This window comes from Mesoplodon mirus (assembly GCF_964341445.2).
Source record: "Mesoplodon mirus genome assembly, chromosome: 8".
Classification (NCBI taxonomy): Eukaryota; Metazoa; Chordata; class Mammalia; order Artiodactyla; family Ziphiidae; genus Mesoplodon; species Mesoplodon mirus.
In genome coordinates this window covers 122,022,448-122,310,805 of record NC_138984.1, presented here as the reverse complement: position 1 = coordinate 122,310,805, position 288,358 = coordinate 122,022,448, and positions in this window count along the sequence as shown.

Below are 288,358 nucleotides of genomic sequence, written 5' to 3'. Positions count from 1 at the left end.
GGTCTCTGATGCAACCTGGAATGACCCTATCTACGATGACAGCTGGATGTGGCATGAGGCTGGACACTTGGGACTGAGAGGATTGGTGAGATTGGGTGAGCAAATGCAGACCCTTTAAAGCAATAATGCATGGCAACCATTCCATGGGTCCCACCTCTCCAGGTTGAAGGGAATATTACTACAGCTATAACATGTACGGGAAACCTAGAGAATGGACACACTGTGAATACGAAAGGTTTCTAAAACTCAACGAAGAGTCCCTCTCCTGGTGCTCCGGTTTGACTTTCCAACAGCTTTACTATCAATCTCCCAACTTGGAGAGACAGCCCCTTTAAGCTCCTGGTTCACACAGGTTGCCCATTTGGCAGAGGAGGAAAGGGAAGAGGGAGAACCAATGAGAGAGTAGCTGTTAGGCATTTGGATGGGCACATGTCACTCTAATTTCCCGGCAGGAAGAAGAATTCACCAAAGTCTCAGCCACCCACCGGGAACCAGTATAGGTCCTGAACCAAATGTTTGGACTTGCGTTCAGCTCACAAAAAACGAGTTGAAAAATGGAGCTCAGGGGCACAGCAATTCACAAACTGGCAGAGTAATCAAGGCCAACTATCGTCCAAAAATCTGTTGAGGGAAGGCAACGAGGCGGACTTGAATGCGAGGCAGAATAGCAGGAAACAGATTTCAAGAGGTACGTTAGAATCGCCTGTAAAGCACAGGAAGAGGGGCACAACTTCGACAATGATGCACTTGGCCAAAAAGGGCGTATGCGTTTTCTCCTGAATATATTCAGGAGAAAACGCATACGCCCTTTTTGGCCAAGCAAGCAAGCGGGCAATGCAAATCTGCACTACAAAGAAGTATCACTTCCCAACGGTCAAAAGGGACATCCACAAAATGTGTAAAAACCAGAAAGGCAAGACAGGCCCTGGAGAACAGGGAGCCTTGTTATGCTGATGGGCGGGATGTAAGTTGCCAACTGCCTCACTGGAGGAGTGCATTGTGTTCCCTAAAACAAGTAAACAACAGAGCTACAGAGCCAAGGGCACTTCCAGTCTAGGGAATATACCTTGGGAAAACTGAAAATCCATAAGACAGAGCCACCCCCAAATTGAGGGCTGCACTGCTTACAAGAACCTCAACCTGGGTACACCTGAAATATCCCAGTAAATGTAAAAATGGTTTAAAACATTGTGGAACTTACGTACGATGGAATAAACCTCAGCCATGAAATCAATGTCATAAGACCAGTAGCAGCAAAATGAGTGGATTCAGGTACGATGATTCTAAGTGAAAGAAGTCACACAGAAAAAGAAACTTATCATAAGATATCACTTAGGATGATCCTGTAAACATGGCAACACATGAACTGAGTTAGGAAAGAGAACAGAGTCTCACATTTAGAAAAAACTCTTATGCCTGCTTAAGGGGGAAGGAGAGGTGGGGTGATGCATCAAACCAGAGTTTGATATAAGCACAGGTACTGTTCCAAAAACCAACTATGGAATAGACAAGACCTACACCTTCCTCAGTGAAAGGGACTCAAAACCCCATATTTCCCGCAGAGGAATAGATCTGACTAGTAAGAATCTTAAAACCTATGTATTGATATGTCTCCGTAAGGGAATCAAGTGTGTCTAGACTGGCATAAACATGGCAGCGAGAATCAGCTCAAACCCACTCTAAAAAGGAATTTCAAAAACAGAACAAAGAAACAGGGAAATTCTTTACAATTCCTTCAGGGTCTCTGATGCAACCTGGAATGACCCTATCTACGATGACAGCTGGATGTGGCATGAGGCTGGACACTTGGGACTGAGAGGATTGGTGAGATTGGGTGAGCAAATGCAGACCCTTTAAAGCAATAATGCATGGCAACCATTCCATGGGTCCCACCTCTCCAGGTTGAAGGGAATATTACTACAGCTATAACATGTACGGGAAACCTAGAGAATGGACACACTGTGAATACGAAAGGTTTCTAAAACTCAACGAAGAGTCCCTCTCCTGGTGCTCCGGTTTGACTTTCCAACAGCTTTACTATCAATCTCCCAACTTGGAGAGACAGCCCCTTTAAGCTCCTGGTTCACACAGGTTGCCCATTTGGCAGAGGAGGAAAGGGAAGAGGGAGAACCAATGAGAGAGTAGCTGTTAGGCATTTGGATGGGCACATGTCACTCTAATTTCCCGGCAGGAAGAAGAATTCACCAAAGTCTCAGCCACCCACCGGGAACCAGTATAGGTCCTGAACCAAATGTTTGGACTTGCGTTCAGCTCACAAAAAACGAGTTGAAAAATGGAGCTCAGGGGCACAGCAATTCACAAACTGGCAGAGTAATCAAGGCCAACTATCGTCCAAAAATCTGTTGAGGGAAGGCAACGAGGCGGACTTGAATGTGAGGCAGAATAGCAGGAAACAGATTTCAAGAGGTACGTTGGAATCGCCTGTAAAGCACAGGAAGAGGGGCACAACTTCGACAATGATGCACTTGGCCAAAAAGGGCGTATGCGTTTTCTCCTGAATATATTCAGGAGAAAACGCATACGCCCTTTTTGGCCAAGCAAGCAAGCGGGCAATGCAAATCTGCACTACAAAGAAGTATCACTTCCCACCGGTCAAAAGGGACATCCACAAAATGTGTAAAAACCAGAAAGGCAAGACAGGCCCTGGAGAACAGGGAGCCTTGTTATGCTGATGGGTGGGATGTAAGTTGCCAACTGCCTCACTGGAGGAGTGCATTGTGTTCCCTAAAACAAGTAAACAACAGAGCTCCAGAGCCAAGGGCACGTCCAGTCTAGGGAATATACCTTGGGAAAACTGAAAATCCATAAGACAGAGCCACCCCCAAATTGAGGGCTGCACTGCTTACAGGAACCTCAACCTGGGTACACCTGAAATATCCCAGGAAATATAAAAATGGTTCCAAACATTGTGGAACTTACGTACGATGGAATATCCCTCAGCCACGAAATCAATGTCATAAGACCAGTAGCAGCAAAATGAGTGGATTCAGGTACGATGATTCTAAGGGAAAGAAGTCACACAGGAAAAGAAACTTATCATAAGATATCACTTAGGAAGATCCTGTAAACATGGCTACACATGAACTGAGTTAGGAAAGAGAACAGAGTCTCACATTTAGAAAACACTCTTATGCCTGCTTAAGGGGGAAGGAGAGGTGGGGTGATGCATCAAACCAGAGTTTGATATAAGCACAGGTACTGTTCCAAAAACCAACTATGGAATAGACAAGACCTACACCTTCCTCAGTGAAAGGGACTCAAAACCCCATATTTCCCGCAGAGGAATAGATCTGACTAGTAAGAATCTTAAAACCTATGTATTGATATGTCTCCGTAAGGGAATCAGGTGTGTCTAGACTGGCATAAACATGGCAGCGAGAATCAGCTCAAACCCACTCTAAAAAGGAATTTGAAAAACAGAACAAAGAAACAGGGAAATTCTTTACAATTCCTTCAGGGTCTCTGATGCAACCTGGAATGACCCTATCTACGATGACAGCTGGATGTGGCATGAGGCTGGACACTTGGGACTGAGAGGATTGGTGAGATTGGGTGAGCAAATGCAGACCCTTTAAAGCAATAATGCATGGCAACCATTCCATGGGTCCCACCTCTCCAGGTTGAAGGGAATATTACTACAGCTATAACATGTACGGGAAACCTAGAGAATGGACACACTGTGAATACGAAAGGTTTCTAAATCTCAACGAAGAGTCCCTCTCCTGGTGCTCCGGTTTGACTTTCCAACAGCTTAACTATCAATCTCCCAACTTGGAGAGACAGCCCCTTTAAGCTCCTGGTTCACACAGGTTGCCCATTTGGCAGAGGAGGAAAGGGAAGAGGGAGAACCAATGAGAGAGTAGCTGTTAGGCATTTGGATGGGCACATGTCACTCTAATTTCCCGGCAGGAAGAAGAATTCACCAAAGTCTCAGCCACCCACCGGGAACCAGTATAGGTCCTGAACCAAATGTTTGGACTTGCGTTCAGCTCACAAAAAACGAGTTGAAAAATGGAGCTCAGGGGCACAGCAATTCACAAACTGGCAGAGTAATCAAGGCCAACTATCGTCCAAAAATCTGTTGAGGGAAGGCAACGAGGCGGACTTGAATGCGAGGCAGAATAGCAGGAAACAGATTTCAAGAGGTACGTTAGAATCGCCTGTAAAGCACAGGAAGAGGGGCACAACTTCGACAATGATGCACTTGGCCAAAAAGGGCGTATGCGTTTTCTCCTGAATATATTCAGGAGAAAACGCATACGCCCTTTTTGGCCAAGCAAGCAAGCGGGCAATGCAAATCTGCACTACAAAGAAGTATCACTTCCCAACGGTCAAAAGGGACATCCACAAAATGTGTAAAAACCAGAAAGGCAAGACAGGCCCTGGAGAACAGGGAGCCTTGTTATGCTGATGGGCGGGATGTAAGTTGCCAACTGCCTCACTGGAGGAGTGCATTGTGTTCCCTAAAACAAGTAAACAACAGAGCTCCAGAGCCAAGGGCACTTCCAGTCTAGGGAATATACCTTGGGAAAACTGAAAATCCATAAGACAGAGCCACCCCCAAATTGAGGGCTGCACTGCTTACAAGAACCTCAACCTGGGTACACCTGAAATATCCCAGTAAATGTAAAAATGGTTTAAAACATTGTGGAACTTACGTACGATGGAATAAACCGCAGCCATGAAATCAATGTCATAAGACCAGTAGCAGCAAAATGAGTGGATTCAGGTACGATGATTCTAAGTGAAAGAAGTCACACAGAAAAAGAAACTTATCATAAGATATCACTTAGGAAGATCCTGTAAACATGGCAACACATGAACTGAGTTAGGAAAGAGAACAGAGTCTCACATTTAGAAAAAACTCTTATGCCTGCTTAAGGGGGAAGGAGAGGTGGGGTGATGCATCAAACCAGAGTTTGATATAAGCACAGGTACTGTTCCAAAAACCAACTATGGAATAGACAAGACCTACACCTTCCTCAGTGAAAGGGACTCAAAACCCCATATTTCCCGCAGAGGAATAGATCTGACTAGTAAGAATCTTAAAACCTATGTATTGATATGTCTCCGTAAGGGAATCAAGTGTGTCTAGACTGGCATAAACATGGCAGCGAGAATCAGCTCAAACCCACTCTAAAAAGGAATTTCAAAAACAGAACAAAGAAACAGGGAAATTCTTTACAATTCCTTCAGGGTCTCTGATGCAACCTGGAATGACCCTATCTACGATGACAGCTGGATGTGGCATGAGGCTGGACACTTGGGACTGAGAGGATTGGTGAGATTGGGTGAGCAAATGCAGACCCTTTAAAGCAATAATGCATGGCAACCATTCCATGGGTCCCACCTCTCCAGGTTGAAGGGAATATTACTACAGCTATAACATGTACGGGAAACCTAGAGAATGGACACACTGTGAATATGAAAGGTTTCTAAAACTCAACGAAGAGTCCCTCTCCTGGTGCTCCGGTTTGACTTTCCAACAGCTTTACTATCAATCTCCCAACTTGGAGAGACAGCCCCTTTAAGCTCCTGGTTCACACAGGTTGCCCATTTGGCAGAGGAGGAAAGGGAAGAGGGAGAACCAATGAGAGAGTAGCTGTTAGGCATTTGGATGGGCACATGTCACTCTAATTTCCCGGCAGGAAGAAGAATTCACCAAAGTCTCAGCCACCCACCGGGAACCAGTATAGGTCCTGAACCAAATGTTTGGACTTGCGTTCAGCTCACAAAAAACGAGTTGAAAAATGGAGCTCAGGGGCACAGCAATTCACAAACTGGCAGAGTAATCAAGGCCAACTATCGTCCAAAAATCTGTTGAGGGAAGGCAACGAGGCGGACTTGAATGTGAGGCAGAATAGCAGGAAACAGATTTCAAGAGGTACGTTGGAATCGCCTGTAAAGCACAGGAAGAGGGGCACAACTTCGACAATGATGCACTTGGCCAAAAAGGGCGTATGCGTTTTCTCCTGAATATATTCAGGAGAAAACGCATACGCCCTTTTTGGCCAAGCAAGCAAGCGGGCAATGCAAATCTGCACTACAAAGAAGTATCACTTCCCACCGGTCAAAAGGGACATCCACAAAATGTGTAAAAACCAGAAAGGCAAGACAGGCCCTGGAGAACAGGGAGCCTTGTTATGCTGATGGGCGGGATGTAAGTTGCCAACTGCCTCACTGGAGGAGTGCATTGTGTTCCCTAAAACAAGTAAACAACAGAGCTCCAGAGCCAAGGGCACGTCCAGTCTAGGGAATATACCTTGGGAAAACTGAAAATCCATAAGACAGAGCCACCCCCAAATTGAGGGCTGCACTGCTTACAGGAACCTCAACCTGGGTACACCTGAAATATCCCAGGAAATATAAAAATGGTTCCAAACATTGTGGAACTTACGTACGATGGAATATCCCTCAGCCACGAAATCAATGTCATAAGACCAGTAGCAGCAAAATGAGTGGATTCAGGTACGATGATTCTAAGGGAAAGAAGTCACACAGGAAAAGAAACTTATCATAAGATATCACTTAGGAAGATCCTGTAAACATGGCTACACATGAACTGAGTTAGGAAAGAGAACAGAGTCTCACATTTAGAAAACACTCTTATGCCTGCTTAAGGGGGAAGGAGAGGTGGGGTGATGCATCAAACCAGAGTTTGATATAAGCACAGGTACTGTTCCAAAAACCAACTATGGAATAGACAAGACCTACACCTTCCTCAGTGAAAGGGACTCAAAACCCCATATTTCCCGCAGAGGAATAGATCTGACTAGTAAGAATCTTAAAACCTATGTATTGATATGTCTCCGTAAGGGAATCAGGTGTGTCTAGACTGGCATAAACATGGCAGCGAGAATCAGCTCAAACCCACTCTAAAAAGGAATTTGAAAAACAGAACAAAGAAACAGGGAAATTCTTTACAATTCCTTCAGGGTCTCTGATGCAACCTGGAATGACCCTATCTACGATGACAGCTGGATGTGGCATGAGGCTGGACACTTGGGACTGAGAGGATTGGTGAGATTGGGTGAGCAAATGCAGACCCTTTAAAGCAATAATGCATGGCAACCATTCCATGGGTCCCACCTCTCCAGGTTGAAGGGAATATTACTACAGCTATAACATGTACGGGAAACCTAGAGAATGGACACACTGTGAATACGAAAGGTTTCTAAATCTCAACGAAGAGTCCCTCTCCTGGTGCTCCGGTTTGACTTTCCAACAGCTTAACTATCAATCTCCCAACTTGGAGAGACAGCCCCTTTAAGCTCCTGGTTCACACAGGTTGCCCATTTGGCAGAGGAGGAAAGGGAAGAGGGAGAACCAATGAGAGAGTAGCTGTTAGGCATTTGGATGGGCACATGTCACTCTAATTTCCCGGCAGGAAGAAGAATTCACCAAAGTCTCAGCCACCCACCGGGAACCAGTATAGGTCCTGAACCAAATGTTTGGACTTGCGTTCAGCTCACAAAAAACTAGTTGAAAAATGGAGCTCAGGGGCACAGCAATTCACAAACTGGCAGAGTAATCAAGGCCAACTATCGTCCAAAAATCTGTTGAGGGAAGGCAACGAGGCGGACTTGAATGCGAGGCAGAATAGCAGGAAACAGATTTCAAGAGGTACGTTAGAATCGCCTGTAAAGCACAGGAAGAGGGGCACAACTTCGACAATGATGCACTTGGCCAAAAAGGGCGTATGCGTTTTCTCCTGAATATATTCAGGAGAAAACGCATACGCCCTTTTTGGCCAAGCAAGCAAGCGGGCAATGCAAATCTGCACTACAAAGAAGTATCACTTCCCACCGGTCAAAAGGGACATCCACAAAATGTGTAAAAACCAGAAAGGCAAGACAGGCCCTGGAGAACAGGGAGCCTTGTTATGCTGATGGGCGGGATGTAAGTTGCCAACTGCCTCACTGGAGGAGTGCATTGTGTTCCCTAAAACAAGTAAACAACAGAGCTACAGAGCCAAGGGCACTTCCAGTCTAGGGAATATACCTTGGGAAAACTGAAAATCCATAAGACAGAGCCACCCCCAAATTGAGGGCTGCACTGCTTACAAGAACCTCAACCTGGGTACACCTGAAATATCCCAGGAAATATAAAAATGGTTCCAAACATTGTGGAACTTACGTACGATGGAATATCCCTCAGCCATGAAATCAATGTCATAAGACCAGTAGCAGCAAAATGAGTGGATTCAGGTACGATGATTCTAAGTGAAAGAAGTCACACAGGAAAAGAAACTTATCATAAGATATCACTTAGGAAGATCCTGTAAACATGGCAACACATGAACTGAGTTAGGAAAGAGAACAGAGTCTCACATTTAGAAAACACTCTTATGCCTGCTTAAGGGGGAAGGAGAGGTGGGGTGATGCATCAAACCAGAGTTTGATATAAGCACAGGTACTGTTCCAAAAACCAACTATGGAATAGACAAGACCTACACCTTCCTCAGTGAAAGGGACTCAAAACCCCATATTTCCCGCAGAGGAATAGATCTGACTAGTAAGAATCTTAAAACCTATGTATTGATATGTCTCCGTAAGGGAATCAAGTGTGTCTAGACTGGCATAAACATGGCAGCGAGAATCAGCTCAAACCCACTCTAAAAAGGAATTTCAAAAACAGAACAAAGAAACAGGGAAATTCTTTACAATTCCTTCAGGGTCTCTGATGCAACCTGGAATGACCCTATCTACGATGACAGCTGGATGTGGCATGAGGCTGGACACTTGGGACTGAGAGGATTGGTGAGATTGGGTGAGCAAATGCAGACCCTTTAAAGCAATAATGCATGGCAACCATTCCATGGGTCCCACCTCTCCAGGTTGAAGGGAATATTACTACAGCTATAACATGTACGGGAAACCTAGAGAATGGACACACTGTGAATACGAAAGGTTTCTAAAACTCAACGAAGAGTCCCTCTCCTGGTGCTCCGGTTTGACTTTCCAACAGCTTTACTATCAATCTCCCAACTTGGAGAGACAGCCCCTTTAAGCTCCTGGTTCACACAGGTTGCCCATTTGGCAGAGGAGGAAAGGGAAGAGGGAGAACCAATGAGAGAGTAGCTGTTAGGCATTTGGATGGGCACATGTCACTCTAATTTCCCGGCAGGAAGAAGAATTCACCAAAGTCTCAGCCACCCACCGGGAACCAGTATAGGTCCTGAACCAAATGTTTGGACTTGCGTTCAGCTCACAAAAAACGAGTTGAAAAATGGAGCTCAGGGGCACAGCAATTCACAAACTGGCAGAGTAATCAAGGCCAACTATCGTCCAAAAATCTGTTGAGGGAAGGCAACGAGGCGGACTTGAATGCGAGGCAGAATAGCAGGAAACAGATTTCAAGAGGTACGTTAGAATCGCCTGTAAAGCACAGGAAGAGGGGCACAACTTCGACAATGATGCACTTGGCCAAAAAGGGCGTATGCGTTTTCTCCTGAATATATTCAGGAGAAAACGCATACGCCCTTTTTGGCCAAGCAAGCAAGCGGGCAATGCAAATCTGCACTACAAAGAAGTATCACTTCCCACCGGTCAAAAGGGACATCCACAAAATGTGTAAAAACCAGAAAGGCAAGACAGGCCCTGGAGAACAGGGAGCCTTGTTATGCTGATGGGCGGGATGTAAGTTGCCAACTGCCTCACTGGAGGAGTGCATTGTGTTCCCTAAAACAAGTAAACAACAGAGCTCCAGAGCCAAGGGCACTTCCAGTCTAGGGAATATACCTTGGGAAAACTGAAAATCCATAAGACAGAGCCACCCCCAAATTGAGGGCTGCACTGCTTACAAGAACCTCAACCTGGGTACACCTGAAATATCCCAGGAAATATAAAAATGGTTCAAATCATTGTGGAACTTACGTACGATGGAATATCCCTCAGCCATGAAATCAATGTCATAAGACCAGTAGCAGCAAAATGAGTGGATTCAGGTACGATGATTCTAAGTGAAAGAAGTCACACAGAAAAAGAAACTTATCATAAGATATCACTTAGGAAGATCCTGTAAACATGGCAACACATGAACTGAGTTAGGAAAGAGAACAGAGTCTCACATTTAGAAAACACTCTTATGCCTGCTTAAGGGGGAAGGAGAGGTGGGGTGATGCATCAAACCAGAGTTTGATATAAGCACAGGTACTGTTCCAAAAACCAACTATGGAATAGACAAGACCTACACCTTCCTCAGTGAAAGGGACTCAAAACCCCATATTTCCCGCAGAGGAATAGATCTGACTAGTAAGAATCTTAAAACCTATGTATTGATATGTCTCCGTAAGGGAATCAAGTGTGTCTAGACTGGCATAAACATGGCAGCGAGAATCAGCTCAAACCCACTCTAAAAAGGAATTTCAAAAACAGAACAAAGAAACAGGGAAATTCTTTACAATTCCTTCAGGGTCTCTGATGCAACCTGGAATGACCCTATCTACGATGACAGCTGGATGTGGCATGAGGCTGGACACTTGGGACTGAGAGGATTGGTGAGATTGGGTGAGCAAATGCAGACCCTTTAAAGCAATAATGCATGGCAACCATTCCATGGGTCCCACCTCTCCAGGTTGAAGGGAATATTACTACAGCTATAACATGTACGGGAAACCTAGAGAATGGACACACTGTGAATACGAAAGGTTTCTAAAACTCAACGAAGAGTCCCTCTCCTGGTGCTCCGGTTTGACTTTCCAACAGCTTTACTATCAATCTCCCAACTTGGAGAGACAGCCCCTTTAAGCTCCTGGTTCACACAGGTTGCCCATTTGGCAGAGGAGGAAAGGGAAGAGGGAGAACCAATGAGAGAGTAGCTGTTAGGCATTTGGATGGGCACATGTCACTCTAATTTCCCGGCAGGAAGAAGAATTCACCAAAGTCTCAGCCACCCACCGGGAACCAGTATAGGTCCTGAACCAAATGTTTGGACTTGCGTTCAGCTCACAAAAAACGAGTTGAAAAATGGAGCTCAGGGGCACAGCAATTCACAAACTGGCAGAGTAATCAAGGCCAACTATCGTCCAAAAATCTGTTGAGGGAAGGCAACGAGGCGGACTTGAATGCGAGGCAGAGTAGCAGGAAACAGATTTCAAGAGGTACGTTGGAATCGCCTGTAAAGCACAGGAAGAGGGGCACAACTTCGACAATGATGCACTTGGCCAAAAAGGGCGTATGCGTTTTCTCCTGAATATATTCAGGAGAAAACGCATACGCCCTTTTTGGCCAAGCAAGCAAGCGGGCAATGCAAATCTGCACTACAAAGAAGTATCACTTCCCACCGGTCAAAAGGGACATCCACAAAATGTGTAAAAACCAGAAAGGCAAGACAGGCCCTGGAGAACAAGGAGCCTTGTTATGCTGATGGGCGGGATGTAAGTTGCCAACTGCCTCACTGGAGGAGTGCATTGTGTTCCCTAAAACAAGTAAACAACAGAGCTCCAGAGCCAAGGGCACGTCCAGTCTAGGGAATATACCTTGGGAAAACTGAAAATCCATAAGACAGAGCCACCCCCAAATTGAGGGCTGCACTGCTTACAGGAACCTCAACCTGGGTACACCTGAAATATCCCAGGAAATATAAAAATGGTTCCAAACATTGTGGAACTTACGTACGATGGAATATCCCTCAGCCACGAAATCAATGTCATAAGACCAGTAGCAGCAAAATGAGTGGATTCAGGTACGATGATTCTAAGGGAAAGAAGTCACACAGGAAAAGAAACTTATCATAAGATATCACTTAGGAAGATCCTGTAAACATGGCTACACATGAACTGAGTTAGGAAAGAGAACAGAGTCTCACATTTAGAAAACACTCTTATGCCTGCTTAAGGGGGAAGGAGAGGTGGGGTGATGCATCAAACCAGAGTTTGATATAAGCACAGGTACTGTTCCAAAAACCAACTATGGAATAGACAAGACCTACACCTTCCTCAGTGAAAGGGACTCAAAACCCCATATTTCCCGCAGAGGAATAGATCTGACTAGTAAGAATCTTAAAACCTATGTATTGATATGTCTCCGTAAGGGAATCAGGTGTGTCTAGACTGGCATAAACATGGCAGCGAGAATCAGCTCAAACCCACTCTAAAAAGGAATTTGAAAAACAGAACAAAGAAACAGGGAAATTCTTTACAATTCCTTCAGGGTCTCTGATGCAACCTGGAATGACCCTATCTACGATGACAGCTGGATGTGGCATGAGGCTGGACACTTGGGACTGAGAGGATTGGTGAGATTGGGTGAGCAAATGCAGACCCTTTAAAGCAATAATGCATGGCAACCATTCCATGGGTCCCACCTCTCCAGGTTGAAGGGAATATTACTACAGCTATAACATGTACGGGAAACCTAGAGAATGGACACACTGTGAATACGAAAAGTTTCTAAATCTCAACGAAGAGTCCCTCTCCTGGTGCTCCGGTTTGACTTTCCAACAGCTTAACTATCAATCTCCCAACTTGGAGAGACAGCCCCTTTAAGCTCCTGGTTCACACAGGTTGCCCATTTGGCAGAGGAGGAAAGGGAAGAGGGAGAACCAATGAGAGAGTAGCTGTTAGGCATTTGGATGGGCACATGTCACTCTAATTTCCCGGCAGGAAGAAGAATTCACCAAAGTCTCAGCCACCCACCGGGAACCAGTATAGGTCCTGAACCAAATGTTTGGACTTGCGTTCAGCTCACAAAAAACGAGTTGAAAAATGGAGCTCAGGGGCACAGCAATTCACAAACTGGCAGAGTAATCAAGGCCAACTATCGTCCAAAAATCTGTTGAGGGAAGGCAACGAGGCGGACTTGAATGCGAGGCAGAATAGCAGGAAACAGATTTCAAGAGGTACGTTGGAATCGCCTGTAAAGCACAGGAAGAGGGGCACAACTTCGACAATGATGCACTTGGCCAAAAAGGGCGTATGCGTTTTCTCCTGAATATATTCAGGAGAAAACGCATACGCCCTTTTTGGCCAAGCAAGCAAGCGGGCAATGCAAATCTGCACTACAAAGAAGTATCACTTCCCACCGGTCAAAAGGGACATCCACAAAATGTGTAAAAACCAGAAAGGCAAGACAGGCCCTGGAGAACAGGGAGCCTTGTTATGCTGATGGGCGGGATGTAAGTTGCCAACTGCCTCACTGGAGGAGTGCATTGTGTTCCCTAAAACAAGTAAACAACAGAGCTCCAGAGCCAAGGGCACTTCCAGTCTAGGGAATATACCTTGGGAAAACTGAAAATCCATAAGACAGAGCCACCCCCAAATTGAGGGCTGCACTGCTTACAAGAACCTCAACCTGGGTACACCTGAAATATCCCAGGAAATGTAAAAATGGTTCAAAACATTGTGGAACTTACGTACGATGGAATATCCCTCAGCCATGAAATCAATGTCATAAGACCAGTAGCAGCAAAATGAGTGGATTCAGGTACGATGATTCTAAGTGAAAGAAGTCACACAGAAAAAGAAACTTATCATAAGATATCACTTAGGAAGATCCTGTAAACATGGCAACACATGAACTGAGTTAGGAAAGAGAACAGAGTCTCACATTTAGAAAAAACTCTTATGCCTGCTTAAGGGGGAAGGAGAGGTGGGGTGATGCATCAAACCAGAGTTTGATATAAGCACAGGTACTGTTCCAAAAACCAACTATGGAATAGACAAGACCTACACCTTCCTCAGTGAAAGGGACTCAAAACCCCATATTTCCCGCAGAGGAATAGATCTGACTAGTAAGAATCTTAAAACCTATGTATTGATATGTCTCCGTAAGGGAATCAAGTGTGTCTAGACTGGCATAAACATGGCAGCGAGAATCAGCTCAAACCCACTCTAAAAAGGAATTTCAAAAACAGAACAAAGAAACAGGGAAATTCTTTACAATTCCTTCAGGGTCTCTGATGCAACCTGGAATGACCCTATCTACGATGACAGCTGGATGTGGCATGAGGCTGGACACTTGGGACTGAGAGGATTGGTGAGATTGGGTGAGCAAATGCAGACCCTTTAAAGCAATAATGCATGGCAACCATTCCATGGGTCCCACCTCTCCAGGTTGAAGGGAATATTACTACAGCTATAACATGTACGGGAAACCTAGAGAATGGACACACTGTGAATACGAAAGGTTTCTAAAACTCAACGAAGAGTCCCTCTCCTGGTGCTCCGGTTTGACTTTCCAACAGCTTTACTATCAATCTCCCAACTTGGAGAGACAGCCCCTTTAAGCTCCTGGTTCACACAGGTTGCCCATTTGGCAGAGGAGGAAAGGGAAGAGGGAGAACCAATGAGAGAGTAGCTGTTAGGCATTTGGATGGGCACATGTCACTCTAATTTCCCGGCAGGAAGAAGAATTCACCAAAGTCTCAGCCACCCACCGGGAACCAGTATAGGTCCTGAACCAAATGTTTGGACTTGCGTTCAGCTCACAAAAAACGAGTTGAAAAATGGAGCTCAGGGGCACAGCAATTCACAAACTGGCAGAGTAATCAAGGCCAACTATCGTCCAAAAATCTGTTGAGGGAAGGCAACGAGGCGGACTTGAATGCGAGGCAGAATAGCAGGAAACAGATTTCAAGAGGTACGTTAGAATCGCCTGTAAAGCACAGGAAGAGGGGCACAACTTCGACAATGATGCACTTGGCCAAAAAGGGCGTATGCGTTTTCTCCTGAATATATTCAGGAGAAAACGCATACGCCCTTTTTGGCCAAGCAAGCAAGCGGGCAATGCAAATCTGCACTACAAAGAAGTATCACTTCCCAACGGTCAAAAGGGACATCCACAAAATGTGTAAAAACCAGAAAGGCAAGACAGGCCCTGGAGAACAGGGAGCCTTGTTATGCTGATGGGCGGGATGTAAGTTGCCAACTGCCTCACTGGAGGAGTGCATTGTGTTCCCTAAAACAAGTAAACAACAGAGCTCCAGAGCCAAGGGCACTTCCAGTCTAGGGAATATACCTTGGGAAAACTGAAAATCCATAAGACAGAGCCACCCCCAAATTGAGGGCTGCACTGCTTACAAGAACCTCAACCTGGGTACACCTGAAATATCCCAGGAAATATAAAAATGGTTCAAAACATTGTGGAACTTACGTACGATGGAATATCCCTCAGCCATGAAATCAATGTCATAAGACCAGTAGCAGCAAAATGAGTGGATTCAGGTACGATGATTCTAAGTGAAAGAAGTCACACAGAAAAAGAAACTTATCATAAGATATCACTTAGGAAGATCCTGTAAACATGGCAACACATGAACTGAGTTAGGAAAGAGAACAGAGTCTCACATTTAGAAAACACTCTTATGCCTGCTTAAGGGGGAAGGAGAGGTGGGGTGATGCATCAAACCAGTGTTTGATATAAGCACAGGTACTGTTCCAAAAACCAACTATGGAATAGACAAGACCTACACCTTCCTCAGTGAAAGGGACTCAAAACCCCATATTTCCCGCAGAGGAATAGATCTGACTAGTAAGAATCTTAAAACCTATGTATTGATATGTCTCCGTAAGGGAATCAAGTGTGTCTAGACTGGCATAAACATGGCAGCGAGAATCAGCTCAAACCCACTCTAAAAAGGAATTTCAAAAACAGAACAAAGAAACAGGGAAATTCTTTACAATTCCTTCAGGGTCTCTGATGCAACCTGGAATGACCCTATCTACGATGACAGCTGGATGTGGCATGAGGCTGGACACTTGGGACTGAGAGGATTGGTGAGATTGGGTGAGCAAATGCAGACCCTTTAAAGCAATAATGCATGGCAACCATTCCATGGGTCCCACCTCTCCAGGTTGAAGGGAATATTACTACAGCTATAACATGTACGGGAAACCTAGAGAATGGACACACTGTGAATACGAAAGGTTTCTAAAACTCAACGAAGAGTCCCTCTCCTGGTGCTCCGGTTTGACTTTCCAACAGCTTTACTATCAATCTCCCAACTTGGAGAGACAGCCCCTTTAAGCTCCTGGTTCACACAGGTTGCCCATTTGGCAGAGGAGGAAAGGGAAGAGGGAGAACCAATGAGAGAGTAGCTGTTAGGCATTTGGATGGGCACATGTCACTCTAATTTCCCGGCAGGAAGAAGAATTCACCAAAGTCTCAGCCACCCACCGGGAACCAGTATAGGTCCTGAACCAAATGTTTGGACTTGCGTTCAGCTCACAAAAAACGAGTTGAAAAATGGAGCTCAGGGGCACAGCAATTCACAAACTGGCAGAGTAATCAAGGCCAACTATCGTCCAAAAATCTGTTGAGGGAAGGCAACGAGGCGGACTTGAATGCGAGGCAGAGTAGCAGGAAACAGATTTCAAGAGGTACGTTGGAATCGCCTGTAAAGCACAGGAAGAGGGGCACAACTTCGACAATGATGCACTTGGCCAAAAAGGGCGTATGCGTTTTCTCCTGAATATATTCAGGAGAAAACGCATACGCCCTTTTTGGCCAAGCAAGCAAGCGGGCAATGCAAATCTGCACTACAAAGAAGTATCACTTCCCACCGGTCAAAAGGGACATCCACAAAATGTGTAAAAACCAGAAAGGCAAGACAGGCCCTGGAGAACAGGGAGCCTTGTTATGCTGATGGGCGGGATGTAAGTTGCCAACTGCCTCACTGGAGGAGTGCATTGTGTTCCCTAAAACAAGTAAACAACAGAGCTCCAGAGCCAAGGGCACGTCCAGTCTAGGGAATATACCTTGGGAAAACTGAAAATCCATAAGACAGAGCCACCCCCAAATTGAGGGCTGCACTGCTTACAAGAACCTCAACCTGGGTACACCTGAAATATCCCAGGAAATATAAAAATGGTTCCAAACACTGTGGAACTTACGTACGATGGAATATCCCTCAGCCACGAAATCAATGTCATAAGACCAGTAGCAGCAAAATGAGTGGATTCAGGTACGATGATTCTAAGGGAAAGAAGTCACACAGGAAAAGAAACTTATCATAAGATATCACTTAGGAAGATCCTGTAAACATGGCTACACATGAACTGAGTTAGGAAAGAGAACAGAGTCTCACATTTAGAAAACACTCTTATGCCTGCTTAAGGGGGAAGGAGAGGTGGGGTGATGCATCAAACCAGAGTTTGATATAAGCACAGGTACTGTTCCAAAAACCAACTATGGAATAGACAAGACCTACACCTTCCTCAGTGAAAGGGACTCAAAACCCCATATTTCCCGCAGAGGAATAGATCTGACTAGTAAGAATCTTAAAACCTATGTATTGATATGTCTCCGTAAGGGAATCAAGTGTGTCTAGACTGGCATAAACATGGCAGCGAGAATCAGCTCAAACCCACTCTAAAAAGGAATTTGAAAAACAGAACAAAGAAACAGGGAAATTCTTTACAATTCCTTCAGGGTCTCTGATGCAACCTGGAATGACCCTATCTACGATGACAGCTGGATGTGGCATGAGGCTGGACACTTGGGACTGAGAGGATTGGTGAGATTGGGTGAGCAAATGCAGACCCTTTAAAGCAATAATGCATGGCAACCATTCCATGGGTCCCACCTCTCCAGGTTGAAGGGAATATTACTACAGCTATAACATGTACGGGAAACCTAGAGAATGGACACACTGTGAATACGAAAGGTTTCTAAAACTCAACGAAGAGTCCCTCTCCTGGTGCTCCGGTTTGACTTTCCAACAGCTTTACTATCAATCTCCCAACTTGGAGAGACAGCCCCTTTAAGCTCCTGGTTCACACAGGTTGCCCATTTGGCAGAGGAGGAAAGGGAAGAGGGAGAACCAATGAGAGAGTAGCTGTTAGGCATTTGGATGGGCACATGTCACTCTAATTTCCCGGCAGGAAGAAGAATTCACCAAAGTCTCAGCCACCCACCGGGAACCAGTATAGGTCCTGAACCAAATGTTTGGACTTGCGTTCAGCTCACAAAAAACGAGTTGAAAAATGGAGCTCAGGGGCACAGCAATTCACAAACTGGCAGAGTAATCAAGGCCAACTATCGTCCAAAAATCTGTTGAGGGAAGGCAACGAGGCGGACTTGAATGCGAGGCAGAATAGCAGGAAACAGATTTCAAGAGGTACGTTGGAATCGCCTGTAAAGCACAGGAAGAGGGGCACAACTTCGACAATGATGCACTTGGCCAAAAAGGGCGTATGCGTTTTCTCCTGAATATATTCAGGAGAAAACGCATACGCCCTTTTTGGCCAAGCAAGCAAGCGGGCAATGCAAATCTGCACTACAAAGAAGTATCACTTCCCACCGGTCAAAAGGGACATCCACAAAATGTGTAAAAACCAGAAAGGCAAGACAGGCCCTGGAGAACAGGGAGCCTTGTTATGCTGATGGGCGGGATGTAAGTTGCCAACTGCCTCACTGGAGGAGTGCATTGTGTTCCCTAAAAGAAGTAAACAACAGAGCTCCAGAGCCAAGGGCACTTCCAGTCTAGGGAATATACCTTGGGAAAACTGAAAATCCATAAGACAGAGCCACCCCCAAATTGAGGGCTGCACTGCTTACAGGAACCTCAACCTGGGTACACCTGAAATATCCCAGGAAATATAAAAATGGTTCCAAACATTGTGGAACTTACGTACGATGGAATATCCCTCAGCCACGAAATCAATGTCATAAGACCAGTAGCAGCAAAATGAGTGGCTTCAGGTACGATGATTCTAAGGGAAAGAAGTCACACAGGAAAAGAAACTTATCATAAGATATCACTTAGGAAGATCCTGTAAACATGGCTACACATGAACTGAGTTAGGAAAGAGAACAGAGTCTCACATTTAGAAAACACTCTTATGCCTGCTTAAGGGCGAAGGAGAGGTGGGGTGATGCATCAAACCAGAGTTTGATATAAGCACAGGTACTGTTCCAAAAACCAACTATGGAATAGACAAGACCTACACCTTCCTCAGTGAAAGGGACTCAAAACCCCATATTTCCCGCAGAGGAATAGATCTGACTAGTAAGAATCTTAAAACCTATGTATTGATATGTCTCCGTAAGGGAATCAGGTGTGTCTAGACTGGCATAAACATGGCAGCGAGAATCAGCTCAAACCCACTCTAAAAAGGAATTTGAAAAACAGAACAAAGAAACAGGGAAATTCTTTACAATTCCTTCAGGGTCTCTGATGCAACCTGGAATGACCCTATCTACGATGACAGCTGGATGTGGCATGAGGCTGGACACTTGGGACTGAGAGGATTGGTGAGATTGGGTGAGCAAATGCAGACCCTTTAAAGCAATAATGCATGGCAACCATTCCATGGGTCCCACCTCTCCAGGTTGAAGGGAATATTACTACAGCTATAACATGTACGGGAAACCTAGAGAATGGACACACTGTGAATACGAAAGGTTTCTAAAACTCAACGAAGAGTCCCTCTCCTGGTGCTCCGGTTTGACTTTCCAACAGCTTAACTATCAATCTCCCAACTTGGAGAGACAGCCCCTTTAAGCTCCTGGTTCACACAGGTTGCCCATTTGGCAGAGGAGGAAAGGGAAGAGGGAGAACCAATGAGAGAGTAGCTGTTAGGCATTTGGATGGGCACATGTCACTCTAATTTCCCGGCAGGAAGAAGAATTCACCAAAGTCTCAGCCACCCACCGGGAACCAGTATAGGTCCTGAACCAAATGTTTGGACTTGCGTTCAGCTCACAAAAAACGAGTTGAAAAATGGAGCTCAGGGGCACAGCAATTCACAAACTGGCAGAGTAATCAAGGCCAACTATCGTCCAAAAATCTGTTGAGGGAAGGCAACGAGGCGGACTTGAATGCGAGGCAGAATAGCAGGAAACAGATTTCAAGAGGTACGTTGGAATCGCCTGTAAAGCACAGGAAGAGGGGCACAACTTCGACAATGATGCACTTGGCCAAAAAGGGCGTATGCGTTTTCTCCTGAATATATTCAGGAGAAAACGCATACGCCCTTTTTGGCCAAGCAAGCAAGCGGGCAATGCAAATCTGCACTACAAAGAAGTATCACTTCCCACCGGTCAAAAGGGACATCCACAAAATGTGTAAAAACCAGAAAGGCAAGACAGGCCCTGGAGAACAGGGAGCCTTGTTATGCTGATGGGCGGGATGTAAGTTGCCAACTGCCTCACTGGAGGAGTGCATTGTGTTCCCTAAAACAAGTAAACAACAGAGCTACAGAGCCAAGGGCACTTCCAGTCTAGGGAATATACCTTGGGAAAACTGAAAATCCATAAGACAGAGCCACCCCCAAATTGAGGGCTGCACTGCTTACAAGAACCTCAACCTGGGTACACCTGAAATATCCCAGGAAATATAAAAATGGTTCCAAACATTGTGGAACTTACGTACGATGGAATATCCCTCAGCCACGAAATCAATGTCATAAGACCAGTAGCAGCAAAATGAGTGGATTCAGGTATGATGATTCTAAGGGAAAGAAGTCACACAGGAAAAGAAACTTATCATAAGATATCACTTAGGAAGATCCTGTAAACATGGCTACACATGAACTGAGTTAGGAAAGAGAACAGAGTCTCACATTTAGAAAACACTCTTATGCCTGCTTAAGGGGGAAGGAGAGGTGGGGTGATGCATCAAACCAGAGTTTGATATAAGCACAGGTACTGTTCCAAAAACCAACTATGGAATAGACAAGACCTACACCTTCCTCAGTGAAAGGGACTCAAAACCCCATATTTCCCGCAGAGGAATAGATCTGACTAGTAAGAATCTTAAAACCTATGTATTGATATGTCTCCGTAAGGGAATCAAGTGTGTCTAGACTGGCATAAACATGGCAGCGAGAATCAGCTCAAACCCACTCTAAAAAGGAATTTCAAAAACAGAACAAAGAAACAGGGAAATTCTTTACAATTCCTTCAGGGTCTCTGATGCAACCTGGAATGACCCTATCTACGATGACAGCTGGATGTGGCATGAGGCTGGACACTTGGGACTGAGAGGAATGGTGAGATTGGGTGAGCAAATGCAGACCCTTTAAAGCAATAATGCATGGCAACCATTCCATGGGTCCCACCTCTCCAGGTTGAAGGGAATATTACTACAGCTATAACATGTACGGGAAACCTAGAGAATGGACACACTGTGAATACGAAAGGTTTCTAAAACTCAACGAAGAGTCCCTCTCCTGGTGCTCCGGTTTGACTTTCCAACAGCTTTACTATCAATCTCCCAACTTGGAGAGACAGCCCCTTTAAGCTCCTGGTTCACACAGGTTGCCCATTTGGCAGAGGAGGAAAGGGAAGAGGGAGAACCAATGAGAGAGTAGCTGTTAGGCATTTGGATGGGCACATGTCACTCTAATTTCCCGGCAGGAAGAAGAATTCACCAAAGTCTCAGCCACCCACCGGGAACCAGTAGAGGTCCTGAACCAAATGTTTGGACTTGCGTTCAGCTCACAAAAAACGAGTTGAAAAATGGAGCTCAGGGGCACAGCAATTCACAAACTGGCAGAGTAATCAAGGCCAACTATCGTCCAAAAATCTGTTGAGGGAAGGCAACGAGGCAGACTTGAATGCGAGGCAGAATAGCAGGAAACAGATTTCAAGAGGTACGTTGGAATCGCCTGTAAAGCACAGGAAGAGGGGCACAACTTCGACAATGATGCACTTGGCCAAAAAGGGCGTATGCGTTTTCTCCTGAATATATTCAGGAGAAAACGCATACGCCCTTTTTGGCCAAGCAAGCAAGCGGGCAATGCAAATCTGCACTACAAAGAAGTATCACTTCCCACCGGTCAAAAGGGACATCCACAAAATGTGTAAAAACCAGAAAGGCAAGACAGGCCCTGGAGAACAGGGAGCCTTGTTATGCTGATGGGCGGGATGTAAGTTGCCAACTGCCTCACTGGAGGAGTGCATTGTGTTCCCTAAAACAAGTAAACAACAGAGCTACAGAGCCAAGGGCACTTCCAGTCTAGGGAATATACCTTGGGAAAACTGAAAATCCATAAGACAGAGCCACCCCCAAATTGAGGGCTGCACTGCTTACAAGAACCTCAACCTGGGTACACCTGAAATATCCCAGGAAATATATAAATGGTTCCAAACATTGTGGAACTTACGTACGATGGAATATCCCTCAGCCACGAAATCAATGTCATAAGACCAGTAGCAGCAAAATGAGTGGATTCAGGTACGATGATTCTAAGGGAAAGAAGTCACACAGGAAAAGAAACTTATCATAAGATATCACTTAGGAAGATCCTGTAAACATGGCTACACATGAACTGAGTTAGGAAAGAGAACAGAGTCTCACATTTAGAAAACACTCTTATGCCTGCTTAAGGGGGAAGGAGAGGTGGGGTGATGCATCAAACCAGAGTTTGATATAAGCACAGGTACTGTTCCAAAAACCAACTATGGAATAGACAAGACCTACACCTTCCTCAGTGAAAGGGACTCAAAACCCCATATTTCCCGCAGAGGAATAGATCTGACTAGTAAGAATCTTAAAACCTATGTATTGATATGTCTCCGTAAGGGAATCAAGTGTGTCTAGACTGGCATAAACATGGCAGCGAGAATCAGCTCAAACCCACTCTAAAAAGGAATTTCAAAAACAGAACAAAGAAACAGGGAAATTCTTTACAATTCCTTCAGGGTCTCTGATGCAACCTGGAATGACCCTATCTACGATGACAGCTGGATGTGGCATGAGGCTGGACACTTGGGACTGAGAGGATTGGTGAGATTGGGTGAGCAAATGCAGACCCTTTAAAGCAATAATGCATGGCAACCATTCCATGGGTCCCACATCTCCAGGTTGAAGGGAATATTACTACAGCTATAACATGTACGGGAAACCTAGAGAATGGACACACTGTGAATACGAAAGGTTTCTAAAACTCAACGAAGAGTCCCTCTCCTGGTGCTCCGGTTTGACTTTCCAACAGCTTTACTATCAATCTCCCAACTTGGAGAGACAGCCCCTTTAAGCTCCTGGTTCACACAGGTTGCCCATTTGGCAGAGGAGGAAAGGGAAGAGGGAGAACCAATGAGAGAGTAGCTGTTAGGCATTTGGATGGGCACATGTCACTCTAATTTCCCGGCAGGAAGAAGAATTCACCAAAGTCTCAGCCACCCACCGGGAACCAGTATAGGTCCTGAACCAAATGTTTGGACTTGCGTTCAGCTCACAAAAAACGAGTTGAAAAATGGAGCTCAGGGGCACAGCAATTCACAAACTGGCAGAGTAATCAAGGCCAACTATCGTCCAAAAATCTGTTGAGGGAAGGCAACGAGGCGGACTTGAATGCGAGGCAGAATAGCAGGAAACAGATTTCAAGAGGTACGTTAGAATCGCCTGTAAAGCACAGGAAGAGGGGCACAACTTCGACAATGATGCACTTGGCCAAAAAGGGCGTATGCGTTTTCTCCTGAATATATTCAGGAGAAAACGCATACGCCCTTTTTGGCCAAGCAAGCAAGCGGGCAATGCAAATCTGCACTACAAAGAAGTATCACTTCCCACCGGTCAAAAGGGACATCCACAAAATGTGTAAAAACCAGAAAGGCAAGACAGGCCCTGGAGAACAGGGAGCCTTGTTATGCTGATGGGCGGGATGTAAGTTGCCAACTGCCTCACTGGAGGAGTGCATTGTGTTCCCTAAAACAAGTAAACAACAGAGCTACAGAGCCAAGGGCACTTCCAGTCTAGGGAATATACCTTGGGAAAACTGAAAATCCATAAGACAGAGCCACCCCCAAATTGAGGGCTGCACTGCTTACAAGAACCTCAACCTGGGTACACCTGAAATATCCCAGGAAATATAAAAATGGTTCAAAACATTGTGGAACTTACGTACGATGGAATATCCCTCAGCCATGAAATCAATGTCATAAGACCAGTAGCAGCAAAATGAGTGGATTCAGGTACGATGATTCTAAGTGAAAGAAGTCACACAGAAAAAGAAACTTATCATAAGATATCACTTAGGAAGATCCTGTAAACATGGCAACACATGAACTGAGTTAGGCAAGAGAACAGAGTCTCACATTTAGAAAACACTCTTATGCCTGCTTAAGGGGGAAGGAGAGGTGGGGTGATGCATCAAACCAGAGTTTGATATAAGCACAGGTACTGTTCCAAAAACCAACTATGGAATAGACAAGACCTACACCTTCCTCAGTGAAAGGGACTCAAAACCCCATATTTCCCGCAGAGGAATAGATCTGACTAGTAAGAATCTTAAAACCTATGTATTGATATGTCTCCGTAAGGGAATCAGGTGTGTCTAGACTGGCATAAACATGGCAGCGAGAATCAGCTCAAACCCACTCTAAAAAGGAATTTGAAAAACAGAACAAAGAAACAGGGAAATTCTTTACAATTCCTTCAGGGTCTCTGATGCAACCTGGAATGACCCTATCTACGATGACAGCTGGATGTGGCATGAGGCTGGACACTTGGGACTGAGAGGATTGGTGAGATTGGGTGAGCAAATGCAGACCCTTTAAAGCAATAATGCATGGCAACCATTCCATGGGTCCCACCTCTCCAGGTTGAAGGGAATATTACTACAGCTATAACATGTACGGGAAACCTAGAGAATGGACACACTGTGAATACGAAAGGTTTCTAAAACTCAACGAAGAGTCCCTCTCCTGGTGCTCCGGTTTGACTTTCCAACAGCTTTACTATCAATCTCCCAACTTGGAGAGACAGCCCCTTTAAGCTCCTGGTTCACACAGGTTGCCCATTTGGCAGAGGAGGAAAGGGAAGAGGGAGAACCAATGAGAGAGTACCTGTTAGGCATTTGGATGGGCACATGTCACTCTAATTTCCCGGCAGGAAGAAGAATTCACCAAAGTCTCAGCCACCCACCGGGAACCAGTATAGGTCCTGAACCAAATGTTTGGACTTGCGTTCAGCTCACAAAAAACGAGTTGAAAAATGGAGCTCAGGGGCACAGCAATTCACAAACTGGCAGAGTAATCAAGGCCAACTATCGTCCAAAAATCTGTTGAGGGAAGGCAACGAGGCGGACTTGAATGCGAGGCAGAATAGCAGGAAACAGATTTCAAGAGGTACGTTAGAATCGCCTGTAAAGCACAGGAAGAGGGGCACAACTTCGACAATGATGCACTTGGCCAAAAAGGGCGTATGCGTTTTCTCCTGAATATATTCAGGAGAAAACGCATACGCCCTTTTTGGCCAAGCAAGCAAGCGGGCAATGCAAATCTGCACTACAAAGAAGTATCACTTCCCACCGGTCAAAAGGGACATCCACAAAATGTGTAAAAACCAGAAAGGCAAGACAGGCCCTGGAGAACAGGGAGCCTTGTTATGCTGATGGGCGGGATGTAAGCTGCCAACTGCCTCCCTGGAGGAGTGCATTGTGTTCCCTAAAACAAGTAAACAACAGAGCTACAGAGCCAAGGGCACTTCCAGTCTAGGGAATATACCTTGGGAAAACTGAAGATCCATAAGACAGAGCCACCCCCAAATTGAGGGCTGCACTGCTTACAAGAACCTCAACCTGGGTACACCTGAAATATCCCAGGAAATATAAAAATGGTTCAAATCATTGTGGAACTTACGTACGATGGAATATCCCTCAGCCATGAAATCAATGTCATAAGACCAGTAGCAGCAAAATGAGTGGATTCAGGTACGATGATTCTAAGTGAAAGAAGTCACACAGAAAAAGAAACTTATCATAAGATATCACTTAGGAAGATCCTGTAAACATGGCAACACATGAACTGAGTTAGGAAAGAGAACAGAGTCTCACATTTAGAAAACACTCTTATGCCTGCTTAAGGGGGAAGGAGAGGTGGGGTGATGCATCAAACCAGAGTTTGATATAAGCACAGGTACTGTTCCAAAAACCAACTATGGAATAGACAAGACCTACACCTTCCTCAGTGAAAGGGACTCAAAACCCCATATTTCCGGCAGAGGAATAGATCTGACTAGTAAGAATCTTAAAACCTATGTATTGATATGTCTCCGTAAGGGAATCAAGTGTGTCTAGACTGGCATAAACATGGCAGCGAGAATCAGCTCAAACCCACTCTAAAAAGGAATTTCAAAAACAGAACAAAGAAACAGGGAAATTCTTTACAATTCCTTCAGGGTCTCTGATGCAACCTGGAATGACCCTATCTACGATGACAGCTGGATGTGGCATGAGGCTGGACACTTGGGACTGAGAGGATTGGTGAGATTGGGTGAGCAAATGCAGACCCTTTAAAGCAATAATGCATGGCAACCATTCCATGGGTCCCACCTCTCCAGGTTGAAGGGAATATTACTACAGCTATAACATGTACGGGAAACCTAGAGAATGGACACACTGTGAATACGAAAGGTTTCTAAAACTCAACGAAGAGTCCCTCTCCTGGTGCTCCGGTTTGACTTTCCAACAGCTTTACTATCAATCTCCCAACTTGGAGCGACAGCCCCTTTAAGCTCCTGGTTCACACAGGTTGCCCATTTGGCAGAGGAGGAAAGGGAAGAGGGAGAACCAATGAGAGAGTAGCTGTTAGGCATTTGGATGGGCACATGTCACTCTAATTTCCCGGCAGGAAGAAGAATTCACCAAAGTCTCAGCCACCCACCGGGAACCAGTATAGGTCCTGAACCAAATGTTTGGACTTGCGTTCAGCTCACAAAAAACGAGTTGAAAAATGGAGCTCAGGGGCACAGCAATTCACAAACTGGCAGAGTAATCAAGGCCAACTATCGTCCAAAAATCTGTTGAGGGAAGGCAACGAGGCGGACTTGAATGCGAGGCAGAATAGCAGGAAACAGATTTCAAGAGGTACGTTAGAATCGCCTGTAAAGCACAGGAAGAGGGGCACAACTTCGACAATGATGCACTTGGCCAAAAAGGGCGTATGCGTTTTCTCCTGAATATATTCAGGAGAAAACGCATACGCCCTTTTTGGCCAAGCAAGCAAGCGGGCAATGCAAATCTGCACTACAAAGAAGTATCACTTCCCACCGGTCAAAAGGGACATCCACAAAATGTGTAAAAACCAGAAAGGCAAGACAGGCCCTGGAGAACAGGGAGCCTTGTTATGCTGATGGGCGGGATGTAAGTTGCCAACTGCCTCACTGGAGGAGTGCATTGTGTTCCCTAAAACAAGTAAACAACAGAGCTACAGAGCCAAGGGCACTTCCAGTCTAGGGAATATACCTTGGGAAAACTGAAAATCCATAAGACAGAGCCACCCCCAAATTGAGGGCTGCACTGCTTACAAGAACCTCAACCTGGGTACACCTGAAATATCCCAGGAAATATAAAAATGGTTCAAAACATTGTGGAACTTACGTACGATGGAATATCCCTCAGCCATGAAATCAATGTCATAAGACCAGTAGCAGCAAAATGAGTGGATTCAGGTACGATGATTCTAAGTGAAAGAAGTCACACAGAAAAAGAAACTTATCATAAGATATCACTTAGGAAGATCCTGTAAACATGGCAACACATGAACTGAGTTAGGCAAGAGAACAGAGTCTCACATTTAGAAAACACTCTTATGCCTGCTTAAGGGGGAAGGAGAGGTGGGGTGATGCATCAAACCAGAGTTTGATATAAGCACAGGTACTGTTCCAAAAACCAACTATGGAATAGACAAGACCTACACCTTCCTCAGTGAAAGGGACTCAAAACCCCATATTTCCCGCAGAGGAATAGATCTGACTAGTAAGAATCTTAAAACCTATGTATTGATATGTCTCCGTAAGGGAATCAGGTGTGTCTAGACTGGCATAAACATGGCAGCGAGAATCAGCTCAAATCCACTCTAAAAAGGAATTTGAAAAACAGAACAAAGAAAGAGGGAAATTCTTTACAATTCCTTCAGGGTCTCTGATGCAACCTGGAATGACCCTATCTACGATGACAGCTGGATGTGGCATGAGGCTGGACACTTGGGACTGAGAGGATTGGTGAGATTGGGTGAGCAAATGCAGACCCTTTAAAGCAATAATGCATGGCAACCATTCCATGGGTCCCACCTCTCCAGGTTGAAGGGAATATTACTACAGCTATAACATGTACGGGAAACCTAGAGAATGGACACACTGTGAATACGAAAGGTTTCTAAAACTCAACGAAGAGTCCCTCTCCTGGTGCTCCGGTTTGACTTTCCAACAGCTTTACTATCAATCTCCCAACTTGGAGAGACAGCCCCTTTAAGCTCCTGGTTCACACAGGTTGCCCATTTGGCAGAGGAGGAAAGGGAAGAGGGAGAACCAATGAGAGAGTAGCTGTTAGGCATTTGGATGGGCACATGTCACTCTAATTTCCCGGCAGGAAGAAGAATTCACCAAAGTCTCAGCCACCCACCGGGAACCAGTATAGGTCCTGAACCAAATGTTTGGACTTGCGTTCAGCTCACAAAAAACGAGTTGAAAAATGGAGCTCAGGGGCACAGCAATTCACAAACTGGCAGAGTAATCAAGGCCAACTATCGTCCAAAAATCTGTTGAGGGAAGGCAACGAGGCGGACTTGAATGCGAGGCAGAATAGCAGGAAACAGATTTCAAGAGGTACGTTAGAATCGCCTGTAAAGCACAGGAAGAGGGGCACAACTTCGACAATGATGCACTTGGCCAAAAAGGGCGTATGCGTTTTCTCCTGAATATATTCAGGAGAAAACGCATACGCCCTTTTTGGCCAAGCAAGCAAGCGGGCAATGCAAATCTGCACTACAAAGAAGTATCACTTCCCACCGGTCAAAAGGGACATCCACAAAATGTGTAAAAACCAGAAAGGCAAGACAGGCCCTGGAGAACAGGGAGCCTTGTTATGCTGATGGGCGGGATGTAAGCTGCCAACTGCCTCCCTGGAGGAGTGCATTGTGTTCCCTAAAACAAGTAAACAACAGAGCTACAGAGCCAAGGGCACTTCCAGTCTAGGGAATATACCTTGGGAAAACTGAAGATCCATAAGACAGAGCCACCCCCAAATTGAGGGCTGCACTGCTTACAAGAACCTCAACCTGGGTACACCTGAAATATCCCAGGAAATATAAAAATGGTTCAAATCATTGTGGAACTTACGTACGATGGAATATCCCTCAGCCATGAAATCAATGTCATAAGACCAGTAGCAGCAAAATGAGTGGATTCAGGTACGATGATTCTAAGTGAAAGAAGTCACACAGAAAAAGAAACTTATCATAAGATATCACTTAGGAAGATCCTGTAAACATGGCAACACATGAACTGAGTTAGGAAAGAGAACAGAGTCTCACATTTAGAAAACACTCTTATGCCTGCTTAAGGGGGAAGGAGAGGTGGGGTGATGCATCAAACCAGAGTTTGATATAAGCACAGGTACTGTTCCAAAAACCAACTATGGAATAGACAAGACCTACACCTTCCTCAGTGAAAGGGACTCAAAACCCCATATTTCCCGCAGAGGAATAGATCTGACTAGTAAGAATCTTAAAACCTATGTATTGATATGTCTCCGTAAGGGAATCAAGTGTGTCTAGACTGGCATAAACATGGCAGCGAGAATCAGCTCAAACCCACTCTAAAAAGGAATTTCAAAAACAGAACAAAGAAACAGGGAAATTCTTTACAATTCCTTCAGGGTCTCTGATGCAACCTGGAATGACCTTATCTACGATGACAGCTGGATGTGGCATGAGGCTGGACACTTGGGACTGAGAGGATTGGTGAGATTGGGTGAGCAAATGCAGACCCTTTAAAGCAATAATGCATGGCAACCATTCCATGGGTCCCACCTCTCCAGGTTGAAGGGAATATTACTACAGCTATAACATGTACGGGAAACCTAGAGAATGGACACACTGTGAATACGAAAGGTTTCTAAAACTCAACGAAGAGTCCCTCTCCTGGTGCTCCGGTTTGACTTTCCAACAGCTTTACTATCAATCTCCCAACTTGGAGAGACAGCCCCTTTAAGCTCCTGGTTCACACAGGTTGCCCATTTGGCAGAGGAGGAAAGGGAAGAGGGAGAACCAATGAGAGAGTAGCTGTTAGGCATTTGGATGGGCACATGTCACTCTAATTTCCCGGCAGGAAGAAGAATTCACCAAAGTCTCAGCCACCCACCGGGAACCAGTAGAGGTCCTGAACCAAATGTTTGGACTTGCGTTCAGCTCACAAAAAACGAGTTGAAAAATGGAGCTCAGGGGCACAGCAATTCACAAACTGGCAGAGTAATCAAGGCCAACTATCGTCCAAAAATCTGTTGAGGGAAGGCAACGAGGCGGACTTGAATGCGAGGCAGAATAGCAGGAAACAGATTTCAAGAGGTACGTTGGAATCGCCTGTAAAGCACAGGAAGAGGGGCACAACTTCGACAATGATGCACTTGGCCAAAAAGGGCGTATGCGTTTTCTCCTGAATATATTCAGGAGAAAACGCATACGCCCTTTTTGGCCAAGCAAGCAAGCGGGCAATGCAAATCTGCACTACAAAGAAGTATCACTTCCCACCGGTCAAAAGGGACATCCACAAAATGTGTAAAAACCAGAAAGGCAAGACAGGCCCTGGAGAACAGGGAGCCTTGTTATGCTGATGGGCGGGATGTAAGTTGCCAACTGCCTCACTGGAGGAGTGCATTGTGTTCCCTAAAACAAGTAAACAACAGAGCTACAGAGCCAAGGGCACTTCCAGTCTAGGGAATATACCTTGGGAAAACTGAAAATCCATAAGACAGAGCCACCCCCAAATTGAGGGCTGCACTGCTTACAAGAACCTCAACCTGGGTACACCTGAAATATCCCAGGAAATATAAAAATGGTTCCAAACATTGTGGAACTTACGTACGATGGAATATCCCTCAGCCACGAAATCAATGTCATAAGACCAGTAGCAGCAAAATGAGTGGATTCAGGTACGATGATTCTAAGGGAAAGAAGTCACACAGGAAAAGAAACTTATCATAAGATATCACTTAGGAAGATCCTGTAAACATGGCTACACATGAACTGAGTTAGGAAAGAGAACAGAGTCTCACATTTAGAAAACACTCTTATGCCTGCTTAAGGGGGAAGGAGAGGTGGGGTGATGCATCAAACCAGAGTTTGATATAAGCACAGGTACTGTTCCAAAAACCAACTATGGAATAGACAAGACCTACACCTTCCTCAGTGAAAGGGACTCAAAACCCCATATTTCCCGCAGAGGAATAGATCTGACTAGTAAGAATCTTAAAACCTATGTATTGATATGTCTCCGTAAGGGAATCAAGTGTGTCTAGACTGGCATAAACATGGCAGCGAGAATCAGCTCAAACCCACTCTAAAAAGGAATTTCAAAAACAGAACAAAGAAACAGGGAAATTCTTTACAATTCCTTCAGGGTCTCTGATGCAACCTGGAATGACCCTATCTACGATGACAGCTGGATGTGGCATGAGGCTGGACACTTGGGACTGAGAGGATTGGTGAGATTGGGTGAGCAAATGCAGACCCTTTAAAGCAATAATGCATGGCAACCATTCCATGGGTCCCACCTCTCCAGGTTGAAGGGAATATTACTACAGCTATAACATGTACGGGAAACCTAGAGAATGGACACACTGTGAATACGAAAGGTTTCTAAAACTCAACGAAGAGTCCCTCTCCTGGTGCTCCGGTTTGACTTTCCAACAGCTTAACTATCAATCTCCCAACTTGGAGAGACAGCCCCTTTAAGCTCCTGGTTCACACAGGTTGCCCATTTGGCAGAGGAGGAAAGGGAAGAGGGAGAACCAATGAGAGAGTAGCTGTTAGGCATTTGGATGGGCACATGTCACTCTAATTTCCCGGCAGGAAGAAGAATTCACCAGAGTCTCAGCCACCCACCGGGAACCAGTAGAGGTCCTGAACCAAATGTTTGGACTTGCGTTCAGCTCACAAAAAACGAGTTGAAAAATGGAGCTCAGGGGCACAGCAATTCACAAACTGGCAGAGTAATCAAGGCCAACTATCGTCCAAAAATCTGTTGAGGGAAGGCAACGAGGCGGACTTGAATGCGAGGCAGAATAGCAGGAAACAGATTTCAAGAGGTACGTTGGAATCGCCTGTAAAGCACAGGAAGAGGGGCACAACTTCGACAATGATGCACTTGGCCAAAAAGGGCGTATGCGTTTTCTCCTGAATATATTCAGGAGAAAACGCATACGCCCTTTTTGGCCAAGCAAGCAAGCGGGCAATGCAAATCTGCACTACAAAGAAGTATCACTTCCCACCGGTCAAAAGGGACATCCACAAAATGTGTAAAAACCAGAAAGGCAAGACAGGCCCTGGAGAACAGGGAGCCTTGTTATGCTGATGGGCGGGATGTAAGTTGCCAACTGCCTCACTGGAGGAGTGCATTGTGTTCCCTAAAACAAGTAAACAACAGAGCTCCAGAGCCAAGGGCACTTCCAGTCTAGGGAATATACCTTGGGAAAACTGAAAATCCATAAGACAGAGCCACCCCCAAATTGAGGGCTGCACTGCTTACAAGAACCTCAACCTGGGTACACCTGAAATATCCCAGGAAATATATAAATGGTTCCAAACATTGTGGAACTTACGTACGATGGAATATCCCTCAGCCACGAAATCAATGTCATAAGACCAGTAGCAGCAAAATGAGTGGCTTCAGGTACGATGATTCTAAGGGAAAGAAGTCACACAGGAAAAGAAACTTATCATAAGATATCACTTAGGAAGATCCTGTAAACATGGCTACACATGAACTGAGTTAGGAAAGAGAACAGAGTCTCACATTTAGAAAACACTCTTATGCCTGCTTAAGGGGGAAGGAGAGGTGGGGTGATGCATCAAACCAGAGTTTGATATAAGCACAGGTACTGTTCCAAAAACCAACTATGGAATAGACAAGACCTACACCTTCCTCAGTGAAAGGGACTCAAAACCCCATATTCCCCGCAGAGGAATAGATCTGACTAGTAAGAATCTTAAAACCTATGTATTGATATGTCTCCGTAAGGGAATCAAGTGTGTCTAGACTGGCATAAACATGGCAGCGAGAATCAGCTCAAACCCACTCTAAAAAGGAATTTGAAAAACAGAACAAAGAAACAGGGAAATTCTTTACAATTCCTTCAGGGTCTCTGATGCAACCTGGAATGACCCTATCTACGATGACAGCTGGATGTGGCATGAGGCTGGACACTTGGGACTGAGAGGATTGGTGAGATTGGGTGAGCAAATGCAGACCCTTTAAAGCAATAATGCATGGCAACCATTCCATGGGTCCCACCTCTCCAGGTTGAAGGGAATATTACTACAGCTATAACATGTACGGGAAACCTAGAGAATGGACACACTGTGAATACGAAAGGTTTCTAAAACTCAACGAAGAGTCCCTCTCCTGGTGCTCCGGTTTGACTTTCCAACAGCTTTACTATCAATCTCCCAACTTGGAGAGACAGCCCCTTTAAGCTCCTGGTTCACACAGGTTGCCCATTTGGCAGAGGAGGAAAGGGAAGAGGGAGAACCAATGAGAGAGTAGCTGTTAGGCATTTGGATGGGCACATGTCACTCTAATTTCCCGGCAGGAAGAAGAATTCACCAAAGTCTCAGCCACCCACCGGGAACCAGTAGAGGTCCTGAACCAAATGTTTGGACTTGCGTTCAGCTCACAAAAAACGAGTTGAAAAATGGAGCTCAGGGGCACAGCAATTCACAAACTGGCAGAGTAATCAAGGCCAACTATCGTCCAAAAATCTGTTGAGGGAAGGCAACGAGGCGGACTTGAATGCGAGGCAGAATAGCAGGAAACAGATTTCAAGAGGTACGTTGGAATCGCCTGTAAAGCACAGGAAGAGGGGCACAACTTCGACAATGATGCACTTGGCCAAAAAGGGCGTATGCGTTTTCTCCTGAATATATTCAGGAGAAAACGCATACGCCCTTTTTGGCCAAGCAAGCAAGCGGGCAATGCAAATCTGCACTACAAAGAAGTATCACTTCCCACCGGTCAAAAGGGACATCCACAAAATGTGTAAAAACCAGAAAGGCAAGACAGGCCCTGGAGAACAGGGAGCCTTGTTATGCTGATGGGCGGGATGTAAGTTGCCAACTGCCTCACTGGAGGAGTGCATTGTGTTCCCTAAAACAAGTAAACAACAGAGCTACAGAGCCAAGGGCACTTCCAGTCTAGGGAATATACCTTGGGAAAACTGAAAATCCATAAGACAGAGCCACCCCCAATTTGAGGGCTGCACTGCTTACAAGAACCTCAACCTGGGTACACCTGAAATATCCCAGGAAATATAAAAATGGTTCCAAACATTGTGGAACTTACGTACGATGGAATATCCCTCAGCCACGAAATCAATGTCATAAGACCAGTAGCAGCAAAATGAGTGGATTCAGGTACGATGATTCTAAGAGAAAGAAGTCACACAGGAAAAGAAACTTATCATAAGATATCACTTAGGAAGATCCTGTAAACATGGCAACACATGAACTGAGTTAGGAAAGAGAACAGAGTCTCACATTTAGAAAACACTCTTATGCCTGCTTAAGGGGGAAGGAGAGGTGGGGTGATGCATCAAACCAGAGTTTGATATAAGCACAGGTACTGTTCCAAAAACCAACTATGGAATAGACAAGACCTACACCTTCCTCAGTGAAAGGGACTCAAAACCCCATATTTCCCGCAGAGGAATAGATCTGACTAGTAAGAATCTTAAAACCTATGTATTGATATGTCTCCGTAAGGGAATCAGGTGTGTCTAGACTGGCATAAACATGGCAGCGAGAATCAGCTCAAATCCACTCTAAAAAGGAATTTGAAAAACAGAACAAAGAAAGAGGGAAATTCTTTACAATTCCTTCAGGGTCTCTGATGCAACCTGGAATGACCCTATCTACGATGACAGCTGGATGTGGCATGAGGCTGGACACTTGGGACTGAGAGGATTGGTGAGATTGGGTGAGCAAATGCAGACCCTTTAAAGCAATAATGCATGGCAACCATTCCATGGGTCCCACCTCTCCAGGTTGAAGGGAATATTACTACAGCTATAACATGTACGGGAAACCTAGAGAATGGACACACTGTGAATACGAAAGGTTTCTAAAACTCAACGAAGAGTCCCTCTCCTGGTGCTCCGGTTTGACTTTCCAACAGCTTTACTATCAATCTCCCAACTTGGAGAGACAGCCCCTTTAAGCTCCTGGTTCACACAGGTTGCCCATTTGGCAGAGGAGGAAAGGGAAGAGGGAGAACCAATGAGAGAGTAGCTGTTAGGCATTTGGATGGGCACATGTCACTCTAATTTCCCGGCAGGAAGAAGAATTCACCAAAGTCTCAGCCACCCACCGGGAACCAGTATAGGTCCTGAACCAAATGTTTGGACTTGCGTTCAGCTCACAAAAAACGAGTTGAAAAATGGAGCTCAGGGGCACAGCAATTCACAAACTGGCAGAGTAATCAAGGCCAACTATCGTCCAAAAATCTGTTGAGGGAAGGCAACGAGGCGGACTTGAATGCGAGGCAGAATAGCAGGAAACAGATTTCAAGAGGTACGTTAGAATCGCCTGTAAAGCACAGGAAGAGGGGCACAACTTCGACAATGATGCACTTGGCCAAAAAGGGCGTATGCGTTTTCTCCTGAATATATTCAGGAGAAAACGCATACGCCCTTTTTGGCCAAGCAAGCAAGCGGGCAATGCAAATCTGCACTACAAAGAAGTATCACTTCCCACCGGTCAAAAGGGACATCCACAAAATGTGTAAAAACCAGAAAGGCAAGACAGGCCCTGGAGAACAGGGAGCCTTGTTATGCTGATGGGCGGGATGTAAGCTGCCAACTGCCTCCCTGGAGGAGTGCATTGTGTTCCCTAAAACAAGTAAACAACAGAGCTACAGAGCCAAGGGCACTTCCAGTCTAGGGAATATACCTTGGGAAAACTGAAGATCCATAAGACAGAGCCACCCCCAAATTGAGGGCTGCACTGCTTACAAGAACCTCAACCTGGGTACACCTGAAATATCCCAGGAAATATAAAAATGGTTCAAATCATTGTGGAACTTACGTACGATGGAATATCCCTCAGCCATGAAATCAATGTCATAAGACCAGTAGCAGCAAAATGAGTGGATTCAGGTACGATGATTCTAAGTGAAAGAAGTCACACAGAAAAAGAAACTTATCATAAGATATCACTTAGGAAGATCCTGTAAACATGGCAACACATGAACTGAGTTAGGAAAGAGAACAGAGTCTCACATTTAGAAAACACTCTTATGCCTGCTTAAGGGGGAAGGAGAGGTGGGGTGATGCATCAAACCAGAGTTTGATATAAGCACAGGTACTGTTCCAAAAACCAACTATGGAATAGACAAGACCTACACCTTCCTCAGTGAAAGGGACTCAAAACACCATATTCCCCGCAGAGGAATAGATCTGACTAGTAAAATCTTAAAACCTATGTATTGATATGTCTCCGTAAGGGAATCAAGTGTGTCTAGACTGGCATAAACATGGCAGCGAGAATCAGCTCAAACCCACTCTAAAAAGGAATTTGAAAAACAGAACAAAGAAACAGGGAAATTCTTTACAATTCCTTCAGGGTCTCTGATGCAACCTGGAATGACCCTATCTACGATGACAGCTGGATGTGGCATGAGGCTGGACACTTGGGACTGAGAGGATTGGTGAGATTGGGTGAGCAAATGCAGACCCTTTAAAGCAATAATGCATGGCAACCATTCCATGGGTCCCACCTCTCCAGGTTGAAGGGAATATTACTACAGCTATAACATGTACGGGAAACCTAGAGAATGGACACACTGTGAATACGAAAGGTTTCTAAAACTCAACGAAGAGTCCCTCTCCTGGTGCTCCGGTTTGACTTTCCAACAGCTTTACTATCAATCTCCCAACTTGGAGAGACAGCCCCTTTAAGCTCCTGGTTCACACAGGTTGCCCATTTGGCAGAGGAGGAAAGGGAAGAGGGAGAACCAATGAGAGAGTAGCTGTTAGGCATTTGGATGGGCACATGTCACTCTAATTTCCCGGCAGGAAGAAGAATTCACCAAAGTCTCAGCCACCCACCGGGAACCAGTAGAGGTCCTGAACCAAATGTTTGGACTTGCGTTCAGCTCACAAAAAACGAGTTGAAAAATGGAGCTCAGGGGCACAGCAATTCACAAACTGGCAGAGTAATCAAGGCCAACTATCGTCCAAAAATCTGTTGAGGGAAGGCAACGAGGCGGACTTGAATGCGAGGCAGAATAGCAGGAAACAGATTTCAAGAGGTACGTTGGAATCGCCTGTAAAGCACAGGAAGAGGGGCACAACTTCGACAATGATGCACTTGGCCAAAAAGGGCGTATGCGTTTTCTCCTGAATATATTCAGGAGAAAACGCATACGCCCTTTTTGGCCAAGCAAGCAAGCGGGCAATGCAAATCTGCACTACAAAGAAGTATCACTTCCCACCGGTCAAAAGGGACATCCACAAAATGTGTAAAAACCAGAAAGGCAAGACAGGCCCTGGAGAACAGGGAGCCTTGTTATGCTGATGGGCGGGATGTAAGTTGCCAACTGCCTCACTGGAGGAGTGCATTGTGTTCCCTAAAACAAGTAAACAACAGAGCTACAGAGCCAAGGGCACTTCCAGTCTAGGGAATATACCTTGGGAAAACTGAAAATCCATAAGACAGAGCCACCCCCAAATTGAGGGCTGCACTGCTTACAAGAACCTCAACCTGGGTACACCTGAAATATCCCAGGAAATATAAAAATGGTTCCAAACATTGTGGAACTTACGTACGATGGAATATCCCTCAGCCACGAAATCAATGTCATGAGACCAGTAGCAGCAAAATGAGTGGATTCAGGTACGATGATTCTAAGGGAAAGAAGTCACACAGGAAAAGAAACTTATCATAAGATATCACTTAGGAAGATCCTGTAAACATGGCTACACATGAACTGAGTTAGGAAAGAGAACAGAGTCTCACATTTAGAAAACACTCTTATGCCTGCTTAAGGGGGAAGGAGAGGTGGGGTGATGCATCAAACCAGAGTTTGATATAAGCACAGGTACTGTTCCAAAAACCAACTATGGAATAGACAAGACCTACACCTTCCTCAGTGAAAGGGACTCAAAACCCCATATTTCCCGCAGAGGAATAGATCTGACTAGTAAGAATCTTAAAACCTATGTATTGATATGTCTCCGTAAGGGAATCAAGTGTGTCTAGACTGGCATAAACATGGCAGCGAGAATCAGCTCAAACCCACTCTAAAAAGGAATTTCAAAAACAGAACAAAGAAACAGGGAAATTCTTTACAATTCCTTCAGGGTCTCTGATGCAACCTGGAATGACCCTATCTACGATGACAGCTGGATGTGGCATGAGGCTGGACACTTGGGACTGAGAGGATTGGTGAGATTGGGTGAGCAAATGCAGACCCTTTAAAGCAATAATGCATGGCAACCATTCCATGGGTCCCACCTCTCCAGGTTGAAGGGAATATTACTACAGCTATAACATGTACGGGAAACCTAGAGAATGGACACACTGTGAATACGAAAGGTTTCTAAAACTCAACGAAGAGTCCCTCTCCTGGTGCTCCGGTTTGACTTTCCAACAGCTTAACTATCAATCTCCCAACTTGGAGAGACAGCCCCTTTAAGCTCCTGGTTCACACAGGTTGCCCATTTGGCAGAGGAGGAAAGGGAAGAGGGAGAACCAATGAGAGAGTAGCTGTTAGGCATTTGGATGGGCACATGTCACTCTAATTTCCCGGCAGGAAGAAGAATTCACCAGAGTCTCAGCCACCCACCGGGAACCAGTAGAGGTCCTGAACCAAATGTTTGGACTTGCGTTCAGCTCACAAAAAACGAGTTGAAAAATGGAGCTCAGGGGCACAGCAATTCACAAACTGGCAGAGTAATCAAGGCCAACTATCGTCCAAAAATCTGTTGAGGGAAGGCAACGAGGCGGACTTGAATGCGAGGCAGAATAGCAGGAAACAGATTTCAAGAGGTACGTTGGAATCGCCTGTAAAGCACAGGAAGAGGGGCACAACTTCGACAATGATGCACTTGGCCAAAAAGGGCGTATGCGTTTTCTCCTGAATATATTCAGGAGAAAACGCATACGCCCTTTTTGGCCAAGCAAGCAAGCGGGCAATGCAAATCTGCACTACAAAGAAGTATCACTTCCCACCGGTCAAAAGGGACATCCACAAAATGTGTAAAAACCAGAAAGGCAAGACAGGCCCTGGAGAACAGGGAGCCTTGTTATGCTGATGGGCGGGATGTATGTTGCCAACTGCCTCACTGGAGGAGTGCATTGTGTTCCCTAAAACAAGTAAACAACAGAGCTACAGAGCCAAGGGCACTTCCAGTCTAGGGAATATACCTTGGGAAAACTGAAAATCCATAAGACAGAGCCACCCCCAAATTGAGGGCTGCACTGCTTACAAGAACCTCAACCTGGGTACACCTGAAATATCCCAGGAAATATAAAAAGGGTTCAAAACATTGTGGAACTTACGTACGATGGAATATCCCTCAGCCACGAAATCAATGTCATAAGACCAGTAGCAGCAAAATGAGTGGATTCAGGTACGATGATTCTAAGGGAAAGAAGTCACACAGGAAAAGAAACTTATCATAAGATATCACTTAGGAAGATCCTGTAAACATGGCTACACATGAACTGAGTTAGGAAAGAGAACAGAGTCTCACATTTAGAAAACACTCTTATGCCTGCTTAAGGGGGAAGGAGAGGTGGGGTGATGCATCAAACCAGAGTTTGATATAAGCACAGGTACTGTTCCAAAAACCAACTATGGAATAGACAAGACCTACACCTTCCTCAGTGAAAGGGACTCAAAACCCCATATTTCCCGCAGAGGAATAGATCTGACTAGTAAGAATCTTAAAACCTATGTATTGATATGTCTCCGTAAGGGAATCAAGTGTGTCTAGACTGGCATAAACATGGCAGCGAGAATCAGCTCAAACCCACTCTAAAAAGGAATTTCAAAAACAGAACAAAGAAACAGGGAAATTCTTTACAATTCCTTCAGGGTCTCTGATGCAACCTGGAATGACCCTATCTACGATGACAGCTGGATGTGGCATGAGGCTGGACACTTGGGACTGAGAGGATTGGTGAGATTGGGTGAGCAAATGCAGACCCTTTAAAGCAATAATGCATGGCAACCATTCCATGGGTCCCACCTCTCCAGGTTGAAGGGAATATTACTACAGCTATAACATGTACGGGAAACCTAGAGAATGGACACACTGTGAATACGAAAGGTTTCTAAAACTCAACGAAGAGTCCCTCTCCTGGTGCTCCGGTTTGACTTTCCAACAGCTTTACTATCAATCTCCCAACTTGGAGAGACAGCCCCTTTAAGCTCCTGGTTCACACAGGTTGCCCATTTGGCAGAGGAGGAAAGGGAAGAGGGAGAACCAATGAGAGAGTAGCTGTTAGGCATTTGGATGGGCACATGTCACTCTAATTTCCCGGCAGGAAGAAGAATTCACCAAAGTCTCAGCCACCCACCGGGAACCAGTAGAGGTCCTGAACCAAATGTTTGGACTTGCGTTCAGCTCACAAAAAACGAGTTGAAAAATGGAGCTCAGGGGCACAGCAATTCACAAACTGGCAGAGTAATCAAGGCCAACTATCGTCCAAAAATCTGTTGAGGGAAGGCAACGAGGCGGACTTGAATGCGAGGCAGAATAGCAGGAAACAGATTTCAAGAGGTACGTTGGAATCGCCTGTAAAGCACAGGAAGAGGGGCACAACTTCGACAATGATGCACTTGGCCAAAAAGGGCGTATGCGTTTTCTCCTGAATATATTCAGGAGAAAACGCATACGCCCTTTTTGGCCAAGCAAGCAAGCGGGCAATGCAAATCTGCACTACAAAGAAGTATCACTTCCCACCGGTCAAAAGGGACATCCACAAAATGTGTAAAAACCAGAAAGGCAAGACAGGCCCTGGAGAACAGGGAGCCTTGTTATGCTGATGGGCGGGATGTAAGTTGCCAACTGCCTCACTGGAGGAGTGCATTGTGTTCCCTAAAACAAGTAAACAACAGAGCTACAGAGCCAAGGGCACTTCCAGTCTAGGGAATATACCTTGGGAAAACTGAAAATCCATAAGACAGAGCCACCCCCAAATTGAGGGCTGCACTGCTTACAAGAACCTCAACCTGGGTACACCTGAAATATCCCAGGAAATATAAAAATGGTTCCAAACATTGTGGAACTTACGTACGATGGAATATCCCTCAGCCACGAAATCAATGTCATGAGACCAGTAGCAGCAAAATGAGTGGATTCAGGTACGATGATTCTAAGGGAAAGAAGTCACACAGGAAAAGAAACTTATCATAAGATATCACTTAGGAAGATCCTGTAAACATGGCTACACATGAACTGAGTTAGGAAAGAGAACAGAGTCTCACATTTAGAAAACACTCTTATGCCTGCTTAAGGGGGAAGGAGAGGTGGGGTGATGCATCAAACCAGAGTTTGATATAAGCACAGGTACTGTTCCAAAAACCAACTATGGAATAGACAAGACCTACACCTTCCTCAGTGAAAGGGACTCAAAACCCCATATTTCCCGCAGAGGAATAGATCTGACTAGTAAGAATCTTAAAACCTATGTATTGATATGTCTCCGTAAGGGAATCAAGTGTGTCTAGACTGGCATAAACATGGCAGCGAGAATCAGCTCAAACCCACTCTAAAAAGGAATTTCAAAAACAGAACAAAGAAACAGGGAAATTCTTTACAATTCCTTCAGGGTCTCTGATGCAACCTGGAATGACCCTATCTACGATGACAGCTGGATGTGGCATGAGGCTGGACACTTGGGACTGAGAGGATTGGTGAGATTGGGTGAGCAAATGCAGACCCTTTAAAGCAATAATGCATGGCAACCATTCCATGGGTCCCACCTCTCCAGGTTGAAGGGAATATTACTACAGCTATAACATGTACGGGAAACCTAGAGAATGGACACACTGTGAATACGAAAGGTTTCTAAAACTCAACGAAGAGTCCCTCTCCTGGTGCTCCGGTTTGACTTTCCAACAGCTTAACTATCAATCTCCCAACTTGGAGAGACAGCCCCTTTAAGCTCCTGGTTCACACAGGTTGCCCATTTGGCAGAGGAGGAAAGGGAAGAGGGAGAACCAATGAGAGAGTAGCTGTTAGGCATTTGGATGGGCACATGTCACTCTAATTTCCCGGCAGGAAGAAGAATTCACCAGAGTCTCAGCCACCCACCGGGAACCAGTAGAGGTCCTGAACCAAATGTTTGGACTTGCGTTCAGCTCACAAAAAACGAGTTGAAAAATGGAGCTCAGGGGCACAGCAATTCACAAACTGGCAGAGTAATCAAGGCCAACTATCGTCCAAAAATCTGTTGAGGGAAGGCAACGAGGCGGACTTGAATGCGAGGCAGAATAGCAGGAAACAGATTTCAAGAGGTACGTTGGAATCGCCTGTAAAGCACAGGAAGAGGGGCACAACTTCGACAATGATGCACTTGGCCAAAAAGGGCGTATGCGTTTTCTCCTGAATATATTCAGGAGAAAACGCATACGCCCTTTTTGGCCAAGCAAGCAAGCGGGCAATGCAAATCTGCACTACAAAGAAGTATCACTTCCCACCGGTCAAAAGGGACATCCACAAAATGTGTAAAAACCAGAAAGGCAAGACAGGCCCTGGAGAACAGGGAGCCTTGTTATGCTGATGGGCGGGATGTATGTTGCCAACTGCCTCACTGGAGGAGTGCATTGTGTTCCCTAAAACAAGTAAACAACAGAGCTACAGAGCCAAGGGCACTTCCAGTCTAGGGAATATACCTTGGGAAAACTGAAAATCCATAAGACAGAGCCACCCCCAAATTGAGGGCTGCACTGCTTACAAGAACCTCAACCTGGGTACACCTGAAATATCCCAGGAAATATAAAAAGGGTTCAAAACATTGTGGAACTTACGTACGATGGAATATCCCTCAGCCACGAAATCAATGTCATAAGACCAGTAGCAGCAAAATGAGTGGATTCAGGTACGATGATTCTAAGGGAAAGAAGTCACACAGGAAAAGAAACTTATCATAAGATATCACTTAGGAAGATCCTGTAAACATGGCTACACATGAACTGAGTTAGGAAAGAGAACAGAGTCTCACATTTAGAAAACACTCTTATGCCTGCTTAAGGGGGAAGGAGAGGTGGGGTGATGCATCAAACCAGAGTTTGATATAAGCACAGGTACTGTTCCAAAAACCAACTATGGAATAGACAAGACCTACACCTTCCTCAGTGAAAGGGACTCAAAACCCCATATTTCCCGCAGAGGAATAGATCTGACTAGTAAGAATCTTAAAACCTATGTATTGATATGTCTCCGTAAGGGAATCAAGTGTGTCTAGACTGGCATAAACATGGCAGCGAGAATCAGCTCAAACCCACTCTAAAAAGGAATTTCAAAAACAGAACAAAGAAACAGGGAAATTCTTTACAATTCCTTCAGGGTCTCTGATGCAACCTGGAATGACCCTATCTACGATGACAGCTGGATGTGGCATGAGGCTGGACACTTGGGACTGAGAGGATTGGTGAGATTGGGTGAGCAAATGCAGACCCTTTAAAGCAATAATGCATGGCAACCATTCCATGGGTCCCACCTCTCCAGGTTGAAGGGAATATTACTACAGCTATAACATGTACGGGAAACCTAGAGAATGGACACACTGTGAATACGAAAGGTTTCTAAAACTCAACGAAGAGTCCCTCTCCTGGTGCTCCGGTTTGACTTTCCAACAGCTTAACTATCAATCTCCCAACTTGGAGAGACAGCCCCTTTAAGCTCCTGGTTCACGCAGGTTGCCCATTTGGCAGAGGAGGAAAGGGAAGAGGGAGAACCAATGAGAGAGTAGCTGTTAGGCATTTGGATGGGCACATGTCACTCTAATTTCCCGGCAGGAAGAAGAATTAACCAGAGTCTCAGCCACCCACCGGGAACCAGTAGAGGTCCTGAACCAAATGTTTGGACTTGCGTTCAGCTCACAAAAAACGAGTTGAAAAATGGAGCTCAGGGGCACAGCAATTCACAAACTGGCAGAGTAATCAAGGCCAACTATCGTCCAAAAATCTGTTGAGGGAAGGCAACGAGGCGGACTTGAATGCGAGGCAGAATAGCAGGAAACAGATTTCAAGAGGTACATTGGAATCGCCTGTAAAGCACAGGAAGAGGGGCACAACTTCGACAATGATGCACTTGGCCAAAAAGGGCGTATGCGTTTTCTCCTGAATATATTCAGGAGAAAACGCATACGCCCTTTTTGGCCAAGCAAGCAAGCGGGCAATGCAAATCTGCACTACAAAGAAGTATCACTTCCCACCGGTCAAAAGGGACATCCACAAAATGTGTAAAAACCAGAAAGGCAAGACAGGCCCTGGAGAACAGGGAGCCTTGTTATGCTGATGGGCGGGATGTAAGTTGCCAACTGCCTCACTGGAGGAGTGCATTGTGTTCCCTAAAACAAGTAAACAACAGAGCTACAGAGCCAAGGGCACTTCCAGTCTAGGGAATATACCTTGGGAAAACTGAAAATCCATAAGACAGAGCCACCCCCAAATTGAGGGCTGCACTGCTTACAAGAACCTCAACCTGGGTACACCTGAAATATCCCAGGAAATATAAAAATGGTTCCAAACATTGTGGAACTTACGTACGATGGAATATCCCTCAGCCACGAAATCAATGTCATAAGACCAGTAGCAGCAAAATGAGTGGATTCAGGTACGATGATTCTAAGGGAAAGAAGTCACACAGGAAAAGAAACTTATCATAAGATATCACTTAGGAAGATCCTGTAAACATGGCTACACATGAACTGAGTTAGGAAAGAGAACAGAGTCTCACATTTAGAAAACACTCTTATGCCTGCTTAAGGGGGAAGGAGAGGTGGGGTGATGCATCAAACCAGAGTTTGATATAAGCACAGGTACTGTTCCAAAAACCAACTATGGAATAGACAAGACCTACACCTTCCTCAGTGAAAGGGACTCAAAACCCCATATTCCCCGCAGAGGAATAGATCTGACTAGTAAGAATCTTAAAACCTATGTATTGATATGTCTCCGTAAGGGAATCAAGTGTGTCTAGACTGGCATAAACATGGCAGCGAGAATCAGCTCAAACCCACTCTAAAAAGGAATTTCAAAAACAGAACAAAGAAACAGGGAAATTCTTTACAATTCCTTCAGGGTCTCTGATGCAACCTGGAATGACCCTATCTACGATGACAGCTGGATGTGGCATGAGGCTGGACACTTGGGACTGAGAGGATTGGTGAGATTGGGTGAGCAAATGCAGACCCTTTAAAGCAATAATGCATGGCAACCATTCCATGGGTCCCACCTCTCCAGGTTGAAGGGAATATTACTACAGCTATAACATGTACGGGAAACCTAGAGAATGGACACACTGTGAATACGAAAGGTTTCTAAAACTCAACGAAGAGTCCCTCTCCTGGTGCTCCGGTTTGACTTTCCAACAGCTTTACTATCAATCTCCCAACTTGGAGAGACAGCCCCTTTAAGCTCCTGGTTCACACAGGTTGCCCATTTGGCAGAGGAGGAAAGGGAAGAGGGAGAACCAATGAGAGAGTAGCTGTTAGGCATTTGGATGGGCACATGTCACTCTAATTTCCCGGCAGGAAGAAGAATTCACCAAAGTCTCAGCCACCCACCGGGAACCAGTAGAGGTCCTGAACCAAATGTTTGGACTTGCGTTCAGCTCACAAAAAACGAGTTGAAAAATGGAGCTCAGGGGCACAGCAATTCACAAACTGGCAGAGTAATCAAGGCCAACTATCGTCCAAAAATCTGTTGAGGGAAGGCAACGAGGCGGACTTGAATGCGAGGCAGAATAGCAGGAAACAGATTTCAAGAGGTACGTTGGAATCGCCTGTAAAGCACAGGAAGAGGGGCACAACTTCGACAATGATGCACTTGGCCAAAAAGGGCGTATGCGTTTTCTCCTGAATATATTCAGGAGAAAACGCATACGCCCTTTTTGGCCAAGCAAGCAAGCGGGCAATGCAAATCTGCACTACAAAGAAGTATCACTTCCCACCGGTCAAAAGGGACATCCACAAAATGTGTAAAAACCAGAAAGGCAAGACAGGCCCTGGAGAACAGGGAGCCTTGTTATGCTGATGGGCGGGATGTAAGTTGCCAACGGCCTCACTGGAGGAGTGCATTGTGTTCCCTAAAACAAGTAAACAACAGAGCTACAGAGCCAAGGGCACTTCCAGTCTAGGGAATATACCTTGGGAAAACTGAAAATCCATAAGACAGAGCCACCCCCAAATTGAGGGCTGCACTGCTTACAAGAACCTCAACCTGGGTACACCTGAAATATCCCAGGAAATATAAAAATGGTTCCAAACATTGTGGAACTTACGTACGATGGAATATCCCTCAGCCACGAAATCAATGTCATAAGACCAGTAGCAGCAAAATGAGTGGATTCAGGTACGATGATTCTAAGGGAAAGAAGTCACACAGGAAAAGAAACTTATCATAAGATATCACTTAGGAAGATCCTGTAAACATGGCTACACATGAACTGAGTTAGGCAAGAGAACAGAGTCTCACATTTAGAAAACACTCTTATGCCTGCTTAAGGGGGAAGGAGAGGTGGGGTGATGCATCAAACCAGAGTTTGATATAAGCACAGGTACTGTTCCAAAAACCAACTATGGAATAGACAAGACCTACACCTTCCTCAGTGAAAGGGACTCAAAACCCCATATTTCCCGCAGAGGAATAGATCTGACTAGTAAGAATCTTAAAACCTATGTATTGATATGTCTCCGTAAGGGAATCAGGTGTGTCTAGACTGGCATAAACATGGCAGCGAGAATCAGCTCAAACCCACTCTAAAAAGGAATTTCAAAAACAGAACAAAGAAACAGGGAAATTCTTTACAATTCCTTCAGGGTCTCTGATGCAACCTGGAATGACCCTATCTACGATGACAGCTGGATGTGGCATGAGGCTGGACACTTGGGACTGAGAGGATTGGTGAGATTGGGTGAGCAAATGCAGACCCTTTAAAGCAATAATGCATGGCAACCATTCCATGGGTCCCACCTCTCCAGGTTGAAGGGAATATTACTACAGCTATAACATGTACGGGAAACCTAGAGAATGGACACACTGTGAATACGAAAGGTTTCTAAAACTCAACGAAGAGTCCCTCTCCTGGTGCTCCGGTTTGACTTTCCAACAGCTTTACTATCAATCTCCCAACTTGGAGAGACAGCCCCTTTAAGCTCCTGGTTCACACAGGTTGCCCATTTGGCAGAGGAGGAAAGGGAAGAGGGAGAACCAATGAGAGAGTAGCTGTTAGGCACTTGGATGGGCACATGTCACTCTAATTTCCCGGCAGGAAGAAGAATGAACCAAAGTCTCAGCCAACCACCGGGAACCAGTATAGGTCCTGAACCAAATGTTTGGACTTGCGTTCAGCTCACAAAAAACGAGTTGAAAAATGGAGCTCAGGGGCATAGCAATTCACAAACTGGCAGAGTAATCAAGGCCAACTATCGTCCAAAAATCTGTTGAGGGAAGGCAACGAGGCGGACTTGAATGCGAGGCAGAATAGCAGGAAACAGATTTCAAGAGGTACGTTAGAATCGCCTGTAAAGCACAGGAAGAGGGGCACAACTTCGACAATGATGCACTTGGCCAAAAAGGGCGTATGCGTTTTCTCCTGAATATATTCAGGAGAAAACGCATACGCCCTTTTTGGCCAAGCAAGCAAGCGGGCAATGCAAATCTGCACTACAAAGAAGTATCACTTCCCACCGGTCAAAAGGGACATCCACAAAATGTGTAAAAACCAGAAAGGCAAGACAGGCCCTGGAGAACATGGAGCCTTGTTATGCTGATGGGCGGGACGTAAGTTGCCAACGGCCTCACTGGAGGAGTGCATTGTGTTCCCTTAAACAAGTAAACAACAGAGCTACAGAGCCAAGGGCACTTCCAGTCTAGGGAATATACCTTGGGAAAACTGAAAATCCATAAGACAGAGCCACCCCCAAATTGAGGGCTGCACTGCTTACAAGAACCTCAACCTGGGTACACCTGAAATATCCCAGGAAATATAAAAATGGTTCCAAACATTGTGGAACTTACGTACGATGGAATATCCCTCAGCCACGAAATCAATGTCATAAGACCAGTAGCAGCAAAATGAGTGGATTCAGGTACGATGATTCTAAGGGAAAGAAGTCACACAGGAAAAGAAACTTATCATAAGATATCACTTAGGAAGATCCTGTAAACATGGCTACACATGAACTGAGTTAGGAAAGAGAACAGAGTCTCACATTTAGAAAACACTCTTATGCCTGCTTAAGGGGGAAGGAGAGGTGGGGTGATGCATCAAACCAGAGTTTGATATAAGCACAGGTACTGTTCCAAAAACCAACTATGGAATAGACAAGACCTACACCTTCCTCAGTGAAAGGGACTCAAAACCCCATATTTCCCGCAGAGGAATAGATCTGACTAGTAAGAATCTTAAAACCTATGTATTGATATGTCTCCGTAAGGGAATCAGGTGTGTCTAGACTGGCATAAACATGGCAGCGAGAATCAGCTCAAACCCACTCTAAAAAGGAATTTCAAAAACAGAACAAAGAAACAGGGAAATTCTTTACAATTCCTTCAGGGTCTCTGATGCAACCTGGAATGACCCTATCTACGATGACAGCTGGATGTGGCATGAGGCTGGACACTTGGGACTGAGAGGATTGGTGAGATTGGGTGAGCAAATGCAGACCCTTTAAAGCAATAATGCATGGCAACCATTCCATGGGTCCCACCTCTCCAGGTTGAAGGGAATATTACTACAGCTATAACATGTACGGGAAACCTAGAGAATGGACACACTGTGAATACGAAAGGTTTCTAAAACTCAACGAAGAGTCCCTCTCCTGGTGCTCCGGTTTGACTTTCCAACAGCTTTACTATCAATCTCCCAACTTGGAGAGACAGCCCCTTTAAGCTCCTGGTTCACACAGGTTGCCCATTTGGCAGAGGAGGAAAGGGAAGAGGGAGAACCAATGAGAGAGTAGCTGTTAGGCATTTGGATGGGCACATGTCACTCTAATTTCCCGGCAGGAAGAAGAATTCACCAAAGTCTCAGCCACCCACCGGGAACCAGTATAGGTCCTGAACCAAATGTTTGGACTTGCGTTCAGCTCACAAAAAACGAGTTGAAAAATGGAGCTCAGGGGCACAGCAATTCACAAACTGGCAGAGTAATCAAGGCCAACTATCGTCCAAAAATCTGTTGAGGGAAGGCAACGAGGCGGACTTGAATGCGAGGCAGAATAGCAGGAAACAGATTTCAAGAGGTACGTTAGAATCGCCTGTAAAGCACAGGAAGAGGGGCACAACTTCGACAATGATGCACTTGGCCAAAAAGGGCGTATGCGTTTTCTCCTGAATATATTCAGGAGAAAACGCATACGCCCTTTTTGGCCAAGCAAGCAAGCGGGCAATGCAAATCTGCACTACAAAGAAGTATCACTTCCCACCGGTCAAAAGGGACATCCACAAAATGTGTAAAAACCAGAAAGGCAAGACAGGCCCTGGAGAACAGGGAGCCTTGTTATGCTGATGGGCGGGATGTAAGTTGCCAACTGCCTCACTGGAGGAGTGCATTGTGTTCCCTAAAACAAGTAAACAACAGAGCTACAGAGCCAAGGGCACTTCCAGTCTAGGGAATATACCTTGGGAAAACTGAAAATCCATAAGACAGAGCCACCCCCAAATTGAGGGCTGCACTGCTTACAAGAACCTCAACCTGGGTACACCTGAAATATCCCAGGAAATATAAAAATGGTTCCAAACATTGTGGAACTTACGTACGATGGAATATCCCTCAGCCACGAAATCAATGTCATAAGACCAGTAGCAGCAAAATGAGTGGATTCAGGTACGATGATTCTAAGGGAAAGAAGTCACACAGGAAAAGAAACTTATCATAAGATATCACTTAGGAAGATCCTGTAAACATGGCTACACATGAACTGAGTTAGGAAAGAGAACAGAGTCTCACATTTAGAAAACACTCTTATGCCTGCTTAAGGGGGAAGGAGAGGTGGGGTGATGCATCAAACCAGAGTTTGATATAAGCACAGGTACTGTTCCAAAAACCAACTATGGAATAGACAAGACCTACACCTTCCTCAGTGAAAGGGACTCAAAACCCCATATTTCCCGCAGAGGAATAGATCTGACTAGTAAGAATCTTAAAACCTATGTATTGATATGTCTCCGTAAGGGAATCAAGTGTGTCTAGACTGGCATAAACATAGCAGCGAGAATCAGCTCAAACCCACTCTAAAAAGGAATTTCAAAAACAGAACAAAGAAACAGGGAAATTCTTTACAATTCCTTCAGGGTCTCTGATGCAACCTGGAATGACCCTATCTACGATGACAGCTGGATGTGGCATGAGGCTGGACACTTGGGACTGAGAGGATTGGTGAGATTGGGTGAGCAAATGCAGACCCTTTAAAGCAATAATGCATGGCAACCATTCCATGGGTCCCACCTCTCCAGGTTGAAGGGAATATTACTACAGCTATAACATGTACGGGAAACCTAGAGAATGGTCACACTGTGAATACGAAAGGTTTCTAAAACTCAACGAAGAGTCCCTCTCCTGGTGCTCCGGTTTGACTTTCCAACAGCTTTACTATCAATCTCCCAACTTGGAGAGACAGCCCCTTTAAGCTCCTGGTTCACACAGGTTGCCCATTTGGCAGAGGAGGAAAGGGAAGAGGGAGAACCAATGAGAGAGTAGCTGTTAGGCACTTGGATGGGCATATGTCACTCTAATTTCCCGGCAGGAAGAAGAATTCACCAAAGTCTCAGCCACCCACCGGGAACCAGTATAGGTCCTGAACCAAATGTTTGGACTTGCGTTCAGCTCACAAAAAACGAGTTGAAAAATGGAGCTCAGGGGCACAGCAATTCACAAACTGGCAGAGTAATCAAGGCCAACTATCGTCCAAAAATCTGTTGAGGGAAGGCAACGAGGCGGACTTGAATGCGAGGCAGAATAGCAGGAAACAGATTTCAAGAGGTACGTTAGAATCGCCTGTAAAGCACAGGAAGAGGGGCACAACTTCGACAATGATGCACTTGGCCAAAAAGGGCGTATGCGTTTTCTCCTGAATATATTCAGGAGAAAACGCATACGCCCTTTTTGGCCAAGCAAGCAAGCGGGCAATGCAAATCTGCACTACAAAGAAGTATCACTTCCCACCGGTCAAAAGGGACATCCACAAAATGTGTAAAAACCAGAAAGGCAAGACAGGCCCTGGAGAACAGGGAGCCTTGTTATGCTGATGGGCGGGACGTAAGTTGCCAAAGGCCTCACTGGAGGAGTGCATTGTGTTCCCTAAAACAAGTAAACAACAGAGCTACAGAGCCAAGGGCACTTCCAGTCTAGGGAATATACCTTGGGAAAACTGAAAATCCATAAGACAGAGCCACCCCCAAATTGAGGGCTGCACTGCTTACAAGAACCTCAACCTGGGTACACCTGAAATATCCCAGGAAATATAAAAATGGTTCCAAACATTGTGGAACTTACGTACGATGGAATATCCCTCAGCCACGAAATCAATGTCATAAGACCAGTAGCAGCAAAATGAGTGGATTCAGGTACGATGATTCTAAGGGAAAGAAGTCACACAGGAAAAGAAACTTATCATAAGATATCACTTAGGAAGATCCTGTAAACATGGCTACACATGAACTGAGTTAGGAAAGAGAACAGAGTCTCACATTTAGAAAACACTCTTATGCCTGCTTAAGGGGGAAGGAGAGGTGGGGTGATGCATCAAACCAGAGTTTGATATAAGCACAGGTACTGTTCCAAAAACCAACTATGGAATAGACAAGACCTACACCTTCCTCAGTGAAAGGGACTCAAAACCCCATATTTCCCGCAGAGGAATAGATCTGACTAGTAAGAATCTTAAAACCTATGTATTGATATGTCTCCGTAAGGGAATCAGGTGTGTCTAGACTGGCATAAACATGGCAGCGAGAATCAGCTCAAACCCACTCTAAAAAGGAATTTGAAAAACAGAACAAAGAAACAGGGAAATTCTTTACAATTCCTTCAGGGTCTCTGATGCAACCTGGAATGACCCTATCTACGATGACAGCTGGATGTGGCATGAGGCTGGACACTTGGGACTGAGAGGATTGGTGAGATTGGGTGAGCAAATGCAGACCCTTTAAAGCAATAATGCATGGCAACCATTCCATGGGTCCCACCTCTCCAGGTTGAAGGGAATATTACTACAGCTATAACATGTACGGGAAACCTAGAGAATGGACACACTGTGAATACGAAAGGTTTCTAAAACTCAACGAAGAGTCCCTCTCCTGGTGCTCCGGTTTGACTTTCCAACAGCTTTACTATCAATCTCCCAACTTGGAGAGACAGCCCCTTTAAGCTCCTGGTTCACACAGGTTGCCCATTTGGCAGAGGAGGAAAGGGAAGAGGGAGAACCAATGAGAGAGTAGCTGTTAGGCACTTGGATGGGCACATGTCACTCTAATTTCCCGGCAGGAAGAAGAATTCACCAAAGTCTCAGCCACCCACCGGGAACCAGTAGAGGTCCTGAACCAAATGTTTGGACTTGCGTTCAGCTCACAAAAAACGAGTTGAAAAATGGAGCTCAGGGGCACAGCAATTCACAAACTGGCAGAGTAATCAAGGCCAACTATCGTCCAAAAATCTGTTGAGGGAAGGCAACGAGGCGGACTTGAATGCGAGGCAGAATAGCAGGAAACAGATTTCAAGAGGTACGTTAGAATCGCCTGTAAAGCACAGGAAGAGGGGCACAACTTCGACAATGATGCACTTGGCCAAAAAGGGCGTATGCGTTTTCTCCTGAATATATTCAGGAGAAAACGCATACGCCCTTTTTGGCCAAGCAAGCAAGCGGGCAATGCAAATCTGCACTACAAAGAAGTATCACTTCCCACCGGTCAAAAGGGACATCCACAAAATGTGTAAAAACCAGAAAGGCAAGACAGGCCCTGGAGAACAGGGAGCCTTGTTATGCTGATGGGCGGGATGTAAGTTGCCAACTGCCTCACTGGAGGAGTGCATTGTGTTCCCTAAAACAAGTAAACAACAGAGCTACAGAGCCAAGGGCACTTCCAGTCTAGGGAATATACCTTGGGAAAACTGAAAATCCATAAGACAGAGCCACCCCCAAATTGAGGGCTGCACTGCTTACAAGAACCTCAACCTGGGTACACCTGAAATATCCCAGGAAATATAAAAATGGTTCCAAACATTGTGGAACTTACGTACGATGGAATATCCCTCAGCCACGAAATCAATGTCATAAGACCAGTAGCAGCAAAATGAGTGGATTCAGGTACGATGATTCTAAGGGAAAGAAGTCACACAGGAAAAGAAACTTATCATAAGATATCACTTAGGAAGATCCTGTAAACATGGCTACACATGAACTGAGTTAGGAAAGAGAACAGAGTCTCACATTTAGAAAACACTCTTATGCCTGCTTAAGGGGGAAGGAGAGGTGGGGTGATGCATCAAACCAGAGTTTGATATAAGCACAGGTACTGTTCCAAAAACCAACTATGGAATAGACAAGACCTACACCTTCCTCAGTGAAAGGGACTCAAAACCCCATATTTCCCGCAGAGGAATAGATCTGACTAGTAAGAATCTTAAAACCTATGTATTGATATGTCTCCGTAAGGGAATCAGGTGTGTCTAGACTGGCATAAACATGGCAGCGAGAATCAGCTCAAACCCACTCTAAAAAGGAATTTCAAAAACAGAACAAAGAAACAGGGAAATTCTTTACAATTCCTTCAGGGTCTCTGATGCAACCTGGAATGACCCTATCTACGATGACAGCTGGATGTGGCATGAGGCTGGACACTTGGGACTGAGAGGATTGGTGAGATTGGGTGAGCAAATGCAGACCCTTTAAAGCAATAATGCATGGCAACCATTCCATGGGTCCCACCTCTCCAGGTTGAAGGGAATATTACTACAGCTATAACATGTACGGGAAACCTAGAGAATGGACACACTGTGAATACGAAAGGTTTCTAAAACTCAACGAAGAGTCCCTCTCCTGGTGCTCCGGTTTGACTTTCCAACAGCTTTACTATCAATCTCCCAACTTGGAGAGACAGCCCCTTTAAGCTCCTGGTTCACACAGGTTGCCCATTTGGCAGAGGAGGAAAGGGAAGAGGGAGAACCAATGAGAGAGTAGCTGTTAGGCATTTGGATGGGCACATGTCACTCTAATTTCCCGGCAGGAAGAAGAATTCACCAAAGTCTCAGCCACCCACCGGGAACCAGTATAGGTCCTGAACCAAATGTTTGGACTTGCGTTCAGCTCACAAAAAACGAGTTGAAAAATGGAGCTCAGGGGCACAGCAATTCACAAACTGGCAGAGTAATCAAGGCCAACTATCGTCCAAAAATCTGTTGAGGGAAGGCAACGAGGCGGACTTGAATGCGAGGCAGAATAGCAGGAAACAGATTTCAAGAGGTACGTTAGAATCGCCTGTAAAGCACAGGAAGAGGGGCACAACTTCGACAATGATGCACTTGGCCAAAAAGGGCGTATGTGTTTTCTCCTGAATATATTCAGGAGAAAACGCATACGCCCTTTTTGGCCAAGCAAGCAAGCGGGCAATGCAAATCTGCACTACAAAGAAGTATCACTTCCCACCGGTCAAAAGGGACATCCACAAAATGTGTAAAAACCAGAAAGGCAAGACAGGCCCTGGAGAACAGGGAGCCTTGTTATGCTGATGGGCGGGACGTAAGTTGCCAACGGCCTCACTGGAGGAGTGCATTGTGTTCCCTAAAACAAGTAAACAACAGAGCTACAGAGCCAAGGGCACTTCCAGTCTAGGGAATATACCTTGGGAAAACTGAAAATCCATAAGACAGAGCCACCCCCAAATTGAGGGCTGCACTGCTTACAAGAACCTCAACCTGGGTACACCTGAAATATCCCAGGAAATATAAAAATGGTTCCAAACATTGTGGAACTTACGTACGATGGAATATCCCTCAGCCACGAAATCAATGTCATAAGACCAGTAGCAGCAAAATGAGTGGATTCAGGTACGATGATTCTAAGGGAAAGAAGTCACACAGGAAAAGAAACTTATCATAAGATATCACTTAGGAAGATCCTGTAAACATGGCTACACATGAACTGAGTTAGGAAAGAGAACAGAGTCTCACATTTAGAAAACACTCTTATGCCTGCTTAAGGGGGAAGGAGAGGTGGGGTGATGCATCAAACCAGAGTTTGATATAAGCACAGGTACTGTTCCAAAAACCAACTATGGAATAGACAAGACCTACACCTTCCTCAGTGAAAGGGACTCAAAACCCCATATTTCCCGCAGAGGAATAGATCTGACTAGTAAGAATCTTAAAACCTATGTATTGATATGTCTCCGTAAGGGAATCAGGTGTGTCTAGACTGGCATAAACATGGCAGCGAGAATCAGCTCAAACCCACTCTAAAAAGGAATTTCAAAAACAGAACAAAGAAACAGGGAAATTCTTTACAATTCCTTCAGGGTCTCTGATGCAACCTGGAATGACCCTATCTACGATGACAGCTGGATGTGGCATGAGGCTGGACACTTGGGACTGAGAGGATTGGTGAGATTGGGTGAGCAAATGCAGACCCTTTAAAGCAATAATGCATGGCAACCATTCCATGGGTCCCACCTCTCCAGGTTGAAGGGAATATTACTACAGCTATAACATGTACGGGAAACCTAGAGAATGGACACACTGTGAATACGAAAGGTTTCTAAAACTCAACGAAGAGTCCCTCTCCTGGTGCTCCGGTTTGACTTTCCAACAGCTTTACTATCAATCTCCCAACTTGGAGAGACAGCCCCTTTAAGCTCCTGGTTCACACAGGTTGCCCATTTGGCAGAGGAGGAAAGGGAAGAGGGAGAACCAATGAGAGAGTAGCTGTTAGGCATTTGGATGGGCACATGTCACTCTAATTTCCCGGCAGGAAGAAGAATTCACCAAAGTCTCAGCCACCCACCGGGAACCAGTATAGGTCCTGAACCAAATGTTTGGACTTGCGTTCAGCTCACAAAAAACGAGTTGAAAAATGGAGCTCAGGGGCACAGCAATTCACAAACTGGCAGAGTAATCAAGGCCAACTATCGTCCAAAAATCTGTTGAGGGAAGGCAACGAGGCGGACTTGAATGCGAGGCAGAATAGCAGGAAACAGATTTCAAGAGGTACGTTAGAATCGCCTGTAAAGCACAGGAAGAGGGGCACAACTTCGACAATGATGCACTTGGCCAAAAAGGGCGTATGCGTTTTCTCCTGAATATATTCAGGAGAAAACGCATACGCCCTTTTTGGCCAAGCAAGCAAGCGGGCAATGCAAATCTGCACTACAAAGAAGTATCACTTCCCACCGGTCAAAAGGGACATCCACAAAATGTGTAAAAACCAGAAAGGCAAGACAGGCCCTGGAGAACAGGGAGCCTTGTTATGCTGATGGGCGGGACGTAAGTTGCCAAAGGCCTCACTGGAGGAGTGCATTGTGTTCCCTAAAACAAGTAAACAACAGAGCTACAGAGCCAAGGGCACTTCCAGTCTAGGGAATATACCTTGGGAAAACTGAAAATCCATAAGACAGAGCCACCCCCAAATTGAGGGCTGCACTGCTTACAAGAACCTCAACCTGGGTACACCTGAAATATCCCAGGAAATATAAAAATGGTTCCAAACATTGTGGAACTTACGTACGATGGAATATCCCTCAGCCACGAAATCAATGTCATAAGACCAGTAGCAGCAAAATGAGTGGATTCAGGTACGATGATTCTAAGGGAAAGAAGTCACACAGGAAAAGAAACTTATCATAAGATATCACTTAGGAAGATCCTGTAAACATGGCTACACATGAACTGAGTTAGGAAAGAGAACAGAGTCTCACATTTAGAAAACACTCTTATGCCTGCTTAAGGGGGAAGGAGAGGTGGGGTGATGCATCAAACCAGAGTTTGATATAAGCACAGGTACTGTTCCAAAAACCAACTATGGAATAGACAAGACCTACACCTTCCTCAGTGAAAGGGACTCAAAACCCCATATTTCCCGCAGAGGAATAGATCTGACTAGTAAGAATCTTAAAACCTATGTATTGATATGTCTCCGTAAGGGAATCAGGTGTGTCTAGACTGGCATAAACATGGCAGCGAGAATCAGCTCAAACCCACTCTAAAAAGGAATTTCAAAAACAGAACAAAGAAACAGGGAAATTCTTTACAATTCCTTCAGGGTCTCTGATGCAACCTGGAATGACCCTATCTACGATGACAGCTGGATGTGGCATGAGGCTGGACACTTGGGACTGAGAGGATTGGTGAGATTGGGTGAGCAAATGCAGACCCTTTAAAGCAATAATGCATGGCAACCATTCCATGGGTCCCACCTCTCCAGGTTGAAGGGAATATTACTACAGCTATAACATGTACGGGAAACCTAGAGAATGGACACACTGTGAATACGAAAGGTTTCTAAAACTCAACGAAGAGTCCCTCTCCTGGTGCTCCGGTTTGACTTTCCAACAGCTTTACTATCAATCTCCCAACTTGGAGAGACAGCCCCTTTAAGCTCCTGGTTCACACAGGTTGCCCATTTGGCAGAGGAGGAAAGGGAAGAGGGAGAACCAATGAGAGAGTAGCTGTTAGGCACTTGGATGGGCACATGTCACTCTAATTTCCCGGCAGGAAGAAGAATTCACCAAAGTCTCAGCCACCCACCGGGAACCAGTAGAGGTCCTGAACCAAATGTTTGGACTTGCGTTCAGCTCACAAAAAACGAGTTGAAAAATGGAGCTCAGGGGCACAGCAATTCACAAACTGGCAGAGTAATCAAGGCCAACTATCGTCCAAAAATCTGTTGAGGGAAGGCAACGAGGCGGACTTGAATGCGAGGCAGAATAGCAGGAAACAGATTTCAAGAGGTACGTTAGAATCGCCTGTAAAGCACAGGAAGAGGGGCACAACTTCGACAATGATGCACTTGGCCAAAAAGGGCGTATGCGTTTTCTCCTGAATATATTCAGGAGAAAACGCATACGCCCTTTTTGGCCAAGCAAGCAAGCGGGCAATGCAAATCTGCACTACAAAGAAGTATCACTTCCCACCGGTCAAAAGGGACATCCACAAAATGTGTAAAAACCAGAAAGGCAAGACAGGCCCTGGAGAACAGGGAGCCTTGTTATGCTGATGGGCGGGATGTAAGTTGCCAACTGCCTCACTGGAGGAGTGCATTGTGTTCCCTAAAACAAGTAAACAACAGAGCTACAGAGCCAAGGGCACTTCCAGTCTAGGGAATATACCTTGGGAAAACTGAAAATCCATAAGACAGAGCCACCCCCAAATTGAGGGCTGCACTGCTTACAAGAACCTCAACCTGGGTACACCTGAAATATCCCAGGAAATATAAAAATGGTTCCAAACATTGTGGAACTTACGTACGATGGAATATCCCTCAGCCACGAAATCAATGTCATAAGACCAGTAGCAGCAAAATGAGTGGATTCAGGTACGATGATTCTAAGGGAAAGAAGTCACACAGGAAAAGAAACTTATCATAAGATATCACTTAGGAAGATCCTGTAAACATGGCTACACATGAACTGAGTTAGGAAAGAGAACAGAGTCTCACATTTAGAAAACACTCTTATGCCTGCTTAAGGGGGAAGGATAGGTGGGGTGATGCATCAAACCAGAGTTTGATATAAGCACAGGTACTGTTCCAAAAACCAACTATGGAATAGACAAGACCTACACCTTCCTCAGTGAAAGGGACTCAAAACCCCATATTTCCCGCAGAGGAATAGATCTGACTAGTAAGAATCTTAAAACCTATGTATTGATATGTCTCCGTAAGGGAATCAAGTGTGTCTAGACTGGCATAAACATGGCAGCGAGAATCAGCTCAAACCCACTCTAAAAAGGAATTTCAAAAACAGAACAAAGAAACAGGGAAATTCTTTACAATTCCTTCAGGGTCTCTGATGCAACCTGGAATGACCCTATCTACGATGACAGCTGGATGTGGCATGAGGCTGGACACTTGGGACTGAGAGGATTGGTGAGATTGGGTGAGCAAATGCAGACCCTTTAAAGCAATAATGCATGGCAACCATTCCATGGGTCCCACCTCTCCAGGTTGAAGGGAATATTACTACAGCTATAACATGTACGGGAAACCTAGAGAATGGACACACTGTGAATACGAAAGGTTTCTAAAACTCAACGAAGAGTCCCTCTCCTGGTGCTCCGGTTTGACTTTCCAACAGCTTTACTATCAATCTCCCAACTTGGAGAGACAGCCCCTTTAAGCTCCTGGTTCACACAGGTTGCCCATTTGGCAGAGGAGGAAAGGGAAGAGGGAGAACCAATGAGAGAGTAGCTGTTAGGCATTTGGATGGGCACATGTCACTCTAATTTCCCGGCAGGAAGAAGAATTCACCAAAGTCTCAGCCACCCACCGGGAACCAGTATAGGTCCTGAACCAAATGTTTGGACTTGCGTTCAGCTCACAAAAAACGAGTTGAAAAATGGAGCTCAGGGGCACAGCAATTCACAAACTGGCAGAGTAATCAAGGCCAACTATCGTCCAAAAATCTGTTGAGGGAAGGCAACGAGGCGGACTTGAATGCGAGGCAGAATAGCAGGAAACAGATTTCAAGAGGTACGTTAGAATCGCCTGTAAAGCACAGGAAGAGGGGCACAACTTCGACAATGATGCACTTGGCCAAAAAGGGCGTATGCGTTTTCTCCTGAATATATTCAGGAGAAAACGCATACGCCCTTTTTGGCCAAGCAAGCAAGCGGGCAATGCAAATCTGCACTACAAAGAAGTATCACTTCCCACCGGTCAAAAGGGACATCCACAAAATGTGTAAAAACCAGAAAGGCAAGACAGGCCCTGGAGAACAGGGAGCCTTGTTATGCTGATGGGCGGGATGTAAGTTGCCAACTGCCTCACTGGAGGAGTGCATTGTGTTCCCTAAAACAAGTAAACAACAGAGCTACAGAGCCAAGGGCACTTCCAGTCTAGGGAATATACCTTGGGAAAACTGAAAATCCATAAGACAGAGCCACCCCCAAATTGAGGGCTGCACTGCTTACAAGAACCTCAACCTGGGTACACCTGAAATATCCCAGGAAATATAAAAATGGTTCCAAACATTGTGGAACTTACGTACGATGGAATATCCCTCAGCCACGAAATCAATGTCATAAGACCAGTAGCAGCAAAATGAGTGGATTCAGGTACGATGATTCTAAGGGAAAGAAGTCACACAGGAAAAGAAACTTATCATAAGATATCACTTAGGAAGATCCTGTAAACATGGCTACACATGAACTGAGTTAGGAAAGAGAACAGAGTCTCACATTTAGAAAACACTCTTATGCCTGCTTAAGGGGGAAGGAGAGGTGGGGTGATGCATCAAACCAGAGTTTGATATAAGCACAGGTACTGTTCCAAAAACCAACTATGGAATAGACAAGACCTACACCTTCCTCAGTGAAAGGGACTCAAAACCCCATATTTCCCGCAGAGGAATAGATCTGACTAGTAAGAATCTTAAAACCTATGTATTGATATGTCTCCGTAAGGGAATCAGGTGTGTCTAGACAGGCATAAACATGGCAGCGAGAATCAGCTCAAACCCACTCTAAAAAGGAATTTCAAAAACAGAACAAAGAAACAGGGAAATTCTTTACAATTCCTTCAGGGTCTCTGATGCAACCTGGAATGACCCTATCTACGATGACAGCTGGATGTGGCATGAGGCTGGACACTTGGGACTGAGAGGATTGGTGAGATTGGGTGAGCAAATGCAGACCCTTTAAAGCAATAATGCATGGCAACCATTCCATGGGTCCCACCTCTCCAGGTTGAAGGGAATATTACTACAGCTATAACATGTACGGGAAACCTAGAGAATGGTCACACTGTGAATACGAAAGGTTTCTAAAACTCAACGAAGAGTCCCTCTCCTGGTGCTCCGGTTTGACTTTCCAACAGCTTTACTATCAATCTCCCAACTTGGAGAGACAGCCCCTTTAAGCTCCTGGTTCACACAGGTTGCCCATTTGGCAGAGGAGGAAAGGGAAGAGGGAGAACCAATGAGAGAGTAGCTGTTAGGCACTTGGATGGGCACATGTCACTCTAATTTCCCGGCAGGAAGAAGAATTCACCAAAGTCTCAGCCACCCACCGGGAACCAGTATAGGTCCTGAACCAAATGTTTGGACTTGCGTTCAGCTCACAAAAAACGAGTTGAAAAATGGAGCTCAGGGGCACAGCAATTCACAAACTGGCAGAGTAATCAAGGCCAACTATCGTCCAAAAATCTGTTGAGGGAAGGCAACGAGGCGGACTTGAATGCGAGGCAGAATAGCAGGAAACAGATTTCAAGAGGTACGTTAGAATCGCCTGTAAAGCACAGGAAGAGGGGCACAACTTCGACAATGATGCACTTGGCCAAAAAGGGCGTATGCGTTTTCTCCTGAATATATTCAGGAGAAAACGCATACGCCCTTTTTGGCCAAGCAAGCAAGCGGGCAATGCAAATCTGCACTACAAAGAAGTATCACTTCCCACCGGTCAAAAGGGACATCCACAAAATGTGTAAAAACCAGAAAGGCAAGACAGGCCCTGGAGAACAGGGAGCCTTGTTATGCTGATGGGCGGGACGTAAGTTGCCAACGGCCTCACTGGAGGAGTGCATTGTGTTCCCTAAAACAAGTAAACAACAGAGCTACAGAGCCAAGGGCACTTCCAGTCTAGGGAATATACCTTGGGAAAACTGAAAATCCATAAGACAGAGCCACCCCCAAATTGAGGGCTGCACTGCTTACAAGAACCTCAACCTGGGTACACCTGAAATATCCCAGGAAATATAAAAATGGTTCCAAACATTGTGGAACTTACGTACGATGGAATATCCCTCAGCCACGAAATCAATGTCATAAGACCAGTAGCAGCAAAATGAGTGGATTCAGGTACGATGATTCTAAGGGAAAGAAGTCACACAGGAAAAGAAACTTATCATAAGATATCACTTAGGAAGATCCTGTAAACATGGCTACACATGAACTGAGTTAGGAAAGAGAACAGAGTCTCACATTTAGAAAACACTCTTATGCCTGCTTAAGGGGGAAGGAGAGGTGGGGTGATGCATCAAACCAGAGTTTGATATAAGCACAGGTACTGTTCCAAAAACCAACTATGGAATAGACAAGACCTACACCTTCCTCAGTGAAAGGGACTCAAAACCCCATATTTCCCGCAGAGGAATAGATCTGACTAGTAAGAATCTTAAAACCTATGTATTGATATGTCTCCGTAAGGGAATCAGGTGTGTCTAGACTGGCATAAACATGGCAGCGAGAATCAGCTCAAACCCACTCTAAAAAGGAATTTCAAAAACAGAACAAAGAAACAGGGAAATTCTTTACAATTCCTTCAGGGTCTCTGATGCAACCTGGAATGACCCTATCTACGATGACAGCTGGATGTGGCATGAGGCTGGACACTTGGGACTGAGAGGATTGGTGAGATTGGGTGAGCAAATGCAGACCCTTTAAAGCAATAATGCATGGCAACCATTCCATGGGTCCCACCTCTCCAGGTTGAAGGGAATATTACTACAGCTATAACATGTACGGGAAACCTAGAGAATGGACACACTGTGAATACGAAAGGTTTCTAAAACTCAACGAAGAGTCCCTCTCCTGGTGCTCCGGTTTGACTTTCCAACAGCTTTACTATCAATCTCCCAACTTGGAGAGACAGCCCCTTTAAGCTCCTGGTTCACACAGGTTGCCCATTTGGCAGAGGAGGAAAGGGAAGAGGGAGAACCAATGAGAGAGTAGCTGTTAGGCATTTGGATGGGCACATGTCACTCTAATTTCCCGGCAGGAAGAAGAATTCACCAAAGTCTCAGCCACCCACCGGGAACCAGTATAGGTCCTGAACCAAATGTTTGGACTTGCGTTCAGCTCACAAAAAACGAGTTGAAAAATGGAGCTCAGGGGCACAGCAATTCACAAACTGGCAGAGTAATCAAGGCCAACTATCGTCCAAAAATCTGTTGAGGGAAGGCAACGAGGCGGACTTGAATGCGAGGCAGAATAGCAGGAAACAGATTTCAAGAGGTACGTTAGAATCGCCTGTAAAGCACAGGAAGAGGGGCACAACTTCGACAATGATGCACTTGGCCAAAAAGGGCGTATGCGTTTTCTCCTGAAGATATTCAGGAGAAAACGCATACGCCCTTTTTGGCCAAGCAAGCAAGCGGGCAATGCAAATCTGCACTACAAAGAAGTATCACTTCCCACCGGTCAAAAGGGACATCCACAAAATGTGTAAAAACCAGAAAGGCAAGACAGGCCCTGGAGAACAGGGAGCCTTGTTATGCTGATGGGCGGGACGTAAGTTGCCAACGGCCTCACTGGAGGAGTGCATTGTGTTCCCTAAAACAAGTAAACAACAGAGCTACAGAGCCAAGGGCACTTCCAGTCTAGGGAATATACCTTGGGAAAACTGAAAATCCATAAGACAGAGCCACCCCCAAATTGAGGGCTGCACTGCTTACAAGAACCTCAACCTGGGTACACCTGAAATATCCCAGGAAATATAAAAATGGTTCCAAACATTGTGGAACTTACGTACGATGGAATATCCCTCAGCCACGAAATCAATGCCATAAGACCAGTAGCAGCAAAATGAGTGGATTCAGGTACGATGATTCTAAGGGAAAGAAGTCACACAGGAAAAGAAACTTATCATAAGATATCACTTAGGAAGATCCTGTAAACATGGCTACACATGAACTGAGTTAGGAAAGAGAACAGAGTCTCACATTTAGAAAACACTCTTATGCCTGCTTAAGGGGGAAGGAGAGGTGGGGTGATGCATCAAACCAGAGTTTGATATAAGCACAGGTACTGTTCCAAAAACCAACTATGGAATAGACAAGACCTACACCTTCCTCAGTGAAAGGGACTCAAAACCCCATATTTCCCGCAGAGGAATAGATCTGACTAGTAAGAATCTTAAAACCTATGTATTGATATGTCTCCGTAAGGGAATCAAGTGTGTCTAGACTGGCATAAACATGGCAGCGAGAATCAGCTCAAACCCACTCTAAAAAGGAATTTCAAAAACAGAACAAAGAAACAGGGAAATTCTTTACAATTCCTTCAGGGTCTCTGATGCAACCTGGAATGACCCTATCTACGATGACAGCTGGATGTGGCATGAGGCTGGACACTTGGGACTGAGAGGATTGGTGAGATTGGGTGAGCAAATGCAGACCCTTTAAAGCAATAATGCATGGCAACCATTCCATGGGTCCCACCTCTCCAGGTTGAAGGGAATATTACTACAGCTATAACATGTACGGGAAACCTAGAGAATGGTCACACTGTGAATACGAAAGGTTTCTAAAACTCAACGAAGAGTCCCTCTCCTGGTGCTCCGGTTTGACTTTCCAACAGCTTTACTATCAATCTCCCAACTTGGAGAGACAGCCCCTTTAAGCTCCTGGTTCACACAGGTTGCCCATTTGGCAGAGGAGGAAAGGGAAGAGGGAGAACCAATGAGAGAGTAGCTGTTAGGCATTTGGATGGGCACATGTCACTCTAATTTCCCGGCAGGAGAAGAATTCACCAAAGTCTCAGCCACCCACCGGGAACCAGTATAGGTCCTGAACCAAATGTTTGGACTTGCGTTCAGCTCACAAAAAACGAGTTGAAAAATGGAGCTCAGGGGCACAGCAATTCACAAACTGGCAGAGTAATCAAGGCCAACTATCGTCCAAAAATCTGTTGAGGGAAGGCAACGAGGCGGACTTGAATGCGAGGCAGAATAGCAGGAAACAGATTTCAAGAGGTACGTTGGAATCGCCTGTAAAGCACAGGAAGAGGGGCACAACTTCGACAATGATGCACTTGGCCAAAAAGGGCGTATGCGTTTTCTCCTGAAGATATTCAGGAGAAAACGCATACGCCCTTTTTGGCCAAGCAAGCAAGCGGGCAATGCAAATCTGCACTACAAAGAAGTATCACTTCCCACCGGTCAAAAGGGACATCCACAAAATGTGTAAAAACCAGAAAGGCAAGACAGGCCCTGGAGAACAGGGAGCCTTGTTATGCTGATGGGCGGGATGTAAGTTGCCAACTGCCTCACTGGAGGAGTGCATTGTGTTCCCTAAAACAAGTAAACAACAGAGCTACAGAGCCAAGGGCACTTCCAGTCTAGGGAATATACCTTGGGAAAACTGAAAATCCATAAGACAGAGCCACCCCCAAATTGAGGGCTGCACTGCTTACAAGAACCTCAACCTGGGTACACCTGAAATATCCCAGGAAATATAAAAATGGTTCCAAACATTGTGGAACTTACGTACGATGGAATATCCCTCAGCCACGAAATCAATGTCATAAGACCAGTAGCAGCAAAATGAGTGGATTCAGGTACGATGATTCTAAGGGAAAGAAGTCACACAGGAAAAGAAACTTATCATAAGATATCACTTAGGAAGATCCTGTAAACATGGCTACACATGAACTGAGTTAGGAAAGAGAACAGAGTCTCACATTTAGAAAACACTCTTATGCCTGCTTAAGGGGGAAGGAGAGGTGGGGTGATGCATCAAACCAGAGTTTGATATAAGCACAGGTACTGTTCCAAAAACCAACTATGGAATAGACAAGACCTACACCTTCCTCAGTGAAAGGGACTCAAAACCCCATATTTCCCGCAGAGGAATAGATCTGACTAGTAAGAATCTTAAAACCTATGTATTGATATGTCTCCGTAAGGGAATCAGGTGTGTCTAGACTGGCATAAACATGGCAGCGAGAATCAGCTCAAACCCACTCTAAAAAGGAATTTCAAAAACAGAACAAAGAAACAGGGAAATTCTTTACAATTCCTTCAGGGTCTCTGATGCAACCTGGAATGACCCTATCTACGATGACAGCTGGATGTGGCATGAGGCTGGACACTTGGGACTGAGAGGATTGGTGAGATTGGGTGAGCAAATGCAGACCCTTTAAAGCAATAATGCATGGCAACCATTCCATGGGTCCCACCTCTCCAGGTTGAAGGGAATATTACTACAGCTATAACATGTACGGGAAACCTAGAGAATGGACACACTGTGAATACGAAAGGTTTCTAAAACTCAACGAAGAGTCCCTCTCCTGGTGCTCCGGTTTGACTTTCCAACAGCTTTACTATCAATCTCCCAACTTGGAGAGACAGCCCCTTTAAGCTCCTGGTTCACACAGGTTGCCCATTTGGCAGAGGAGGAAAGGGAAGAGGGAGAACCAATGAGAGAGTAGCTGTTAGGCATTTGGATGGGCACATGTCACTCTAATTTCCCGGCAGGAAGAAGAATTCACCAAAGTCTCAGCCACCCACCGGGAACCAGTATAGGTCCTGAACCAAATGTTTGGACTTGCGTTCAGCTCACAAAAAACGAGTTGAAAAATGGAGCTCAGGGGCACAGCAATTCACAAACTGGCAGAGTAATCAAGGCCAACTATCGTCCAAAAATCTGTTGAGGGAAGGCAACGAGGCGGACTTGAATGCGAGGCAGAATAGCAGGAAACAGATTTCAAGAGGTACGTTAGAATCGCCTGTAAAGCACAGGAAGAGGGGCACAACTTCGACAATGATGCACTTGGCCAAAAAGGGCGTATGCGTTTTCTCCTGAAGATATTCAGGAGAAAACGCATACGCCCTTTTTGGCCAAGCAAGCAAGCGGGCAATGCAAATCTGCACTACAAAGAAGTATCACTTCCCACCGGTCAAAAGGGACATCCACAAAATGTGTAAAAACCAGAAAGGCAAGACAGGCCCTGGAGAACAGGGAGCCTTGTTATGCTGATGGGCGGGATGTAAGTTGCCAACTGCCTCACTGGAGGAGTGCATTGTGTTCCCTAAAACAAGTAAACAACAGAGCTACAGAGCCAAGGGCACTTCCAGTCTAGGGAATATACCTTGGGAAAACTGAAAATCCATAAGACAGAGCCACCCCCAAATTCAGGGCTGCACTGCTTACAAGAACCTCAACCTGGGTACACCTGAAATATCCCAGGAAATATAAAAATGGTTCCAAACATTGTGGAACTTACGTACGATGGAATATCCCTCAGCCACGAAATCAATGCCATAAGACCAGTAGCAGCAAAATGAGTGGATTCAGGTACGATGATTCTAAGGGAAAGAAGTCACACAGGAAAAGAAACTTATCATAAGATATCACTTAGGAAGATCCTGTAAACATGGCTACACATGAACTGAGTTAGGAAAGAGAACAGAGTCTCACATTTAGAAAACACTCTTATGCCTGCTTAAGGGGGAAGGAGAGGTGGGGTGATGCATCAAACCAGAGTTTGATATAAGCACAGGTACTGTTCCAAAAACCAACTATGGAATAGACAAGACCTACACCTTCCTCAGTGAAAGGGACTCAAAACCCCATATTTCCCGCAGAGGAATAGATCTGACTAGTAAGAATCTTAAAACCTATGTATTGATATGTCTCCGTAAGGGAATCAAGTGTGTCTAGACTGGCATAAACATGGCAGCGAGAATCAGCTCAAACCCACTCTAAAAAGGAATTTCAAAAACAGAACAAAGAAACAGGGAAATTCTTTACAATTCCTTCAGGGTCTCTGATGCAACCTGGAATGACCCTATCTACGATGACAGCTGGATGTGGCATGAGGCTGGACACTTGGGACTGAGAGGATTGGTGAGATTGGGTGAGCAAATGCAGACCCTTTAAAGCAATAATGCATGGCAACCATTCCATGGGTCCCACCTCTCCAGGTTGAAGGGAATATTACTACAGCTATAACATGTACGGGAAACCTAGAGAATGGACACACTGTGAATACGAAAGGTTTCTAAAACTCAACGAAGAGTCCCTCTCCTGGTGCTCCGGTTTGACTTTCCAACAGCTTTACTATCAATCTCCCAACTTGGAGAGACAGCCCCTTTAAGCTCCTGGTTCACACAGGTTGCCCATTTGGCAGAGGAGGAAAGGGAAGAGGGAGAACCAATGAGAGAGTAGCTGTTAGGCATTTGGATGGGCACATGTCACTCTAATTTCCCGGCAGGAAGAAGAATTCACCAAAGTCTCAGCCACCCACCGGGAACCAGTAGAGGTCCTGAACCAAATGTTTGGACTTGCGTTCAGCTCACAAAAAACGAGTTGAAAAATGGAGCTCAGGGGCACAGCAATTCACAAACTGGCAGAGTAATCAAGGCCAACTATCGTCCAAAAATCTGTTGAGGGAAGGCAACGAGGCGGACTTGAATGCGAGGCAGAATAGCAGGAAACAGATTTCAAGAGGTACGTTGGAATCGCCTGTAAAGCACAGGAAGAGGGGCACAACTTCGACAATGATGCACTTGGCCAAAAAGGGCGTATGCGTTTTCTCCTGAATATATTCAGGAGAAAACGCATACGCCCTTTTTGGCCAAGCAAGCAAGCGGGCAATGCAAATCTGCACTACAAAGAAGTATCACTTCCCACCGGTCAAAAGGGACATCCACAAAATGTGTAAAAACCAGAAAGGCAAGACAGGCCCTGGAGAACAGGGAGCCTTGTTATGCTGATGGGCGGGATGTAAGTTGCCAACTGCCTCACTGGAGGAGTGCATTGTGTTCCCTAAAACAAGTAAACAACAGAGCTACAGAGCCAAGGGCACTTCCAGTCTAGGGAATATACCTTGGGAAAACTGAAAATCCATAAGACAGAGCCACCCCCAAATTGAGGGCTGCACTGCTTACAAGAACCTCAACCTGGGTACACCTGAAATATCCCAGGAAATATAAAAATGGTTCCAAACATTGTGGAACTTACGTACGATGGAATATCCCTCAGCCACGAAATCAATGTCATAAGACCAGTAGCAGCAAAATGAGTGGATTCAGGTACGATGATTCTAAGGGAAAGAAGTCACACAGGAAAAGAAACTTATCATAAGATATCACTTAGGAAGATCCTGTAAACATGGCTACACATGAACTGAGTTAGGAAAGAGAACAGAGTCTCACATTTAGAAAACACTCTTATGCCTGCTTAAGGGGGAAGGAGAGGTGGGGTGATGCATCAAACCAGAGTTTGATATAAGCACAGGTACTGTTCCAAAAACCAACTATGGAATAGACAAGACCTACACCTTCCTCAGTGAAAGGGACTCAAAACCCCATATTTCCCGCAGAGGAATAGATCTGACTAGTAAGAATCTTAAAACCTATGTATTGATATGTCTCCGTAAGGGAATCAGGTGTGTCTAGACTGGCATAAACATGGCAGCGAGAATCAGCTCAAACCCACTCTAAAAAGGAATTTCAAAAACAGAACAAAGAAACAGGGAAATTCTTTACAATTCCTTCAGGGTCTCTGATGCAACCTGGAATGACCCTATCTACGATGACAGCTGGATGTGGCATGAGGCTGGACACTTGGGACTGAGAGGATTGGTGAGATTGGGTGAGCAAATGCAGACCCTTTAAAGCAATAATGCATGGCAACCATTCCATGGGTCCCACCTCTCCAGGTTGAAGGGAATATTACTACAGCTATAACATGTACGGGAAACCTAGAGAATGGACACACTGTGAATACGAAAGGTTTCTAAAACTCAACGAAGAGTCCCTCTCCTGGTGCTCCGGTTTGACTTTCCAACAGCTTTACTATCAATCTCCCAACTTGGAGAGACAGCCCCTTTAAGCTCCTGGTTCACACAGGTTGCCCATTTGGCAGAGGAGGAAAGGGAAGAGGGAGAACCAATGAGAGAGTAGCTGTTAGGCATTTGGATGGGCACATGTCACTCTAATTTCCCGGCAGGAAGAAGAATTCACCAAAGTCTCAGCCACCCACCGGGAACCAGTATAGGTCCTGAACCAAATGTTTGGACTTGCGTTCAGCTCACAAAAAACGAGTTGAAAAATGGAGCTCAGGGGCACAGCAATTCACAAACTGGCAGAGTAATCAAGGCCAACTATCGTCCAAAAATCTGTTGAGGGAAGGCAACGAGGCGGACTTGAATGCGAGGCAGAATAGCAGGAAACAGATTTCAAGAGGTACGTTAGAATCGCCTGTAAAGCACAGGAAGAGGGGCACAACTTCGACAATGATGCACTTGGCCAAAAAGGGCGTATGCGTTTTCTCCTGAAGATATTCAGGAGAAAACGCATACGCCCTTTTTGGCCAAGCAAGCAAGCGGGCAATGCAAATCTGCACTACAAAGAAGTATCACTTCCCACCGGTCAAAAGGGACATCCACAAAATGTGTAAAAACCAGAAAGGCAAGACAGGCCCTGGAGAACAGGGAGCCTTGTTATGCTGATGGGCGGGATGTAAGTTGCCAACTGCCTCACTGGAGGAGTGCATTGTGTTCCCTAAAACAAGTAAACAACAGAGCTACAGAGCCAAGGGCACTTCCAGTCTAGGGAATATACCTTGGGAAAACTGAAAATCCATAAGACAGAGCCACCCCCAAATTCAGGGCTGCACTGCTTACAAGAACCTCAACCTGGGTACACCTGAAATATCCCAGGAAATATAAAAATGGTTCCAAACATTGTGGAACTTACGTACGATGGAATATCCCTCAGCCACGAAATCAATGCCATAAGACCAGTAGCAGCAAAATGAGTGGATTCAGGTACGATGATTCTAAGGGAAAGAAGTCACACAGGAAAAGAAACTTATCATAAGATATCACTTAGGAAGATCCTGTAAACATGGCTACACATGAACTGAGTTAGGAAAGAGAACAGAGTCTCACATTTAGAAAACACTCTTATGCCTGCTTAAGGGGGAAGGAGAGGTGGGGTGATGCATCAAACCAGAGTTTGATATAAGCACAGGTACTGTTCCAAAAACCAACTATGGAATAGACAAGACCTACACCTTCCTCAGTGAAAGGGACTCAAAACCCCATATTTCCCGCAGAGGAATAGATCTGACTAGTAAGAATCTTAAAACCTATGTATTGATATGTCTCCGTAAGGGAATCAAGTGTGTCTAGACTGGCATAAACATGGCAGCGAGAATCAGCTCAAACCCACTCTAAAAAGGAATTTCAAAAACAGAACAAAGAAACAGGGAAATTCTTTACAATTCCTTCAGGGTCTCTGATGCAACCTGGAATGACCCTATCTACGATGACAGCTGGATGTGGCATGAGGCTGGACACTTGGGACTGAGAGGATTGGTGAGATTGGGTGAGCAAATGCAGACCCTTTAAAGCAATAATGCATGGCAACCATTCCATGGGTCCCACCTCTCCAGGTTGAAGGGAATATTACTACAGCTATAACATGTACGGGAAACCTAGAGAATGGACACACTGTGAATACGAAAGGTTTCTAAAACTCAACGAAGAGTCCCTCTCCTGGTGCTCCGGTTTGACTTTCCAACAGCTTTACTATCAATCTCCCAACTTGGAGAGACAGCCCCTTTAAGCTCCTGGTTCACACAGGTTGCCCATTTGGCAGAGGAGGAAAGGGAAGAGGGAGAACCAATGAGAGAGTAGCTGTTAGGCATTTGGATGGGCACATGTCACTCTAATTTCCCGGCAGGAAGAAGAATTCACCAAAGTCTCAGCCACCCACCGGGAACCAGTAGAGGTCCTGAACCAAATGTTTGGACTTGCGTTCAGCTCACAAAAAACGAGTTGAAAAATGGAGCTCAGGGGCACAGCAATTCACAAACTGGCAGAGTAATCAAGGCCAACTATCGTCCAAAAATCTGTTGAGGGAAGGCAACGAGGCGGACTTGAATGCGAGGCAGAATAGCAGGAAACATATTTCAAGAGGTACGTTGGAATCGCCTGTAAAGCACAGGAAGAGGGGCACAACTTCGACAATGATGCACTTGGCCAAAAAGGGCGTATGCGTTTTCTCCTGAATATATTCAGGAGAAAACGCATACGCCCTTTTTGGCCAAGCAAGCAAGCGGGCAATGCAAATCTGCACTACAAAGAAGTATCACTTCCCACCGGTCAAAAGGGACATCCACAAAATGTGTAAAAACCAGAAAGGCAAGACAGGCCCTGGAGAACAGGGAGCCTTGTTATGCTGATGGGCGGGATGTAAGTTGCCAACTGCCTCACTGGAGGAGTGCATTGTGTTCCCTAAAACAAGTAAACAACAGAGCTACAGAGCCAAGGGCACTTCCAGTCTAGGGAATATACCTTGGGAAAACTGAAAATCCATAAGACAGAGCCACCCCCAAATTGAGGGCTGCACTGCTTACAAGAACCTCAACCTGGGTACACCTGAAATATCCCAGGAAATATAAAAATGGTTCCAAACATTGTGGAACTTACGTACGATGGAATATCCCTCAGCCACGAAATCAATGTCATAAGACCAGTAGCAGCAAAATGAGTGGATTCAGGTACGATGATTCTAAGGGAAAGAAGTCACACAGGAAAAGAAACTTATCATAAGATATCACTTAGGAAGATCCTGTAAACATGGCTACACATGAACTGAGTTAGGAAAGAGAACAGAGTCTCACATTTAGAAAACACTCTTATGCCTGCTTAAGGGGGAAGGAGAGGTGGGGTGATGCATCAAACCAGAGTTTGATATAAGCACAGGTACTGTTCCAAAAACCAACTATGGAATAGACAAGACCTACACCTTCCTCAGTGAAAGGGACTCAAAACCCCATATTTCCCGCAGAGGAATAGATCTGACTAGTAAGAATCTTAAAACCTATGTATTGATATGTCTCCGTAAGGGAATCAGGTGTGTCTAGACTGGCATAAACATGGCAGTGAGAATAAGCTCAAACCCACTCTAAAAAGGAATTTCAAAAACAGAACAAAGAAACAGGGAAATTCTTTACAATTCCTTCAGGGTCTCTGATGCAACCTGGAATGACCCTATCTACGATGACAGCTGGATGTGGCATGAGGCTGGACACTTGGGACTGAGAGGATTGGTGAGATTGGGTGAGCAAATGCAGACCCTTTAAAGCAATAATGCATGGCAACCATTCCATGGGTCCCACCTCTCCAAGTTGAAGGGAATATTACTACAGCTATAACATGTACGGGAAACCTAGAGAATGGACACACTGTGAATACGAAAGGTTTCTAAAACTCAACGAAGAGTCCCTCTCCTGGTGCTCCGGTTTGACTTTCCAACAGCTTTACTATCAATCTCCCAACTTGGAGAGACAGCCCCTTTAAGCTCCTGGTTCACACAGGTTGCCCATTTGGCAGAGGAGGAAAGGGAAGAGGGAGAACCAATGAGAGAGTAGCTGTTAGGCATTTGGATGGGCACATGTCACTCTAATTTCCCGGCAGGAAGAAGAATTCACCAAAGTCTCAGCCACCCACCGGGAACCAGTATAGGTCCTGAACCAAATGTTTGGACTTGCGTTCAGCTCACAAAAAACGAGTTGAAAAATGGAGCTCAGGGGCACAGCAATTCACAAACTGGCAGAGTAATCAAGGCCAACTATCGTCCAAAAATCTGTTGAGGGAAGGCAACGAGGCGGACTTGAATGCGAGGCAGAATAGCAGGAAACAGATTTCAAGAGGTACGTTAGAATCGCCTGTAAAGCACAGGAAGAGGGGCACAACTTCGACAATGATGCACTTGGCCAAAAAGGGCGTATGCGTTTTCTCCTGAAGATATTCAGGAGAAAACGCATACGCCCTTTTTGGCCAAGCAAGCAAGCGGGCAATGCAAATCTGCACTACAAAGAAGTATCACTTCCCACCGGTCAAAAGGGACATCCACAAAATGTGTAAAAACCAGAAAGGCAAGACAGGCCCTGGAGAACAGGGAGCCTTGTTATGCTGATGGGCGGGATGTAAGTTGCCAACTGCCTCACTGGAGGAGTGCATTGTGTTCCCTAAAACAAGTAAACAACAGAGCTACAGAGCCAAGGGCACTTCCAGTCTAGGGAATATACCTTGGGAAAACTGAAAATCCATAAGACAGAGCCACCCCCAAATTGAGGGCTGCACTGCTTACAAGAACCTCAACCTGGGTACACCTGAAATATCCCAGGAAATATAAAAATGGTTCCAAACATTGTGGAACTTACGTACGATGGAATATCCCTCAGCCACGAAATCAATGTCATAAGACCAGTAGCAGCAAAATGAGTGGATTCAGGTACGATGATTCTAAGTGAAAGAAGTCACACAGGAAAAGAAACTTATCATAAGATATCACTTAGGAAGATCCTGTAAACATGGCTACACATGAACTGAGTTAGGAAAGAGAACAGAGTCTCACATTTAGAAAACACTCTTATGCCTGCTTAAGGGGGAAGGAGAGGTGGGGTGATGCATCAAACCAGAGTTTGATATAAGCACAGGTACTGTTCCAAAAACCAACTATGGAATAGACAAGACCTACACCTTCCTCAGTGAAAGGGACTCAAAACCCCATATTTCCTGCAGAGGAATAGATCTGACTAGTAAGAATCTTAAAACCTATGTATTGATATGTCTCCGTAAGGGAATCAGGTGTGTCTAGACTGGCATAAACATGGCAGCGAGAATCAGCTCAAACCCACTCTAAAAAGGAATTTCAAAAACAGAACAAAGAAACAGGGAAATTCTTTACAATTCCTTCAGGGTCTCTGATGCAACCTGGAATGACCCTATCTACGATGACAGCTGGATGTGGCATGAGGCTGGACACTTGGGACTGAGAGGATTGGTGAGATTGGGTGAGCAAATGCAGACCCTTTAAAGCAATAATGCATGGCAACCATTCCATGGGTCCCACCTCTCCAGGTTGAAGGGAATATTACTACAGCTATAACATGTACGGGAAACCTAGAGAATGGACACACTGTGAATACGAAAGGTTTCTAAAACTCAACGAAGAGTCCCTCTCCTGGTGCTCCGGTTTGACTTTCCAACAGCTTAACTATCAATCTCCCAACTTGGAGAGACAGCCCCTTTAAGCTCCTGGTTCACACAGGTTGCCCATTTGGCAGAGGAGGAAAGGGAAGAGGGAGAACCAATGAGAGAGTAGCTGTTAGGCATTTGGATGGGCACATGTCACTCTAATTTCCCGGCAGGAAGGAGAATTAACCAAAGTCTCAGCCACCCACCGGGAACCAGTATAGGTCCTGAACCAAATGTTTGGACTTGCGTTCAGCTCACAAAAAACGAGTTGAAAAATGGAGCTCAGGGGCACAGCAATTCACAAACTGGCAGAGTAATCAAGGCCAACTATCGTCCAAAAATCTGTTGAGGGAGGGCAACGAGGCGGACTTGAATGCGAGGCAGAATAGCAGGAAACAGATTTCAAGAGGTACGTTAGAATCGCCTGTAAAGCACAGGAAGAGGGGCACAACTTCGACAATGATGCACTTGGCCAAAAAGGGCGTATGCGTTTTCTCCTGAATATATTCAGGAGAAAACGCATACGCCCTTTTTGGCCAAGCAAGCAAGCGGGCAATGCAAATCTTCACTACAAAGAAGTATCACTTCCCACCGGTCAAAAGGGACATCCACAAAATGTGTAAAAACCAGAAAGGCAAGACAGGCCCTGGAGAACAGGGAGCCTTGTCATGCTGATGGGCGGGATGTAAGTTGCCAACTGCCTCACTGGAGGAGTGCATTGTGTTCCCTAAAACAAGTAAACAACAGAGCTACAGAGCCAAGGGCACTTCCAGTCTAGGGAATATACCTTGGGAAAACTGAAAATCCATAAGACAGAGCCACCCCCAAATTGAGGGCTGCACTGCTTACAAGAACCTCAACCTGGGTACACCTGAAATATCCCAGGAAATATAAAAATGGTTCCAAACATTGTGGAACTTACGTACGATGGAATATCCCTCAGCCACGAAATCAATGCCATAAGACCAGTAGCAGCAAAATGAGTGGATTCAGGTACGATGATTCTAAGGGAAAGAAGTCACACAGGAAAAGAAACTTATCATAAGATATCACTTAGGAAGATCCTGTAAACATGGCTACACATGAACTGAGTTAGGAAAGAGAACAGAGTCTCACATTTAGAAAACACTCTTATGCCTGCTTAAGGGGGAAGGAGAGGTGGGGTGATGCATCAAACCAGAGTTTGATATAAGCACAGGTACTGTTCCAAAAACCAACTATGGAATAGACAAGACCTACAGCTTCCTCAGTGAAAGGGACTCAAAACCCCATATTTCCCGCAGAGGAATAGATCTGACTAGTAAGAATCTTAAAACCTATGTATTGATATGTCTCCGTAAGGGAATCAGGTGTGTCTAGACTGGCATAAACATGGCAGCGAGAATCAGCTCAAACCCACTCTAAAAAGGAATTTCAAAAACAGAACAAAGAAACAGGGAAATTCTTTACAATTCCTTCAGGGTCTCTGATGCAACCTGGAATGACCCTATCTACGATGACAGCTGGATGTGGCATGAGGCTGGACACTTGGGACTGAGAGGATTGGTGAGATTGGGTGAGCAAATGCAGACCCTTTAAAGCAATAATGCATGGCAACCATTCCATGGGTCCCACCTCTCCAGGTTGAAGGGAATATTACTACAGCTATAACATGTACGGGAAACCTAGAGAATGGACACACTGTGAATACGAAAGGTTTCTAAAACTCAACGAAGAGTCCCTCTCCTGGTGCTCCGGTTTGACTTTCCAACAGCTTTACTATCAATCTCCCAACTTGGAGAGACAGCCCCTTTAAGCTCCTGGTTCACACAGGTTGCCCATTTGGCAGAGGAGGAAAGGGAAGAGGGAGAACCAATGAGTGAGGAGCTGTTAGGCATTTGGATGGGCACATGTCACTCTAATTTCCCGGCAGGAAGGAGAATTCACCAAAGTCTCAGCCACCCACCGGGAACCAGTATAGGTCCTGAACCAAATGTTTGGACTTGCGTTCAGCTCACAAAAAACGAGTTGAAAAATGGAGCTCAGGGGCACAGCAATTCACAAACTGGCAGAGTAATCAAGGCCAACTATCGTCCAAAAATCTGTTGAGGGAAGGCAACGAGGCGGACTTGAATGCGAGGCAGAATAGCAGGAAACAGATTTCAAGAGGTACGTTAGAATCGCCTGTAAAGCACAGGAAGAGGGGCACAACTTCGACAATGATGCACTTGGCCAAAAAGGGCGTATGCGTTTTCTCCTGAATATATTCAGGAGAAAACGCATACGCCCTTTTTGGCCAAGCAAGCAAGCGGGCAATGCAAATCTGCACTACAAAGAAGTATCACTTCCCACCGGTCAAAAGGGACATCCACAAAATGTGTAAAAACCAGAAAGGCAAGACAGGCCCTGGAGAACAGGGAGCCTTGTTATGCTGATGGGCGGGATGTAAGTTGCCAACTGCCTCACTGGAGGAGTGCATTGTGTTCCCTAAAACAAGTAAACAACAGAGCTACAGAGCCAAGGGCACTTCCAGTCTAGGGAATATACCTTGGGAAAACTGAAAATCCATAAGACAGAGCCACCCCCAAATTGAGGGCTGCACTGCTTACAAGAACCTCAACCTGGGTACACCTGAAATATCCCAGGAAATATAAAAATGGTTCCAAACATTGTGGAACTTACGTACGATGGAATATCCCTCAGCCACGAAATCAATGTCATAAGACCAGTAGCAGCAAAATGAGTGGATTCAGGTACGATGATTCTAAGGGAAAGAAGTCACACAGGAAAAGAAACTTATCATAAGATATCACTTAGGAAGATCCTGTAAACATGGCTACACATGAACTGAGTTAGGAAAGAGAACAGAGTCTCACATTTAGAAAACACTCTTATGCCTGCTTAAGGGGGAAGGAGAGGTGGGGTGATGCATCAAACCAGAGTTTGATATAAGCACAGGTACTGTTCCAAAAACCAACTATGGAATAGACAAGACCTACACCTTCCTCAGTGAAAGGGACTCAAAACCCCATATTTCCCACAGAGGAATAGATCTGACTAGTAAGAATCTTAAAACCTATGTATTGATATGTCTCCGTAAGGGAATCAAGTGTGTCTACACTGGCATAAACATGGCAGCGAGAATCAGCTCAAACCCACTCTAAAAAGGAATTTGAAAAACAGAACAAAGAAACAGGGAAATTCTTTACAATTCCTTCAGGGTCTCTGATGCAACCTGGAATGACCCTATCTACGATGACAGCTGGATGTGGCATGAGGCTGGACACTTGGGACTGAGAGGATTGGTGAGATTGGGTGAGCAAATGCAGACCCTTTAAAGCAATAATGCATGGCAACCATTCCATGGGTCCCACCTCTCCAGGTTGAAGGGAATATTACTACAGCTATAACATGTACGGGAAACCTAGAGAATGGACACACTGTGAATACGAAAGGTTTCTAAAACTCAACGAAGAGTCCCTCTCCTGGTGCTCCGGTTTGACTTTCCAACAGCTTTACTATCAATCTCCCAACTTGGAGAGACAGCCCCTTTAAGCTCCTGGTTCACACAGGTTGCCCATTTGGCAGAGGAGGAAAGGGAAGAGGGAGAACCAATGAGAGAGTAGCTGTTAGGCATTTGGATGGGCACATGTCACTCTAATTTCCCGGCAGGAAGAAGAATTCACCAAAGTCTCAGCCACCCACCGGGAACCAGTATAGGTCCTGAACCAAATGTTTGGACTTGCGTTCAGCTCACAAAAAACGAGTTGAAAAATGGAGCTCAGGGGCACAGCAATTCACAAACTGGCAGAGTAATCAAGGCCAACTATCGTCCAAAAATCTGTTGAGGGAAGGCAACGAGGCGGACTTGAATGCGAGGCAGAATAGCAGGAAACAGATTTCAAGAGGTACGTTAGAATCGCCTGTAAAGCACAGGAAGAGGGGCACAACTTCGACAATGATGCACTTGGCCAAAAAGGGCGTATGTGTTTTCTCCTGAATATATTCAGGAGAAAACGCATACGCCCTTTTTGGCCAAGCAAGCAAGCGGGCAATGCAAATCTGCACTACAAAGAAGTATCACTTCCCACCGGTCAAAAGGGACATCCACAAAATGTGTAAAAACCAGAAAGGCAAGACAGGCCCTGGAGAACAGGGAGCCTTGTTATGCTGATGGGCGGGATGTAAGTTGCCAACTGCCTCACTGGAGGAGTGCATTGTGTTCCCTAAAACAAGTAAACAACAGAGCTACAGAGCCAAGGGCACTTCCAGTCTAGGGAATATACCTTGGGAAAACTGAAAATCCATAAGACAGAGCCACCCCCAAATTGAGGGCTGCACTGCTTACAAGAACCTCAACCTGGGTACACCTGAAATATCCCAGGAAATATAAAAATGGTTCCAAACATTGTGGAACTTACGTACGATGGAATATCCCTCAGCCACGAAATCAATGTCATAAGACCAGTAGCAGCAAAATGAGTGGATTCAGGTACGATGATTCTAAGGGAAAGAAGTCACACAGGAAAAGAAACTTATCATAAGATATCACTTAGGAAGATCCTGTAAACATGGCTACACATGAACTGAGTTAGGAAAGAGAACAGAGTCTCACATTTAGAAAACACTCTTATGCCTGCTTAAGGGGGAAGGAGAGGTGGGGTGATGCATCAAACCAGAGTTTGATATAAGCACAGGTACTGTTCCAAAAACCAACTATGGAATAGACAAGACCTACACCTTCCTCAGTGAAAGGGACTCAAAACCCCATATTTCCCGCAGAGGAATAGATCTGACTAGTAAGAATCTTAAAACCTATGTATTGATATGTCTCCGTAAGGGAATCAAGTGTGTCTAGACTGGCATAAACATGGCAGCGAGAATCAGCTCAAACCCACTCTAAAAAGGAATTTCAAAAACAGAACAAAGAAACAGGGAAATTCTTTACAATTCCTTCAGGGTCTCTGATGCAACCTGGAATGACCCTATCTACGATGACAGCTGGATGTGGCATGAGGCTGGACACTTGGGACTGAGAGGATTGGTGAGATTGGGTGAGCAAATGCAGACCCTTTAAAGCAATAATGCATGGCAACCATTCCATGGGTCCCACCTCTCCAGGTTGAAGGGAATATTACTACAGCTATAACATGTACGGGAAACCTAGAGAATGGACACACTGTGAATACGAAAGGTTTCTAAAACTCAACGAAGAGTCCCTCTCCTGGTGCTCCGGTTTGACTTTCCAACAGCTTTACTATCAATCTCCCAACTTGGAGAGACAGCCCCTTTAAGCTCCTGGTTCACACAGGTTGCCCATTTGGCAGAGGAGGAAAGGGAAGAGGGAGAACCAATGAGAGAGTAGCTGTTAGGCATTTGGATGGGCACATGTCACTCTAATTTCCCGGCAGGAAGAAGAATTCACCAAAGTCTCAGCCACCCACCGGGAACCAGTAGAGGTCCTGAACCAAATGTTTGGACTTGCGTTCAGCTCACAAAAAACGAGTTGAAAAATGGAGCTCAGGGGCACAGCAATTCACAAACTGGCAGAGTAATCAAGGCCAACTATCGTCCAAAAATCTGTTGAGGGAAGGCAACGAGGCGGACTTGAATGCGAGGCAGAATAGCAGGAAACATATTTCAAGAGGTACGTTGGAATCGCCTGTAAAGCACAGGAAGAGGGGCACAACTTCGACAATGATGCACTTGGCCAAAAAGGGCGTATGCGTTTTCTCCTGAAGATATTCAGGAGAAAACGCATACGCCCTTTTTGGCCAAGCAAGCAAGCGGGCAATGCAAATCTGCACTACAAAGAAGTATCACTTCCCACCGGTCAAAAGGGACATCCACAAAATGTGTAAAAACCAGAAAGGCAAGACAGGCCCTGGAGAACAGGGAGCCTTGTTATGCTGATGGGCGGGATGTAAGTTGCCAACTGCCTCACTGGAGGAGTGCATTGTGTTCCCTAAAACAAGTAAACAACAGAGCTACAGAGCCAAGGGCACTTCCAGTCTAGGGAATATACCTTGGGAAAACTGAAAATCCATAAGACAGAGCCACCCCCAAATTGAGGGCTGCACTGCTTACAAGAACCTCAACCTGGGTACACCTGAAATATCCCAGGAAATATAAAAATGGTTCCAAACATTGTGGAACTTACGTACGATGGAATATCCCTCAGCCACGAAATCAATGTCATAAGACCAGTAGCAGCAAAATGAGTGGATTCAGGTACGATGATTCTAAGGGAAAGAAGTCACACAGGAAAAGAAACTTATCATAAGATATCACTTAGGAAGATCCTGTAAACATGGCTACACATGAACTGAGTTAGGAAAGAGAACAGAGTCTCACATTTAGAAAACACTCTTATGCCTGCTTAAGGGGGAAGGAGAGGTGGGGTGATGCATCAAACCAGAGTTTGATATAAGCACAGGTACTGTTCCAAAAACCAACTATGGAATAGACAAGACCTACACCTTCCTCAGTGAAAGGGACTCAAAACCCCATATTTCCCGCAGAGGAATAGATCTGACTAGTAAGAATCTTAAAACCTATGTATTGATATGTCTCCGTAAGGGAATCAGGTGTGTCTAGACTGGCATAAACATGGCAGCGAGAATCAGCTCAAACCCACTCTAAAAAGGAATTTCAAAAACAGAACAAAGAAACAGGGAAATTCTTTACAATTCCTTCAGGGTCTCTGATGCAACCTGGAATGACCCTATCTACGATGACAGCTGGATGTGGCATGAGGCTGGACACTTGGGACTGAGAGGATTGGTGAGATTGGGTGAGCAAATGCAGACCCTTTAAAGCAATAATGCATGGCAACCATTCCATGGGTCCCACCTCTCCAGGTTGAAGGGAATATTACTACAGCTATAACATGTACGGGAAACCTAGAGAATGGACACACTGTGAATACGAAAGGTTTCTAAAACTCAACGAAGAGTCCCTCTCCTGGTGCTCTGGTTTGACTTTCCAACAGCTTAACTATCAATCTCCCAACTTGGAGAGACAGCCCCTTTAAGCTCCTGGTTCACACAGGTTGCCCATTTGGCAGAGGAGGAAAGGGAAGAGGGAGAACCAATGAGAGAGTAGCTGTTAGGCATTTGGATGGGCACATGTCACTCTAATTTCCCGGCAGGAAGGAGAATTAACCAAAGTCTCAGCCACCCACCGGGAACCAGTATAGGTCCTGAACCAAATGTTTGGACTTGCGTTCAGCTCACAAAAAACGAGTTGAAAAATGGAGCTCAGGGGCACAGCAATTCACAAACTGGCAGAGTAATCAAGGCCAACTATCGTCCAAAAATCTGTTGAGGGAGGGCAACGAGGCGGACTTGAATGCGAGGCAGAATAGCAGGAAACAGATTTCAAGAGGTACGTTAGAATCGCCTGTAAAGCACAGGAAGAGGGGCACAACTTCGACAATGATGCACTTGGCCAAAAAGGGCGTATGCGTTTTCTCCTGAATATATTCAGGAGAAAACGCATACGCCCTTTTTGGCCAAGCAAGCAAGCGGGCAATGCAAATCTTCACTACAAAGAAGTATCACTTCCCACCGGTCAAAAGGGACATCCACAAAATGTGTAAAAACCAGAAAGGCAAGACAGGCCCTGGAGAACAGGGAGCCTTGTCATGCTGATGGGCGGGATGTAAGTTGCCAACTGCCTCACTGGAGGAGTGCATTGTGTTCCCTAAAACAAGTAAACAACAGAGCTACAGAGCCAAGGGCACTTCCAGTCTAGGGAATATACCTTGGGAAAACTGAAAATCCATAAGACAGAGCCACCCCCAAATTGAGGGCTGCACTGCTTACAAGAACCTCAACCTGGGTACACCTGAAATATCCCAGGAAATATAAAAATGGTTCCAAACATTGTGGAACTTACGTACGATGGAATATCCCTCAGCCACGAAATCAATGCCATAAGACCAGTAGCAGCAAAATGAGTGGATTCAGGTACGATGATTCTAAGGGAAAGAAGTCACACAGGAAAAGAAACTTATCATAAGATATCACTTAGGAAGATCCTGTAAACATGGCTACACATGAACTGAGTTAGGAAAGAGAACAGAGTCTCACATTTAGAAAACACTCTTATGCCTGCTTAAGGGGGAAGGAGAGGTGGGGTGATGCATCAAACCAGAGTTTGATATAAGCACAGGTACTGTTCCAAAAACCAACTATGGAATAGACAAGACCTACAGCTTCCTCAGTGAAAGGGACTCAAAACCCCATATTTCCCGCAGAGGAATAGATCTGACTAGTAAGAATCTTAAAACCTATGTATTGATATGTCTCCGTAAGGGAATCAGGTGTGTCTAGACTGGCATAAACATGGCAGCGAGAATCAGCTCAAACCCACTCTAAAAAGGAATTTCAAAAACAGAACAAAGAAACAGGGAAATTCTTTACAATTCCTTCAGGGTCTCTGATGCAACCTGGAATGACCCTATCTACGATGACAGCTGGATGTGGCATGAGGCTGGACACTTGGGACTGAGAGGATTGGTGAGATTGGGTGAGCAAATGCAGACCCTTTAAAGCAATAATGCATGGCAACCATTCCATGGGTCCCACCTCTCCAGGTTGAAGGGAATATTACTACAGCTATAACATGTACGGGAAACCTAGAGAATGGACACACTGTGAATACGAAAGGTTTCTAAAACTCAACGAAGAGTCCCTCTCCTGGTGCTCCGGTTTGACTTTCCAACAGCTTTACTATCAATCTCCCAACTTGGAGAGACAGCCCCTTTAAGCTCCTGGTTCACACAGGTTGCCCATTTGGCAGAGGAGGAAAGGGAAGAGGGAGAACCAATGAGTGAGTAGCTGTTAGGCATTTGGATGGGCACATGTCACTCTAATTTCCCGGCAGGAAGGAGAATTCACCAAAGTCTCAGCCACCCACCGGGAACCAGTATAGGTCCTGAACCAAATGTTTGGACTTGCGTTCAGCTCACAAAAAACGAGTTGAAAAATGGAGCTCAGGGGCACAGCAATTCACAAACTGGCAGAGTAATCAAGGCCAACTATCGTCCAAAAATCTGTTGAGGGAAGGCAACGAGGCGGACTTGAATGCGAGGCAGAATAGCAGGAAACAGATTTCAAGAGGTACGTTAGAATCGCCTGTAAAGCACAGGAAGAGGGGCACAACTTCGACAATGATGCACTTGGCCAAAAAGGGCGTATGCGTTTTCTCCTGAAGATATTCAGGAGAAAACGCATACGCCCTTTTTGGCCAAGCAAGCAAGCGGGCAATGCAAATCTGCACTACAAAGAAGTATCACTTCCCACCGGTCAAAAGGGACATCCACAAAATGTGTAAAAACCAGAAAGGCAAGACAGGCCCTGGAGAACAGGGAGCCTTGTTATGCTGATGGGCGGGATGTAAGTTGCCAACTGCCTCACTGGAGGAGTGCATTGTGTTCCCTAAAACAAGTAAACAACAGAGCTACAGAGCCAAGGGCACTTCCAGTCTAGGGAATATACCTTGGGAAAACTGAAAATCCATAAGACAGAGCCACCCCCAAATTGAGGGCTGCACTGCTTACAAGAACCTCAACCTGGGTACACCTGAAATATCCCAGGAAATATAAAAATGGTTCCAAACATTGTGGAACTTACGTACGATGGAATATCCCTCAGCCACGAAATCAATGTCATAAGACCAGTAGCAGCAAAATGAGTGGATTCAGGTACGATGATTCTAAGGGAAAGAAGTCACACAGGAAAAGAAACTTATCATAAGATATCACTTAGGAAGATCCTGTAAACATGGCTACACATGAACTGAGTTAGGAAAGAGAACAGAGTCTCACATTTAGAAAACACTCTTATGCCTGCTTAAGGGGGAAGGAGAGGTGGGGTGATGCATCAAACCAGAGTTTGATATAAGCACAGGTACTGTTCCAAAAACCAACTATGGAATAGACAAGACCTACACCTTCCTCAGTGAAAGGGACTCAAAACCCCATATTTCCCGCAGAGGAATAGATCTGACTAGTAAGAATCTTAAAACCTATGTATTGATATGTCTCCGTAAGGGAATCAAGTGTGTCTACACTGGCATAAACATGGCAGCGAGAATCAGCTCAAACCCACTCTAAAAAGGAATTTCAAAAACAGAACAAAGAAACAGGGAAATTCTTTACAATTCCTTCAGGGTCTCTGATGCAACCTGGAATGACCCTATCTACGATGACAGCTGGATGTGGCATGAGGCTGGACACTTGGGACTGAGAGGATTGGTGAGATTGGGTGAGCAAATGCAGACCCTTTAAAGCAATAATGCATGGCAACCATTCCATGGGTCCCACCTCTCCAGGTTGAAGGGAATATTACTACAGCTATAACATGTACGGGAAACCTAGAGAATGGACACACTGTGAATACGAAAGGTTTCTAAAACTCAACGAAGAGTCCCTCTCCTGGTGCTCCGGTTTGACTTTCCAACAGCTTTACTATCAATCTCCCAACTTGGAGAGACAGCCCCTTTAAGCTCCTGGTTCACACAGGTTGCCCATTTGGCAGAGGAGGAAAGGGAAGAGGGAGAACCAATGAGAGAGTAGCTGTTAGGCATTTGGATGGGCACATGTCACTCTAATTTCCCGGCAGGAAGAAGAATTCACCAAAGTCTCAGCCACCCACCGGGAACCAGTATAGGTCCTGAACCAAATGTTTGGACTTGCGTTCAGCTCACAAAAAACGAGTTGAAAAATGGAGCTCAGGGGCACAGCAATTCACAAACTGGCAGAGTAATCAAGGCCAACTATCGTCCAAAAATCTGTTGAGGGAAGGCAACGAGGCGGACTTGAATGCGAGGCAGAATAGCAGGAAACAGATTTCAAGAGGTACGTTAGAATCGCCTGTAAAGCACAGGAAGAGGGGCACAACTTCGACAATGATGCACTTGGCCAAAAAGGGCGTATGTGTTTTCTCCTGAATATATTCAGGAGAAAACGCATACGCCCTTTTTGGCCAAGCAAGCAAGCGGGCAATGCAAATCTGCACTACAAAGAAGTATCACTTCCCACCGGTCAAAAGGGACATCCACAAAATGTGTAAAAACCAGAAAGGCAAGACAGGCCCTGGAGAACAGGGAGCCTTGTTATGCTGATGGGCGGGATGTAAGTTGCCAACTGCCTCACTGGAGGAGTGCATTGTGTTCCCTAAAACAAGTAAACAACAGAGCTACAGAGCCAAGGGCACTTCCAGTCTAGGGAATATACCTTGGGAAAACTGAAAATCCATAAGACAGAGCCACCCCCAAATTGAGGGCTGCACTGCTTACAAGAACCTCAACCTGGGTACACCTGAAATATCCCAGGAAATATAAAAATGGTTCCAAACATTGTGGAACTTACGTATGATGGAATATCCCTCAGCCACGAAATCAATGTCATAAGACCAGTAGCAGCAAAATGAGTGGATTCAGGTACGATGATTCTAAGGGAAAGAAGTCACACAGGAAAAGAAACTTATCATAAGATATCACTTAGGAAGATCCTGTAAACATGGCTACACATGAACTGAGTTAGGAAAGAGAACAGAGTCTCACATTTAGAAAACACTCTTATGCCTGCTTAAGGGGGAAGGAGAGGTGGGGTGATGCATCAAACCAGAGTTTGATATAAGCACAGGTACCGTTCCAAAAACCAACTATGGAATAGACAAGACCTACACCTTCCTCAGTGAAAGGGACTCAAAACCCCATATTTCCCGCAGAGGAATAGATCTGACTAGTAAGAATCTTAAAACCTATGTATTGATATGTCTCCGTAAGGGAATCAGGTGTGTCTAGACTGGCATAAACATGGCAGCGAGAATCAGCTCAAACCCACTCTAAAAAGGAATTTCAAAAACAGAACAAAGAAACAGGGAAATTCTTTACAATTCCTTCAGGGTCTCTGATGCAACCTGGAATGACCCTATCTACGATGACAGCTGGATGTGGCATGAGGCTGGACACTTGGGACTGAGAGGATTGGTGAGATTGGGTGAGCAAATGCAGACCCTTTAAAGCAATAATGCATGGCAACCATTCCATGGGTCCCACCTCTCCAGGTTGAAGGGAATATTACTACAGCTATAACATGTACGGGAAACCTAGAGAATGGACACACTGTGAATACGAAAGGTTTCTAAAACTCAACGAAGAGTCCCTCTCCTGGTGCTCCGGTTTGACTTTCCAACAGCTTTACTATCAATCTCCCAACTTGGAGAGACAGCCCCTTTAAGCTCCTGGTTCACACAGGTTGCCCATTTGGCAGAGGAGGAAAGGGAAGAGGGAGAACCAATGAGAGAGTAGCTGTTAGGCATTTGGATGGGCACATGTCACTCTAATTTCCCGGCAGGAAGGAGAATTAACCAAAGTCTCAGCCACCCACCGGGAACCAGTATAGGTCCTGAACCAAATGTTTGGACTTGCGTTCAGCTCACAAAAAACGAGTTGAAAAATGGAGCTCAGGGGCACAGCAATTCACAAACTGGCAGAGTAATCAAGGCCAACTATCGTCCAAAAATCTGTTGAGGGAAGGCAACGAGGCGGACTTGAATGCGAGGCAGAATAGCAGGAAACAGATTTCAAGAGGTACGTTAGAATCGCCTGTAAAGCACAGGAAGAGGGGCACAACTTCGACAATGATGCACTTGGCCAAAAAGGGCGTATGCGTTTTCTCCTGAATATATTCAGGAGAAAACGCATACGCCCTTTTTGGCCAAGCAAGCAAGCGGGCAATGCAAATCTGCACTACAAAGAAGTATCACTTCCCACCGGTCAAAAGGGACATCCACAAAATGTGTAAAAACCAGAAAGGCAAGACAGGCCCTGGAGAACAGGGAGCCTTGTCATGCTGATGGGCGGGATGTAAGTTGCCAACTGCCTCACTGGAGGAGTGCATTGTGTTCCCTAAAACAAGTAAACAACAGAGCTACAGAGCCAAGGGCACTTCCAGTCTAGGGAATATACCTTGGGAAAACTGAAAATCCATAAGACAGAGCCACCCCCAAATTGAGGGCTGCACTGCTTACAAGAACCTCAACCTGGGTACACCTGAAATATCCCAGGAAATATAAAAATGGTTCCAAACATTGTGGAACTTACGTACGATGGAATATCCCTCAGCCACGAAATCAATGTCATAAGACCAGTAGCAGCAAAATGAGTGGATTCAGGTACGATGATTCTAAGGGAAAGAAGTCACACAGGAAAAGAAACTTATCATAAGATATCACTTAGGAAGATCCTGTAAACATGGCTACACATGAACTGAGTTAGGAAAGAGAACAGAGTCTCACATTTAGAAAACACTCTTATGCCTGCTTAAGGGGGAAGGAGAGGTGGGGTGATGCATCAAACCAGAGTTTGATATAAGCACAGGTACTGTTCCAAAAACCAACTATGGAATAGACAAGACCTACACCTTCCTCAGTGAAAGGGACTCAAAACCCCATATTTCCCGCAGAGGAATAGATCTGACTAGTAAGAATCTTAAAACCTATGTATTGATATGTCTCCGTAAGGGAATCAGGTGTGTCTAGACTGGCATAAACATGGCAGCGAGAATCAGCTCAAACCCACTCTAAAAAGGAATTTCAAAAACAGAACAAAGAAACAGGGAAATTCTTTACAATTCCTTCAGGGTCTCTGATGCAACCTGGAATGACCCTATCTACGATGACAGCTGGATGTGGCATGAGGCTGGACACTTGGGACTGAGAGGATTGGTGAGATTGGGTGAGCAAATGCAGACCCTTTAAAGCAATAATGCATGGCAACCATTCCATGGGTCCCACCTCTCCAGGTTGAAGGGAATATTACTACAGCTATAACATGTACGGGAAACCTAGAGAATGGACACACTGTGAATACGAAAGGTTTCTAAAACTCAACGAAGAGTCCCTCTCCTGGTGCTCCGGTTTGACTTTCCAACAGCTTTACTATCAATCTCCCAACTTGGAGAGACAGCCCCTTTAAGCTCCTGGTTCACACAGGTTGCCCATTTGGCAGAGGAGGAAAGGGAAGAGGGAGAACCAATGAGAGAGTAGCTGTTAGGCATTTGGATGGGCACATGTCACTCTAATTTCCCGGCAGGAAGAAGAATTCACCAAAGTCTCAGCCACCCACCGGGAACCAGTATAGGTCCTGAACCAAATGTTTGGACTTGCGTTCAGCTCACAAAAAACGAGTTGAAAAATGGAGCTCAGGGGCACAGCAATTCACAAACTGGCAGAGTAATCAAGGCCAACTATCGTCCAAAAATCTGTTGAGGGAAGGCAACGAGGCGGACTTGAATGCGAGGCAGAATAGCAGGAAACAGATTTCAAGAGGTACGTTAGAATCGCCTGTAAAGCACAGGAAGAGGGGCACAACTTCGACAATGATGCACTTGGCCAAAAAGGGCGTATGCGTTTTCTCCTGAATATATTCAGGAGAAAACGCATACGCCCTTTTTGGCCAAGCAAGCAAGCGGGCAATGCAAATCTGCACTACAAAGAAGTATCACTTCCCACCGGTCAAAAGGGACATCCACAAAATGTGTAAAAACCAGAAAGGCAAGACAGGCCCTGGAGAACAGGGAGCCTTGTTATGCTGATGGGCGGGATGTAAGTTGCCAACTGCCTCACTGGAGGAGTGCATTGTGTTCCCTAAAACAAGTAAACAACAGAGCTACAGAGCCAAGGGCACTTCCAGTCTAGGGAATATACCTTGGGAAAACTGAAAATCCATAAGACAGAGCCACCCCCAAATTGAGGGCTGCACTGCTTACAAGAACCTCAACCTGGGTACACCTGAAATATCCCAGGAAATATAAAAATGGTTCCAAACATTGTGGAACTTACGTACGATGGAATATCCCTCAGCCACGAAATCAATGTCATAAGACCAGTAGCAGCAAAATGAGTGGATTCAGGTACGATGATTCTAAGGGAAAGAAGTCACACAGGAAAAGAAACTTATCATAAGATATCACTTAGGAAGATCCTGTAAACATGGCTACACATGAACTGAGTTAGGAAAGAGAACAGAGTCTCACATTTAGAAAACACTCTTATGCCTGCTTAAGGGGGAAGGAGAGGTGGGGTGATGCATCAAACCAGAGTTTGATATAAGCACAGGTACTGTTCCAAAAACCAACTATGGAATAGACAAGACCTACACCTTCCTCAGTGAAAGGGACTCAAAACCCCATATTTCCCGCAGAGGAATAGATCTGACTAGTAAGAATCTTAAAACCTATGTATTGATATGTCTCCGTAAGGGAATCAAGTGTGTCTAGACTGGCATAAACATGGCAGCGAGAATCAGCTCAAACCCACTCTAAAAAGGAATTTCAAAAACAGAACAAAGAAACAGGGAAATTCTTTACAATTCCTTCAGGGTCTCTGATGCAACCTGGAATGACCCTATCTACGATGACAGCTGGATGTGGCATGAGGCTGGACACTTGGGACTGAGAGGATTGGTGAGATTGGGTGAGCAAATGCAGACCCTTTAAAGCAATAATGCATGGCAACCATTCCATGGGTCCCACCTCTCCAGGTTGAAGGGAATATTACTACAGCTATAACATGTACGGGAAACCTAGAGAATGGACACACTGTGAATACGAAAGGTTTCTAAAACTCAACGAAGAGTCCCTCTCCTGGTGCTCTGGTTTGACTTTCCAACAGCTTTACTATCAATCTCCCAACTTGGAGAGACAGCCCCTTTAAGCTCCTGGTTCACACAGGTTGCCCATTTGGCAGAGGAGGAAAGGGAAGAGGGAGAACCAATGAGAGAGTAGCTGTTAGGCACTTGGATGGGCACATGTCACTCTAATTTCCCGGCAGGAAGAAGAATTCACCAAAGTCTCAGCCACCCACCGGGAACCAGTAGAGGTCCTGAACCAAATGTTTGGACTTGCGTTCAGCTCACAAAAAACGAGTTGAAAAATGGAGCTCAGGGGCACAGCAATTCACAAACTGGCAGAGTAATCAAGGCCAACTATCGTCCAAAAATCTGTTGAGGGAAGGCAACGAGGCGGACTTGAATGCGAGGCAGAATAGCAGGAAACAGATTTCAAGAGGTACGTTAGAATCGCCTGTAAAGCACAGGAAGAGGGGCACAACTTCGACAATGATGCACTTGGCCAAAAAGGGCGTATGCGTTTTCTCCTGAATATATTCAGGAGAAAACGCATACGCCCTTTTTGGCCAAGCAAGCAAGCGGGCAATGCAAATCTGCACTACAAAGAAGTATCACTTCCCACCGGTCAAAAGGGACATCCACAAAATGTGTAAAAACCAGAAAGGCAAGACAGGCCCTGGAGAACAGGGAGCCTTGTTATGCTGATGGGCGGGATGTAAGTTGCCAACTGCCTCACTGGAGGAGTGCATTGTGTTCCCTAAAACAAGTAAACAACAGAGCTACAGAGCCAAGGGCACTTCCAGTCTAGGGAATATACCTTGGGAAAACTGAAAATCCATAAGACAGAGCCACCCCCAAATTGAGGGCTGCACTGCTTACAAGAACCTCAACCTGGGTACACCTGAAATATCCCAGGAAATATAAAAATGGTTCCAAACATTGTGGAACTTACGTACGATGGAATATCCCTCAGCCACGAAATCAATGTCATAAGACCAGTAGCAGCAAAATGAGTGGATTCAGGTACGATGATTCTAAGGGAAAGAAGTCACACAGGAAAAGAAACTTATCATAAGATATCACTTAGGAAGATCCTGTAAACATGGCTACACATGAACTGAGTTAGGAAAGAGAACAGAGTCTCACATTTAGAAAACACTCTTATGCCTGCTTAAGGGGGAAGGATAGGTGGGGTGATGCATCAAACCAGAGTTTGATATAAGCACAGGTACTGTTCCAAAAACCAACTATGGAATAGACAAGACCTACACCTTCCTCAGTGAAAGGGACTCAAAACCCCATATTTCCCGCAGAGGAATAGATCTGACTAGTAAGAATCTTAAAACCTATGTATTGATATGTCTCCGTAAGGGAATCAAGTGTGTCTAGACTGGCATAAACATGGCAGCGAGAATCAGCTCAAACCCACTCTAAAAAGGAATTTCAAAAACAGAACAAAGAAACAGGGAAATTCTTTACAATTCCTTCAGGGTCTCTGATGCAACCTGGAATGACCCTATCTACGATGACAGCTGGATGTGGCATGAGGCTGGACACTTGGGACTGAGAGGATTGGTGAGATTGGGTGAGCAAATGCAGACCCTTTAAAGCAATAATGCATGGCAACCATTCCATGGGTCCCACCTCTCCAGGTTGAAGGGAATATTACTACAGCTATAACATGTACGGGAAACCTAGAGAATGGACACACTGTGAATACGAAAGGTTTCTAAAACTCAACGAAGAGTCCCTCTCCTGGTGCTCCGGTTTGACTTTCCAACAGCTTTACTATCAATCTCCCAACTTGGAGAGACAGCCCCTTTAAGCTCCTGGTTCACACAGGTTGCCCATTTGGCAGAGGAGGAAAGGGAAGAGGGAGAACCAATGAGAGAGTAGCTGTTAGGCATTTGGATGGGCACATGTCACTCTAATTTCCCGGCAGGAAGAAGAATTCACCAAAGTCTCAGCCACCCACCGGGAACCAGTATAGGTCCTGAACCAAATGTTTGGACTTGCGTTCAGCTCACAAAAAACGAGTTGAAAAATGGAGCTCAGGGGCACAGCAATTCACAAACTGGCAGAGTAATCAAGGCCAACTATCGTCCAAAAATCTGTTGAGGGAAGGCAACGAGGCGGACTTGAATGCGAGGCAGAATAGCAGGAAACAGATTTCAAGAGGTACGTTAGAATCGCCTGTAAAGCACAGGAAGAGGGGCACAACTTCGACAATGATGCACTTGGCCAAAAAGGGCGTATGCGTTTTCTCCTGAAGATATTCAGGAGAAAACGCATACGCCCTTTTTGGCCAAGCAAGCAAGCGGGCAATGCAAATCTGCACTACAAAGAAGTATCACTTCCCACCGGTCAAAAGGGACATCCACAAAATGTGTAAAAACCAGAAAGGCAAGACAGGCCCTGGAGAACAGGGAGCCTTGTTATGCTGATGGGCGGGATGTAAGTTGCCAACTGCCTCACTGGAGGAGTGCATTGTGTTCCCTAAAACAAGTAAACAACAGAGCTACAGAGCCAAGGGCACTTCCAGTCTAGGGAATATACCTTGGGAAAACTGAAAATCCATAAGACAGAGCCACCCCCAAATTGAGGGCTGCACTGCTTACAAGAACCTCAACCTGGGTACACCTGAAATATCCCAGGAAATATAAAAAGGGTTCAAAACATTGTGGAACTTACGTACGATGGAATATCCCTCAGCCACGAAATCAATGTCATAAGACCAGTAGCAGCAAAATGAGTGGATTCAGGTACGATGATTCTAAGGGAAAGAAGTCACACAGGAAAAGAAACTTATCATAAGATATCACTTAGGAAGATCCTGTAAACATGGCTACACATGAACTGAGTTAGGAAAGAGAACAGAGTCTCACATTTAGAAAACACTCTTATGCCTGCTTAAGGGGGAAGGAGAGGTGGGGTGATGCATCAAACCAGAGTTTGATATAAGCACAGGTACTGTTCCAAAAACCAACTATGGAATAGACAAGACCTACACCTTCCTCAGTGAAAGGGACTCAAAACCCCATATTTCCCGCAGAGGAATAGATCTGACTAGTAAGAATCTTAAAACCTATGTATTGATATGTCTCCGTAAGGGAATCAGGTGTGTCTAGACAGGCATAAACATGGCAGCGAGAATCAGCTCAAACCCACTCTAAAAAGGAATTTCAAAAACAGAACAAAGAAACAGGGAAATTCTTTACAATTCCTTCAGGGTCTCTGATGCAACCTGGAATGACCCTATCTACGATGACAGCTGGATGTGGCATGAGGCTGGACACTTGGGACTGAGAGGATTGGTGAGATTGGGTGAGCAAATGCAGACCCTTTAAAGCAATAATGCATGGCAACCATTCCTTGGGTCCCACCTCTCCAGGTTGAAGGGAATATTACTACAGCTATAACATGTACGGGAAACCTAGAGAATGGTCACACTGTGAATACGAAAGGTTTCTAAAACTCAACGAAGAGTCCCTCACCTGGTGCTCCGGTTTGACTTTCCAACAGCTTTACTATCAATCTCCCAACTTGGAGAGACAGCCCCTTTAAGCTCCTGGTTCACACAGGTTGCCCATTTGGCAGAGGAGGAAAGGGAAGAGGGAGAACCAATGAGAGAGTAGCTGTTAGGCACTTGGATGGGCACATGTCACTCTAATTTCCCGGCAGGAAGAAGAATTCACCAAAGTCTCAGCCACCCACCGGGAACCAGTATAGGTCCTGAACCAAATGTTTGGACTTGCGTTCAGCTCACAAAAAACGAGTTGAAAAATGGAGCTCAGGGGCACAGCAATTCACAAACTGGCAGAGTAATCAAGGCCAACTATCGTCCAAAAATCTGTTGAGGGAAGGCAACGAGGCGGACTTGAATGCGAGGCAGAATAGCAGGAAACAGATTTCAAGAGGTACGTTAGAATCGCCTGTAAAGCACAGGAAGAGGGGCACAACTTCGACAATGATGCACTTGGCCAAAAAGGGCGTATGCGTTTTCTCCTGAATATATTCAGGAGAAAACGCATACGCCCTTTTTGGCCAAGCAAGCAAGCGGGCAATGCAAATCTGCACTACAAAGAAGTATCACTTCCCACCGGTCAAAAGGGACATCCACAAAATGTGTAAAAACCAGAAAGGCAAGACAGGCCCTGGAGAACAGGGAGCCTTGTTATGCTGATGGGCGGGACGTAAGTTGCCAACGGCCTCACTGGAGGAGTGCATTGTGTTCCCTAAAACAAGTAAACAACAGAGCTACAGAGCCAAGGGCACTTCCAGTCTAGGGAATATACCTTGGGAAAACTGAAAATCCATAAGACAGAGCCACCCCCAAATTGAGGGCTGCACTGCTTACAAGAACCTCAACCTGGGTACACCTGAAATATCCCAGGAAATATAAAAATGGTTCCAAACATTGTGGAACTTACGTACGATGGAATATCCCTCAGCCACGAAATCAATGTCATAAGACCAGTAGCAGCAAAATGAGTGGATTCAGGTACGATGATTCTAAGGGAAAGAAGTCACACAGGAAAAGAAACTTATCATAAGATATCACTTAGGAAGATCCTGTAAACATGGCTACACATGAACTGAGTTAGGAAAGAGAACAGAGTCTCACATTTAGAAAACACTCTTATGCCTGCTTAAGGGGGAAGGAGAGGTGGGGTGATGCATCAAACCAGAGTTTGATATAAGCACAGGTACTGTTCCAAAAACCAACTATGGAATAGACAAGACCTACACCTTCCTCAGTGAAAGGGACTCAAAACCCCATATTTCCCGCAGAGGAATAGATCTGACTAGTAAGAATCTTAAAACCTATGTATTGATATGTCTCCGTAAGGGAATCAGGTGTGTCTAGACTGGCATAAACATGGCAGCGAGAATCAGCTCAAACCCACTCTAAAAAGGAATTTCAAAAACAGAACAAAGAAACAGGGAAATTCTTTACAATTCCTTCAGGGTCTCTGATGCAACCTGGAATGACCCTATCTACGATGACAGCTGGATGTGGCATGAGGCTGGACACTTGGGACTGAGAGGATTGGTGAGATTGGGTGAGCAAATGCAGACCCTTTAAAGCAATAATGCATGGCAACCATTCCATGGGTCCCACCTCTCCAGGTTGAAGGGAATATTACTACAGCTATAACATGTACGGGAAACCTAGAGAATGGACACACTGTGAATACGAAAGGTTTCTAAAACTCAACGAAGAGTCCCTCTCCTGGTGCTCCGGTTTGACTTTCCAACAGCTTTACTATCAATCTCCCAACTTGGAGAGACAGCCCCTTTAAGCTCCTGGTTCACACAGGTTGCCCATTTGGCAGAGGAGGAAAGGGAAGAGGGAGAACCAATGAGAGAGTAGCTGTTAGGCATTTGGATGGGCACATGTCACTCTAATTTCCCGGCAGGAAGAAGAATTCACCAAAGTCTCAGCCACCCACCGGGAACCAGTATAGGTCCTGAACCAAATGTTTGGACTTGCGTTCAGCTCACAAAAAACGAGTTGAAAAATGGAGCTCAGGGGCACAGCAATTCACAAACTGGCAGAGTAATCAAGGCCAACTATCGTCCAAAAATCTGTTGAGGGAAGGCAACGAGGCGGACTTGAATGCGAGGCAGAATAGCAGGAAACAGATTTCAAGAGGTACGTTAGAATCGCCTGTAAAGCACAGGAAGAGGGGCACAACTTCGACAATGATGCACTTGGCCAAAAAGGGCGTATGCGTTTTCTCCTGAATATATTCAGGAGAAAACGCATACGCCCTTTTTGGCCAAGCAAGCAAGCGGGCAATGCAAATCTGCACTACAAAGAAGTATCACTTCCCACCGGTCAAAAGGGACATCCACAAAATGTGTAAAAACCAGAAAGGCAAGACAGGCCCTGGAGAACAGGGAGCCTTGTTATGCTGATGGGCGGGATGTAAGTTGCCAACTGCCTCACTGGAGGAGTGCATTGTGTTCCCTAAAACAAGTAAACAACAGAGCTACAGAGCCAAGGGCACTTCCAGTCTAGGGAATATACCTTGGGAAAACTGAAAATCCATAAGACAGAGCCACCCCCAAATTGAGGGCTGCACTGCTTACAAGAACCTCAACCTGGGTACACCTGAAATATCCCAGGAAATATAAAAAGGGTTCAAAACATTGTGGAACTTACGTACGATGGAATATCCCTCAGCCACGAAATCAATGTCATAAGAGCAGTAGCAGCAAAATGAGTGGATTCAGGTACGATGATTCTAAGGGAAAGAAGTCACACAGGAAAAGAAACTTATCATAAGATATCACTTAGGAAGATCCTGTAAACATGGCTACACATGAACTGAGTTAGGAAAGAGAACAGAGTCTCACATTTAGAAAACACTCTTATGCCTGCTTAAGGGGGAAGGAGAGGTGGGGTGATGCATCAAACCAGAGTTTGATATAAGCACAGGTACTGTTCCAAAAACCAACTATGGAATAGACAAGACCTACACCTTCCTCAGTGAAAGGGACTCAAAACCCCATATTTCCCGCAGAGGAATAGATCTGACTAGTAAGAATCTTAAAACCTATGTATTGATATGTCTCCGTAAGGGAATCAGGTGTGTCTAGACAGGCATAAACATGGCAGCGAGAATCAGCTCAAACCCACTCTAAAAAGGAATTTCAAAAACAGAACAAAGAAACAGGGAAATTCTTTACAATTCCTTCAGGGTCTCTGATGCAACCTGGAATGACCCTATCTACGATGACAGCTGGATGTGGCATGAGGCTGGACACTTGGGACTGAGAGGATTGGTGAGATTGGGTGAGCAAATGCAGACCCTTTAAAGCAATAATGCATGGCAACCATTCCATGGGTCCCACCTCTCCAGGTTGAAGGGAATATTACTACAGCTATAACATGTACGGGAAACCTAGAGAATGGTCACACTGTGAATACGAAAGGTTTCTAAAACTCAACGAAGAGTCCCTCACCTGGTGCTCCGGTTTGACTTTCCAACAGCTTTACTATCAATCTCCCAACTTGGAGAGACAGCCCCTTTAAGCTCCTGGTTCACACAGGTTGCCCATTTGGCAGAGGAGGAAAGGGAAGAGGGAGAACCAATGAGAGAGTAGCTGTTAGGCACTTGGATGGGCACATGTCACTCTAATTTCCCGGCAGGAAGAAGAATTCACCAAAGTCTCAGCCACCCACCGGGAACCAGTATAGGTCCTGAACCAAATGTTTGGACTTGCGTTCAGCTCACAAAAAACGAGTTGAAAAATGGAGCTCAGGGGCACAGCAATTCACAAACTGGCAGAGTAATCAAGGCCAACTATCGTCCAAAAATCTGTTGAGGGAAGGCAACGAGGCGGACTTGAATGCGAGGCAGAATAGCAGGAAACAGATTTCAAGAGGTACGTTAGAATCGCCTGTAAAGCACAGGAAGAGGGGCACAACTTCGACAATGATGCACTTGGCCAAAAAGGGCGTATGCGTTTTCTCCTGAATATATTCAGGAGAAAACGCATACGCCCTTTTTGGCCAAGCAAGCAAGCGGGCAATGCAAATCTGCACTACAAAGAAGTATCACTTCCCACCGGTCAAAAGGGACATCCACAAAATGTGTAAAAACCAGAAAGGCAAGACAGGCCCTGGAGAACAGGGAGCCTTGTTATGCTGATGGGCGGGACGTAAGTTGCCAACGGCCTCACTGGAGGAGTGCATTGTGTTCCCTAAAACAAGTAAACAACAGAGCTACAGAGCCAAGGGCACTTCCAGTCTAGGGAATATACCTTGGGAAAACTGAAAATCCATAAGACAGAGCCACCCCCAAATTGAGGGCTGCACTGCTTACAAGAACCTCAACCTGGGTACACCTGAAATATCCCAGGAAATATAAAAATGGTTCCAAACATTGTGGAACTTACGTACGATGGAATATCCCTCAGCCACGAAATCAATGTCATAAGACCAGTAGCAGCAAAATGAGTGGATTCAGGTACGATGATTCTAAGGGAAAGAAGTCACACAGGAAAAGAAACTTATCATAAGATATCACTTAGGAAGATCCTGTAAACATGGCTACACATGAACTGAGTTAGGAAAGAGAACAGAGTCTCACATTTAGAAAACACTCTTATGCCTGCTTAAGGGGGAAGGAGAGGTGGGGTGATGCATCAAACCAGAGTTTGATATAAGCACAGGTACTGTTCCAAAAACCAACTATGGAATAGACAAGACCTACACCTTCCTCAGTGAAAGGGACTCAAAACCCCATATTTCCCGCAGAGGAATAGATCTGACTAGTAAGAATCTTAAAACCTATGTATTGATATGTCTCCGTAAGGGAATCAGGTGTGTCTAGACTGGCATAAACATGGCAGCGAGAATCAGCTCAAACCCACTCTAAAAAGGAATTTCAAAAACAGAACAAAGAAACAGGGAAATTCTTTACAATTCCTTCAGGGTCTCTGATGCAACCTGGAATGACCCTATCTACGATGACAGCTGGATGTGGCATGAGGCTGGACACTTGGGACTGAGAGGATTGGTGAGATTGGGTGAGCAAATGCAGACCCTTTAAAGCAATAATGCATGGCAACCATTCCATGGGTCCCACCTCTCCAGGTTGAAGGGAATATTACTACAGCTATAACATGTACGGGAAACCTAGAGAATGGACACACTGTGAATACGAAAGGTTTCTAAAACTCAACGAAGAGTCCCTCTCCTGGTGCTCCGGTTTGACTTTCCAACAGCTTTACTATCAATCTCCCAACTTGGAGAGACAGCCCCTTTAAGCTCCTGGTTCACACAGGTTGCCCATTTGGCAGAGGAGGAAAGGGAAGAGGGAGAACCAATGAGAGAGTAGCTGTTAGGCATTTGGATGGGCACATGTCACTCTAATTTCCCGGCAGGAAGAAGAATTCACCAAAGTCTCAGCCACCCACCGGGAACCAGTATAGGTCCTGAACCAAATGTTTGGACTTGCGTTCAGCTCACAAAAAACGAGTTGAAAAATGGAGCTCAGGGGCACAGCAATTCACAAACTGGCAGAGTAATCAAGGCCAACTATCGTCCAAAAATCTGTTGAGGGAAGGCAACGAGGCGGACTTGAATGCGAGGCAGAATAGCAGGAAACAGATTTCAAGAGGTACGTTAGAATCGCCTGTAAAGCACAGGAAGAGGGGCACAACTTCGACAATGATGCACTTGGCCAAAAAGGGCGTATGCGTTTTCTCCTGAATATATTCAGGAGAAAACGCATACGCCCTTTTTGGCCAAGCAAGCAAGCGGGCAATGCAAATCTGCACTACAAAGAAGTATCACTTCCCACTGGTCAAAAGGGACATCCACAAAATGTGTAAAAACCAGAAAGGCAAGACAGGCCCTGGAGAACAGGGAGCCTTGTTATGCTGATGGGCGGGACGTAAGTTGCCAAAGGCCTCACTGGAGGAGTGCATTGTGTTCCCTAAAACAAGTAAACAACAGAGCTACAGAGCCAAGGGCACTTCCAGTCTAGGGAATATACCTTGGGAAAACTGAAAATCCATAAGACAGAGCCACCCCCAAATTGAGGGCTGCACTGCTTACAAGAACCTCAACCTGGGTACACCTGAAATATCCCAGGAAATATAAAAATGGTTCCAAACATTGTGGAACTTACGTACGATGGAATATCCCTCAGCCACGAAATCAATGTCATAAGACCAGTAGCAGCAAAATGAGTGGATTCAGGTACGATGATTCTAAGGGAAAGAAGTCACACAGGAAAAGAAACTTATCATAAGATATCACTTAGGAAGATCCTGTAAACATGGCTACACATGAACTGAGTTAGGAAAGAGAACAGAGTCTCACATTTAGAAAACACTCTTATGCCTGCTTAAGGGGGAAGGAGAGGTGGGGTGATGCATCAAACCAGAGTTTGATATAAGCACAGGTACTGTTCCAAAAACCAACTATGGAATAGACAAGACCTACACCTTCCTCAGTGAAAGGGACTCAAAACCCCATATTTCCCGCAGAGGAATAGATCTGACTAGTAAGAATCTTAAAACCTATGTATTGATATGTCTCCGTAAGGGAATCAGGTGTGTCTAGACTGGCATAAACATGGCAGCGAGAATCAGCTCAAACCCACTCTAAAAAGGAATTTGAAAAACAGAACAAAGAAACAGGGAAATTCTTTACAATTCCTTCAGGGTCTCTGATGCAACCTGGAATGACCCTATCTACGATGACAGCTGGATGTGGCATGAGGCTGGACACTTGGGACTGAGAGGATTGGTGAGATTGGGTGAGCAAATGCAGACCCTTTAAAGCAATAATGCATGGCAACCATTCCATGGGTCCCACCTCTCCAGGTTGAAGGGAATATTACTACAGCTATAACATGTACGGGAAACCTAGAGAATGGACACACTGTGAATACGAAAGGTTTCTAAAACTCAACGAAGAGTCCCTCTCCTGGTGCTCCGGTTTGACTTTCCAACAGCTTTACTATCAATCTCCCAACTTGGAGAGACAGCCCCTTTAAGCTCCTGGTTCACACAGGTTGCCCATTTGGCAGAGGAGGAAAGGGAAGAGGGAGAACCAATGAGAGAGTAGCTGTTAGGCACTTGGATGGGCACATGTCACTCTAATTTCCCGGCAGGAAGAAGAATTCACCAAAGTCTCAGCCACCCACCGGGAACCAGTAGAGGTCCTGAACCAAATGTTTGGACTTGCGTTCAGCTCACAAAAAACGAGTTGAAAAATGGAGCTCAGGGGCACAGCAATTCACAAACTGGCAGAGTAATCAAGGCCAACTATCGTCCAAAAATCTGTTGAGGGAAGGCAACGAGGCGGACTTGAATGCGAGGCAGAATAGCAGGAAACAGATTTCAAGAGGTACGTTAGAATCGCCTGTAAAGCACAGGAAGAGGGGCACAACTTCGACAATGATGCACTTGGCCAAAAAGGGCGTATGCGTTTTCTCCTGAATATATTCAGGAGAAAACGCATACGCCCTTTTTGGCCAAGCAAGCAAGCGGGCAATGCAAATCTGCACTACAAAGAAGTATCACTTCCCACCGGTCAAAAGGGACATCCACAAAATGTGTAAAAACCAGAAAGGCAAGACAGGCCCTGGAGAACAGGGAGCCTTGTTATGCTGATGGGCGGGATGTAAGTTGCCAACTGCCTCACTGGAGGAGTGCATTGTGTTCCCTAAAACAAGTAAACAACAGAGCTACAGAGCCAAGGGCACTTCCAGTCTAGGGAATATTCCTTGGGAAAACTGAAAATCCATAAGACAGAGCCACCCCCAAATTGAGGGCTGCACTGCTTACAAGAACCTCAACCTGGGTACACCTGAAATATCCCAGGAAATATAAAAATGGTTCCAAACATTGTGGAACTTACGTACGATGGAATATCCCTCAGCCACGAAATCAATGTCATAAGACCAGTAGCAGCAAAATGAGTGGATTCAGGTACGATGATTCTAAGGGAAAGAAGTCACACAGGAAAAGAAACTTATCATAAGATATCACTTAGGAAGATCCTGTAAACATGGCTACACATGAACTGAGTTAGGAAAGAGAACAGAGTCTCACATTTAGAAAACACTCTTATGCCTGCTTAAGGGGGAAGGATAGGTGGGGTGATGCATCAAACCAGAGTTTGATATAAGCACAGGTACTGTTCCAAAAACCAACTATGGAATAGACAAGACCTACACCTTCCTCAGTGAAAGGGACTCAAAACCCCATATTTCCCGCAGAGGAATAGATCTGACTAGTAAGAATCTTAAAACCTATGTATTGATATGTCTCCGTAAGGGAATCAGGTGTGTCTAGACAGGCATAAACATGGCAGCGAGAATCAGCTCAAACCCACTCTAAAAAGGAATTTCAAAAACAGAACAAAGAAACAGGGAAATTCTTTACAATTCCTTCAGGGTCTCTGATGCAACCTGGAATGACCCTATCTACGATGACAGCTGGATGTGGCATGAGGCTGGACACTTGGGACTGAGAGGATTGGTGAGATTGGGTGAGCAAATGCAGACCCTTTAAAGCAATAATGCATGGCAACCATTCCATGGGTCCCACCTCTCCAGGTTGAAGGGAATATTACTACAGCTATAACATGTACGGGAAACCTAGAGAATGGACACACTGTGAATACGAAAGGTTTCTAAAACTCAACGAAGAGTCCCTCTCCTGGTGCTCCGGTTTGACTTTCCAACAGCTTTACTATCAATCTCCCAACTTGGAGAGACAGCCCCTTTAAGCTCCTGGTTCACACAGTTGCCCATTTGGCAGAGGAGGAAAGGGAAGAGGGAGAACCAATGAGAGAGTAGCTGTTAGGCATTTGGATGGGCACATGTCACTCTAATTTCCCGGCAGGAAGAAGAATTCACCAAAGTCTCAGCCACCCACCGGGAACCAGTATAGGTCCTGAACCAAATGTTTGGACTTGCGTTCAGCTCACAAAAAACGAGTTGAAAAATGGAGCTCAGGGGCACAGCAATTCACAAACTGGCAGAGTAATCAAGGCCAACTATCGTCCTAAAATCTGTTGAGGGAAGGCAACGAGGCGGACTTGAATGCGAGGCAGAATAGCAGGAAACAGATTTCAAGAGGTACGTTAGAATCGCCTGTAAAGCACAGGAAGAGGGGCACAACTTCGACAATGATGCACTTGGCCAAAAAGGGCGTATGCGTTTTCTCCTGAATATATTCAGGAGAAAACGCATACGCCCTTTTTGGCCAAGCAAGCAAGCGGGCAATGCAAATCTGCACTACAAAGAAGTATCACTTCCCACCGGTCAAAAGGGACATCCACAAAATGTGTAAAAACCAGAAAGGCAAGACAGGCCCTGGAGAACAGGGAGCCTTGTTATGCTGATGGGCGGGATGTAAGTTGCCAACTGCCTCACTGGAGGAGTGCATTGTGTTCCCTAAAACAAGTAAACAACAGAGCTACAGAGCCAAGGGCACTTCCAGTCTAGGGAATATACCTTGGGAAAACTGAAAATCCATAAGACAGAGCCACCCCCAAATTGAGGGCTGCACTGCTTACAAGAACCTCAACCTGGGTACACCTGAAATATCCCAGGAAATATAAAAATGGTTCCAAACATTGTGGAACTTACGTACGATGGAATATCCCTCAGCCACGAAATCAATGTCATAAGACCAGTAGCAGCAAAATGAGTGGATTCAGGTACGATGATTCTAAGGGAAAGAAGTCACACAGGAAAAGAAACTTATCATAAGATATCACTTAGGAAGATCCTGTAAACATGGCTACACATGAACTGAGTTAGGAAAGAGAACAGAGTCTCACATTTAGAAAACACTCTTATGCCTGCTTAAGGGGGAAGGAGAGGTGGGGTGATGCATCAAACCAGAGTTTGATATAAGCACAGGTACTGTTCCAAAAACCAACTATGGAATAGACAAGACCTACACCTTCCTCAGTGAAAGGGACTCAAAACCCCATATTTCCCGCAGAGGAATAGATCTGACTAGTAAGAATCTTAAAACCTATGTATTGATATGTCTCCGTAAGGGAATCAGGTGTGTCTAGACAGGCATAAACATGGCAGCGAGAATCAGCTCAAACCCACTCTAAAAAGGAATTTCAAAAACAGAACAAAGAAACAGGGAAATTCTTTACAATTCCTTCAGGGTCTCTGATGCAACCTGGAATGACCCTATCTACGATGACAGCTGGATATGGCATGAGGCTGGACACTTGGGACTGAGAGGATTGGTGAGATTGGGTGAGCAAATGCAGACCCTTTAAAGCAATAATGCATGGCAACCATTCCATGGGTCCCACCTCTCCAGGTTGAAGGGAATATTACTACAGCTATAACATGTACGGGAAACCTAGAGAATGGTCACACTGTGAATACGAAAGGTTTCTAAAACTCAACGAAGAGTCCCTCTCCTGGTGCTCCGGTTTGACTTTCCAACAGCTTTACTATCAATCTCCCAACTTGGAGAGACAGCCCCTTTAAGCTCCTGGTTCACACAGGTTGCCCATTTGGCAGAGGAGGAAAGGGAAGAGGGAGAACCAATGAGAGAGTAGCTGTTAGGCACTTGGATGGGCACATGTCACTCTAATTTCCCGGCAGGAAGAAGAATTCACCAAAGTCTCAGCCACCCACCGGGAACCAGTATAGGTCCTGAACCAAATGTTTGGACTTGCGTTCAGCTCACAAAAAACGAGTTGAAAAATGGAGCTCAGGGGCACAGCAATTCACAAACTGGCAGAGTAATCAAGGCCAACTATCGTCCAAAAATCTGTTGAGGGAAGGCAACGAGGCGGACTTGAATGCGAGGCAGAATAGCAGGAAACAGATTTCAAGAGGTACGTTAGAATCGCCTGTAAAGCACAGGAAGAGGGGCACAACTTCGACAATGATGCACTTGGCCAAAAAGGGCGTATGCGTTTTCTCCTGAATATATTCAGGAGAAAACGCATACGCCCTTTTTGGCCAAGCAAGCAAGCGGGCAATGCAAATCTGCACTACAAAGAAGTATCACTTCCCACCGGTCAAAAGGGACATCCACAAAATGTGTAAAAACCAGAAAGGCAAGACAGGCCCTGGAGAACAGGGAGCCTTGTTATGCTGATGGGCGGGACGTAAGTTGCCAACGGCCTCACTGGAGGAGTGCATTGTGTTCCCTAAAACAAGTAAACAACAGAGCTACAGAGCCAAGGGCACTTCCAGTCTAGGGAATATACCTTGGGAAAACTGAAAATCCATAAGACAGAGCCACCCCCAAATTGAGGGCTGCACTGCTTACAAGAACCTCAACCTGGGTACACCTGAAATATCCCAGGAAATATAAAAATGGTTCCAAACATTGTGGAACTTACGTACGATGGAATATCCCTCAGCCACGAAATCAATGTCATAAGACCAGTAGCAGCAAAATGAGTGGATTCAGGTACGATGATTCTAAGGGAAAGAAGTCACACAGGAAAAGAAACTTATCATAAGATATCACTTAGGAAGATCCTGTAAACATGGCTACACATGAACTGAGTTAGGAAAGAGAACAGAGTCTCACATTTAGAAAACACTCTTATGCCTGCTTAAGGGGGAAGGAGAGGTGGGGTGATGCATCAAACCAGAGTTTGATATAAGCACAGGTACTGTTCCAAAAACCAACTATGGAATAGACAAGACCTACACCTTCCTCAGTGAAAGGGACTCAAAACCCCATATTTCCCGCAGAGGAATAGATCTGACTAGTAAGAATCTTAAAACCTATGTATTGATATGTCTCCGTAAGGGAATCAGGTGTGTCTAGACTGGCATAAACATGGCAGCGAGAATCAGCTCAAACCCACTCTAAAAAGGAATTTCAAAAACAGAACAAAGAAACAGGGAAATTCTTTACAATTCCTTCAGGGTCTCTGATGCAACCTGGAATGACCCTATCTACGATGACAGCTGGATGTGGCATGAGGCTGGACACTTGGGACTGAGAGGATTGGTGAGATTGGGTGAGCAAATGCAGACCCTTTAAAGCAATAATGCATGGCAACCATTCCATGGGTCCCACCTCTCCAGGTTGAAGGGAATATTACTACAGCTATAACATGTACGGGAAACCTAGAGAATGGACACACTGTGAATACGAAAGGTTTCTAAAACTCAACGAAGAGTCCCTCTCCTGGTGCTCCGGTTTGACTTTCCAACAGCTTTACTATCAATCTCCCAACTTGGAGAGACAGCCCCTTTAAGCTCCTGGTTCACACAGGTTGCCCATTTGGCAGAGGAGGAAAGGGAAGAGGGAGAACCAATGAGAGAGTAGCTGTTAGGCATTTGGATGGGCACATGTCACTCTAATTTCCCGGCAGGAAGAAGAATTCACCAAAGTCTCAGCCACCCACCGGGAACCAGTATAGGTCCTGAACCAAATGTTTGGACTTGCGTTCAGCTCACAAAAAACGAGTTGAAAAATGGAGCTCAGGGGCACAGCAATTCACAAACTGGCAGAGTAATCAAGGCCAACTATCGTCCAAAAATCTGTTGAGGGAAGGCAACGAGGCGGACTTGAATGCGAGGCAGAATAGCAGGAAACAGATTTCAAGAGGTACGTTAGAATCGCCTGTAAAGCACAGGAAGAGGGGCACAACTTCGACAATGATGCACTTGGCCAAAAAGGGCGTATGCGTTTTCTCCTGAAGATATTCAGGAGAAAACGCATACGCCCTTTTTGGCCAAGCAAGCAAGCGGGCAATGCAAATCTGCACTACAAAGAAGTATCACTTCCCACCGGTCAAAAGGGACATCCACAAAATGTGTAAAAACCAGAAAGGCAAGACAGGCCCTGGAGAACAGGGAGCCTTGTTATGCTGATGGGCGGGATGTAAGTTGCCAACTGCCTCACTGGAGGAGTGCATTGTGTTCCCTAAAACAAGTAAACAACAGAGCTACAGAGCCAAGGGCACTTCCAGTCTAGGGAATATACCTTGGGAAAACTGAAAATCCATAAGACAGAGCCACCCCCAAATTCAGGGCTGCACTGCTTACAAGAACCTCAACCTGGGTACACCTGAAATATCCCAGGAAATATAAAAATGGTTCCAAACATTGTGGAACTTACGTACGATGGAATATCCCTCAGCCACGAAATCAATGCCATAAGACCAGTAGCAGCAAAATGAGTGGATTCAGGTACGATGATTCTAAGGGAAAGAAGTCACACAGGAAAAGAAACTTATCATAAGATATCACTTAGGAAGATCCTGTAAACATGGCTACACATGAACTGAGTTAGGAAAGAGAACAGAGTCTCACATTTAGAAAACACTCTTATGCCTGCTTAAGGGGGAAGGAGAGGTGGGGTGATGCATCAAACCAGAGTTTGATATAAGCACAGGTACTGTTCCAAAAACCAACTATGGAATAGACAAGACCTACACCTTCCTCAGTGAAAGGGACTCAAAACCCCATATTTCCCGCAGAGGAATAGATCTGACTAGTAAGAATCTTAAAACCTATGTATTGATATGTCTCCGTAAGGGAATCAAGTGTGTCTAGACTGGCATAAACATGGCAGCGAGAATCAGCTCAAACCCACTCTAAAAAGGAATTTCAAAAACAGAACAAAGAAACAGGGAAATTCTTTACAATTCCTTCAGGGTCTCTGATGCAACCTGGAATGACCCTATCTACGATGACAGCTGGATGTGGCATGAGGCTGGACACTTGGGACTGAGAGGATTGGTGAGATTGGGTGAGCAAATGCAGACCCTTTAAAGCAATAATGCATGGCAACCATTCCATGGGTCCCACCTCTCCAGGTTGAAGGGAATATTACTACAGCTATAACATGTACGGGAAACCTAGAGAATGGACACACTGTGAATACGAAAGGTTTCTAAAACTCAACGAAGAGTCCCTCTCCTGGTGCTCCGGTTTGACTTTCCAACAGCTTTACTATCAATCTCCCAACTTGGAGAGACAGCCCCTTTAAGCTCCTGGTTCACACAGGTTGCCCATTTGGCAGAGGAGGAAAGGGAAGAGGGAGAACCAATGAGAGAGTAGCTGTTAGGCATTTGGATGGGCACATGTCACTCTAATTTCCCGGCAGGAAGAAGAATTCACCAAAGTCTCAGCCACCCACCGGGAACCAGTAGAGGTCCTGAACCAAATGTTTGGACTTGCGTTCAGCTCACAAAAAACGAGTTGAAAAATGGAGCTCAGGGGCACAGCAATTCACAAACTGGCAGAGTAATCAAGGCCAACTATCGTCCAAAAATCTGTTGAGGGAAGGCAACGAGGCGGACTTGAATGCGAGGCAGAATAGCAGGAAACAGATTTCAAGAGGTACGTTGGAATCGCCTGTAAAGCACAGGAAGAGGGGCACAACTTCGACAATGATGCACTTGGCCAAAAAGGGCGTATGCGTTTTCTCCTGAAGATATTCAGGAGAAAACGCATACGCCCTTTTTGGCCAAGCAAGCAAGCGGGCAATGCAAATCTGCACTACAAAGAAGTATCACTTCCCACCGGTCAAAAGGGACATCCACAAAATGTGTAAAAACCAGAAAGGCAAGACAGGCCCTGGAGAACAGGGAGCCTTGTTATGCTGATGGGCGGGATGTAAGTTGCCAACTGCCTCACTGGAGGAGTGCATTGTGTTCCCTAAAACAAGTAAACAACAGAGCTACAGAGCCAAGGGCACTTCCAGTCTAGGGAATATACCTTGGGAAAACTGAAAATCCATAAGACAGAGCCACCCCCAAATTGAGGGCTGCACTGCTTACAAGAACCTCAACCTGGGTACACCTGAAATATCCCAGGAAATATAAAAATGGTTCCAAACATTGTGGAACTTACGTACGATGGAATATCCCTCAGCCACGAAATCAATGTCATAAGACCAGTAGCAGCAAAATGAGTGGATTCAGGTACGATGATTCTAAGGGAAAGAAGTCACACAGGAAAAGAAACTTATCATAAGATATCACTTAGGAAGATCCTGTAAACATGGCTACACATGAACTGAGTTAGGAAAGAGAACAGAGTCTCACATTTAGAAAACACTCTTATGCCTGCTTAAGGGGGAAGGAGAGGTGGGGTGATGCATCAAACCAGAGTTTGATATAAGCACAGGTACTGTTCCAAAAACCAACTATGGAATAGACAAGACCTACACCTTCCTCAGTGAAAGGGACTCAAAACCCCATATTTCCCGCAGAGGAATAGATCTGACTAGTAAGAATCTTAAAACCTATGTATTGATATGTCTCCGTAAGGGAATCAAGTGTGTCTAGACTGGCATAAACATGGCAGCGAGAATAAGCTCAAACCCACTCTAAAAAGGAATTTCAAAAACAGAACAAAGAAACAGGGAAATTCTTTACAATTCCTTCAGGGTCTCTGATGCAACCTGGAATGACCCTATCTACGATGACAGCTGGATGTGGCATGAGGCTGGACACTTGGGACTGAGAGGATTGGTGAGATTGGGTGAGCAAATGCAGACCCTTTAAAGCAATAATGCATGGCAACCATTCCATGGGTCCCACCTCTCCAGGTTGAAGGGAATATTACTACAGCTATAACATGTACGGGAAACCTAGAGAATGGACACACTGTGAATACGAAAGGTTTCTAAAACTCAACGAAGAGTCCCTCTCCTGGTGCTCCGGTTTGACTTTCCAACAGCTTTACTATCAATCTCCCAACTTGGAGAGACAGCCCCTTTAAGCTCCTGGTTCACACAGGTTGCCCATTTGGCAGAGGAGGAAAGGGAAGAGGGAGAACCAATGAGAGAGTAGCTGTTAGGCATTTGGATGGGCACATGTCACTCTAATTTCCCGGCAGGAAGAAGAATTCACCAAAGTCTCAGCCACCCACCGGGAACCAGTATAGGTCCTGAACCAAATGTTTGGACTTGCGTTCAGCTCACAAAAAACGAGTTGAAAAATGGAGCTCAGGGGCACAGCAATTCACAAACTGGCAGAGTAATCAAGGCCAACTATCGTCCAAAAATCTGTTGAGGGAAGGCAACGAGGCGGACTTGAATGCGAGGCAGAATAGCAGGAAACAGATTTCAAGAGGTACGTTAGAATCGCCTGTAAAGCACAGGAAGAGGGGCACAACTTCGACAATGATGCACTTGGCCAAAAAGGGCGTATGCGTTTTCTCCTGAAGATATTCAGGAGAAAACGCATACGCCCTTTTTGGCCAAGCAAGCAAGCGGGCAATGCAAATCTGCACTACAAAGAAGTATCACTTCCCACCGGTCAAAAGGGACATCCACAAAATGTGTAAAAACCAGAAAGGCAAGACAGGCCCTGGAGAACAGGGAGCCTTGTTATGCTGATGGGCGGGATGTAAGTTGCCAACTGCCTCACTGGAGGAGTGCATTGTGTTCCCTAAAACAAGTAAACAACAGAGCTACAGAGCCAAGGGCACTTCCAGTCTAGGGAATATACCTTGGGAAAACTGAAAATCCATAAGACAGAGCCACCCCCAAATTGAGGGCTGCACTGCTTACAAGAACCTCAACCTGGGTACACCTGAAATATCCCAGGAAATATAAAAATGGTTCCAAACATTGTGGAACTTACGTACGATGGAATATCCCTCAGCCACGAAATCAATGCCATAAGACCAGTAGCAGCAAAATGAGTGGATTCAGGTACGATGATTCTAAGGGAAAGAAGTCACACAGGAAAAGAAACTTATCATAAGATATCACTTAGGAAGATCCTGTAAACATGGCTACACATGAACTGAGTTAGGAAAGAGAACAGAATCTCACATTTAGAAAACACTCTTATGCCTGCTTAAGGGGGAAGGAGAGGTGGGGTGATGCATCAAACCAGAGTTTGATATAAGCACAGGTACTGTTCCAAAAACCAACTATGGAATAGACAAGACCTACACCTTCCTCAGTGAAAGGGACTCAAAACCCCATATTTCCCGCAGAGGAATAGATCTGACTAGTAAGAATCTTAAAACCTATGTATTGATATGTCTCCGTAAGGGAATCAAGTGTGTCTAGACTGGCATAAACATGGCAGCGAGAATCAGCTCAAACCCACTCTAAAAAGGAATTTCAAAAACAGAACAAAGAAACAGGGAAATTCTTTACAATTCCTTCAGGGTCTCTGATGCAACCTGGAATGACCCTATCTACGATGACAGCTGGATGTGGCATGAGGCTGGACACTTGGGACTGAGAGGATTGGTGAGATTGGGTGAGCAAATGCAGACCCTTTAAAGCAATAATGCATGGCAACCATTCCATGGGTCCCACCTCTCCAGGTTGAAGGGAATATTACTACAGCTATAACATGTACGGGAAACCTAGAGAATGGACACACTGTGAATACGAAAGGTTTCTAAAACTCAACGAAGAGTCCCTCTCCTGGTGCTCCGGTTTGACTTTCCAACAGCTTTACTATCAATCTCCCAACTTGGAGAGACAGCCCCTTTAAGCTCCTGGTTCACACAGGTTGCCCATTTGGCAGAGGAGGAAAGGGAAGAGGGAGAACCAATGAGAGAGTAGCTGTTAGGCATTTGGATGGGCACATGTCACTCTAATTTCCCGGCAGGAAGAAGAATTCACCAAAGTCTCAGCCACCCACCGGGAACCAGTAGAGGTCCTGAACCAAATGTTTGGACTTGCGTTCAGCTCACAAAAAACGAGTTGAAAAATGGAGCTCAGGGGCACAGCAATTCACAAACTGGCAGAGTAATCAAGGCCAACTATCGTCCAAAAATCTGTTGAGGGAAGGCAACGAGGCGGACTTGAATGCGAGGCAGAATAGCAGGAAACAGATTTCAAGAGGTACGTTGGAATCGCCTGTAAAGCACAGGAAGAGGGGCACAACTTCGACAATGATGCACTTGGCCAAAAAGGGCGTATGCGTTTTCTCCTGAAGATATTCAGGAGAAAACGCATACGCCCTTTTTGGCCAAGCAAGCAAGCGGGCAATGCAAATCTGCACTACAAAGAAGTATCACTTCCCACCGGTCAAAAGGGACATCCACAAAATGTGTAAAAACCAGAAAGGCAAGACAGGCCCTGGAGAACAGGGATCCTTGTTATGCTGATGGGCGGGATGTAAGTTGCCAACTGCCTCACTGGAGGAGTGCATTGTGTTCCCTAAAACAAGTAAACAACAGAGCTACAGAGCCAAGGGCACTTCCAGTCTAGGGAATATACCTTGGGAAAACTGAAAATCCATAAGACAGAGCCACCCCCAAATTGAGGGCTGCACTGCTTACAAGAACCTCAACCTGGGTACACCTGAAATATCCCAGGAAATATAAAAATGGTTCCAAACATTGTGGAACTTACGTACGATGGAATATCCCTCAGCCACGAAATCAATGTCATAAGACCAGTAGCAGCAAAATGAGTGGATTCAGGTACGATGATTCTAAGGGAAAGAAGTCACACAGGAAAAGAAACTTATCATAAGATATCACTTAGGAAGATCCTGTAAACATGGCTACACATGAACTGAGTTAGGAAAGAGAACAGAGTCTCACATTTAGAAAACACTCTTATGCCTGCTTAAGGGGGAAGGAGAGGTGGGGTGATGCATCAAACCAGAGTTTGATATAAGAACAGGTACTGTTCCAAAAACCAACTATGGAATAGACAAGACCTATACCTTCCTCAGTGAAAGGGACTCAAAACCCCATATTTCCCGCAGAGGAATAGATCTGACTAGTAAGAATCTTAAAACCTATGTATTGATATGTCTCCGTAAGGGAATCAAGTGTGTCTAGACTGGCATAAACATGGCAGCGAGAATAAGCTCAAACCCACTCTAAAAAGGAATTTCAAAAACAGAACAAAGAAACAGGGAAATTCTTTACAATTCCTTCAGGGTCTCTGATGCAACCTGGAATGACCCTATCTACGATGACAGCTGGATGTGGCATGAGGCTGGACACTTGGGACTGAGAGGATTGGTGAGATTGGGTGAGCAAATGCAGACCCTTTAAAGCAATAATGCATGGCAACCATTCCATGGGTCCCACCTCTCCAGGTTGAAGGGAATATTACTACAGCTATAACATGTACGGGAAACCTAGAGAATGGACACACTGTGAATACGAAAGGTTTCTAAAACTCAACGAAGAGTCCCTCTCCTGGTGCTCCGGTTTGACTTTCCAACAGCTTTACTATCAATCTCCCAACTTGGAGAGACAGCCCCTTTAAGCTCCTGGTTCACACAGGTTGCCCATTTGGCAGAGGAGGAAAGGGAAGAGGGAGAACCAATGAGAGAGTAGCTGTTAGGCATTTGGATGGGCACATGTCACTCTAATTTCCCGGCAGGAAGAAGAATTCACCAAAGTCTCAGCCACCCACCGGGAACCAGTATAGGTCCTGAACCAAATGTTTGGACTTGCGTTCAGCTCACAAAAAACGAGTTGAAAAATGGAGCTCAGGGGCACAGCAATTCACAAACTGGCAGAGTAATCAAGGCCAACTATCGTCCAAAAATCTGTTGAGGGAAGGCAACGAGGCGGACTTGAATGCGAGGCAGAATAGCAGGAAACAGATTTCAAGAGGTACGTTAGAATCGCCTGTAAAGCACAGGAAGAGGGGCACAACTTCGACAATGATGCACTTGGCCAAAAAGGGCGTATGCGTTTTCTCCTGAAGATATTCAGGAGAAAACGCATACGCCCTTTTTGGCCAAGCAAGCAAGCGGGCAATGCAAATCTGCACTACAAAGAAGTATCACTTCCCACCGGTCAAAAGGGACATCCACAAAATGTGTAAAAACCAGAAAGGCAAGACAGGCCCTGGAGAACAGGGAGCCTTGTTATGCTGATGGGCGGGATGTAAGTTGCCAACTGCCTCACTGGAGGAGTGCATTGTGTTCCCTAAAACAAGTAAACAACAGAGCTACAGAGCCAAGGGCACTTCCAGTCTAGGGAATATACCTTGGGAAAACTGAAAATCCATAAGACAGAGCCACCCCCAAATTGAGGGCTGCACTGCTTACAAGAACCTCAACCTGGGTACACCTGAAATATCCCAGGAAATATAAAAATGGTTCCAAACATTGTGGAACTTACGTACGATGGAATATCCCTCAGCCACGAAATCAATGTCATAAGACCAGTAGCAGCAAAATGAGTGGATTCAGGTACGATGATTCTAAGTGAAAGAAGTCACACAGGAAAAGAAACTTATCATAAGATATCACTTAGGAAGATCCTGTAAACATGGCTACACATGAACTGAGTTAGGAAAGAGAACAGAGTCTCACATTTAGAAAACACTCTTATGCCTGCTTAAGGGGGAAGGAGAGGTGGGGTGATGCATCAAACCAGAGTTTGATATAAGCACAGGTACTGTTCCAAAAACCAACTATGGAATAGACAAGACCTACACCTTCCTCAGTGAAAGGGACTCAAAACCCCATATTTCCTGCAGAGGAATAGATCTGACTAGTAAGAATCTTAAAACCTATGTATTGATATGTCTCCGTAAGGGAATCAGGTGTGTCTAGACTGGCATAAACATGGCAGCGAGAATCAGCTCAAACCCACTCTAAAAAGGAATTTCAAAAACAGAACAAAGAAACAGGGAAATTCTTTACAATTCCTTCAGGGTCTCTGATGCAACCTGGAATGACCCTATCTACGATGACAGCTGGATGTGGCATGAGGCTGGACACTTGGGACTGAGAGGATTGGTGAGATTGGGTGAGCAAATGCAGACCCTTTAAAGCAATAATGCATGGCAACCATTCCATGGGTCCCACCTCTCCAGGTTGAAGGGAATATTACTACAGCTATAACATGTACGGGAAACCTAGAGAATGGACACACTGTGAATATGAAAGGTTTCTAAAACTCAACGAAGAGTCCCTCTCCTGGTGCTCCGGTTTGACTTTCCAACAGCTTTACTATCAATCTCCCAACTTGGAGAGACAGCCCCTTTAAGCTCCTGGTTCACACAGGTTGCCCATTTGGCAGAGGAGGAAAGGGAAGAGGGAGAACCAATGAGAGAGTAGCTGTTAGGCATTTGGATGGGCACATGTCACTCTAATTTCCCGGCAGGAAGAAGAATTCACCAAAGTCTCAGCCACCCACCGGGAACCAGTATAGGTCCTGAACCAAATGTTTGGACTTGCGTTCAGCTCACAAAAAACGAGTTGAAAAATGGAGCTCAGGGGCACAGCAATTCACAAACTGGCAGAGTAATCAAGGCCAACTATCGTCCAAAAATCTGTTGAGGGAAGGCAACGAGGCGGACTTGAATGCGAGGCAGAATAGCAGGAAACAGATTTCAAGAGGTACGTTAGAATCGCCTGTAAAGCACAGGAAGAGGGGCACAACTTCGACAATGATGCACTTGGCCAAAAAGGGCGTATGCGTTTTCTCCTGAAGATATTCAGGAGAAAACGCATACGCCCTTTTTGGCCAAGCAAGCAAGCGGGCAATGCAAATCTGCACTACAAAGAAGTATCACTTCCCACCGGTCAAAAGGGACATCCACAAAATGTGTAAAAACCAGAAAGGCAAGACAGGCCCTGGAGAACAGGGAGCCTTGTTATGCTGATGGGCGGGATGTAAGTTGCCAACTGCCTCACTGGAGGAGTGCATTGTGTTCCCTAAAACAAGTAAACAACAGAGCTACAGAGCCAAGGGCACTTCCAGTCTAGGGAATATACCTTGGGAAAACTGAAAATCCATAAGACAGAGCCACCCCCAAATTCAGGGCTGCACTGCTTACAAGAACCTCAACCTGGGTACACCTGAAATATCCCAGGAAATATAAAAATGGTTCCAAACATTGTGGAACTTACGTACGATGGAATATCCCTCAGCCACGAAATCAATGTCATAAGACCAGTAGCAGCAAAATGAGTGGATTCAGGTACGATGATTCTAAGTGAAAGAAGTCACACAGGAAAAGAAACTTATCATAAGATATCACTTAGGAAGATCCTGTAAACATGGCTACACATGAACTGAGTTAGGAAAGAGAACAGAGTCTCACATTTAGAAAACACTCTTATGCCTGCTTAAGGGGGAAGGAGAGGTGGGGTGATGCATCAAACCAGAGTTTGATATAAGCACAGGTACTGTTCCAAAAACCAACTATGGAATAGACAAGACCTACACCTTCCTCAGTGAAAGGGACTCAAAACCCCATATTTCCTGCAGAGGAATAGATCTGACTAGTAAGAATCTTAAAACCTATGTATTGATATGTCTCCGTAAGGGAATCAGGTGTGTCTAGACTGGCATAAACATGGCAGCGAGAATCAGCTCAAACCCACTCTAAAAAGGAATTTCAAAAACAGAACAAAGAAACAGGGAAATTCTTTACAATTCCTTCAGGGTCTCTGATGCAACCTGGAATGACCCTATCTACGATGACAGCTGGATGTGGCATGAGGCTGGACACTTGGGACTGAGAGGATTGGTGAGATTGGGTGAGCAAATGCAGACCCTTTAAAGCAATAATGCATGGCAACCATTCCATGGGTCCCACCTCTCCAGGTTGAAGGGAATATTACTACAGCTATAACATGTACGGGAAACCTAGAGAATGGACACACTGTGAATACGAAAGGTTTCTAAAACTCAACGAAGAGTCCCTCTCCTGGTGCTCCGGTTTGACTTTCCAACAGCTTTACTATCAATCTCCCAACTTGGAGAGACAGCCCCTTTAAGCTCCTGGTTCACACAGGTTGCCCATTTGGCAGAGGAGGAAAGGGAAGAGGGAGAACCAATGAGAGAGTAGCTGTTAGGCATTTGGATGGGCACATGTCACTCTAATTTCCCGGCAGGAAGAAGAATTCACCAAAGTCTCAGCCACCCACCGGGAACCAGTATAGGTCCTGAACCAAATGTTTGGACTTGCGTTCAGCTCACAAAAAACGAGTTGAAAAATGGAGCTCAGGGGCACAGCAATTCACAAACTGGCAGAGTAATCAAGGCCAACTATCGTCCAAAAATCTGTTGAGGGAAGGCAACGAGGCGGACTTGAATGCGAGGCAGAATAGCAGGAAACAGATTTCAAGAGGTACGTTAGAATCGCCTGTAAAGCACAGGAAGAGGGGCACAACTTCGACAATGATGCACTTGGCCAAAAAGGGCGTATGCGTTTTCTCCTGAAGATATTCAGGAGAAAACGCATACGCCCTTTTTGGCCAAGCAAGCAAGCGGGCAATGCAAATCTGCACTACAAAGAAGTATCACTTCCCACCGGTCAAAAGGGACATCCACAAAATGTGTAAAAACCAGAAAGGCAAGACAGGCCCTGGAGAACAGGGAGCCTTGTTATGCTGATGGGCGGGATGTAAGTTGCCAACTGCCTCACTGGAGGAGTGCATTGTGTTCCCTAAAACAAGTAAACAACAGAGCTACAGAGCCAAGGGCACTTCCAGTCTAGGGAATATACCTTGGGAAAACTGAAAATCCATAAGACAGAGCCACCCCCAAATTCAGGGCTGCACTGCTTACAAGAACCTCAACCTGGGTACACCTGAAATATCCCAGGAAATATAAAAATGGTTCCAAACATTGTGGAACTTACGTACGATGGAATATCCCTCAGCCACGAAATCAATGTCATAAGACCAGTAGCAGCAAAATGAGTGGATTCAGGTACGATGATTCTAAGTGAAAGAAGTCACACAGGAAAAGAAACTTATCATAAGATATCACTTAGGAAGATCCTGTAAACATGGCTACACATGAACTGAGTTAGGAAAGAGAACAGAGTCTCACATTTAGAAAACACTCTTATGCCTGCTTAAGGGGGAAGGAGAGGTGGGGTGATGCATCAAACCAGAGTTTGATATAAGCACAGGTACTGTTCCAAAAACCAACTATGGAATAGACAAGACCTACATCTTCCTCAGTGAAAGGGACTCAAAACCCCATATTTCCTGCAGAGGAATAGATCTGACTAGTAAGAATCTTAAAACCTATGTATTGATATGTCTCCGTAAGGGAATCAGGTGTGTCTAGACTGGCATAAACATGGCAGCGAGAATCAGCTCAAACCCACTCTAAAAAGGAATTTCAAAAACAGAACAAAGAAACAGGGAAATTCTTTACAATTCCTTCAGGGTCTCTGATGCAACCTGGAATGACCCTATCTACGATGACAGCTGGATGTGGCATGAGGCTGGACACTTGGGACTGAGAGGATTGGTGAGATTGGGTGAGCAAATGCAGACCCTTTAAAGCAATAATGCATGGCAACCATTCCATGGGTCCCACCTCTCCAGGTTGAAGGGAATATTACTACAGCTATAACATGTACGGGAAACCTAGAGAATGGACACACTGTGAATACGAAAGGTTTCTAAAACTCAACGAAGAGTCCCTCTCCTGGTGCTCCGGTTTGACTTTCCAACAGCTTAACTATCAATCTCCCAACTTGGAGAGACAGCCCCTTTAAGCTCCTGGTTCACACAGGTTGCCCATTTGGCAGAGGAGGAAAGGGAAGAGGGAGAACCAATGAGAGAGTAGCTGTTAGGCATTTGGATGGGCACATGTCACTCTAATTTCCCGGCAGGAAGGAGAATTAACCAAAGTCTCAGCCACCCACCGGGAACCAGTATAGGTCCTGAACCAAATGTTTGGACTTGCGTTCAGCTCACAAAAAACGAGTTGAAAAATGGAGCTCAGGGGCACAGCAATTCACAAACTGGCAGAGTAATCAAGGCCAACTATCGTCCAAAAATCTGTTGAGGGAAGGCAACGAGGCGGACTTGAATGCGAGGCAGAATAGCAGGAAACAGATTTCAAGAGGTACGTTAGAATCGCCTGTAAAGCACAGGAAGAGGGGCACAACTTCGACAATGATGCACTTGGCCAAAAAGGGCGTATGCGTTTTCTCCTGAAGATATTCAGGAGAAAACGCATACGCCCTTTTTGGCCAAGCAAGCAAGCGGGCAATGCAAATCTTCACTACAAAGAAGTATCACTTCCCACCGGTCAAAAGGGACATCCACAAAATGTGTAAAAACCAGAAAGGCAAGACAGGCCCTGGAGAACAGGGAGCCTTGTCATGCTGATGGGCGGGATGTAAGTTGCCAACTGCCTCACTGGAGGAGTGCATTGTGTTCCCTAAAACAAGTAAACAACAGAGCTACAGAGCCAAGGACACTTCCAGTCTAGGGAATATACCTTGGGAAAACTGAAAATCCATAAGACAGAGCCACCCCCAAATTGAGGGCTGCACTGCTTACAAGAACCTCAACCTGGGTACACCTGAAATATCCCAGGAAATATAAAAATGGTTCCAAACATTGTGGAACTTACGTACGATGGAATATCCCTCAGCCACGAAATCAATGCCATAAGACCAGTAGCAGCAAAATGAGTGGATTCAGGTACGATGATTCTAAGGGAAAGAAGTCACACAGGAAAAGAAACTTATCATAAGATATCACTTAGGAAGATCCTGTAAACATGGCTACACATGAACTGAGTTAGGAAAGAGAACAGAGTCTCACATTTAGAAAACACTCTTATGCCTGCTTAAGGGGGAAGGAGAGGTGGGGTGATGCATCAAACCAGAGTTTGATATAAGCACAGGTACTGTTCCAAAAACCAACTATGGAATAGACAAGACCTACACCTTCCTCAGTGAAAGGGACTCAAAACCCCATATTTCCTGCAGAGGAATAGATCTGACTAGTAAGAATCTTAAAACCTATGTATTGATATGTCTCCGTAAGGGAATCAGGTGTGTCTAGACTGGCATAAACATGGCAGCGAGAATCAGCTCAAACCCACTCTAAAAAGGAATTTCAAAAACAGAACAAAGAAACAGGGAAATTCTTTACAATTCCTTCAGGGTCTCTGATGCAACCTGGAATGACCCTATCTACGATGACAGCTGGATGTGGCATGAGGCTGGACACTTGGGACTGAGAGGATTGGTGAGATTGGGTGAGCAAATGCAGACCCTTTAAAGCAATAATGCATGGCAACCATTCCATGGGTCCCACCTCTCCAGGTTGAAGGGAATATTACTACAGCTATAACATGTACGGGAAACCTAGAGAATGGACACACTGTGAATACGAAAGGTTTCTAAAACTCAACGAAGAGTCCCTCTCCTGGTGCTCCGGTTTGACTTTCCAACAGCTTTACTATCAATCTCCCAACTTGGAGAGACAGCCCCTTTAAGCTCCTGGTTCACACAGGTTGCCCATTTGGCAGAGGAGGAAAGGGAAGAGGGAGAACCAATGAGAGAGTAGCTGTTAGGCATTTGGATGGGCACATGTCACTCTAATTTCCCGGCAGGAAGAAGAATTCACCAAAGTCTCAGCCACCCACCGGGAACCAGTAGAGGTCCTGAACCAAATGTTTGGACTTGCGTTCAGCTCACAAAAAACGAGTTGAAAAATGGAGCTCAGGGGCACAGCAATTCACAAACTGGCAGAGTAATCAAGGCCAACTATCGTCCAAAAATCTGTTGAGGGAAGGCAACGAGGTGGACTTGAATGCGAGGCAGAATAGCAGGAAACAGATTTCAAGAGGTACGTTGGAATCGCCTGTAAAGCACAGGAAGAGGGGCACAACTTCGACAATGATGCACTTGGCCAAAAAGGGCGTATGCGTTTTCTCCTGAAGATATTCAGGAGAAAACGCATACGCCCTTTTTGGCCAAGCAAGCAAGCGGGCAATGCAAATCTGCACTACAAAGAAGTATCACTTCCCACCGGTCAAAAGGGACATCCACAAAATGTGTAAAAACCAGAAAGGCAAGACAGGCCCTGGAGAACAGGGAGCCTTGTTATGCTGATGGGCGGGATGTAAGTTGCCAACTGCCTCACTGGAGGAGTGCATTGTGTTCCCTAAAACAAGTAAACAACAGAGCTACAGAGCCAAGGGCACTTCCAGTCTAGGGAATATACCTTGGGAAAACTGAAAATCCATAAGACAGAGCCACCCCCAAATTGAGGGCTGCACTGCTTACAAGAACCTCAACCTGGGTACACCTGAAATATCCCAGGAAATATAAAAATGGTTCCAAACATTGTGGAACTTACGTACGATGGAATATCCCTCAGCCACGAAATCAATGTCATAAGACCAGTAGCAGCAAAATGAGTGGATTCAGGTACGATGATTCTAAGGGAAAGAAGTCACACAGGAAAAGAAACTTATCATAAGATATCACTTAGGAAGATCCTGTAAACATGGCTACACATGAACTGAGTTAGGAAAGAGAACAGAGTCTCACATTTAGAAAACACTCTTATGCCTGCTTAAGGGGGAAGGAGAGGTGGGGTGATGCATCAAACCAGAGTTTGATATAAGCACAGGTACTGTTCCAAAAACCAACTATGGAATAGACAAGACCTATACCTTCCTCAGTGAAAGGGACTCAAAACCCCATATTTCCCGCAGAGGAATAGATCTGACTAGTAAGAATCTTAAAACCTATGTATTGATATGTCTCCGTAAGGGAATCAAGTGTGTCTAGACTGGCATAAACATGGCAGCGAGAATAAGCTCAAACCCACTCTAAAAAGGAATTTCAAAAACAGAACAAAGAAACAGGGAAATTCTTTACAATTCCTTCAGGGTCTCTGATGCAACCTGGAATGACCCTATCTACGATGACAGCTGGATGTGGCATGAGGCTGGACACTTGGGACTGAGAGGATTGGTGAGATTGGGTGAGCAAATGCAGACCCTTTAAAGCAATAATGCATGGCAACCATTCCATGGGTCCCACCTCTCCAGGTTGAAGGGAATATTACTACAGCTATAACATGTACGGGAAACCTAGAGAATGGACACACTGTGAATACGAAAGGTTTCTAAAACTCAACGAAGAGTCCCTCTCCTGGTGCTCCGGTTTGACTTTCCAACAGCTTTACTATCAATCTCCCAACTTGGAGAGACAGCCCCTTTAAGCTCCTGGTTCACACAGGTTGCCCATTTGGCAGAGGAGGAAAGGGAAGAGGGAGAACCAATGAGAGAGTAGCTGTTAGGCATTTGGATGGGCACATGTCACTCTAATTTCCCGGCAGGAAGAAGAATTCACCAAAGTCTCAGCCACCCACCGGGAACCAGTATAGGTCCTGAACCAAATGTTTGGACTTGCGTTCAGCTCACAAAAAACGAGTTGAAAAATGGAGCTCAGGGGCACAGCAATTCACAAACTGGCAGAGTAATCAAGGCCAACTATCGTCCAAAAATCTGTTGAGGGAAGGCAACGAGGCGGACTTGAATGCGAGGCAGAATAGCAGGAAACAGATTTCAAGAGGTACGTTAGAATCGCCTGTAAAGCACAGGAAGAGGGGCACAACTTCGACAATGATGCACTTGGCCAAAAAGGGCGTATGCGTTTTCTCCTGAAGATATTCAGGAGAAAACGCATACGCCCTTTTTGGCCAAGCAAGCAAGCGGGCAATGCAAATCTGCACTACAAAGAAGTATCACTTCCCACCGGTCAAAAGGGACATCCACAAAATGTGTAAAAACCAGAAAGGCAAGACAGGCCCTGGAGAACAGGGAGCCTTGTTATGCTGATGGGCGGGATGTAAGTTGCCAACTGCCTCACTGGAGGAGTGCATTGTGTTCCCTAAAACAAGTAAACAACAGAGCTACAGAGCCAAGGGCACTTCCAGTCTAGGGAATATACCTTGGGAAAACTGAAAATCCATAAGACAGAGCCACCCCCAAATTGAGGGCTGCACTGCTTACAAGAACCTCAACCTGGGTACACCTGAAATATCCCAGGAAATATAAAAATGGTTCCAAACATTGTGGAACTTACGTACGATGGAATATCCCTCAGCCACGAAATCAATGTCATAAGACCAGTAGCAGCAAAATGAGTGGATTCAGGTACGATGATTCTAAGTGAAAGAAGTCACACAGGAAAAGAAACTTATCATAAGATATCACTTAGGAAGATCCTGTAAACATGGCTACACATGAACTGAGTTAGGAAAGAGAACAGAGTCTCACATTTAGAAAACACTCTTATGCCTGCTTAAGGGGGAAGGAGAGGTGGGGTGATGCATCAAACCAGAGTTTGATATAAGCACAGGTACTGTTCCAAAAACCAACTATGGAATAGACAAGACCTACACCTTCCTCAGTGAAAGGGACTCAAAACCCCATATTTCCTGCAGAGGAATAGATCTGACTAGTAAGAATCTTAAAACCTATGTATTGATATGTCTCCGTAAGGGAATCAGGTGTGTCTAGACTGGCATAAACATGGCAGCGAGAATCAGCTCAAACCCACTCTAAAAAGGAATTTCAAAAACAGAACAAAGAAACAGGGAAATTCTTTACAATTCCTTCAGGGTCTCTGATGCAACCTGGAATGACCCTATCTACGATGACAGCTGGATGTGGCATGAGGCTGGACACTTGGGACTGAGAGGATTGGTGAGATTGGGTGAGCAAATGCAGACCCTTTAAAGCAATAATGCATGGCAACCATTCCATGGGTCCCACCTCTCCAGGTTGAAGGGAATATTACTACAGCTATAACATGTACGGGAAACCTAGAGAATGGACACACTGTGAATACGAAAGGTTTCTAAAACTCAACGAAGAGTCCCTCTCCTGGTGCTCCGGTTTGACTTTCCAACAGCTTTACTATCAATCTCCCAACTTGGAGAGACAGCCCCTTTAAGCTCCTGGTTCACACAGGTTGCCCATTTGGCAGAGGAGGAAAGGGAAGAGGGAGAACCAATGAGAGAGTAGCTGTTAGGCATTTGGATGGGCACATGTCACTCTAATTTCCCGGCAGGAAGAAGAATTCACCAAAGTCTCAGCCACCCACCGGGAACCAGTAGAGGTCCTGAACCAAATGTTTGGACTTGCATTCAGCTCACAAAAAACGAGTTGAAAAATGGAGCTCAGGGGCACAGCAATTCACAAACTGGCAGAGTAATCAAGGCCAACTATCGTCCAAAAATCTGTTGAGGGAAGGCAACGAGGCGGACTTGAATGCGAGGCAGAATAGCAGGAAACAGATTTCAAGAGGTACGTTGGAATCGCCTGTAAAGCACAGGAAGAGGGGCACAACTTCGACAATGATGCACTTGGCCAAAAAGGGCGTATGCGTTTTCTCCTGAAGATATTCAGGAGAAAACGCATACGCCCTTTTTGGCCAAGCAAGCAAGCGGGCAATGCAAATCTGCACTACAAAGAAGTATCACTTCCCACCGGTCAAAAGGGACATCCACAAAATGTGTAAAAACCAGAAAGGCAAGACAGGCCCTGGAGAACAGGGAGCCTTGTTATGCTGATGGGCGGGATGTAAGTTGCCAACTGCCTCACTGGAGGAGTGCATTGTGTTCCCTAAAACAAGTAAACAACAGAGCTACAGAGCCAAGGGCACTTCCAGTCTAGGGAATATACCTTGGGAAAACTGAAAATCCATAAGACAGAGCCACCCCCAAATTGAGGGCTGCACTGCTTACAAGAACCTCAACCTGGGTACACCTGAAATATCCCAGGAAATATAAAAATGGTTCCAAACATTGTGGAACTTACGTACGATGGAATATCCCTCAGCCACGAAATCAATGTCATAAGACCAGTAGCAGCAAAATGAGTGGATTCAGGTACGATGATTCTAAGGGAAAGAAGTCACACAGGAAAAGAAACTTATCATAAGATATCACTTAGGAAGATCCTGTAAACATGGCTACACATGAACTGAGTTAGGAAAGAGAACAGAGTCTCACATTTAGAAAACACTCTTATGCCTGCTTAAGGGGGAAGGAGAGGTGGGGTGATGCATCAAACCAGAGTTTGATATAAGCACAGGTACTGTTCCAAAAACCAACTATGGAATAGACAAGACCTATACCTTCCTCAGTGAAAGGGACTCAAAACCCCATATTTCCCGCAGAGGAATAGATCTGACTAGTAAGAATCTTAAAACCTATGTATTGATATGTCTCCGTAAGGGAATCAAGTGTGTCTAGACTGGCATAAACATGGCAGCGAGAATAAGCTCAAACCCACTCTAAAAAGGAATTTCAAAAACAGAACAAAGAAACAGGGAAATTCTTTACAATTCCTTCAGGGTCTCTGATGCAACCTGGAATGACCCTATCTACGATGACAGCTGGATGTGGCATGAGCCTGGACACTTGGGACTGAGAGGATTGGTGAGATTGGGTGAGCAAATGCAGACCCTTTAAAGCAATAATGCATGGCAACCATTCCATGGGTCCCACCTCTCCAGGTTGAAGGGAATATTACTACAGCTATAACATGTACGGGAAACCTAGAGAATGGACACACTGTGAATACGAAAGGTTTCTAAAACTCAACGAAGAGTCCCTCTCCTGGTGCTCCGGTTTGACTTTCCAACAGCTTTACTATCAATCTCCCAACTTGGAGAGACAGCCCCTTTAAGCTCCTGGTTCACACAGGTTGCCCATTTGGCAGAGGAGGAAAGGGAAGAGGGAGAACCAATGAGAGAGTAGCTGTTAGGCATTTGGATGGGCACATGTCACTCTAATTTCCCGGCAGGAAGAAGAATTCACCAAAGTCTCAGCCACCCACCGGGAACCAGTATAGGTCCTGAACCAAATGTTTGGACTTGCGTTCAGCTCACAAAAAACGAGTTGAAAAATGGAGCTCAGGGGCACAGCAATTCACAAACTGGCAGAGTAATCAAGGCCAACTATCGTCCAAAAATCTGTTGAGGGAAGGCAACGAGGCGGACTTGAATGCGAGGCAGAATAGCAGGAAACAGATTTCAAGAGGTACGTTAGAATCGCCTGTAAAGCACAGGAAGAGGGGCACAACTTCGACAATGATGCACTTGGCCAAAAAGGGCGTATGCGTTTTCTCCTGAAGATATTCAGGAGAAAACGCATACGCCCTTTTTGGCCAAGCAAGCAAGCGGGCAATGCAAATCTGCACTACAAAGAAGTATCACTTCCCACCGGTCAAAAGGGACATCCACAAAATGTGTAAAAACCAGAAAGGCAAGACAGGCCCTGGAGAACAGGGAGCCTTGTTATGCTGATGGGCGGGATGTAAGTTGCCAACTGCCTCACTGGAGGAGTGCATTGTGTTCCCTAAAACAAGTAAACAACAGAGCTACAGAGCCAAGGGCACTTCCAGTCTAGGGAATATACCTTGGGAAAACTGAAAATCCATAAGACAGAGCCACCCCCAAATTGAGGGCTGCACTGCTTACAAGAACCTCAACCTGGGTACACCTGAAATATCCCAGGAAATATAAAAATGGTTCCAAACATTGTGGAACTTACGTACGATGGAATATCCCTCAGCCACGAAATCAATGTCATAAGACCAGTAGCAGCAAAATGAGTGGATTCAGGTACGATGATTCTAAGTGAAAGAAGTCACACAGGAAAAGAAACTTATCATAAGATATCACTTAGGAAGATCCTGTAAACATGGCTACACATGAACTGAGTTAGGAAAGAGAACAGAGTCTCACATTTAGAAAACACTCTTATGCCTGCTTAAGGGGGAAGGAGAGGTGGGGTGATGCATCAAACCAGAGTTTGATATAAGCACAGGTACTGTTCCAAAAACCAACTATGGAATAGACAAGACCTACACCTTCCTCAGTGAAAGGGACTCAAAACCCCATATTTCCTGCAGAGGAATAGATCTGACTAGTAAGAATCTTAAAACCTATGTATTGATATGTCTCCGTAAGGGAATCAGGTGTGTCTAGACTGGCATAAACATGGCAGCGAGAATCAGCTCAAACCCACTCTAAAAAGGAATTTCAAAAACAGAACAAAGAAACAGGGAAATTCTTTACAATTCCTTCAGGGTCTCTGATGCAACCTGGAATGACCCTATCTACGATGACAGCTGGATGTGGCATGAGGCTGGACACTTGGGACTGAGAGGATTGGTGAGATTGGGTGAGCAAATGCAGACCCTTTAAAGCAATAATGCATGGCAACCATTCCATGGGTCCCACCTCTCCAGGTTGAAGGGAATATTACTACAGCTATAACATGTACGGGAAACCTAGAGAATGGACACACTGTGAATACGAAAGGTTTCTAAAACTCAACGAAGAGTCCCTCTCCTGGTGCTCCGGTTTGACTTTCCAACAGCTTTACTATCAATCTCCCAACTTGGAGAGACAGCCCCTTTAAGCTCCTGGTTCACACAGGTTGCCCATTTGGCAGAGGAGGAAAGGGAAGAGGGAGAACCAATGAGAGAGTAGCTGTTAGGCATTTGGATGGGCACATGTCACTCTAATTTCCCGGCAGGAAGAAGAATTCACCAAAGTCTCAGCCACCCACCGGGAACCAGTATAGGTCCTGAACCAAATGTTTGGACTTGCGTTCAGCTCACAAAAAACGAGTTGAAAAATGGAGCTCAGGGGCACAGCAATTCACAAACTGGCAGAGTAATCAAGGCCAACTATCGTCCAAAAATCTGTTGAGGGAAGGCAACGAGGCGGACTTGAATGCGAGGCAGAATAGCAGGAAACAGATTTCAAGAGGTACGTTAGAATCGCCTGTAAAGCACAGGAAGAGGGGCACAACTTCGACAATGATGCACTTGGCCAAAAAGGGCGTATGCGTTTTCTCCTGAAGATATTCAGGAGAAAACACATACGCCCTTTTTGGCCAAGCAAGCAAGCGGGCAATGCAAATCTGCACTACAAAGAAGTATCACTTCCCACCGGTCAAAAGGGACATCCACAAAATGTGTAAAAACCAGAAAGGCAAGACAGGCCCTGGAGAACAGGGAGCCTTGTTATGCTGATGGGCGGGATGTAAGTTGCCAACTGCCTCACTGGAGGAGTGCATTGTGTTCCCTAAAACAAGTAAACAACAGAGCTACAGAGCCAAGGGCACTTCCAGTCTAGGGAATATACCTTGGGAAAACTGAAAATCCATAAGACAGAGCCACCCCCAAATTGAGGGCTGCACTGCTTACAAGAACCTCAACCTGGGTACACCTGAAATATCCCAGGAAATATAAAAATGGTTCCAAACATTGTGGAACTTACGTACGATGGAATATCCCTCAGCCACGAAATCAATGTCATAAGACCAGTAGCAGCAAAATGAGTGGATTCAGGTACGATGATTCTAAGTGAAAGAAGTCACACAGGAAAAGAAACTTATCATAAGATATCACTTAGGAAGATCCTGTAAACATGGCTACACATGAACTGAGTTAGGAAAGAGAACAGAGTCTCACATTTAGAAAACACTCTTATGCCTGCTTAAGGGGGAAGGAGAGGTGGGGTGATGCATCAAACCAGAGTTTGATATAAGCACAGGTACTGTTCCAAAAACCAACTATGGAATAGACAAGACCTACACCTTCCTCAGTGAAAGGGACTCAAAACCCCATATTTCCTGCAGAGGAATAGATCTGACTAGTAAGAATCTTAAAACCTATGTATTGATATGTCTCCGTAAGGGAATCAGGTGTGTCTAGACTGGCATAAACATGGCAGCGAGAATCAGCTCAAACCCACTCTAAAAAGGAATTTCAAAAACAGAACAAAGAAACAGGGAAATTCTTTACAATTCCTTCAGGGTCTCTGATGCAACCTGGAATGACCCTATCTACGATGACAGCTGGATGTGGCATGAGGCTGGACACTTGGGACTGAGAGGATTGGTGAGATTGGGTGAGCAAATGCAGACCCTTTAAAGCAATAATGCATGGCAACCATTCCATGGGTCCCACCTCTCCAGGTTGAAGGGAATATTACTACAGCTATAACATGTACGGGAAACCTAGAGAATGGACACACTGTGAATACGAAAGGTTTCTAAAACTCAACGAAGAGTCCCTCTCCTGGTGCTCCGGTTTGACTTTCCAACAGCTTAACTATCAATCTCCCAACTTGGAGAGACAGCCCCTTTAAGCTCCTGGTTCACACAGGTTGCCCATTTGGCAGAGGAGGAAAGGGAAGAGGGAGAACCAATGAGAGAGTAGCTGTTAGGCATTTGGATGGGCACATGTCACTCTAATTTCCCGGCAGGAAGGAGAATTAACCAAAGTCTCAGCCACCCACCGGGAACCAGTATAGGTCCTGAACCAAATGTTTGGACTTGCGTTCAGCTCACAAAAAACGAGTTGAAAAATGGAGCTCAGGGGCACAGCAATTCACAAACTGGCAGAGTAATCAAGGCCAACTATCGTCCAAAAATCTGTTGAGGGAAGGCAACGAGGCGGACTTGAATGCGAGGCAGAATAGCAGGAAACAGATTTCAAGAGGTACGTTAGAATCGCCTGTAAAGCACAGGAAGAGGGGCACAACTTCGACAATGATGCACTTGGCCAAAAAGGGCGTATGCGTTTTCTCCTGAATATATTCAGGAGAAAACGCATACGCCCTTTTTGGCCAAGCAAGCAAGCGGGCAATGCAAATCTTCACTACAAAGAAGTATCACTTCCCACCGGTCAAAAGGGACATCCACAAAATGTGTAAAAACCAGAAAGGCAAGACAGGCCCTGGAGAACAGGGAGCCTTGTCATGCTGATGGGCGGGATGTAAGTTGCCAACTGCCTCACTGGAGGAGTGCATTGTGTTCCCTAAAACAAGTAAACAACAGAGCTACAGAGCCAAGGACACTTCCAGTCTAGGGAATATACCTTGGGAAAACTGAAAATCCATAAGACAGAGCCACCCCCAAATTGAGGGCTGCACTGCTTACAAGAACCTCAACCTGGGTACACCTGAAATATCCCAGGAAATATAAAAATGGTTCCAAACATTGTGGAACTTACGTACGATGGAATATCCCTCAGCCACGAAATCAATGCCATAAGACCAGTAGCAGCAAAATGAGTGGATTCAGGTACGATGATTCTAAGGGAAAGAAGTCACACAGGAAAAGAAACTTATCATAAGATATCACTTAGGAAGATCCTGTAAACATGGCTACACATGAACTGAGTTAGGAAAGAGAACAGAGTCTCACATTTAGAAAACACTCTTATGCCTGCTTAAGGGGGAAGGAGAGGTGGGGTGATGCATCAAACCAGAGTTTGATATAAGCACAGGTACTGTTCCAAAAACCAACTATGGAATAGACAAGACCTACAGCTTCCTCAGTGAAAGGGACTCAAAACCCCATATTTCCCGCAGAGGAATAGATCTGACTAGTAAGAATCTTAAAACCTATGTATTGATATGTCTCCGTAAGGGAATCAGGTGTGTCTAGACTGGCATAAACATGGCAGCGAGAATCAGCTCAAACCCACTCTAAAAAGGAATTTCAAAAACAGAACAAAGAAACAGGGAAATTCTTTACAATTCCTTCAGGGTCTCTGATGCAACCTGGAATGACCCTATCTACGATGACAGCTGGATGTGGCATGAGGCTGGACACTTGGGACTGAGAGGATTGGTGAGATTGGGTGAGCAAATGCAGACCCTTTAAAGCAATAATGCATGGCAACCATTCCATGGGTCCCACCTCTCCAGGTTGAAGGGAATATTACTACAGCTATAACATGTACGGGAAACCTAGAGAATGGACACACTGTGAATACGAAAGGTTTCTAAAACTCAACGAAGAGTCCCTCTCCTGGTGCTCCGGTTTGACTTTCCAACAGCTTTACTATCAATCTCCCAACTTGGAGAGACAGCCCCTTTAAGCTCCTGGTTCACACAGGTTGCCCATTTGGCAGAGGAGGAAAGGGAAGAGGGAGAACCAATGAGTGAGTAGCTGTTAGGCATTTGGATGGGCACATGTCACTCTAATTTCCCGGCAGGAAGGAGAATTCACCAAAGTCTCAGCCACCCACCGGGAACCAGTATAGGTCCTGAACCAAATGTTTGGACTTGCGTTCAGCTCACAAAAAACGAGTTGAAAAATGGAGCTCAGGGGCACAGCAATTCACAAACTGGCAGAGTAATCAAGGCCAACTATCGTCCAAAAATCTGTTGAGGGAAGGCAACGAGGCGGACTTGAATGCGAGGCAGAATAGCAGGAAACAGATTTCAAGAGGTACGTTAGAATCGCCTGTAAAGCACAGGAAGAGGGGCACAACTTCGACAATGATGCACTTGGCCAAAAAGGGCGTATGCGTTTTCTCCTGAAGATATTCAGGAGAAAACGCATACGCCCTTTTTGGCCAAGCAAGCAAGCGGGCAATGCAAATCTGCACTACAAAGAAGTATCACTTCCCACCGGTCAAAAGGGACATCCACAAAATGTGTAAAAACCAGAAAGGCAAGACAGGCCCTGGAGAACAGGGAGCCTTGTTATGCTGATGGGCGGGATGTAAGTTGCCAACTGCCTCACTGGAGGAGTGCATTGTGTTCCCTAAAACAAGTAAACAACAGAGCTACAGAGCCAAGGGCACTTCCAGTCTAGGGAATATACCTTGGGAAAACTGAAAATCCATAAGACAGAGCCACCCCCAAATTGAGGGCTGCACTGCTTACAAGAACCTCAACCTGGGTACACCTGAAATATCCCAGGAAATATAAAAATGGTTCCAAACATTGTGGAACTTACGTACGATGGAATATCCCTCAGCCACGAAATCAATGTCATAAGACCAGTAGCAGCAAAATGAGTGGATTCAGGTACGATGATTCTAAGGGAAAGAAGTCACACAGGAAAAGAAACTTATCATAATATATCACTGAGGAAGATCCTGTAAACATGGCTACACATGAACTGAGTTAGGAAAGAGAACAGAGTCTCACATTTAGAAAACACTCTTATGCCTGCTTAAGGGGGAAGGAGAGGTGGGGTGATGCATCAAACCAGAGTTTGATATAAGCACAGGTACTGTTCCAAAAACCAACTATGGAATAGACAAGACCTACACCTTCCTCAGTGAAAGGGACTCAAAACCCCATATTTCCCGCAGAGGAATAGATCTGACTAGTAAGAATCTTAAAACCTATGTATTGATATGTCTCCGTAAGGGAATCAAGTGTGTCTACACTGGCATAAACATGGCAGCGAGAATCAGCTCAAACCCACTCTAAAAAGGAATTTCAAAAACAGAACAAAGAAACAGGGAAATTCTTTACAATTCCTTCAGGGTCTCTGATGCAACCTGGAATGACCCTATCTACGATGACAGCTGGATGTGGCATGAGGCTGGACACTTGGGACTGAGAGGATTGGTGAGATTGGGTGAGCAAATGCAGACCCTTTAAAGCAATAATGCATGGCAACCATTCCATGGGTCCCACCTCTCCAGGTTGAAGGGAATATTACTACAGCTATAACATGTACGGGAAACCTAGAGAATGGACACACTGTGAATACGAAAGGTTTCTAAAACTCAACGAAGAGTCCCTCTCCTGGTGCTCCGGTTTGACTTTCCAACAGCTTTACTATCAATCTCCCAACTTGGAGAGACAGCCCCTTTAAGCTCCTGGTTCACACAGGTTGCCCATTTGGCAGAGGAGGAAAGGGAAGAGGGAGAACCAATGAGAGAGTAGCTGTTAGGCATTTGGATGGGCACATGTCACTCTAATTTCCCGGCAGGAAGAAGAATTCACCAAAGTCTCAGCCACCCACCGGGAACCAGTATAGGTCCTGAACCAAATGTTTGGACTTGCGTTCAGCTCACAAAAAACGAGTTGAAAAATGGAGCTCAGGGGCACAGCAATTCACAAACTGGCAGAGTAATCAAGGCCAACTATCGTCCAAAAATCTGTTGAGGGAAGGCAACGAGGCGGACTTGAATGCGAGGCAGAATAGCAGGAAACAGATTTCAAGAGGTACGTTAGAATCGCCTGTAAAGCACAGGAAGAGGGGCACAACTTCGACAATGATGCACTTGGCCAAAAAGGGCGTATGTGTTTTCTCCTGAATATATTCAGGAGAAAACGCATACGCCCTTTTTGGCCAAGCAAGCAAGCGGGCAATGCAAATCTGCACTACAAAGAAGTATCACTTCCCACCGGTCAAAAGGGACATCCACAAAATGTGTAAAAACCAGAAAGGCAAGACAGGCCCTGGAGAACAGGGAGCCTTGTTATGCTGATGGGCGGGATGTAAGTTGCCAACTGCCTCACTGGAGGAGTGCATTGTGTTCCCTAAAACAAGTAAACAACAGAGCTACAGAGCCAAGGGCACTTCCAGTCTAGGGAATATACCTTGGGAAAACTGAAAATCCATAAGACAGAGCCACCCCCAAATTGAGGGCTGCACTGCTTACAAGAACCTCAACCTGGGTACACCTGAAATATCCCAGGAAATATAAAAATGGTTCCAAACATTGTGGAACTTACGTACGATGGAATATCCCTCAGCCACGAAATCAATGTCATAAGACCAGTAGCAGCAAAATGAGTGGATTCAGGTACGATGATTCTAAGGGAAAGAAGTCACACAGGAAAATAAACTTATCATAAGATATCACTTAGGAAGATCCTGTAAACATGGCTACACATGAACTGAGTTAGGAAAGAGAACAGAGTCTCACATTTAGAAAACACTCTTATGCCTGCTTAAGGGGGAAGGAGAGGTGGGGTGATGCATCAAACCAGAGTTTGATATAAGCACAGGTACCGTTCCAAAAACCAACTATGGAATAGACAAGACCTACACCTTCCTCAGTGAAAGGGACTCAAAACCCCATATTTCCCGCAGAGGAATAGATCTGACTAGTAAGAATCTTAAAACCTATGTATTGATATGTCTCCGTAAGGGAATCAGGTGTGTCTAGACTGGCATAAACATGGCAGCGAGAATCAGCTCAAACCCACTCTAAAAAGGAATTTCAAAAACAGAACAAAGAAACAGGGAAATTCTTTACAATTCCTTCAGGGTCTCTGATGCAACCTGGAATGACCCTATCTACGATGACCGCTGGATGTGGCATGAGGCTGGACACTTGGGACTGAGAGGATTGGTGAGATTGGGTGAGCAAATGCAGACCCTTTAAAGCAATAATGCATGGCAACCATTCCATGGGTCCCACCTCTCCAGGTTGAAGGGAATATTACTACAGCTATAACATGTACGGGAAACCTAGAGAATGGACACACTGTGAATACGAAAGGTTTCTAAAACTCAACGAAGAGTCCCTCTCCTGGTGCTCCGGTTTGACTTTCCAACAGCTTTACTATCAATCTCCCAACTTGGAGAGACAGCCCCTTTAAGCTCCTGGTTCACACAGGTTGCCCATTTGGCAGAGGAGGAAAGGGAAGAGGGAGAACCAATGAGAGAGTAGCTGTTAGGCATTTGGATGGGCACATGTCACTCTAATTTCCCGGCAGGAAGGAGAATTAACCAAAGTCTCAGCCACCCACCGGGAACCAGTATAGGTCCTGAACCAAATGTTTGGACTTGCGTTCAGCTCACAAAAAACGAGTTGAAAAATGGAGCTCAGGGGCACAGCAATTCACAAACTGGCAGAGTAATCAAGGCCAACTATCGTCCAAAAATCTGTTGAGGGAAGGCAACGAGGCGGACTTGAATGCGAGGCAGAATAGCAGGAAACAGATTTCAAGAGGTACGTTAGAATCGCCTGTAAAGCACAGGAAGAGGGGCACAACTTCGACAATGATGCACTTGGCCAAAAAGGGCGTATGCGTTTTCTCCTGAATATATTCAGGAGAAAACGCATACGCCCTTTTTGGCCAAGCAAGCAAGCGGGCAATGCAAATCTTCACTACAAAGAAGTATCACTTCCCACCGGTCAAAAGGGACATCCACAAAATGTGTAAAAACCAGAAAGGCAAGACAGGCCCTGGAGAACAGGGAGCCTTGTCATGCTGATGGGCGGGATGTAAGTTGCCAACTGCCTCACTGGAGGAGTGCATTGTGTTCCCTAAAACAAGTAAACAACAGAGCTACAGAGCCAAGGGCACTTCCAGTCTAGGGAATATACCTTGGGAAAACTGAAAATCCATAAGACAGAGCCACCCCCAAATTGAGGGCTGCACTGCTTACAAGAACCTCAACCTGGGTACACCTGAAATATCCCAGGAAATATAAAAATGGTTCCAAACATTGTGGAACTTACGTACGATGGAATATCCCTCAGCCACGAAATCAATGTCATAAGACCAGTAGCAGCAAAATGAGTGGATTCAGGTACGATGATTCTAAGGGAAAGAAGTCACACAGGAAAAGAAACTTATCATAAGATATCACTTAGGAAGATCCTGTAAACATGGCTACACATGAACTGAGTTAGGAAAGAGAACAGAGTCTCACATTTAGAAAACACTCTTATGCCTGCTTAAGGGGGAAGGAGAGGTGGGGTGATGCATCAAACCAGAGTTTGATATAAGCACAGGTACTGTTCCAAAAACCAACTATGGAATAGACAAGACCTACACCTTCCTCAGTGAAAGGGACTCAAAACCCCATATTTCCCGCAGAGGAATAGATCTGACTAGTAAGAATCTTAAAACCTATGTATTGATATGTCTCCGTAAGGGAATCAGGTGTGTCTAGACTGGCATAAACATGGCAGCGAGAATCAGCTCAAACCCACTCTAAAAAGGAATTTCAAAAACAGAACAAAGAAACAGGGAAATTCTTTACAATTCCTTCAGGGTCTCTGATGCAACCTGGAATGACCCTATCTACGATGACAGCTGGATGTGGCATGAGGCTGGACACTTGGGACTGAGAGGATTGGTGAGATTGGGTGAGCAAATGCAGACCCTTTAAAGCAATAATGCATGGCAACCATTCCATGGGTCCCACCTCTCCAGGTTGAAGGGAATATTACTACAGCTATAACATGTACGGGAAACCTAGAGAATGGACACACTGTGAATACGAAAGGTTTCTAAAACTCAATGAAGAGTCCCTCTCCTGGTGCTCCGGTTTGACTTTCCAACAGCTTTACTATCAATCTCCCAACTTCGAGAGACAGCCCCTTTAAGCTCCTGGTTCACACAGGTTGCCCATTTGGCAGAGGAGGAAAGGGAAGAGGGAGAACCAATGAGAGAGTAGCTGTTAGGCATTTGGATGGGCACATGTCACTCTAATTTCCCGGCAGGAAGAAGAATTCACCAAAGTCTCAGCCACCCACCGGGAACCAGTATAGGTCCTGAACCAAATGTTTGGACTTGCGTTCAGCTCACAAAAAACGAGTTGAAAAATGGAGCTCAGGGGCACAGCAATTCACAAACTGGCAGAGTAATCAAGGCCAACTATCGTCCAAAAATCTGTTGAGGGAAGGCAACGAGGCGGACTTGAATGCGAGGCAGAATAGCAGGAAACAGATTTCAAGAGGTACGTTAGAATCGCCTGTAAAGCACAGGAAGAGGGGCACAACTTCGACAATGATGCACTTGGCCAAAAAGGGCGTATGCGTTTTCTCCTGAATATATTCAGGAGAAAACGCATACGCCCTTTTTGGCCAAGCAAGCAAGCGGGCAATGCAAATCTGCACTACAAAGAAGTATCACTTCCCACCGGTCAAAAGGGACATCCACAAAATGTGTAAAAACCAGAAAGGCAAGACAGGCCCTGGAGAACAGGGAGCCTTGTTATGCTGATGGGCGGGATGTAAGTTGCCAACTGCCTCACTGGAGGAGTGCATTGTGTTCCCTAAAACAAGTAAACAACAGAGCTACAGAGCCAAGGGCACTTCCAGTCTAGGGAATATACCTTGGGAAAACTGAAAATCCATAAGACAGAGCCACCCCCAAATTGAGGGCTGCACTGCTTACAAGAACCTCAACCTGGGTACACCTGAAATATCCCAGGAAATATAAAAATGGTTCCAAACATTGTGGAACTTACGTACGATGGAATATCCCTCAGCCACGAAATCAATGTCATAAGACCAGTAGCAGCAAAATGAGTGGATTCAGGTACGATGATTCTAAGGGAAAGAAGTCACACAGGAAAATAAACTTATCATAAGATATCACTTAGGAAGATCCTGTAAACATGGCTACACATGAACTGAGTTAGGAAAGAGAACAGAGTCTCACATTTAGAAAACACTCTTATGCCTGCTTAAGGGGGAAGGAGAGGTGGGGTGATGCATCAAACCAGAGTTTGATATAAGCACAGGTACCGTTCCAAAAACCAACTATGGAATAGACAAGACCTACACCTTCCTCAGTGAAAGGGACTCAAAACCCCATATTTCCCGCAGAGGAATAGATCTGACTAGTAAGAATCTTAAAACCTATGTATTGATATGTCTCCGTAAGGGAATCAAGTGTGTCTAGACGGGCATAAACATGGCAGCGAGAATCAGCTCAAACCCACTCTAAAAAGGAATTTCAAAAACAGAACAAAGAAACAGGGAAATTCTTTACAATTCCTTCAGGGTCTCTGATGCAACCTGGAATGACCCTATCTACGATGACAGCTGGATGTGGCATGAGGCTGGACACTTGGGACTGAGAGGATTGGTGAGATTGGGTGAGCAAATGCAGACCCTTTAAAGCAATAATGCATGGCAACCATTCCATGGGTCCCACCTCTCCAGGTTGAAGGGAATATTACTACAGCTATAACATGTACGGGAAACCTAGAGAATGGACACACTGTGAATACGAAAGGTTTCTAAAACTCAACGAAGAGTCCCTCTCCTGGTGCTCCGGTTTGACTTTCCAACAGCTTTACTATCAATCTCCCAACTTGGAGAGACAGCCCCTTTAAGCTCCTGGTTCACACAGGTTGCCCATTTGGCAGAGGAGGAAAGGGAAGAGGGAGAACCAATGAGAGAGTAGCTGTTAGGCATTTGGATGGGCACATGTCACTCTAATTTCCCGGCAGGAAGAAGAATTCACCAAAGTCTCAGCCACCCACCGGGAACCAGTATAGGTCCTGAACCAAATGTTTGGACTTGCGTTCAGCTCACAAAAAACGAGTTGAAAAATGGAGCTCAGGGGCACAGCAATTCACAAACTGGCAGAGTAATCAAGGCCAACTATCGTCCAAAAATCTGTTGAGGGAAGGCAACGAGGCGGACTTGAATGCGAGGCAGAATAGCAGGAAACAGATTTCAAGAGGTACGTTGGAATCGCCTGTAAAGCACAGGAAGAGGGGCACAACTTCGACAATGATGCACTTGGCCAAAAAGGGCGTATGCGTTTTCTCCTGAATATATTCAGGAGAAAACGCATACGCCCTTTTTGGCCAAGCAAGCAAGCGGGCAATGCAAATCTGCACTACAAAGAAGTATCACTTCCCACCGGTCAAAAGGGACATCCACAAAATGTGTAAAAACCAGAAAGGCAAGACAGGCCCTGGAGAACAGGGAGCCTTGTTATGCTGATGGGCGGGATGTAAGTTGCCAACTGCCTCACTGGAGGAGTGCATTGTGTTCCCTAAAACAAGTAAACAACAGAGCTACAGAGCCAAGGGCACTTCCAGTCTAGGGAATATACCTTGGGAAAACTGAAAATCCATAAGACAGAGCCACCCCCAAATTGAGGGCTGCACTGCTTACAAGAACCTCAACCTGGGTACACCTGAAATATCCCAGGAAATATAAAAATGGTTCCAAACATTGTGGAACTTACGTACGATGGAATATCCCTCAGCCACGAAATCAATGTCATAAGACCAGTAGCAGCAAAATGAGTGGATTCAGGTACGATGATTCTAAGGGAAAGAAGTCACACAGGAAAATAAACTTATCATAAGATATCACTTAGGAAGATCCTGTAAACATGGCTACACATGAACTGAGTTAGGAAAGAGAACAGAGTCTCACATTTAGAAAACACTCTTATGCCTGCTTAAGGGGGAAGGAGAGGTGGGGTGATGCATCAAACCAGAGTTTGATATAAGCACAGGTACTGTTCCAAAAACCAACTATGGAATAGACAAGACCTACACCTTCCTCAGTGAAAGGGACTCAAAACCCCATATTTCCCGCAGAGGAATAGATCTGACTAGTAAGAATCTTAAAACCTATGTATTGATATGTCTCCGTAAGGGAATCAGGTGTGTCTAGACTGGCATAAACATGGCAGCGAGAATCAGCTCAAACCCACTCTAAAAAGGAATTTCAAAAACAGAACAAAGAAACAGGGAAATTCTTTACAATTCCTTCAGGGTCTCTGATGCAACCTGGAATGACCCTATCTACGATGACAGCTGGATGTGGCATGAGGCTGGACACTTGGGACTGAGAGGATTGGTGAGATTGGGTGAGCAAATGCAGACCCTTTAAAGCAATAATGCATGGCAACCATTCCATGGGTCCCACCTCTCCAGGTTGAAGGGAATATTACTACAGCTATAACATGTACGGGAAACCTAGAGAATGGACACACTGTGAATACGAAAGGTTTCTAAAACTCAACGAAGAGTCCCTCTCCTGGTGCTCCGGTTTGACTTTCCAACAGCTTTACTATCAATCTCCCAACTTGGAGAGACAGCCCCTTTAAGCTCCTGGTTCACACAGGTTGCCCATTTGGCAGAGGAGGAAAGGGAAGAGGGAGAACCAATGAGAGAGTAGCTGTTAGGCATTTGGATGGGCACATGTCACTCTAATTTCCCGGCAGGAAGGAGAATTAACCAAAGTCTCAGCCACCCACCGGGAACCAGTATAGGTCCTGAACCAAATGTTTGGACTTGCGTTCAGCTCACAAAAAACGAGTTGAAAAATGGAGCTCAGGGGCACAGCAATTCACAAACTGGCAGAGTAATCAAGGCCAACTATCGTCCAAAAATCTGTTGAGGGAAGGCAACGAGGCGGACTTGAATGCGAGGCAGAATAGCAGGAAACAGATTTCAAGAGGTACGTTAGAATCGCCTGTAAAGCACAGGAAGAGGGGCACAACTTCGACAATGATGCACTTGGCCAAAAAGGGCGTATGCGTTTTCTCCTGAATATATTCAGGAGAAAACGCATACGCCCTTTTTGGCCAAGCAAGCAAGCGGGCAATGCAAATCTTCACTACAAAGAAGTATCACTTCCCACCGGTCAAAAGGGACATCCACAAAATGTGTAAAAACCAGAAAGGCAAGACAGGCCCTGGAGAACAGGGAGCCTTGTCATGCTGATGGGCGGGATGTAAGTTGCCAACTGCCTCACTGGAGGAGTGCATTGTGTTCCCTAAAACAAGTAAACAACAGAGCTACAGAGCCAAGGGCACTTCCAGTCTAGGGAATATACCTTGGGAAAACTGAAAATCCATAAGACAGAGCCACCCCCAAATTGAGGGCTGCACTGCTTACAAGAACCTCAACCTGGGTACACCTGAAATATCCCAGGAAATATAAAAATGGTTCCAAACATTGTGGAACTTACGTACGATGGAATATCCCTCAGCCACGAAATCAATGTCATAAGACCAGTAGCAGCAAAATGAGTGGATTCAGGTACGATGATTCTAAGGGAAAGAAGTCACACAGGAAAAGAAACTTATCATAAGATATCACTTAGGAAGATCCTGTAAACATGGCTACACATGAACTGAGTTAGGAAAGAGAACAGAGTCTCACATTTAGAAAACACTCTTATGCCTGCTTAAGGGGGAAGGAGAGGTGGGGTGATGCATCAAACCAGAGTTTGATATAAGCACAGGTACTGTTCCAAAAACCAACTATGGAATAGACAAGACCTACACCTTCCTCAGTGAAAGGGACTCAAAACCCCATATTTCCCGCAGAGGAATAGATCTGACTAGTAAGAATCTTAAAACCTATGTATTGATATGTCTCCGTAAGGGAATCAGGTGTGTCTAGACTGGCATAAACATGGCAGCGAGAATCAGCTCAAACCCACTCTAAAAAGGAATTTCAAAAACAGAACAAAGAAACAGGGAAATTCTTTACAATTCCTTCAGGGTCTCTGATGCAACCTGGAATGACCCTATCTACGATGACAGCTGGATGTGGCATGAGGCTGGACACTTGGGACTGAGAGGATTGGTGAGATTGGGTGAGCAAATGCAGACCCTTTAAAGCAATAATGCATGGCAACCATTCCATGGGTCCCACCTCTCCAGGTTGAAGGGAATATTACTACAGCTATAACATGTACGGGAAACCTAGAGAATGGACACACTGTGAATACGAAAGGTTTCTAAAACTCAACGAAGAGTCCCTCTCCTGGTGCTCCGGTTTGACTTTCCAACAGCTTTACTATCAATCTCCCAACTTGGAGAGACAGCCCCTTTAAGCTCCTGGTTCACACAGGTTGCCCATTTGGCAGAGGAGGAAAGGGAAGAGGGAGAACCAATGAGAGAGTAGCTGTTAGGCATTTGGATGGGCACATGTCACTCTAATTTCCCGGCAGGAAGAAGAATTCACCAAAGTCTCAGCCACCCACCGGGAACCAGTATAGGTCCTGAACCAAATGTTTGGACTTGCGTTCAGCTCACAAAAAACGAGTTGAAAAATGGAGCTCAGGGGCACAGCAATTCACAAACTGGCAGAGTAATCAAGGCCAACTATCGTCCAAAAATCTGTTGAGGGAAGGCAACGAGGCGGACTTGAATGCGAGGCAGAATAGCAGGAAACAGATTTCAAGAGGTACGTTAGAATCGCCTGTAAAGCACAGGAAGAGGGGCACAACTTCGACAATGATGCACTTGGCCAAAAAGGGCGTATGCGTTTTCTCCTGAATATATTCAGGAGAAAACGCATACGCCCTTTTTGGCCAAGCAAGCAAGCGGGCAATGCAAATCTGCACTACAAAGAAGTATCACTTCCCACCGGTCAAAAGGGACATCCACAAAATGTGTAAAAACCAGAAAGGCAAGACAGGCCCTGGAGAACAGGGAGCCTTGTTATGCTGATGGGCGGGATGTAAGTTGCCAACTGCCTCACTGGAGGAGTGCATTGTGTTCCCTAAAACAAGTAAACAACAGAGCTACAGAGCCAAGGGCACTTCCAGTCTAGGGAATATACCTTGGGAAAACTGAAAATCCATAAGACAGAGCCACCCCCAAATTGAGGGCTGCACTGCTTACAAGAACCTCAACCTGGGTACACCTGAAATATCCCAGGAAATATAAAAATGGTTCCAAACATTGTGGAACTTACGTACGATGGAATATCCCTCAGCCACGAAATCAATGTCATAAGACCAGTAGCAGCAAAATGAGTGGATTCAGGTACGATGATTCTAAGGGAAAGAAGTCACACAGGAAAAGAAACTTATCATAAGATATCACTTAGGAAGATCCTGTAAACATGGCTACACATGAACTGAGTTAGGAAAGAGAACAGAGTCTCACATTTAGAAAACACTCTTATGCCTGCTTAAGGGGGAAGGAGAGGTGGGGTGATGCATCAAACCAGAGTTTGATATAAGCACAGGTACTGTTCCAAAAACCAACTATGGAATAGACAAGACCTACACCTTCCTCAGTGAAAGGGACTCAAAACCCCATATTTCCCGCAGAGGAATAGATCTGACTAGTAAGAATCTTAAAACCTATGTATTGATATGTCTCCGTAAGGGAATCAGGTGTGTCTAGACTGGCATAAACATGGCAGCGAGAATCAGCTCAAACCCACTCTAAAAAGGAATTTCAAAAACAGAACAAAGAAACAGGGAAATTCTTTACAATTCCTTCAGGGTCTCTGATGCAACCTGGAATGACCCTATCTACGATGACAGCTGGATGTGGCATGAGGCTGGACACTTGGGACTGAGAGGATTGGTGAGATTGGGTGAGCAAATGCAGACCCTTTAAAGCAATAATGCATGGCAACCATTCCATGGGTCCCACCTCTCCAGGTTGAAGGGAATATTACTACAGCTATAACATGTACGGGAAACCTAGAGAATGGACACAGTGTGAATACGAAAGGTTTCTAAAACTCAACGAAGAGTCCCTCTCCTGGTGCTCCGGTTTGACTTTCCAACAGCTTTACTATCAATCTCCCAACTTGGAGAGACAGCCCCTTTAAGCTCCTGGTTCACACAGGTTGCCCATTTGGCAGAGGAGGAAAGGGAAGAGGGAGAACCAATGAGAGAGTAGCTGTTAGGCATTTGGATGGGCACATGTCACTCTAATTTCCCGGCAGGAAGGAGAATTAACCAAAGTCTCAGCCACCCACCGGGAACCAGTATAGGTCCTGAACCAAATGTTTGGACTTGCGTTCAGCTCACAAAAAACGAGTTGAAAAATGGAGCTCAGGGGCACAGCAATTCACAAACTGGCAGAGTAATCAAGGCCAACTATCGTCCAAAAATCTGTTGAGGGAAGGCAACGAGGCGGACTTGAATGCGAGGCAGAATAGCAGGAAACAGATTTCAAGAGGTACGTTAGAATCGCCTGTAAAGCACAGGAAGAGGGGCACAACTTCGACAATGATGCACTTGGCCAAAAAGGGCGTATGCGTTTTCTCCTGAATATATTCAGGAGAAAACGCATACGCCCTTTTTGGCCAAGCAAGCAAGCGGGCAATGCAAATCTGCACTACAAAGAAGTATCACTTCCCACCGGTCAAAAGGGACATCCACAAAATGTGTAAAAACCAGAAAGGCAAGACAGGCCCTGGAGAACAGGGAGCCTTGTTATGCTGATGGGCGGGATGTAAGTTGCCAACTGCCTCACTGGAGGAGTGCATTGTGTTCCCTAAAACAAGTAAACAACAGAGCTACAGAGCCAAGGGCACTTCCAGTCTAGGGAATATACCTTGGGAAAACTGAAAATCCATAAGACAGAGCCACCCCCAAATTGAGGGCTGCACTGCTTACAAGAACCTCAACCTGGGTACACCTGAAATATCCCAGGAAATATAAAAATGGTTCCAAACATTGTGGAACTTACGTACGATGGAATATCCCTCAGCCACGAAATCAATGTCATAAGACCAGTAGCAGCAAAATGAGTGGATTCAGGTACGATGATTCTAAGGGAAAGAAGTCACACAGGAAAAGAAACTTATCATAAGATATCACTTAGGAAGATCCTGTAAACATGGCTACACATGAACTGAGTTAGGAAAGAGAACAGAGTCTCACATTTAGAAAACACTCTTATGCCTGCTTAAGGGGGAAGGAGAGGTGGGGTGATGCATCAAACCAGAGTTTGATATAAGCACAGGTACTGTTCCAAAAACCAACTATGGAATAGACAAGACCTACACCTTCCTCAGTGAAAGGGACTCAAAACCCCATATTTCCCGCAGAGGAATAGATCTGACTAGTAAGAATCTTAAAACCTATGTATTGATATGTCTCCGTAAGGGAATCAAGTGTGTCTAGACTGGCATAAACATGGCAGCGAGAATCAGCTCAAACCCACTCTAAAAAGGAATTTCAAAAACAGAACAAAGAAACAGGGAAATTCTTTACAATTCCTTCAGGGTCTCTGATGCAACCTGGAATGACCCTATCTACGATGACAGCTGGATGTGGCATGAGGCTGGACACTTGGGACTGAGAGGATTGGTGAGATTGGGTGAGCAAATGCAGACCCTTTAAAGCAATAATGCATGGCAACCATTCCATGGGTCCCACCTCTCCAGGTTGAAGGGAATATTACTACAGCTATAACATGTACGGGAAACCTAGAGAATGGACACACTGTGAATACGAAAGGTTTCTAAAACTCAACGAAGAGTCCCTCTCCTGGTGCTCCGGTTTGACTTTCCAACAGCTTTACTATCAATCTCCCAACTTGGAGAGACAGCCCCTTTAAGCTCCTGGTTCACACAGGTTGCCCATTTGGCAGAGGAGGAAAGGGAAGAGGGAGAACCAATGAGAGAGTAGCTGTTAGGCATTTGGATGGGCACATGTCACTCTAATTTCCCGGCAGGAAGGAGAATTAACCAAAGTCTCAGCCACCCACCGGGAACCAGTATAGGTCCTGAACCAAATGTTTGGACTTGCGTTCAGCTCACAAAAAACGAGTTGAAAAATGGAGCTCAGGGGCACAGCAATTCACAAACTGGCAGAGTAATCAAGGCCAACTATCGTCCAAAAATCTGTTGAGGGAAGGCAACGAGGCGGACTTGAATGCGAGGCAGAATAGCAGGAAACAGATTTCAAGAGGTACGTTAGAATCGCCTGTAAAGCACAGGAAGAGGGGCACAACTTCGACAATGATGCACTTGGCCAAAAAGGGCGTATGCGTTTTCTCCTGAATATATTCAGGAGAAAACGCATACGCCCTTTTTGGCCAAGCAAGCAAGCGGGCAATGCAAATCTTCACTACAAAGAAGTATCACTTCCCACCGGTCAAAAGGGACATCCACAAAATGTGTAAAAACCAGAAAGGCAAGACAGGCCCTGGAGAACAGGGAGCCTTGTCATGCTGATGGGCGGGATGTAAGTTGCCAACTGCCTCACTGGAGGAGTGCATTGTGTTCCCTAAAACAAGTAAACAACAGAGCTACAGAGCCAAGGGCACTTCCAGTCTAGGGAATATACCTTGGGAAAACTGAAAATCCATAAGACAGAGCCACCCCCAAATTGAGGGCTGCACTGCTTACAAGAACCTCAACCTGGGTACACCTGAAATATCCCAGGAAATATAAAAATGGTTCCAAACATTGTGGAACTTACGTACGATGGAATATCCCTCAGCCACGAAATCAATGTCATAAGACCAGTAGCAGCAAAATGAGTGGATTCAGGTACGATGATTCTAAGGGAAAGAAGTCACACAGGAAAAGAAACTTATCATAAGATATCACTTAGGAAGATCCTGTAAACATGGCTACACATGAACTGAGTTAGGAAAGAGAACAGAGTCTCACATTTAGAAAACACTCTTATGCCTGCTTAAGGGGGAAGGAGAGGTGGGGTGATGCATCAAACCAGAGTTTGATATAAGCACAGGTACTGTTCCAAAAACCAACTATGGAATAGACAAGACCTCCACCTTCCTCAGTGAAAGGGACTCAAAACCCCATATTTCCCGCAGAGGAATAGATCTGACTAGTAAGAATCTTAAAACCTATGTATTGATATGTCTCCGTAAGGGAATCAGGTGTGTCTAGACTGGCATAAACATGGCAGCGAGAATCAGCTCAAACCCACTCTAAAAAGGAATTTCAAAAACAGAACAAAGAAACAGGGAAATTCTTTACAATTCCTTCAGGGTCTCTGATGCAACCTGGAATGACCCTATCTACGATGACAGCTGGATGTGGCATGAGGCTGGACACTTGGGACTGAGAGGATTGGTGAGATTGGGTGAGCAAATGCAGACCCTTTAAAGCAATAATGCATGGCAACCATTCCATGGGTCCCACCTCTCCAGGTTGAAGGGAATATTACTACAGCTATAACATGTACGGGAAACCTAGAGAATGGACACACTGTGAATACGAAAGGTTTCTAAAACTCAATGAAGAGTCCCTCTCCTGGTGCTCCGGTTTGACTTTCCAACAGCTTTACTATCAATCTCCCAACTTCGAGAGACAGCCCCTTTAAGCTCCTGGTTCACACAGGTTGCCCATTTGGCAGAGGAGGAAAGGGAAGAGGGAGAACCAATGAGAGAGTAGCTGTTAGGCATTTGGATGGGCACATGTCACTCTAATTTCCCGGCAGGAAGAAGAATTCACCAAAGTCTCAGCCACCCACCGGGAACCAGTATAGGTCCTGAACCAAATGTTTGGACTTGCGTTCAGCTCACAAAAAACGAGTTGAAAAATGGAGCTCAGGGGCACAGCAATTCACAAACTGGCAGAGTAATCAAGGCCAACTATCGTCCAAAAATCTGTTGAGGGAAGGCAACGAGGCGGACTTGAATGCGAGGCAGAATAGCAGGAAACAGATTTCAAGAGGTACGTTAGAATCGCCTGTAAAGCACAGGAAGAGGGGCACAACTTCGACAATGATGCACTTGGCCAAAAAGGGCGTATGCGTTTTCTCCTGAATATATTCAGGAGAAAACGCATACGCCCTTTTTGGCCAAGCAAGCAAGCGGGCAATGCAAATCTGCACTACAAAGAAGTATCACTTCCCACCGGTCAAAAGGGACATCCACAAAATGTGTAAAAACCAGAAAGGCAAGACAGGCCCTGGAGAACAGGGAGCCTTGTTATGCTGATGGGCGGGATGTAAGTTGCCAACTGCCTCACTGGAGGAGTGCATTGTGTTCCCTAAAACAAGTAAACAACAGAGCTACAGAGCCAAGGGCACTTCCAGTCTAGGGAATATACCTTGGGAAAACTGAAAATCCATAAGACAGAGCCACCCCCAAATTGAGGGCTGCACTGCTTACAAGAACCTCAACCTGGGTACACCTGAAATATCCCAGGAAATATAAAAATGGTTCCAAACATTGTGGAACTTACGTACGATGGAATATCCCTCAGCCACGAAATCAATGTCATAAGACCAGTAGCAGCAAAATGAGTGGATTCAGGTACGATGATTCTAAGGGAAAGAAGTCACACAGGAAAAGAAACTTATCATAAGATATCACTTAGGAAGATCCTGTAAACATGGCTACACATGAACTGAGTTAGGAAAGAGAACAGAGTCTCACATTTAGAAAACACTCTTATGCCTGCTTAAGGGGGAAGGAGAGGTGGGGTGATGCATCAAACCAGAGTTTGATATAAGCACAGGTACTGTTCCAAAAACCAACTATGGAATAGACAAGACCTACACCTTCCTCAGTGAAAGGGACTCAAAACCCCATATTTCCCGCAGAGGAATAGATCTGACTAGTAAGAATCTTAAAACCTATGTATTGATATGTCTCCGTAAGGGAATCAGGTGTGTCTAGACTGGCATAAACATGGCAGCGAGAATCAGCTCAAACCCACTCTAAAAAGGAATTTCAAAAACAGAACAAAGAAACAGGGAAATTCTTTACAATTCCTTCAGGGTCTCTGATGCAACCTGGAATGACCCTATCTACGATGACAGCTGGATGTGGCATGAGGCTGGACACTTGGGACTGAGAGGATTGGTGAGATTGGGTGAGCAAATGCAGACCCTTTAAAGCAATAATGCATGGCACCCATTCCATGGGTCCCACCTCTCCAGGTTGAAGGGAATATTACTACAGCTATAACATGTACGGGAAACCTAGAGAATGGACACACTGTGAATACGAAAGGTTTCTAAAACTCAACGAAGAGTCCCTCTCCTGGTGCTCCGGTTTGACTTTCCAACAGCTTTACTATCAATCTCCCAACTTGGAGAGACAGCCCCTTTAAGCTCCTGGTTCACACAGGTTGCCCATTTGGCAGAGGAGGAAAGGGAAGAGGGAGAACCAATGAGAGAGTAGCTGTTAGGCATTTGGATGGGCACATGTCACTCTAATTTCCCGGCAGGAAGGAGAATTAACCAAAGTCTCAGCCACCCACCGGGAACCAGTATAGGTCCTGAACCAAATGTTTGGACTTGCGTTCAGCTCACAAAAAACGAGTTGAAAAATGGAGCTCAGGGGCACAGCAATTCACAAACTGGCAGAGTAATCAAGGCCAACTATCGTCCAAAAATCTGTTGAGGGAAGGCAACGAGGCGGACTTGAATGCGAGGCAGAATAGCAGGAAACAGATTTCAAGAGGTACGTTAGAATCGCCTGTAAAGCACAGGAAGAGGGGCACAACTTCGACAATGATGCACTTGGCCAAAAAGGGCGTATGCGTTTTCTCCTGAATATATTCAGGAGAAAACGCATACGCCCTTTTTGGCCAAGCAAGCAAGCGGGCAATGCAAATCTTCACTACAAAGAAGTATCACTTCCCACCGGTCAAAAGGGACATCCACAAAATGTGTAAAAACCAGAAAGGCAAGACAGGCCCTGGAGAACAGGGAGCCTTGTCATGCTGATGGGCGGGATGTAAGTTGCCAACTGCCTCACTGGAGGAGTGCATTGTGTTCCCTAAAACAAGTAAACAACAGAGCTACAGAGCCAAGGGCACTTCCAGTCTAGGGAATATACCTTGGGAAAACTGAAAATCCATAAGACAGAGCCACCCCCAAATTGAGGGCTGCACTGCTTACAAGAACCTCAACCTGGGTACACCTGAAATATCCCAGGAAATATAAAAATGGTTCCAAACATTGTGGAACTTACGTACGATGGAATATCCCTCAGCCACGAAATCAATGTCATAAGACCAGTAGCAGCAAAATGAGTGGATTCAGGTACGATGATTCTAAGGGAAAGAAGTCACACAGGAAAAGAAACTTATCATAAGATATCACTTAGGAAGATCCTGTAAACATGGCTACACATGAACTGAGTTAGGAAAGAGAACAGAGTCTCACATTTAGAAAACACTCTTATGCCTGCTTAAGGGGGAAGGAGAGGTGGGGTGATGCATCAAACCAGAGTTTGATATAAGCACAGGTACTGTTCCAAAAACCAACTATGGAATAGACAAGACCTCCACCTTCCTCAGTCAAAGGGACTCAAAACCCCATATTTCCCGCAGAGGAATAGATCTGACTAGTAAGAATCTTAAAACCTATGTATTGATATGTCTCCGTAAGGGAATCAGGTGTGTCTAGACTGGCATAAACATGGCAGCGAGAATCAGCTCAAACCCACTCTAAAAAGGAATTTCAAAAACAGAACAAAGAAACAGGGAAATTCTTTACAATTCCTTCAGGGTCTCTGATGCAACCTGGAATGACCCTATCTACGATGACAGCTGGATGTGGCATGAGGCTGGACACTTGGGACTGAGAGGATTGGTGAGATTGGGTGAGCAAATGCAGACCCTTTAAAGCAATAATGCATGGCAACCATTCCATGGGTCCCACCTCTCCAGGTTGAAGGGAATATTACTACAGCTATAACATGTACGGGAAACCTAGAGAATGGACACACTGTGAATACGAAAGGTTTCTAAAACTCAACGAAGAGTCCCTCTCCTGGTGCTCCGGTTTGACTTTCCAACAGCTTTACTATCAATCTCCCAACTTGGAGAGACAGCCCCTTTAAGCTCCTGGTTCACACAGGTTGCCCATTTGGCAGAGGAGGAAAGGGAAGAGGGAGAACCAATGAGAGAGTAGCTGTTAGGCATTTGGATGGGCACATGTCACTCTAATTTCCCGGCAGGAAGAAGAATTCACCAAAGTCTCAGCCACCCACCGGGAACCAGTATAGGTCCTGAACCAAATGTTTGGACTTGCGTTCAGCTCACAAAAAACGAGTTGAAAAATGGAGCTCAGGGGCACAGCAATTCACAAACTGGCAGAGTAATCAAGGCCAACTATCGTCCAAAAATCTGTTGAGGGAAGGCAACGAGGCGGACTTGAATGCGAGGCAGAATAGCAGGAAACAGATTTCAAGAGGTACGTTAGAATCGCCTGTAAAGCACAGGAAGAGGGGCACAACTTCGACAATGATGCACTTGGCCAAAAAGGGCGTATGCGTTTTCTCCTGAATATATTCAGGAGAAAACGCATACGCCCTTTTTGGCCAAGCAAGCAAGCGGGCAATGCAAATCTGCACTACAAAGAAGTATCACTTCCCACCGGTCAAAAGGGACATCCACAAAATGTGTAAAAACCAGAAAGGCAAGACAGGCCCTGGAGAACAGGGAGCCTTGTTATGCTGATGGGCGGGATGTAAGTTGCCAACTGCCTCACTGGAGGAGTGCATTGTGTTCCCTAAAACAAGTAAACAACAGAGCTACAGAGCCAAGGGCACTTCCAGTCTAGGGAATATACCTTGGGAAAACTGAAAATCCATAAGACAGAGCCACCCCCAAATTGAGGGCTGCACTGCTTACAAGAACCTCAACCTGGGTACACCTGAAATATCCCAGGAAATATAAAAATGGTTCCAAACATTGTGGAACTTACGTACGATGGAATATCCCTCAGCCACGAAATCAATGTCATAAGACCAGTAGCAGCAAAATGAGTGGATTCAGGTACGATGATTCTAAGGGAAAGAAGTCACACAGGAAAAGAAACTTATCATAAGATATCACTTAGGAAGATCCTGTAAACATGGCTACACATGAACTGAGTTAGGAAAGAGAACAGAGTCTCACATTTAGAAAACACTCTTATGCCTGCTTAAGGGGGAAGGAGAGGTGGGGTGATGCATCAAACCAGAGTTTGATATAAGCACAGGTACTGTTCCAAAAACCAACTATGGAATAGACAAGACCTACACCTTCCTCAGTGAAAGGGACTCAAAACCCCATATTTCCCGCAGAGGAATAGATCTGACTAGTAAGAATCTTAAAACCTATGTATTGATATGTCTCCGTAAGGGAATCAGGTGTGTCTAGACTGGCATAAACATGGCAGCGAGAATCAGCTCAAACCCACTCTAAAAAGGAATTTCAAAAACAGAACAAAGAAACAGGGAAATTCTTTACAATTCCTTCAGGGTCTCTGATGCAACCTGGAATGACCCTATCTACGATGACAGCTGGATGTGGCATGAGGCTGGACACTTGGGACTGAGAGGATTGGTGAGATTGGGTGAGCAAATGCAGACCCTTTAAAGCAATAATGCATGGCAACCATTCCATGGGTCCCACCTCTCCAGGTTGAAGGGAATATTACTACAGCTATAACATGTACGGGAAACCTAGAGAATGGACACACTGTGAATACGAAAGGTTTCTAAAACTCAACGAAGAGTCCCTCTCCTGGTGCTCCGGTTTGACTTTCCAACAGCTTTACTATCAATCTCCCAACTTGGAGAGACAGCCCCTTTAAGCTCCTGGTTCACACAGGTTGCCCATTTGGCAGAGGAGGAAAGGGAAGAGGGAGAACCAATGAGAGAGTAGCTGTTAGGCATTTGGATGGGCACATGTCACTCTAATTTCCCGGCAGGAAGGAGAATTAACCAAAGTCTCAGCCACCCACCGGGAACCAGTATAGGTCCTGAACCAAATGTTTGGACTTGCGTTCAGCTCACAAAAAACGAGTTGAAAAATGGAGCTCAGGGGCACAGCAATTCACAAACTGGCAGAGTAATCAAGGCCAACTATCGTCCAAAAATCTGTTGAGGGAAGGCAACGAGGCGGACTTGAATGCGAGGCAGAATAGCAGGAAACAGATTTCAAGAGGTACGTTAGAATCGCCTGTAAAGCACAGGAAGAGGGGCACAACTTCGACAATGATGCACTTGGCCAAAAAGGGCGTATGCGTTTTCTCCTGAATATATTCAGGAGAAAACGCATACGCCCTTTTTGGCCAAGCAAGCAAGCGGGCAATGCAAATCTTCACTACAAAGAAGTATCACTTCCCACCGGTCAAAAGGGACATCCACAAAATGTGTAAAAACCAGAAAGGCAAGACAGGCCCTGGAGAACAGGGAGCCTTGTCATGCTGATGGGCGGGATGTAAGTTGCCAACTGCCTCACTGGAGGAGTGCATTGTGTTCCCTAAAACAAGTAAACAACAGAGCTACAGAGCCAAGGGCACTTCCAGTCTAGGGAATATACCTTGGGAAAACTGAAAATCCATAAGACAGAGCCACCCCCAAATTGAGGGCTGCACTGCTTACAAGAACCTCAACCTGGGTACACCTGAAATATCCCAGGAAATATAAAAATGGTTCCAAACATTGTGGAACTTACGTACGATGGAATATCCCTCAGCCACGAAATCAATGTCATAAGACCAGTAGCAGCAAAATGAGTGGATTCAGGTACGATGATTCTAAGGGAAAGAAGTCACACAGGAAAAGAAACTTATCATAAGATATCACTTAGGAAGATCCTGTAAACATGGCTACACATGAACTGAGTTAGGAAAGAGAACAGAGTCTCACATTTAGAAAACACTCTTATGCCTGCTTAAGGGGGAAGGAGAGGTGGGGTGATGCATCAAACCAGAGTTTGATATAAGCACAGGTACTGTTCCAAAAACCAACTATGGAATAGACAAGACCTACACCTTCCTCAGTGAAAGGGACTCAAAACCCCATATTTCCCGCAGAGGAATAGATCTGACTAGTAAGAATCTTAAAACCTATGTATTGATATGTCTCCGTAAGGGAATCAGGTGTGTCTAGACTGGCATAAACATGGCAGCGAGAATCAGCTCAAACCCACTCTAAAAAGGAATTTCAAAAACAGAACAAAGAAACAGGGAAATTCTTTACAATTCCTTCAGGGTCTCTGATGCAACCTGGAATGACCCTATCTACGATGACAGCTGGATGTGGCATGAGGCTGGACACTTGGGACTGAGAGGATTGGTGAGATTGGGTGAGCAAATGCAGACCCTTTAAAGCAATAATGCATGGCAACCATTCCATGGGTCCCACCTCTCCAGGTTGAAGGGAATATTACTACAGCTATAACATGTACGGGAAACCTAGAGAATGGACACACTGTGAATACGAAAGGTTTCTAAAACTCAACGAAGAGTCCCTCTCCTGGTGCTCCGGTTTGACTTTCCAACAGCTTTACTATCAATCTCCCAACTTGGAGAGACAGCCCCTTTAAGCTCCTGGTTCACACAGGTTGCCCATTTGGCAGAGGAGGAAAGGGAAGAGGGAGAACCAATGAGAGAGTAGCTGTTAGGCATTTGGATGGGCACATGTCACTCTAATTTCCCGGCAGGAAGAAGAATTCACCAAAGTCTCAGCCACCCACCGGGAACCAGTATAGGTCCTGAACCAAATGTTTGGACTTGCGTTCAGCTCACAAAAAACGAGTTGAAAAATGGAGCTCAGGGGCACAGCAATTCACAAACTGGCAGAGTAATCAAGGCCAACTATCGTCCAAAAATCTGTTGAGGGAAGGCAACGAGGCGGACTTGAATGCGAGGCAGAATAGCAGGAAACAGATTTCAAGAGGTACGTTAGAATCGCCTGTAAAGCACAGGAAGAGGGGCACAACTTCGACAATGATGCACTTGGCCAAAAAGGGCGTATGCGTTTTCTCCTGAATATATTCAGGAGAAAACGCATACGCCCTTTTTGGCCAAGCAAGCAAGCGGGCAATGCAAATCTGCACTACAAAGAAGTATCACTTCCCACCGGTCAAAAGGGACATCCACAAAATGTGTAAAAACCAGAAAGGCAAGACAGGCCCTGGAGAACAGGGAGCCTTGTTATGCTGATGGGCGGGATGTAAGTTGCCAACTGCCTCACTGGAGGAGTGCATTGTGTTCCCTAAAACAAGTAAACAACAGAGCTACAGAGCCAAGGGCACTTCCAGTCTAGGGAATATACCTTGGGAAAACTGAAAATCCATAAGACAGAGCCACCCCCAAATTGAGGGCTGCACTGCTTACAAGAACCTCAACCTGGGTACACCTGAAATATCCCAGGAAATATAAAAATGGTTCCAAACATTGTGGAACTTACGTACGATGGAATATCCCTCAGCCACGAAATCAATGTCATAAGACCAGTAGCAGCAAAATGAGTGGATTCAGGTACGATGATTCTAAGGGAAAGAAGTCACACAGGAAAAGAAACTTATCATAAGATATCACTTAGGAAGATCCTGTAAACATGGCTACACATGAACTGAGTTAGGAAAGAGAACAGAGTCTCACATTTAGAAAACACTCTTATGCCTGCTTAAGGGGGAAGGAGAGGTGGGGTGATGCATCAAACCAGAGTTTGATATAAGCACAGGTACTGTTCCAAAAACCAACTATGGAATAGACAAGACCTACACCTTCCTCAGTGAACGGGACTCAAAACCCCATATTTCCCGCAGAGGAATAGATCTGACTAGTAAGAATCTTAAAACCTATGTATTGATATGTCTCCGTAAGGGAATCAGGTGTGTCTAGACTGGCATAAACATGGCAGCGAGAATCAGCTCAAACCCACTCTAAAAAGGAATTTCAAAAACAGAACAAAGAAACAGGGAAATTCTTTACAATTCCTTCAGGGTCTCTGATGCAACCTGGAATGACCCTATCTACGATGACAGCTGGATGTGGCATGAGGCTGGACACTTGGGACTGAGAGGATTGGTGAGATTGGGTGAGCAAATGCAGACCCTTTAAAGCAATAATGCATGGCAACCATTCCATGGGTCCCACCTCTCCAGGTTGAAGGGAATATTACTACAGCTATAACATGTACGGGAAACCTAGAGAATGGACACAGTGTGAATACGAAAGGTTTCTAAAACTCAACGAAGAGTCCCTCTCCTGGTGCTCCGGTTTGACTTTCCAACAGCTTTACTATCAATCTCCCAACTTGGAGAGACAGCCCCTTTAAGCTCCTGGTTCACACAGGTTGCCCATTTGGCAGAGGAGGAAAGGGAAGAGGGAGAACCAATGAGAGAGTAGCTGTTAGGCATTTGGATGGGCACATGTCACTCTAATTTCCCGGCAGGAAGGAGAATTAACCAAAGTCTCAGCCACCCACCGGGAACCAGTATAGGTCCTGAACCAAATGTTTGGACTTGCGTTCAGCTCACAAAAAACGAGTTGAAAAATGGAGCTCAGGGGCACAGCAATTCACAAACTGGCAGAGTAATCAAGGCCAACTATCGTCCAAAAATCTGTTGAGGGAAGGCAACGAGGCGGACTTGAATGCGAGGCAGAATAGCAGGAAACAGATTTCAAGAGGTACGTTAGAATCGCCTGTAAAGCACAGGAAGAGGGGCACAACTTCGACAATGATGCACTTGGCCAAAAAGGGCGTATGCGTTTTCTCCTGAATATATTCAGGAGAAAACGCATACGCCCTTTTTGGCCAAGCAAGCAAGCGGGCAATGCAAATCTGCACTACAAAGAAGTATCACTTCCCACCGGTCAAAAGGGACATCCACAAAATGTGTAAAAACCAGAAAGGCAAGACAGGCCCTGGAGAACAGGGAGCCTTGTTATGCTGATGGGCGGGATGTAAGTTGCCAACTGCCTCACTGGAGGAGTGCATTGTGTTCCCTAAAACAAGTAAACAACAGAGCTACAGAGCCAAGGGCACTTCCAGTCTAGGGAATATACCTTGGGAAAACTGAAAATCCATAAGACAGAGCCACCCCCAAATTGAGGGCTGCACTGCTTACAAGAACCTCAACCTGGGTACACCTGAAATATCCCAGGAAATATAAAAATGGTTCCAAACATTGTGGAACTTACGTACGATGGAATATCCCTCAGCCACGAAATCAATGTCATAAGACCAGTAGCAGCAAAATGAGTGGATTCAGGTACGATGATTCTAAGGGAAAGAAGTCACACAGGAAAAGAAACTTATCATAAGATATCACTTAGGAAGATCCTGTAAACATGGCTACACATGAACTGAGTTAGGAAAGAGAACAGAGTCTCACATTTAGAAAACACTCTTATGCCTGCTTAAGGGGGAAGGAGAGGTGGGGTGATGCATCAAACCAGAGTTTGATATAAGCACAGGTACTGTTCCAAAAACCAACTATGGAATAGACAAGACCTACACCTTCCTCAGTGAAAGGGACTCAAAACCCCATATTTCCCCCAGAGGAATAGATCTGACTAGTAAGAATCTTAAAACCTATGTATTGATATGTCTCCGTAAGGGAATCAAGTGTGTCTAGACTGGCATAAACATGGCAGCGAGAATCAGCTCAAACCCACTCTAAAAAGGAATTTCAAAAACAGAACAAAGAAACAGGGAAATTCTTTACAATTCCTTCAGGGTCTCTGATGCAACCTGGAATGACCCTATCTACGATGACAGCTGGATGTGGCATGAGGCTGGACACTTGGGACTGAGAGGATTGGTGAGATTGGGTGAGCAAATGCAGACCCTTTAAAGCAATAATGCATGGCAACCATTCCATGGGTCCCACCTCTCCAGGTTGAAGGGAATATTACTACAGCTATAACATGTACGGGAAACCTAGAGAATGGACACACTGTGAATACGAAAGGTTTCTAAAACTCAACGAAGAGTCCCTCTCCTGGTGCTCCGGTTTGACTTTCCAACAGCTTTACTATCAATCTCCCAACTTGGAGAGACAGCCCCTTTAAGCTCCTGGTTCACACAGGTTGCCCATTTGGCAGAGGAGGAAAGGGAAGAGGGAGAACCAATGAGAGAGTAGCTGTTAGGCATTTGGATGGGCACATGTCACTCTAATTTCCCGGCAGGAAGGAGAATTAACCAAAGTCTCAGCCACCCACCGGGAACCAGTATAGGTCCTGAACCAAATGTTTGGACTTGCGTTCAGCTCACAAAAAACGAGTTGAAAAATGGAGCTCAGGGGCACAGCAATTCACAAACTGGCAGAGTAATCAAGGCCAACTATCGTCCAAAAATCTGTTGAGGGAAGGCAACGAGGCGGACTTGAATGCGAGGCAGAATAGCAGGAAACAGATTTCAAGAGGTACGTTAGAATCGCCTGTAAAGCACAGGAAGAGGGGCACAACTTCGACAATGATGCACTTGGCCAAAAAGGGCGTATGCGTTTTCTCCTGAATATATTCAGGAGAAAACGCATACGCCCTTTTTGGCCAAGCAAGCAAGCGGGCAATGCAAATCTTCACTACAAAGAAGTATCACTTCCCACCGGTCAAAAGGGACATCCACAAAATGTGTAAAAACCAGAAAGGCAAGACAGGCCCTGGAGAACAGGGAGCCTTGTCATGCTGATGGGCGGGATGTAAGTTGCCAACTGCCTCACTGGAGGAGTGCATTGTGTTCCCTAAAACAAGTAAACAACAGAGCTACAGAGCCAAGGGCACTTCCAGTCTAGGGAATATACCTTGGGAAAACTGAAAATCCATAAGACAGAGCCACCCCCAAATTGAGGGCTGCACTGCTTACAAGAACCTCAACCTGGGTACACCTGAAATATCCCAGGAAATATAAAAATGGTTCCAAACATTGTGGAACTTACGTACGATGGAATATCCCTCAGCCACGAAATCAATGTCATAAGACCAGTAGCAGCAAAATGAGTGGATTCAGGTACGATGATTCTAAGGGAAAGAAGTCACACAGGAAAAGAAACTTATCATAAGATATCACTTAGGAAGATCCTGTAAACATGGCTACACATGAACTGAGTTAGGAAAGAGAACAGAGTCTCACATTTAGAAAACACTCTTATGCCTGCTTAAGGGGGAAGGAGAGGTGGGGTGATGCATCAAACCAGAGTTTGATATAAGCACAGGTACTGTTCCAAAAACCAACTATGGAATAGACAAGACCTCCACCTTCCTCAGTGAAAGGGACTCAAAACCCCATATTTCCCGCAGAGGAATAGATCTGACTAGTAAGAATCTTAAAACCTATGTATTGATATGTCTCCGTAAGGGAATCAGGTGTGTCTAGACTGGCATAAACATGGCAGCGAGAATCAGCTCAAACCCACTCTAAAAAGGAATTTCAAAAACAGAACAAAGAAACAGGGAAATTCTTTACAATTCCTTCAGGGTCTCTGATGCAACCTGGAATGACCCTATCTACGATGACAGCTGGATGTGGCATGAGGCTGGACACTTGGGACTGAGAGGATTGGTGAGATTGGGTGAGCAAATGCAGACCCTTTAAAGCAATAATGCATGGCAACCATTCCATGGGTCCCACCTCTCCAGGTTGAAGGGAATATTACTACAGCTATAACATGTACGGGAAACCTAGAGAATGGACACACTGTGAATACGAAAGGTTTCTAAAACTCAATGAAGAGTCCCTCTCCTGGTGCTCCGGTTTGACTTTCCAACAGCTTTACTATCAATCTCCCAACTTCGAGAGACAGCCCCTTTAAGCTCCTGGTTCACACAGGTTGCCCATTTGGCAGAGGAGGAAAGGGAAGAGGGAGAACCAATGAGAGAGTAGCTGTTAGGCATTTGGATGGGCACATGTCACTCTAATTTCCCGGCAGGAAGAAGAATTCACCAAAGTCTCAGCCACCCACCGGGAACCAGTATAGGTCCTGAACCAAATGTTTGGACTTGCGTTCAGCTCACAAAAAACGAGTTGAAAAATGGAGCTCAGGGGCACAGCAATTCACAAACTGGCAGAGTAATCAAGGCCAACTATCGTCCAAAAATCTGTTGAGGGAAGGCAACGAGGCGGACTTGAATGCGAGGCAGAATAGCAGGAAACAGATTTCAAGAGGTACGTTAGAATCGCGTGTAAAGCACAGGAAGAGGGGCACAACTTCGACAATGATGCACTTGGCCAAAAAGGGCGTATGCGTTTTCTCCTGAATATATTCAGGAGAAAACGCATACGCCCTTTTTGGCCAAGCAAGCAAGCGGGCAATGCAAATCTGCACTACAAAGAAGTATCACTTCCCACCGGTCAAAAGGGACATCCACAAAATGTGTAAAAACCAGAAAGGCAAGACAGGCCCTGGAGAACAGGGAGCCTTGTTATGCTGATGGGCGGGATGTAAGTTGCCAACTGCCTCACTGGAGGAGTGCATTGTGTTCCCTAAAACAAGTAAACAACAGAGCTACAGAGCCAAGGGCACTTCCAGTCTAGGGAATATACCTTGGGAAAACTGAAAATCCATAAGACAGAGCCACCCCCAAATTGAGGGCTGCACTGCTTACAAGAACCTCAACCTGGGTACACCTGAAATATCCCAGGAAATATAAAAATGGTTCCAAACATTGTGGAACTTACGTACGATGGAATATCCCTCAGCCACGAAATCAATGTCATAAGACCAGTAGCAGCAAAATGAGTGGATTCAGGTACGATGATTCTAAGGGAAAGAAGTCACACAGGAAAATAAACTTATCATAAGATATCACTTAGGAAGATCCTGTAAACATGGCTACACATGAACTGAGTTAGGAAAGAGAACAGAGTCTCACATTTAGAAAACACTCTTATGCCTGCTTAAGGGGGAAGGAGAGGTGGGGTGATGCATCAAACCAGAGTTTGATATAAGCACAGGTACTGTTCCAAAAACCAACTATGGAATAGACAAGACCTACACCTTCCTCAGTGAAAGGGACTCAAAACCCCATATTTCCCGCAGAGGAATAGATCTGACTAGTAAGAATCTTAAAACCTATGTATTGATATGTCTCCGTAAGGGAATCAAGTGTGTCTAGACTGGCATAAACATGGCAGCGAGAATCAGCTCAAACCCACTCTAAAAAGGAATTTCAAAAACAGAACAAAGAAACAGGGAAATTCTTTACAATTCCTTCAGGGTCTCTGATGCAACCTGGAATGACCCTATCTACGATGACAGCTGGATGTGGCATGAGGCTGGACACTTGGGACTGAGAGGATTGGTGAGATTGGGTGAGCAAATGCAGACCCTTTAAAGCAATAATGCATGGCAACCATTCCATGGGTCCCACCTCTCCAGGTTGAAGGGAATATTACTACAGCTATAACATGTACGGGAAACCTAGAGAATGGACACACTGTGAATACGAAAGGTTTCTAAAACTCAACGAAGAGTCCCTCTCCTGGTGCTCCGGTTTGACTTTCCAACAGCTTTACTATCAATCTCCCAACTTGGAGAGACAGCCCCTTTAAGCTCCTGGTTCACACAGGTTGCCCATTTGGCAGAGGAGGAAAGGGAAGAGGGAGAACCAATGAGAGAGTAGCTGTTAGGCATTTGGATGGGCACATGTCACTCTAATTTCCCGGCAGGAAGAAGAATTAACCAAAGTCTCAGCCACCCACCGGGAACCAGTATAGGTCCTGAACCAAATGTTTGGACTTGCGTTCAGCTCACAAAAAACGAGTTGAAAAATGGAGCTCAGGGGCACAGCAATTCACAAACTGGCAGAGTAATCAAGGCCAACTATCGTCCAAAAATCTGTTGAGGGAAGGCAACGAGGCGGACTTGAATGCGAGGCAGAATAGCAGGAAACAGATTTCAAGAGGTACGTTGGAATCGCCTGTAAAGCACAGGAAGAGGGGCACAACTTCGACAATGATGCACTTGGCCAAAAAGGGCGTATGCGTTTTCTCCTGAATATATTCAGGAGAAAACGCATACGCCCTTTTTGGCCAAGCAAGCAAGCGGGCAATGCAAATCTGCACTACAAAGAAGTATCACTTCCCACCGGTCAAAAGGGACATCCACAAAATGTGTAAAAACCAGAAAGGCAAGACAGGCCCTGGAGAACAGGGAGCCTTGTTATGCTGATGGGCGGGATGTAAGTTGCCAACTGCCTCACTGGAGGAGTGCATTGTGTTCCCTAAAACAAGTAAACAACAGAGCTACAGAGCCAAGGGCACTTCCAGTCTAGGGAATATACCTTGGGAAAACTGAAAATCCATAAGACAGAGCCACCCCCAAATTGAGGGCTGCACTGCTTACAAGAACCTCAACCTGGATACACCTGAAATATCCCAGGAAATATAAAAATGGTTCCAAACATTGTGGAACTTACGTACGATGGAATATCCCTCAGCCACGAAATCAATGTCATAAGACCAGTAGCAGCAAAATGAGTGGATTCAGGTACGATGATTCTAAGGGAAAGAAGTCACACAGGAAAAGAAACTTATCATAAGATATCACTTAGGAAGATCCTGTAAACATGGCTACACATGAACTGAGTTAGGAAAGAGAACAGAGTCTCACATTTAGAAAACACTCTTATGCCTGCTTAAGGGGGAAGGAGAGGTGGGGTGATGCATCAAACCAGAGTTTGATATAAGCACAGGTACTGTTCCAAAAACCAACTATGGAATAGACAAGACCTACACCTTCCTCAGTGAAAGGGACTCAAAACCCCATATTTCCCGCAGAGGAATAGATCTGACTAGTAAGAATCTTAAAACCTATGTATTGATATGTCTCCGTAAGGGAATCAGGTGTGTCTAGACTGGCATAAACATGGCAGCGAGAATCAGCTCAAACCCACTCTAAAAAGGAATTTCAAAAACAGAACAAAGAAACAGGGAAATTCTTTACAATTCCTTCAGGGTCTCTGATGCAACCTGGAATGACCCTATCTACGATGACAGCTGGATGTGGCATGAGGCTGGACACTTGGGACTGAGAGGATTGGTGAGATTGGGTGAGCAAATGCAGACCCTTTAAAGCAATAATGCATGGCACCCATTCCATGGGTCCCACCTCTCCAGGTTGAAGGGAATATTACTACAGCTATAACATGTACGGGAAACCTAGAGAATGGACACACTGTGAATACGAAAGGTTTCTAAAACTCAACGAAGAGTCCCTCTCCTGGTGCTCCGGTTTGACTTTCCAACAGCTTTACTATCAATCTCCCAACTTGGAGAGACAGCCCCTTTAAGCTCCTGGTTCACACAGGTTGCCCATTTGGCAGAGGAGGAAAGGGAAGAGGGAGAACCAATGAGAGAGTAGCTGTTAGGCATTTGGATGGGCACATGTCACTCTAATTTCCCGGCAGGAAGGAGAATTAACCAAAGTCTCAGCCACCCACCGGGAACCAGTATAGGTCCTGAACCAAATGTTTGGACTTGCGTTCAGCTCACAAAAAACGAGTTGAAAAATGGAGCTCAGGGGCACAGCAATTCACAAACTGGCAGAGTAATCAAGGCCAACTATCGTCCAAAAATCTGTTGAGGGAAGGCAACGAGGCGGACTTGAATGCGAGGCAGAATAGCAGGAAACAGATTTCAAGAGGTACGTTAGAATCGCCTGTAAAGCACAGGAAGAGGGGCACAACTTCGACAATGATGCACTTGGCCAAAAAGGGCGTATGCGTTTTCTCCTGAATATATTCAGGAGAAAACGCATACGCCCTTTTTGGCCAAGCAAGCAAGCGGGCAATGCAAATCTTCACTACAAAGAAGTATCACTTCCCACCGGTCAAAAGGGACATCCACAAAATGTGTAAAAACCAGAAAGGCAAGACAGGCCCTGGAGAACAGGGAGCCTTGTCATGCTGATGGGCGGGATGTAAGTTGCCAACTGCCTCACTGGAGGAGTGCATTGTGTTCCCTAAAACAAGTAAACAACAGAGCTACAGAGCCAAGGGCACTTCCAGTCTAGGGAATATACCTTGGGAAAACTGAAAATCCATAAGACAGAGCCACCCCCAAATTGAGGGCTGCACTGCTTACAAGAACCTCAACCTGGGTACACCTGAAATATCCCAGGAAATATAAAAATGGTTCCAAACATTGTGGAACTTACGTACGATGGAATATCCCTCAGCCACGAAATCAATGTCATAAGACCAGTAGCAGCAAAATGAGTGGATTCAGGTACGATGATTCTAAGGGAAAGAAGTCACACAGGAAAAGAAACTTATCATAAGATATCACTTAGGAAGATCCTGTAAACATGGCTACACATGAACTGAGTTAGGAAAGAGAACAGAGTCTCACATTTAGAAAACACTCTTATGCCTGCTTAAGGGGGAAGGAGAGGTGGGGTGATGCATCAAACCAGAGTTTGATATAAGCACAGGTACTGTTCCAAAAACCAACTATGGAATAGACAAGACCTCCACCTTCCTCAGTCAAAGGGACTCAAAACCCCATATTTCCCGCAGAGGAATAGATCTGACTAGTAAGAATCTTAAAACCTATGTATTGATATGTCTCCGTAAGGGAATCAGGTGTGTCTAGACTGGCATAAACATGGCAGCGAGAATCAGCTCAAACCCACTCTAAAAAGGAATTTCAAAAACAGAACAAAGAAACAGGGAAATTCTTTACAATTCCTTCAGGGTCTCTGATGCAACCTGGAATGACCCTATCTACGATGACAGCTGGATGTGGCATGAGGCTGGACACTTGGGACTGAGAGGATTGGTGAGATTGGGTGAGCAAATGCAGACCCTTTAAAGCAATAATGCATGGCAACCATTCCATGGGTCCCACCTCTCCAGGTTGAAGGGAATATTACTACAGCTATAACATGTACGGGAAACCTAGAGAATGGACACACTGTGAATACGAAAGGTTTCTAAAACTCAACGAAGAGTCCCTCTCCTGGTGCTCCGGTTTGACTTTCCAACAGCTTTACTATCAATCTCCCAACTTGGAGAGACAGCCCCTTTAAGCTCCTGGTTCACACAGGTTGCCCATTTGGCAGAGGAGGAAAGGGAAGAGGGAGAACCAATGAGAGAGTAGCTGTTAGGCATTTGGATGGGCACATGTCACTCTAATTTCCCGGCAGGAAGAAGAATTCACCAAAGTCTCAGCCACCCACCGGGAACCAGTATAGGTCCTGAACCAAATGTTTGGACTTGCGTTCAGCTCACAAAAAACGAGTTGAAAAATGGAGCTCAGGGGCACAGCAATTCACAAACTGGCAGAGTAATCAAGGCCAACTATCGTCCAAAAATCTGTTGAGGGAAGGCAACGAGGCGGACTTGAATGCGAGGCAGAATAGCAGGAAACAGATTTCAAGAGGTACGTTAGAATCGCCTGTAAAGCACAGGAAGAGGGGCACAACTTCGACAATGATGCACTTGGCCAAAAAGGGCGTATGCGTTTTCTCCTGAATATATTCAGGAGAAAACGCATACGCCCTTTTTGGCCAAGCAAGCAAGCGGGCAATGCAAATCTGCACTACAAAGAAGTATCACTTCCCACCGGTCAAAAGGGACATCCACAAAATGTGTAAAAACCAGAAAGGCAAGACAGGCCCTGGAGAACAGGGAGCCTTGTTATGCTGATGGGCGGGATGTAAGTTGCCAACTGCCTCACTGGAGGAGTGCATTGTGTTCCCTAAAACAAGTAAACAACAGAGCTACAGAGCCAAGGGCACTTCCAGTCTAGGGAATATACCTTGGGAAAACTGAAAATCCATAAGACAGAGCCACCCCCAAATTGAGGGCTGCACTGCTTACAAGAACCTCAACCTGGGTACACCTGAAATATCCCAGGAAATATAAAAATGGTTCCAAACATTGTGGAACTTACGTACGATGGAATATCCCTCAGCCACGAAATCAATGTCATAAGACCAGTAGCAGCAAAATGAGTGGATTCAGGTACGATGATTCTAAGGGAAAGAAGTCACACAGGAAAAGAAACTTATCATAAGATATCACTTAGGAAGATCCTGTAAACATGGCTACACATGAACTGAGTTAGGAAAGAGAACAGAGTCTCACATTTAGAAAACACTCTTATGCCTGCTTAAGGGGGAAGGAGAGGTGGGGTGATGCATCAAACCAGAGTTTGATATAAGCACAGGTACTGTTCCAAAAACCAACTATGGAATAGACAAGACCTCCACCTTCCTCAGTCAAAGGGACTCAAAACCCCATATTTCCCGCAGAGGAATAGATCTGACTAGTAAGAATCTTAAAACCTATGTATTGATATGTCTCCGTAAGGGAATCAAGTGTGTCTACACTGGCATAAACATGGCAGCGAGAATCAGCTCAAACCCACTCTAAAAAGGAATTTCAAAAACAGAACAAAGAAACAGGGAAATTCTTTACAATTCCTTCAGGGTCTCTGATGCAACCTGGAATGACCCTATCTACGATGACAGCTGGATGTGGCATGAGGCTGGACACTTGGGACTGAGAGGATTGGTGAGATTGGGTGAGCAAATGCAGACCCTTTAAAGCAATAATGCATGGCAACCATTCCATGGGTCCCACCTCTCCAGGTTGAAGGGAATATTACTACAGCTATAACATGTACGGGAAACCTAGAGAATGGACACACTGTGAATACGAAAGGTTTCTAAAACTCAACGAAGAGTCCCTCTCCTGGTGCTCCGGTTTGACTTTCCAACAGCTTTACTATCAATCTCCCAACTTGGAGAGACAGCCCCTTTAAGCTCCTGGTTCACACAGGTTGCCCATTTGGCAGAGGAGGAAAGGGAAGAGGGAGAACCAATGAGTGAGTAGCTGTAAGGCATTTGGATGGGCACATGTCACTCTAATTTCCCGGCAGGAAGGAGAATTCACCAAAGTCTCAGCCACCCACCGGGAACCAGTATAGGTCCTGAACCAAATGTTTGGACTTGCGTTCAGCTCACAAAAAACGAGTTGAAAAATGGAGCTCAGGGGCACAGCAATTCACAAACTGGCAGAGTAATCAAGGCCAACTATCGTCCAAAAATCTGTTGAGGGAAGGCAACGAGGCGGACTTGAATGCGAGGCAGAATAGCAGGAAACAGATTTCAAGAGGTACGTTAGAATCGCCTGTAAAGCACAGGAAGAGGGGCACAACTTCGACAATGATGCACTTGGCCAAAAAGGGCGTATGCGTTTTCTCCTGAAGATATTCAGGAGAAAACGCATACGCCCTTTTTGGCCAAGCAAGCAAGCGGGCAATGCAAATCTGCACTACAAAGAAGTATCACTTCCCACCGGTCAAAAGGGACATCCACAAAATGTGTAAAAACCAGAAAGGCAAGACAGGCCCTGGAGAACAGGGAGCCTTGTTATGCTGATGGGCGGGATGTAAGTTGCCAACTGCCTCACTGGAGGAGTGCATTGTGTTCCCTAAAACAAGTAAACAACAGAGCTACAGAGCCAAGGGCACTTCCAGTCTAGGGAATATACCTTGGGAAAACTGAAAATCCATAAGACAGAGCCACCCCCAAATTGAGGGCTGCACTGCTTACAAGAACCTCAACCTGGGTACACCTGAAATATCCCAGGAAATATAAAAATGGTTCCAAACATTGTGGAACTTACGTACGATGGAATATCCCTCAGCCACGAAATCAATGTCATAAGACCAGTAGCAGCAAAATGAGTGGATTCAGGTACGATGATTCTAAGGGAAAGAAGTCACACAGGAAAATAAACTTATCATAAGATATCACTTAGGAAGATCCTGTAAACATGGCTACACATGAACTGAGTTAGGAAAGAGAACAGAGTCTCACATTTAGAAAACACTCTTATGCCTGCTTAAGGGGGAAGGAGAGGTGGGGTGATGCATCAAATCAGAGTTTGATATAAGCACAGGTACTGTTCCAAAAACCAACTATGGAATAGACAAGACCTACACCTTCCTCAGTGAAAGGGACTCAAAACCCCATATTTCCCGCAGAGGAATAGATCTGACTAGTAAGAATCTTAAAACCTATGTATTGATATGTCTCCGTAAGGGAATCAGGTGTGTCTAGACTGGCATAAACATGGCAGCGAGAATCAGCTCAAACCCACTCTAAAAAGGAATTTCAAAAACAGAACAAAGAAACAGGGAAATTCTTTACAATTCCTTCAGGGTCTCTGATGCAACCTGGAATGACCCTATCTACGATGACAGCTGGATGTGGCATGAGGCTGGACACTTGGGACTGAGAGGATTGGTGAGATTGGGTGAGCAAATGCAGACCCTTTAAAGCAATAATGCATGGCAACCATTCCATGGGTCCCACCTCTCCAGGTTGAAGGGAATATTACTACAGCTATAACATGTACGGGAAACTTAGAGAATGGACACACTGTGAATACGAAAGGTTTCTAAAACTCAACGAAGAGTCCCTCTCCTGGTGCTCCGGTTTGACTTTCCAACAGCTTTACTATCAATCTCCCAACTTGGAGAGACAGCACCTTTAAGCTCCTGGTTCACACAGGTTGCCCATTTGGCAGAGGAGGAAAGGGAAGAGGGAGAACCAATGAGAGAGTAGCTGTTAGGCATTTGGATGGGCACATGTCACTCTAATTTCCCGGCAGGAAGGAGAATTCACCAAAGTCTCAGCCACCCACCGGGAACCAGTATAGGTCCTGAACCAAATGTTTGGACTTGCGTTCAGCTCACAAAAAACGAGTTGAAAAATGGAGCTCAGGGGCACAGCAATTCACAAACTGGCAGAGTAATCAAGGCCAACTATCGTCCAAAAATCTGTTGAGGGAAGGCAACGAGGCGGACTTGAATGCGAGGCAGAATAGCAGGAAACAGATTTCAAGAGGTACGTTAGAATCGCCTGTAAAGCACAGGAAGAGGGGCACAACTTCGACAATGATGCACTTGGCCAAAAAGGGCGTATGCGTTTTCTCCTGAATATATTCAGGAGAAAACGCATACGCCCTTTTTGGCCAAGCAAGCAAGCGGGCAATGCAAATCTGCACTACAAAGAAGTATCACTTCCCACCGGTCAAAAGGGACATCCACAAAATGTGTAAAAACCAGAAAGGCAAGACAGGCCCTGGAGAACAGGGAGCCTTGTCATGCTGATGGGCGGGATGTAAGTTGCCAACTGCCTCACTGGAGGAGTGCATTGTGTTCCCTAAAACAAGTAAACAACAGAGCTACAGAGCCAAGGGCACTTCCAGTCTAGGGAATATACCTTGGGAAAACTGAAAATCCATAAGACAGAGCCACCCCCAAATTGAGGGCTGCACTGCTTACAAGAACCTCAACCTGGGTACACCTGAAATATCCCAGGAAATATAAAAATGGTTCCAAACATTGTGGAACTTACGTACGATGGAATATCCCTCAGCCACGAAATCAATGTCATAAGACCAGTAGCAGCAAAATGAGTGGATTCAGGTACGATGATTCTAAGGGAAAGAAGTCACACAGGAAAAGAAACTTATCATAAGATATCACTTAGGAAGATCCTGTAAACATGGCTACACATGAACTGAGTTAGGAAAGAGAACAGAGTCTCACATTTAGAAAACACTCTTATGCCTGCTTAAGGGGGAAGGAGAGGTGGGGTGATGCATCAAACCAGAGTTTGATATAAGCACAGGTACTGTTCCAAAAACCAACTATGGAATAGACAAGACCTCCACCTTCCTCAGTGAAAGGGACTCAAAACCCCATATTTCCCGCAGAGGAATAGATCTGACTAGTAAGAATCTTAAAACCTATGTATTGATATGTCTCCGTAAGGGAATCAAGTGTGTCTACACTGGCATAAACATGGCAGCGAGAATCAGCTCAAACCCACTCTAAAAAGGAATTTCAAAAACAGAACAAAGAAACAGGGAAATTCTTTACAATTCCTTCAGGGTCTCTGATGCAACCTGGAATGACCCTATCTACGATGACAGCTGGATGTGGCATGAGGCTGGACACTTGGGACTGAGAGGATTGGTGAGATTGGGTGAGCAAATGCAGACCCTTTAAAGCAATAATGCATGGCAACCATTCCATGGGTCCCACCTCTCCAGGTTGAAGGGAATATTACTACAGCTATAACATGTACGGGAAACTTAGAGAATGGACACACTGTGAATACGAAAGGTTTCTAAAACTCAACGAAGAGTCCCTCTCCTGGTGCTCCGGTTTGACTTTCCAACAGCTTTACTATCAATCTCCCAACTTGGAGAGACAGCCCCTTTAAGCTCCTGGTTCACACAGGTTGCCCATTTGGCAGAGGAGGAAAGGGAAGAGGGAGAACCAATGAGAGAGTAGCTGTTAGGCATTTGGATGGGCACATGTCACTCTAATTTCCCGGCAGGAAGAAGAATTCACCAAAGTCTCAGCCACCCACCGGGAACCAGTATAGGTCCTGAACCAAATGTTTGGACTTGCGTTCAGCTCACAAAAAACGAGTTGAAAAATGGAGCTCAGGGGCACAGCAATTCACAAACTGGCAGAGTAATCAAGGCCAACTATCGTCCAAAAATCTGTTGAGGGAAGGCAACGAGGCGGACTTGAATGCGAGGCAGAATAGCAGGAAACAGATTTCAAGAGGTACGTTAGAATCGCCTGTAAAGCACAGGAAGAGGGGCACAACTTCGACAATGATGCACTTGGCCAAAAAGGGCGTATGCGTTTTCTCCTGAATATATTCAGGAGAAAACGCATACGCCCTTTTTGGCCAAGCAAGCAAGCGGGCAATGCAAATCTGCACTACACAGAAGTATCACTTCCCACCGGTCAAAAGGGACATCCACAAAATGTGTAAAAACCAGAAAGGCAAGACAGGCCCTGGAGAACAGGGAGCCTTGTTATGCTGATGGGCGGGATGTAAGTTGCCAACTGCCTCACTGGAGGAGTGCATTGTGTTCCCTAAAACAAGTAAACAACAGAGCTACAGAGCCAAGGGCACTTCCAGTCTAGGGAATATACCTTGGGAAAACTGAAAATCCATAAGACAGAGCCACCCCCAAATTGAGGGCTGCACTGCTTACAAGAACCTCAACCTGGGTACACCTGAAATATCCCAGGAAATATAAAAATGGTTCCAAACATTGTGGAACTTACGTACGATGGAATATCCCTCAGCCACGAAATCAATGTCATAAGACCAGTAGCAGCAAAATGAGTGGATTCAGGTACGATGATTCTAAGGGAAAGAAGTCACACAGGAAAATAAACTTATCATAAGATATCACTTAGGAAGATCCTGTAAACATGGCTACACATGAACTGAGTTAGGAAAGAGAACAGAGTCTCACATTTAGAAAACACTCTTATGCCTGCTTAAGGGGGAAGGAGAGGTGGGGTGATGCATCAAACCAGAGTTTGATATAAGCACAGGTACTGTTCCAAAAACCAACTATGGAATAGACAAGACCTACGCCTTCCTCAGTGAAAGGGACTCAAAACCCCATATTTCCCGCAGAGGAATAGATCTGACTAGTAAGAATCTTAAAACCTATGTATTGATATGTCTCCGTAAGGGAATCAGGCGTGTCTAGACTGGCATAAACATGGCAGCGAGAATCAGCTCAAACCCACTCTAAAAAGGAATTTCAAAAACAGAACAAAGAAACAGGGAAATTCTTTACAATTCCTTCAGGGTCTCTGATGCAACCTGGAATGACCCTATCTACGATGACAGCTGGATGCGGCATGAGGCTGGACACTTGGGACTGAGAGGATTGGTGAGATTGGGTGAGCAAATGCAGACCCTTTAAAGCAATAATGCATGGCAACCATTCCATGGGTCCCACCTCTCCAGGTTGAAGGGAATATTACTACAGCTATAACATGTACGGGAAACCTAGAGAATGGACACACTGTGAATACGAAAGGTTTCTAAAACTCAACGAAGAGTCCCTCTCCTGGTGCTCCGGTTTGACTTTCCAACAGCTTTACTATCAATCTCCCAACTTGGAGAGACAGCCCCTTTAAGCTCCTGGTTCACACAGGTTGCCCATTTGGCAGAGGAGGAAAGGGAAGAGGGAGAACCAATGAGAGAGTAGCTGTTAGGCATTTGGATGGGCACATGTCACTCTAATTTCCCGGCAGGAAGAAGAATTCACCAAAGTCTCAGCCACCCACCGGGAACCAGTATAGGTCCTGAACCAAATGTTTGGACTTGCGTTCAGCTCACAAAAAACGAGTTGAAAAATGGAGCTCAGGGGCACAGCAATTCACAAACTGGCAGAGTAATCAAGGCCAACTATCGTCCAAAAATCTGTTGAGGGAAGGCAACGAGGCGGACTTGAATGCGAGGCAGAATAGCAGGAAACAGATTTCAAGAGGTACGCTGGAATCGCCTGTAAAGCACAGGAAGAGGGGCACAACTTCGACAATGATGCACTTGGCCAAAAAGGGCGTATGCGTTTTCTCCTGAATATATTCAGGAGAAAACGCATACGCCCTTTTTGGCCAAGCAAGCAAGCGGGCAATGCAAATCTGCACTACAAAGAAGTATCACTTCCCACCGGTCAAAAGGGACATCCACAAAATGTGTAAAAACCAGAAAGGCAAGACAGGCCCTGGAGAACAGGGAGCCTTGTCATGCTGATGGGCGGGATGTAAGTTGCCAACTGCCTCACTGGAGGAGTGCATTGCGTTCCCTAAAACAAGTAAACAACAGAGCTACAGAGCCAAGGGCACTTCCAGTCTAGGGAATATACCTTGGGAAAACTGAAAATCCATAAGACAGAGCCACCCCCAAATTGAGGGCTGCACTGCTTACAAGAACCTCAACCTGGGTACACCTGAAATATCCCAGGAAATATAAAAATGGTTCCAAACATTGTGGAACTTACGTACGATGGAATATCCCTCAGCCACGAAATCAATGTCATAAGACCAGTAGCAGCAAAATGAGTGGATTCAGGTACGATGATTCTAAGGGAAAGAAGTCACACAGGAAAAGAAACTTATCATAAGATATCACTTAGGAAGATCCTGTAAACATGGCTACACATGAACTGAGTTAGGAAAGAGAACAGAGTCTCACATTTAGAAAACACTCTTATGCCTGCTTAAGGGGGAAGGAGAGGTGGGGTGATGCATCAAACCAGAGTTTGATATAAGCACAGGTACTGTTCCAAAAACCAACTATGGAATAGACAAGACCTACACCTTCCTCAGTGAAAGGGACTCAAAACCCCATATTTCCCGCAGAGGAATAGATCTGACTAGTAAGAATCTTAAAACCTATGTATTGATATGTCTCCGTAAGGGAATCAGGTGTGTCTAGACTGGCATAAACATGGCAGCGAGAATCAGCTCAAACCCACTCTAAAAAGGAATTTCAAAAACAGAACAAAGAAACAGGGAAATTCTTTACAATTCCTTCAGGGTCTCTGATGCAACCTGGAATGACCCTATCTACGATGACAGCTGGATGTGGCATGAGGCTGGACACTTGGGACTGAGAGGATTGGTGAGATTGGGTGAGCAAATGCAGACCCTTTAAAGCAATAATGCATGGCAACCATTCCATGGGTCCCACCTCTCCAGGTTGAAGGGAATATTACTACAGCTATAACATGTACGGGAAACTTAGAGAATGGACACACTGTGAATACGAAAGGTTTCTAAAACTCAACGAAGAGTCCCTCTCCTGGTGCTCCGGTTTGACTTTCCAACAGCTTTACTATCAATCTCCCAACTTGGAGAGACAGCCCCTTTAAGCTCCTGGTTCACACAGGTTGCCCATTTGGCAGAGGAGGAAAGGGAAGAGGGAGAACCAATGAGAGAGTAGCTGTTAGGCATTTGGATGGGCACATGTCACTCTAATTTCCCGGCAGGAAGAAGAATTCACCAAAGTCTCAGCCACCCACCGGGAACCAGTATAGGTCCTGAACCAAATGTTTGGACTTGCGTTCAGCTCACAAAAAACGAGTTGAAAAATGGAGCTCAGGGGCACAGCAATTCACAAACTGGCAGAGTAATCAAGGCCAACTATCGTCCAAAAATCTGTTGAGGGAAGGCAACGAGGCGGACTTGAATGCGAGGCAGAATAGCAGGAAACAGATTTCAAGAGGTATGTTAGAATCGCCTGTAAAGCACAGGAAGAGGGGCACAACTTCGACAATGATGCACTTGGCCAAAAAGGGCGTATGCGTTTTCTCCTGAATATATTCAGGAGAAAACGCATACGCCCTTTTTGGCCAAGCAAGCAAGCGGGCAATGCAAATCTGCACTACAAAGAAGTATCACTTCCCACCGGACAAAAGGGACATCCACAAAATGTGTAAAAACCAGAAAGGCAAGACAGGCCCTGGAGAACAGGGAGCCTTGTTATGCTGATGGGCGGGATGTAAGTTGCCAACTGCCTCACTGGAGGAGTGCATTGTGTTCCCTAAAACAAGTAAACAACAGAGCTACAGAGCCAAGGGCACTTCCAGTCTAGGGAATATACCTTGGGAAAACTGAAAATCCATAAGACAGAGCCACCCCCAAATTGAGGGCTGCACTGCTTACAAGAACCTCAACCTGGGTACACCTGAAATATCCCAGGAAATATAAAAATGGTTCCAAACATTGTGGAACTTACGTACGATGGAATATCCCTCAGCCACGAAATCAATGTCATAAGACCAGTAGCAGCAAAATGAGTGGATTCAGGTACGATGATTCTAAGGGAAAGAAGTCACACAGGAAAAGAAACTTATCATAAGATATCACTTAGGAAGATCCTGTAAACATGGCTACACATGAACTGAGTTAGGAAAGAGAACAGAGTCTCACATTTAGAAAACACTCTTATGCCTGCTTAAGGGGGAAGGAGAGGTGGGGTGATGCATCAAACCAGAGTTTGATATAAGCACAGGTACTGTTCCAAAAACCAACTATGGAATAGACAAGACCTACACCTTCCTCAGTGAAAGGGACTCAAAACCCCATATTTCCCGCAGAGGAATAGATCTGACTAGTAAGAATCTTAAAACCTATGTATTGATATGTCTCCGTAAGGGAATCAGGTGTGTCTAGACTGGCATAAACATGGCAGCGAGAATCAGCTCAAACCCACTCTAAAAAGGAATTTCAAAAACAGAACAAAGAAACAGGGAAATTCTTTACAATTCCTTCAGGGTCTCTGATGCAACCTGGAATGACCCTATCTACGATGACAGCTGGATGTGGCATGAGGCTGGACACTTGGGACTGAGAGGATTGGTGAGATTGGGTGAGCAAATGCAGACCCTTTAAAGCAATAATGCATGGCAACCATTCCATGGGTCCCACCTCTCCAGGTTGAAGGGAATATTACTACAGCTATAACATGTACGGGAAACTTAGAGAATGGACACACTGTGAATACGAAAGGTTTCTAAAACTCAACGAAGAGTCCCTCTCCTGGTGCTCCGGTTTGACTTTCCAACAGCTTTACTATCAATCTCCCAACTTGGAGAGACAGCCCCTTTAAGCTCCTGGTTCACACAGGTTGCCCATTTGGCAGAGGAGGAAAGGGAAGAGGGAGAACCAATGAGAGAGTAGCTGTTAGGCATTTGGATGGGCACATGTCACTCTAATTTCCCGGCAGGAAGAAGAATTCACCAAAGTCTCAGCCACCCACCGGGAACCAGTATAGGTCCTGAACCAAATGTTTGGACTTGCGTTCAGCTCACAAAAAACGAGTTGAAAAATGGAGCTCAGGGGCACAGCAATTCACAAACTGGCAGAGTAATCAAGGCCAACTATCGTCCAAAAATCTGTTGAGGGAAGGCAACGAGGCGGACTTGAATGCGAGGCAGAATAGCAGGAAACAGATTTCAAGAGGTATGTTAGAATCGCCTGTAAAGCACAGGAAGAGGGGCACAACTTCGACAATGATGCACTTGGCCAAAAAGGGCGTATGCGTTTTCTCCTGAATATATTCAGGAGAAAACGCATACGCCCTTTTTGGCCAAGCAAGCAAGCGGGCAATGCAAATCTGCACTACAAAGAAGTATCACTTCCCACCGGACAAAAGGGACATCCACAAAATGTGTAAAAACCAGAAAGGCAAGACAGGCCCTGGAGAACAGGGAGCCTTGTTATGCTGATGGGCGGGATGTAAGTTGCCAACTGCCTCACTGGAGGAGTGCATTGTGTTCCCTAAAACAAGTAAACAACAGAGCTACAGAGCCAAGGGCACTTCCAGTCTAGGGAATATACCTTGGGAAAACTGAAAATCCATAAGACAGAGCCACCCCCAAATTGAGGGCTGCACTGCTTACAAGAACCTCAACCTGGGTACACCTGAAATATCCCAGGAAATATAAAAATGGTTCCAAACATTGTGGAACTTACGTACGATGGAATATCCCTCAGCCACGAAATCAATGTCATAAGACCAGTAGCAGCAAAATGAGTGGATTCAGGTACGATGATTCTAAGGGAAAGAAGTCACACAGGAAAAGAAACTTATCATAAGATATCACTTAGGAAGATCCTGTAAACATGGCTACACATGAACTGAGTTAGGAAAGAGAACAGAGTCTCACATTTAGAAAACACTCTTATGCCTGCTTAAGGGGGAAGGAGAGGTGGGGTGATGCATCAAACCAGAGTTTGATATAAGCACAGGTACTGTTCCAAAAACCAACTATGGAATAGACAAGACCTACACCTTCCTCAGTGAAAGGGACTCAAAACCCCATATTTCCCGCAGAGGAATAGATCTGACTAGTAAGAATCTTAAAACCTATGTATTGATATGTCTCCGTAAGGGAATCAGGTGTGTCTAGACTGGCATAAACATGGCAGCGAGAATCAGCTCAAACCCACTCTAAAAAGGAATTTCAAAAACAGAACAAAGAAACAGGGAAATTCTTTACAATTCCTTCAGGGTCTCTGATGCAACCTGGAATGACCCTATCTACGATGACAGCTGGATGTGGCATGAGGCTGGACACTTGGGACTGAGAGGATTGGTGAGATTGGGTGAGCAAATGCAGACCCTTTAAAGCAATAATGCATGGCAACCATTCCATGGGTCCCACCTCTCCAGGTTGAAGGGAATATTACTACAGCTATAACATGTACGGGAAACCTAGAGAATGGACACACTGTGAATACGAAAGGTTTCTAAAACTCAACGAAGAGTCCCTCTCCTGGTGCTCCGGTTTGACTTTCCAACAGCTTTACTATCAATCTCCCAACTTGGAGAGACAGCCCCTTTAAGCTCCTGGTTCACACAGGTTGCCCATTTGGCAGAGGAGGAAAGGGAAGAGGGAGAACCAATGAGAGAGTAGCTGTTAGGCATTTGGATGGGCACATGTCACTCTAATTTCCCGGCAGGAAGAAGAATTCACCAAAGTCTCAGCCACCCACCGGGAACCAGTATAGGTCCTGAACCAAATGTTTGGACTTGCGTTCAGCTCACAAAAAACGAGTTGAAAAATGGAGCTCAGGGGCACAGCAATTCACAAACTGGCAGAGTAATCAAGGCCAACTATCGTCCAAAAATCTGTTGAGGGAAGGCAACGAGGCGGACTTGAATGCGAGGCAGAATAGCAGGAAACAGATTTCAAGAGGTACGTTGGAATCGCCTGTAAAGCACAGGAAGAGGGGCACAACTTCGACAATGATGCACTTGGCCAAAAAGGGCGTATGCGTTTTCTCCTGAATATATTCAGGAGAAAACGCATACGCCCTTTTTGGCCAAGCAAGCAAGCGGGCAATGCAAATCTGCACTACAAAGAAGTGTCACTTCCCACCGGTCAAAAGGGACATCCACAAAATGTGTAAAAAGCAGAAAGGCAAGACAGGCCCTGGAGAACAGGGAGCCTTGTCATGCTGATGGGCGGGATGTAAGTTGCCAACTGCCTCACTGGAGGAGTGCATTGTGTTCCCTAAAACAAGTAAACAACAGAGCTACAGAGCCAAGGGCACTTCCAGTCTAGGGAATATACCTTGGGAAAACTGAAAATCCATAAGACAGAGCCACCCCCAAATTGAGGGCTGCACTGCTTACAAGAACCTCAACCTGGGTACACCTGAAATATCCCAGGAAATATAAAAATGGTTCCAAACATTGTGGAACTTACGTACGATGGAATATCCCTCAGCCACGAAATCAATGTCATAAGACCAGTAGCAGCAAAATGAGTGGATTCAGGTACGATGATTCTAAGGGAAAGAAGTCACACAGGAAAAGAAACTTATCATAAGATATCACTTAGGAAGATCCTGTAAACATGGCTACACATGAACTGAGTTAGGAAAGAGAACAGAGTCTCACATTTAGAAAACACTCTTATGCCTGCTTAAGGGGGAAGGAGAGGTGGGGTGATGCATCAAACCAGAGTTTGATATAAGCACAGGTACTGTTCCAAAAACCAACCATGGAATAGACAAGACCTACACCTTCCTCAGTGAAAGGGACTCAAAACCCCATATTTCCCGCAGAGGAATAGATCTGACTAGTAAGAATCTTAAAACCTATGTATTGATATGTCTCCGTAAGGGAATCAGGTGTGTCTAGACTGGCATAAACATGGCAGCGAGAATCAGCTCAAACCCACTCTAAAAAGGAATTTCAAAAACAGAACAAAGAAACAGGGAAATTCTTTACAATTCCTTCAGGGTCTCTGATGCAACCTGGAATGACCCTATCTACGATGACAGCTGGATGTGGCATGAGGCTGGACACTTGGGACTGAGAGGATTGGTGAGATTGGGTGAGCAAATGCAGACCCTTTAAAGCAATAATGCATGGCAACCATTCCATGGGTCCCACCTCTCCAGGTTGAAGGGAATATTACTACAGCTATAACATGTACGGGAAACCTAGAGAATGGACACACTGTGAATACGAAAGGTTTCTAAAACTCAACGAAGAGTCCCTCTCCTGGTGCTCCGGTTTGACTTTCCAACAGCTTTACTATCAATCTCCCAACTTGGAGAGACAGCCCCTTTAAGCTCCTGGTACACACAGGTTGCCCATTTGGCAGAGGAGGAAAGGGAAGAGGGAGAACCAATGAGAGAGTAGCTGTTAGGCATTTGGATGGGCACATGTCACTCTAATTTCCCGGCAGGAAGAAGAATTCACCAAAGTCTCAGCCACCCACCGGGAACCAGTATAGGTCCTGAACCAAATGTTTGGACTTGCGTTCAGCTCACAAAAAACGAGTTGAAAAATGGAGCTCAGGGGCACAGCAATTCACAAACTGGCAGAGTAATCAAGGCCAACTATCGTCCAAAAATCTGTTGAGGGAAGGCAACGAGGCGGACTTGAATGCGAGGCAGAATAGCAGGAAACAGATTTCAAGAGGTACGTTGGAATCGCCTGTAAAGCACAGGAAGAGGGGCACAACTTCGACAATGATGCACTTGGCCAAAAAGGGCGTATGCGTTTTCTCCTGAATATATTCAGGAGAAAACGCATACGCCCTTTTTGGCCAAGCAAGCAAGCGGGCAATGCAAATCTGCACTACAAAGAAGTATCACTTCCCACCGGTCAAAAGGGACATCCACAAAATGTGTAAAAACCAGAAAGGCAAGACAGGCCCTGGAGAACAGGGAGCCTTGTTATGCTGATGGGCGGGATGTAAGTTGCCAACTGCCTCACTGGAGGAGTGCATTGTGTTCCCTAAAACAAGTAAACAACAGAGCTACAGAGCCAAGGGCACTTCCAGTCTAGGGAATATACCTTGGGAAAACTGAAAATCCATAAGACAGAGCCACCCCCAAATTGAGGGCTGCACTGCTTACAAGAACCTCAACCTGGGTACACCTGAAATATCCCAGGAAATATAAAAATGGTTCCAAACATTGTGGAACTTACGTACGATGGAATATCCCTCAGCCACGAAATCAATGTCATAAGACCAGTAGCAGCAAAATGAGTGGATTCAGGTACGATGATTCTAAGGGAAAGAAGTCACACAGGAAAAGAAACTTATCATAAGATATCACTTAGGAAGATCCTGTAAACATGGCTACACATGAACTGAGTTAGGAAAGAGAACAGAGTCTCACATTTAGAAAACACTCTTATGCCTGCTTAAGGGGGAAGGAGAGGTGGGGTGATGCATCAAACCAGAGTTTGATATAAGCACAGGTACTGTTCCAAAAACCAACTATGGAATAGACAAGACCTCCACCTTCCTCAGTGAAAGGGACTCAAAACCCCATATTTCCCGCAGAGGAATAGATCTGACTAGTAAGAATCTTAAAACCTATGTATTGATATGTCTCCGTAAGGGAATCAGGTGTGTCTAGACTGGCATAAACATGGCAGCGAGAATCAGCTCAAACCCACTCTAAAAAGGAATTTCAAAAACAGAACAAAGAAACAGGGAAATTCTTCACAATTCCTTCAGGGTCTCTGATGCAACCTGGAATGACCCTATCTACGATGACAGCTGGATGTGGCATGAGGCTGGACACTTGGGACTGAGAGGATTGGTGAGATTGGGTGAGCAAATGCAGACCCTTTAAAGCAATAATGCATGGCAACCATTCCATGGGTCCCACCTCTCCAGGTTGAAGGGAATATTACTACAGCTATAACATGTACGGGAAACCTAGAGAATGGACACACTGTGAATACGAAAGGTTTCTAAAACTCAACGAAGAGTCCCTCTCCTGGTGCTCCGGTTTGACTTTCCAACAGCTTTACTATCAATCTCCCAACTTGGAGAGACAGCCCCTTTAAGCTCCTGGTTCACACAGGTTGCCCATTTGGCAGAGGAGGAAAGGGAAGAGGGAGAACCAATGAGAGAGTAGCTGTTAGGCATTTGGATGGGCACATGTCACTCTAATTTCCCGGCAGGAAGAAGAATTCGCCAAAGTCTCAGCCACCCACCGGGAACCAGTATAGGTCCTGAACCAAATGTTTGGACTTGCGTTCAGCTCACAAAAAACGAGTTGAAAAATGGAGCTCAGGGGCACAGCAATTCACAAACTGGCAGAGTAATCAAGGCCAACTATCGTCCAAAAATCTGTTGAGGGAAGGCAACGAGGCGGACTTGAATGCGAGGCAGAATAGCAGGAAACAGATTTCAAGAGGTACGTTGGAATCGCCTGTAAAGCACAGGAAGAGGGGCACAACTTCGACAATGATGCACTTGGCCAAAAAGGGCGTATGCGTTTTCTCCTGAATATATTCAGGAGAAAACGCATACGCCCTTTTTGGCCAAGCAAGCAAGCGGGCAATGCAAATCTGCACTACAAAGAAGTATCACTTCCCACCGGTCAAAAGGGACATCCACAAAATGTGTAAAAACCAGAAAGGCAAGACAGGCCCTGGAGAACAGGGAGCCTTGTTATGCTGATGGGCGGGATGTAAGTTGCCAACTGCCTCACTGGAGGAGTGCATTGTGTTCCCTAAAACAAGTAAACAACAGAGCTACAGAGCCAAGGGCACTTCCAGTCTAGGGAATATACCTTGGGAAAACTGAAAATCCATAAGACAGAGCCACCCCCAAATTGAGGGCTGCACTGCTTACAAGAACCTCAACCTGGGTACACCTGAAATATCCCAGGAAATATAAAAATGGTTCCAAACATTGTGGAACTTACGTACGATGGAATATCCCTCAGCCACGAAATCAATGTCATAAGACCAGTAGCAGCAAAATGAGTGGATTCAGGTACGATGATTCTAAGGGAAAGAAGTCACACAGGAAAAGAAACTTATCATAAGATATCACTTAGGAAGATCCTGTAAACATGGCTACACATGAACTGAGTTAGGAAAGAGAACAGAGTCTCACATTTAGAAAACACTCTTATGCCTGCTTAAGGGGGAAGGAGAGGTGGGGTGATGCATCAAACCAGAGTTTGATATAAGCACAGGTACTGTTCCAAAAACCAACTATGGAATAGACAAGACCTACACCTTCCTCAGTCAAAGGGACTCAAAACCCCATATTTCCCGCAGAGGAATAGATCTGACTAGTAAGAATCTTAAAACCTATGTATTGATATGTCTCCGTAAGGGAATCAAGTGTGTCTAGACTGGCATAAACATGGCAGCGAGAATCAGCTCAAACCCACTCTAAAAAGGAATTTCAAAAACAGAACAAAGAAACAGGGAAATTCTTCACAATTCCTTCAGGGTCTCTGATGCAACCTGGAATGACCCTATCTACGATGACAGCTGGATGTGGCATGAGGCTGGACACTTGGGACTGAGAGGATTGGTGAGATTGGGTGAGCAAATGCAGACCCTTTAAAGCAATAATGCATGGCAACCATTCCATGGGTCCCACCTCTCCAGGTTGAAGGGAATATTACTACAGCTATAACATGTACGGGAAACCTAGAGAATGGACACACTGTGAATACGAAAGGTTTCTAAAACTCAACGAAGAGTCCCTCTCCTGGTGCTCCGGTTTGACTTTCCAACAGCTTTACTATCAATCTCCCAACTTGGAGAGACAGCCCCTTTAAGCTCCTGGTTCACACAGGTTGCCCATTTGGCAGAGGAGGAAAGGGAAGAGGGAGAACCAATGAGAGAGTAGCTGTTAGGCATTTGGATGGGCACATGTCACTCTAATTTCCCGGCAGGAAGAAGAATTCACCAAAGTCTCAGCCACCCACCGGGAACCAGTATAGGTCCTGAACCAAATGTTTGGACTTGCGTTCAGCTCACAAAAAACGAGTTGAAAAATGGAGCTCAGGGGCACAGCAATTCACAAACTGGCAGAGTAATCAAGGCCAACTATCGTCCAAAAATCTGTTGAGGGAAGGCAACGAGGCGGACTTGAATGCGAGGCAGAATAGCAGGAAACAGATTTCAAGAGGTACGTTGGAATCGCCTGTAAAGCACAGGAAGAGGGGCACAACTTCGACAATGATGCACTTGGCCAAAAAGGGCGTATGCGTTTTCTCCTGAATATATTCAGGAGAAAACGCATACGCCCTTTTTGGCCAAGCAAGCAAGCGGGCAATGCAAATCTGCACTACAAAGAAGTGTCACTTCCCACCGGTCAAAAGGGACATCCACAAAATGTGTAAAAACCAGAAAGGCAAGACAGGCCCTGGAGAACAGGGAGCCTTGTTATGCTGATGGGCGGGATGTAAGTTGCCAACTGCCTCACTGGAGGAGTGCATTGTGTTCCCTAAAACAAGTAAACAACAGAGCTACAGAGCCAAGGGCACTTCCAGTCTAGGGAATATACCTTGGGAAAACTGAAAATCCATAAGACAGAGCCACCCCCAAATTGAGGGCTGCACTGCTTACAAGAACCTCAACCTGGGTACACCTGAAATATCCCAGGAAATATAAAAATGGTTCCAAACATTGTGGAACTTACGTACGATGGAATATCCCTCAGCCACGAAATCAATGTCATAAGACCAGTAGCAGCAAAATGAGTGGATTCAGGTACGATGATTCTAAGGGAAAGAAGTCACACAGGAAAAGAAACTTATCATAAGATATCACTTAGGAAGATCCTGTAAAGATGGCTACACATGAACTGAGTTAGGAAAGAGAACAGAGTCTCACATTTAGAAAACACTCTTATGCCTGCTTAAGGGGGAAGGAGAGGTGGGGTGATGCATCAAACCAGAGTTTGATATAAGCACAGGTACTGTTCCAAAAACCAACTATGGAATAGACAAGACCTACACCTTCCTCAGTGAAAGGGACTCAAAACCCCATATTTCCCGCAGAGGAATAGATCTGACTAGTAAGAATCTTAAAACCTATGTATTGATATGTCTCCGTAAGGGAATCAGGTGTGTCTAGACTGGCATAAACATGGCAGCGAGAATCAGCTCAAACCCACTCTAAAAAGGAATTTCAAAAACAGAACAAAGAAACAGGGAAATTCTTCACAATTCCTTCAGGGTCTCTGATGCAACCTGGAATGACCCTATCTACGATGACAGCTGGATGTGGCATGAGGCTGGACACTTGGGACTGAGAGGATTGGTGAGATTGGGTGAGCAAATGCAGACCCTTTAAAGCAATAATGCATGGCAACCATTCCATGGGTCCCACCTCTCCAGGTTGAAGGGAATATTACTACAGCTATAACATGTACGGGAAACCTAGAGAATGGACACACTGTGAATACGAAAGGTTTCTAAAACTCAACGAAGAGTCCCTCTCCTGGTGCTCCGGTTTGACTTTCCAACAGCTTTACTATCAATCTCCCAACTTGGAGAGACAGCCCCTTTAAGCTCCTGGTTCACACAGGTTGCCCATTTGGCAGAGGAGGAAAGGGAAGAGGGAGAACCAATGAGAGAGTAGCTGTTAGGCATTTGGATGGGCACATGTCACTCTAATTTCCCGGCAGGAAGAAGAATTCACCAAAGTCTCAGCCACCCACCGGGAACCAGTAGAGGTCCTGAACCAAATGTTTGGACTTGCGTTCAGCTCACAAAAAACGAGTTGAAAAATGGAGCTCAGGGGCACAGCAATTCACAAACTGGCAGAGTAATCAAGGCCAACTATCGTCCAAAAATCTGTTGAGGGAAGGCAACGAGGCGGACTTGAATGCGAGGCAGAATAGCAGGAAACAGATTTCAAGAGGTACGTTGGAATCGCCTGTAAAGCACAGGAAGAGGGGCACAACTTCGACAATGATGCACTTGGCCAAAAAGGGCGTATGCGTTTTCTCCTGAATATATTCAGGAGAAAACGCATACGCCCTTTTTGGCCAAGCAAGCAAGCGGGCAATGCAAATCTGCACTACAAAGAAGTATCACTTCCCACCGGTCAAAAGGGACATCCACAAAATGTGTAAAAACCAGAAAGGCAAGACAGGCCCTGGAGAACAGGGAGCCTTGTTATGCTGATGGGCGGGATGTAAGTTGCCAACTGCCTCACTGGAGGAGTGCATTGTGTTCCCTAAAACAAGTAAACAACAGAGCTACAGAGCCAAGGGCACTTCCAGTCTAGGGAATATACCTTGGGAAAACTGAAAATCCATAAGACAGAGCCACCCCCAAATTGAGGGCTGCACTGCTTACAAGAACCTCAACCTGGGTACACCTGAAATATCCCAGGAAATATAAAAATGGTTCCAAACATTGTGGAACTTACGTACGATGGAATATCCCTCAGCCACGAAATCAATGTCATAAGACCAGTAGCAGCAAAATGAGTGAATTCAGGTACGATGATTCTAAGGGAAAGAAGTCACACAGGAAAAGAAACTTATCATAAGATATCACTTAGGAAGATCCTGTAAACATGGCTACACATGAACTGAGTTAGGAAAGAGAACAGAGTCTCACATTTAGAAAACACTCTTATGCCTGCTTAAGGGGGAAGGAGAGGTGGGGTGATGCATCAAACCAGAGTTTGATATAAGCACAGGTACTGTTCCAAAAACCAACTATGGAATAGACAAGACCTCCACCTTCCTCAGTGAAAGGGACTCAAAACCCCATATTTCCCGCAGAGGAATAGATCTGACTAGTAAGAATCTTAAAACCTATGTATTGATATGTCTCCGTAAGGGAATCAGGTGTGTCTAGACTGGCATAAACATGGCAGCGAGAATCAGCTCAAACCCACTCTAAAAAGGAATTTCAAAAACAGAACAAAGAAACAGGGAAATTCTTTACAATTCCTTCAGGGTCTCTGATGCAACCTGGAATGACCCTATCTACGATGACAGCTGGATGTGGCATGAGGCTGGACACTTGGGACTGAGAGGATTGGTGAGATTGGGTGAGCAAATGCAGACCCTTTAAAGCAATAATGCATGGCAACCATTCCATGGGTCCCACCTCTCCAGGTTGAAGGGAATATTACTACAGCTATAACATGTACGGGAAACCTAGAGAATGGACACACTGTGAATACGAAAGGTTTCTAAAACTCAACGAAGAGTCCCTCTCCTGGTGCTCCGGTTTGACTTTCCAACAGCTTTACTATCAATCTCCCAACTTGGAGAGACAGCCCCTTTAAGCTCCTGGTTCACACAGGTTGCCCATTTGGCAGAGGAGGAAAGGGAAGAGGGAGAACCAATGAGAGAGTAGCTGTTAGGCATTTGGATGGGCACATGTCACTCTAATTTCCCGGCAGGAAGAAGAATTCACCAAAGTCTCAGCCACCCACCGGGAACCAGTATAGGTCCTGAACCAAATGTTTGGACTTGCGTTCAGCTCACAAAAAACGAGTTGAAAAATGGAGCTCAGGGGCACAGCAATTCACAAACTGGCAGAGTAATCAAGGCTGAACTATCGTCCAAAAATCTGTTGAGGGAAGGCAACGAGGCGGACTTGAATGCGAGGCAGAGTAGCAGGAAACAGATTTCAAGAGGTACGTTAGAATCGCCTGTAAAGCACAGGAAGAGGGGCACAACTTCGACAATGATGCACTTGGCCAAAAAGGGCGTATGCGTTTTCTCCTGAATATATTCAGGAGAAAACGCATACGCCCTTTTTGGCCAAGCAAGCAAGCGGGCAATGCAAACCTGCACTACAAAGAAGTATCACTTCCCACCGGTCAAAAGGGACATCGACAAAATGTGCAAAAACCAGAAAGGCAAGACAGGCCCTGGAGAACAGGGAGCCTTGTTATGCTGATGGGCGGGATGTAAGTTGCCAACTGCCTCACTGGAGGAGTGCATTGTGTTCCCTAAAACAAGTAAACAACAGAGCTACAGAGCCAAGGGCACTTCCAGTCTAGGGAATATACCTTGGGAAAACTGAAAATCCATAAGACAGAGCCACCCCCAAATTGAGGGCTGCACTGCTTACAAGAACCTCAACCTGGGTACACCTGAAATATCCCAGGAAATATAAAAATGGTTCCAAACATTGTGGAACTTACGTACGATGGAATATCCCTCAGCCACGAAATCAATGTCATAAGACCAGTAGCAGCAAAATGAGTGGATTCAGGTACGCTGATTCTAAGGGAAAGAAGTCACACAGGAAAGGAAACTTATCATAAGATATCACTTAGGAAGATCCTGTAAACATGGCTACACATGAACTGAGTTAGGCAAGAGAACAGAGCCTCACATTTAGAAAACACTCTTATGCCTGCATAAGGGGGAAGGAGAGGTGGGGTAATGCATCAAACCAGAGTTTGATATAAGCACAGGTACCGTTCCAAAAACCAACTATGGAATAGACAAGACCTACACCTTCCTCAGTGAAAGGGACTCAAAACCCCATATTTCCCGCAGAGGAATAGATCTGACTAGTAAGAATCTTAAAACCTATGTATTGATATGTCTCCGTAAGGGAATCAGGTGTGTCTAGACTGGCATAAACATGGCAGCGAGAATCAGCTCAAACCCACTCTAAAAAGGAATTTCAAAAACAGAACAAAGAAACAGGGAAATTCTTTACAATTCCTTCAGGGTCTCTGATGCAACCTGGAATGACCCTATCTACGATGACAGCTGGATGTGGCATGAGGCTGGACACTTGGGACTGAGAGGATTGGTGAGATTGGGTGAGCAAATGCAGACCCTTTAAAGCAATAATGCATGGCAACCATTCCATGGGTCCCACCTCTCCAGGTTGAAGGGAATATTACTACAGCTATAACATGTACGGGAAACCTAGAGAATGGACACACTGTGAATACGAAAGGTTTCTAAAACTCAACGAAGAGTCCCTCCCCTGGTGCTCCGGTTTGACTTTCCAACAGCTTTACTATCAATCTCCCAACTTGGAGAGACAGCCCCTTTAAGCTCCTGGTTCACACAGGTTGCCCATTTGGCAGAGGAGGAAAGGGAAGAGGGAGAACCAATGAGAGAGTAGCTGTTAGGCATTTGGATGGGCACATGTCACTCTAATTTCCCGGCAGGAAGAAGAATTCACCAAAGTCTCAGCCACCCACCGGGAACCAGTATAGGTCCTGAACCAAATGTTTGGACTTGCGTTCAGCTCACAAAAAACGAGTTGAAAAATGGAGCTCAGGGGCACAGCAATTCACAAACTGGCAGAGTAATCAAGGCCAACTATCGTCCAAAAATCTGTTGAGGGAAGGCAACGAGGCGGACTTGAATGCGAGGCAGAATAGCAGGAAACAGATTTCAAGAGGTATGTTGGAATCGCCTGTAAAGCACAGGAAGAGGGGCACAACTTCGACAATGATGCACTTGGCCAAAAAGGGCGTATGCGTTTTCTCCTGAATATATTCAGGAGAAAACGCATACGCCCTTTTTGGCCAAGCAAGCAAGCGGGCAATGCAAATCTGCACTACAAAGAAGTATCACTTCCCACCGGTCAAAAGGGACATCCACAAAATGTGTAAAAACCAGAAAGGCAAGACAGGCCCTGGAGAACAGGGAGCCTTGTTATGCTGATGGGCGGGATGTAAGTTGCCAACTGCCTCACTGGAGGAGTGCATTGTGTTCCCTAAAACAAGTAAACAACAGAGCTCCAGAGCCAAGGGCACGTCCAGTCTAGGGAATATACCTTGGGAAAACTGAAAATCCATAAGACAGAGCCACCCCCAAATTGAGGGCTGCACTGCTTACAAGAACCTCAACCTGGGTACACCTGAAATATCCCAGGAAATATAAAAATGGTTCCAAACATTGTGGAACTTACGTACGATGGAATATCCCTCAGCCACGAAATCAATGTCATAAGACCAGTAGCAGCAAAATGAGTGGATTCAGGTACGATGATTCTAAGGGAAAGAAGTCACACAGGAAAAGAAACTTATCATAAGATATCACTTAGGAAGATCCTGTAAACATGGCTACACATGAACTGAGTTAGGAAAGAGAACAGAGTCTCACATTTAGAAAACACTCTTATGCCTGCTTAAGGGGGAAGGAGAGGTGGGGTGATGCATCAAACCAGAGTTTGATATAAGCACAGGTACTGTTCCAAAAACCAACTATGGAATAGACAAGACCTACACCTTCCTCAGTGAAAGGGACTCAAAACCCCATATTTCCCGCAGAGGAATAGATCTGACTAGTAAGAATCTTAAAACCTATGTATTGATATGTCTCCGTAAGGGAATCAAGTGTGTCTACACTGGCATAAACATGGCAGCGAGAATCAGCTCAAACCCACTCTAAAAAGGAATTTCAAAAACAGAACAAAGAAACAGGGAAATTCTTTACAATTCCTTCAGGGTCTCTGATGCAACCTGGAATGACCCTATCTACGATGACAGCTGGATGTGGCATGAGGCTGGACACTTGGGACTGAGAGGATTGGTGAGATTGGGTGAGCAAATGCAGACCCTTTAAAGCAATAATGCATGGCAACCATTCCATGGGTCCCACCTCTCCAGGTTGAAGGGAATATTACTACAGCTATAACATGTACGGGAAACCTAGAGAATGGACACACTGTGAATACGAAAGGTTTCTAAAACTCAACGAAGAGTCCCTCTCCTGGTGCTCCGGTTTGACTTTCCAACAGCTTTACTATCAATCTCCCAACTTGGAGAGACAGCCCCTTTAAGCTCCTGGTTCACACAGGTTGCCCATTTGGCAGAGGAGGAAAGGGAAGAGGGAGAACCAATGAGAGAGTAGCTGTTAGGCATTTGGATGGGCACATGTCACTCTAATTTCCCGGCAGGAAGAAGAATTCACCAAAGTCTCAGCCACCCACCGGGAACCAGTATAGGTCCTGAACCAAATGTTTGGACTTGCGTTCAGCTCACAAAAAACGAGTTGAAAAATGGAGCTCAGGGGCACAGCAATTCACAAACTGGCAGAGTAATCAAGGCCAACTATCGTCCAAAAATCTGTTGAGGGAAGGCAACGAGGCGGACTTGAATGCGAGGCAGAATAGCAGGAAACAGATTTCAAGAGGTACGTTAGAATCGCCTGTAAAGCACAGGAAGAGGGGCACAACTTCGACAATGATGCACTTGGCCAAAAAGGGCGTATGCGTTTTCTCCTGAATATATTCAGGAGAAAACGCATACGCCCTTTTTGGCCAAGCAAGCAAGCGGGCAATGCAAATCTGCACTACAAAGAAGTATCACTTCCCACCGGTCAAAAGGGACATCCACAAAATGTGTAAAAACCAGAAAGGCAAGACAGGCCCTGGAGAACAGGGAGCCTTGTTATGCTGATGGGCGGGATGTAAGTTGCCAACTGCCTCACTGGAGGAGTGCATTGTGTTCCCTAAAACAAGTAAACAACAGAGCTACAGAGCCAAGGGCACTTCCAGTCTAGGGAATATACCTTGGGAAAACTGAAAATCCATAAGACAGAGCCACCCCCAAATTGAGGGCTGCACTGCTTACAAGAACCTCAACCTGGGTACACCTGAAATATCCCAGGAAATATAAAAATGGTTCCAAACATTGTGGAACTTACGTACGATGGAATATCCCTCAGCCACGAAATCAATGTCATAAGACCAGTAGCAGCAAAATGAGTGGATTCAGGTACGATGATTCTAAGGGAAAGAAGTCACACAGGAAAAGAAACTTATCATAAGATATCACTTAGGAAGATCCTGTAAACATGGCTACACATGAACTGAGTTAGGCAAGAGAACAGAGCCTCACATTTAGAAAACACTCTTATGCCTGCTTAAGGGGGAAGGAGAGGTGGGGTGATGCAACAAACCAGAGTTTGATATAAGCACAGGTACCGTTCCAAAAACCAACTATGGTATAGACAAGACCTCCACCTTCCTCAGTGAAAGGGACTCAAAACCCCTTATTTCCCGCAGAGGAATAGATCTGACTAGTAAGAATCTTAAAACCTATGTATTGATATGTCTGCGTAAGGGAATCAAGTGTGTCTAGACTGGCATAAACATGGCAGCGAGAATCAGCTCAAACCCACTCTAAAAAGGAATTTCAAAAACAGAACAAAGAAACAGGGAAATTCTTCACAATTCCTTCAGGGTCTCTGATGCAACCTGGAATGACCCTATATACAATGACAGCTGGATGTGGCATAAGGCTGGACACTTGGGACTGAGAGGATTGGTGAGATTGGGTGAGCAAATGCAGACCCTTTAAAGCAATAATGCATGGCACCCATTCCATGGGTCCCAGCTCTCCAGGTTGAAGGGAATATTACTACAGCTATAACGTGTACGGGAAACCTAGAGAATGGACACACTGTGAATACGAAAGGTTTCTAAAACTCAACGAAGAGCCCCTCTCCTGTTGCTCCGGTTTGACTTTCCAACTGCTTTCCTATCAATCTCCCAACTTGGAGAGACAGCCCCTTTAAGCTCCTGGTTCGCACAGGTTGCCAATTTGGCAGAGGATGAAAGGGAAGAGGGAGAACCAATGAGAGAGTAGCTGTTAGGCATTTGGATGGGCACATGTCACTCTAATTTCCCGGCAGGAAGAAGAATGAACCAGTCTCAGCCACCCACCGGGAACCAGTATAGGTCCTGAACCAAATGTTTGGACTTGCGTTCAGCTCACAAAAAACGAGTTGAAAAATGGAGCTCAGGGGCACAGCAATTCACAAACTGGCAGAGTAATCAAGGCCAACTATCGTCCAAAAATCTGTTGAGGGAAGGCAACGAGGCGGACTTGAAAGCGAGGCAGAATAGCAGGAAACAGATTTCAAGAGGTACGTTGGAATCGCCTGTAAAGCACAGGAAGAGGGGCACAACTTCGACAATGATGCACTTGGCCAAAAAGGGCGTATGCGTTTTCTCCTGAATATATTCAGGAGAAAACGCATACGCCCTTTTTGGCCAAGCAAGCAAGCGGGCAATGCAAACCTGCACTACAAAGAAGTATCACTTCCCACCGGTCAAAAGGGACATCGACAAAATGTGCAAAAACCAGAAAGGCAAGACAGGCCCTGGAGAACAGGGAGCCTTGTTATGCTGATGGGCGGGATGTAAGTTGCCAACTGCCTCACTGGAGGAGTGCATTGTGTTCCCTAAAACAAGTAAACAACAGAGCTACAGAGCCAAGGGCACTTCCAGTCTAGGGAATATACCTTGGGAAAACTGAAAATCCATAAGACAGAGCCACCCCCAAATTGAGGGCTGCACTGCTTACAAGAAGCTCAACCTGGGTACACCTGAAATATCCCAGGAAATATAAAAATGGTTCCAAACATTGTGGAACTTACGTACGATGGAATATCCCTCAGCCACGAAATCAATGTCATAAGACCAGTAGCAGCAAAATGAGTGGATTCAGGTACGCTGATTCTAAGGGAAAGAAGTCACACAGGAAAGGAAACTTATCATAAGATATCACTTAGGAAGATCCTGTAAACATGGCTACACATGATCTGAGTTAGGCAAGAGAACAGAGCCTCACATTTAGAAAACACTCTTATGCCTGCATAAGGGGGAAGGAGAGGTGGGGTGATGCATCAAACCAGAGTTTGATATAAGCACAGGTACCGTTCCAAAAACCAACTATGGAATAGACAAGACCTACACCTTCCTCAGTGAAAGGGACTCAAAACCCCATATTTCCCGCAGAGGAATAGATCTGACTAGTAAGAATCTTAAAACCTATGTATTGATATGTCTCCGTAAGGGAATCAACTGTGTCTAGACTGGCATAAACATGGCAGCGAGAATCAGCTCAAACCCACTCTAAAAAGGAATTTCAAAAACAGAACAAGGATACAGGGAAATTCTTCACAAATCCTTCAGGGTCTCTGATGCAACCTGGAATGACCCTATCTACAATGACAGCTGGATGTGGCATAAGGCTGGACACTTGGGACTGAGAGGATTGGTGAGATGGGGTGAGCAAATGCAGACCCTTTAAAGCAATAATGCATGGCACCCATTCCATGTGTCCCAGCTCTCCAGGTTGAAGGGAATATTACTACAGCTATAACGTGTACGGGAAACCTAGAGAATGGACACACTGTGAATACGAAAGGTTTCTAAAACTCAACGAAGAGCCCCTCTCCTGGTGCTCCGGTTTGACTTTCCAACTGCTTTCCTATCAATCTCCCAACTTGGAGAGACAGCCCCTTTAAGCTCCTGGTTCGCACAGGTTGCCAATTTGGCAGAGGATGAAAGGGAAGAGGGAGAACCAATGAGAGAGTAGCTGTTAGGCATTTGGATGGGCACATGTCACTCTAATTTCCCGGCAGGAAGAAGAATTAACCAAAGTCTCAGCCACCCACCGGGAACCAGTATAGGTCCTGAACCAAATGTTTGGACTTGCGTTCAGCTCACAAAAAACGAGTTGAAAAATGGAGCTCAGGGGCACAGCAATTCACAAACTGGCAGAGTAATCAAGGCCAACTATCGTCCAAAAATCTGTTGAGGGAAGGCAACGAGGCGGACTTGAATGCGAGGCAGAATAGCAGGAAACAGATTTCAAGAGGTACGTTAGAATCGCCTGTAAAGCACAGGAAGAGGGGCACAACTTCGACAATGATGCACTTGGCCAAAAAGGGCGTATGCGTTTTCTCCTGAATATATTCAGGAGAAAACGCATACACCCTTTTTGGCCAAGCAAGCAAGCGGGCAATGCAAATCTGCACTACAAAGAAGTATCACTTCCCACCGGTCAAAAGGGACATCCACAAAATGTGTAAAAACCAGAAAGGCAAGACAGGCCCTGGAGAACAGGGAGCCTTGTTATGCTGATGGGCGGGATGTAAGTTGCCAACTGCCTCACTGGAGGAGTGCATTGTGTTCCCTAAAACAAGTAAACAACAGAGCTACAGAGCCAAGGGCACTTCCAGTCTAGGGAATATACCTTGGGAAAACTGAAAATCCATAAGACAGAGCCACCCCCAAATTGAGGGCTGCACTGCTTACAAGAACCTCAACCTGGGTACACCTGAAATATCCCAGGAAATATAAAAATGGTTCAAAACATTGTGGAACTTACGTACGATGGAATATCCCTCAGCCATGAAATCAATGTCATAAGACCAGTAGCAGCAAAATGAGTGGATTCAGGTACGATGATTCTAAGGGAAAGAAGTCACACAGGAAAAGAAACTTATCATAAGATATCACTTAGGAAGATCCTGTAAACATGGCTACACATGAACTGAGTTAGGCAAGAGAACAGAGCCTCACATTTAGAAAACACTCTTATGCGTGCTTAAGGGGGAAGGAGAGGTGGGGTGATGCATCAAACCAGAGTTTGATATAAGCACAGGTACCGTTCCAAAAACCAACTATGGAATAGACAAGACCTCCACCTTCCTCAGTGAAAGGGACTCAAAACCCCATATTTCCCGCAGAGGAATAGATCTGACTAGTAAGAATCTTAAAACCTATGTATTGATATGTCTCCGTAAGGGAATCAGGTGTGTCTAGACTGGCATAAACATGGCAGCGAGAATCAGCTCAAACCCACTCTAAAAAGGAATTTCAAAAACAGAACAAGGATACAGGGAAATTCTTTACAATTCCTTCAGGGTCTCTGATGCAACCTGGAATGACCCTATCTACGATGACAGCTGGATGTGGCATGAGGCTGGACACTTGGGACTGAGAGGATTGGTGAGATTGGGTGAGCAAATGCAGACCCTTTAAAGCAATAATGCATGGCAACCATTCCATGGGTCCCACCTCTCCAGGTTGAAGGGAATATTACTACAGCTATAACATGTACGGGAAACCTAGAGAATGGACACACTGTGAATACGAAAGGTTTCTAAAACTCAACGAAGAGTCCCTCTCCTGGTGCTCCGGTTTGACTTTCCAACAGCTTTACTATCAATCTCCCAACTTGGAGAGACAGCCCCTTTAAGCTCCTGGTTCACACAGGTTGCCCATTTGGCAGAGGAGGAAAGGGAAGAGGGAGAACCAATGAGAGAGTAGCTGTTAGGCATTTGGATGGGCACATGTCACTCTAATTTCCCGGCAGGAAGAAGAATTCACCAAAGTCTCAGCCACCCACCGGGAACCAGTATAGGTCCTGAACCAAATGTTTGGACTTGCGTTCAGCTCACAAAAAACGAGTTGAAAAATGGAGCTCAGGGGCACAGCAATTCACAAACTGGCAGAGTAATCAAGGCCAACTATCGTCCAAAAATCTGTTGAGGGAAGGCAACGAGGCGGACTTGAATGCGAGGCAGAGTAGCAGGAAACAGATTTCAAGAGGTACGTTAGAATCGCCTGTAAAGCACAGGAAGAGGGGCACAACTTCGACAATGATGCACTTGGCCAAAAAGGGCGTATGCGTTTTCTCCTGAATATATTCAGGAGAAAACGCATACGCCCTTTTTGGCCAAGCAAGCAAGCGGGCAATGCAAATCTGCACTACAAAGAAGTATCACTTCCCACCGGTCAAAAGGGACATCCACAAAATGTGTAAAAACCAGAAAGGCAAGACAGGCCCTGGAGAACAGGGAGCCTTGTTATGCTGATGGGCGGGATGTAAGTTGCCAACTGCCTCACTGGAGGAGTGCATTGTGTTCCCTAAAACAAGTAAACAACAGAGCTACAGAGCCAAGGGCACTTCCAGTCTAGGGAATATACTTGGGAAAACTGAAAATCCATAAGACAGAGCCACCCCCAAATTGAGGGCTGCACTGCTTACAAGAACCTCAACCTGGGTACACCTGAAATATCCCAGGAAATATAAAAATGGTTCCAAACATTGTGGAACTTACGTACGATGGAATATCCCTCAGCCACGAAATCAATGTCATAAGACCAGTAGCAGCAAAATGAGTGGATTCAGGTACGATGATTCTAAGGGAAAGAAGTCACACAGGAAAAGAAACTTATCATAAGATATCACTTAGGAAGATCCTGTAAACATGGCTACACATGAACTGAGTTAGGCAAGAGAACTGAGTCTCACATTTAGAAAACACTCTTATGCCTGCTTAAGGGGGAAGGAGAGGTGGGGTGATGCATCAAACCAGAGTTTGATATAAGCACAGGTACTGTTCCAAAAACCAACTATGGAATAGACAAGACCTACACCTTCCTCAGTGAAAGGGACTCAAAACCCCATATTTCCCGCAGAGGAATAGATCTGACTAGTAAGAATCTTAAAACCTATGTATTGATATGTCTCCGTAAGGGAATCAGGTGTGTCTAGACTGGCATAAACATGGCAGCGAGAATCAGCTCAAACCCACTCTAAAAAGGAATTTCAAAAACAGAACAAAGAAACAGGGAAATTCTTTACAATTCCTTCAGGGTCTCTGATGCAACCTGGAATGACCCTATCTACGATGACAGCTGGATGTGGCATGAGGCTGGACACTTGGGACTGAGAGGATTGGTGAGATTGGGTGAGCAAATGCAGACCCTTTAAAGCAATAATGCATGGCAACCATTCCATGGGTCCCACCTCTCCAGGTTGAAGGGAATATTACTACAGCTATAACATGTACGGGAAACCTAGAGAATGGACACACTGTGAATACGAAAGGTTTCTAAAACTCAACGAAGAGTCCCTCCCCTGGTGCTCCGGTTTGACTTTCCAACAGCTTTACTATCAATCTCCCAACTTGGAGAGACAGCCCCTTTAAGCTCCTGGTTCACACAGGTTGCCCATTTGGCAGAGGAGGAAAGGGAAGAGGGAGAACCAATGAGAGAGTAGCTGTTAGGCATTTGGATGGGCACATGTCACTCTAATTTCCCGGCAGGAAGAAGAATTCACCAAAGTCTCAGCCACCCACCGGGAACCAGTATAGGTCCTGAACCAAATGTTTGGACTTGCGTTCAGCTCACAAAAAACGAGTTGAAAAATGGAGCTCAGGGGCACAGCAATTCACAAACTGGCAGAGTAATCAAGGCCAACTATCATCCAAAAATCTGTTGAGGGAAGGCAACGAGGCGGACTTGAATGCGAGGCAGAATAGCAGGAAACAGATTTCAAGAGGTACGTTAGAATCGCCTGTAAAGCACAGGAAGAGGGGCACAACTTCGACAATGATGCACTTGGCCAAAAAGGGCGTATGCGTTTTCTCCTGAATATATTCAGGAGAAAACGCATACGCCCTTTTTGGCCAAGCAAGCAAGCGGGCAATGCAAATCTGCACTACAAAGAAGTATCACTTCCCACCGGTCAAAAGGGACATCCACAAAATGTGTAAAAACCAGAAAGGCAAGACAGGCCCTGGAGAACAGGGAGCCTTGTTATGCTGATGGGCGGGATGTAAGTTGCCAACTGCCTCACTGGAGGAGTGCATTGTGTTCCCTAAAACAAGTAAACAACAGAGCTACAGAGCCAAGGGCACTTCCAGTCTAGGGAATATACCTTGGGAAAACTGAAAATCCATAAGACAGAGCCACCCCCAAATTGAGGGCTGCACTGCTTACAAGAACCTCAACCTGGGTACACCTGAAATATCCCAGGAAATATAAAAATGGTTCCAAACATTGTGGAACTTACGTACGATGGAATATCCCTCAGCCACGAAATCAATGTCATAAGACCAGTAGCAGCAAAATGAGTGGATTCAGGTACGATGATTCTAAGGGAAAGAAGTCACACAGGAAAAGAAACTTATCATAAGATATCACTTAGGAAGATCCTGTAAACATGGCTACACATGAACTGAGTTAGGCAAGAGAACAGAGCCTCACATTTAGAAAACACTCTTATGCCTGCTTAAGGGGGAAGGAGAGGTGGGGTGATGCAACAAACCAGAGTTTGATATAAGCACAGGTACCGTTCCAAAAACCAACTATGGTATAGACAAGACCTCCACCTTCCTCAGTGAAAGGGACTCAAAACCCCTTATTTCCCGCAGAGGAATAGATCTGACTAGTAAGAATCTTAAAACCTATGTATTGATATGTCTGCGTAAGGGAATCAAGTGTGTCTAGACTGGCATAAACATGGCAGCGAGAATCAGCTCAAACCCACTCTAAAAAGGAATTTCAAAAACAGAACAAAGAAACAGGGAAATTCTTCACAATTCCTTCAGGGTCTCTGATGCAACCTGGAATGACCCTATATACAATGACAGCTGGATGTGGCATAAGGCTGGACACTTGGGACTGAGAGGATTGGTGAGATTGGGTGAGCAAATGCAGACCCTTTAAAGCAATAATGCATGGCACCCATTCCATGGGTCCCAGCTCTCCAGGTTGAAGGGAATATTACTACAGCTATAACGTGTACGGGAAACCTAGAGAATGGACACACTGTGAATACGAAAGGTTTCTAAAACTCAACGAAGAGCCCCTCTCCTGTTGCTCCGGTTTGACTTTCCAACTGCTTTCCTATCAATCTCCCAACTTGGAGAGACAGCCCCTTTAAGCTCCTGGTTCGCACAGGTTGCCAATTTGGCAGAGGATGAAAGGGAAGAGGGAGAACCAATGAGAGAGTAGCTGTTAGGCATTTGGATGGGCACATGTCACTCTAATTTCCCGGCAGGAAGAAGAATGAACCAGTCTCAGCCACCCACCGGGAACCAGTATAGGTCCTGAACCAAAAGTTTGGACTTGCGTTCAGCTCACAAAAAACGAGTTGAAAAATGGAGCTCAGGGGCACAGCAATTCACAAACTGGCAGAGTAATCAAGGCCAACTATCGTCCAAAAATCTGTTGAGGGAAGGCAACGAGGCAGACTTGAAAGCAAGGCAGAATAGCAGGAAACAGATTTCAAGAGGTACGTTGGAATCGCCTGTAAAGCACAGGAAGAGGGGCACAACTTCGACAAAGATGCACTTGGCCAAAAAGGGCGTATGCGTTTTCTCCTGAATATATTCAGGAGAAAACGCATACGCCCTTTTTGGCCAAGCAAGCAAGCGGGCAATGCAAACCTGCACTACAAAGAAGTATCACTTCCCACCGGTCAAAAGGGACATCGACAAAATGTGCAAAAACCAGAAAGGCAAGACAGGCCCTGGAGAACAGGGAGCCTTGTTATGCTGATGGGCGGGATGTAGTTGCCAACTGCCTCACTGGAGGAGAGCATTGTGTTCCCTAAAACAAGTAAACAACAGAGCTACAGAGCCAAGGGCACTTCCAGTCTACTGAATATACCTTGGGAAAACTGAAAATCCATAAGACAGAGCCACCCCCAAATTGAGGGCTGCACTGCTTACAAGAACCTCAACCTGGGTACACCTGAAATATCCCAGGAAATATAAAAATGGTTCCAAACATTGTGGAACTTACGTACGATGGAATATCCCTCAGCCACGAAATCAATGTCATAAGACCAGTAGCAGCAAAATGAGTGGATTGAGGTACGCTGATTCTAAGGGAAAGAAGTCACACAGGAAAGGAAACTTATCATAAGATATCACTTAGGAAGATCCTGTAAACATGGCTACACATGAACTGAGTTAGGCAAGAGAACAGAGCCTCACATTTAGAAAACACTCTTATGCCTGCTTAAGGGGGAAGGAGAGGTGGGGTGATGCATCAAACCAGACTTTGATATAAGCACAGGTACCGTTCCAAAAACCAACTATGGAATAGACAAGACCTACACCTTCCTCAGTGAAAGGGACGCAAAACCCCATATTTCCCGCAGAGGAATAGATCTGACTAGTAAGAATCTTAAAACCTATGTATTGATATGTCTCCGTAAGGGAATCAAGTGTGTCTAGACTGGCATAAACATGGCAGCGAGAATCAGCTCAAACCCACTCTAAAAAGGAATTTCAAAAACAGAACAAGGATACAGGGAAATTCTTCACAAATCCTTCAGGGTCTCTGATGCAACCTGGAATGACCCTATCTACAATGACAGCTGGATGTGGCATAAGGCTGGACACTTGGGACTGAGAGGATTGGTGAGATGGGGTGAGCAAATGCAGACCCTTTAAAGCAATAATGCATGGCACCCATTCCATGGGTCCCAGCTCTCCAGGTGGAAGGGAATATTACTACAGCTATAACGTGTACGGGAAACCTAGAGAATGGACACACTGTGAATACGAAAGGTTTCTAAAACTCAACGAAGTGCCCCTCTCCTGGTGCTCCGGTTTGACTTTCCAACTGCTTTCCTATCAATCTCCCAACTTGGAGAGACAGCCGCTTTAAGCTCCTGGTTCGCACAGGTTGCCAATTTGGCAGAGGATGAAAGGGAAGAGGGAGAACCAATGAGAGAGTAGTTGTTAGGCATTTGGATGGGCACATGTCACTCTAATTTCCCGGCAGGAAGAAGAATTAACCAAAGTCTCAGCCACCCACCGGGAACCAGTATAGGTCCTGAACCAAAAGTTTGGACTTGCGTTCAGCTCACAAGAAACGAGTTGAAAAATGGAGCTCAGGGGCACAGCAATTCACAAACTGGCAGAGTAATCAAGGCCAACTATCGTCCAAAAATCTGTTGAGGGAAGGCAACGAGGCGGACTTGAAAGCGAGGCAGAATAGCAGGAAACAGATTTCAAGAGGTACGTTGGAATCGCCTGTAAAGCACAGGAAGAGGGGCACAACTTCGACAATGATGCACTTGGCCAAAAAGGGCGTATGCGTTTTCTCCTGAATATATTCAGGAGAAAACGCATACGCCCTTTTTGGCCAAGCAAGCAAGTGGGCAATGCAAATCTGCACTACAAAGAAGTATCACTTCCCACCGGTCAAAAGGGACATCCACAAAATGTGTAAAAACCAGAAAGGCAAGACAGGCCCTGGAGAACAGGGAGCCTTGTTATGCTGATGGGCGGGATGTAAGTTGCCAACTGCCTCACTGGAGGAGTGCATTGTGTTCCCTGAAACAAGTAAACAACAGAGCTACAGAGCCAAGGGCACTTCCAGTCTAGGGAATATACCTTGGGAAAACTGAAAATCCATAAGACAGAGCCACCCCCAAATTGAGGGCTGCACTGCTTACAAGAACCTCAACCTGGGTACACCTGAAATATCACAGGAAATATAAAAATGGTTCCAAACATTGTGGAACTTACGTACGATGGAATATCCCTCAGCCATGAAATCAATGCCATAAGACCAGTAGCAGCAAAATGAGTGGATTCAGGTACGATGATTCTAAGTGAAAGAAGTCACACAGGAAAAGAAACTTATCATAAGATATCACTTAGGAAGATCCTGTAAACATGGCTACACATGAACTGAGTTAGGCAAGAGAACAGAGTCTCACATTTAGAAAACACTCTTATGCCTGCTTAAGGGGGAAGGAGAGGTGGGGTGATGCATCAAACCAGAGTTTGATATAAGCACAGGTACCGTTCCAAAAACCAACTATGGAATAGACAAGACCTACACCTTCCTCTGTCAAAGGGACTCAAAACCCCATATTTCCCGCAGAGGAATAGATCTGACTAGTAAGAATCTTAAAACCTATGTGTTGATATGTCTCCGTAAGGGAATCAAGTGTGTCTAGACTGGCATAAACATGGCAGCGAGAATCAGCTCAAACCCACTCTAAAAAGGAATTTCAAAAACAGAACAAAGAAACAGGGAAATTCTTTACAATTCCTTCAGGGTCTCTGATGCAACCTGGAATGACCCTATCTACAATGACAGCAGGATGTGGCATAAGGCTGGACACTTGGGACTGAGAGGATTGGTGAGTTTGGGTGAGCAAATGCAGAACCTTTAAAGCAATAAAGCATGGCATCCATTCCATGGGTACCAGCTCTCCAGGTTGAAGGGAATATTACTACAGCTATAACGTGTACGGGAAACCTAGAGAATGGACACACCGTGAATACGAAAGGTTTCTAAAACTCAACGAACAGCCCCTCTCCTGGTGCTCCGGTTTGACTTTCCAACTGCTTTCCTATCAATCTCCCAACTTGGAGAGACAGCCCCTTTAAGCTCCTGGTTCGCACAGGTTGCCAATTTGGCAGAGGATGAAAGGGAAGAGGGAGAACCAATGAGAGAGTAGCTGTTAGGCATTTGGATGGGCACATGTCACTCTAATTTCCCGGCAGGAAGAAGAATTAACCAAAGTCTCAGCCACCCACCGGGAACCAGTATAGGTCCTGAACCAAAAGTTTGGACTTGCGTTCAGCTCACAAAAAACGAGTTGAAAAATGGAGCTCAGGGGCACAGCAATTCACAAACTGGCAGAGTAATCAAGGCCAACTATCGTCCAAAAATCTGTTGAGGGAAGGCAACGAGGCGGACTTGAAAGCGAGGCAGAATAGCAGGAAACAGATTTCAAGAGGTACGTTGGAATCGCCTGTAAAGCACAGGAAGAGGGGCACAACTTCGACAATGATGCACTTGGCCAAAAAGGGCGTATGCGTTTTCTCCTGAATATATTCAGGAGAAAACGCATACGCCCTTTTTGGCCAAGCAAGCAAGCGAGCAATGCAAATCTGCACTACAAAGAAGTATCACTTCCCACCGGTCAAAAGGGACATCCACAAAATGTGTAAAAACCAGAAAGGCAAGACAGGCCCTGGAGAACAGGGAGCCTTGTTATGCTGATGGGCGGGATGTAAGTTGCCAACTGCCTCACTGGAGGAGTGCATTGTGTTCCCTAAAACAAGTAAACAACAGAGCTACAGAGCCAAGGGCACTTCCAGTCTAGGGAATATACCTTGGGAAAACTGAAAATCCATAAGACAGAGCCACCCCCAAATTGAGGGCTGCACTGCTTACAAGAACCTCAACCTGGGTACACCTGAAATATCCCAGGAAATATAAAAATGGTTCCAAACATTGTGGAACTTACGTACGATGGAATATCCCTCAGCCATGAAATCAATGTCATAAGACCAGTAGCAACAAAATGAGTGGATTCAGGTACGATGATTCAAAGTGAAAGAAGTCACACAGGAAAAGAAACTTATCATAAGATATCACTTAGGAAGATCCTGTAATCATGGCTACATATGAACTGAGTTAGGCAAGAGAACAGAGTCTCACATTTAGAAAACACTCTTATGCCTGCTTAAGGGGGAAGGAGAGGTGGGGTGATGCATCAAACCAGAGTTTGATATAAGCACAGGTACCGTTCCAAAAACCAACTATGGAATAGACAAGACCTACACCTTCCTCAGTCAAAGGGACTCAAAACCCCATATTTCCCGCAGAGGAATCGATCTGACTAGTAAGAATCTTAAAACCTATGTATTGATATGTCTGCGTAAGGGAATCAAGTGTGTCTAGACTGGCATAAACATGGCAGCGAGAATCAGCTCAAACCCACTCTAAAAAGGAATTTCAAAAACAGAACAAAGAAACAGGGAAATTCTTCACAATTCCTTCAGGGTCTCTGATGCAACCTGGAATGACCCTATCTACAATGACAGCTGGATGTGGCATAAGGCTGGACACTTGGGACTGAGAGGATTGGTGAGATTGGGTGAGCAAATGCAGACCCTTTAAAGCAATAATGCATGGCACCCATTCCATGGGTCCCAGCTCTCCAGGTTGAAGGGAATATTACTACAGCTATAACGTGTACGGGAAACCTAGAGAATGGACACACTGTGAATACGAAAGGTTTCTAAAACTCAACGAAGAGCCCCTCTCCTGTTGCTCCGGTTTGACTTTCCAACTGCTTTCCTATCAATCTCCCAACTTGGAGAGACAGCCCCTTTAAGCTCCTGGTTCGCACAGGTTGCCAATTTGGCAGAGGATGAAAGGGAAGAGGGAGAACCAATGAGAGAGTAGCTGTTAGGCATTTGGATGGGCACATGTCACTCTAATTTCCCGGCAGGAAGAAGAATGAACCAGTCTCAGCCACCCACCGGGAACCAGTATAGGTCCTGAACCAAAAGTTTGGACTTGCGTTCAGCTCACAAAAAACGAGTTGAAAAATGGAGCTCAGGGGCACAGCAATTCACAAACTGGCAGAGTAATCAAGGCCAACTATCGTCCAAAAATCTGTTGAGGGAAGGCAACGAGGCAGACTTGAAAGCAAGGCAGAATAGCAGGAAACAGATTTCAAGAGGTACGTTGGAATCGCCTGTAAAGCACAGGAAGAGGGGCACAACTTCGACAAAGATGCACTTGGCCAAAAAGGGCGTATGCGTTTTCTCCTGAATATATTCAGGAGAAAACGCATACGCCCTTTTTGGCCAAGCAAGCAAGCGGGCAATGCAAACCTGCACTACAAAGAAGTATCACTTCCCACCGGTCAAAAGGGACATCGACAAAATGTGCAAAAACCAGAAAGGCAAGACAGGCCCTGGAGAACAGGGAGCCTTGTTATGCTGATGGGCGGGATGTAGTTGCCAACTGCCTCACTGGAGGAGAGCATTGTGTTCCCTAAAACAAGTAAACAACAGAGCTACAGAGCCAAGGGCACTTCCAGTCTACTGAATATACCTTGGGAAAACTGAAAATCCATAAGACAGAGCCACCCCCAAATTGAGGGCTGCACTGCTTACAAGAACCTCAACCTGGGTACACCTGAAATATCCCAGGAAATATAAAAATGGTTCCAAACATTGTGGAACTTACGTACGATGGAATATCCCTCAGCCACGAAATCAATGTCATAAGACCAGTAGCAGCAAAATGAGTGGATTGAGGTACGCTGATTCTAAGGGAAAGAAGTCACACAGGAAAGGAAACTTATCATAAGATATCACTTAGGAAGATCCTGTAAACATGGCTACACATGAACTGAGTTAGGCAAGAGAACAGAGCCTCACATTTAGAAAACACTCTTATGCCTGCTTAAGGGGGAAGGAGAGGTGGGGTGATGCATCAAACCAGACTTTGATATAAGCACAGGTACCGTTCCAAAAACCAACTATGGAATAGACAAGACCTACACCTTCCTCAGTGAAAGGGACGCAAAACCCCATATTTCCCGCAGAGGAATAGATCTGACTAGTAAGAATCTTAAAACCTATGTATTGATATGTCTCCGTAAGGGAATCAAGTGTGTCTAGACTGGCATAAACATGGCAGCGAGAATCAGCTCAAACCCACTCTAAAAAGGAATTTCAAAAACAGAACAAGGATACAGGGAAATTCTTCACAAATCCTTCAGGGTCTCTGATGCAACCTGGAATGACCCTATCTACAATGACAGCTGGATGTGGCATAAGGCTGGACACTTGGGACTGAGAGGATTGGTGAGATGGGGTGAGCAAATGCAGACCCTTTAAAGCAATAATGCATGGCACCCATTCCATGGGTCCCAGCTCTCCAGGTGGAAGGGAATATTACTACAGCTATAACGTGTACGGGAAACCTAGAGAATGGACACACTGTGAATACGAAAGGTTTCTAAAACTCAACGAAGTGCCCCTCTCCTGGTGCTCCGGTTTGACTTTCCAACTGCTTTCCTATCAATCTCCCAACTTGGAGAGACAGCCGCTTTAAGCTCCTGGTTCGCACAGGTTGCCAATTTGGCAGAGGATGAAAGGGAAGAGGGAGAACCAATGAGAGAGTAGTTGTTAGGCATTTGGATGGGCACATGTCACTCTAATTTCCCGGCAGGAAGAAGAATTAACCAAAGTCTCAGCCACCCACCGGGAACCAGTATAGGTCCTGAACCAAAAGTTTGGACTTGCGTTCAGCTCACAAGAAACGAGTTGAAAAATGGAGCTCAGGGGCACAGCAATTCACAAACTGGCAGAGTAATCAAGGCCAACTATCGTCCAAAAATCTGTTGAGGGAAGGCAACGAGGCGGACTTGAAAGCGAGGCAGAATAGCAGGAAACAGATTTCAAGAGGTACGTTGGAATCGCCTGTAAAGCACAGGAAGAGGGGCACAACTTCGACAATGATGCACTTGGCCAAAAAGGGCGTATGCGTTTTCTCCTGAATATATTCAGGAGAAAACGCATACGCCCTTTTTGGCCAAGCAAGCAAGTGGGCAATGCAAATCTGCACTACAAAGAAGTATCACTTCCCACCGGTCAAAAGGGACATCCACAAAATGTGTAAAAACCAGAAAGGCAAGACAGGCCCTGGAGAACAGGGAGCCTTGTTATGCTGATGGGCGGGATGTAAGTTGCCAACTGCCTCACTGGAGGAGTGCATTGTGTTCCCTGAAACAAGTAAACAACAGAGCTACAGAGCCAAGGGCACTTCCAGTCTAGGGAATATACCTTGGGAAAACTGAAAATCCATAAGACAGAGCCACCCCCAAATTGAGGGCTGCACTGCTTACAAGAACCTCAACCTGGGTACACCTGAAATATCACAGGAAATATAAAAATGGTTCCAAACATTGTGGAACTTACGTACGATGGAATATCCCTCAGCCATGAAATCAATGCCATAAGACCAGTAGCAGCAAAATGAGTGGATTCAGGTACGATGATTCTAAGTGAAAGAAGTCACACAGGAAAAGAAACTTATCATAAGATATCACTTAGGAAGATCCTGTAAACATGGCTACACATGAACTGAGTTAGGCAAGAGAACAGAGTCTCACATTTAGAAAACACTCTTATGCCTGCTTAAGGGGGAAGGAGAGGTGGGGTGATGCATCAAACCAGAGTTTGATATAAGCACAGGTACCGTTCCAAAAACCAACTATGGAATAGACAAGACCTACACCTTCCTCTGTCAAAGGGACTCAAAACCCCATATTTCCCGCAGAGGAATAGATCTGACTAGTAAGAATCTTAAAACCTATGTGTTGATATGTCTCCGTAAGGGAATCAAGTGTGTCTAGACTGGCATAAACATGGCAGCGAGAATCAGCTCAAACCCACTCTAAAAAGGAATTTCAAAAACAGAACAAAGAAACAGGGAAATTCTTTACAATTCCTTCAGGGTCTCTGATGCAACCTGGAATGACCCTATCTACAATGACAGCAGGATGTGGCATAAGGCTGGACACTTGGGACTGAGAGGATTGGTGAGTTTGGGTGAGCAAATGCAGAACCTTTAAAGCAATAATGCATGGCATCCATTCCATGGGTACCAGCTCTCCAGGTTGAAGGGAATATTACTACAGCTATAACGTGTACGGGAAACCTAGAGAATGGACACACCGTGAATACGAAAGGTTTCTAAAACTCAACGAACAGCCCCTCTCCTGGTGCTCCGGTTTGACTTTCCAACTGCTTTCCTATCAATCTCCCAACTTGGAGAGACAGCCCCTTTAAGCTCCTGGTTCGCACAGGTTGCCAATTTGGCAGAGGATGAAAGGGAAGAGGGAGAACCAATGAGAGAGTAGCTGTTAGGCATTTGGATGGGCACATGTCACTCTAATTTCCCGGCAGGAAGAAGAATTAACCAAAGTCTCAGCCACCCACCGGGAACCAGTATAGGTCCTGAACCAAAAGTTTGGACTTGCGTTCAGCTCACAAAAAACGAGTTGAAAAATGGAGCTCAGGGGCACAGCAATTCACAAACTGGCAGAGTAATCAAGGCCAACTATCGTCCAAAAATCTGTTGAGGGAAGGCAACGAGGCGGACTTGAAAGCGAGGCAGAATAGCAGGAAACAGATTTCAAGAGGTACGTTGGAATCGCCTGTAAAGCACAGGAAGAGGGGCACAACTTCGACAATGATGCACTTGGCCAAAAAGGGCGTATGCGTTTTCTCCTGAATATATTCAGGAGAAAACGCATACGCCCTTTTTGGCCAAGCAAGCAAGCGAGCAATGCAAATCTGCACTACAAAGAAGTATCACTTCCCACCGGTCAAAAGGGACATCCACAAAATGTGTAAAAACCAGAAAGGCAAGACAGGCCCTGGAGAACAGGGAGCCTTGTTATGCTGATGGGCGGGATGTAAGTTGCCAACTGCCTCACTGGAGGAGTGCATTGTGTTCCCTAAAACAAGTAAACAACAGAGCTACAGAGCCAAGGGCACTTCCAGTCTAGGGAATATACCTTGGGAAAACTGAAAATCCATAAGACAGAGCCACCCCCAAATTGAGGGCTGCACTGCTTACAAGAACCTCAACCTGGGTACACCTGAAATATCCCAGGAAATATAAAAATGGTTCCAAACATTGTGGAACTTACGTACGATGGAATATCCCTCAGCCATGAAATCAATGTCATAAGACCAGTAGCAACAAAATGAGTGGATTCAGGTACGATGATTCAAAGTGAAAGAAGTCACACAGGAAAAGAAACTTATCATAAGATATCACTTAGGAAGATCCTGTAATCATGGCTACATATGAACTGAGTTAGGCAAGAGAACAGAGTCTCACATTTAGAAAACACTCTTATGCCTGCTTAAGGGGGAAGGAGAGGTGGGGTGATGCATCAAACCAGAGTTTGATATAAGCACAGGTACCGTTCCAAAAACCAACTATGGAATAGACAAGACCTACACCTTCCTCAGTCAAAGGGACTCAAAACCCCATATTTCCCGCAGAGGAATCGATCTGACTAGTAAGAATCTTAAAACCTATGTATTGATATGTCTGCGTAAGGGAATCAAGTGTGTCTAGACTGGCATAAACATGGCAGCGAGAATCAGCTCAAACCCACTCTAAAAAGGAATTTCAAAAACAGAACAAAGAAACAGGGAAATTCTTTACAATTCCTTCAGGGTCTCTGATGCAACCTGGAATGACCCTATCTACAATGACAGCTGGATGTGGCATAAGGCTGGACACTTGGGACTGAGAGGATTGGTGAGATTAGGTGAGCAAATGCAGACCCTTTAAAGCAATAATGCATGGCATCCATTCCATGAGTCCCAGCTCTCCAGGTTGAAGAGAATATTACTACAGCTATAACGTGTACAGGAAACCTAGAGAATGTACACACTGTGAATAGGAAAGGTTTCTAAAACTCAACGAAGAGCCCCTCTCCTGGTGCTCCGGTTTGACTTTCCAACTGCTTTCCTATCAATCTCCCAACTTGGAGAGACAGCCCCTTTAAGCTCCTGGTTCGCACAGGTCGCCAATTTGGCAGAGGATGAAAGGGAAGAGGGAGAACCAATGAGAGAGTAGCTGTTAGGCATTTGGATGGGCACATATCACTCTAATTTCCCGGTAGGAAGAAGAATTAACCAAAGTCTCAGCCACCCACCGGGAACCAGTATAGGTCCTGAACCAAAAGTTTGGACTTGCGTTCAGCTCACAAAAAACGAGTTGAAAAATGGAGCTCAGGGGCACAGCAATTCACAAACTGGCAGAGTAATCAAGGCCAACTATCGTCCAAAAATCTGTTGAGGGAAGGCAACGAGGCAGACTAGAAAGCGAGGCAGAATAGCAGGAAACAGATTTCAAGAGGTACGTTGCAATCGCCTGTAAAGCACAGGAAGAGGGGCACAACTTCGACAATGATGCACTTGGCCAAAAAGGGCGTATGCGTTTTCTCCTGAATATATTCAGGAGAAAACGCATATGCCCTTTTTGGCCAAGCAAGCAAGCGGGCAATGCAAATCTGCACTACAAAGAAGTATCACTTCCCACCGGTCAAAAGGGACATCCACAAAATGTGTAAAAACCAGAAAGGCAAGACAGGCCCTGGAGAACAGGGAGCCTTGTTATGCTGATGGGCGGGATGTAAGTTGCCAACTGCCTCACTGGAGGAGTGCATTGTGTTCCCTAAAACAAGTAAACAACAGAGCTACAGAGCCAAGGGCACTTCCAGTCTAGGGAATATACCTTGGGAAAACTGATAATCCATAAGACAGAGCCACCCCCAAATTGAGGGCTGCACTGCTTACAAGAACCTCAACCTGGGTACACCAGAAATATCCCAGGAAATATAAAAATGGTTCCAAACATTGTGGAACTTACGTACGATGGAATATCCCTCAGCCATGAAATCAATGTCATAAGACCAGTAGCAGCAAAATGAGTGGATTCAGGTACGATGATTCTAAGTGAAAGAAGTCACACAGGAAAAGAAACTTATCATAAGATATCACTTAGGAAGATCCTGTAAACATGGCTACACATGAACTGAGTTAGGCAAGAGAACAGAGTCTCACATTTAGAAAACACTCTTATGCCTGCTTAAGGGGGAAGGAGAGGTGGGGTGATGCATCAAACCAGAGTTTGATATAAGCACAGGTACCGTTCCGAAAACCAACTATGGAATAGACAAGACCTACACCTTCCTCAGTGAAAGGGACTCAAAACCCCATATTTCCCGCAGAGGAATCGATCTGACTAGTAAGAATCTTAAAACCTATGTGTTGATATGTCTCCGTAAGGGAATCAAGTGTGTCTAGACTGGCATAAACATGGCAGCGAGAATCAGCTCAAACCCACTCTAAAAAGGAATTTCAAAAACAGAACAAAGAAACAGGGAAATTCTTTACAATTCCTTCAGGGTCTCTGATGCAACCTGGAATGACCCTATCTACAATGACAGCTGGATGTGGCATAAGGCTGGACACTTGGGACTGAGAGGATTGGTGAGATTAGGTGAGCAAATGCAGACCCTTTAAAGCAATAATGCATGGCATCCATTCCATGAGTCCCAGCTCTCCAGGTTGAAGAGAATATTACTACAGCTATAACGTGTACAGGAAACCTAGAGAATGTACACACTGTGAATAGGAAAGGTTTCTAAAACTCAACGAAGAGCCCCTCTCCTGGTGCTCCGGTTTGACTTTCCAACTGCTTTCCTATCAATCTCCCAACTTGGAGAGACAGCCCCTTTAAGCTCCTGGTTCGCACCGGTCGCCAATTTGGCAGAGGATGAAAGGGAAGAGGGAGAACCAATGAGAGAGTAGCTGTTAGGCATTTGGATGGGCACATATCACTCTAATTTCCCGGTAGGAAGAAGAATTCACCAAAGTCTCAGCCACCCACCGGGAACCAGTAAAGGTCCTGAACCAAAAGTTTGGACTTGCGTTCAGCTCACAAGAAACGAGTTGAAAAATGGAGCTCAGGGGCACAGCAATTCACAAACTGGCAGAGTAATCAAGGCCAACTATCGTCCAAAAATCTGTTGAGGGAAGGCAACGAGGCGGACTTGAAAGCGAGGCAGAATAGCACGAAACAGATTTCAAGAGGTACGTTGGAATCGCCTGTAAAGCACAGGAAGAGGGGCACAACTTCGACAATGATGCACTTGGCCAAAAAGGGCGTATGCGTTTTCTCCTGAATATATTCAGGAGAAAACGCATACGCCCTTTTTGGACAAGCAAGCAAGCGGGCAATGCAAATCTGCACTACAAAGAAGTATCACATCCCACCGGTCAAAAGGGACATCCACAAAATGTGTAAAAACCAGAAAGGCAAGACAGGCCCTGGAGAACAGGGAGCCTTGTTATGCTGATGGGCGGGATGTAAGTTGCCAACTGCCTCACTGGAGGAGTGCATTGTGTTCCCTAAAACAAGTAAACAACAGAGCTACAGAGCCAAGGGCACTTCCAGTCTAGGGAATATACCTTGGGAAAACTGAAAATCCATAAGACAGAGCCACCCCCAAATTGAGGGCTGCACTGCTTACAAGAACCTCAACCTGGGTACACCTGAAATATCCCAGGAAATATAAAAATGGTTCCAAACATTGTGGAACTTACGTACGATGGAATATCCCTCAGCCATGAAATCAATGCCATAAGACCAGTAGCAGCAAAATGAGTGGATTCAGGTACGATGATTCTAAGTGAAAGAAGTCACACAGGAAAAGAAACTTATCATAAGATATCACTTAGGAAGACCCTGTAAACATGGCTACACGTGAACTGAGTTAGGCAAGAGAACAGAGTCTCACATTTAGAAAACACTCTTATGCCTGCTTAAGGGGGAAGGAGAGGTGGGGTGATGCATCAAACCAGAGTTTGATATAAGCACAGGTACCGTTCCAAAAACCAACTATTGAATAGACAAGACCTACACCTTCCTCAGTGAAAGGGACTCAAAACCCCATATTTCCCGCAGAGGAATCGATCTGACTAGTAAGAATCTTAAAACCTATGTGTTGATATGTCTCCGTAAGGGAATCAAGTGTGTCTAGACTGGCATAAACATGGCAGCGAGAATCAGCTCAAACCCACTCTAAAAAGGAATTTCAAAAACAGAACAAAGAAACAGGGAAATTCTTTACAATTCCTTCAGGGTCTCTGATGCAACCTGGAATGACCCTAGCTACAATGACAGCTGGATGTGGCATAAGGCTGGACACTTGGGACTGAGAGGATTGGTGAGATGGGGTGAGCAAATGCAGACCCTTTAAAGCATTAATGCATGGCACCCATTCCATGGGTCCCAGCTCTCCAGGTTGAAGGGAATATTATTACAGCTATAACGTGTACGGGAAACCTAGAGAATGGACACACCGTGAATACGAAAGGTTTCTAAAACTCAACGAAGAGCCCCTCTCCTGGTGCTCCGGTTTGACTTTCCAACTGCTTTCCTATCAATCTCCCAACTTGGAGAGACAGCCCCTTTAAGCTCCTGGTTCGCACAGGTTGCCAATTTGGCAGAGGATGAAAGGGAAGAGGGAGAACCAATGAGAGAGTAGCTGTTAGGCATTTGGATGGGCACATGTCACTCTAATTTCCCGGCAGGAAGAAGAATGAACCAAAGTCTCAGCCACCCACCGGGAACCAGTATAGGTCCTGAACCAAAAGTTTGGACTTGCGTTCAGCTCACAAAAAACGAGTTGAAAAATGGAGCTCAGGGGCACAGCAATTCACAAACTGGCAGAGTAATCAAGGCCAACTATCGTCCAAAAATCTGTTGAGGGAAGGCAACGAGGCGGACTTGAAAGCGAGGCAGAATAGCAGGAAACAGATTTCAAGAGGTACGTTGGAATCGCCTGTAAAGCACAGGAAGAGGGGCACAACTTCGACAATGATGCACTTGGCCAAAAAGGGCGTATGTGTTTTCTCCTGAATATATTCAGGAGAAAACGCATACGCCCTTTTTGGCCAAGCAAGCAAGCGGGCAATTCAAATCTGCACTACAAAGAAGTATCACTTCCCACCGGTCAAAGGGGACATCCACAAAATGTGTAAAAACCAGAAAGGCAAGACAGGCCCTGGAGAACAGGGAGCCTTGTTATGCTGATGGGCGGGATGTAAGTTGCCAACTGCCTCACTGGAGGAGTGCATTGTGTTCCCTAAAACAAGTAAACAACAGAGCTACAGAGCCAAGGGCACTTCCAGTCTAGGGAATATACCTTTGGAAAACTGAAAATCCAAAAGACAGAGCCACACCCAAATTGAGGGCTGCACTGCTTACAGGAACCTCAACCTGGGTACACCTGAAATATCCCAGGAAATATAAAAATGGTTCCAAACATTGTGGAACTTACGTACGATGGAATATCCCTCAGCCACGAAATCAATGTCATAAGACCAGTAGCAGCAAAATGAGTGGATTCAGGTACGATGATTCTAAGTGAAAGAAGTCACACAGGAAAAGAAACTTATCATAAGATATCACTTAGGAAGATCCTGTAAACATGGCTACACATGAACTGAGTTAGGCAAGAGAACAGAGTCTCACATTTAGAAAACACTCTTATGCCTGCTTAAGGGGGAAGGAGAGGTGGGGTGATGCATCAAACCAGACTTTGATATAAGCACAGGTACCGTTCCAAAAACCAACTATGGAATAGACAAGACCTACACCTTCCTCAGTGAAAGGGACTCAAAACCCCATATTTCCCGCAGAGGAATAGATCTGACTAGTAAGAATCTTAAAACCTATGTATTGATATGTCTCCGTAAGGGAATCAAGTGTGTCTAGACTGGCATAAACATGGCAGCGAGAATCAGCTCAAACCCACTCTAAAAAGGAATTTCAAAAACAGAACAAAGAAACAGGGAAATTCTTTACAATTCCTTCAGGGTCTCTGATGCAACCTGGAATGACCCTATCTACAATGACAGCTGGATGTGGCATAAGGCTGGACACTTGGGACTGAGAGGATTGGTGAGATTGGGTGAGCAAATGCAGACCCTTTAAAGCAATAATGCATGGCACCCATTCCATGGGTCTCAGCTCTCCAGGTGGAAGGGAATATTACTACAGCTATAACGTGTACGGGAAACCTAGAGAATGGACACACTGTGAATACGAAAGGTTTCTAAAACTCAACGAAGAGCCCCTCTCCTGGTGCTCCGGTTTGACTTTCCAACTGCTTTCCTATCAATCTCCCAACTTGGAGAGACAGCCCCTTTAAGCTCCTGGTTCGCACAGGTTGCCAATTAGGCAGAGGATGAAAGGGAAGAGGGAGAACCAATGAGAGAGTAGCTGTTAGGCATTTGGATGGGCACATGTCACTCTAATTTCCCGGCAGGAAGAAGAATGAACCAAAGTCTCAGCCACCCACCGGGAACCAGTAGAGGTCCTGAACCAAAAGTTTGGACTTGCGTTCAGCTCACAAAAAACGAGTTGAAAAATGGAGCTCAGGGGCAGAGCAATTCACAAACTGGCAGAGTAATCAACGCCAACTATCGTCCAAAAATCTGTTGGGGGAAGGCAACGATGCGGACTTGAAAGCGAGGCAGAATAGCAGGAAACAGATTTCAAGAGGTACGTTGGAATTGCCTGTAAAGCACAGGAAGAGGGGCACAACTTCGACAATGATGCACTTGGCCAAAAAGGGCGTATGCGTTTTCTCCTGAATATATTCAGGAGAAAACGCATACGCCCTTTTTGGCCAAGCAAGCAAGCCGGCAATGCAAATCTGCACTACAAAGAAGTATCACTTCCCACCGGTCAAAAGGGACATCCACAAAATGTGTAAAAACCAGAAAGGCAAGACAGGCCCTGGAGAACAGGGAGCCTTGTTATGCTGATGGGCGGGATGTAAGTTGCCAACTGCCTCACTGGAGGAGTGCATTGTGTTCCCTAAAACAAGTAAACAACAGAGCTACAGAGCCAAGGACACTTCCAGTCTAGGGAATATACCTTGGGAAAACTGAAAATCCATAAGACAGAGCCACGCCCAAATTGAGGCCTGCACTGCTTACAGGAACCTCAACCTGGGTACACCTGAAATGTCCCAGGAAATATATTGGTAAGGGTGAACTGCTGCCACCTTGTGGCCGTTTCACACAACAGCAGCTTTAATCCCAGCGCTAATGGTCAGTTGATATTCAAAATCATTGCAGGCCTGTAAATGACACCTGCCCTGAAAACAAATCCTGGGGTCACATATCGACCAAAATATTCAAAGGACGTCCATATTTCAAAACGACCGTTTCAAAAGGCATATTTTACGCACATTAGTGTTCTGCTTCTTTTCCTTTCTTTCCTTTTTTTGTTAAAAAACATGGGAATGGAAAAAGGCATCCCTCAGAATGGGCGAAAATCATTACAGACGAATCAATGGACAGAGGTTTAATCTCCAATATATATAAACAGCTCATGCAGCTTAATATTAAAAAAACAAACAACCCAATACAAAAATGGGCAGAAGATCTAAAGAGACGTTTATTCAAAGAAGACACAGAGATGGCCAAGACGCACATGAAAAGCTGCTCAACAGCACTAATTATTAGAGAAATGCAAATCAAAACTACAATGAGGTATCACCTCACACCTGTTAGAATCGGCATCATCAGAAATTCTACAAACAACCAATTCTGGGGAGGGTGTGGACAAAAGGAGCCCTCTTCCACTATTGGTGGGAATGTAAATTGATACAGTCACTATGGAGAACAGTATGGAGTTTCCTTAAAAAAACTAGAAATAGAATTACCATCTGATCCAGCAATCCCACTTCTGGGCATATACCCAGAGAAAACCGTAAATCAAAAAGGAACATTCACCACAATGTTCATTGCAGCACTATTTACAATAGCCAGGTAATAGAAGCAACCTAAATACCCTCAGACAGATGAATGGATAAAGATGTGGTACATATATGAAATGGAATATTACTCAGCCATAAAAAGGATTGAAACTGGGTCATTTGTACAGACATCGATGGATCGAGAGACTGTCATACAGAATGAAGTAAGTCAGAAAGAGGAAAACAAATATTGTATATTAATTCATATATGTGGAACCTAAAAAAATGGTACAGATGAACTGGTTTGCAGGGAAGAAATAGAGACACAGAGGTAGAGAACAAACGTATGGACACCAAGTGTGGGAAGCCATGGGGTGGTGGTGGTGGGATGAGTTGGGAGATTGGGATTGACCTGTATACATGTATATGCATAAAATACATAACTAATAATAACCTGCTGTATAAAAACATAAATAAAATTAAATTTCAAAATTTTAAAAAATAAAATTTAAAAATAAAACAGAAAAAAGTTCTTCCCGTCACACAGATGTATTTATAGGAATAAATTATTTCCATGATTATATCTATAAATACATAAAATAGGAATAAAATCTAACTTGAACCATAAAAGAAAAAAAAACTGAACCGACGAGTTATACAGACAAAACACTATCACGGCACTTGTTCCAGCGGTAAACAATTCTGAAATTGGTCAGAGTTGGGAAACCATCTCCCATACAGCCAGCAACCCACCCCCCACGCAAGGAGCATCCTCATTGCAAAGCTGGTGGACCCTGCCGAGGTATCTGTGAGTAAACGTGAGCTGAGCCCCAGGCCAGCTGCTGCTGAACTGTTCCCACCCTTTCCAGGTAAAACACCTGAATATGTACAAGGGCTTGAAAGCCTAGAGGAAGGACCGTGGAGCCACACCAGCGACAGCACGCAGGCCAAATTGGTGCCTGCAGGCCAGCCAGGGTGGTCTTGGACCCGGGCGCTCTTCCAGAAGCTTTCCATTGCCCTGCCTGAGATACCCCTCCTGTCCCGGACCCCACTGCTTTTTTCCTTCCTCACCTCTGTCCGGAGAGAAATTCCAGCGGAAGGTATGGGGGACACAACCTCTTCTTTACAGGCGGCAGCCTGGCAACTCCTGCAGAAAGGCCAGCAGAACCCCACTCACACCGGGCCACCCACAAAGCTGTGGCCCCTCACTCCCTCCCACCAGCACAGCCCCGAGACTGCTGACGGGGCAGAGAATATGGAGTCAGGCACAGCTTCAGGGGCTATTGCTGCCTGGAGCGCTGTTTATATTGATCTCAACGAGGCACACCTGGGGAGGGCGAGCCGGCAGGGTAAGGCTGCCCAGGTCAACTAACCCACAACCCTCAGGGAATCACATTGTTGAAAATGGACCCCACTAAGGCAGAAGAGAAGCCAAGGGAAAAAAGGACACAATGCCATTTGCAGCACCATAGATGAGTCTAGAAGTAATCACGTGACTTGTAGTAAGTCACAAAGTGAAAGACACATAACATATCATATCACTTATAGGTGTTACCTAAAAATGGATACCAGGGCAGATATTTCCACGGAGAAGGGCAATCACAGATTCATTAAACAAACTTATGGTTCACCAATGGAAAGGTGTGAGGGTTGGTTTCATTACGATATCGGGGTTAACAGACATCTACAAACACAGGTGACATATATAATCACCAAAGACCTACAGAATACCAAGAGAGGACTACTCAACATTCTGTCATAACGTACATGGGAAAAGGATCCCAAGAAGAACAGTCATCTGTATATGTGTAAAAGAACCACATCTTCCACACCTACAAGCCAAACATTGTAATCAAACTTGCTGTAATAAAAAATAAAAAAATTAAATTAAAAACACGAACAAGAAGTAGTGAGACAAACGTGAGGGGCTTTCTCCTGGCACATTCCATTCTAAACTCCAATCTAGAACACCACTTCCACTGAGGCTCTCTTGCCCTAGTAACCAGATTTGGTAAGGGTGAACTGCTGCCACCTTGTGGCCGTTTCACACAACAGCAGCTTTAATCCCAACGCTAATGGTCAGTTGATATTCAAAATCATTGCAGGCCTGTAAATGACACCTGCCCTGAAAACAAATCCTGGGGTCACACATCAACCAAAAATTTCAAAGGACGTCCATATTTCAAAACGACCATTTCAAAAGGCATATTTTACGCACATTAGTGTTCTGCTTCTTTTCCTTTCTTCCCTTTTTTGTTAAAAAACACGGGAATGGAAAAAGGCATCCCTCAGTATGGGCGAAAATCGTTGTAGACGAATCAATGGACAGAGGTCTAATCTCCAATATATATAAAGAGCTCATGCAGCTTAATATTAAAAAAACAAACAACCCAAAAAAATGGGCAGAAGATCTAAAGAGACGTTTCTTCAAAGGAGACACAGAGATGGCCAAGACGCACATGAAAAGCTGCTCAACAGCAATAATTATTAGAGAAATGCAAATCAAAACTACAATGAGGTATCACCTCACACCTGTTAGACTCGGCATCATCAGAAAATCTACAAACAACCAATTCTGGGGAGGGTGTGGACAAAAGGAGCCCTCTTCCACTATTGGTGGGAATGTAAATTGATACAGTCACTATGGAAAACAGTATGGAGTTTCCTTAAAAAAACTAGAAATAGAATTACCATCTGATCCAGCAATCCCTCTTCTGGGCATATACCCAGAGAAAACCGTATTTCCAAAAGGCACATTCAGCACAATGTTCGTTGCAGCACTATTTACAATAGCCAGGTAATGGAAGCAACCTAAATGCCCACAGACAGTTGAATCGATAAAGATGTGGTACATATATGAAATGGAATATTCCTCGGCCATAAAAAGGAATGAAACTGGGTCATTTGTAGAGACATCGATGGATCGAGAGACTGTCATACAGAATGGAGTAAGTCAGAAACAGGAAAACAAATATTGTATATTAATGCATATATGTGGAGCCTAAAAATGGTAGAGATGAACTGGTTTGCAGGGAAGAAATAGAGACACAGAGGTAGAGATCAAACGTATGGACACCAAGTGTGGGAAGCCATGGGGTGGTGGTGGTGGGATGATTTGGGAGTTTGGGATTCACCTGTGTACATGTATATGCATAAAATACATAACTAATGATAACCTGCTGTATAAAAACATAAATAAAATTAAATTTCAAAATTTTAAAAAATAAAATTTAAAAATAAAACAGAAAATATTCTTCCCGTCACACAGATGTATTTATAGGAATGAATTATTTCCATGCTTATATTTATAAAAACATAAAAGAGGAATAAAATCTAACTTGAACCATAAAAGAAAAAAAAAATCCTGAACCCTCGAGTTATACAGGGGAAAGCCCTATCAGGGCACTTGCTGCAGTGGTAAACAATTCTGAAATTGGTCAGAGGTGGGGAATCATCTCCCATACAGCCAGCAACCCACCCCCCACGCAAGGAGCGTCCTCATTGCAAAGCTGGGGGACCGTGCCGAGGCATCTGTGAGTAAAGGTGAGCTGAGCCCCAGGCCAGCTGCTGCTGAACTGTTCCCACCCTTTCCAGGTAAAACACCTGAATATGTACAAGGGCTTGAAAGCCAAGAGGAAGGACCGTGGAGCCACACCAGCGACAGCACGCAGGCCAACTTGGTGCCTGCAGGCCAGCCAGTGTGGTCCTGGTCCCGGGCGCTCTTCCAGAAGCTTTCCATTGCCCTGCCTGTGATACCCCTCCCGTCCCGGCCCCCACTGCTTTTTTCCTTCCACACCTCTGTCCGGAGAGATATTCCAGTGGAAGGTATGGGTGACACAACCTCTTCTTTACAGGCGGCAGCGTGGCAACTCCTGCAGAAAGGCCAGCAGAACCCCACTCACACCGGGCCACCCACAAAGCTGTGGCCCCTCACTCCCTCCCACCAGCACAGCCCCGAGACTGCTGACGGGGCAGAGAATATGGAGTCAGGCACAGCTTCAGGGGCTATTGCTGCCTGGAGCGCTGTTTATATTGACCTCAACGAGGCACACCTGGGGAGGGCGGGCCGGCAGGGTAAGGCTGCCCAGGTCAGCTAATCCACAACCCTCAGGGAATCACATTGTTGAAAATGGACCCCGCTAAGGCAGAAGAGAAGCCAAGGGAAAAAAGGACACAATGCCATTTGCAGCACCGTAGATGAGTCTAGAAGTAATCACGTGACTTGTAGTAAGTCAGCAAGTGAAAGACACATATCGTATCATATCACTTATAGGTGTTACCTAAAAATGGATACCAGGGCAGATATTTCCACGGAGAAGGGCAATCACAGATTCATTAAACAAACTTATGGTTCACCAATGGAAAGGTGTGAGGATTGGTTTCATTACGATATCGGGGTTAACAGACATATACAAACACAGGTGACATATATAATCACCAAAGACCTACAGAATACCAAGAGAGGACTACTCAACATTCTGTCATAACGTACATGGGAAAAGGATCCCAGGAAGAACAGTCATCTGTATATGTGTAAAAGAACCACATCTTCCACACCTACAACAAGCCAAACATTGTAATCAAACTTGCTGTAATAAAAAAATAAAAAATTAAATTAAAAACACGAACAAGAAGTAGTGAGACAAACGTGAGGGGCTTTCTCCTGGCACATTCCATTCTAAACTCCAATCTAGAACACCACTTCCACTGAGGCTCTCTTGCCCTAGTAACCAGATTTGGTAAGGGTGAACTGCTGTCACCTTGTGGCCGTTTCACACAACAGCAGCTTTAATCCCAACGCTAATGATCAGTTGATATTCAAAATCATTGCAGGCCTGTAAATGACACCTGCCCTGAAAACAAATCCTGGGGTCACATATCGACCAAAAAATTCAAAGGACGTCCATATTTCAAAACGACCGTTTCAAAAGGCATATTTTACGCACATTAGTGTTCTGCTTCTTTTCCTTTCTTTCCATTTTTTGTTAAAAAACACGGGAATGGAAAAAGGCATCCCTCAGAATGGGCGAAAATCGTTGCAGACGAATCAATGGACAGAGGTTTAATAGCCAATATATATAAACAGCTCATGCAGCTTAATATTAAAAAAAAACAAACAACCCAAAAAAAATGGGCAGAAGATCTAAAGAGACGTTTCTTCAAAGGAGACACAGAGATGGCCAAGACGCACAGAAAAGCTGCTCAACAGCACTAATTATTAGAGAAATGCAAATCAAAACTACAATGAGGTATCACCTCACACCTGTTAGACTCGGCATCATCAGAAAATCTACAAACAACCAATTCTGGGGAGGGTGTGGACAAAAGGAGACCTCTTCCACTATTGGTGGGAATGTAAATTGATACAGTCACTATGGAGAACAGTATGGAGTTTCCTTAAAAAATCTAGAAATAGAATTACCATCTGATCCAGCAATCCCACTTCTGGGCATATACCCAGAGAAAACCGTATTTCAAAAAGGCACATTCACCACAATGTTCGTTGCAGCACTATTTACAACAGCCAGGTAATGGAAGCAACCTAAATGCCCACAGACAGATGAATGGATAAAGATGTGGTACATATATAAAATGGAATATTACTCGGCCATAAAAAGGAATGAAACTGGGTCATTTGTAGAGACATCGATGGATCGAGAGACTGTCATACAGAATGAAGTAAGTCAGAAAGAGGAAAACAAATATTGTATATTAATGCATATATGTGGAGCCTAAAAATGGTACAGGTGAACTGGTTTGCAGGGAAGAAATAGAGACACAGAGGTAGAGAACAAACGTATGGACACCAAGTGTGGGAAGCCATGGGGTGGTGGTGGTGGGATGAGTTGGGAGTTTGGGATTGACCTGTATATATGTATAGGCATAAAATACATAACTAATAATAACGTGCTGTAGAAAAAAATAAATAAAATTAAATTTCAACATTTAAAAAAATAAAATTTAAAAATAAAACAGAAAAAAGTTCTTCCCGTCACACAGATGTATTTATAGGAATGAATTATTTCCATGCTTATATCTATAAATACATAAAAGAGGAATAAAATCTAACTTGAACCATAAAAGAAACAAAAATCCTGAACCCACGAGTTATACAGAGGAAAACCCTATCAGGGCACTTGCTCCAGTGGTAAACAATTCTGAAATAGTTCAGAGGTGGGGAATCATCTCCCATACAGCCAGCAACCCACCCCCCACGCAAGGAGCGTCCTCATTGCAAAGCTGGGGGACCGTGCCGAGGCATCTGTGAGTAAACGTGAGCTGAGCCCCAGGCCAGCTGCTGCTGAACTGTTCCCACCCTTTCTAGGTAAAACACCTGAATATGTACAAGGGCTTGAAAGCCTAGAGGAAGGACCGTGGAGCCACACCAGCGACAGCATGCAGGCCAACTTGGTGCCTGCAGGCCAGCCAGGGTGGTCAAGGCCACGGGCGCTGTTCCAGAAGCTTTCCATGGCCCTGCCTGAGATACCCCTCCTGTTCCGGCCCCCACTGCTTTTTGCCTTCCTCACCTCTGTCCGGAGAGAAATTCCAGCAGAAGGTATGGGTGACACATCCTCTTCTTTACAGGCGGCAGCATGGCATCTCCTGCAGAAAGGCCAGCAGAACCCCACTCACACTGGGCCACCCACAAAGCTGTGGCCCCTCACTCCCTCCCACCAGCACAGCCCCGAGACTGCTGACGGGGCAGAGAATATGGAGTCAGGCACAGCTTCAGGGGCTATTGCTGCCTGGAGCGCTGTTTATATTGACCTCAATGATGCACACCTGGGGAGGGCGGGCCGGCAGGGTAAGGCTGCCCAGGTCAGCTAATCCACAACCCTCAGGGAATCACATTGTTGAAAATGGACCCCGCTAAGGCAGAAGAGAAGCCAAGGGAAAAAAGGACACAATGCCATTTGCAGCACCGTAGATGAGTCTAGAAGTAATCACGTGACTTGTAGTAAGTCAGAAAGTGAAAGACACATATCATATCATATCACTTATAGGTGTTACCTAAAAATGGATACCAGGGCAGATATTTCCACGGAAAAGGGCAATCACAGATTCATTAAACAAACTTATGGTTCACCAAAGGAAAGGTGTGAGGATTGGTTTCATTACGATATCGGGGTTAACAGACATCTACAAACACAGGTGACATATATAATCACCAAAGACCTACAGAATACCAAGAGAGGACTACTCAACATTCTGTCATAACGTACATGGGAAAAGGATCCCAGGAAGAACAGACATGTGTATATGTGTAAAAGAACCACATCTTCCACACCTACAACAAGCCAAACATTGTAATCAAACTTGCTGTAAGAAAAAATAAAAAATTAAATTAAAAACACGAACAAGAAGTAGTGAGACAAACGTGAGGGGCTTTCTCCTGGCACATTCCATTCTAAACTCCAATCTAGAACACCACTTCCACTGAGGCTCTCTTGCCCTAGTAACCAGATTTGGTAAGGGTGAACTGCTGCCACCTTGTGGCCGTTTCACACAACAGCAGCTTTAATCCCAACGCTAATGGTCAGTTGATATTCAAAATCATTGCAGGCCTGTAAATGACACCTGCCCTGAAAACAAATCCTGGGGTCACATATCGACCAAAATATTCAAAGGACGTCCATATTTCAAAACGACCGTTTCAAAAGGCATATTTTACGCACATTAGTGTTCTGCTTCTTTTCCTTTCTTTCCTTTTTTGTTAAAAAAACACGGGAATGGAAAAAGGCATCCCTCAGAATGGGCGAAAATCGTTGCAGACGAATCAATGGACAGAGGTTTAATCTCCAATATATATAAACAGCTCATGCAGCTTAATATTAAAAAAAACAAACAACCCAAAAAAATGGCCAGAAGATCTAAAGAGACGTTTCTTCAAAGGAGACACAGAGATGGCCAAGACGCACATGAAAAGCTGCTCAACAGCACTAATTATCAGAGAAATGCAAATCAAAACTACAATGAGGTTTCACCTCACACCTGTTAGAATCGGCATCATCAGAAAATCTACAAACAACCAATTCTGGGGAGGGTGTGGACAAAAGGAGCCCTCTTCCACTATTGGTGGGAATGTAAATTGATACAGTCACTATGGAGAACAGTATGGAGTTTCCTTAAAAAAACTAGAAATAGAATTACCATCTGATCCAGCAATCCCACTTCTGGGCATATACCCAGAGAAAACCGTACATCAAAAAGGCACATTCACCACAATGTTCATTGCAGCACTATTTACAATAGCCAGGTAATGGAAGCAACCTAAATGCCCACAGACAGATGAATGGATAAAGATGTGGTACATATATGAAATGGAATATTACTCGGCCATAAAAAGGAATGAAACTGGGTCATTTGTAGAGACATCGATGGATCGAGAGACTGTCATACAGAATGAAGTAAGTCAGAAAGAGGAAAACAAATATTGTATATTAATGCATATATGTGGAGCCTAGAAATGGTACAGATGAACTGGTTTGCAGGGAAGAAATAGAGATACAGAGGTAGAGAACAAACGTATGGACACCAAGTGTGGGAAGCCATGGGGTGGTGGTGGTGGGATGAGTTGGGAGTTTGGGATTGACCTGTGTACATGTATATGCATAAAATACATAACTAATAATAACGTGCTATATAAAAAAAATAAATAAAATTAAATTTCAAAATTTTAAAAAATAAAATTTAAAATAAAACAGAAAAAAGTTCTTCCCGTCACACAGATGTATTTATAGGAATGAATTATTTCCATGCTTATATCTATAAATACATAAAAGAGGAATAAAATCTAACTTGAACCATAAAAGAAAAGAAAACCTGAACCCACGAGTTATACAGAGGAAAACCCTATCAGGGCACTTGCTCCAGTGGTAAACAATTCTGAAATTGGTCAGAGGTGGGGAACCATCTCCCATACAGCCATCAACCCACCCCCCACGCAAGGAGCATCCTCATTGCAAAGCTGGGGGACCGTGCCGAGGCATCTCTGAGTAAACGTGAGCTGAGCCCCAGGCCAGCTGCTGCTGAACTGTTCCCACCCTTTCCAGGTAAAACACCTGAATATGTACAAGGGCTTGAAAGCCTAGAGGAAGGACCGTGGAGCCACACCAGCGACAGCACGCAGGCCAACTTGGTGCCTGCAGGCCAGCCAGGGTGGTCCTGGCCCCGGGCGCTCTTCCAGAAGCTTTCCATTGCCCTGCCTGAGATACCCCTCCTGTCCCGGCCCCCACTGCTTTTTTCCTTCCTCACCTCTGTCCGGAGAGAAATTCCAGCGGAAGGTATGGGTGACACAACCTCTTCTTTACAGGCGGCAGCCTGGCAACTCCTGCAGAAAGGCCAGCAGAACCCCACTCACACCGGGCCACCCACAAAGCTGTGGCCCCTCACTCCCTCCCACCAGCACAGCCCCGAGACCGCTGACGGGGCAGAGAATATGGAGTCAGGCACAGCTTCAGGGGCTATTGCTGCCTGGAGCGCTCTTTATATTGACCTCAACGAGGCACACCTGGGGAGGGCGGGCCGGCAGGGTAAGGCTGCCCAGGTCAGCTAATCCACAACCCTCAGGGAATCACATTGTTGAAAATGGACCCCGCTAAGGCAGAAGAGAAGCCAAGGGAAAAAAGGACACAATGCCATTTGCAGCACCGTAGATGAGTCTAGAAGTAATCACGTGACTTGTAGTAAGTCAGAAAGTGAAAGACACATATCATATCATATCACTTATAGGTGTTACCTAAAAATGGATACCAGGGCAGATATTTCCACGGAAAAGGGCAATCACAGATTCATTAAACAAACTTATGGTTCACCAAAGGAAAGGTGTGAGGATTGGTTTCATTACGATATCGGGGTTAACAGACATCTACAAACACAGGTGACATATATAATCACCAAAGACCTACAGAATACCAAGAGAGGACTACTCAACATTCTGTCATAACGTACATGGGAAAAGGATCCCAGGAAGAACAGACATGTGTATATGTGTAAAAGAACCACATCTTCCACACCTACAACAAGCCAAACATTGTAATCAAACTTGCTGTAAGAAAAAATAAAAAATTAAATTAAAAACACGAACAAGAAGTAGTGAGACAAACGTGAGGGGCTTTCTCCTGGCACATTCCATTCTAAACTCCAATCTAGAACACCACTTCCACTGAGGCTCTCTTGCCCTAGTAACCAGATTTGGTAAGGGTGAACTGCTGCCACCTTGTGGCCGTTTCACACAACAGCAGCTTTAATCCCAACGCTAATGGTCAGTTGATATTCAAAATCATTGCAGGCCTGTAAATGACACCTGCCCTGAAAACAAATCCTGGGGTCACATATCAACCAAAATATTCAAAGGACGTCCATATTTCAAAACGACCGTTTCAAAAGGCATATTTTACGCACATTAGTGTTCTGCTTCTTTTCCTTTCTTTCCTTTTTTGTTAAAAAAACACGGGAATGGAAAAAGGCATCCCTCAGAATGGGCGAAAATCGTTGCAGACGAATCAATGGACAGAGGTTTAATCTCCAATATATATAAACAGCTCATGCAGCTTAATATTAAAAAAAACAAACAACCCAAAAAAATGGCCAGAAGATCTAAAGAGACGTTTCTTCAAAGGAGACACAGAGATGGCCAAGACACACATGAAAAGCTGCTCAACAGCACTAATTATCAGAGAAATGCAAATCAAAACTACAATGAGGTTTCACCTCACACCTGTTAGAATCGGCATCATCAGAAAATCTACAAACAACCAATTCTGGGGAGGGTGTGGACAAAAGGAGCCCTCTTCCACTATTGGTGGGAATGTAAATTGATACAGTCACTATGGAGAACAGTATGGAGTTTCCTTAAAAAAACTAGAAATAGAATTACCATCTGATCCAGCAATCCCACTTCTGGGCATATACCCAGAGAAAACCGTACATCAAAAAGGCACATTCACCACAATGTTCATTGCAGCACTATTTACAATAGCCAGGTAATGGAAGCAACCTAAATGCCCACAGACAGATGAATGGATAAAGATGTGGTACATATATGAAATGGAATATTACTCGGCCATAAAAAGGAATGAAACTGGGTCATTTGTAGAGACATCGATGGATCGAGAGACTGTCATACAGAATGAAGTAAGTCAGAAAGAGGAAAACAAATATTGTCTATTAATGCATATATGTGGAGCCTAGAAATGGTACAGATGAACTGGTTTGCAGGGAAGAAATAGAGACACAGAGGTAGAGAACAAACGTATGGACACCAAGTGTGGGAAGCCATGGGGTGGTGGTGGTGGGATGAGTTGGGAGTTTGGGATTGACCTGTGTACATGTATATGCATAAAATACATAACTAATAATAACGTGCTATATAAAAAAAATAAATAAAATTAAATTTCAAAATTTTAAAAAATAAAATTTAAAATAAAACAGAAAAAAGTTCTTCCCGTCCCACAGATGTATTTATAGGAATGAATTATTTCCATGCTTATATCTATAAATACATAAAAGAGGAATAAAATCTAACTTGAACCATAAAAGAAAAGAAAACCTGAACCCACGAGTTATACAGAGGAAAACCCTATCAGGGCACTTGCTCCAGTGGTAAACAATTCTGAAATTGGTCAGAGGTGGGGAACCATCTCCCATACAGCCATCAACCCACCCCCCACGCAAGGAGCATCCTCATTGCAAAGCTGGGGGACCGTGCCGAGGCATCTCTGAGTAAACGTGAGCTGAGCCCCAGGCCAGCTGCTGCTGAACTGTTCCCACCCTTTCCAGGTAAAACACCTGAATATGTACAAGGGCTTGAAAGCCTAGAGGAAGGACCGTGGAGCCACACCAGCGACAGCACGCAGGCCAACTTGGTGCCTGCAGGCCAGCCAGGGTGGTCCTGGCCCCGGGCGCTCTTCCAGAAGCTTTCCATTGCCCTGCCTGAGATACCCCTCCTGTCCCGGCCCCCACTGCTTTTTTCCTTCCTCACCTCTGTCCGGAGAGAAATTCCAGCGGAAGGTATGGGTGACACAACCTCTTCTTTACAGGCGGCAGCCTGGCAACTCCTGCAGAAAGGCCAGCAGAACCCCACTCACACCGGGCCACCCACAAAGCTGTGGCCCCTCACTCCCTCCCACCAGCACAGCCCCGAGACCGCTGACGGGGCAGAGAATATGGAGTCAGGCACAGCTTCAGGGGCTATTGCTGCCTGGAGCGCTCTTTATATTGACCTCAACGAGGCACACCTGGGGAGGGCGGGCCGGCAGGGTAAGGCTGCCCAGGTCAGCTAATCCACAACCCTCAGGGAATCACATTGTTGAAAATGGACCCCGCTAAGGCAGAAGAGAAGCCAAGGGAAAAAAGGACACAATGCCATTTGCAGCACCGTAGATGAGTCTAGAAGTAATCACGTGACTTGTAGTAAGTCAGAAAGTGAAAGACACATATCATATCATATCACTTATAGGTGTTACCTAAAAATGGATACCAGGGCAGATATTTCCACGGAAAAGGGCAATCACAGATTCATTAAACAAACTTATGGTTCACCAAAGGAAAGGTGTGAGGATTGGTTTCATTACGATATCGGGGTTAACAGACATCTACAAACACAGGTGACATATATAATCACCAAAGACCTACAGAATACCAAGAGAGGACTACTCAACATTCTGTCATAACGTACATGGGAAAAGGATCCCAGGAAGAACAGACATGTGTATATGTGTAAAAGAACCACATCTTCCACACCTACAACAAGCCAAACATTGTAATCAAACTTGCTGTAAGAAAAAATAAAAAATTAAATTAAAAACACGAACAAGAAGTAGTGAGACAAACGTGAGGGGCTTTCTCCTGGCACATTCCATTCTAAACTCCAATCTAGAACACCACTTCCACTGAGGCTCTCTTGCCCTAGTAACCAGATTTGGTAAGGGTGAACTGCTGCCACCTTGTGGCCGTTTCACACAACAGCAGCTTTAATCCCAACGCTAATGGTCAGTTGATATTCAAAATCATTGCAGGCCTGTAAATGACACCTGCCCTGAAAACAAATCCTGGGGTCACATATCGACCAAAATATTCAAAGGACGTCCATATTTCAAAACGACCGTTTCAAAAGGCATATTTTACGCACATTAGTGTTCTGCTTCTTTTCCTTTCTTTCCTTTTTTGTTAAAAAAACACGGGAATGGAAAAAGGCATCCCTCAGAATGGGCGAAAATCGTTGCAGACGAATCAATGGACAGAGGTTTAATCTCCAATATATATAAACAGCTCATGCAGCTTAATATTAAAAAAAACAAACAACCCAAAAAAATGGCCAGAAGATCTAAAGAGACGTTTCTTCAAAGGAGACACAGAGATGGCCAAGACGCACATGAAAAGCTGCTCAACAGCACTAATTATCAGAGAAATGCAAATCAAAACTACAATGAGGTTTCACCTCACACCTGTTAGAATCGGCATCATCAGAAAATCTACAAACAACCAATTCTGGGGAGGGTGTGGACAAAAGGAGCCCTCTTCCACTATTGGTGGGAATGTAAATTGATACAGTCACTATGGAGAACAGTATGGAGTTTCCTTAAAAAAACTAGAAATAGAATTACCATCTGATCCAGCAATCCCACTTCTGGGCATATACCCAGAGAAAACCGTACATCAAAAAGGCACATTCACCACAATGTTCATTGCAGCACTATTTACAATAGCCAGGTAATGGAAGCAACCTAAATGCCCACAGACAGATGAATGGATAAAGATGTGGTACATATATGAAATGGAATATTACTCGGCCCTAAAAAGGAATGAAACTGGGTCATTTGTAGAGACATCGATGGATCGAGAGACTGTCATACAGAATGAAGTAAGTCAGAAAGAGGAAAACAAATATTGTATATTAATGCATATATGTGGAGCCTAGAAATGGTACAGATGAACTGGTTTGCAGGGAAGAAATAGAGACACAGAGGTAGAGAACAAACGTATGGACACCAAGTGTGGGAAGCCATGGGGTGGTGGTGGTGGGATGAGTTGGGAGTTTGGGATTGACCTGTGTACATGTATATGCATAAAATACATAACTAATAATAACGTGCTATATAAAAAAATAAATAAAATTAAATTTCAAAATTTTAAAAAATAAAATTTAAAATAAAACAGAAAAAAGTTCTTCCCGTCACACAGATGTATTTATAGGAATGAATTATTTCCATGCTTATATCTATAAATACATAAAAGAGGAATAAAATCTAACTTGAACCATAAAAGAAAAGAAAACCTGAACCCACGAGTTATACAGAGGAAAACCCTATCAGGGCACTTGCTCCAGTGGTAAACAATTCTGAAATTGGTCAGAGGTGGGGAACCATCTCCCATACAGCCATCAACCCACCCCCCACGCAAGGAGCGTCCTCATTGCAAAGCTGGGGGACCGTGCCGAGGCATCTCTGAGTAAACGTGAGCTGAGCCCCAGGCCAGCTGCTGCTGAACTGTTCCCACCCTTTCCAGGTAAAACACCTGAATATGTACAAGGGCTTGAAAGCCTAGAGGAAGGACCGTGGAGCCACACCAGCGACAGCACGCAGGCCAACTTGGTGCCTGCAGGCCAGCCAGGGTGGTCCTGGCCCCGGGCGCTCTTCCAGAAGCTTTCCATTGCCCTGCCTGAGACACCCCTCCTGTCCCGGCCCCCACTGCTTTTTTCCTTCCTCACCTCTGTCCGGAGAGAAATTCCAGCGGAAGGTATGGGTGACACAACCTCTTCTTTACAGGCGGCAGCCTGGCAACTCCTGCAGAAAGGCCAGCAGAACCCCACTCACACCGGGCCACCCACAAAGCTGTGGCCCCTCACTCCCTCCCACCAGCACAGCCCCGAGACTGCTGACGGGGCAGAGAATATGGAGTCAGGCACAGCTTCAGGGGCTATTGCTGCCTGGAGCGCTGTTTATATTGACCTCAACGAGGCACACCTGGGGAGGGCGGGCCGGCAGGGTAAGGCTGCCCAGGTCAGCTAATCCACAACCCTCAGGGAATCACATTGTTGAAAATGGACCCCGCTAAGGCAGAAGAGAAGCCAAGGGAAAAAAGGACACAATGCCATTTGCAGCACCGTAGATGAGTCTAGAAGTAATCACGTGACTTGTAGTAAGTCAGAAAGTGAAAGACACATATCATATCATATCACTTATAGGTGTTACCTAAAAATGGATACCAGGGCAGATATTTCCACGGAAAAGGGCAATCACAGATTCATTAAACAAACTTATGGTTCACCAAAGGAAAGGTGTGAGGATTGGTTTCATTACGATATCGGGGTTAACAGACATCTACAAACACAGGTGACATATATAATCACCAAAGACCTACAGAATACCAAGAGAGGACTACTCAACATTCTGTCATAACGTACATGGGAAAAGGATCCCAGGAAGAACAGACATGTGTATATGTGTAAAAGAACCACATCTTCCACACCTACAACAAGCCAAACATTGTAATCAAACTTGCTGTAAGAAAAAATAAAAAATTAAATTAAAAACACGAACAAGAAGTAGTGAGACAAACGTGAGGGGCTTTCTCCTGGCACATTCCATTCTAAACTCCAATCTAGAACACCACTTCCACTGAGGCTCTCTTGCCCTAGTAACCAGATTTGGTAAGGGTGAACTGCTGCCACCTTGTGGCCGTTTCACACAACAGCAGCTTTAATCCCAACGCTAATGGTCAGTTGATATTCAAAATCATTGCAGGCCTGTAAATGACACCTGCCCTGAAAACAAATCCTGGGGTCACATATCGACCAAAATATTCAAAGGACGTCCATATTTCAAAACGACCGTTTCAAAAGGCATATTTTACGCACATTAGTGTTCTGCTTCTTTTCCTTTCTTTCCTTTTTTGTTAAAAAAACACGGGAATGGAAAAAGGCATCCCTCAGAATGGGCGAAAATCGTTGCAGACGAATCAATGGACAGAGGTTTAATCTCCAATATATATAAACAGCTCATGCAGCTTAATATTAAAAAAAACAAACAACCCAAAAAAATGGCCAGAAGATCTAAAGAGACGTTTCTTCAAAGGAGACACAGAGATGGCCAAGACGCACATGAAAAGCTGTTCAACAGCACTAATTATCAGAGAAATGCAAATCAAAACTACAATGAGGTTTCACCTCACACCTGTTAGAATCGGCATCATCAGAAAATCTACAAACAACCAATTCTGGGCAGGGTGTGGACAAAAGGAGCCCTCTTCCACTATTGGTGGGAATGTAAATTGATACAGTCACTATGGAGAACAGTATGGAGTTTCCTTAAAAAAACTTGAAATAGAATTACCATCTGATCCAGCAATCCCACTTCTGGGCATATACCCAGAGAAAACCGTACATCAAAAAGGCACATTCACCACAATGTTCATTGCAGCACTATTTACAATAGCCAGGTAATGGAAGCAACCTAAATGCCCACAGACAGATGAATGGATAAAGATGTGGTACATATATGAAATGGAATATTACTCGGCCATAAAAAGGAATGAAACTGGGTCATTTGTAGAGACATCGATGGATCGAGAGACTGTCATACAGAATGAAGTAAGTCAGAAAGAGGAAAACAAATATTGTATATTAATGCATATATGTGGAGCCTAGAAATGGTACAGATGAACTGGTTTGCAGGGAAGAAATAGAGACACAGAGGTAGAGAACAAACGTATGGACACCAAGTGTGGGAAGCCATGGGGTGGTGGTGGTGGGATGAGTTGGGAGTTTGGGATTGACCTGTGTACATGTATATGCATAAAATACATAACTAATAATAACGTGCTATATAAAAAAAATAAATAAAATTAAATTTCAAAATTTTAAAAAATAAAATTTAAAATAAAACAGAAAAAAGTTCTTCCCGTCACACAGATGTATTTATAGGAATGAATTATTTCCATGCTTATATCTATAAATACATAAAAGAGGAATAAAATCTAACTTGAACCATAAAAGAAAAGAAAACCTGAACCCACGAGTTATACAGAGGAAAACCCTATCAGGGCACTTGCTCCAGTGGTAAACAATTCTGAAATTGGTCAGAGGTGGGGAACCATCTCCCATACAGCCATCAACCCACCCCCCACGCAAGGAGCGTCCTCATTGCAAAGCTGGGGGACCGTGCCGAGGCATCTCTGAGTAAACGTGAGCTGAGCCCCAGGCCAGCTGCTGCTGAACTGTTCCCACCCTTTCCAGGTAAAACACCTGAATATGTACAAGGGCTTGAAAGCCTAGAGGAAGGACCGTGGAGCCACACCAGCGACAGCACGCAGGCCAACTTGGTGCCTGCAGGCCAGCCAGGGTGGTCCTGGCCCCGGGCGCTCTTCCAGAAGCTTTCCATTGCCCTGCCTGAGATACCCCTCCTGTCCCGGCCCCCACTGCTTTTTTTCCTTCCTCACCTCTGTCCGGAGAGAAATTCCAGCGGAAGGTATGGGTGACACAACCTCTTCTTTACAGGCGGCAGCCTGGCAACTCCTGCAGAAAGGCCAGCAGAACCCCACTCACACCGGGCCACCCACAAAGCTGTGGCCCCTCACTCCCTCCCACCAGCACAGCCCCGAGACTGCTGACGGGGCAGAGAATATGGAGTCAGGCACAGCTTCAGGGGCTATTGCTGCCTGGAGCGCTGTTTATATTGACCTCAACGAGGCACACCTGGGGAGGGCGGGCCGGCAGGGTAAGGCTGCCCAGGTCAGCTAATCCACAACCCTCAGGGAATCACATTGTTGAAAATGGACCCCGCTAAGGCAGAGGAGAAGCCAAGGGAAAAAAGGACACAATGCCATTTGCAGCACCGTAGATGAGTCTAGAAGTAATCACGTGACTTGTAGTAAGTCAGAAAGTGAAAGACACATATCATATCATATCACTTATAGGTGTTACCTAAAAATGGATACCAGGGCAGATATTTCCACGGAAAAGGGCAATCACAGATTCATTAAACAAACTTATGGTTCACCAAAGGAAAGGTGTGAGGATTGGTTTCATTACGATATCGGGGTTAACAGACATCTACAAACACAGGTGACATATATAATCACCAAAGACCTACAGAATACCAAGAGAGGACTACTCAACATTCTGTCATAACGTACATGGGAAAAGGATCCCAGGAAGAACAGACATGTGTATATGTGTAAAAGAACCACATCTTCCACACCTACAACAAGCCAAACATTGTAATCAAACTTGCTGTAAGAAAAAATAAAAAATTAAATTAAAAACACGAACAAGAAGTAGTGAGACAAACGTGAGGGGCTTTCTCCTGGCACATTCCATTCTAAACTCCAATCTAGAACACCACTTCCACTGAGGCTCTCTTGCCCTAGTAACCAGATTTGGTAAGGGTGAACTGCTGCCACCTTGTGGCCGTTTCACACAACAGCAGCTTTAATCCCAACGCTAATGGTCAGTTGATATTCAAAATCATTGCAGGCCTGTAAATGACACCTGCCCTGAAAACAAATCCTGGGGTCACATATCGACCAAAATATTCAAAGGACGTCCATATTTCAAAACGACCGTTTCAAAAGGCATATTTTACGCACATTAGTGTTCTGCTTCTTTTCCTTTCTTTCCTTTTTTGTTAAAAAAACATGGGAATGGAAAAAGGCATCCCTCAGAATGGGCGAAAATCGTTGCAGACGAATCAATGGACAGAGGTTTAATCTCCAATATATATAAACAGCTCATGCAGCTTAATATTAAAAAAAACAAACAACCCAAAAAAATGGCCAGAAGATCTAAAGAGACGTTTCTTCAAAGGAGACACAGAGATGGCCAAGACGCACATGAAAAGCTGCTCAACAGCACTAATTATCAGAGAAATGCAAATCAAAACTACAATGAGGTTTCACCTCACACCTGTTAGAATCAGCATCATCAGAAAATCTACAAACAACCAATTCTGGGGAGGGTGTGGACAAAAGGAGCCCTCTTCCACTATTGGTGGGAATGTAAATTGATACAGTCACTATGGAGAACAGTATGGAGTTTCCTTAAAAAAACTAGAAATAGAATTACCATCTGATCCAGCAATCCCACTTCTGGGCATATACCCAGAGAAAACCGTACATCAAAAAGGCACATTCACCACAATGTTCATTGCAGCACTATTTACAATAGCCAGGTAATGGAAGCAACCTAAATGCCCACAGACAGATGAATGGATAAAGATGTGGTACATATATGAAATGGAATATTACTCGGCCATAAAAAGGAATGAAACTGGGTCATTTGTAGAGACATCGATGGATCGAGAGACTGTCATACAGAATGAAGTAAGTCAGAAAGAGGAAAACAAATATTGTATATTAATGCATATATGTGGAGCCTAGAAATGGTACAGATGAACTGGTTTGCAGGGAAGAAATAGAGACACAGAGGTAGAGAACAAACGTATGGACACCAAGTGTGGGAAGCCATGGGGTGGTGGTGGTGGGATGAGTTGGGAGTTTGGGATTGACCTGTGTACATGTATATGCATAAAATACATAACTAATAATAACGTGCTATATAAAAAAAATAAATAAAATTAAATTTCAAAATTTTAAAAAATAAAATTTAAAATAAAACAGAAAAAAGTTCTTCCCGTCACACAGATGTATTTATAGGAATGAATTATTTCCATGCTTATATCTATAAATACATAAAAGAGGAATAAAATCTAACTTGAACCATAAAAGAAAAGAAAACCTGAACCCACGAGTTATACAGAGGAAAACCCTATCAGGGCACTTGCTCCAGTGGTAAACAATTCTGAAATTGGTCAGAGGTGGGGAACCATCTCCCATACAGCCATCAACCCACCCCCCACGCAAGGAGCGTCCTCATTGCAAAGCTGGGGGACCGTGCCGAGGCATCTCTGAGTAAACGTGAGCTGAGCCCCAGGCCAGCTGCTGCTGAACTGTTCCCACCCTTTCCAGGTAAAACACCTGAATATGTACAAGGGCTTGAAAGCCTAGAGGAAGGACCGTGGAGCCACACCAGCGACAGCACGCAGGCCAACTTGGTGCCTGCAGGCCAGCCAGGGTGGTCCTGGCCCCGGGCGCTCTTCCAGAAGCTTTCCATTGCCCTGCCTGAGATACCCCTCCTGTCCCGGCCCCCACTGCTTTTTTTCCTTCCTCACCTCTGTCCGGAGAGAAATTCCAGCGGAAGGTATGGGTGACACAACCTCTTCTTTACAGGCGGCAGCCTGGCAACTCCTGCAGAAAGGCCAGCAGAACCCCACTCACACCGGGCCACCCACAAAGCTGTGGCCCCTCACTCCCTCCCACCAGCACAGCCCCGAGACTGCTGACGGGGCAGAGAATATGGAGTCAGGCACAGCTTCAGGGGCTATTGCTGCCTGGAGCGCTGTTTATATTGACCTCAACGAGGCACAGCTGGGGAGGGCGGGCCGGCAGGGTAAGGCTGCCCAGGTCAGCTAATCCACAACCCTCAGGGAATCACATTGTTGAAAATGGACCCCGCTAAGGCAGAAGAGAAGCCAAGGGAAAAAAGGACACAATGCCATTTGCAGCACCGTAGATGAGTCTAGAAGTAATCACGTGACTTGTAGTAAGTCAGAAAGTGAAAGACACATATCATATCATATCACTTATAGGTGTTACCTGAAAATGGATACCAGGGCAGATATTTCCACGGAGAAGGGCAATCACAGATTCATTAAACAAACTTATGGTTCACCAAAGGAAAGGTGTGAGGATTGGTTTCATTATGATATCGGGGTTAACAGACATCTACAAACACAGGTGACATATATAATCACCAAAGACCTACAGAATACCAAGAGAGGACTACTCAACATTCTGTCATAACGTACATGGGAAAAGGATCCCAGGAAGAACAGACATGTGTATATGTGTAAAAGAACCACATCTTCCACACCTACAACAAGCCAAACATTGTAATCAAACTTGCTGTAAGAAAAAATAAAAAATTAAATTAAAAACACGAACAAGAAGTAGTGAGACAAACGTGAGGGGCTTTCTCCTGGCACATTCCATTCTAAACTCCAATCTAGAACACCACTTCCACTGAGGCTCTCTTGCCCTAGTAACCAGATTTGGTAAGGGTGAACTGCTGCCACCTTGTGGCCGTTTCACACAACAGCAGCTTTAATCCCAACGCTAATGGTCAGTTGATATTCAAAATCATTGCAGGCCTGTAAATGACACCTGCCCTGAAAACAAATCCTGGGGTCACATATCGACCAAAATATTCAAAGGACGTCCATATTTCAAAACGACCGTTTCAAAAGGCATATTTTACGCACATTAGTGTTCTGCTTCTTTTCCTTTCTTTCCTTTTTTGTTAAAAAAACACGGGAGTGGAAAAAGGCATCCCTCAGAATGGGCGAAAATCGTTGCAGACGAATCAATGGACAGAGGTTTAATCTCCAATATATATAAACAGCTCATGCAGCTTAATATTAAAAAAAACAAACAACCCAAAAAAATGGCCAGAAGATCTAAAGAGACGTTTCTTCAAAGGAGACACAGAGATGGCCAAGACGCACATGAAAAGCTGCTCAACAGCACTAATTATCAGAGAAATGCAAATCAAAACTACAATGAGGTTTCACCTCACACCTGTTAGAATCGGCATCATCAGAAAATCTACAAACAACCAATTCTGGGGAGGGTGTGGACAAAAGGAGCCCTCTTCCACTATTGGTGGGAATGTAAATTGATACAGTCACTATGGAGAACAGTATGGAGTTTCCTTAAAAAAACTAGAAATAGAATTACCATCTGATCCAGCAATCCCACTTCTGGGCATATACCCAGAGAAAACCGTACATCAAAAAGGCACATTCACCACAATGTTCATTGCAGCACTATTTACAATAGCCAGGTAATGGAAGCAACCTAAATGCCCACAGACAGATGAATGGATAAAGATGTGGTACATATATGAAATGGAATATTACTCGGCCATAAAAAGGAATGAAACTGGGTCATTTGTAGAGACATCGATGGATCGAGAGACTGTCATACAGAATGAAGTAAGTCAGAAAGAGGAAAACAAATATTGTATATTAATGCATATATGTGGAGCCTAGAAATGGTACAGATGAACTGGTTTGCAGGGAAGAAATAGAGACACAGAGGTAGAGAACAAACGTATGGACACCAAGTGTGGGAAGCCATGGGGTGGTGGTGGTGGGATGAGTTGGGAGTTTGGGATTGACCTGTGTACATGTATATGCATAAAATACATAACGAATAATAACGTGCTATATAAAAAAAAATAAATAAAATTAAATTTCAAAATTTTAAAAAATAAAATTTAAAATAAAACAGAAAAAAGTTCTTCCCGTCACACAGATGTATTTATAGGAATGAATTATTTCCATGCTTATATCTATAAATACATAAAAGAGGAATAAAATCTAACTTGAACCATAAAAGAAAAGAAAACCTGAACCCACGAGTTATACAGAGGAAAACCCTATCAGGGCACTTGCTCCAGTGGTAAACAATTCTGAAATTGGTCAGAGGTGGGGAACCATCTCCCATACAGCCATCAACCCACCCCCCACGCAAGGAGCGTCCTCATTGCAAAGCTGGGGGACCGTGCCGAGGCATCTCTGAGTAAACGTGAGCTGAGCCCCAGGCCAGCTGCTGCTGAACTGTTCCCACCCTTTCCAGGTAAAACACCTGAATATGTACAAGGGCTTGAAAGCCTAGAGGAAGGACCGTGGAGCCACACCAGCGACAGCACGCAGGCCAACTTGGTGCCTGCAGGCCAGCCAGGGTGGCCCTGGCCCCGGGCGCTCTTCCAGAAGCTTTCCATTGCCCTGCCTGAGACACCCCTCCTGTCCCGGCCCCCACTGCTTTTTTACTTCCTCACCTCTGTCCGGAGAGAAATTCCAGCGGAAGGTATGGGTGACACAACCTCTTCTTTACAGGCGGCAGCCTGGCAACTCCTGCAGAAAGGCCAGCAGAACCCCACTCACACCGGGCCACCCACAAAGCTGTGGCCCCTCACTCCCTCCCACCAGCACAGCCCCGAGACTGCTGACGGGGCAGAGAATATGGAGTCAGGCACAGCTTCAGGGGCTATTGCTGCCTGGAGCGCTGTTTATATTGACCTCAACGAGGCACACCTGGGGAGGGCGGGCCGGCAGGGTAAGGCTGCCCAGGTCAGCTAATCCACAACCCTCAGGGAATCACATTGTTGAAAATGGACCCCGCTAAGGCAGAAGAGAAGCCAAGGGAAAAAAGGACACAATGCCATTTGCAGCACCGTAGATGAGTCTAGAAGTAATCACGTGACTTGTAGTAAGTCAGAAAGTGAAAGACACATATCATATCATATCACTTATAGGTGTTACCTGAAAATGGATACCAGGGCAGATATTTCCACGGAGAAGGGCAATCACAGATTCATTAAACAAACTTATGGTTCACCAAAGGAAAGGTGTGAGGATTGGTTTCATTACGATATCGGGGTTAACAGACATCTACAAACACAGGTGACATATATAATCACCAAAGACCTACAGAATACCAAGAGAGGACTACTCAACATTCTGTCATAACGTACATGGGAAAAGGATCCCAGGAAGAACAGACATGTGTATATGTGTAAAAGAACCACATCTTCCACACCTACAACAAGCCAAACATTGTAATCAAACTTGCTGTAAGAAAAAATAAAAAATTAAATTAAAAACACGAACAAGAAGTAGTGAGACAAACGTGAGGGGCTTTCTCCTGGCACATTCCATTCTAAACTCCAATCTAGAACACCACTTCCACTGAGGCTCTCTTGCCCTAGTAACCAGATTTGGTAAGGGTGAACTGCTGCCACCTTGTGGCCGTTTCACACAACAGCAGCTTTAATCCCAACGCTAATGGTCAGTTGATATTCAAAATCATTGCAGGCCTGTAAATGACACCTGCCCTGAAAACAAATCCTGGGGTCACATATCGACCAAAATATTCAAAGGACGTCCATATTTCAAAACGACCGTTTCAAAAGGCATATTTTACGCACATTAGTGTTCTGCTTCTTTTCCTTTCTTTCCTTTTTTGTTAAAAAAACACGGGAGTGGAAAAAGGCATCCCTCAGAATGGGCGAAAATCGTTGCAGACGAATCAATGGACAGAGGTTTAATCTCCAATATATATAAACAGCTCATGCAGCTTAATATTAAAAAAAACAAACAACCCAAAAAAATGGCCAGAAGATCTAAAGAGACGTTTCTTCAAAGGAGACACAGAGATGGCCAAGACGCACATGAAAAGCTGCTCAACAGCACTAATTATCAGAGAAATGCAAATCAAAACTACAATGAGGTTTCACCTCACACCTGTTAGAATCGGCATCATCAGAAAATCTACAAACAACCAATTCTGGGGAGGGTGTGGACAAAAGGAGCCCTCTTCCACTATTGGTGGGAATGTAAATTGATACAGTCACTATGGAGAACAGTATGGAGTTTCCTTAAAAAAACTAGAAATAGAATTACCATCTGATCCAGCAATCCCACTTCTGGGCATATACCCAGAGAAAACCGTACATCAAAAAGGCACATTCACCACAATGTTCATTGCAGCACTATTTACAATAGCCAGGTAATGGAAGCAACCTAAATGCCCACAGACAGATGAATGGATAAAGATGTGGTACATATATGAAATGGAATATTACTCGGCCCTAAAAAGGAATGAAACTGGGTCATTTGTAGAGACATCGATGGATCGAGAGACTGTCATACAGAATGAAGTAAGTCAGAAAGAGGAAAACAAATATTGTATATTAATGCATATATGTGGAGCCTAGAAATGGTACAGATGAACTGGTTTGCAGGGAAGAAATAGAGACACAGAGGTAGAGAACAAACGTATGGACACCAAGTGTGGGAAGCCATGGGGTGGTGGTGGTGGGATGAGTTGGGAGTTTGGGATTGACCTGTGTACATGTATATGCATAAAATACATAACGAATAATAACGTGCTATATAAAAAAAAATAAATAAAATTAAATTTCAAAATTTTAAAAAATAAAATTTAAAATAAAACAGAAAAAAGTTCTTCCCGTCACACAGATGTATTTATAGGAATGAATTATTTCCATGCTTATATCTATAAATACATAAAAGAGGAATAAAATCTAACTTGAACCATAAAGGAAAAGAAAACCTGAACCCACGAGTTATACAGAGGAAAACCCTATCAGGGCACTTGCTCCAGTGGTAAACAATTCTGAAATTGGTCAGAGGTGGGGAACCATCTCCCATACAGCCATCAACCCACCCCCCACGCAAGGAGCGTCCTCATTGCAAAGCTGGGGGACCGTGCCGAGGCATCTCTGAGTAAACGTGAGCTGAGCCGCAGGCCAGCTGCTGCTGAACTGTTCCCACCCTTTCCAGGTAAAACACCTGAATATGTACAAGGGCTTGAAAGCCTAGAGGAAGGACCGTGGAGCCACACCAGCGACAGCACGCAGGCCAACTTGGTGCCTGCAGGCCAGCCAGCCCACTGGTCCTGGACCCTGGCGCTCTTCCAGAAGCTTTCCATTGCCCGGCCTGAGATACCCCTCCTGTCCCGGCCCCCACTGCTTTTTTCCTTCCTCACCTCTGTCCGGAGAGAAATTCCAGCGGAAGGTATGGGTGACACAACCTCTTCTTTACAGGCAGCAGCCTGGCAACTCCTGCAGAAAGGCCAGCAGAACCCCACTCACACCGGGCCACCCACAAAGCTGTGGCCCCTCACTCCCTCCCACCAGCACAGCCCCGAGACTGCTGACGGGGCAGAGAATATGGAGTCAGGCACAGCTTCAGGGGCTATTGCTGCCTGGAGCGCTGTTTATATTGACCTCAACGAGGCACACCTGGGGAGGGCGGGCCGGCAGGGTAAGGCTGCCCAGGTCAGCTAATCCACAACCCTCAGGGAATCACATTGTTGAAAATGGACCCCGCTAAGGCAGAGGAGAAGCCAAGGGAAAAAAGGACACAATGCCATTTGCAGCACCGTAGATGAGTCTAGAAGTAATCACGTGACTTGTAGTAAGTCAGAAAGTGAAAGACACATATCATATCATATCACTTATAGGTGTTACCTGAAAATGGATACCAGGGCAGATATTTCCACGGAGAAGGGCAATCACAGATTCATTAAACAAACTTATGGTTCACCAAAGGAAAGGTGTGAGGATTGGTTTCATTACGATATCGGGGTTAACAGACATCTACAAACACAGGTGACATATATAATCACCAAAGACCTACAGAATACCAAGAGAGGACTACTCAACATTCTGTCATAACGTACATGGGAAAAGGATCCCAGGAAGAACAGACATGTGTATATGTGTAAAAGAACCACATCTTCCACACCTACAACAAGCCAAACATTGTAATCAAACTTGCTGTAAGAAAAAATAAAAAATTAAATTAAAAACACGAACAAGAAGTAGTGAGACAAACGTGAGGGGCTTTCTCCTGGCACATTCCATTCTAAACTCCAATCTAGAACACCACTTCCACTGAGGCTCTCTTGCCCTAGTAACCAGATTTGGTAAGGGTGAACTGCTGCCACCTTGTGGCCGTTTCACACAACAGCAGCTTTAATCCCAACGCTAATGGTCAGTTGATATTCAAAATCATTGCAGGCCTGTAAATGACACCTGCCCTGAAAACAAATCCTGGGGTCACATATCGACCAAAATATTCAAAGGACGTCCATATTTCAAAACGACCGTTTCAAAAGGCATATTTTACGCACATTAGTGTTCTGCTTCTTTTCCTTTCTTTCCTTTTTTGTTAAAAAAACACGGGAATGGAAAAAGGCATCCCTCAGAATGGGCGAAAATTGTTGCAGACGAATCAATGGACAGAGGTTTAATCTCCAACATATATAAACAGCTCATGCAGCTTAATATTAAAAAAAACAAACAACCCAAAAAAATGGCCAGAAGATCTAAAGAGACGTTTCTTCAAAGGAGACACAGAGATGGCCAAGACGCACATGAAAAGCTGCTCAACAGCACTAATTATCAGACATATGCAAATCAAAACTACAATGAGTTATCACCTCACACCTGTTAGAATCGGCATCATTAGAAAATCTACAAACAACCAATTCTGGGGAGGGTGTGGACAAAAGGAGCCCTCTTCCACTATTGGTGGGAATGTAAATTGATACAGTCACTATGGAGAACAGTATGGAGTTTCCTTAAAAAAACTAGAAATAGAATTACCATCTGATCCAGCAATCCCACTTCTGGGCATATACCCAGAGAAAACCGTACATCAAAAAGGCACATTCACCACAATGTTCATTGCAGCACTATTTACAATAGCCAGGTAATGGAAGCAACCTAAATGCCCACAGACAGATGAATGGATAAAGATGTGGTACATATATGAAATGGAATATTACTCGGCCATAAAAAGGAATGAAACTGGGTCATTTGTAGAGACATCGATGGATCGAGAGACTGTCATACAGAATGAAGTAAGTCAGAAAGAGGAAAACAAATATTGTATATTAATGCATATATGTGGAGCCTAGAAATGGTACAGATGAACTGGTTTGCAGGGAAGAAATAGAGACACAGAGGTAGAGAACAAACGTATGGACACCAAGTGTGGGAAGCCATGGGGTGGTGGTGGTGGGATGAGTTGGGAGTTTGGGATTGACCTGTGTACATGTATATGCATAAAATACATAACGAATAATAACGTGCTATATAAAAAAAAATAAATAAAATTAAATTTCAAAATTTTAAAAAATAAAATTTAAAATAAAACAGAAAAAAGTTCTTCCCGTCACACAGATGTATTTATAGGAATGAATTATTTCCATGCTTATATCTATAAATACATAAAAGAGGAATAAAATCTAACTTGAACCATAAAAGAAAAGAAAACCTGAACCCACGAGTTATACAGAGGAAAACCCTATCAGGGCACTTGCTCCAGTGGTAAACAATTCTGAAATTGGTCAGAGGTGGGGAACCATCTCCCATACAGCCATCAACCCACCCCCCACGCAAGGAGCGTCCTCATTGCAAAGCTGGGGGACCGTGCCGAGGCATCTCTGAGTAAACGTGAGCTGAGCCCCAGGCCAGCTGCTGCTGAACTGTTCCCACCCTTTCCAGGTAAAACACCTGAATATGTACAAGGGCTTGAAAGCCTAGAGGAAGGACCGTGGAGCCACACCAGCGACAGCACGCAGGCCAACTTGGTGCCTGCAGGCCAGCCAGCCCACTGGTCCTGGACCCTGGCGCTCTTCCAGAAGCTTTCCATTGCCCGGCCTGAGATACCCCTCCTGTCCCGGCCCCCACTGCTTTTTTCCTTCCTCACCTCTGTCCGGAGAGAAATTCCAGCGGAAGGTATGGGTGACACAACCTCTTCTTTACAGGCGGCAGCCTGGCAACTCCTGCAGAAAGGCCAGCAGAACCCCACTCACACCGGGCCACCCACAAAGCTGTGGCCCCTCACTCCCTCCCACCAGCACAGCCCCGAGACTGCTGACGGGGCAGAGAATATGGAGTCAGGCACAGCTTCAGGGGCTATTGCTGCCTGGAGCGCTGTTTATATTGACCTCAACGAGGCACACCTGGGGAGGGCGGGCCGGCAGGGTAAGGCTGCCCAGGTCAGCTAATCCACAACCCTCAGGGAATCACATTGTTGAAAATGGACCCCGCTAAGGCAGAGGAGAAGCCAAGGGAAAAAAGGACACAATGCCATTTGCAGCACCGTAGATGAGTCTAGAAGTAATCACGTGACTTGTAGTAAGTCAGAAAGTGAAAGACACATATCATATCATATCACTTATAGGTGTTACCTGAAAATGGATACCAGGGCAGATATTTCCACGGAGAAGGGCAATCACAGATTCATTAAACAAACTTATGGTTCACCAAAGGAAAGGTGTGAGGATTGGTTTCATTACGATATCGGGGTTAACAGACATCTACAAACACAGGTGACATATATAATCACCAAAGACCTACAGAATACCAAGAGAGGACTACTCAACATTCTGTCATAACGTACATGGGAAAAGGATCCCAGGAAGAACAGACATGTGTATATGTGTAAAAGAACCACATCTTCCACACCTACAACAAGCCAAACATTGTAATCAAACTTGCTGTAAGAAAAAATAAAAAATTAAATTAAAAACACGAACAAGAAGTAGTGAGACAAACGTGAGGGGCTTTCTCCTGGCACATTCCATTCTAAACTCCAATCTAGAACACCACTTCCACTGAGGCTCTCTTGCCCTAGTAACCAGATTTGGTAAGGGTGAACTGCTGCCACCTTGTGGCCGTTTCACACAACAGCAGCTTTAATCCCAACGCTAATGGTCAGTTGATATTCAAAATCATTGCAGGCCTGTAAATGACACCTGCCCTGAAAACAAATCCTGGGGTCACATATCGACCAAAATATTCAAAGGACGTCCATATTTCAAAACGACCGTTTCAAAAGGCATATTTTACGCACATTAGTGTTCTGCTTCTTTTCCTTTCTTTCCTTTTTTGTTAAAAAAACACGGGAATGGAAAAAGGCATCCCTCAGAATGGGCGAAAATTGTTGCAGACGAATCAATGGACAGAGGTTTAATCTCCAACATATATAAACAGCTCATGCAGCTTAATATTAAAAAAAACAAACAACCCAAAAAAATGGCCAGAAGATCTAAAGAGACGTTTCTTCAAAGGAGACACAGAGATGGCCAAGACGCACATGAAAAGCTGCTCAACAGCACTAATTATCAGACATATGCAAATCAAAACTACAATGAGTTATCACCTCACACCTGTTAGAATCGGCATCATCAGAAAATCTACAAACAACCAATTCTGGGGAGGGTGTGGACAAAAGGAGCCCTCTTCCACTATTGGTGGGAATGTAAATTGATACAGTCACTATGGAGAACAGTATGGAGTTTCCTTAAAAAAACTAGAAATAGAATTACCATCTGATCCAGCAATCCCACTTCTGGGCATATACCCAGAGAAAACCGTACATCAAAAAGGCACATTCACCACAATGTTCATTGCAGCACTATTTACAATAGCCAGGTAATGGAAGCAACCTAAATGCCCACAGACAGATGAATGGATAAAGATGTGGTACATATATGAAATGGAATATTACTCGGCCATAAAAAGGAATGAAACTGGGTCATTTGTAGAGACATCGATGGATCGAGAGACTGTCATACAGAATGAAGTAAGTCAGAAAGAGGAAAACAAATATTGTATATTAATGCATATATGTGGAGCCTAGAAATGGTACAGATGAACTGGTTTGCAGGGAAGAAATAGAGACACAGAGGTAGAGAACAAACGTATGGACACCAAGTGTGGGAAGCCATGGGGTGGTGGTGGTGGGATGAGTTGGGAGTTTGGGATTGACCTGTGTACATGTATATGCATAAAATACATAACGAATAATAACGTGCTATATAAAAAAAAATAAATAAAATTAAATTTCAAAATTTTAAAAAATAAAATTTAAAATAAAACAGAAAAAAGTTCTTCCCGTCACACAGATGTATTTATAGGAATGAATTATTTCCATGCTTATATCTATAAATACATAAAAGAGGAATAAAATCTAACTTGAACCATAAAAGAAAAAAAAAACATGAACCCACGAGTTATACAGAGGAAAACCCTATCAGGGCACTTGCTCCAGTGGTAAACAATTCTGAAATTGGTCAGAGGTGGGGAACCATCTCCCATACAGCCATCAACCCACCCCCCACGCAAGGAGCGTCCTCATTGCAAAGCTGGGGGACCGTGCCGAGGCATCTGTGAGTAAACGTGAGCTGAGCCCCAGGCCAGCTGCTGCTGAACTGTTCCCACCCTTTCCAGGTAAAACACCTGAATATGTACAAGGGCTTGAAAGCCTAGAAGAAGGACCGTGGAGCCACACCAGCGACAGCACGCAGGCCAACTTGGTGCCTGCAGGCCAGCCAGGGTGGTCCTGGCCCCGGGCGCTCTTCCAGAAGCTTTCCATTGCCCTGCCTGAGATACCCCTCCTGTCCCGGACCCCACTGCTTTTTTCCTTCCTCACCTCTGTCCGGAGAGAAATTCCAGCGGAAGGTATGGGTGACACAACCTCTTCTTTGCAGGCGGCAGCCTGGCAACTCCTGCAGAAAGGCCAGCAGAACCCCACTCACACCGGGCCACCCACAAAGCTGTGGCCCCTCACTCCCTCCCACCAGCACAGCCCCGAGACTGCTGACGGGGCAGAGAATATGGAGTCAGGCACAGCTTCAGGGGCTATTGCTGCCTGGAGCGCTGTTTATATTGACCTCAACGAGGCACACCTGGGGAGGGCGGGCCGGCAGGGTAAGGCTGCCCAGGTCAGCTAATCCACAACCCTCAGGGAATCACATTGTTGAAAATGGACCCCGCTAAGGCAGAAGAGAAGCCAAGGGAAAAAAGGACACAATGCCATTTGCAGCACCGTAGATGAGTCTAGAAGTAATCACGTGACTTGTAGTAAGTCAGAAAGTGAAAGACACATATCATATCATATCACTTATAGGTGTTACCTAAAAATGGATACCAGGGCAGATATTTCCACGGAGAAGGGCAATCACAGATTCATTAAACACACTTATGGTTCACCAAAGGAAAGGTGTGAGGATTGGTTTCATTACGATATCGGGGTTAACAGACATCTACAAACACAGGTGACATATATAATCACCAAAGACCTACAGAATACCAAGAGAGGACTACTCAACATTCTGCCATAACGTACATGGGAAAAGGATCCCAGGAAGAACAGACATGTGTATATGTGTAAAAGAACCACATCTTCCACACCTACAACAAGCCAAACATTGTAATCAAACTTGCTGTAAGAAAAAATAAAAAATTAAATTAAAAACACGAACAAGAAGTAGTGAGACAAACGTGAGGGGCTTTCTCCTGGCACATTCCATTCTAAACTCCAATCTAGAACACCACTTCCACTGAGGCTCTCTTGCCCTAGTAACCAGATTTGGTAAGGGTGAACTGCTGCCACCTTGTGGCCGTTTCACACAACAGCAGCTTTAATCCCAACGCTAATGGTCAGTTGATATTCAAAATCATTGCAGGCCTGTAAATGACACCTGCCCTGAAAACAAATCCTGGGGTCACATATCGACCAAAAAATTCAAAGGACGTCCATATTTCAAAACGACCGTTTCAAAAGGCATATTTTACGCACATTAGTGTTCTGCTTCTTTTCCTTTCTTTCCTTTTTTGTTAAAAAACACGGGAATGGAAAAAGGCATCCCTCAGAATGGGCGAAAATCGTTGCAGACGAATCAATGGACAGAGGTTTAATCTCCAATATATATAAACAGCTCATGCAGCTTAATATTAAAAAAACAAACAACGCAAAAAAATGGGCAGAAGATCTAAAGAGACGTTTCTTCAAAGGAGACACAGAGATGGCCAAGACGCACATGAAAAGCTGCTCAACAGCACTAATTATCAGAGAAATGCAAATCAAAACTACAATGAGGTTTCACCTCACACCTGTTAGAATCGGCATCATCAGAAAATCTACAAACAACCAATTCTGGGGAGGGTGTGGACAAAAGGAGCCCTCTTCCACTATTGGTGGGAATGTAAATTGATACAGTCACTATGGAGAACAGTATGGAGTTTCCTTAAAAAAACTAGAAATAGAATTACCATCTGATCCAGCAATCCCACTTCTGGGCATATACCCAGAGAAAACCGTACATCAAAAAGGCACATTCACCACAATGTTCATTGCAGCACTATTTACAATAGCCAGGTAATGGAAGCAACCTAAATGCCCACAGACAGATGAATGGATAAAGATGTGGTACATATATGAAATGGAATATAACTCCGCCATAAAAAGAAATGAAACTGGGTCATTTGTAGAGGCATCGATGGATCGAGAGACTGTCATACAGAATGAAGTAAGTCAGAAAGAGGAAAACAAATATTGTATATTAATGCATATATGTGGAGCCTAAAAATGGTACCGATGAACTGGTTTGCAGGGAAGAAATAGAGACACAGAGGTAGAGAACAAACGTATGGACACCAAGTGTGGGAAGCCATGGGGTGGTGGTGGTGGGATGAGTTGGGAGTTTGGGATTGACCTGTGTACATGTATATGCATAAAATACATAACTAATAATAACGTGCTGTATAAAAACATAAATGAAATTAAATTTCAAAATTTTAAAAAATAAAATTTAAAAATAAAACAGAAAAAAGTTCTTCACGTCACACAGATGTATTTATAGGAATGAATTATTTCCATGCTTATATCTATAAATACATAAAAGAGGAATAAAATCTAACTTGAACCATAAAAGAAAAAAAAAACCTGAACCCACGAGTTATACAGAGGAAAACCCTATCAGGGCACTTGCTCCAGTGGTAAACAATTCTGAAATTGGTCAGAGGTGGGGAACCATCTCCCATACAGCCATCAACCCACCCCCCACGCAAGGAGCGTCCTCATTGCAAAGCTGGGGGACCGTGCCGAGGCATCTGTGAGTAAACGTGAGCTGAGCCCCAGGCCAGCTGCTGCTGAACTGTTCCCACCCTTTCCAGGTAAAACACCTGAATATGTACAAGGGCTTGAAAGCCTAGAAGAAGGACCGTGGAGCCACACCAGCGACAGCACGCAGGCCAACTTGGTGCCTGCAGGCCAGCCAGGGTGGTCCTGGCCCCGGGCGCTCTTCCAGAAGCTTTCCATTGCCCTGCCTGAGATACCCCTCCTGTCCCGGCCCCCACTGCTTTTTTCCTTCCTCACCTCTGTCCGGAGAGAAATTCCAGCGGAAGGTATGGGTGACACAACCTCTTCTTTGCAGGCGGCAGCCTGGCAACTCCTGCAGAAAGGCCAGCAGAACCCCACTCACACCGGGCCACCCACAAAGCTGTGGCCCCTCACTCCCTCCCACCAGCACAGCCCCGAGACTGCTGACGGGGCAGAGAATATGGAGTCAGGCACAGCTTCAGGGGCTATTGCTGCCTGGAGCGCTGTTTATATTGACCTCAACGAGGCACAGCTGGGGAGGGCGGGCCGGCAGGGTAAGGCTGCCCAGGTCAGCTAATCCACAACCCTCAGGGAATCACATTGTTGAAAATGGACCCCGCTAAGGCAGAAGAGAAGCCAAGGGAAAAAAGGACACAATGCCATTTGCAGCACCGTAGATGAGTCTAGAAGTAATCACGTGACTTGTAGTAAGTCAGAAAGTGAAAGACACATATCATATCATATCACTTATAGGTGTTACCTAAAAATGGATACCAGGGCAGATATTTCCACGGAGAAGGGCAATCACAGATTCATTAAACACACTTATGGTTCACGAAAGGAAAGGTGTGAGGATTGGTTTCATTACGATATCGGGGTTAACAGACATCTACAAACACAGGTGACATATATAATCACCAAAGACCTACAGAATACCAAGAGAGGACTACTCAACATTCTGCCATAACGTACATGGGAAAAGGATCCCAGGAAGAACAGACATGTGTATATGTGTAAAAGAACCACATCTTCCACACCTACAACAAGCCAAACATTGTAATCAAACTTGCTGTAAGAAAAAATAAAAAATTAAATTAAAAACACGAACAAGAAGTAGTGAGACAAACGTGAGGGGCTTTCTCCTGGCACATTCCATTCTAAACTCCAATCTAGAACACCACTTCCACTGAGGCTCTCTTGCCCTAGTAACCAGATTTGGTAAGGGTGAACTGCTGCCACCTTGTGGCCGTTTCACACAACAGCAGCTTTAATCCCAACGCTAATGGTCAGTTGATATTCAAAATCATTGCAGGCCTGTAAATGACACCTGCCCTGAAAACAAATCCTGGGGTCACATATCGACCAAAAAATTCAAAGGACGTCCATATTTCAAAACGACCGTTTCAAAAGGCATATTTTACGCACATTAGTGTTCTGCTTCTTTTCCTTTCTTTCCTTTTTTGTTAAAAAACACGGGAATGGAAAAAGGCATCCCTCAGAATGGGCGAAAATCGTTGCAGACGAATCAATGGACAGAGGTTTAATCTCCAATATATATAAACAGCTCATGCAGCTTAATATTAAAAAAACAAACAACGCAAAAAAATGGGCAGAAGATCTAAAGAGACGTTTCTTCAAAGGAGACACAGAGATGGCCAAGACGCACATGAAAAGCTGCTCAACAGCACTAATTATCAGAGAAATGCAAATCAAAACTACAATGAGGTTTCACCTCACACCTGTTAGAATCGGCATCATCAGAAAATCTACAAACAACCAATTCTGGGGAGGGTGTGGACAAAAGGAGCCCTCTTCCACTATTGGTGGGAATGTAAATTGATACAGTCACTATGGAGAACAGTATGGAGTTTCCTTAAAAAAACTAGAAATAGAATTACCATCTGATCCAGCAATCCCACTTCTGGGCATATACCCAGAGAAAACCGTACATCAAAAAGGCACATTCACCACAATGTTCATTGCAGCACTATTTACAATAGCCAGGTAATGGAAGCAACCTAAATGCCCACAGACAGATGAATGGATAAAGATGTGGTACATATATGAAATGGAATATAACTCCGCCATAAAAAGAAATGAAACTGGGTCATTTGTAGAGGCATCGATGGATCGAGAGACTGTCATACAGAATGAAGTAAGTCAGAAAGAGGAAAACAAATATTGTATATTAATGCATATATGTGGAGCCTAAAAATGGTACCGATGAACTGGTTTGCAGGGAAGAAATAGAGACACAGAGGTAGAGAACAAACGTATGGACACCAAGTGTGGGAAGCCATGGGGTGGTGGTGGTGGGATGAGTTGGGAGTTTGGGATTGACCTGTGTACATGTATATGCATAAAATACATAACTAATAATAACGTGCTGTATAAAAACATAAATGAAATTAAATTTCAAAATTTTAAAAAATAAAATTTAAAAATAAAACAGAAAAAAGTTCTTCACGTCACACAGATGTATTTATAGGAATGAATTATTTCCATGCTTATATCTATAAATACATAAAAGAGGAATAAAATCTAACTTGAACCATAAAAGAAAAAAAAAACCTGAACCCACGAGTTATACAGAGGAAAACCCTATCAGGGCACTTGCTCCAGTGGTAAACAATTCTGAAATTGGTCAGAGGTGGGGAACCATCTCCCATACAGCCATCAACCCACCCCCCACGCAAGGAGCGTCCTCATTGCAAAGCTGGGGGACCGTGCCGAGGCATCTGTGAGTAAACGTGAGCTGAGCCCCAGGCCAGCTGCTGCTGAACTGTTCCCACCCTTTCCAGGTAAAACACCTGAATATGTACAAGGGCTTGAAAGCCTAGAAGAAGGACCGTGGAGCCACACCAGCGACAGCACGCAGGCCAACTTGGTGCCTGCAGGCCAGCCAGGGTGGTCCTGGCCCCGGGCGCTCTTCCAGAAGCTTTCCATTGCCCTGCCTGAGATACCCCTCCTGTCCCGGCCCCCACTGCTTTTTTCCTTCCTCACCTCTGTCCGGAGAGAAATTCCAGCGGAAGGTATGGGTGACACAACCTCTTCTTTGCAGGCGGCAGCCTGGCAACTCCTGCAGAAAGGCCAGCAGAACCCCACTCACACCGGGCCACCCACAAAGCTGTGGCCCCTCACTCCCTCCCACCAGCACAGCCCCGAGACTGCTGACGGGGCAGAGAATATGGAGTCAGGCACAGCTTCAGGGGCTATTGCTGCCTGGAGCGCTGTTTATATTGACCTCAACGAGGCACAGCTGGGGAGGGCGGGCCGGCAGGGTAAGGCTGCCCAGGTCAGCTAATCCACAACCCTCAGGGAATCACATTGTTGAAAATGGACCCCGCTAAGGCAGAAGAGAAGCCAAGGGAAAAAAGGACACAATGCCATTTGCAGCACCGTAGATGAGTCTAGAAGTAATCACGTGACTTGTAGTAAGTCAGAAAGTGAAAGACACATATCATATCATATCACTTATAGGTGTTACCTAAAAATGGATACCAGGGCAGATATTTCCACGGAGAAGGGCAATCACAGATTCATTAAACACACTTATGGTTCACCAAAGGAAAGGTGTGAGGATTGGTTTCATTACGATATCGGGGTTAACAGACATCTACAAACACAGGTGACATATATAATCACCAAAGACCTACAGAATACCAAGAGAACACTACTCAACATTCTGCCATAACGTACATGGGAAAAGGATCCCAGGAAGAACAGACATGTGTATATGTGTAAAAGAACCACATCTTCCACACCTACAACAAGCCAAACATTGTAATCAAACTTGCTGTAAGAAAAAATAAAAAATTAAATTAAAAACACGAACAAGAAGTAGTGAGACAAACGTGAGGGGCTTTCTCCTGGCACATTCCATTCTAAACTCCAATCTAGAACACCACTTCCACTGAGGCTCTCTTGCCCTAGTAACCAGATTTGGTAAGGGTGAACTGCTGCCACCTTGTGGCCGTTTCACACAACAGCAGCTTTAATCCCAACGCTAATGGTCAGTTGATATTCAAAATCATTGCAGGCCTGTAAATGACACCTGCCCTGAAAACAAATCCTGGGGTCACATATCGACCAAAAAATTCAAAGGACGTCCATATTTTAAAACGACCGTTTCAAAAGGCATATTTTACGCACATTAGTGTTCTGCTTCTTTTCCTTTCTTTCCTTTTTTGTTAAAAAACACGGGAATGGAAAAAGGCATCCCTCAGAATGGGCGAAAATCGTTGCAGACGAATCAATGGACAGAGGTTTAATCTCCAATATATATAAACAGCTCATGCAGCTTAATATTAAAAAAACAAACAACGCAAAAAAATGGGCAGAAGATCTAAAGAGACGTTTCTTCAAAGGAGACACAGAGATGGCCAAGACGCACATGAAAAGCTGCTCAACAGCACTAATTATCAGAGAAATGCAAATCAAAACTACAATGAGGTTTCACCTCACACCTGTTAGAATCGGCATCATCAGAAAATCTACAAACAACCAATTCTGGGGAGGGTGTGGACAAAAGGAGCCCTCTTCCACTATTGGTGGGAATGTAAATTGATACAGTCACTATGGAGAACAGTATGGAGTTTCCTTAAAAAAACTAGAAATAGAATTACCATCTGATCCAGCAATCCCACTTCTGGGCATATACCCAGAGAAAACCGTACATCAAAAAGGCACATTCACCACAATGTTCATTGCAGCACTATTTACAATAGCCAGGTAATGGAAGCAACCTAAATGCCCACAGACAGATGAATGGATAAAGATGTGGTACATATATGAAATGGAATATTACTCGGCCATAAAAAGGAATGAAACTGGGTCATTTGTAGAGACATCGATGGATCGAGAGACTGTCATACAGAATGAAGTAAGTCAGAAAGAGGAAAACAAATATTGTATATTAATGCATATATGTGGAGCCTAAAAATGGTACCGATGAACTGGTTTGCAGGGAAGAAATAGAGACACAGAGGTAGAGAACAAACGGATGGACACCAAGTGTGGGAAGCCATGGGGTGGTGGTGGTGGGATGAGTTCGGAGTTTGGGATTGACCTGTGTACATGTATATGCATAAAATACATAACTAATAATAACGTGCTGTATAAAAAATAAATAAAATTAAATTTCAAAATTTTAAAAAATAAAATTTAAAAATAAACAGAAAAAAGTTCTTCCCGTCACACAGATGTATTTATAGGAATGAATTATTTCCATGCTTATATCTATAAATACATAAAAGAGGAATAAAATCTAACTTGAACCATAAAAGAAAAAAAAAAAACCTGAACCCACGAGTTATACAGAGGAAAACCCTATCAGGGCACTTGCTCCAGTGGTAAACAATTCTGAAATTGGTCAGAGGTGGGGAACCATCTCCCATACAGCCATCAACCCACCCCCCACGCAAGGAGCGTCCTCATTGCAAAGCTGGGGGACCGTGCCGAGGCATCTGTGAGTAAACGTGAGCTGAGCCCCAGGCCAGCTGCTGCTGAACTGTTCCCACCCTTTCCAGGTAAAACACCTGAATATGTACAAGGGCTTGAAAGCCTAGAAGAAGGACCGTGGAGCCACACCAGCGACAGCACGCAGGCCAACTTGGTGCCTGCAGGACAGCCAGGGTGGTCCTGGCCCCGGGCGCTCTTCCAGAAGCTTTCCATTGCCCTGCCTGAGATACCCCTCCTGTCCCGGACCCCACTGCTTTTTTCCTTCCTCACCTCTGTCCGGAGAGAAATTCCAGCGGAAGGTATGGGTGACACAACCTCTTCTTTACAGGCGGCAGCCTGGCAACTCCTGCAGAAAGGCCAGCAGAACCCCACTCACACCGGGCCACCCACAAAGCTGTGGCCCCTCACTCCCTCCCACCAGCACAGCCCCGAGACTGCTGACGGGGCAGAGAATATGGAGTCAGGCACAGCTTCAGGGGCTATTGCTGCCTGGAGCGCTGTTTATATTGACCTCAACGAGGCACAGCTGGGGAGGGCGGGCCGGCAGGGTAAGGCTGCCCAGGTCAGCTAATCCACAACCCTCAGGGAATCACATTGTTGAAAATGGACCCCGCTAAGGCAGAAGAGAAGCCAAGGGAAAAAAGGACACAATGCCATTTGCAGCACCGTAGATGAGTCTAGAAGTAATCACGTGAGTTGTAGTAAGTCAGAAAGTGAAAGACACATATCATATCATATCACTTATAGGTGTTACCTAAAAATGGATACCAGGGCAGATATTTCCACGGAGAAGGGCAATCACAGATTCATTAAACACACTTATGGTTCACCAAAGGAAAGGTGTGAGGATTGGTTTCATTACGATATCGGGGTTAACAGACATCTACAAACACAGGTGACATATATAATCACCAAAGACCTACAGAATACCAAGAGAGGACTACTCAACATTCTGCCATAACGTACATGGGAAAAGGATCCCAGGAAGAACAGACATGTGTATATGTGTAAAAGAACCACATCTTCCACACCTACAACAAGCCAAACATTGTAATCAAACTTGCTGTAAGAAAAAATAAAAAATTAAATTAAAAACACGAACAAGAAGTAGTGAGACAAACGTGAGGGGCTTTCTCCTGGCACATTCCATTCTAAACTCCAATCTAGAACACCACTTCCACTGAGGCTCTCTTGCCCTAGTAACCAGATTTGGTAAGGGTGAACTGCTGCCACCTTGTGGCCGTTTCACACAACAGCAGCTTTAATCCCAACGCTAATGGTCAGTTGATATTCAAAATCATTGCAGGCCTGTAAATGACACCTGCCCTGAAAACAAATCCTGGGGTCACATATCGACCAAAAAATTCAAAGGACGTCCATATTTCAAAACGACCGTTTCAAAAGGCATATTTTACGCACATTAGTGTTCTGCTTCTTTTCCTTTCTTTCCTTTTTTGTTAAAAAACACGGGAATGGAAAAAGGCATCCCTCAGAATGGGCGAAAATCGTTGCAGACGAATCAATGGACAGAGGTTTAATCTCCAATATATATAAACAGCTCATGCAGCTTAATATTAAAAAAACAAACAACGCAAAAAAAATGGGCAGAAAATCTAAAGAGACGTTTCTTCAAAGGAGACACAGAGATGGCCAAGACGCACATGAAAAGCTGCTCAACAGCACTAATTATCAGAGAAATGCAAATCAAAACTACAATGAGGTTTTACCTCACACCTGTTACAATCGGCATCATCAGAAAATCTACAAACAACCAATTCTGGGGAGGGTGTGGACAAAAGGAGCCCTCTTCCACTATTGGTGGGAATGTAAATTGATACAGTCACTATGGAGAACAGTATGGAGTTTCCTTAAAAAAACTAGAAATAGAATTACCATCTGATCCAGCAATCCCACTTCTGGGCATATACCCAGAGAAAACTGTACATCAAAAAGGCACATTCACCACAATGTTCATTGCAGCACTATTTACAATAGCCAGGTAATGGAAGCAACCTAAATGCCCACAGACAGATGAATGGATAAAGATGTGGTACATATATGAAATGGAATATTACTCCGCCATAAAAAGAAATGAAACTGGGTCATTTGTAGAGGCATCGATGGATCGAGAGACTGTCATACAGAATGAAGTAAGTCAGAAAGAGGAAAACAAATATTGTATATTAATGCATATATGTGGAGCCTAAAAATGGTACCGATGAACTGGTTTGCAGGGAAGAAATAGAGACACAGAGGTAGAGAACAAACGTATGGACACCAAGTGTGGGAAGCCATGGGGTGGTGGTGGTGGGATGAGTTGGGAGTTTGGGATTGACCTGTGTACATGTATATGCATAAAATACATAACTAATAATAACGTGCTGTATAAAAACATAAATGAAATTAAATTTCAAAATTTTAAAAAATAAAATTTAAAAATAAAACAGAAAAAAGTTCTTCACGTCACACAGATGTATTTATAGGAATGAATTATTTCCATGCTTATATCTATAAATACATAAAAGAGGAATAAAATCTAACTTGAACCATAAAAGAAAAAAAAAACCTGAACCCACGAGTTATACAGAGGAAAACCCTATCAGGGCACTTGCTCCAGTGGTAAACAATTCTGAAATTGGTCAGAGGTGGGGAACCATCTCCCATACAGCCATCAACCCACCCCCCACGCAAGGAGCGTCCTCATTGCAAAGCTGGGGGACCGTGCCGAGGCATCTGTGAGTAAACGTGAGCTGAGCCCCAGGCCAGCTGCTGCTGAACTGTTCCCACCCTTTCCAGGTAAAACACCTGAATATGTACAAGGGCTTGAAAGCCTAGAAGAAGGACCGTGGAGCCACACCAGCGACAGCACGCAGGCCAACTTGGTGCCTGCAGGACAGCCAGGGTGGTCCTGGCCCCGGGCGCTCTTCCAGAAGCTTTCCATTGCCCTGCCTGAGATACCCCTCCTGTCCCGGACCCCACTGCTTTTTTCCTTCCTCACCTCTGTCCGGAGAGAAATTCCAGCGGAAGGTATGGGTGACACAACCTCTTCTTTGCAGGCGGCAGCCTGGCAACTCCTGCAGAAAGGCCAGCAGAACCCCACTCACACCGGGCCACCCACAAAGCTGTGGCCCCTCACTCCCTCCCACCAGCACAGCCCCGAGACTGCTGACGGGGCAGAGAATATGGAGTCAGGCACAGCTTCAGGGGCTATTGCTGCCTGGAGCGCTGTTTATATTGACCTCAACGAGGCACAGCTGGGGAGGGCGGGCCGGCAGGGTAAGGCTGCCCAGGTCAGCTAATCCACAACCCTCAGGGAATCACATTGTTGAAAATGGACCCCGCTAAGGCAGAAGAGAAGCCAAGGGAAAAAAGGACACAATGCCATTTGCAGCACCGTAGATGAGTCTAGAAGTAATCACGTGAGTTGTAGTAAGTCAGAAAGTGAAAGACACATATCATATCATATCACTTATAGGTGTTACCTAAAAATGGATACCAGGGCAGATATTTCCACGGAGAAGGGCAATCACAGATTCATTAAACACACTTATGGTTCACCAAAGGAAAGGTGTGAGGATTGGTTTCATTACGATATCGGGGTTAACAGACATCTACAAACACAGGTGACATATATAATCACCAAAGACCTACAGAATACCAAGAGAGGACTACTCAACATTCTGCCATAACGTACATGGGAAAAGGATCCCAGGAAGAACAGACATGTGTATATGTGTAAAAGAACCACATCTTCCACACCTACAACAAGCCAAACATTGTAATCAAACTTGCTGTAAGAAAAAATAAAAAATTAAATTAAAAACACGAACAAGAAGTAGTGAGACAAACGTGAGGGGCTTTCTCCTGGCACATTCCATTCTAAACTCCAATCTAGAACACCACTTCCACTGAGGCTCTCTTGCCCTAGTAACCAGATTTGGTAAGGGTGAACTGCTGCCACCTTGTGGCCGTTTCACACAACAGCAGCTTTAATCCCAACGCTAATGGTCAGTTGATATTCAAAATCATTGCAGGCCTGTAAATGACACCTGCCCTGAAAACAAATCCTGGGGTCACATATCGACCAAAAAATTCAAAGGACGTCCATATTTCAAAACGACCGTTTCAAAAGGCATATTTTACGCACATTAGTGTTCTGCTTCTTTTCCTTTCTTTCCTTTTTTGTTAAAAAACACGGGAATGGAAAAAGGCATCCCTCAGAATGGGCGAAAATCGTTGCAGACGAATCAATGGACAGAGGTTTAATCTCCAATATATATAAACAGCTCATGCAGCTTAATATTAAAAAAACAAACAACGCAAAAAAAATGGGCAGAAAATCTAAAGAGACGTTTCTTCAAAGGAGACACAGAGATGGCCAAGACGCACATGAAAAGCTGCTCAACAGCACTAATTATCAGAGAAATGCAAATCAAAACTACAATGAGGTTTTACCTCACACCTGTTACAATCGGCATCATCAGAAAATCTACAAACAACCAATTCTGGGGAGGGTGTGGACAAAAGGAGCCCTCTTCCACTATTGGTGGGAATGTAAATTGATACAGTCACTATGGAGAACAGTATGGAGTTTCCTTAAAAAAACTAGAAATAGAATTACCATCTGATCCAGCAATCCCACTTCTGGGCATATACCCAGAGAAAACCGTACATCAAAAAGGCACATTCACCACAATGTTCATTGCAGCACTATTTACAATAGCCAGGTAATGGAAGCAACCTAAATGCCCACAGACAGATGAATGGATAAAGATGTGGTACATATATGAAATGGAATATTACTCCGCCATAAAAAGAAATGAAACTGGGTCATTTGTAGAGGCATCGATGGATCGAGAGACTGTCATACAGAATGAAGTAAGTCAGAAAGAGGAAAACAAATATTGTATATTAATGCATATATGTGGAGCCTAAAAATGGTACCGATGAACTGGTTTGCAGGGAAGAAATAGAGACACAGAGGTAGAGAACAAACGTATGGACACCAAGTGTGGGAAGCCATGGGGTGGTGGTGGTGGGATGAGTTGGGAGTTTGGGATTGACCTGTGTACATGTATATGCATAAAATACATAACTAATAATAACGTGCTGTATAAAAACATAAATGAAATTAAATTTCAAAATTTTAAAAAATAAAATTTAAAAATAAAACAGAAAAAAGTTCTTCACGTCACACAGATGTATTTATAGGAATGAATTATTTCCATGCTTATATCTATAAATACATAAAAGAGGAATAAAATCTAACTTGAACCATAAAAGAAAAAAAAAACCTGAACCCACGAGTTATACAGAGGAAAACCCTATCAGGGCACTTGCTCCAGTGGTAAACAATTCTGAAATTGGTCAGAGGTGGGGAACCATCTCCCATACAGCCATCAACCCACCCCCCACGCAAGGAGCGTCCTCATTGCAAAGCTGGGGGACCGTGCCGAGGCATCTGTGAGTAAACGTGAGCTGAGCCCCAGGCCAGCTGCTGCTGAACTGTTCCCACCCTTTCCAGGTAAAACACCTGAATATGTACAAGGGCTTGAAAGCCTAGAAGAAGGACCGTGGAGCCACACCAGCGACAGCACGCAGGCCAACTTGGTGCCTGCAGGCCAGCCAGGGTGGTCCTGGCCCCGGGCGCTCTTCCAGAAGCTTTCCATTGCCCTGCCTGAGATACCCCTCCTGTCCCGGCCCCCACTGCTTTTTTCCTTCCTCACCTCTGTCCGGAGAGAAATTCCAGCGGAAGGTATGGGTGACACAACCTCTTCTTTGCAGGCGGCAGCCTGGCAACTCCTGCAGAAAGGCCAGCAGAACCCCACTCACACCGGGCCACCCACAAAGCTGTGGCCCCTCACTCCCTCCCACCAGCACAGCCCCGAGACTGCTGACGGGGCAGAGAATATGGAGTCAGGCACAGCTTCAGGGGCTATTGCTGCCTGGAGCGCTGTTTATATTGACCTCAACGAGGCACAGCTGGGGAGGGCGGGCCGGCAGGGTAAGGCTGCCCAGGTCAGCTAATCCACAACCCTCAGGGAATCACATTGTTGAAAATGGACCCCGCTAAGGCAGAAGAGAAGCCAAGGGAAAAAAGGACACAATGCCATTTGCAGCACCGTAGATGAGTCTAGAAGTAATCACGTGACTTGTAGTAAGTCAGAAAGTGAAAGACACATATCATATCATATCACTTATAGGTGTTACCTAAAAATGGATACCAGGGCAGATATTTCCACGGAGAAGGGCAATCACAGATTCATTAAACACACTTATGGTTCACCAAAGGAAAGGTGTGAGGATTGGTTTCATTACGATATCGGGGTTAACAGACATCTACAAACACAGGTGACATATATAATCACCAAAGACCTACAGAATACCAAGAGAGGACTACTCAACATTCTGCCATAACGTACATGGGAAAAGGATCCCAGGAAGAACAGACATGTGTATATGTGTAAAAGAACCACATCTTCCACACCTACAACAAGCCAAACATTGTAATCAAACTTGCTGTAAGAAAAAATAAAAAATTAAATTAAAAACACGAACAAGAAGTAGTGAGACAAACGTGAGGGGCTTTCTCCTGGCACATTCCATTCTAAACTCCAATCTAGAACACCACTTCCACTGAGGCTCTCTTGCCCTAGTAACCAGATTTGGTAAGGGTGAACTGCTGCCACCTTGTGGCCGTTTCACACAACAGCAGCTTTAATCCCAACGCTAATGGTCAGTTGATATTCAAAATCATTGCAGGCCTGTAAATGACACCTGCCCTGAAAACAAATCCTGGGGTCACATATCGACCAAAAAATTCAAAGGACGTCCATATTTCAAAACGACCGTTTCAAAAGGCATATTTTACGCACATTAGTGTTCTGCTTCTTTTCCTTTCTTTCCTTTTTTGTTAAAAAACACGGGAATGGAAAAAGGCATCCCTCAGAATGGGCGAAAATCGTTGCAGACGAATCAATGGACAGAGGTTTAATCTCCAATATATATAAACAGCTCATGCAGCTTAATATTAAAAAAACAAACAACGCAAAAAAATGGGCAGAAGATCTAAAGAGACGTTTCTTCAAAGGAGACACAGAGATGGCCAAGACGCACATGAAAAGCTGCTCAACAGCACTAATTATCAGAGAAATGCAAATCAAAACTACAATGAGGTTTCACCTCACACCTGTTAGAATCGGCATCATCAGAAAATCTACAAACAACCAATTCTGGGGAGGGTGTGGACAAAAGGAGCCCTCTTCCACTATTGGTGGGAATGTAAATTGATACAGTCACTATGGAGAACAGTATGGAGTTTCCTTAAAAAAACTAGAAATAGAATTACCATCTGATCCAGCAATCCCACTTCTGGGCATATACCCAGAGAAAACCGTACATCAAAAAGGCACATTCACCACAATGTTCATTGCAGCACTATTTACAATAGCCAGGTAATGGAAGCAACCTAAATGCCCACAGACAGATGAATGGATAAAGATGTGGTACATATATGAAATGGAATATAACTCCGCCATAAAAAGAAATGAAACTGGGTCATTTGTAGAGGCATCGATGGATCGAGAGACTGTCATACAGAATGAAGTAAGTCAGAAAGAGGAAAACAAATATTGTATATTAATGCATATATGTGGAGCCTAAAAATGGTACCGATGAACTGGTTTGCAGGGAAGAAATAGAGACACAGAGGTAGAGAACAAACGTATGGACACCAAGTGTGGGAAGCCATGGGGTGGTGGTGGTGGGATGAGTTGGGAGTTTGGGATTGACCTGTGTACATGTATATGCATAAAATACATAACTAATAATAACGTGCTGTATAAAAACATAAATGAAATTAAATTTCAAAATTTTAAAAAATAAAATTTAAAAATAAAACAGAAAAAAGTTCTTCACGTCACACAGATGTATTTATAGGAATGAATTATTTCCATGCTTATATCTATAAATACATAAAAGAGGAATAAAATCTAACTTGAACCATAAAAGAAAAAAAAAACCTGAACCCACGAGTTATACAGAGGAAAACCCTATCAGGGCACTTGCTCCAGTGGTAAACAATTCTGAAATTGGTCAGAGGTGGGGAACCATCTCCCATACAGCCATCAACCCACCCCCCACGCAAGGAGCGTCCTCATTGCAAAGCTGGGGGACCGTGCCGAGGCATCTGTGAGTAAACGTGAGCTGAGCCCCAGGCCAGCTGCTGCTGAACTGTTCCCACCCTTTCCAGGTAAAACACCTGAATATGTACAAGGGCTTGAAAGCCTAGAAGAAGGACCGTGGAGCCACACCAGCGACAGCACGCAGGCCAACTTGGTGCCTGCAGGCCAGCCAGGGTGGTCCTGGCCCCGGGCGCTCTTCCAGAAGCTTTCCATTGCCCTGCCTGAGATACCCCTCCTGTCCCGGCCCCCACTGCTTTTTTCCTTCCTCACCTCTGTCCGGAGAGAAATTCCAGCGGAAGGTATGGGTGACACAACCTCTTCTTTGCAGGCGGCAGCCTGGCAACTCCTGCAGAAAGGCCAGCAGAACCCCACTCACACCGGGCCACCCACAAAGCTGTGGCCCCTCACTCCCTCCCACCAGCACAGCCCCGAGACTGCTGACGGGGCAGAGAATATGGAGTCAGGCACAGCTTCAGGGGCTATTGCTGCCTGGAGCGCTGTTTATATTGACCTCAACAAGGCACACCTGGGGAGGGCGGGCCGGCAGGGTAAGGCTGCCCAGGTCAGCTAATCCACAACCCTCAGGGAATCACATTGTTGAAAATGGACCCCGCTAAGGCAGAAGAGAAGCCAAGGGAAAAAAGGACACAATGCCATTTGCAGCACCGTAGATGAGTCTAGAAGTAATCACGTGACTTGTAGTAAGTCAGAAAGTGAAAGACACATATCATATCATATCACTTATAGGTGTTACCTAAAAATGGATACCAGGGCAGATATTTCCACGGAGAAGGGCAATCACAGATTCATTAAACACACTTATGGTTCACGAAAGGAAAGGTGTGAGGATTGGTTTCATTACGATATCGGGGTTAACAGACATCTACAAACACAGGTGACATATATAATCACCAAAGACCTACAGAATACCAAGAGAGGACTACTCAACATTCTGCCATAACGTACATGGGAAAAGGATCCCAGGAAGAACAGACATGTGTATATGTGTAAAAGAACCACATCTTCCACACCTACAACAAGCCAAACATTGTAATCAAACTTGCTGTAAGAAAAAATAAAAAATTAAATTAAAAACACGAACAAGAAGTAGTGAGACAAACGTGAGGGGCTTTCTCCTGGCACATTCCATTCTAAACTCCAATCTAGAACACCACTTCCACTGAGGCTCTCTTGCCCTAGTAACCAGATTTGGTAAGGGTGAACTGCTGCCACCTTGTGGCCGTTTCACACAACAGCAGCTTTAATCCCAACGCTAATGGTCAGTTGATATTCAAAATCATTGCAGGCCTGTAAATGACACCTGCCCTGAAAAAAAATCCTGGGGTCACATATCGACCAAAAAATTCAAAGGACGTCCATATTTCAAAACGACCGTTTCAAAAGGCATATTTTACGCACATTAGTGTTCTGCTTCTTTTCCTTTCTTTCCTTTTTTGTTAAAAAACACGGGAATGGAAAAAGGCATCCCTCAGAATGGGCGAAAATCGTTGCAGACGAATCAATGGACAGAGGTTTAATCTCCAATATATATAAACAGCTCATGCAGCTTAATATTAAAAAAACAAACAACGCAAAAAAATGGGCAGAAGATCTAAAGAGACGTTTCTTCAAAGGAGACACAGAGATGGCCAAGACGCACATGAAAAGCTGCTCAACAGCACTAATTATCAGAGAAATGCAAATCAAAACTACAATGAGGTTTCACCTCACACCTGTTAGAATCGGCATCATCAGAAAATCTACAAACAACCAATTCTGGGGAGGGTGTGGACAAAAGGAGCCCTCTTCCACTATTGGTGGGAATGTAAATTGATACAGTCACTATGGAGAACAGTATGGAGTTTCCTTAAAAAAACTAGAAATAGAATTACCATCTGATCCAGCAATCCCACTTCTGGGCATATACCCAGAGAAAACCGTACATCAAAAAGGCACATTCACCACAATGTTCATTGCAGCACTATTTACAATAGCCAGGTAATGGAAGCAACCTAAATGCCCACAGACAGATGAATGGATAAAGATGTGGTACATATATGAAATGGAATATTACTCGGCCATAAAAAGGAATGAAACTGGGTCATTTGTAGAGACATCGATGGATCGAGAGACTGTCATACAGAATGAAGTAAGTCAGAAAGAGGAAAACAAATATTGTATATTAATGCATATATGTGGAGCCTAAAAATGGTACCGATGAACTGGTTTGCAGGGAAGAAATAGAGACACAGAGGTAGAGAACAAACGGATGGACACCAAGTGTGGGAAGCCATGGGGTGGTGGTGGTGGGATGAGTTCGGAGTTTGGGATTGACCTGTGTACATGTATATGCATAAAATACATAACTAATAATAACGTGCTGTATAAAAAATAAATAAAATTAAATTTCAAAATTTTAAAAAATAAAATTTAAAAATAAACAGAAAAAAGTTCTTCCCGTCACACAGATGTATTTATAGGAATGAATTATTTCCATGCTTATATCTATAAATACATAAAAGAGGAATAAAATCTAACTTGAACCATAAAAGAAAAAAAAAACCTGAACCCACGAGTTATACAGAGGAAAACCCTATCAGGGCACTTGCTCCAGTGGTAAACAATTCTGAAATTGGTCAGAGGTGGGGAACCATCTCCCATACAGCCATCAACCCACCCCCCACGCAAGGAGCGTCCTCATTGCAAAGCTGGGGGACCGTGCCGAGGCATCTGTGAGTAAACGTGAGCTGAGCCCCAGGCCAGCTGCTGCTGAACTGTTCCCACCCTTTCCAGGTAAAACACCTGAATATGTACAAGGGCTTGAAAGCCTAGAAGAAGGACCGTGGAGCCACACCAGCGACAGCACGCAGGCCAACTTGGTGCCTGCAGGACAGCCAGGGTGGTCCTGGCCCCGGGCGCTCTTCCAGAAGCTTTCCATTGCCCTGCCTGAGATACCCCTCCTGTCCCGGACCCCACTGCTTTTTTCCTTCCTCACCTCTGTCCGGAGAGAAATTCCAGCGGAAGGTATGGGTGACACAACCTCTTCTTTACAGGCGGCAGCCTGGCAACTCCTGCAGAAAGGCCAGCAGAACCCCACTCACACCGGGCCACCCACAAAGCTGTGGCCCCTCACTCCCTCCCACCAGCACAGCCCCGAGACTGCTGACGGGGCAGAGAATATGGAGTCAGGCACAGCTTCAGGGGCTATTGCTGCCTGGAGCGCTGTTTATATTGACCTCAACGAGGCACAGCTGGGGAGGGCGGGCCGGCAGGGTAAGGCTGCCCAGGTCAGCTAATCCACAACCCTCAGGGAATCACATTGTTGAAAATGGACCCCGCTAAGGCAGAAGAGAAGCCAAGGGAAAAAAGGACACAATGCCATTTGCAGCACCGTAGATGAGTCTAGAAGTAATCACGTGAGTTGTAGTAAGTCAGAAAGTGAAAGACACATATCATATCATATCACTTATAGGTGTTACCTAAAAATGGATACCAGGGCAGATATTTCCACGGAGAAGGGCAATCACAGATTCATTAAACACACTTATGGTTCACCAAAGGAAAGGTGTGAGGATTGGTTTCATTACGATATCGGGGTTAACAGACATCTACAAACACAGGTGACATATATAATCACCAAAGACCTACAGAATACCAAGAGAGGACTACTCAACATTCTGCCATAACGTACATGGGAAAAGGATCCCAGGAAGAACAGACATGTGTATATGTGTAAAAGAACCACATCTTCCACACCTACAACAAGCCAAACATTGTAATCAAACTTGCTGTAAGAAAAAATAAAAAATTAAATTAAAAACACGAACAAGAAGTAGTGAGACAAACGTGAGGGGCTTTCTCCTGGCACATTCCATTCTAAACTCCAATCTAGAACACCACTTCCACTGAGGCTCTCTTGCCCTAGTAACCAGATTTGGTAAGGGTGAACTGCTGCCACCTTGTGGCCGTTTCACACAACAGCAGCTTTAATCCCAACGCTAATGGTCAGTTGATATTCAAAATCATTGCAGGCCTGTAAATGACACCTGCCCTGAAAACAAATCCTGGGGTCACATATCGACCAAAAAATTCAAAGGACGTCCATATTTCAAAACGACCGTTTCAAAAGGCATATTTTACGCACATTAGTGTTCTGCTTCTTTTCCTTTCTTTCCTTTTTTGTTAAAAAACACGGGAATTGAAAAAGGCATCCCTCAGAATGGGCGAAAATCGTTGCAGACGAATCAATGGACAGAGGTTTAATCTCCAATATATATAAACAGCTCATGCAGCTTAATATTACAAAAACAAACAACGCAAAAAAAATGGGCAGAAGATCTAAAGAGACGTTTCTTCAAAGGAGACACAGAGATGGCCAAGACGCACATGAAAAGCTGCTCAACAGCACTAATTATCAGAGAAATGCAAATCAAAACTACAATGAGGTTTTACCTCACACCTGTTAGAATCGGCATCATCAGAAAATCTACAAACAACCAATTCTGGGGAGGGTGTGGACAAAAGGAGCCCTCTTCCACTATTGGTGGGAATGTAAATTGATACAGTCACTATGGAGAACAGTATGGAGTTTCCTTAAAAAAACTAGAAATAGAATTACCATCTGATCCAGCAATCCCACTTCTGGGCATATACCCAGAGAAAACCGTATTTCAAAAAGGCACATTCGGGCTTCCCTGGTGGCGCAGTGGTTGGGAGTCCGCCTGCCGATGCAGGGGACACGGGTTCGTGCCCCGATCCCGGAAGATCCCACATGCCGTGGAGCGGCTGGGCCCGCGAGCCATGGCCGCGGAGCCTGTGTGTCCGGAGCCTGTGCTCCGCAACGGGAGAGGCCACAGCAGTGAGAGGCCCGGCGTACAGCAAAAAAAAAAAAAAAAAAAAAAAAAAAAAAAAAAAGGCACATTCACCACAATGTTCGTTGCAGCACTATTTACAATAGCCAGGTAATGGAAGCAACCCAAATGCCCACAGACAGATGAATGGATAAAGATGTGGTACATATATGAAATGGAATATTACTCGGCCATAAAAAGGAATGAAACTGGGTCATTTGTAGAGACATTGATGGATCGAGAGACTGTCATACAGAATGAAGTAAGTCAGAAAGAGGAAAACATATATTGTATATTAATGCATATATGTGGAGCCTAAAAATGATACAGTTGAACTGGTTTGCAGGGAAGAAATAGAGACACAGAGGTAGAGAACAAACGTATGGACACCAAGTGTGGGAAGCCATGGGGTGGTGGTGGTGGGATGAGTTGGGAGTTTGGGATTGACCTGTATACATGTATATACATAAAATATATAACTAATAATAACGTGCTGTATAAAAAAAATAAATAAAATTAAATTTCAATATTTTAAAAAATAAAATTTAAAAATAAAACAGAAAAAAGTTCTTCCCGTCACACAGATGTATTTATAGGAATGAATTATTTCCATGCTTATATCTATAAATACATAAAAGAGGAATAAAATCTAACTTGAACCATAAAAGAAAAAAAAAGTGAAACCACGAGTTACACAGAGGAAAACACTATCACGGCACTTGCTCAAGCGGTAAACAATTCTGAAATTGGTCAGAGGTTGGGAACCATCTCCCATACAGCCAGCTACTCACCCCCACGCAAGGAGCATCCTCATTGCAAAGCTGGGGGACAGTGCCGAGGCATCTGTGAGTAAACGTGAGCTGAGCCCCAGGCCAGCTGCTGCTGAACTGTTCCCACCCTTTCCAGGTAAAACACCTGAATATGTACAAGGGCTTGAAAGCCTAGAGGAAGGACCATGGAGCCACACCAGTGACAGCACGCAGGCCAACTTGGTGCCTGCAGGCCAGCCAGGGTGGTCCTGACTCCGGGCGCTCTTCCAGAAGCTTTCCATTGCCCTGCCTGAGAAACCCCTCCTGTCCCGGCCCCCACTGCTTTTTTCCTTCCTCACCTCTGTCCGGAGAGAAATTCCAGGGGAAGTTATGGGTGACACAACCTCTTCTTTACAGGCGGCAGCCTGGCAACTCCTGCAGAAAGGCCAGCAGAACCCCACTCACACCGGGCCACCCACAAAGCTGTGGCCCCTCACTCCCTCCCACCAGCACAGCCCCGAGACTGCTGACTGGGCAGAGAATACGGAGTCAGGCACAGCTTCAGGGGCTATTGCTGCCTGGAGCGCTCTTTATATTGACCTCAACGAGGCACACCTGGGGAGGGCGGGCCGGCAGGGTAAGGCTGCCCAGGTCAGCTAATCCACAACCCTCAGGGAATCACATTGTTGAAAATGGACCTCGCTAAGGCAGAAGAGAAGCCAAGGGAAACAAGGACACAATGCCATTTGCAGCACCTTAGATGAGTCTAGAAGTAATCACGTGACTTGTAGTAAGTCAGAAAGTGAAAGACACATATCATATCATATCAGTTATAGGTGTTACCTAAAAATGGATACCAGGGCAGATATTTCCACGGAGAAGGGCAATCACAGATTCATTAAACAAACTTATGGTTCACCAATGGGAAGGTGTGAGGATTGGTTTCATTACGATATCGGGGTTAACTGACATATACAAACACAGGTGACATATATAATCACCAAAGACCTACAGAATACCAAGAGAGGACTACTCAACATTCTGTCATAAGGTACATGGGAAAAGGATCCCAGGAAGAACAGACATCTCTATATGTGTAAAAGAACCACATCTTCCACACCTACAACAAGCCAAACATTGTAATCAAACTTGCTGTAATAAAAAATAAAAAATTAAATTAAAAACACGAACAAGAAGTAGTGAGACAAACGTGAGGGGCTTTCTCCTGGCACATTCCATTCTAAACTCCAATCTAGAACAACACTTCCACTGAGGCTCTCTTGCCCTAGTAACCAGATTTGGTAAGGGTGAACTGCTGCCACCTTGTGGCCGTTTCACACAACAGCAGCTTTAATCCCAACGCTAATGGTCAGTTGATATTCAAAATCATTGCAGGACTGTAAATGACACCTGCCCTGAAAACAAATCCTGGGGTCACATATCGACCAAAATATTCAAAGGACGTCCATATTTCAAAACGACCGTTTCAAAAGGCATATTTTACGCACATTAGTTTTCTGCTTTTTATCCTTTCTTTCCTTTTTTTGTTAAAAAAAGCGGGAATGGAAAAAAGCATCCCTTAGAATGGGCGAAAATCATTGCAGACGAATCAATGGACAGAGGTTTAATCTCCAATATATATAAACAGCTCATGCAGCTTAATATTAAAAAAACAAACAACCCAAAAAAATGGGCAGAAGATCTAAAGAGACGTTTCTTCAAAGGAGACACAGAGATGGCTAAGACACACATGAAAAGCTGCTCAACAGCACTAATTATTAGAGAAATACAAATCAAAACTACAATGAGGTTTCACCTCACACCTGTAAGAATCGGCATCATCAGAAAATCTACAAACAACCAATTCTGGGGAGGGTGTGGACAAAAGGAGCCCTCTTCCACTATTGGTGGGAATGTAAATTGATACAGTGACTATGGAGTACATTATGGAGTTTCCTTAAAAAAACTAGAAATAGAATTACCATCTGATCCAGCAATCCCACTTCTGGGCATATCCCCAGAGGAAACCGTAAATCAAAAAGGCACATTCACCACAATGTTCATTGCAGCACTATTTACAATAGCCAGGTAATGGAAGCAACCTAAATGCCCACAGACAGATGAATGGATAAAGATGTGGTACATATATGAAATGGAATATTACTCGGCCATAAAAAGGAATGAAACTGGGTCATTTGTAGAGACATCGATGGATCGAGAGACTGTCATACAGAATGAAGTAAGTCAGAAAAAGGAAAACAAATATTGTATATTAATGCATATATGTGGAGCCTAAAAATGGTACAGATGAACTGGTTTGCAGGGAAGAAATAGAGACACAGAGGTAGAGAACAAATGTATGGACACCAAGTGTGGGAAGCCATGGGGTGGTGGTGGTGGGATGAGTTGGGAGTTTGGGATTGACCTGTGTACATGTATATGCATAAAATACATAACTAATAATAATGTGCTGTATAAAAAAATAAATAAAATTAAATTTCAAAATTTTAAAAAATAAAATTGAAAAATAAAACAGAAAAAAGTTCTTCCCGTCACACAGATGTATTTATAGGAATGAATTATTTCCATGCTTATATCTATAAATACATAAAAGAGGAATAAAATCTAACTTAAACCATAAAAGAAAAAAAAACCTGAACCCACGAGTTATACAGAGGAAAACCCTAACAGGGCACTTGCTCCAGTGGTAAACAATTCTGAAATTGGTCAGAGGTGGGGAACCATCTCCCATACAGCCATCAACCCACCCCCCACTCAAGGAGCGTCCTCATTGAAAAGCTGGGGGACCATGCCGAGGCATCTGTGAGTAAACGTGAGCTGAGCCCCAGGCCAGCTACTGCTGAACTGTTCCCACCCTTTCCAGGTAAAACACCTAAATATATACAAGGGCTTGAAAGCCTAGAGGAAGGACCGTGGAGCCACACCAGCGACAGCACACAGGCCAACTTGGTGCTTGCAGGCCAGCCAGGGTGGTCCTGGACCCGGGCGCTCTTCCAGAAACTTTCCATTGCCCTGCCTGAGATACCCCTCCTGTCCCGGCCCCCACTGCTTTTTTCCTTCCTCACCTCTGTCCGAAGAGAAATTCCAGCGGAAAGTATGGGTGACACAACCTCTTCTTTACAGGCGGCAGCCTGGCAACTCCTGCAGAAAGGCCAGCAGAACCCCACTCACACCGGGCCACCCACAAAGCTGTGGCCCCTCACTCCCTCCCACCAGCACAGCCCCGAGACTGCTGACGGGGCAGAGAATATGGAGTCAGGCACAGCTTAAGGGGCTATTGTTGCCTGGAGCGCTGTTTATATTGACCTCAACGAGGCACACCTGGGGAGGGCGGGCCGGCAGGGTAAGGCTGCCCAGGTCAGCTAATCCACAACCCTCAGGGAATCACATTGTTGAAAATGAACCCCGCTAAAGCAGAAGAGAAGCCAAGGGAAAAAAGGACACAATGCCATTTGCAGCACCGTAGATGAGTCTAGAAGTAATCACGTGACTTGTAGTAAGTCAGAAAGTGGAAGACACATATCATATCATATCACTTATAGGTGTTACCTAAAAATGGATACCAGGGCAGATATTTCCACGGAGAAGGGCAATCACAGATTCATTAAACAAACTTATGGTTCACCAATGGAAAGGTGTGAGGATTGGTTTCATTACGATATCGGGGTTAACAGACATATACAAACACAGGTGACATATATAATCACCAAAAACCTACAGAATACCAAGAGAGGACTACTCAACATTCTGTCATAACGTACATGGGAAAAGGATCCCAGGAAGAACAGACATGTGTATATGTGTAAAAGAACCACATCTTCCACACCTACAACAAGCCAAACATTGTAATCAAACTTGCTGTAATAAAAAATAAAAAATTAAATTAAAAACACGAACAAGAAGTAGTGAGACAAACGTGAGGGGCTTTCTCCTGGCACATTCCATTCTAAACTCCAATCTAGAACACCACTTCCACTGAGGCTCTCTTGCCCTAATAACCAGATTTGGTAAGGGTGAACTGCTGCCACCTTGTGTCCGTTTCACACAACAGCAGATTAATCACAATGCTTATGGTCAGTTGATATTCAAAATCATTGCAGGCCTGTAAATGACACCTGCCCTGAAAACAAATCCTGGGGTCACATATCGAACAAAAAATTCAAAGGACGTCCATATTCCAAAACGACCATTTCAATAGGCATATTTTACGCACATTAGTGTTCTGCTTCTTTTCCTTTCTTTCCTTTTTTGTTAAAAATCACGGGAATGGAAAAAGGCATCCCTCAGAAGGGGCGAAAATCGTTGCAGACGAATCAATGGACAGAGGTTTAATCTCCAATATATATAAACAGCTCATGCAACTTAATATTAAATAAAACAAACAACCCAAAAAAATGGGCAGAAGATCTAAAGAGACGTTTCTTCAAAGGAGACACAGAGATGGCCAAGACGCACATGAAAAGCTGCTCAACAGCACTAATTATTAGAGAAATGCAAATCAAAACTACAATGAGGTATCACCTCACACCTGTTAGAATCGGCATCATCAGAAAATCTACAAACAACCAATTCTGGGGAGGTTGTGGACAAAAGGAGCCCTCTTCCACTATTGGTGGGAATGTAAACTGATACAGTCACTATGGAGAACAGTATGGAGTTTCCTTAAAAATATTAGAAATCGAATTACCATCTGATCCAGCAATCCCACTTCTGGGCATATACCCAGAGAAAACCGTATTTCAAAAAGGCACATTCACCACAATGTTCGTTGCAGCACTATTTACAATAGCCAGGTAATGGAAGCAACCTAAATGCCCACAGACAGATGAATGGATAAAGATGTGGTACATATATAAAATGGAATATTACTCGGCCATTAAAAGGAATGAAACTGGGTCATTTGTAGAGACATCGATGGATCGAGAGACTGTCATACAGAATGAAGTAAGTCAGAAAGAGGAAAACAAATATTGTATATTAATGCATATATGTGGAGCCTAAAAATGGTACAGATGAACTGGTTTGCAGGGAAGAAATAGAGACACAGAGGTAAAGAACACACGTATGGACACCAAGTGTGGGAAGCCATGGGGTGGTGGTGGTGGGATGAGTTGAGAGATTGGGGTTGACCTGTATACATGTATATTCATAAAATACATAACTAATTATAATGTGCTGTTTAAAAACATAAATAAAATTAAATTTCAAAATTTTAAAAAATAAAATTTAAAAATAAAACAGAAAAAAATTCTTCTCGTCACACAGATGTATTTATAGGAATGAATTATTTCCATGCTTATATCTATAAATACATAAAAGAGGAATAAAATCTAACTTGAACCATAAAAGAAAAAAAAAAAAACCTGAACCCACCAGTTATACACAGGAAAATCCTAGCAGGGCACTTGCTCCAGTGGTAAACAATTCTGAAATTGGTCAGAGGTGGGGAATCATCTCCCATACAGCCAGCAACCCACCCCCCACGCAAGGAGCGTCCTCATTGCAAAGCTGGGGGACCGTGCCGAGGCATCTGTGAGTAAACGTGAGCTGATCCCCAGGCCAGGTGCTGCTGAACTTTTCTCACCCTTTCCAGGTAAAACACCTGAATATGTACAAGGGCTTGAAAGCCTAGAGGAAGGACCGTGGAGCCACACCAGCGACAGCACGCAGGCCAACTTGGTGCCTGCAGGACAGCCAGGGTGGTCCTGGCCCCGGGCGCTCTTCCAGAAGCTTTCCTTTGCCCTGCCTGAGATACCCCTCCTGTCCCGGCCCCCATTGCTTTTTTCCTTCCTCTCCTCTGTCCGGAGAGAAATTCCAGCGGAAGGTATGGGTGACACAACCTCTTCTTTACAGGGGGCAGCCTGGCAACTCCTGCAGAAAGGCCAGCAGAACCCCACTCACACCGGGCCACCAACAAAGCTGTGGCCCCTCACTCCCTCCCACCAGCACAGCCCCGAGACTGCTGACGGGGCACAGAATATGTAGTCAGGCACAGCTTCAGGGACTATTGCTGCCTGGAGCTCTGTTTATATTGACCTCAACGAGGCACACCTGGGGAGGGCGGGCCGGCAGGGTAAGGCTGCCCAGGTCAGCTAATCTTCAAGCCTCAGGGAATCACATTGTTGAAAATGGACCCCGCTAAGGCAGAAGAGAAGTCAAGGGAAAAAAGGACACAATGCCATTTGCAGCACCGTAGATGAGTCTAGAAGTAATCACGTGCCTTGTAGTAAGTCAGAAAGTGAAAGACACATATCAAATCATATCACTTATAGGTGTTACCTAAAAATGGATACCAGGGCAGATATTTCCACGGAGAAGGGCAATCACAGATTCATTAAACAAACTTATGGTTCACCAATGGAAAGGTGTGAGGATTGGTTTCATTACGATATCGGGGTTAACAGACATATACAAACACAGGTGACATATATAATCACCAAAGACCTACAGAATACCAAGAGAGGACTACTCAACATTCTGTCATAAGGTACATGGGAAAAGGATCCCAGGAAGAACAGACATCTGTATATGTGTAAAAGAACCACATCTTCCACACCTACAACAAGCCAAACATTGTAATCAAACTTGCTGTAATAAAAAATAAAAAAATAAATTAAAAACACGAACAAGAAGTAGTGAGACAAACGTGAGGGGCTTTCTCCTGGCACATTCCATTCTAAACTCCAATCTAGAACAACACTTCCACTGAGGCTCTCTTGCCCTAGTAACCAGATTTGGTAAGGGTGAACTGCTGCCACCTTGTGGCCGTTTCACACAACAGCAGCTTTAATCCCAACGCTAATGGTCAGTTGATATTCAAAATCATTGCAGGCCTGTAAATGACACCTGCTCTGAAAACAAATCCTGGGGTCACATATCGACCAAAATATTCAAAGGACGTCCATATTTCAAAACGACCGTTTCAAAAGGCATATTTTACGCACATTAGTTTTCTGCTTTTTATCCTTTCTTTCCTTTTTTTGTTAAAAAAAGCGGGAATGGAAAAAAGCATCCCTTAGAATGGGCGAAAATCATTGCAGACGAATCAATGGACAGAGGATTAATCTCCAATATATATAAACAGCTCATGCAGCTTAATATTAAAAAAACAAACAACCCAAAAAAATGGGCAGAAGATCTAAAGAGACGTTTCTTCAAAGGAGACACAGAGATGGCTAAGACACACATGAAAAGCTGCTCAACAGCACTAATTATTAGAGAAATACAAATCAAAACTACAATGAGGTTTCACCTCACACCTGTAAGAATCGGCATCATCAGAAAATCTACAAACAACCAATTCTGGGGAGGGTGTGGACAAAAGGAGCCCTCTTCCACTATTGGTGGGAATGTAAATTGATACAGTGACTATGGAGTACATTATGGAGTTTCCTTAAAAAAACTAGAAATAGAATTACCATCTGATCCAGCAATCCCACTTCTGGGCATATCCCCAGAGGAAACCGTAAATCAAAAAGGCACATTCACCACAATGTTCATTGCAGCACTATTTACAATAGCCAGGTAATGGAAGCAACCTAAATGCCCACAGACAGATGAATGGATAAAGATGTGGTACATATATGAAATGGAATATTACTCGGCCATAAACAGGAATGAAACTGGGTCATTTGTAGAGACATCGATGGATCGAGAGACTGTCATACAGAATGAAGTAAGTCAGAAAAAGGAAAACAAATATTGTATATTAATGCATATATGTGGAGCCTAAAAATGGTACAGATGAACTGGTTTGCAGGGAAGAAATAGAGACACAGAGGTAGAGAACAAATGTATGGACACCAAGTGTGGGAAGCCATGGGGTGGTGGTGGTGGGATGAGTTGGGAGTTTGGGATTGACCTGTGTACATGTATATGCATAAAATACATAACTAATAATAATGTGCTGTATAAAAAAAATAAATAAAATTAAATTTCAAAATTTTAAAAAATAAAATTGAAAAATAAAACAGAAAAAAGTTCTTCCCGTCACACAGATGTATTTATAGGAATGAATTATTTCCATGCTTATATTTATAAATACATAAAAGAGGAATAAAATCTAACTTAAACCATAAAAGAAAAAAAAACCTGAACCCACGAGTTATACAGAGGAAAACCCTAACAGGGCACTTGCTCCAGTGGTAAACAATTCTGAAATTGGTCAGAGGTGGGGAACCATCTCCCATACAGCCATCAACCCACCCCCCACTCAAGGAGCGTCCTCATTGAAAAGCTGGGGGACCATGCCGAGGCATCTGTGAGTAAACGTGAGCTGAGCCCCAGGCCAGCTACTGCTGAACTGTTCCCACCCTTTCCAGGTAAAACACCTAAATATATACAAGGGCTTGAAAGCCTAGAGGAAGGACCGTGGAGCCACACCAGCGACAGCACACAGGCCAACTTGGTGCTTGCAGGCCAGCCAGGGTGGTCCTGGACCCGGGCGCTCTTCCAGAAACTTTCCATTGCCCTGCCTGAGATACCCCTCCTGTCCCGGCCCCCACTGCTTTTTTCCTTCCTCACCTCTGTCCGAAGAGAAATTCCAGCGGAAAGTATGGGTGACACAACCTCTTCTTTACAGGCGGCAGCCTGGCAACTCCTGCAGAAAGGCCAGCAGAACCCCACTCACACCGGGCCACCCACAAAGCTGTGGCCCCTCACTCCCTCCCACCAGCACAGCCCCGAGACTGCTGACGGGGCAGAGAATATGGAGTCAGGCACAGCTTAAGGGGCTATTGCTGCCTGGAGCGCTGTTTATATTGACCTCAACGAGGCACACCTGGGGAGGGCGGGCCGGCAGGGTAAGGCTGCCCAGGTCAGCTAATCCACAACCCTCAGGGAATCACATTGTTGAAAATGAACCCCGCTAAAGCAGAAGAGAAGCCAAGGGAAAAAAGGACACAATGCCATTTGCAGCACCGTAGATGAGTCTAGAAGTAATCACGTGACTTGTAGTAAGTCAGAAAGTGGAAGACACATATCATATCATATCACTTATAGGTGTTACCTAAAAATGGATACCAGGGCAGATATTTCCACGGAGAAGGGCAATCACAGATTCATTAAACAAACTTATGGTTCACCAATGGAAAGGTGTGAGGATTGGTTTCATTACGATATCGGGGTTAACAGACATATACAAACACAGGTGACATATATAATCACCAAAGACCTACAGAATACCAAGAGAGGACTACTCAACATTCTGTCATAACGTACATGGGAAAAGGATCCCAGGAAGAACAGACATCTGTATATGTGTAAAAGAACCACATCTTCCACACCTACAACAAGCCAAACATTGTAATCAAACTTGCTGTAATAAAAAATAAAAAATTAAATTAAAAACACGAACAAGAAGTAGTGAGACAAACGTGAGGGGCTTTCTCCTGGCACATTCCATTCTAAACTCCAATCTAGAACACCACTTCCACTGAGGCTCTCTTGCCCTAGTAACCAGATTTGGTAAGGGTGAACTGCTGCCACCTTGTGTCCGTTTCACACAACAGCAGATTAATCCCAATGCTTATGGTCAGTTGATATTCAAAATCATTGCAGGCCTGTAAATGACACCTGCCCTGAAAACAAATCCTGGGGTCACATATCGACCAAAAAATTCAAAGGACGTCCATTTTCCAAAACGACCATTTCAATAGGCATATTTTACGCACATTAGTGTTCTGCTTCTTTTCCTTTCTTTCCTTTTTTGTTAAAAATCACGGGAATGGAAAAAGGCATCCCTCAGAAGGGGCGAAAATCGTTGCAGACGAATCAATGGACAGAGGTTTAATCTCCAATATATATAAACAGCTCATGCAACTTAATATTAAATAAAACAAACAACCCAAAAAAATGGGCAGAAGATCTAAAGAGACGTTTCTTCAAAGGAGACACAGAGATGGCCAAGACGCACATGAAAAGCTGCTCAACAGCACTAATTATTAGAGAAATGCAAATCAAAACTACAATGAGGTATCACCTCACACCTGTTAGAATCGGCATCATCAGAAAATCTACAAACAACCAATTCTGGGGAGGTTGTGGACAAAAGGAGCCCTCTTCCACTATTGGTGGGAATGTAAACTGATACAGTCACTATGGAGAACAGTATGGAGTTTCCTTAAAAATATTAGAAATCGAATTACCATCTGATCCAGCAATCCCACTTCTGGGCATATACCCAGAGAAAACCGTATTTCAAAAAGGCACATTCACCACAATGTTCGTTGCAGCACTATTTACAATAGCCAGGTAATGGAAGCAACCTAAATGCCCACAGACAGATGAATGGATAAAGATGTGGTACATATATAAAATGGAATATTACTCGGCCATTAAAAGGAATGAAACTGGGTCATTTGTAGAGACATCGATGGATCGAGAGACTGTCATACAGAATGAAGTAAGTCAGAAAGAGGAAAACAAATATTGTATATTAATGCATATATGTGGAGCCTAAAAATGGTACAGATGAACTGGTTTGCAGGGAAGAAATAGAGACACAGAGGTAGAGAACACACGTATGGACACCAAGTGTGGGAAGCCATGGGGTGGTGGTGGTGGGATGAGTTGAGAGATTGGGATTGACCTGTATACATGTATATTCATAAAATACATAACTAATAATAATGTGCTGTTTAAAAACATAAATAAAATTAAATTTCAAAATTTTAAAAAATAAAATTTAAAAATAAAACAGAAAAAAATTCTTCTCGTCACACAGATGTATTTATAGGAATGAATTATTTCCATGCTTATATCTATAAATACATAAAAGAGGAATAAAATCTAACTTGAACCATAAAAGAAAAAAAAAAAAAACCTGAACCCACCAGTTATACACAGGAAAACCCTAGCAGGGCACTTGCTCCAGTGGTAAACAATTCTGAAATTGGTCAGAGGTGGGGAATCATCTCCCATACAGCCAGCAACCCACCCCCCACGCAAGGAGCGTCCTCATTGCAAAGCTGGGGGACCGTGCCGAGGCATCTGTGAGTAAACGTGAGCTGATCCCCAGGCCAGGTGCTGCTGAACTTTTCTCACCCTTTCCAGGTAAAACACCTGAATATGTACAAGGGCTTGAAAGCCTAGGGGAAGGACCGTGGAGCCACACCAGCGACAGCACGCAGGCCAACTTGGTGCCTGCAGGACAGCCAGGATGGTCCTGGCCCCGGGCGCTCTTCCAGAAGCTTTCCATTGCCCTGCCTGAGATACCCCTCCTGTCCCGGCCCCCATTGCTTTTTTCCTTCCTCTCCTCTGTCCGGAGAGAAATTCCAGCGGAAGGTATGGGTGACACAACCTCTTCTTTACAGGGGGCAGCCTGGCAACTCCTGCAAGAAGGCCAGCAGAACCCCACTCACACCGGGCCACCCACAAAGCTGTGGCCCCTCACTCCCTCCCACCAGCACAGCCCCGAGACTGCTGACGGGGCACAGAATATGTAGTCAGGCACAGCTTCAGGGACTATTGCTGCCTGGAGCTCTGTTTATATTGACCTCAACGAGGCACACCTGGGGAGGGCGGGCCGGCAGGGTAAGGCTGCCCAGGTCAGCTAATCTTCAAGCCTCAGGGAATCACATTGTTGAAAATGGACCCCGCTAAGGCAGAAGAGAAGTCAAGGGAAAAAAGGACACAATGCCATTTGCAGCACCGTAGATGAGTCTAGAAGTAATCACGTGCCTTGTAGTAAGTCAGAAAGTGAAAGACACATATCAAATCATATCACTTATAGGTGTTACCTAAAAATGGATACCAGGGCAGATATTTCCACGGAGAAGGGCAATCACAGATTCATTAAACAAACTTATGGTTCACCAATGGAAAGGTGTGAGGATTGGTTTCATTACGATATCGGGGTTAACAGACATATACAAACACAGGTGACATATATAATCACCAAAGACCTACAGAATACCAAGAGAGGACTACTCAACATTCTGTCATAACGTACATGGGAAAAGGATCCCAGGAAGAACAGTCATCTGTATATGTGTAAAAGAACCACATCTTCCACACCTACAACAAGCCAAACATTGTAATCAAACTTGCTGTAATAAAAAATAAAAAATTAAATTAAAAACACGAACAAGAAGTAGTGAGACAAACGTGAGGGGTTTTCTCCTGGCACATTCCATTCTAAACTCCAAACTAGAACACCACTTCCACTGAGGCTCTCTTGCCCTAGTAACCAGATTTGGTAAGGGTGAACTGCTGCCACCTTGTGGCCGTTTCACACAACAGCAGGTTAATCCCAACGCTAATGGTCAGTTGATATTCAAAATCATTGCAGGCCTGTAAATGACACCTGCCCTGAAAACAAATCCTGGGGTCACATATCGACCAAAAAATTCAAAGCACGTCCATATTTCAAAACGACCGTTTCAAAAGGCATATTTTACGCACATTAGTGTTCTGCTTCTTTTCCTTTCTTTCCTTTTTTGTTAAAAAACACGGGAATGGAAAAAGGCATCCCTCAGAATGGGCCAAAATCGTTGCAGACGAATCAATGGACAGAGGTTTAATCTCCAATATATATAAACAACACATGCAGCTTAATATTAAAAAAAAACAAACATCCCAATACAAAAATGGGCAGAGGATCTAAAGAGACGTTTCTTCAAAGAAGGCACAGAGATGGCCAAGACGCACATGAAAAGCTGCTCAACAGCACTAATTATTAGAGAAATGCAAATCAAAACTACAATGAGGTATCACCTCACACCTGTTAGAATCGGCATCATCAGAAAATCTACAAACAACCAATTCTGGGGAGGGTGTGGACAAAAGGAGCCCTCTTCCACTATTGGTGGGAATGTAAATTGATACAGTCACTATGGAGAACAGTATGGAGTTTCCTTAAAAAAACTAGAAATAGAATTACCATCTGATCCAGCAATCCCACTTCTGGGCATATCCCCAGAGGAAACCGTATTTCAAAAAGACACATTCACCACAATGTTCATTGCAGCACTATTTACAATAGCCAGGTAATGGAAGCAACCTAAATGCCCACAGACAGATGAATGGATAAAGATGTGGTACATATATGAAATGGAATATTACTCGGCCATAAAAAGGAATGAAACTGGGTCATTTGTAGAGACATCGATGGATCGAGAGACTGTCATACAGAATGAAGTAAGTCAGAAAGAGGAAAACAAATATTGTATATTAATGCATATATGTGGAGCCTAATGATGGTATAGATGAACTGGTTTGCAGGGAAGAAATAGAGACACAGAGGTAGAGAAAAAACGTATGGACACCAAGTGTGGGAAGCCATGGGGTGGTGGTGGTGGGATGAGTTGGGAGTTTGGGATTGACCTGTATACATGTATACGCATAAAATACATAACTAATAATAATGTGCTGTATAAAAAAATAAGTAAAATTAAATTTCAAAATTTTAAAAAATAAAATTTAAAAATAAAACAGAAAAAATCCTTCCCGTCACACAGATGTATTTATAGGAATGAATTATTTCCATGCTTATATCTATAAATACATAAAAGAGGAATAAAATCTAACTTGAATCATAAAAGAAAAAAAAACCTGAACCCACGAGTTATACAGAGGAAAACCCTATCAGGGCACTTGCTACAGTGGTAAACAATTCTGAAATTGGTCAGAGGTGGAGAACCATCTCCCATACAGCCATCCACCCACCCCCCACGCAAGGAGCGTCCTCATTGCAAAGCTGGGGGACCGTGCCGAGGCATCTGTGAGTAAACGTGAGCTGAGCCCCAGGCCAGCTGCTGCTGAACTGTTCCCACCCTTTCCAGGTAAAACACCTGAATATGTACAAGGGCTTGAAAGCCTAGAGGAAGGACCGTGGAGCCACACCAGCGACAGCACGCAGGCCAACTTGGTGCCTGCAGGCCAGCCAGGGTGGTCGTCGCATGTAAAGCACAGTAAGAGGTGCATAACTTCGACAATGATGCACTTGGCCAAAAAGGGCGTATGCGTTTTCTCCTAAATATATTCAGGAGAAAACGCATACGCCCTTTTTGGCCAAGCAAGCAAGCGGGCAATGCAAATCTGCACTACAAAGAAGTATCACTTCCCACGGGTCAAAAGGGATATCCACAAAATGTGTAAAAACCAGAAAGACAAGACAGGCCCTGGAGAACAGGGAGCCTTGTTATGCTGATGGGCGGGATGTAACTTGCCGACTGCCTCACTGGAGGAGTGCATTGTGTTCCCTAAAACAAGTAAACAACAGAGCTACAGAGCCAAGGGCACTTCCAGTCTAGGGAATATACCTTGGGAAAACTGAAAATCCATAAGACAGAGCCACCCCCAAATTGAGGGCTGCACTGCTTACAAGAACCTCAACCTGGGTACACCTGAAATATCCCAGGAAATATAAAAATGGTTCAAATCATTGTGGAACTTACGTACGATGGAATATCCCTCAGCCATGAAATCAATGTCATAAGACCAGTAGCAGCAAAATGAGTGGATTCAGGTACGATGATTCTAAGTGAAAGAAGTCACACAGAAAAAGAAACTTATCATAAGATATCACTTAGGAAGATCCTGTAAACATGGCTACACATGAACTGAGTTAGGAAAGAGAACAGAGTCTCACATTTAGAAAACACTCTTATGCCTGCTTAAGGGGGAAGGAGAGGTGGGGTGATGCATCAAACCAGAGTTTGATATAAGCACAGGTACTGTTCCAAAAACCAACTATGGAATAGACAAGACCTACACCTTCCTCAGTGAAAGGGACTCAAAACCCCATATTTCCCGCAGAGGAATAGATCTGACTAGTAAGAATCTTAAAACCTATGTATTGATATGTCTCCGTAAGGGAATCAAGTGTGTCTAGACTGGCATAAACATGGCAGCGAGAATCAGCTCAAACCCACTCTAAAAAGGAATTTCAAAAACAGAACAAAGAAACAGGGAAATTCTTTACAATTCCTTCAGGGTCTCTGATGCAACCTGGAATGACCCTATCTACGATGACAGCTGGATGTGGCATGAGGCTGGACACTTGGGACTGAGAGGATTGGTGAGATTGGGTGAGCAAATGCAGACCCTTTAAAGCAATAATGCATGGCAACCATTCCATGGGTCCCACCTCTCCAGGTTGAAGGGAATATTACTACAGCTATAACATGTACGGGAAACCTAGAGAATGGACACACTGTGAATACGAAAGGTTTCTAAAACTCAACGAAGAGTCCCTCTCCTGGTGCTCCGGTTTGACTTTCCAACAGCTTTACTATCAATCTCCCAACTTGGAGAGACAGCCCCTTTAAGCTCCTGGTTCACACAGGTTGCCCATTTGGCAGAGGAGGAAAGGGAAGAGGGAGAACCAATGAGAGAGTAGCTGTTAGGCATTTGGATGGGCACATGTCACTCTAATTTCCCGGCAGGAAGAAGAATTAACCAAAGTCTCAGCCACCCACCGGGAACCAGTATAGGTCCTGAACCAAATGTTTGGACTTGCGTTCAGCTCACAAAAAACGAGTTGAAAAATGGAGCTCAGGGGCACAGCAATTCACAAACTGGCAGAGTAATGAAGGCCAACTATCGTCCAAAAATCTGTTGAGGGAAGGCAACGAGGCGGACTTGAATGCGAGGCAGAATAGCAGGAAACAGATTTCAAGAGGTACGTTAGAATCGCCTGTAAAGCACAGGAAGAGGGGCACAACTTCGACAATGATGCACTTGGCCAAAAAGGGCGTATGCGTTTTCTCCTGAATATATTCAGGAGAAAACGCATACGCCCTTTTTGGCCAAGCAAGCAAGCGGGCAATGCAAATCTGCACTACAAAGAAGTATCACTTCCCACCGGTCAAAAGGGACATCCACAAAATGTGTAAAAACAAGAAAGGCAAGACAGGCCCTGGAGAACAGGGAGCCTTGTTATGCTGATGGGCGGGATGTAACTTGCCAACTGCCTCACTGGAGGAGTGCATTGTGTTCCCTAAAACAAGTAAACAACAGAGCTACAGAGCCAAGGGCACTTCCAGTCTAGGGAATATACCTTGGGAAAACTGAAAATCCATAAGACAGAGCCACCCCCAAATTGAGGGCTGCACTGCTTACAAGAACCTCAACCTGGGTACACCTGAAATATCCCAGGAAATATAAAAATGGTTCCAAACATTGTGGAACTTACGTACGATGGAATATCCCTCAGCCATGAAATCAATGTCATAAGACCAGTAGCAGCAAAATGAGTGGATTCAGGTACGATGATTCTAAGTGAAAGAAGTCACACAGAAAAAGAAACTTATCATAAGATATCACTTAGGAAGATCCTGTAAACATGGCTACACATGAACTGAGTTAGGAAAGAGAACAGAGTCTCACATTTAGAAAACACTCTTATGCCTGCTTAAGGGGGAAGGAGAGGTGGGGTGATGCATCAAACCAGAGTTTGATATAAGCACAGGTACTGTTCCAAAAACCAACTATAGAATAGACAAGACCTACACCTTCCTCAGTGAAAGGGACTCAAAACCCCATATTTCCCGCAGAGGAATAGATCTGACTAGTAAGAATCTTAAAACCTATGTATTGATATGTCTCCGTAAGGGAATCAAGTGTGTCTAGACTGGCATAAACATGGCAGCGAGAATCAGCTCAAACCCACTCTAAAAAGGAATTTCAAAAACAGAACAAAGAAACAGGGAAATTCTTTACAATTCCTTCAGGGTCTCTGATGCAACCTGGAATGACCCTATCTACGATGACAGCTGGATGTGGCATGAGTCTGGACACTTGGGACTGAGAGGATTGGTGAGATTGGGTGAGCAAATGCAGACCCTTTAAAGCAATAATGCATGGCAACCATTCCATGGGTCCCACCTCTCCAGGTTGAAGGGAATATTACTACAGCTATAACATGTACGGGAAACCTAGAGAATGGACAAACTGTTAATATGAAAGGTTTCTAAAACTCAACGAAGAGTCCCTCTCCTGGTGCTCCGGTTTGACTTTCCAACAGCTTAACTATCAATCTCCCAACTTGGAGAGACAGCCCCTTTAAGCCCCTGGTTCACACAGGTTGCCCATTTGGCAGAGGAAGAAAGGGAAGAGGGAGAACCAATGAGAGAGTAGCTGTTAGGCATTTGGATGGACACATGCCACTCTAATTTCCCGGCAGGAAGAAGAATTCACCAAAGTCTCAGCCACCCACCGGGAACCAGTATAGGTCCTGAACCAAAAGTTTGGACTTGCGTTCAGCTCACAAAAAACGAGTTTGAAAATGGAGCTCAGGGGCACAGCAATTCACAAACAGGCAGAGTAATCAAGGCCAAGAATCGTCCAAAAATCTGTTGAGGGAAGGCAACGAGGCGGACTTGAAATCGAGGCAGAATAGCAGGAAACAGATTTCAAGAGGTATGTTGGAATCACCTGTAAAGCACAGGAAGAGGGGCACAACTTCGACAATGATGCACTTGGCCAAAAAGGGCGTATGCGTTTTCTCCTGAATATATTTAGGAGAACACGCATACGCCCTTTTGGCCAAGCAAGCAAGCGGGCAATGCAAATCTGCACTACAAAGAAGTATCACTTCCCACGGGTCAAAAGGGACATCCACAAAATGTGTAAAAACCAGAAAGGCAAGACAGGCCGTGGCGAAATGGGAGCCTTGTTATGCTGATGGGCAGGATGTAAGTTGCCAACTGCCTCACTGGAGGAGTGCATTGTGCTCCCTAAAACAAGTAAACAACAGAGCTACAGAGCCAAGGGCACTTCCAGTCTAGGGAATATACCTTGGGAAAACTGAAAATCCATAAGACAGAGCCACCCCCAAATTGAGGGCTGCACTGCTTACAAGAACCTCAACCTGGGTACACCGGAAATATCCCAGGAAATATAAAAATGGTTCAAAAAATTGTGGAAATTACATACGATGGAATATCCCTCAGCCATGAAATCAATGTCATAAGACCAGTAGCAGCAAAATGAGTGGATTCAGGTACGATGATTCTAAGTGAAAGAAGTCACACAGAAAAAGAAACTTATCATAAGATATCACCTAGGAAGATCCTGTAAACATGGCTACACATGAACTGAGTTAGGAAAGAGAACAGAGTCTCACATTTAGAAAACACTCTTATGCCTGCTTAAGGGGGAAGGAGAGGTGGGGTGATGCATCAAACCAGAGTTTGATATAAGCACAGGTACTGTTCCAAAAACCAACTATGGAATAGACAAGACCTCCACCTTCCTCAGTGAAAGGGACTCAAAACCCCATATTTCCCGCAGAGGAATAGATCTGACTAGTAAGAATCTTAAAACCTATGTATTGATATGTCTCCGTAAGGGAATCAGGTGTGTCTAGACTGGCATAAACATGGCAGCGAGAATCAGCTCAAACCCACTCTAAAAAGGAATTTCAAAAACAGAACAAAGAAACAGGGAAATTCTTTACAATTCCTTCAGGGTCTCTGATGCAACCTGGAATGACCCTATCTACGATGACAGCTGGATGTGGCATGAGGCTGGACACTTGGGACTGAGAGGATTGGTGAGATTGGGTGAGCAAATGCAGACCCTTTAAAGCAATAATGCATGGCAACCATTCCATGGGTCCCACCTCTCCAGGTTGAAGGGAATATTACTACAGCTATAACATGTACGGGAAACCTAGAGAATGGACACACTGTGAATACGAAAGGTTTCTAAAACTCAACGAAGAGTCCCTCTCCTGGTGCTCCGGTTTGACTTTCCAACAGCTTTCCTATCAATCTCCCAACTTGGAGAGACAGCCCCTTTAAGCTCCTGGTTCACACAGGTTGCCCATTTGGCAGAGGAGGAAAGGGAAGAGGGAGAACCAATGAGAGAGTAGCTGTTAGGCATTTGGATGGGCACATGTCACTCTAATTTCCCGGCAGGAAGAAGAATTAACCAAAGTCTCAGCCACCCACCGGGAACCAGTATAGGTCCTGAACCAAATGTTTGGACTTGCGTTCAGCTCACAAAAAACGAGTTGAAAAATGGAGCTCAGGGGCACAGCAATTCACAAACTGGCAGAGTAATCAAGGCCAACTATCGTCCAAAAATCTGTTGAGGGAAGGCAACGAGGCGGACTTGAATGCGAGGCAGAATAGCAGGAAACAGATTTCAAGAGGTACGTTAGAATCGCCTGTAAAGCACAGGAAGAGGGGCACAACTTCGACAATGATGCACTTGGCCAAAAAGGGCGTATGCGTTTTCTCCTGAATATATTCAGGAGAAAACGCATACGCCCTTTTTGGCCAAGCAAGCAAGCGGGCAATGCAAATCTGCACTACAAAGAAGTATCACTTCCCACCGGTCAAAAGGGACATCCACAAAATGTGTAAAAACCAGAAAGGCAAGACAGGCCCTGGAGAACAGGGAGCCTTGTTATGCTGATGGGCGGGATGTAAGTTGCCAACTGCCTCACTGGAGGAGTGCATTGTGTTCCCTAAAACAAGTAAACAACAGAGCTACAGAGCCAAGGGCACTTCCAGTCTAGGGAATATACCTTGGGAAAACTGAAAATCCATAAGACAGAGCCACCCCCAAATTGAGGGCTGCACTGCTTACAAGAACCTCAACCTGGGTACACCTGAAATATCCCAGGAAATATAAAAATGGTTCAAAACATTGTGGAACTTACGTGCGATGGAATATCCCTCAGCCATGAAATCAATGTCATAAGACCAGTAGCAGCAAAATGAGTGGATTCAGGTACGATGATTCTAAGTGAAAGAAGTCACACAGAAAAAGAAACTTATCATAAGATATCACTTAGGAAGATCCTGTAAACATGGCAACACATGAACTGAGTTAGGAAAGAGAACAGAGTCTCACATTTAGAAAACACTCTTATGCCTGCTTAAGGGGGAAGGAGAGGTGGGGTGATGCATCAAACCAGAGTTTGATATAAGCACAGGTACTGTTCCAAAAACCAACTATGGAATAGACAAGACCTACACCTTCCTCAGTGAAAGGGACTCAAAACCCCATATTTCCCGCAGAGGAATTGATCTGACTAGTAAGAATCTTAAAACCTATGTATTGATATGTCTCCGTAAGGGAATCAGGTGTGTCTAGACTGGCATAAACATGGCAGCGAGAATCAGCTCAAACCCACTCTAAAAAGGAATTTCAAAAACAGAACAAAGAAACAGGGAAATTCTTTACAATTCCTTCAGGGTCTCTGATGCAACCTGGAATGACCCTATCTACGATGACATCTGGATGTGGCATGAGGCTGGACACTTGGGACTGAGAGGATTGGTGAGATTGGGTGAGCAAATGCAGACCCTTTAAAGCAATAATGCATGGCAACCATTCCATGGGTCCCACCTCTCCAGGTTGAAGGGAATATTACTACAGCTATAACATGTACGGGAAACCTAGAGAATGGACACACTGTGAATACGAAAGGTTTCTAAAACTCAACGAAGAGTCCCTCTCCTGGTGCTCCGGTTTGACTTTCCAACAGCTTTACTATCAATCTCCCAACTTGGAGAGACAGCCCCTTTAAGCTCCTGTTTCACACAGGTTGCCCATTTGGCAGAGGAGGAAAGGGAAGAGGGAGAACCAATGAGAGAGTAGCTGTTAGGCATTTGGATGGGCACATGTCACTCTAATTTCCCGGCAGGAAGAAGAATTAACCAAAGTCTCAGCCACCCACCGGGAACCAGTATAGGTCCTGAACCAAATGTTTGGACTTGCGTTCAGCTCACAAAAAACGAGTTGAAAAATGGAGCTCAGGGGCACAGCAATTCACAAACTGGCAGAGTAATCAAGGCCAACTATCGTCCAAAAATCTGTTGAGGGAAGGCAACGAGGCGGACTTGAATGCGAGGCAGAATAGCAGGAAACAGATTTCAAGAGGTACGTTAGAATCGCCTGTAAAGCACAGGAAGAGGGGCACAACTTCGACAATGATGCACTTGGCCACAAAGGGCGTATGCGTTTTCTCCTGAATATATTCAGGAGAAAACGCATACGCCCTTTTTTGCCAAGCAAGCAAGCGGGCAATGCAAATCTGCACTACAAAGAAGTATCACTTCCCACCGGTCAAAAGGGACATCCACAAAATGTGTAAAAACCAGAAAGGCAAGACAGGCCCTGGAGAACAGGGAGCCTTGTTATGCTGATGGGCGGGATGTAAGTTGCCAACTGCCTCACTGGAGGAGTGCATTGTGTTCCCTAAAACAAGTAAACAACAGAGCTACAGAGCCAAGGGCACTTCCAGTCTAGGGAATATACCTTGGGAAAACTGAAAATCCATAAGACAGAGCCACCCCCAAATTGAGGGCTGCACTGCTTACAAGAACCTCAACCTGGGTACACCTGAAATATCCCAGGAAATATAAAAATGGTTCAAAACATTGTGGAACTTACGTACGATGGAATATCCCTCAGCCACGAAATCAATGTCATAAGACCAGTAGCAGCAAAATGAGTGGATTCAGGTACGATGATTCTAAGGGAAAGAAGTCACACTGGAAAAGAAACTTATCATAAGATATCACTTAGGAAGATCCTGTAAACATGGCAACACATG